The sequence below is a fragment of the Cyprinodon tularosa genome, unplaced genomic scaffold (genome assembly GCF_016077235.1).
Source record: "Cyprinodon tularosa strain WSP-4 unplaced genomic scaffold, ASM1607723v1 ctg658, whole genome shotgun sequence".
In the NCBI taxonomy this organism is placed as follows: Eukaryota; Metazoa; Chordata; class Actinopteri; order Cyprinodontiformes; family Cyprinodontidae; genus Cyprinodon; species Cyprinodon tularosa.
The window spans coordinates 1-270,000 of NW_024039405.1; the positions used below are offsets into that span (position 1 = coordinate 1).

Genomic DNA, 270,000 nt, shown 5'->3' on the forward strand with positions numbered 1-270,000 from the left:
CTTAAGTAATTGTGAATTGAGCATATTGACAGACAATATTTTATTTTTTATCTTAAATGCAATTTTTTTTTTTAAATAATTACTGCTCTAAATGTATTGCTCTGTCAGCTAAAGATCTGTTTTGGTCTCTATACTTTAATTAAATAAATCAATTCAAGCTAAAAGTTGAGAGGCTATACTAAGCCTGATCTCTTTGTATCAGAGATTTTCTTCCTCAGAAAGATGTCACTTGGGGTAAAACTCCCCCTGCAACCCTGGTTTGCATTTGTATAGCTCACAGCATGTTCATTTACATGTTAAAGCCTCCCCTAGAATTCCATGGGGGGGAGGCATGGGGGGAACACTGCCTAAGAAATTCCACGTCAATTTCTGACAATTTACGGGAGTTTTCGACGAAGCCTGCAAATTGCCGTAAACTGCCGCTAACCTGAAGTTCCACGACAATCTACAGTGCCGTATATTGACGAAAATCCCACTTTTCATGCAGTGTAAATATCTTATCTTAAGGACAAAAATTACTAATTCCACTGTCAAATCATCCTTTTTACCTGCTCAGATTAAGGGCAAGCACTCTTATTTTAAGATTTTTTCCACCTCAAAGGCAACTGTTTTTTACACCAAAAACTCTCTATCGGACTGAAGCCAGAAGATAACCTATTTTATTTGTAATACTTAGTTTTTAGGTGTTTAGGATCATTGTGTAGATGGAAAACCTAAATGTCTCACATTCTCTTCTATCTTGCTGTTAATTTGAGGTCAAGAATAGATATTCTATTATCTTTGAGTGATGAACCACTACATCTGGTGGGACTTTAAATACTGGCAAAGAGAAACTTATAATGCAGTCTGTAACGGTAACCGTTGAGAGTTACTAACTAGAGACTAGGAACCTCCTTCCTAGTCTCATTCAGAAACTGTTTAGAACAGGCATGTCTGGTTTAAGGCAACATATCACCTGCATACAACTGTGACCAATCTGTAAGATAGTTTCAAATATTTAATATTGGCCACCAATCGCACTACATATCCGTTAGTGGACCACGACATTTCCCAGAACCCCTTGTGGAGATAGTTTATTTAACATAAAAAGTGTTTATAGATCAGTGCTTCTATGTTGATTTTATATGTCTGCTTCTGGCTCCTCAAACCCCAGTTGTCCTCGGCAGATGGCCTCTCACACTGAGCCTGGTTCTGCTGGAAGTTTCTTCCTGTTAAAAGGGAGTTTTCTTCTCCACCGTTGATACATTAATGCTTGGTTTGAGTGATTGCTGTAGAGCCACCGAGTCAATACAATCAGCTGGTTTCATTGAACAAATCTAACTGTTTGGTATGATTCATTTGTTAATTAATTTCCTTGTGTTGTAATTTGGTGCTATATAAATATATTTAATTGAAATTATTTTAACACAAAAACATAGATTTTTCTCAAGACATTACATGAATTTACAAGGCACTGTGATGACTTTGAAGCTCTAAAAATCAAATTTAAAGTTTTTTTTTTCATTTATATATTTTCAACACCTAAACCAGTGATGGCTGGCCAATAGAGGACGCAAGGGCCCTGCCCCACCCACCCAATGACCGTGATTAAGACATAAAAAGAAAAATTGAAATTTTTATTTCTTTTTATAATTTAATTTTAAACAAAAAATTTTAATTTTGTATAAAAATAATTATATTTTTTAGATGTGCAAAATAATTATTTAATCTTTAATAACTAGTGAAATGTCGGATTGGTGACCTATTTCCACCGTAGGGAGCAAAAATCTTTCCCCATTGACTGAGAAATGGCACAAATGACGTCCTTTTCCGGGACCTGATTTAGCAAGAAGACTTGGCTAGTGGCATGTAGCTTTATTCTGCTTTCCCTGCATCCTTTTTCAAATGTTAGGATCTGACCCAGCACTTTTTAGAAAAGGCAAAGAACTCTAGGATTAACTTGGAAAATAATAGTGCACTTTTTCTACTGTAGATGTTTGTTAATTTGCATAGTTGCTCTTAAATAATCACATTTTCAGAAAATAAACAGTTTTTATATATTAAAAAATTGTAAAGCTGACTAATAGCTCCTCAATTACTAATGTTACTCTATTACTCGTACATATTTTTTTTTTTGGTTTGTGACACCATATTGGAGACCGCATAACACAGATTTGCCTTCAAAAAGCCTCAGGGGGCAAGATTTATGTACCAAAAGTAAACCTGTACATGAAATTATGTTTAGTTTTTAAAAGTGTATTTATAACATGTTTTGTTGTTAGCATTCATATAAATATAATGGTGTGATAAGTTAGTATATGTTTGTTTTTTGGTATACATCTATTTTCAATTTATAGCCCCCCCGGACAAAGCTCCACCAGCTGCAACTGATCTAAACCGTTAGAAGAAATTGACAGCAAAGACTCAGAAACACTAGGATCTTCTAGAATGGAGAAGAGCGCTTAAAGTAGATTGAAGTTTATATCTAAAGATGACATGCCTACCTACAACTGTCAGGTCGTGTGGAGGTTTTTAGAGAACCCAAATGCAGAGACTGAAGCTGAGGTGTTTTCTTGCATATTTTACTGTATAAAAAGTGGTAGCAACAGAAGCATACATCCATAAAATAAATGTATTAAGAAACACAGGAACCAGAACAAAGGGAACACATGGATTAAGGAGAGAAGGAAGAAAATCCAGCAAACAGTAACTGCAGAGGAAGAGTATATATGTCAAACAGAACAAAGATTGGGGAAATCAACTGATTGGGAGCAGGTTTGGACAGAAGGGTCTAGAAGGGAGCTTGGCAAAAGGAGACCGGCACAAAGGGGCAACAGAGAATAAATGAGAAACACAAAAGAACTCAAATACAACCCGTAAACAACTAGAATGACATAAAATTGAAATGAAAAAATTACCTCAAAAACACAGAATGACATACACTATATTGCCAAAAGTATTTGCTCACCTGCCTTGACTCACATATGAGCTTAAGTGACATCCCGTTCCTAATCCATAGGGTTCAATATGACGTCGGTCCACCCTTTGCAGCTAGAACAGCTTCAACTCTTCTGGGAAGGCTGTCCACAAGGTTTAGGAGTGTGTTTATGGGAATTTTTGACCATTCTTCCAGAAGCGCATTTGTGAGGTCGCACACTGATGTTGGACGAGAAGGCCTGGCTCTCAGTCTCCGCTCTAATTCATCCCAAAGGTGTTCTATCGGGTTGAGGTCAGGACTCTGTGCAGGCCAGTCAAGTTCATCCACACCAGACTCTGTCATCCATGTCTTTATGGACCTTGCTTTGTGCACTGGTGCACAGTCATGTTGGAAGAGGAAGGGGCCAGCTCCAAACTGTTCCCACAAAGTTGGGAGCATGGAATTGTCCAAAATGTCTTGGTATGCTGAAGCATTCAGAGTTCCTTTCACTGGAACTAAGGGGCCAAGCCCAGCTCCTGAAAAACAACCCCACACCATAATCCCCCCTCCACCAAACTTTACACTTGGCACAATGCAGTCAGACAAGTACCGTTCTCCTGGCAACCGCCAAACCCAGACCCGTCCATCAGATTGCCAGATGGAGAAGCGCGATTCGTCACTCCAGAGAACGCGTCTCCACTACTCTAGAGTCCAGTGGCGGCGTGCTTTACACCACCGCATCCGACGCTTTGCATTGCACTTGGTGATGTATGGCTTGGATGCAGCTGCTCGACCATGGAAACCCATTCCATGAAGCTCTCTGCGCACTGTTCTTGAGCTAATCTGAAGGCCACATGAAGTTTGGAGGTCTGTAGTGATTGACTCTGCAGAAAGTTGGCGACCTCTTCGCACTATGCGCGTCAGCATCCGCTGACCCCGCTCCGTCAGTTTACGTGGCCTACCACTTCGTGGCTGAGTTGCTGTCGTTCCCAAACACTTCCATTTTCTTATAATACAGCTGACAGTTGACTGTGGAATATTTAGGAGCGAGGAAATTTAACGACTGGATTTGTTGCACAGGTGGCATCCTATCACAGTTCCACGCTGGAATTCACTGAGCTCCTGAGAGCGACCCATTCTTTCACAAATGTTTGTAAAAACAGTCTGCATGCCTAGGTGCTTGAATTTATACACCTGTGGCCATGGAAGTGATTGGAACACCTGATTCCAATAATTTGGATGGGTGAGCAAATACTTTTGGCAATATAGTGTAGATCAAAGTGTAACTGAAAAATTAGACTTGAAAATCCCAGAAAGTACAGAACCATGATAACAACACTCATGGCATGGCAAGTGCCTTTTTTTTTTTTTTTTTTTTTTTTTTTTTTTTTACAAGCTTAGCTGGAGAACACAGTGACCTGCAAGAATATTGATGGCGCAAATAAGAGCTTGGTGAAAAGGTTCGCTGTTCTGTTTCTAATACAAACAGGGACAAGGTGTAATTGGTTTAGCTTAGGTTTTGTTAATAAGTAAACTTTATTGTCAGGATAAACCTCTCTAAGAAGGTTAGGATGCAGTTACAACATCCCATGTATTGATGGGTATTGAGTAACAGAGTGGAAAAAGCATCATTATTTAACGCTTGGGTTAGCTATCCATGTAAAAACAGCTGCTAGATGTTTAATACTGACCGTGTAATCGATGGGAACATAAAGCATAGCTGGAAAAACTGTCATTCTTCTTGTGATATTTATGAGCTTTTCAGCACTGTCTTAAGATAATACCATGAACAGAGCATTCACAGTGACAGAGCACTCAATAATGATGTCCTACGACACTTATTACAGTCACAATTTATAAAGTGCACCCTCTATATATCTGCAATGATGGCTAATCACAATAGTCTCATCAGCTGTTTTTTCATCACACATCATTACACCTACTTAAAGGGAGCAGCCATTTCCCTTCATCAACAAAGCTATGTCAATTCTCCTTGCCTGCATTAAAATATATATGTGAGCCAATTATTCATGAGAGCATTCATTACAGATTACAAGAGGTGCAGTGCTGCTGCGTAGGTTCATTGTGTAAAATCTGTTAGAGGTGGCATGCTGTGACAACACCCACTCATCCTTTTGTGTTGAAGAGAGGAAAAACAGAGAAGGGCAGAAAGATTTTAGAACAATTTTAAATTACTTAGTCTGAATAAAAGGGGATTTAAATGACATAAACACTGAACTACACGAACTGCCGAACTGTATTGTTCTATCAACATAATGCTCTATTGTAGTATAATGTAATTTGTTGTGTAACAGTGAAGACAGATTTATATGCAGGGCTTAAAGGTTTTAATGCAGTAAAAAAGTTCCATATTTTTTGTCCCTTATTCCAAAACCTCACATATCATGCACAGCCATATTCAGTAACAAGATGTGTTCTAATTAGACTTGTTTGTCAGATTAAAGTGCCTTTCGAAAATAACAACCTTTAAACAGGTATTTAACATATTTTTAATTAAGCCAGATTTCTGTATCAGGAATGTTTTTGATTGGTCTGAGCAATATTCGGATCTTAAATGTCATGTTTCAATTAGCTTTAAGAGGAACATAATCATAATGAGCAGAAATGAAGCCTTGAAATAATCGGTCTGTGTATAATTAGGCAATATGAAGTGTTTCATGTTGTGAACTGAGTTACTGAAATAAACCAACGGTATTGTTCTAATTTATTTAATAGGTCTTTAGATTCCTTAGTGTTTGCTGGCCTATCCGGCGCAGTAACATTACAGCTATTGAACCAACGTTTGGTACCTATGGCAATGTTGGAAGGGCTAGAAAAAGAAATCCTCGCCTTCATAAATCACTTGATGCTTCTTTAATTCCGTAACATGAGGAAGCATGAATAATATTATAATTCTCTGGTAGATAGCTTCATAAAATGTGCATTTAGTGAGTTGAGTTTGTGTTTCTTTATGGTACCATACTATAAAAAAAATTACTGTCTATGGTTGAGCCAAAAATATTTTTGTGTAACAATACTGCTGGGGCTTGGTCAAAACTTAGTATTTTCTCTGCCATAAGGCTAATTAAAATATATTATGTACATCTTCATATCTTGCAGCACATTCTGTTTTTATTCTTTGGTCAAACTTACTTTACGGTTCAGAGTTGTGTCTCATGTTGACCTTGAAGCTAAATTCAAATTAAAAGCCATATGCTGAAGGAAACCAGACCAGTGGAAATATATAGTCTCGGATGGACACGGATATGAATCTGTGTGTTAACAACTGGTGTCCTATAAAACAGATTACGTAGTTAGTTCTTTGGGAATTCTTTAACATTCGGCTCTAGATCCCTCCAAATGCGCATCTGGAATTCTTGAGATGGGTCAAATAAAACCCACCTTTGTTTAACCAAATTTGTGTCAACAGATTCTTCCTTCTTAAATACCAAAGCATCCAAACCAACTACTGTTTACTCATGAATTAACTGTGAATAAACATTAAGATCAGTTCTGAAAAAGGGTAGATTCATTTCCAAAATACTTTGGTATCAAGAAATCATTGAAATGGAACCAATCTGACGACATGAATTAGGCTTAATCATGTCAAAAGGCAACACATAGTACTGAGATCTGCAGGCATTCCTGAATAGATAACAAAACAAAATAATTAACATCTATCAGGTTTTGAAAGGTTATGAAATTATCACAGTGTTGCATAAAAGTAATACTGAATATTGTTATAATACTGAAGTGTTTTTTATGAATGATTTTTATTGAATTGATTTTATTTGCAAGGCATATGCCCTGGGCAGATCAAATCCAATGCTTAGGTTTGGTGTCTAACGGCAGAGCCACTACCTAGACTGAAGAGTATGTTAGGATAATTATCATTGATGACATGGGAGTTTATTGTACCCTAAAATTACCTGCCAGTGGTGTTTCACAATTGGTGTTTTCCTCAGTAGTTTATCTAATTAGGGCAGTTCTTTTTTCCGGATATACAGTTAATATCTCTGTTTTTATGCGGCAAAGATTTGGGAATGGAAAGAGAGCGTAGTCCTTCAGCTAAGAACAAAGTGTAATATTGTGATGTGGCTGGAGCCATGGATGTCTACTCATCTGCAAACATGTATGATGTAATGATGTTGCAGACTGGAGTTGTATAAATGCTAGTTTGACTGTTTGTCGAGGCCACTTCAGGAGGTTGGTAAGCAGCTGCCTTCTGTAATCCTACTGTAAGCAATTTATTTTATCTAAGAAAGATTACAATTTCTATAAAATCGGTTGTCATGTTTCATGGTATTTAATACATATATATTATAAAAAAGTTTCAGGAAATAATAACCAGAGAGAGAACGCTTCAAGGTATAAACACAGAGCTTCCTTTAACAAGTAAACATGACCTGCTTAGCAAACAGCCCAGCTGTGTGATGAGGATCTCACTTTGTTCTACTTTGAATAACGAATATAGGCCAAATTAATGTTTCATACAGATGTAGCCTACCTGGTAGCCCTTCAGAAGACATGCTTAAAAATACTCCCTGGCTTTATTGTTTTTCAAAATTTGAATGACTATTATTTATATAACTATCTTTGACAACACTTTATTCAACCAGTCATGCTAACTACAGTTTCATATTATGAGATGGCCCTACCTGTAAGCCATTGTATCTATAGTAAACACAAAACTTATTTATCCATAAAAGCCTAGTAGCTCTCCTATTGCTTGAAGAGATGGATTATGTTGTGCTTTTCTGTTCGATCTGTATGTGTTATATAATGTAAAGCGGTTGGACCTCTGCTCAGGTTTCACCCCTAATGGTGCTGCAGACCATTTCCATTCACCTTACCACATCAGTAATCCGACTGCAGCCTTTCTAATATCGTAATGCCCGGCCCCTTGAACCCTATATATAGGATGTATGTCATGCTTTGCAACAATCCTAACAAAACTTTTTAAGGAAATGGGGGTTTTGACCAGAAAATATAAAAAAGAAAAAAACTGGAGTAATTACTTGTTTTATCCACACCTGTGGCAAATTCTTATTATTGCCTTATCTTATATTTTTACACTGTATGTTATTAGTTCTTAATTATTGTTTTATTATTTTTAGCTGTTTTAAAGGGCTATACAAATAAAGAAAAAGAGGATGATGATGATGATGATGATGATGATGATGATGATGATGATGATGATGATGATGATGATGATGATGATGATGATGACTCTAAATCTCTAAACACAAGCAGACCAGATGTTGATATTTCCTACGTTTTTTATCTGATAGTGGGACAGCAAATGTAAGAGCCTAAATTCCAAGGTGCAAGATGCTACTTCATGAAGTTTGATGACCAGATTTTACTCTCTATTTTTAATATAACTTACAATAAAATGCAATTTCCCTTTGGGATGAATTAAGTACTTCTGAGTTTGTGGTGTATTGAAACGGAATCCAAATTTAATTTATAAGTCCTGAAGCTTTAAAATAGTAATAAAACAATCATAGATAACTTTAACTGCTAGTTGAAGTTAATGTAAACACAATAAAACTTTGAATATAAATACTGGATTTGATTCAGTGAAGTCATCTCATGCTTAAAAAGGCAGGAGAATAAAGGAAAGTCAAGATAGCATTACTTCTGCATTTGTATTATTTCTAAAGTGACATTTTCCAATGTTTGTTGAGCTTAAAAATAGATCCATTTGATACCCATCAAAATAATTTCATAGACAATAATCATTCAGTCAATCATATTCATGTCTAAACTCATGTAAACTAGTTGCAGGGGGATTCCCAATCTGACTGACTACTCCAACCATGCATTGGAGCCAGCTATAAAGAGACCTTTAAAAATCCAGACTAGAAAAATTCATGTTGAGACCATGGAATGGAGTGATGGCCAAGTTTTCAGACTTCAGCTTTGTCAGATGTTCTTTTTCTCTCTTTCACGTAAAACTTCAGTTCTCCAAAGGGAAAATCATCAGTTTGACCAAGTTCAGTTTTTTAGTTTGAGTTCTCTATTGCAAACAGTACAGTTTTGCACTGATCCAGATATAAGAGATGTTTCTTGTTTAGAGCTACCTTAAAAGATTCAAATGTAAACTTAGTTAGCACCAGGGTGGTTCTTTGAAAGGTGAAACAACAGAATTCAGACTCAAAGTAAATGGGTATTATAGGATTTCTGCTGTGGCTGTGTGGCGCCTACCTTGCAAGCAAGATGAGTTGTCACAGGTTTGCGAATTCACAAACTCCTAAAAATAAATCTCGCCAGAAGCCAATTAATCAGATTAAACGTGATAATCGATTATTGAAATACTTGTCAACTAATTTAGTAATTGATTAATCGTTAACTGGAGAACAGAGAATAAAAAAATTAGCAGAAAGATGCAATTTGTGCCTTTTGCGGATTGGAAAGAGGTTTGCGCCCTCCTCCTGACCGGATTTGGCAAGAGTTTGATTGAAGAGTTAACTCTGGATGTGAACTCCGCTTGGCTCCACTCGGACCTCTCGCTCATGCTCTTTTCATACTTTAAATAACTTGGAGCTTGACGCTGTCATCACCGATACAGTTGGCGTTGCTTTTCACTGACACACAGAGGCAGTCTGCAACTGACCTGCCACAAAGGTGGCTACTTTGAAGAACCTAAGATATAAGACATATTTTAAGTTGTTTCACACTTTTTTGTTAAGTGTATAATTCCACATGGGTTAATCCATAGTTTTGATGCTTTCAGTGTGAATTTACAATCTTCAAAGTCATGAAAACAAAGAAAACTCTTTGAATGAAAAGGTGTGTCCAAACTTTTGGTCTGTACTGTATGTATATACATTCTGGCGTGAAGGGGTGAAGTTGTTGATGGTAGCAGCCCAACTGATATTTCAATCCAAGATGGTCTCACAGCCATAGCGAGATGAAGCTCCTATGAAAAGAAAAAACACAGAAAATGTGAGGTTGGAGGTTGAGTTAACAAAAAAACTGCAGAATGGGAGAATAAATAAAATGAAGCAGAATGATAAGAAGTGGCCCCCATGTCCTCCAGCAGTCTAAGCCTAAGTAGCATAACTATAGAAAAACCTATTTGAATAAAATAGAAATTACTATAATTCAATGCAGCTTAACTACATTTTAAGGTGAGAACATTTCCTCACTGCATGTACTGTATCTTTTTGACATGAATGAATAAATCCATTAGACAAAAATCTAAGAATTAATTATATTAAATTGTTTTTTTTTTCCAAGTGAACTGTGGTTTTTCTCAGAGTCTGTTCGGTGTTTTTGTTGTTCCTCCTTTCCAAACATTGTTCATTAAATAAGCATAAAGCCAGCATGGTCAGGCTTCATTTTCCATTTCTCAATGGATAACAAATAAATGTCAGCCCCCTGTTTGGCGTATTATGTAACTCACACCTAAACAAAGCTCACCGCAGCGTTTCAGCTCCCAGGCTGTTCCACAGAGAGGTTAGAGATGCAGCATTTTTCTTCCTTTTACAAAAACATTACCTCAGTTGTTCAAACAAAACAAAACCTCAGTAGCCGTTGGTCAGTTTCACACGTCATGTTGAGAGTCTGAATGTTTGGATATGTCAAGCATACAGTATTTGCAATCCTGTGTCCTGAAGCTATCAGTGGGTGAACCATGATCATAAATTGTAACATAGCCTGTAGCGGCCTCAACTGATGATGTGAGACTGAGAAATTATACATCAAATATGTCATCTGGACTGATTTCATCTTACTGTGCTGTCTTCTGTAAGAACTAAGCCCCCCTTAGAAAATCTTACTCAAATGCTTCCTCTTGTTTGTTCTGACATCTAGAAACATTTGTCAGTAGCGGGATTGTCTTTGTTGTCTTTGCTGGTAAACAGAAGCCATTTATCTTTAGTTTCATGAGAAATTGAACTGAATTTTTGTTTGAAATTTTCAACCCCTTAAACGTGCCCTTACATGCAAACATCTGTCTGTGTTTTCTTATGATTTTCTGTAACAGAGCAACACAACACCTATAACTGTGAACCGATGTGGCTGGACTGTTGGCCAGCCAGATCAGATGGCGGTAATGTTTCTTATGGTTTGCCAGCAACGGCCAATGATTCCAAGTAGAAGAAGTTTGATTTCTGATCTGTGTTAACGCTGACTGAGCAGGTGTGACACCATTAGACTGGTCAGGAGCAGGCTAGCTGTACAGAAAAGACAGACTAAAACAACATTTATTGTCATTTTGTATACAAAGAGTGTAATTTCGTTTTGTGCAGCTCTCATGACATTTCCATTTCTTAAAGTGCAACAGTGATCAAATGTAAACACTGTGGGAGAAAAAACCTGGTGCAAAAAAACGTATTAATATGGTCAGTTTGGAGCAGAGTTTGTGACATGATTTAGTTTTTTTTAACATTCAGCTGTCTGATGGCAGTGTGGAAGAAGCTGTTTCGGAATCTGTTGGACCTGCATTGAATGCTGCAAAGCCTCTTCCCAGAGGGCAGCAGGGAGACCAGACCATGGTGAGGGTGTGAGGGGTTATTGATGATGTTTCGGACTCACAGCGCTGGGAAGAAATGTCTTTTATGAAGGGAAGAGGAAAAGATTACCATGGCAACTTTTTTCCAGAAAATCCTGACTTTTTTGGATATAGGGCCCTTGAGGGTGTTGCATTGCCTGGTTATCTAGATCACCTGCTGAGACATTTTAGGAACTGGCCGCTGATCATTCTTCACTTGATTGTCAAACAAAGTGTTACCTCTAGCGGCCAAACCTCTGACAATCATTTTTCCTAGTGTTCCCTTCTCACTGATCATCTCTGTGCTTCTCCCCAGTATTCCACTGGAGCTTCCTATGAAGATGTGTGTATATTATTTTAATGTTAACTAAACACTTGATCTTGAGACAAATACAAATCACTTACAAATTAGGTGTTGTATAGACTAAAACTGGGCAGCATTTAATGATTTTGATTCTTCGATTCCAGTTAATATCGATTCTTAATGTCGAATCTTTTACGTGGAAGGATGCAATAAAATAGCTTTAAATTAGTAGTATAGACAAACTATCAATTCTGTTGAGATGAAAGTGTCTGAACTTCTCAATGAAATGTGATTCCTTGAACAACTTACTCTGTGTCGTTGCTACAAATTTTTACTTAGTTATTTTCAACCATTGCATAAATATCAAACCTATGAACTCTAATGAATATAATTTCCCTTTTGCATTCAGACTTATTGTTTATAACCTCATTTAAACAAATTTGCAAATATCCATATAATATATGTCTGATGTTTTTGGTTATGTGCTGTAAAAAAAAAAATAAATAAATAATTTACCTGATTCTGACTAAGCAATACATTGCGCACTCTACAAATCTGGTATATATATGGGAAAATTACAAGGCAGCTCTATTTTTGGCCACAAAGCACACTTGAGGGATGGTGGTCTGTTCACATGAGACTAAAATAGAACAAGGGGTAGGAGTGATGATAATCTAATAGTGCACATTACCCAGAATACACCATAGCAACTGTTAAACATAGCTGGTCAGGGTTAATGGGAAAATAAGTTTATGGAGCTAGAAATCCTGCTAGAGACTATAAAAGTTGAGGTTAAACTACCAGCAGGAAAGCTAACTTAACAACACAACCAGATGTACAAAGTACAGTACATTGTTTGATCAGAATGGTCTACTCAGATTAAGCCCTGAAATTAAAAGAGAATCTGTGATGTTCTGGTGAAAAATGTTGTCATGTATAAAGAAGATGGTTGCATTAAGTCCCTGTGTGATAAGTCTGGATATTAAAAGGAGGATCTGATATCAAATCCCAGTTGTGGAAGGAAGTGCACCAGGCATACAAAAATCTGTAAAGACTAGGCAGCTTGGATTAAGATTACCTGGACAGTTGTCTTTCATATTCACCATTTGCCATATTGACTTGGGTCCGACCCACAAGTTTCACCTTACTTCTCTATATCCATTTACTATATCGTTTTATTACTATATATTATTTTTTTGAGATGCCTTTCACGATTCCGCTGTAGGCCAAACTTAGATGCAGTCCTTATGTAAGCAAACTTTGTTCTTCATTAAATCCTGGACTCAGCATAGTTTGTGGTTTGCCTCAAATCAATGAATGGCAGAATTTTGAAACCAGCAGTGTCAAGACTTGGAAGCACATCTTTGCAGATGATCCCCATCCATCCATATTAATTGACTTGAGATATGTTTTTCACATTCTTTTTTTTTCTTCTTTTTTGCAGTGAAGAATGTGCCAAAGCAAAAAAATCTCTGGCTGTTCAAAGAATAAACTTTTCTCCACTACTCCCAGTACTCTGCACTTCTCAGGCACAGAACGTTATGAGGGAGTGAGAAGGCACCAACATTAAAAAAGGTACTGCACCATCTATGATGTATGAGGTGGAATTTCAGTGAACCAGATAATAATAAAGCTTGTATCCCCATCTGCCCCTCATACCACATTGACCGTTTGGAATATTGGACTGGTTTATGAGACCATAACGTAAGTATTGCCAATTATGCTACATTATTATCCAGTGTGCACATTTGAACCTGAATGCAAACACAAAAAATCAAGAGAACTTCAGCCATCTGAACAGCTGTGGTTCAGTGAGAATGAAAGCTGTGTAGAGAAGTAGAAAAACAGATTAAGGCATTTCCTTCTCAGATGCCTCTTGGGCAAAGACTGCGAAAGCCTCTTCATGTGTTTTTGTTAGACATTAGTAGTTGTAATTGAGTTGGGCTGAACAAGGCCAATGACCAGAACAAAAAGGTCAGTGGCTCGAGTTTATTGGGTTGGAGTTTGGAAATGCTACTGAACCCTGCAGGCTTTGACCATTTGCAACAAATCTCCTTCGACAGATAAACAAATCAACTTCTATTTGTGGATGCATAACATTTACTTAGAAAGCACAAGGCTTTAAGTAGCTGTGTTTTGAATTGGTAAAAACGCTTAACACCCAGTGACACGATTCTCGCCAATTGAGTAATCTAAGAAAAATGCAATTAGATCATCAACATTTCAAGTCAAGTAAAGTTATCTTTGAAATTACTGATTTCAAACTGCTTAGATGGAGACCACTTGAAGAATAAGAGTGTGGTAATCTAATCTACTGTGCAACTCTGATGAGTTCATGTGTTTAGATGGAAATTCAACATTGTAGTCTGGCTATGGAAAGATCACATTCAGCTTTCTCAGTATCATATTTTTTTTTTTTTTTTGAGTGGTTAATGTTGCCTGTAATGGATTAGTTTATACTTGCTACATTCAACTACATTACAGATCAAAGGCAATTCAGTAGCTGATGCAACAGGAACTTCTATCCATTTCATGAAAAAAGAAAAACATTTTCAAAAACGATACACAATAAGTTTATGGGAGAAAAGTAACAGATTTTGCTATTTTTATGGGTGTTAATGATTACTTGACCAGTCGATGTGTTGCAATTATATTTTTTGAGCAGGTAGAATACTAGTGAACTGTTGTAGTTCCTTTTTTTTTCTTTTTACAGCACTAGTGGCTCATTTTTTTGACAGTAGGCTGACAGGAAAGGGGGTATGAGAGAAGGGGAGAAACATGCAGGAAAGGACCACAGGCCAGATTCAAACCTGGGTCGCCCGCATTGAGGACTAAGGCCTCTGTACATGGGTCGTGCTCGATAACCACTGCACCACCTGCACACCCTGAACTGTTTTTTGCTATCCAAAAGGATAGAGAGAAAAAAAAACAGGATGTTTTCACAACTGCAGCTTAATTTGGTCCTGTTTGGGTCAGTGGGAAAGCACAATGGGACTTAATTTGGTGCACAATGTGCACCAAATTAATGTGGGCTGAATAGGAGGTCTCACTTTAACTCAAACCTAACTCTCGAGTATGCTAGTTGATGTCTGAAAACAACCATACTCTGTTGTGACCCATTTGCCAGGCAAACTCAACAATTATGAGCCTAAAGGGCTCCTGTAATTATTTCAGCAGTGCATTGCAGGTCAGCCGGGAAATTTTCACAACAACAAAAAAAAAATCAATGAAGAAAAATGAACAATTTGATTTTGACCTAAAATACAGTGTCTGATAGAAATCTGGTCAGATTTTATCATGAAGCAATTTGCCAGCACACAGAAATAGCAACAAGGATGCTATTTTCAGCCAAAACTCAAAGAAAGGGGATTTGTTCTTCCCACTGAGCAGTGCAGCATAAAAGTGAAAAGTGAACGCTCCCCCTAACTTCTCAGATCTAAAACTAATTGTTTCACATTATAATATATTACATAATTAACTATGTTGGTTGTTGGTTTCGGTGCCAGAGATACAGAAAAACAAAAGGTAAAATCTACTAATAACCTCAGTCCACCTCAGTCTCCATCATGAAAGTTTTATCCATTTATCCAGGCAGTTCTTGGCATTTCAACTCGTTTTCATGGAGACATGATGCTTTCCAAGTAAAATTTTAAGTTTTGGAGACGCATTACTGTGTGAACTTGACATATTAAAACCCTTAGAAAATACATTTTTGCTGTCCATCAAAATGAAAAGGTTTATAAAACTAATAGAGAATAATTTTATTAAACCTGGAGGAAAAACAATTGATTATTCTGCAGTGGAAACATTTAACTGAGGTGACATCCTTTCCTCAGATGGATGTCCCAAAAAGTGCACTCCATGTTAACATTTGGTGCGCTTCAGCTTTTTCTAATGTGCCTTTTGAAGTTTCATATCTTGATGTAAATGAATCAGTTCTTAGGTAGCACACCTTTACCTCACATGACTGATCAACTTTTTCTGCTTTCATCGTCTTGCCTGATGTTTCTATTATGCATAAAGACATGGCTGGAAGCATCATCACCATTACTGACATGTTAACATAAGAACATCTTGCCCGATAATAATATAATAATAATATATTAACGGAACCCAAATCAGTACTATTATATTTAAATATATTAAATATAATAATATATTATTAACAAGTTCCTCATTGCTGATCTGTGCACATCACAGACAACCTCGACTGGACTGTAAACACCACCTCACTGGTCAAAAGGGTACAAAAGCCATAAAATACATTTCATCCCGGCGCTGTGTGTCCTTAGCCTGTAACATTATCAAAGACCCCTCAACTTACCACCATGGACAGTTCTCCTTGCTGCCCTCTGAGAAGAGACTTTGCAGGTCCAGCAGATTCCGAAACAGTTTCTTGTCACCTCCATTTAATGCTCTGAACTTCCATATCAATGCATTTTTTTACATCGTTTTTCACAGCTGCACTCTAAGAAATGGAAATGTCATGAAAGCTGTACAGTTCAATGAAATCTCGTTTTGTATACACTCTCTTTATGCAAAATGAGAATAAAAGTTGTCTAAGTCTGCTTTCATGGCAGCTCCCACCTCATGCTGTGAAGAAATCATCCTGCTGGATTCCACTCCTTCCTCTGGGTTCAGAAAAAAACAGGTTAGTGACTCACAGGTTCGCTACCGTTCTCTGTCAGAGTTTCCTGGTCACTAACATGAGATTCTACCTCTACAGAGATTCCAGTAATTCAGTCCCAGCTGACAAGCCACAGATCACTGAGCAGTTAATAAAACCCTTTTTTTAGAAATCACTTCTGTTCTGCCTGCATGAATTCTGGGTCCTACAATACAAGCTGTTGCAAGCCACACTTAAAACTTCAACTGTATTGAAATGTTATACCAGGGAATCAGATGAGAAGGGCAGAGGGAGCTTTAAGTTACTCAGCTGAAATGCAGATTCACATGTCTGGCAATTACAACGATGTTCCATTTTTTTATGGTTAAAAAATATACCTTCTATTGAAATTGAATAAAGCAAGTGGTATTTAAATTGTGCTTAAATGTCTTGCTTAATGTCACATTGACGCACTTTTTTACTTTACTTGATCGAAAAAAAATAACTCCCTTTTAAAGCGGTGAGGTCTAGGTAAAAAATTTTATTTTATAAATGCTGATTGCCGGACTCTCGCCCGAGTTCCTTTTTTTTTAGCAGTCAGTAATGTGTTTAATTTTCTTAAAGCATTATTAATGCACTTCAGAGTGGAACTCTCCTGACTGGCCTGAGTGCTTTTTGGTGTCCTGGATCCAACTCTCTCTCATGGTTCCTTCATAATTAATGGTATTTTAGTCTTTACTTCCCCAGTGAAGGCTGAAGCAACCCTGGTGATGACGTGTGAAAAAGCCTGTGAGGGAGGATGACCTTGCATGAATAATTAAGCTGATTGAGATTTTGAATTTATTTTCTGACAAGTGTGTGTAAGACTGACAAAGCAAAGCAGACAGTTTGATTAGCTAATACCAGTTACTTATTCAGCAGATGTAATTTTGTTGAAAGCAGAAAAGGAGGTTCCACATGACTGAATCTCTACAAAGAAAAGAACTGTATGTCTCCGGGTTGTAACTGTGGCTTTTCGTGTTTGATTCCAGGAGGGAATCTAAAAGGGAGCTAAAAATATTGGGCTTTTTTGTATTCCTGTTAATTAAATACTGAAATGTTATACAATAGTGGGTCTAAAGGTGTAGACTAAATCTAAACCAGAAATCTAGTCAAGGTAAATCTAAGAATTCTAAAAAGTATTTCCTCTGAACAATAAATTGTGAAAATTATAATTCAGTTAGCCTAATTGAAACACATCAAAAAAGTCCAATGCTATTAATTTAACTTAATTTATTAAGTTCTGGACCGGTGCTAACCCCTTTCTGTACAACAACATTTAGACTCAATCCTACTTTGTGTTAAAACAAGATATTAACATATTGTTTGAAAAAGAGACAACCTTTTTCTATGAGGTGCCCCCAGGGACATAAATCAGAATTAACTTGCATATACACATATTAAATTACACTCTTCCATATAATATACTGAAAACCTCACACAAACACTAGTAAAAAGCTCTCACATAAACTAGTGAAAACATTTACCTCTTATATAATCTACTCAAAAGCTCTCATACAAAGTAGTGAGAACTGTTCATATAAACTGGTGAAAAGCTTTACCTTTCATACACACTACTAGAAAGCTTTCATATACACTATTAAAAAGCTCTCATATACACTACTAGAACGCTCTCATATACACTATTAGAACGCTCTCATATACACTACTAGAAAGCTCTCATATACACTATTAGAAAGCTCTCATATACACTACTAGAAAGCTCTCATATACACTATTAGAACGCTCTCATATACACTACTACAACGCTCTCATATACACTATTAGAACGCTCTCATATACACTACTAGAACGCACTCATATACACTATTAGAAAGCTCTCCTATACACTGCTAGAACGCTCTCATATACACTACTAGAACGCTCTCATACACGCTACTAGAAAGCTCTCATACATGCTACTAGAAAGCTCTCATATACACTACTAGAACGCTCTCATATACACTACTAGAAAGCTTTCATATACACTACTAGAAAGCTCTCATACACACTACTAGAAAGCTCTCATACACACTACTAGCACGCTCTCATATACACTACTAGAAAGCTCTCAAACACACTACTGGAAAGCTTTCATACACACTATTAGAAAGCTAAAATATATGGTCCCCCTCCTTTAATTTAGGCAAACATTGCTCCAATATCACCGAATCCAGATGGTTTGTTGTTGATGAAGAGAGGAATAAACACAGTTTAAGATTTGCAGCTAAATTAATTTGTTTCCATATTATGGAACTGCTATCAGGCACTTCCCATCATCTTATATCAGTAATAAAAAATTAAGAATACAAATTTGGTATTTGGTGACTTGACTTTTATTTCTGTCAGGCTGAAGTGAAAAAACTTGGAAAGAGACTGATTCTCTTGGCGTTTAAAATAACAACACAAAACAGCATAAGAAAACCGCATTTATTTTTTTTATTTTACAATTTTGTAAACAACAGCGGCTGATTAAACTAAATGTCTCAACCTTGTATAATTTTACGACTTTTTTTTTAACCAAGAAATGATCCGAAAGGCCTGGGAAATGATCAGATCCACTTATGTGGCTGCAATGCGCGGCGCGCTCCCGACACAGGTGGAACAGATTTTCACACAACACCAGAAAAGGATCTCTGTTGAAGCAAAAACATAAAAAATAAAGTCGAGTAATGCCCATGCTTCTGTGAGTTGTTTAGCGGATAGCTGAGCATGAATCAATAATTTTATTTGATACAATTTCGGCCGGAGATAGCACAAAATGTACGGAGCTAGCCAGAATGACCTCCGTTTAAAACAACTTCCGGTGTAATGACGGTCCTTCCTGTTTCACTGAAACACCTTCCGTTTCAACTGAAATCCGCTAATAGCTTTTCAGTAGTATGTATGAAAGCTTTCTAGTAGTGTATATGAGAGCGTTCTAGTAGTGTGTATGAGAGCGTTCTAGTTGTGTACATGAGAGCGTTCTAGTAGTGTGTATGAGAGCTTTCTAGTAGCGTGTATGAGAGCGTTCTAGTAGTGTGTATGAGAGCGTTCTAGTTGTGTACATGAGAGCGTTCTAGTAGTGTATATGAGAGCTTTCTAATAGTGTATATGAGAGCGTTCTAATAGTGTATATGAGAGCGTTCTAATAGTGTATATGAGAGCGTTCTAATAGTGTATATGAGAGCGTTCTAGTAGTGTATATGAGAGCGTTCTAATACTGTATATGAGAGCTTTCTAATAGTGTATATGAGAGCGTTCTAATAGTGTATATGAGAGCTTTCTAATAGTGTATATGAGAGCGTTCTAATAGTGTATATGAGAGCGTTCTAATAGTGTATATGAGAGCTTTCTAATAGTGTATATGAGAGCGTTCTAATAGTGTATATGAGAGTGTTCTAGCAGTGTATATGAGAGCTTTCTAGTAGTGTATATGAGAGCTTTCTAATAGTGTATATGAGAGCGTTCTAGTAGTGTATATGAGAGCGTTCTAGTAGTGTATATGAGAGCTTTTTAATAGTGTATATGAAAGCTTTCTAGTAGTGTGTATGAAAGGTAAAGCTTTTCACCAGTTTATATGAACAGTTCTCACTACTTTGTATGAGAGCTTTTGAGTAGATTATATAAGAGGTAAATGTTTTCACTAGTTTATGTGAGAGCTTTTTACTAGTGTTTGTGTGAGGTTTTCAGTATATTATATGGAAGAGTGTAATTTAATATGTGTATATGCAAGTTAATTCTGATTTATGTCCCTGGGGGCACCTCATATTAATATGTGTATATGCAAGTTAATTCTGATTTATGTCCCTGGGGGCACCTCATATTTTTCCCTCACTATTGGACATTAAATTAAAGTAAACATTCCCTGATTTTGTTCAGTTAGAATTATCAAATATTTTTTCTGGCTACAAAATTACAGAATATTAAAAGATAATTTTTTTTGCTTGCTTAAAAATTCATACTTTACGTATGCTTACATTGTATTTTGTAGAATTGTCTCCATGATTTGGTTTAAATTTTTTTCGGTATAGCTCTAAAAGCTGATTGATTTTGATGCAATCCCCCTGCATAGTGGTGTATCTACAGGCCACTGTGGCTGGACTCAGCATTCTTGTCTCACCCTCACATTTCAGCAAGATGGAGAAAAACGCTTCTCATATAAGAGTCAAAGGATTGTTCTTATGCAGATTTGGTGGTGTGTGTGATGAAAATGCACAATCGGTCTTTGTCAGTCACGTGACTGACACGCCCCCTAGCGCCATTTTTGTGGTGAGAGGAAGAAAAACAAAACAGCAGAAAACAAGAGGAGAGCGCTGCAAGCCAGCAGCGAGGATTATCAGTTAAATGGAAAAGAACAAGAAAACTGAACGGATACCCTACCCAGACAAACTTTCTAAAGCTGCTAGGGAACGATATTATATATTATTATTACAGTGAAAAGGCAGATGTTGTGGGCAGTTGCACAGATCGCTGCAGTGAGAGTAGTTTGTGCTTCTCATCAGACTGAACGAAAAAACTTGTCATAATTTTTGCACATTGATAAGTTGCACACTGTATTTGCTGTTCACTTTACCCAGGCCTGTTTTCACTGGGATCTGCAGTCTTCTTCACAGATATCACCTGTTAGGTCATATCTCTACGGAAGACCACAGACCACAGTGAAAACAAGTCCAGGGAAAATGAAAATCTTCTAATTTAATCTAAAGAGCAATCTGCTATATATGAGGGAGGAAGACAAAGTAAAACATTTAAAGCTTTGCACTGTTCTGCATTATTTATGTATTTGAGATTTTGTATTACATTTTCATAAATTCTCTGCTTGATTGAAAAGATAATAACAACGCTTGTTTCAAATTTCAAACTCCACTCTTTATTGCACACACATTTTTACAACTTCAGAAACATTGTTAATATTTGAAGTGATGGTGAAACTTATATTTGTTTTGCTGTTATTTTTCAAAAGTAACTTTAAGAAAAGCAAAATTCTATTTGTGTGAAAAGAAGAATAAAAAAAGAAGAATAAAGTTGAAACAGTACTTGATCTGGCATTCATTTATTAGCTGGTTTCTCTGTGAAAATTTCAAAACAGTCACTAATCACTGTGACTCTATGTTCAAAGGCCTCCACAAACTGATGAGGCATAATTTTGTACAAGGTGTCTCTATCTGGCCACACAATTGCACGCTTTAGATTTGCATATAAAAATGACACCATTTCATGGAATGTTCTGTACACAGACTTTGGTGAAACAAGGAAGAGATAAGCAAGGTGTTGTGAGGGCAGATCCAATCTCAGACGCATGAAGGTTAACAGAAGCATTTGAAATGGACTGAGAATTTTATTTTGAGCAGACATGAGAGGCAGCAGAAAATTAAACAAAGCCATAAAGGTTGCCAAGTTTGGTAGACCCGTATAGTACTGGACTTTTTCATTACTGTCTCCAAAGAAGCAATCAGAGATCCGGAGCTCATCAAGTTCACGCCGCAGCTCTCTGTTTTCTTCCAAAAGACGGTTCATCTCTGCACACCTGAGCACACACAGGTTACATTCTGTCTGTCCTTCCTGGCGACCACCTTCTGTGTCATCCTTGGTGTTTGGCCGGCCAACGTATTCAGCAGCCTTCTGCGTGTCAGTCTGTTGCTGGTTAGGGTTCTCTGTTGCTTCATGTGTAACTTCATCCTGTCGCTGAAGGATTTCATCAGCCTGATGGAGCCCCGTTTCAGTTGCTTGCAGGGCATTCTTTTTCAGCTGTTCCCGATAACCACGTCTTAAAGAGCGGTCTGTGTCTGTTGGTCTGATGTCAGTGTGGCCCAGATGCAGGGATGGAGCCCAGTCTGGGTCAGTCTCCATCATCTCATATGCGGGTTGACCTGCAAAGTAGATGAAAGGTTGAGTGTTTTACACATCTATTCAAAACACTATATAAAGCACCTAAATAACAGAGCCCATTAGATTAGATGTGTAATAAATTAAGATAACCTTATGTGTCCCACAGTGGGGAAATTTGCTATACCGAAACAGCACAAGTACATCGGACTAGTAAGGCCAGAGGTAAATAAATAAACTGAAAAGCTTACAGACGAACAAAGGATTATAATAAATAAACTTAAGTAGATTGCACAGGATGAATAAATACAGTGAGTTGGCTGACGAGCGGGTATGTACAGTGTTTTCATATGTAAAGTGTTTCTATATATATTTATTCATTAAAAAAAATTATTTGTATTGCAGATTGTGTAAATGATTATATACAGAGAATGCATTATTTATTAAATTTTAGCGGTCTAAAAAAGAAATAAACAAAACAAACATCACTTTCCGCTTCTCTTCCACAGCATGTTTCAGTAGGTTTACATGAACTCCTGCAACTTTATAAGCAAACCATTTCAGCGTGTTGATTTCTATTAGTGTATATTTATAAGGACTTACCTTTTTGAAAATGCCGAGAGCAAACACGAGCATGAGGAGATATTTTATGAAACGTGATGTCTTTCCTTCTTACAGCAGCGACCCATGCAGCCCGACGCCTCTTTATTAAGTCCTCTGTCTGCGGTCCGTATTTTTTTTTTCCAAGTGGGGAATACGAAAAACCGTAAGGCACCATCTGCTGTTTTCTGTTTAGAATTACTATTGCATCCTTTGACGCAGCACCAGTGTCCCATTATTTCCAAAGGAAGCAACTAGAACACTTCTACTCTCTGTTAGTTTTCTTTCGTTTGTTGCTGCTGTCTCTTCACCATAGAAATGGCGCTAACTACCCTAAATGCATTGCGCTTTTGCGGAAGTGACCTACACTGTCAAAGACCGATTTGATTACTTATTTGAAACAACTGCATTTATTTCCACCATTTTTAGTCGGCTAATAGCTTCTTTTTCTCTTAGTGACTTTTTCTCGCATTTCTGTGAAATTCTAGTTTCACAAAGGATAATTAAACTTTGACAAGCTTTAGTTAGCATCTCTATGAACTCTCTCAATCTCGTATCAAAACAAGTCTAAGAATGAGAGACAATCCATCCCCTTGCAATGATGATAGGACATTTCCATTCTGTTTATGCTTCTATCTGATTTTCTAAAGAAAAAAAAAAAGTGTTTAAATTAACTAACTAACAATTGTGTTCCTGATGTATCTGCTCATTTTCTTTTGATATCACCATGATGTATATGAACCTGAGTGTTTTAGGCCTTAAATCTTTCCAAATTTGTTTAAAGACATTATAAGATCAGTACATCTAAACTCTTTAATTTAAAGTAATGACAATGGTATTGCTCATAAGTCCGACATTGAAGACGCAGAACATAGTTTTCTAATAATACTGCTCAATGAGAGTGGCGGCCCATCTGGGTTCAGAGAGGCCAATGTACAGTAAATGCAAAAGATGACCCCCAAGTATTTCCAAAATTTACTTTATAAATTACAGAAATATGTTTTAGATAGTTGTTGTTTTAGATATTTCAAGATGTAACTTGTATAGAATCCTCATCTCACAGTTATCTTTTTCAGTGACAATATTAAATATGCCCCATTTTTTCCACAACTTTTTATCAATAACAGAACTAAACACTTAAACTACTGTACAGAATAAAACTCATTTTAGTATTAACTTTGGCAATCCACAGCTCACCTCGTAATGTAAGGTAGTATATTGTTACTGTATAAAACTCAATCGCCAAGGCAAATACGGAATGGTTGCTGTGCTCTTCACTAATCAATTGGGAACATCTTTCCTGCTCAAATGTCTTTGTACTGGTTACTTAAAGGACAAAAAATGTTCTCACACTTAATTTTCTTAGTTGATTGCCAATGTTATCTGTAGCTCCTTGCAGGTGATATGAAAATCAATGTGATAATCAGTCATCTTTCTAAAGTCGTCACCATAAAGGCCACCAACCACCAATGGTGCATTGTTTTATTAGGTCCAACTAGAAAATTTAGTCAAATATTAGTTCTGTATCAGGTTAAATATCCTAAAAAATCCATGTTTACTAATGTTCTAAGCAGGGCATCCACAGGGGAGTCCAAGCTTACTGTCAGGGTGTGACTGGCCCACCCTGGACCCCCACTAGAGCCACACCTTATACTGTTACCTTTGGCCAAAACATAGAACTGCAGCACTATACAGCTTGTTCCTGTAGCGTGCATTCATTTGAGCACACTTCTGAACTGTATAATTTGTTATGTAGAGGAAATTGTACTCATAGCAATACCACTGGTTTGCAAAATAAGAACAGCACAGGGCCATTGTACATGGTTATTGTTATTGTGTCTTACCTTTTCAGTAGAAGAAAGTCCTTTGAGGGTCCATTTTATTCCCACCGTGGCTCTGAGCTCCCTCCAAGACTTAAATGCATATCACATTTTGACATCTTTACCCAGGACAGGTTGCTCACAAACAATAATCTTTCAATGGCACTTGACAATTGTTCTTTTTTTACCTTTTTCACCTTACATGGAGCTGCCATTTGTGCTTGATTTGAGCTTGATCCAGGTCCTTCTAAGTATCCACAAAATCCATTTTGAATACAAATTTCAGTCTTTTGCTAGATTGGACATAAACGCATTTGACGTAACGTCAGCAGAAACAGCTCAGGAACTTCTGACCCAAAACACTTTTAGGAAAATGGGCTACAGGCTTAAAGATGCATCAGCACTGAACCACTGAGGTGTTAGTCTTTAAATCAAACCATGTTTTAGTCGTAAAGGGTCAAATAAAAAGGCTGTTGTAAAAATAATTTTCTGTAAAAGCCTACAACAATTCTCTTTAACCAAATAGAAATAATTTTGGTCAACATAAGTGGCATAAAACTAATAAAATAAGGTCTACTTCAGTTCAGCATCTTGAAAGTCAAATCATATTATCTCACAGATTGAACTTTGGCAGCAATAAAACTGGTTTACTAAAATGTTTTTGCCTTAAAAAAAAAAAACAAATCTCTACTTTAGATGTGGGGAGCATGGTAAAGCAAAAAAAGTCATGAGTTTGAATACCAGCCTGAGTTCGCGGAGTTTGAGCTCGAGCTCTTCATGAATTTCTATACTCTTTGTTAAACTGGCAATATGTCCAGGTTGTACGCTCTTGCCCAATCACTGCCGAGATAGGCAGCAGCCTGAAACCGTGCAAGGTTGATTGGGTATAAACAAAAGACAGATGGATGGCATATTTATCTTCGTAATCACTGTGCTTCTGTCTCCTCTGTGTGGTGAAGCTCCTGCACTCAAAAACAGAAAAACAGTAGAATCATTTAGCTCATTTCACCTCAGCTCTACAAGTGAATAAATAATAAAAACACTCAGCTGCATAGTGAAATGGGAGAAAACAACCAAGGTCTAAAGGTGAAAACTCATTAGAGCTTTTGCGAGGTGAATGTATAAATGCATTGTAAATTGTTACCCTTGTAATGATTGTTCTGTTTTATTTGAAAGCCTCAGGATTCAAACGTTCAGTTCCCATGTCAACAAGCTCACTTGGTTTCAGTATAATGAAGAATGGTGCATATATGACGCTTAAAGGCAGTGGAGAATTACCAGGGAAAAGCATTAAGCATAGACTGCACATGTTTTATTTAAGTGTTACATTAGGAAATTGTGCTTTTTCAAGATGATTCCCATGTCTACATTCAAATAACATCTAAAATTTAGAGCAAGAACTTCAAATTGGTGAGGAGGTTTTGATCCTTTATCAAAGGCTGTCCTCAGGGGTGCAGTATTTGGTCTGATTGTTTTCCCGAACCTTCAATAACTAAAGCTCTAGAAGAAGCTCTTACCAAAAATATAGTTAAAAGATTTGAAGGGGTCATAGAATGCAAAACCCAGTTTACATTGTCATAGATTAATAAGGATAGTTCAGTGGGTAAAATGGATGTACAGAGTTCAAACCCCGTCAACACCTCCTTTCTCTGCAATTCTCACAATTCTAAACTTCCACCATAAAACGGGCAAATTCAAACAAACCACCGAATTGACGTCAGTTGGGGGCTGTTGCCTTATTTGGTTCTGACCTGTTCTTTTGTCATGCTGCGAAATTGACATACAGACCAGCCCACTGGTTCACTGGCCCAAGAACTTGAATAGAGGTCGATGGAAGACACCAGTTTAGCTGTTTATCCTAAAGTTTGGTTTACTTCTACAAAAATTACAAAGCAGGCAGTTTGTCTATTGAAAATGAGCCAGAAGCACAGGCGTAACTGCAGTGTTCCAGGCTGCACTGAGAAAGGGAAACATTTTCATTCTTCCCAAGGATCTGAAGACTCGACAGGCATGGATTATTTTTGTGTATCAGAAGATCCCTACGAAGTTTCGTGCTCAGCTGTTCATTTGCTCTAAGTATTTTACTGAGGACAGCTTTCAAAATTTTGGACAGTTCAAAGCAGGGTTTGCTAAACTTCTTTTACTGAAACAAGGGGCTGTTCTGACCGTAAGGCTATCCCAACCGCAAGCTGTAAGTACTATTTTTTCTTTAGCTGTTGATAGCAATGCTAGCATTTCTATGGTGACCAGATGTGGGTTTCTGAAAAGGTAACCTAAGTCCTTTTTTTTTTTTTTGGACTAGACTGGGCATTTAAACTGAGCCACCAGCTGTGGGGCTTGTCCGGGTTCAGAGCCAGCTGGGGACAGAACGATCGAACTCGACCTGCACTGCAAAAACGATCTAGAAATAAGTACAAATGTCTTAAATTAAGTGTATTCACTCTTAATTTGAGTAGGTAAATGAGATAGTTTGCCAATGGAATTAGTAGTTTTAGTTTTAAAATAAGATAATTAGATAATATGCACTTGAAATAAGACAATGGAATTGTGTTTTCACCTGGTGATGGTATGCTTCTCCCCGCCTGCCTTACCGTGCTGTCCGGTAAGGCAGGCAGGGGAAGCACGGTGGCTCAGTTCTGCTGCACTGTAATCGACCAAAATCCCGGACAATTTTGAAATTCTCCCTGGACATTTTTTTAGGTATGAAAAGTAGGACATGTCTGGGAAAAAGAGGATGTCAGGTCACCCTACCATATCAACAATTTGATGTTTCAATGAGTGAGTGCTTGTTGCTATGATGCGTCTTTGCTCAGCAGCTTCCCTTAGCCATATGCTGATTGTTAGAAAGTCAACCTGGGTTTGAAAAACCTGGTTTAACCCACTAATTTCGGTGGGAAAGAGGCTACAGAGAACATGGATGCTCTGAATCATGATGTGGAAAGCATGCAAACTCCATACAGAAACAGACCTGGGTGAGATTTTCTGTAATTGCCGAATATCTCACTGCTTTTAGTATTTGTTCACCAGTATCTTTGGCTATGCTGAAAAGTTTGTGCTTACCATTATGCTGTGCAGTGATTTTTGTTGTTGTTGGTATAAACCATGGGGGACTATGAAACCATGCTACACTGAAAGAAGTGAAATGTCCATTTAATTCGGTCAACTTAAAAGTTGATGTTTTTTCAACTTAAAAAATGCATGTGTGGTTTGAAACCAATAATTTCACTTTACCTGGAATTAAAAATCACTTATCACAGAAACAATCAACTAAAGCAATTATTTTCCAAGTAAATATCTACTTCAAGTCAAAGGTAATAGTGTCACTAGGCATTTATCCTTCCACATACTGTAACTCATGTGAATGTGACCTCATTACCTGACTAATTGAAAATAGGTGTGAGCAGCACAGCACCACCATGAGCAAGGCAGCTGTTCCAACTAATGCAGTCTGCTCAGTTTTGGAATAACAAGGATTATGATGGACAGGCATTGTAGTCATCAAGAGAAATTGCTCCGTTATCATATGGAGACGATTGTACGAACTCAGAGGAACTTAGCTTAAAAAGAAAATAGGATCAAACTAATGATCTTATAACAACTAAAGGTCAAGCTCTAAGTTATCATGACTTATAAATCCTGTCTGTGGTCAATATAGTTGGATCAGAATTATGTTTTTATTCTTTGAAATAAATACAGTTTTACATTTTTGTCACTACTTTATTCCAAATTACATTTATACTTGTATGTAATTGTACAGATTTCATTTTTCCAAATAGAAAAAATAGATTATAAAAAAGCATAAAACTGGTTAATGATCTGTTATAAGTTATAGTTTTACTTTGTATGAATGTAGTTTCTTTCTTTGGCTTAAGGTAAAAAATATATTTCTAGTAAATCAAAATGTACAGTTTCAACCACATCAGAAACTTAATTTGAGACAAAGTAATAAATTTAGGTGTAACAAATTACAGTAACTTTTTCAAGTTGATACAAAGTATCTTTTTTTTCAGTGTACCTTTCCTACAAAAAGGCATTGTGTGTAGTGTCTTTGGATTTGCAATCATTTCTGCTTTATATATTCTCACTATGTTAACATATTCATACTTTCTCTGCTCCCTTAGTCCATGTAAAGCAAATGAGAATCAAATAAACACTAACATTGCACTGTGCGGTTTGGTTTCGGGGAGTCGATTTAATGGTTAACAATTTATGTTCTCATGTGGTGGCCAAATGTTAATTAGGATGCTGTACAAGCTGACAGTCCACACTAAATTCAAAGAACAGTTATTCTTTACCTGTCCAGAATTGGTGACACAGCTCTCTATGATAAATGGACAGTATGAACAGTTTATGTTTACAGCAGACATACACTGCACTTTGAATTTCAGTATTTTCTTTATTCTGGTGTAATAAAATGACTGCATATTTTTTTGCAAATATATCAATTTTGCTATAAAACAATTTTGATGTACAATGTAACTGCCAAAATTATAAATATAGGTTTAAAGATTTACTGTCATGATGGGTTCACAGAAGGAGACCCAGTTATGCAGAACACCACTGACGGACACAAGGATGAAAAGTTGAACAGTTTATTAAAGCACAAAACACACAGAATGTACTGATTCTGGTTCGGGCCTGGGAACTGGTTCACCGGAGTCTTGAGGGTTCTTCAGGTTAAACTTGGGAGAGTCACTGTTGGTTCTGGAGAAGGGGTTTGTCAGCAGAGTCCGTTTGCTGCTTCAGCGTCTCACGTCTTAGCTTGAACAGACCTTGGCTTAGATTTCCCAGCTCTAGTCCTGAGCTGCTTGGGGGTTCTCTGTGAATCTTCAGGGTTTGGCTCAGATGGTCGGCTCGGCAGGTTAGGTCTTCCAGAGATCTCACAGAGGAGGCACGGGTTTCCTGGAAAACAGAGACAGTAGTTAGAATCCAGACTGGATTCAAAGTCATGGAGATACACTGAGGATCTAGGCTTTAGCGCTGACCAACTGGAACAACACTGCGGCGTTGAGGCAAGGTCTGAAGACAGCTTATATAGTGGATCCTCTGATGATCTTTGACGAGCTGCAGCTGTGCAGGAGGCTCCCTCAGAGGATCCACGGCGGACTCTGCTGGAGAAAGATGGGAATTTCTCCAGCTCCCAACATTTACTACAAAAACACACCTGAAAATGATTGGATTACCTGTTCATCCATCAATCGGTCCATCCACTCATCCAATAAATTCCATCTTCAAAAGCTTGCCTGCCAGAGTCACAGGGGGGCTATTTCCTATCTCATGCAATCTTTAGGCAAAATATGGGGTACACCACAAAAAAATAGTACATTCTAATTAGAATGGCTAAAAACAGGCCAACTGTGTTTAGTGTGTACTGAATCTGTCTTGATGGTGTTAAAGGGAAACACCATTTTTTTTTTTACATTTGGCCCTTGATTTTACATTATTACATTATGCTCTACTCACCCATATGAGTTTTGTGTCATTTGTTCTAAAGATATTCCGTTAGGTTGTATCCAAGTAATGTCTTCCTATGGGCAACGAGTTGAAGACACAAACTGAACTGTTCATAATTTATTCTTTATGGTACGCCAGCATTCATAACATGTAGACGAATAACTGTCCACCAGACATCCGCGGTTATATTTTTTTATATTTATATCTTTTGAAAACCAAGCGGCAAGTGTATGACATAATCCGCGCGCGCCGGCTACCATTCTTTCATCCTGTCCGCTAAACTGCTGCTAGTTTTACTCACATGCCTGGAAGATGTCTAGTGCTACTACCACAGATGATCTCGCTCTCGAAATGGAATTGAACGATTCAGATTAGCTAGCAGAATGAATAGATGGGGTAGAGCGTAGCCGCCTGTGGCCCGGGCTGCCTGTTACAACTCCAGTCCGGCACATGGATGATGTCATACATGCGTCGCTTTGTTTTTAAAAGATATATTAGACTTGAACTTGTTTTTCCTCAATCTCCACGTGCCTACGTGGGTTTTCATCAGGTAATCTGGTTAACCCCACCTAAACCAAAGACCTAATTTTCCATTAATTAGCTCTTTAAAACATCTCCTGTGTGTTTTTTTTTATGTTTAAAGCAATCAAACAAACAAAAACAAAAAAATACAAATCCCTGGAAACATAACTGCTGCCCGCAGAGGCTTGTTAACATGGACCTCTGAACAAAGAATATTTTGTATTAAAAGTTATACAAGGCACTCAGAGGGCCGGATCTATCAAAGGTTTGCGTGTATAAAAACGTGAGCTATTTCACTGCGCACGCTAAAAAATGTACAAACTGATCTATCAACAGCGTGCTAAAAGGATTTGGTCTTTGAAACGTGCTAAATAGCGCCTCTTATCCATTTAGTACTTTTTCTGCAATAAATATGCAATATGGGGCGTTTACACGCAAAAGTGCGTCTTGTGGGAGGAGAACATGTAAATATATTAATTTAGCACTCGCAAAGTGATTTATCAAACCTGAAAGCAATTCTGCTAACGGTATCTGACTCTATATTTAACACGTTTCAAAAGAAGGTGCAAATGGTCTGTATGCGTAATTGCGCACACATGGCAGCGGTTATTGTCGCAAGAAGGAGACATCGAAATGAAGCAAGGAGACGCAGAGAACGCATTTTTTCACTCCGTGTGAATATTTTGGGAATGAACGAGGAAACGATCATCAAAACATATCGTTTATCCAGCATTGCCATTTTGGAGCTGTTGGGGGAACTCCGAATGGATTTGGAGCCAGCCACAAGGAGGACCCACGCAATACCAGATATCACTAAACTCCTTGCAACATTGCACTTTTTTGCACCTGGGTCATTCCAGCGTACGGTTGCAGCGAGAGCTGGGATCTCCCAATCTCGTTTTTCAGAAGTGCTGTCCGACGTTCTAAATGCCATGTCGCCCTGACGCCCTACCGGAGAACCCCGACCCCCCCCCCCCCCCCCCCCCCCCCCCCAACGCCTGTGGAGCAACATGCCAATGCTGCGGGGATGCGTACGCGCAGTAATCTTATCCACAGTCACTTCTTGTGAGCCATTTGGTATGTGCATTTTTCTACAGGCCAATACAAAACACCTGTTTTTTTTTTTTACTGCAGTGAAGTAGAAATTCAGCCACATACCACCTTAGGGAATAAAGGTTGCCAAAGTTTATATATATATATATATTTCTTTTTTTGGAGGGGGTGGGGGGGTCACTGTGAGATTTAAATTTCTTAATGCACTAGTTTGCACAAACTACAAACTACTTTGCAGCAAACCACAAAACGCGCAAAACCATCATTTAAATTGGGCGTCTCCAACAGTTTTGCACCTGCCACCAGTTACGCAATCACTCTTGTTAAATCTCCCGCAAACCATGGTTCAGCCCCTCGCGCAAAATTCCAGTTTGCGAGCGCAAATTACTGCACGCAAAATTGGATCTTGATAATTCCGGCCCAGAGGGTGCTGTTTTATCACCAAAATGACTTGACAGATTAAGACCTCCATGCCAGTACTGATCCTGGCTCTTGAGATATGAACATTTAAGGTTTTGCCCCTATAGGATTTCTACCTCAGTTTATTGTAAATGAATTCTTCATTCAAGCAGGTCTTCATTTTCTTCACACCTTGTAAGAAGTCCATAACAATTAAGAGACTATTGTTTAAGAAAGATTTAAATTACTTTCTTTAAATTCAGAATCTGATATCAACCATACCCAAATCCAGATTAGGATGCCATGGAAAGGACCCTTGAGAAAGCAGTTTTAGACAAAACCTGGTATATACTGCTTCCTTGTATTACACCACAGAAAAGCCTAAATAATCAGATTGTATTTCACAGATTCTATTTTCATTAATAAATTCTTTGAAAGCATGTTATAGATGTATATTTGAAGTGTAACAAAGTTTGTTATAAACGACTGCTGAGATGTAGGCTACTTTGAAAGTAACTGACAAACAGGTCAGATATTCCTCTCGTGGAGATTTTAACATTTCAGTTCAAGTTGTACCCCACTTTTTCTGACATTTTCAGGTATATACCCTTGCTGCTTATGAGAGATTTTTCAACTCCTTAAAAAAAAAATCCAACTGATCAAAATTAAATTGACACAGTTTTTAGAATGTTTTAATTGTATTTTATTTACAATTTAAATATTTTATTGAAAATAAGAGTAATCCAGTGGTGTTTATACGTGGAGAAAATTATTGTCATAATAAAAATATAAATACCAGAAAAATATAGAAACCATAAACAGGGCAGCACTAACCTCTTACAGCATTCAACCTCCTAATATGATACAACAGATTAATGAATCTCAGTCTCAGGTTATCATTTGAACGCCAAGCAACCCAACATCCAATGACCAATCACAAAATGTTCCTTCAAGAAAATAAAATAACATCTGGTGCTTTTTCTAAGTAAAAGATTTACTGTGCCATCATGCATTATTTTGCAGATTTGAGCCTGGACACATCCTATAAAAGCAGATATTTTCTAGATATCTTTTTCTTTCATTGTTTTTTGTTGGAGGGCCTTACAGAAAAACTGTTGGGAAACTTCTGTTTAACATCGTTTTGGGCATGAGAATTCATTAACAAGGTTCAATGGTTACTTAGAATTCCTTTTCCACTATTTTAATAAAAAGTATATATATATAAATAAAACTACACACACAGACAGTTCCCACTTTATAATTATTTTTCACCCCTATACAGAAGATTATGAAAACAAATAACACCATCAGATGGAGGAAAATTATACCATTTAGATACATGCTATAAGGCTGCATGCAATGAGGTGGAAAAGGTTGGAACACCCATATCACTCTCCCCTGATAGAGTGTCAACTTTGAGAACACATTTAAACATAAAGCCTGACTAAAATTTGCAGCCACGTAAAGAATCGAGGCAAATTACTGCATATCTGGAGAAAACGTTAATGCCCAGAGGAATCATAATTGGCGCTATCTGTCCTAAATATCATCAAATATGTTTGAAGGATAGAAGATGAGGCTTTCAATCCTTACTGATGCTGTACTAACTATAAAGCAGGGTGGGGGCAAAAGAATGTGTTGTGGCTCTTTTGCCAGTAGTTATACTTGTGCATCTAATATGGTGGATGGACTAATGAAGAAGTAGGACCACCTTTAAATTCTCAATCTTACCTCAACTCAGCAGCCAGATGATTGAGACTGAGACAGAAGTTCAAACATGACAATTTCTCAAAAAACATAAGAATTGGTTTTGGAATGAACAAACAAGGTCAAACTTCATGGACTTGACCTCTACCCTGTTAACAATATCTGTGCAATGTGTCTGCTCCTGCTAGGAATCCATCTAGCAAAAATAAAATATCGCTATAGAAGATCCATGATGACAAAAGCAGGGATGAGACACAACTCGCTAAAGGACATTTAACTATCACAGTGGATGTATGTTTGTATTTGAACATATATGCATTGGATAAAAGAATTTAAACGTTCACACCTAGTCAATTCTTTTAAAAGTTTTTTTCTTAATATTGATATTAAATCTTGGATTACTAACTGTTAAAAAAATAATCTAATGCCCAATTTAATATAAGAATGTATGCCCCATAATGGTGGATCTAGAAGGAATATACTGATTCACAACAACCTATCTCTAGTTATAAAGTACTGATATTAAAAGACAATTACACTACCTTATTAACTAGAAATGATAAAATCTTTATCTCTTCATCTTTTTGAAATAAATCTCTAAGTTATTAAGTTAAAACAGAACATAATATTGAACCACACTCCCAGAGTCTAGTGGGATTTATATGTCAACATACACACCAAAGGTTAGGAGAAATCAAAAGGACAAAAAATAAACATTATCATAAAAAAAAAAAAAACATTAAACAAAACCTTGAATCATGATTATTTTTTTAACTCTGTAGAGTTAACTTTCCCACTGTAAATCCACTTTAGTGATACTAGAAGAAAAAAGGAGAGAAAGCACTTCAATTCTGTTCATACAATGAACAGCCTATGTTAACACAGGCTAACACCGGTCGCCAGCTGAAGTAGGAAATCTAAATAGTTTCTTAATTTTCTTCTCTTGCACAGCTCTCTGAACAGGCCCGGATGGTTTTTTACACCAAATCTAAATATGTTCAGACAGTGTTATAAATCTGTAAATGAAAGGGCTCCATTTATGACATTACTCTTCTCTGGCCAGGTGCCATCTCCTTGAGACAATGCAACTTCTTCTTGGAGAACAGCAAGATATGAACCACGCAACCTCTTCACTGCTTCCTGGTTACAGGAGAAGATGTCTGCCTTAAAACCTTGATACAGGTTCTGGAATTCCAGCATATGTAAACCTGTACTCAGAAAATGTTGAAAGAACAAAAAAATATAAATATAACAAATATCAAGTCCTTAATAGCTGTAGTGAAGCCAATGTCATGGTAAAACCATCCCATTGGGATCCGCCTTTCAGTAAAGTCAATGTGGCATCCCCTTTCTTCTCAGCTCCAGAGTGTGCAGCCCCTCCTGTCGGCCCAGCGCGTGCTGTGTGCCTACTTTATGAGCCATCTCGGTTGCAGTGATGTCGATCTGAGCATACTTGGTGGAGCTCTTTCCTGTTGGAAAATGTGCAGCACATGAAAAGAACAAGAAACATTAGGAAAAGTACATTGCATTGGCCTAAAGTTAATTAAATAATAGTTTTGTATAATGAACTTGAATAATTAGAAATAATAAAAATGAATAATTAAATAAGATGACAAAAACTGTGATGGGTAAGAACATAAAAGGAAAGTTGGACTGAAAATGTAGCTGTTTAGATAGCTTAATCAAAGGCCAGGAAGATGATCTTTCTCTGTCTCCAGCACCCTCCCCTGTCTGCCCGGCTTCAGATCTGTGTTTTGTCTTCTTTAGGAGCCTCTTTTTAAATGTCTTCAGAAACTGAATAATGGATCAAAAATGAATGACTGTATGCCTGACGATGATGTCAGTCGAGGACGTAGAGGATGCTTCTATATTTGAATTTCTGATAACAGGATATCTGCTGTTTGGAGTGTGTGTATATCTAGTATACTTTAAAATCAGGGGCTGTTTTGGCCATTTTTAGGCATTGTTAGGCTGACCTTTCATGGCAGCAAAGCCTCGGACACAGTGTTCCAACAATGTGTAATGTCTGGGTTTTTGTTTTTGTCTTCTTGGACAGGTACCGCCACTAAATTTCCCTTTGGGGATTAATTAAGTACATTTAATTTATTTTTGAATTAAACCAGTTTATAGAGATGGACCTGTTGCATCAAAACTCTCAATATGAATTGAAAGCGCTGCTTTTCCACACTTTTGTTCTGTCTTTTTGCTTCTCAGATTGGTCGAAATCGAGCCCATCTTCTCCCGGCCACCAATAGTCCCGGTAGGATGATCCTATTAGAGAGGGTGAAGTCACAGCTGTGATCTGTCTGCCCCATGAACCCCCTTCCAGTGGTGAAGCAGTACACCCTTCCTCCCAAGTGACAGATTAATAAGGTTGCATGCCGGGAGATAAACTGTAACGCTGCCATCAGGCATTAACCTCAGAGCTCCCACCCTTCTCGTGTTCTTGAAGGCAGGGATGATAAAAACTGAACCCATCAGTAAATTACAGCTCACTGCTACATCTCTAGTGACAAGGACTCAGATGTCTTTCAGTAGAAGTCTCAATCGTCTGGCAGTGATTTCTGCAACGCTGATGAGACTGAACTGAATTACTGATGATTTATGTAGCCACAATGACTTTTTTATACTCCCTTGATATAGCCTTGATATTGCCCTGCTGACTTTTTGTAAGTAGGCTCTTTGAAAACAGTCGGCTGAGTTTGAACAGAAAATGCTTGATTTGAAAAAGCAGCTGGATTCAGATGATGGTCAGAAATAGAACTGCTTTGTGCATGTAGTGAGTAATAAACATAAGTACCGTGCCTATAGCATTTAATTTTTTTTTAATTGCAGTTTTTTGTTCGTTAACACATAATACCTAACGTTTTTATCTACATTTTACTGCATTTTCAGCAACCTTCAACCTTTTTGATGATAACCCAAATCCTTAAAGTGTGGTGGCCTTTCTGAATTTGAAACGTTATGCTCAAAATAAGTTTAGGTTTAAAATAATTCAAAATGCATCAAACTATCTCCTTTATAATCATTCCGTTTGTGAATCTAGAAATTCATTCTGTCAATACTGTAGCTACAGCAAATTTAAATAATGGCCAATATGTTCCTATATTACTGCAAGGTTTCATAATGTTAACTAGAATATACCTTCAGCCAAATAAGCATTTTTTATCTAAAATGACTGACTGTTTGCATTCCTCTAGCTATGTTTCCATTCAACTAAACTTTTCAAAGCTTGGAAAAAACGGAATGTTATTTGCGGTGTTTCCATTTGGTTTGAGGTGAATTAACCAAGGACAGCAAATTCCTCCTACATCGTCGTCCATATTTTGTCGTCACGTATGGCTGTAATAGGCAGGAAGTTGAGGCTTCAATCTAGCCCTGGCCACAGATCAGTAATGGAGGAAAAATTTAAGGAATGTCTTACTATCAGTGAAGTTGTTCTTACGTTAACATCTGTTAGTAATGCCGATGTTGGTTGCGGTCAATGTCTACGAGGATAATAGGAAAATCCAGGAAGATGCTGACAGCAGGACCAACTGATCAGTTATGTGAGTAAAAGTTCTGACCTGATTCGAAAAAAGCATTTCATCTTCTGTTTTGCGCATCAACCCTTTTAAGCAAAAGCCAAAAACCACCTAAAGAGAGCGTAAAAACTTTTTTTTTTTGAGAAATGAAGGGAGTTTATTTAAATTTTGCAGCTTATCTGATGCGGTACGAAATGTGCATTAGAAAAACCTGATGGAAAGACACCTTCTGTGTCAGGTTTAAAGATTTTAATAAAAGTAACTCAAATCCAGCTTCAAATGAGCAGATATATATATTAGGAGAGATACTGAGAGAAGCATACCCACAGAACCAGCAGGAAGAATCCCAGCCCTATCAGAACAGAAGCCTGATCATAGTCTTGAAATTTGGTTGCCTTTAATGTTTTAGTCTCCTCTATACTCTTTTAAACCCCAAATTCAATCTTATGTCATTTTGTTTTTTGTTTTTCCCAGCAAATGTTAAGTGCTGTGCCCGAAAGATATGGAGTTCAGAAGGTTGATACCAATATGGGGGGTTTAAAAAAACGTAACATTTTCTAGATTTTGCCTCAAATTTGTGGTGTTTTTCACTTTACTGGTGCTGGTGCCCTGACTAGCTTTAACACTGCAGATGCTGTATCCAGCACGTGTTATATCCTTGGTGAGGTGGCTCCAAACCTGATTTTTCCAATCTGCCTGTGAAATCAACATATACTGTATACATTTTCTGTATTCTGCAAATTAGATTTCAATTCTACAGATAATAATTTTAAAATGAAAACAAGTGGCTGCATACAGGTTAAAGTAAAAACTAGTGTTGCACCAATACTGATACCAATATCGGGCGGGGCCCCATACTGCACTAAAATGGTGGTATCTGTATCTGTGAGTACCAACTAATAGGGCACCGATACCATTTTGAGAGCCATAAGTTTATTCATCTATTTAAAAATTTCTACTGGATTCACTTTGTATTAGTCTTTTTCCTGCTTCACAAAGGTAGGCAGCTGTTTGACAAAGCCATGATGGCAATTATTTTATATCCAAGTAGTATGCAGTTTTTCATACACACACACACACACACATCAATTTAAAATAGATGGTATCGATTAGGGCTGCAACTGACGATTATTTTAAAAATCGATGAATCGGACCATTATTTTTTCGATTAATCGATGAATCGGACAAAAACAATTTTTTATATTAACCTCTTTATTCCAAAATAAACATTTTAGACAGAACAAACAAGAACACAAGTACAGGTTGCTCATTAACTGTACTGGTGGAATATGAAAAATAAATGTTTGTGTTAAAACTACGCAAACTTACATGAGAAATGTAGCTGTACATCCACAAAATATAGGGTACTTTGTTTCATAAAGCGCAAAAAAAGACATTTTTGTTTTTAAAAGCCCCTAAGGGGTTCAAACAATAGGTCCCCCCATTCCAACAAATGAGTTTTTTTAGACTAGAAGAGTTCTGCCTTTTAAGACAGGAAAGTACAGCAGTTAAAGTTGCTACTTGAGAAAATACTGAACCATAGAGATAAAAATAGCCCTGTGATTCAAATTATAAATTGTATTTGGAATAAAAATGAGAGAACTAGGGGTGGTAAAAAAACACATCCTCCAAAGACTCCAATTTACATGGGAATGTGGCATATAATTAATTGACATATTACTGATCTTGCTGGATTTTATTCTGCTTTACTTCCATAAATTGCAGGATCTTCTTTACTTTATCTTTGCCAGAAGATTTAAACTTTAAAAGCCTTGCCCTCATAATTTGCAAGTTAATTTATTTATAAAGTAAATGTAAACGCTGCTTAAGCTAATTCAAATGAAATTAAAAGTAAAATAAGTAGCCAACCTTATCACTGTCTGTAACCTACTAACACGGTAAGGAAAGCATCAGATGAGCTACCTGAGAAACTAACGTAACGTTTCCCCCACTTTAAAACCAAACAAACATGGTGGTTCCGTGCCATGTTAATTTCTTTTGACAAACGTTGCATGTTACTTTTTTCGCTTTACAAAGCGCAGGCTATTTTAATTATTGTGATCAATTTGCGCCGTCAATCCCGGTGCATGCGCGCTTCATTTGCAGTCTGGACGCTGAGGCTCTGACTGCAGCGCTGAGAGGGACTCCTGCGGGAAAACTCGGTTGGGGTGGGGGAGGCGCCCCACGGCAGAGTAGGAACGATACATGCTTTCACGTAAGAGTCTCCAAAAGTCGCCAGTGACACCGTAAAAAGTCGCCAGATTTGTCGCTAGTCGCTTTTTTGAAAAATAGTCGCTGGAGGGGTCTGAAAAGTCGCTGAGTTGGCAACACTGCACCTGCAGCGCTGGCTCGCTCTGCCGTATTTTTTTTTTCTTCCTCTTTCAGTCAAGAGGCAGTGATGACGGCGCGGCGGATGACGCATTATTCGTGCGACACAACTAATCGATGATGAAATTCGTTGCCAACGCTTTTAAAAGTCGATTTTTATCGATTTTATCGATTCGTTCTTGCAGCCCTAGTATCGATATGTTATCGGTATTGGCCAATACTGCACAGCCAGGTATCAAGTATCGGGGCCAAAAAATGACACTAGTAACTAGTAACACTAGTAACAAAACAGCCTAATGGGAGGCATTTTGTGTATGATATGTTTTCTGATAGGCATCGACAAAAAACCCTTAGAAATAAAGCAATTAACAAATGTAACCAATTAATGTACCAATTAACAAAAGGGACTCAACTAAATTTAAGTAATGCTGCAGATTTTAAATCGTTCAGGATTAGAACTAAATAGTTTCATGAAAACTTTAACTTCCTAATGTATGAGCCCCACTACAGCCAGCATTTCAGCATGAAGGGTAGTACACAATACAATAATCAAATTCCTTCTAATGTATACAGTATCTTCATTTTGGAATTAAATACTTTTTTAACATGCTAACTTATTATTAGGATGACGAAGATGCAGCAAACCAGCAGAATTTACATTGGTGGACCGTGGGAGTGGAGTTAGCATGTTCTCCCTGACCATGCGTGGGTTCTCTCTGGGTACTCCAGCTTCCTCCCACAGTCCAAAAACATGACTGTTAGGTTAATTGGCTTCTCTAAATTCTCCTTAGGTGTAAGTGTGTGCATGAATGGTTGTTTGTCCTGTTTGTCTCTGTGTTGTCCTGCGATAGACTGGCAACCTGTCCAGGGTGTACCCCGCCTCTCGCCCGTAGACAGCTGGAGATAGGTACCAGCACCCCTCGCGATCCCACTTGGGATAAGCGTGACAGAAAATGGATGGATGGATGGAACGTGGGAGTGTTTGCCTAGTGGTTAGAGCCGTGAGCTTGTGCTCTGAGAAGGTTGCAGGTACCCGGTTCAATCCCCACAACCTCCGCTCTGGATTCCTTAGCAAAACCCTTAACCCCACTGCTGCCCAAGGGGATGCGCCGAAAGCAGAGGTGAATTTCCCCATTGTCGGACAATAAAGGGATTTACATTTACTCCGCGACCAGGCCGCTGTTACACCTGCTGCCGAATTCCAGCGAGCCTGCAACTAACGCAGACTTGTTTTTTAAGGGATATACGGTCCACTAGCCCCACCTGAGGATCCGCTACATCCTCAGTGGTAACGTGGAAATGAAAGGTTAGTGCTCAGGGTTGGTGCGTAGGGATCGTTTTGACTTGGCCCTATAGTTTTATTAAGTCCCTCAATTACCACTTTTTTGGCATGCCCTTTTCCAAAAAGGAGAATGAAAAAAGGCACCATTTGCTCTACTCAAAACCTTTTTTGTATGAAAAACTGGAGAACATTACATTAATTTTTTTTTTAACCACTTGTTAGGAATGATCACCAATAATCAAGTTATACATTTCTTATCAATTTACTCTTATAATTCCACAGAGTCTGTTCCAGCAATCTGTGTTGATGTCTATTTTAATCTGTAAATGAAGAGTTAGAATAGTTACTATTCCATTGCTGATGCTTAGAAATCAGAAACCATAGCAGTGATGCTTCAAAGACTGTCTGAAGATGAGGCTTCCTTTCTAACACAGGTCATTCCAAATATATTCTTACTATCAGCCGGCAGATGTGCGGCAGTCCCTCTGGTACTGTGGCCCGGCTCCTGCAACTCCAGCTCCATGTAATTGAGTTGTTTCTTAGATGTTGGGCTGATGGGAATATTTACGTATGTCACGCTTTCGCTCCAAGGTCTCTCAGGAAGTGGAGCCTCAGGAGGGAAAACAAACGTCGCTCCTGTAAATGCAAAAAAAATAAAAAAACATTAACCAAGTGGAATACTTCATAATTTTCTATGTTCATTGATCTTGTTTTCAAATAAAAGGAATTCAGGATATGATTTTTGTTCATAAGATATATCTGTGAAGATATAACCTTATATAACAGAAAAGCACAAAATAAAAATAATTACACAGAGAATAAAGCATCTTGCATCCATACTGCAGTTTGTTACACTCAGTACTGCAAAGGTTTTTGCACTGGCTCCTGTATTCAAAAATGTCATGTAAATGCAATGTTGTGTGTCTAGTCATTTTTTCATCACAAACTTAATCAAAAGCTAGACTTCCCTGGAGGCTGAGGGGCTCTTGAGACTTCAGCACTTAACGTCCACCTAATGTTATTTAGAGTTATTTAAATACAGACGCTTGATCCACCCTGACAACGATGTTTTCAGCCATGAAGCACAGAAGCCCCTGAAGGATCTGCAATGATATAGGAACACTGTATTCCCCAGCAGGTTATTAATTTGCTCTGGGGGCAAAATTATGAATAATTAGCAAACCCGACCAAATTATTTCCCTTTTAATTACACCGATTAGTTGGTTGTGGCTCTGTCATCTGAGCTGTTAGAAAAAATCCAATGGTTGTCTCTCTACTAACACTGAACATCATTTCTATTCAGATGAGAAAAGATTAAGGAAGATTAAAAAAAAGGAAAATGAAGGCCTAAATGAATGTGTTAAATCTCATGCAGTCAGCAGAACAAAAACCAAAATGTCCCCTCAATCCATTTTAACTGAGCAGATTTTTTCTGTCAAACTTAAAAATTATAGCGCTACATTGCCTAAAGTAAGTTGTCATTGGCATAATTTATGGTGCATGACGGATGGGTTCAAGTGGCAAGGCAGCTTTAAAAGCCTAAAGGCCAACCTGGATGAAGCAGTGCAGAGTAGAAATCATTACTTTCATCAGAAAGGCATCTTAGGACAGAGTAGTTTAACACACCAATCATGCATATTATAATTACCATATAGGGTGCTCTGACTGGTTTATGTAGCTCCATGTGTACTAAATACAATGCACTTTATGATTAAGAGACTTTTAAACCTGAATCCGCTTTCACTTCTTCAGTAGTTTAGGCTACATAAACTTGTCTGTTGGATCTGACCATATGAGCAAGCTCTCCTTCGCCACATGCAATGACCTGGTCACAGGTTTTATCACCGTTTCTTCCTGGGACCAATCTAGACTAACCACTGCAGACCTGCATGCCTCTGAAGAGCTGCAGTTTTGGTGATGCTGTAAATGACTTGTCTAACCATCACAACTTGGAACATGTGAAACTCTCTCAAACACTTGGACTTCCCAATTTGTCCTTCTTCTAAATAACATTTAAAAAAATATGTATATTAGTCATAAGTCTATTATTCCCCACCAACTAAATGGGACTGTATGAAATAGATCCTTTGTACTATTACCTTCATCTCTTTGTGGTAGAATTGCTATGCCTCGTTGGTGTAAATTAAAATTTTTGCACAGTAAATATGTTTTTTATAAGTCTGCATTGTCAACACTGTAAAAACAAAAAAACTTTAAGGAGATGGAGGGACAGTATTTGATAACTTTATGAAATAACTGAAGTAAAGTACAGCTCCTCTTGGTTTGTCCATTCATCCACCTCTTCTGCTTTATCCGGGGCCGGGGCGCGGAGACATCAGTCTGAGTAGAGATGCCCAGACTTCCCGATTCACACATTCCTTCTCCAGCTGCTCTGGAGGGACCTAAAGGCGACACCAGGCCAGCTCCAGGGAGTCCTGGTCCTTCCACAAGCCTCCTCCCAAAAGGACATGCCTGAAACACCTCCCAAGGGAAGCCAACAGGAGGCATCCAAAACAGATGCCCAAGCCACCTCAGCTGGCTCCTTGGAGGAGTAAGGGGTATCCCGGGTGAGATTAAAAAGCTATTGAACAATGCTCTGGCCGGTGTGTGTCTTATAATATTCTTCCCATGATCCTTAGGTGTTATGTTATGGATTACAGTTGTGTTCATGTTGACAATACCTTTTGTTTTATCATCTCTCATTATCAGTTGGGTATTGCCTTATAGGTTAAATTACCTTGCACATAGTCTTTTAGTTTATGTATCATTGGCTTTGACCTCTGCTATTTTTTTCTTTTCTCTTTTTAATAGCTTTTTCATCTCACAGCTCTACTCCTTTTATGTATTCTCTCGTTGCTCTTGCTCATTTCTCCCTAAGCTCCATCCCACTTAATTGCGCTCAGGTGTTCCTCCTTTCTCAACTTGATTATCTTCTCCTGTGTTGCCATACCTTTTTTGCTCCCCTTCCTGTAAATAAGGTGTTTGGCTGCCTTTCTCTTCACTGGTTTCTGCCTTTATATCTCTTACCTCCATAGTGTCTCTTTTGCCTTCAATTTCTCAATATCTAATCCTGGCTCTCTGCCACCATTTAGGCTACATTGTTTGAATCTTTTTCTTAAAGTCCCGCTATGTATCATTAAATACATTTGATCTCTTTATCACTGATGGCTGTTGGTCGGTTGGTTTATTTGTTGGTTTTTTAGCAGAATTACTTGAAAAGTTTAACATCAGCATATCACATTGTTTTGCCAGAGTTAAGCTGCATTCACACAGCAGCTTGAGAGACCCAAATCCAATTTTTTTGCCCATATGCCACCTGTATCAGATCTTATCATGACAGACTGAATAACTTTAATCCGTGTTATTTCCAATGCGACCCAGACCATTTCCCTTTGTGGTTCTGAATTAGATCAAAATCTGATCTTTCCAAATGTGACCTGTGTCTGAACGGCCAGGTTGCCTTCGTCTGACATGAGTATCATTATTACTCAACAAAGGTCCCTATTCACACCCTATAGATGGCAAGATGGCGCTCCACATGCAGCAGCCTGTTACGTCGGCTCCTTGCTTTCCTTTCCTACTTTCTCTATTTTGTATGTTTTTTTGGACTGTTTTTCTATTAGTGAATACCTTATCTGATATTCTGAAAGTATTCGCAGAGAGGAAGCCAACTTAAAACAGCGGAAAGCCTAAGGACTGGACGACATCCCCTCAAGGCTGGACCTCGCAGAGTTCCTCAGCTAAATCAACAACCAAAGCCTCAGCCTGAGGGTGGTCCTCACTCTCTGGAGTACCTCCTGTGTTGTATCGGTTCCCAAAACGCAGCACGCCAAGGAACCAACCCACTTTAGACCAGTCACCTATACCTCCCACCTGATGAAGACCATGGAGCGCCTCATTCTAGATCCCCTAAGCACCATGGTGAGACCCTGGATCCACTACAGTTTGCTTACCAACCTGACATCGGAGTGGAGGATGCCATAATCTACCTGCTGCAGCATGTGCTCACCCACCTGGAGGCCACCGGGAGCACAGTGAGAGTCCTTTTCTTTGACTTTTCCAGCACTTTCAACACCATCAGACCAGAGCTGCTCAAGGGGAAGCTGGGGGATGCTAGAGTAATCTTTGATGGTGACGAGTTTGCCTATAGGTGGGAGGTGACCATTTGGTGACCTGGTGCAGGGAGAACAACCTTTTTTTTTACAGCATTGAGCCTAGAGCTCAACGCCGTAAAAACAGTGGAGATGATTTTGGAATTCAGGAAGAACTCAAGAACACCCCTGCTATCCCCATCACCCTGTGTGACTCCCAAATTGACACTGAGGAGTCTTTACCCTCCTGGGGAACTATAATTTCGCAAGACCTAAAGTGGGAGCTGAACATCAACACACTCACCAAGAAAGCCCAGCAGAGAATGTAGTTGTTGCAATAGCTGAAAAAAATTGACCTGCCAATGACAAGGACTGCTACCCGTCCATCATTGAGTCCATCCTCACCTCCTCTATCACCATCTGGTACGCTCGTGCCCCTGCCAAGGACAAGGGTAGACTGCAGCATGTCATCTGGTCTGCAGAGAAGGTGATTGGCTGCAATCTTCCATCTCTCCAGGATATGTACGCCTCCAGGACTCTGAGGTGTGCAGGGCAGAGTGTGGCTGATCCCTCGCTCCCCAGCCACAAACTATTTCAGACACTTTCCCTCTAGCAGGAGGCTGCGGTCTATCAGGACCAACACCTCACGCCACAAGAACAGTTTCTTCCTATCTCTACCAGCCTTATCAACAAGGCCCAGAGCCCCCCGTGACACTGACACTGCCTCTCTCACTCCCCTGTTCAGAACCTAGAGGCTACACCAACATAGAATCTCCAGACCTCCTGTGTTACATTAACGCACAGTCTACTGTGTATATAGTATATAGCTATATAATTTATAATGTGTATAGTATATTGTATGTTTTTATATTGTATATAGCTATAGATTATGTATGCTCTATATATATACAGTTTGTCTGAACCATTAACACCAAGTCTAATTCCTTGTAAGTGTAAACCTACTTGGCAATGAAGTTGATTCTGATTACTTTAGGGTTTTACAATCAACCACTTTGGGATTGAGCTATGGCCATTTCTAAATAGCTTCCTCTTGGTTGTAACAGCACTAACAGGTGACTGAGAATAATTTTGTTCCACTGTCCCCCTGCCCAGTAAGTCCACAGCTGGACTTACTCAGGGGACAGCTTATCATGACAATGTGCTCTACCCTAAATCCCAGCTGTTTGAAGCAGCAGCCGAATGGCCTTTTTTTAGACCTCTGGACATAAAAGTGATTGAGAAAGCTGAATTTGATAATATACATTTAATAATGTAATGCATCATCTCTGAAAATAATGCATGTTGTGTTTTGTGGTTGTCAAGAGAAATCATGGCAATGCTGGTAGCTGTAACTCAAATGTGCTGATTCATCCTGTCTGGCCTTTAAGCTCAGAAAGCATAAAAGAGTATGTGCTGAGAAAAAAGAAGAGAGAAGCAAGTGAAGCCTTCTATTTCTGTGACTCCTAAATGGCAGCAAGCAGTGGCCATTACCAACAGCTGAGAAGCTTCAACCCCAGGGGACACTTAAGATCAGTGAGAGGCCATTAGATGCCAGGAGAATCTCAGTGGGTACAGCCTTTGGCAACGTCTAACCTAATTGATCAGACATCAAGCAGCCCTTGCAGAAGTGTGGTGTTTTATAATGGCTACCATTAGAACATTGGGTTTGCCCACAGCACTATGGCTGGGGGAGGTTTTTTCATTATAAGCTTTGCAGAGTCTCCAGGGGAGATGTTAGAGGCAGAACCTGGTGGAGTTCAGTGGTCCAACTTACAGTCAAAGCCCTTAGACAAAGAATGCAGACTGGTTGACAGCTTTGTCTTTAGGGTCAACAGACAGGTCTCCTCATGTGCTGTGTAATTTTTAGAAATGATAAAAAAGCTGGATTTCACCTTTAACTGTTTGACCAGCTGATTCAAAAATATTTTATGTTTAGTCTGTTAATACACCATACCTGCTACTTAAGAAATATACAGCTTTTTATTATTTAGATTTTGACTAAGTAGTTAAGAAATTTGAGAATTTAGGAAAAGTTTACTGATGATTGTTGGAAAGGAAGCTTTGACTGTTGGCTTGACCTTGGATTTAGGGAGAGTATGGTGGCTTTCATCTGGGTCTTGGACAGTAGCTTTACCATTTCATCATGTGTTTTGCCAATTTACAGGACTTGTTTCCCTTGAGATAAAATGTGGTTCTACAGGTGTCTGCCTTCCAGTCCTTCTATACTCCCCAAAAAAGGTAAATCAATACCTCAGGTCTGAGGTAAGTCTCTACCTCAATCTGAGGTGTCACGGGAGATGGACAGACAGCTTGGGGTCTCTATTCATCTTCTGCCACTTATCCATTAAGATTACACAGGTTGGGACCTATTTCAAATCATCTATGAGAAAAAGGTGGAGTAAACTATGGACAGATTGACAGGATAACACATAGACATACAGCCATGCATACACCTAAGGCAATGTAGAGACCCCAATCCTAGCATTTTTTTGGACTGTGGGAGGAAGCTAGAGCACCCAAAGTTTTTTACGCATGCGCAGGGAAAACATGCAAACTTGCAGTAGAAAGACGCTAGGCCAGGAATACAACCATGGGGACTTCTTGATAAAAGGATTCGGTGCTACAAACTGTACGATCGCAAAGCTCGGTTTGGGGACTTGGCTTTACTCATTTGGGTTCAGGTTAATTCTTTCACAGATCTAGTGAGGAGCAAAGACCAGTGTAGCCATTGGATTAACTGCCACTGTAGGCTATAAACAATACATTCACATTTTAAGAAGGAGCAAACAATAAGTAACTCCTGATTTGATGGAATACTATTTAATAAAATCCCAATCTTTAATACTGTTTCCTGCTTCCTAATGCAAACTTGTGCCACCAGGCCTGAGCACCTCTTGCTCATCCTCACCCATTAACTGCCTGCTGAGGTAGAATCATGAGAAAAACTACATGGAGGCTACTACAGTGTGTGCGTGAGAAGGTACCCAAATATGACTGATAGGTTTGGTGACAGACAGTGGCAGCAGCTGGGGCTTCTCAGAGCAGGTATGCATTAGACAGAGGGCATGTGCGTGCAGGATGCTTAAAGTCACCAAATGTCCACTAACAACTGTCCTCTCACCTCATGTCAGTGCAGCAGCCCACTCGCGCATCCCTCCACTCATTGAGTTAAGCATCTAGTTGCTTTACATACAAGTGGCTGTTATGTAACCAGAATTTCTGGTGTTGCATAAATCGCAGATGGTGCTCAGATTTGCACTGAAAACAGTAGGGAGAGACTATGAATTACCCTAAAGGGTGCATCAATTTACAAAATTTTCTGTTTTTGTATTATTAAATGACTGTTATCATGGATATTAACAGAGATTTTCTAGTGCCTATTGCTGGTGATAAACTATATATTTAAATACGTTGACTACAACAACAAATTTTGTTATATCCTTAAAATCAGAATTAGAAAATGTTTCTGTCACATTTGTTTTGGTGGTCAGGTGCCAACATAGACAAGCATAGATACTGTTAACATAAATAAATAAGGGAGTATAACACTTATAATTTAGAATTTAAAAAATATAAGTTATGTATAATGAGCACTATGACAAGTTATTAAACAACAACAACATGTGCTGAGAGTTTTGGTTTGCTGTTTTTGATTTTCCCCATGGGAAAAGTATCAGTGGAGGACATGAGCTTTGTTAATGAGGCTAATAGTAGATTGGAAGAAGCTAATTTTTGTGGCAGCATGTTCTGGTCCTGATGGACCTCAGTCTCCTCCTAGAGAGTAGAGCCTAAAACAGATTGTGTCCAAGGTTGGGAGGGAATCTTACCTGCTCGCATCTGGGTTTTGGAGGTTACAGTTCCTAAAGTAACCTGGCATAAGCAAGATCAATACCATGTAGAATTCTATGGAAGTAAATATGTGCCATCAGAATTTGAATAAAAAATACCTCTGAAATTTGAATGTTGTATATTAGTGCTTACTTTTTCAGTATTAAAATAAATTCAGAATATATTTTTAACCTAAAAAAGATTCAATGTCATTATTTGTACATTAAAAAAAAATTCAGTGTAATTTTTTTTACATGGTTGCAATTTTCAGTTATTAAAAAAATTCACATTCCTATTTCAAAGTGATAAAATTTTCAATATACATATTTTTCACAGTTTAAATTTTTAGTGTTAAAAAATTCAGCATATAAAAAATTCAACTTTTCAAAATTCAAATGCAATATTTTCATTGTCCTCCAATTCAACTTGCTCAAATTCACTGTCTCAAATTCAGCGTCTAAAAATTCGCTGTAAAAATGGCCAAGGTTACTTCAGGTCACAGACATTAGCAATGGATGTCCGATTCCAACATCCACCTAATCACGTGACACAACCGTCATATTGAAGAAGTACCAGTATCACCCAGGCTGGCGACCATGGAGGCGAACTCAAACCCAACGGTGAGTTTAATGCTTTCATATTTCTGTAGTATATTTTATTTTGCGCATGAAGTTTGATACATTATCTTAAAGCCTGATTTAAAACACTGGTTTGGGCCGTTGTTAATCTTACACCGTGTAGTGCCGGCATATTACTTCTCGCTACCTCCGAGCACCCCCCCCCAATTTCCCCCGGTGTCATTACAACATCATTCAAAATACCAGTTACCTACTAAATTGTAGATTTATTTGTGCTTGATATAGTTTCTACAATTTTAATGGGAGAAGGGCATCGACTGCCTGTCTCAGTCTCACCTAAGACAACATACAAACAACCCAGGAAGTCACCACCCATCAGTTCTCTTTAAAGATTCTAGACTTGGCGCAAGTGGTATTTCTTTTTTAAATAAAACGGGGGAAATTGGGTGGGGTGGGGGTGGGGTGCTCGGAGGTAGCGAGAAGTAATATGCCGGCACTACACGGTGTAAGATTAACAACGGCCCAAACCAGTGTTTTAAATCAGGCTTTAAGATAATGTATCAAACTTCATGCGCTAAATAAAATATAGACTACTACAGAAATATGAAAGCATTAAACTCACCGTTGGGTTTGAGTTCGCCTCCATGGTCGCCAGCCTGGGTGATACTGGTACTTCTTCAATATGACGGTTGTGTCACGTGATTAGGTGGATGTTGGAATCGGACATCCATTGCTAATGTCTGTGACCTGAAGTAACCTTGGCCATTTTTACAGCGAATTTTTAGACGCTGAATTTGAGACAGTGAATTTGAGCAAGTTGAATTGGAGGACAACGAAAATATTGCATTTGAATTTTGAAAAGTTGAATTTTTTATATGCTGAATTTTTTAACACTGAAAATTTAAACTGTGAAAAATATGTATATTGAAGATTTTATCACTTTGAAATAGGAATGTGAATTTTTTTAATAACTGAAAATTGCAACCATGTAAAAAAAATTACACTGAATTTTTTTTTAATGTTCAAATAATGACATTGAATTTTTTTAGGTTAAAAATATATTCTGAATTTATTTTAATACTGAAAAAGTACGCACTAATATACAACATTCAAATTTCAGAGGTATTTTTTATTCAAATTCTGATGGCACATATTTACTTCCATACAATTCCTACTGAACTACATGTATCGATCTGGTAAGCCACATTTAGAAATTTGTGCAAAAGGGAGAGACATTCAGTACAAATCTTTGAGCCGATAGGGTACCTGCCTCTCATGTTGAGTTTTTAGCCAATCACAGCATTAGTAGCAGCTTCATTTGTTTCACATCTAGGGATGTTAAGTGATCAATCAAATTCTCAGCAAATCTGGTTGGAGGGAACACCCAACCACCTTTCCGCAAAGACAAACTAAAATTTTACTCGATTTTCAAAAAGAAATTCAGGGTATTTAAGCTAAAACCGGCGCAGCCAGCTTTGTTTTGCTTCAGCCCTCCTTCTCTGGTTGATACAATGATGTCATACACATCCCTGCATTTCATTGGTCCAAAACATTTCTGTATTGAGGCCAAACGTTTCTGCCGGCTCCTGGCAATATGTTTTTACCAGAGTTTGTGAATTCACAAATCTCACAGCAATTCATATTGCTTGCAAGGTAAGTCCTCAAGGATGGACTCTATGAGGGCAGAGTAGAGTGGAGCTGTTCAGATAACACTTGAGTTCCTAAGCTATGATGGTGTCCAAGTAGCGGAAGGAGTCTACATGGGCAACTGTGTTTTAGAGTATTAAACTACAGACTATTCTGGCCACACCAGGTCATCAATCTTTCACCTGTAGACAGACTCATACATCTCAAAATAAGCCCAACTTCAGTAGCTTGACAGATACATGACTGGGAGTGCAGCTGTTGATGTAGAGAGAGAGGAGCAGAGGAGAAAGAACAGAGCTCTGAGGGGAAAAGGTATTGATGGTCTTGGAGTCAGAGACCCGTTTTCTCAGCTTCACATGCTGCTTCTCACCTGTCAGGAAGGTTTTGATCCATCTGCAGGTGGAGTCAGACATGTTCAGCAGGGAGAGCTTGTCCTGCAGAAAGGCTAGGAGGATTGTGTGGAAGTAGAGCTGGAATTTCACTTCAGGATTCTGGCATAGGTGCCTGGGCTGCCCAGGTGCTAAAGGGTGTAGTGAGGGTTTCATGTGGCCTCCATTCACTCCAATACAGTGCATGGTGAGCTTTATTGAATGGGTTTCCATGGCAGCTGTAATGCAGAGCATTAGATGCTTTCCTGTTTAGCACACAGCTACTAGACTAGAGCAGTTTAGGCCTATTCTCTGGAGTGACAAGTCATGCTTTTGTTTAATGTGGGTGTAATGTGTTATGGGGTTGTTTATCAGGAGCTGTGCATGGTCACTTAGTTCTAGCAGAAAGAACTCTTAATGTTTAATAAAATTTGGGACTATTCTATGCTCCCAACTTTATGGGAACATTTGGAGAGGCCCTAATCCTCACGCATCATATGCATGACTGTGCACGAGTGCACAAAATAAGGTCCATTGAGACATGGATGAGAGAGTTTGGTGAGGATGAGCATCACTGTCGCGTATAGCTCTGACCTCAACCAATAGAACACATCTAGGATGAATTAGCCAGGCCTTTAACGATTTTAATAACCACACAACTAACACTTGTGGAGAGCCTTGTCAGAAGAGATAAAGCAAGAATAGCTGCAAAGGGTGGACTTATATCATATTAAAGAATGGGATGTCAACTAAGTGTATTTGTAAGTCAAAGGGAATGCTTTAGTAATATTAGAGTATTTTATCCACAGTAACAACAAAACTTTGGAAAAACTTCAAAAGGCAAGGTGAGATCAATTTGAAAGGGAAGGGAAGTTTATATAACATGTCAGTATCAAGATAATTCAATGAGTTGTAAATGAAAAAACTGGTAAATATGCATTATAGGGTTAAAAAGGTAGTTTATAAAGGTAATAAGAAAAAGTTACTAATAAAGGGGAATAAAATTAATAATTAAAGTACCGGTAATATTTGAATTTCTTCCCCAATTGGAAAAATATCCACTATTCTTCTGTCTAATTTGAACCACACATTTGGTGTTAACTTCTTTTGCAATATTTACAACGTATTTTGTTTTGTTTGGATATTAACTTAAAGAGCTCTTTAATTTCACTCAAAAATCTACAAGGATATTTTGAAATAGACAAGAGCTGTTTTCTTGTTAAAAGAGAAAAGGTTTTAAAACATGACCAGATCAAAATGTCCGAAATGAGATGAGAAAATTGGGTCGTAAAACTTTCATGAAATTTGCTTTATAAATACATTTAACAATCCTTAATTTAACTTTACCTGTAAATATTTTCTGGAGTGTGTTTCCATCCACGCTTGATGAGGTGAGCATGAAATCAAATACCTTGCTGTTGTTGCAATGATATGTATTAATATATGATATAGTCTTAACCAAAGTATAAAAATAGTTGAAAGAGAAAAATAGTTGAAAGACAAAATAGTTGAAAGACAAAATAGTTGAAAATGAAAGACATTAAAAAAGGTGTTATTCCAAAACTATATTTAAAAAAAAAGCTGGAACACAATCCAACTACAGTTATGTACAAATACCTTTGTTTAAAGAAACATGCCCTGTGGTCCAATAAAATCAAACCGTACAGTGTTGACTTAAAATAGCCATTATTGCAAAAATTATATCAGGTGAAGAGGAAGAGGGAAATGTTTAATCTTCAAAACTGCATCACAGCAGTGACATACTGGGGGTGTTTTGCATGAAAAGAGACTGTTGCACTTCCCAAAATAGATGGTATCATGAGGAAATAACTCTAAATAGGTAGCATAAGGTTGGATGAAATCAGTATAGCAGTTGGACAACAGCTATATCACCACAAAAATTACATGTTTTTGAGTGTCCATAACAAAAAATTATCTCTTCCAAAAAAAAAAACCTAAAGGAAGAACTACTGTGCCTTGGGAGAGTATTCACCCCCTTTAACTCTTCTACCTTTTACCACATTTCAGGCTTTAAAGATAAATATATAAAATTATAAATTGTTTTGTGAAGAATAATCAATGACAAGAGGGACACGATCATGAAGTGAGCGAAATTTATTGGATATTTTCAAATTCTAGCAAACAAAAAACTGAAGAGTGGGACGTGCAAGATGAATCATCCCCTTTACCTTCAGTGCAGCAAACTCTGCAGAAATTCAGGGACGAGCTCTGAATGATACATTGTTGACCTAAATGACTGGATGATAAATAGGATCCACCTGTTTTCCATCAAGTCTGTATAAAAGCACCTGCTCTGTGATAGTCTCAGAGGTTTGTTTAAAGCTCAGAGAACATCATGAAGAACAAGGAACGCACCAGGCAGATACTGCTGTGGAGTATTTGGATACAAAAAGATCACTCTGGATAAACTGTAGAAATTTACAGCTGAGGTAGGAGATTCTTTACCTAGGACTGGCCTTTATGAGAGAAAGCCATTTCCTAAATATGTCCATAAAAAGTCTTGTTTAATATTTGAAACAAGCCTCCTGAGGGAGACAGCAAACATGTGGACAAAGGATCTCTGGTCAGATGAAACCAAAATCAAACTTTTTGGCAACAATGCAAAACGTTATGTTTGCTTTTAAAGTAACAGTGCTCATCACCTTGAACATACCATCCCCACTGTCCAACATGGTGCTGGCAGCATCTGCTTTTCTTCAGCAGGAACAGGGAAGATGGTTAAAATTAATGAGGATGGATGGAGCCAAATACAGGACCATTCTGGAAGAAAACGTGATGGGGTTTGCAAAAGACCCGACACTGGTAGGAAAATTTATCTTCCAACGAGACAGTGATCCAAAACATAAAGCAAATCTACAATGGAATGGTTTAGAAATAAACATATCCAGGTGTTGAATAGCCAAGTCAAAGTCCAGACCTGAATCTAATCGAGAATCCGTGGAAAGAACTGAAAACTGTAGTTCACAAACGCTTTCCATCCAACCCCTCTGAGCTCCAGGTGTTCTTCAATAAAGAATGAATAAAATTATAGTTTCTCGATGTGCAAAACTGATAGACATACCCCAAGCGACTTGCATCTGTAACCGCAGCAAAAGGTGGAGCTACAAAGAATTAACTCACGAGGGGTGAATAAATTTGTACACCCAATTCTTCGTTTTTTCTATTTGTTCTATTTCTATTCTATTTGTTAAAAAAGTTAAAAATATAAAATAAATTCACCCCACATAATTGTGTCCCACTTGTTCAGTTCAGAAAAAATTAACTATTTTATATCTTTATGTGTGAAGCCTGAAATTCAGCATAGATGCTTGGCGGCCCATTCAAATACAGGCAGATTTGTTACAGACCCGAACACTTTTGGTTATTTTTCACAACCTTTAAAAAAGCTTACTGTTTGAGAGGTTGTACTATATATTATATTTCCGTTGTTAACCGTGTGAAATGTGTTTTATTTTTTTGATTTAGAGCCTGTTTCAATCATTGTTGATAACTTTTATATGTGTTAATGTTTTGCTTAAATAATCAAAGATGAGTGGAGCAAACTAAGTTTAGATTTTTTACTAACATAACGGGTGTTAAGTATCAGTGGATGTAGTCTTACAAATACTTACCTCTTTACATTAGTATTTATTTTATGCATTATGCTATGTATAACTGCATCTAACAAATTCATTATTTTATTTGTCTCAAACATATTCCTCATTATTGTTACTTAATTCTAGGTAGAAGCAGAAATGATGAAATTGTGATATCAAATCTATTGTCTATTTTCCTGCATTTTAACATGGTTTTGAAATGTCTATGGCAAGGATCAGCATTCCACGGCTCCAGAGACACATGCTGCTCTTAAATGCCCCCCTTGCGGCTCCTTTGAGCTTTTTCAAAAATATATGATGGAAAGAGATGGATTTTTTCATTTATTTGTTTTCATATGGTGTGAGGGAGGTCAAACAAATATTCCTTATGTTTCCAATGCTGTAAAAAATTTTATAATAAATAAACTTAAATAATAAATTTTAACATCTCTGTCAAGGAAGAATTGCGTAATAGCCTGTGAAACAGGTTTCAGTGCGGCTCGATGCAGTACCAGGCAGGTGGCTGTTGTAAAAAAAGCGGCAGGTGTGTCTCTGGACATGGATCCCACAGGGGAAAAAAGCAAGATAGCTGATGAGAACAGAGGGTTCAGAGAAGAATTGACAACATTTGCTTTTATTACCAAAGCGGAAGGATTGCCTGCATGTTTTCTTTGTGATTAGAAGTTGTCAAATAATAAAAAAAAACGTCATTTGCAAAAGCCTTTCCAGGGAAGGCATGCCAATTGTGCAGCCAACCACAAAGTTGGGAGTGAGACAAAAAGTGTGATTGCAGAACGTCTGGATAGAAAAAATAGGAGAACAAAGATAGATTTAAAAAGTGGAGTGCATTGCCAAACTCCACTAAAGCTGCTAGTTATGTTGGAAGCATTGAAAACCATTTACAGATCAAACAGGTAGCTCTCTTATGCAAGCATGTGAACTTCTTTTTTTCCCCTCCAAATTCTCAAAACAAAAATAACATCAAAAATCTGATTTCTTTATTGTGTTTCTATAATTTCATCAATGCAATAATATATCAGTTTTGTAAAGGAATTTAAACTTAAAGCACCAAATATATTACAGCAGACTGGTTACATGATGTGACATTTGCTTCAGGATAAACATTTAAACATGAGTGCTTATTATACAGGTGCTGGTCATAAAATTAGAATATCATGAAAAAGTAGATTGATTTCAGTAATTCCATTTAAAAAGTGAAACTTGTATATTATATTCATACATTACATACAAACTCATATATTTCAGATGTTTATTTTGTTTAATTTTGATGATTACAAATGACAACAAATGAAAATCTCAAATTCATCATATCAGAAAATTAGAATATTACTGAAGACCAATAAAAACAAAGGATTTATAGAAATGTTGGCCAACTGAAAAGTATGAACATGAAAAGTATGAGCATGTACAGCACTCAGTATTTAGTTGGGCCTCCTTTGGCCTGTATTACTGCAGCAATGCGGCGTGGCATGGAGTCGATCAGTCTGTGGCACTGCTCAGGTGTTATGATAGCCCAGGTTGCTCTAATAGTGGCTTTTAGCTCTTCTGAATTGTTGGGTCTGGTGTATTGCATCTTCTTCTTCACAATACCCCATAGATTTTCTATGGGGTTAAGGTCAGGAGAGTTTGCTGGCCAATTAAGAACAGGGATACCATGGTCCTTCAACCAGGTACTGGTAGCTTTGGCACTGTGTGCAGGTGCCAAGTCCTGTTGGAAAATGAAATCTGCATCTCCAAAAAGTTGGTCAGCTGCAGGAAGCATGAAGTGCTCTAAAACTTCCTGGTATGTGGCTGCGTTGACCCTGGACCTCAGAAAACACAATGGACCAACACCAGCAGATGACATGGCACCCCAAACCATCACTGACTGTGGAAACTTTACACTGGACTTCAAGCAACGTGGATGAAGTGCCTCTCTTCTTTTCCTCCAGACTCTGGGACCTTGATTTCCAAAGGAAATGCAAAATTTACTTTCATCAGAGAACATGACTTTGGACCACTCACCAGCAGTCCAGTCCTGTTTCTCTTTAGCCCAGGCAAGACGCTTCTGACGCTGTCTGTGGTTCAAGAGTGGCTTGACACAAGGAATGCGACAGCAGAAACCCATGTCTTTCATACGTCTGTGTGTGGTGGTTCTTGAAGCACTCACTCCAGCTGCAGTCCACTCTTTGTGAATCTCCCCCACATTTTTGAATGGGTTTTGTTTCACAATCCTCTCCAGGGTGCGGTTATCTCTCTTGCTTGTACACTTTTTTCGACCACATCTTTTCCTTCCCTTCGCCTCTCTATTAATGTGCTTGGACACTGAGCTCTGTGAACAGCCAGCCTCTTTAGCGATGACCTTTTGTGTCTTGCCCTCCTTGTGCAAGGTGTCGATGGTCGTCTTTTGGACAACTGTCAAGTCAGCAGTCTTCCCCATGATTGTGTAGCCTATAGAACTAGACTGAAAGACCATTTAAAGGCTTTTGCAGGTGGTTTGAGTTAATTAGCTGATTAGAGTGAAGCACCAGGGGCCATCAATTTTGAACCTTTTCACAATATTCTAATTTTCTGATATGATGAATTTGAGATTTTCATTTGTTGTCATTTGTAATCATCAAAATTAAACAAAATAAACATCTGAAATATATGAGTTTGTATGTAATGTATGAATATAATATACAAGTTTCACTTTTTAAATGGAATTACTGAAATCAATCTACTTTTTCATGATATTCTAATTTTATGACCAGCACCTGTATATTTAAGCCCACATAGACCTTTTTTTTAGTGGGCCAACACACTTTGAGCCATGCGAGGCTTATATAAGACTTTTACATTTTTGCGGCTCCAGACAGTTTTGGTTTTTTGGTCCAATATGGCTCTTTGAATGGCTTGGATTGCCAACCCCTGGTCTATGGAAATGCAAGCATGAGCAGCTAACGTCCCTCGATCCATTTAAGCTACTTGCGTCACCATTGCTCTTTGAAATGTTGCCCATTGTCACCAATGGAGTTGTCAGAACTCTCTTATGCAATGATAAATAAGCAATGGTGTTTTGTAGGGGTGGGCTAACAGTGGGAAAATATTCTAGTTGCATGTAATTCCATGTAAACTGAGTATTATTATTGCGGTAACACATTTTTGCACTGTTATAGATTAAAAAAAAATTCTATGTGCTAAAAGTTTTGAAAATTCTTTCAACCACTAAGTCCTAGTATGAAAGGTGCACAGACTTTTATGGATGAGGCCAATTTTTTCCTTTTTTTTGTGCTAAATCTATCTGAGGTGCTTCCATCCATCCATTGTCAATACCAACCATTCCTTGCACAGAAACGGTGGAGTTTGTGCATATCACCAACAAAACTACATAAGAAAAGGGCAAGGCAAATTCATTTGTATTGTGCAGTTCAGTGCAGGACAATTCAAAGTACATATCCAAACTTACTGTTTATGTAGTTCATTTTCCTCTGTGCTTTATTAAATTAGTCATACCAACTCGATTGATACTCATGTTTCTGTAATTCCTCTTTTTATTTAACCTGTTTCCACTGACAGCTGGTATGTGACGTGCTCAGCTGCTCCATACATGAAAACAACTTGTAAAAACAATTTTCATCAACGGCGCAATCCATTTGCCTAAATAAAGTGAATTACAATGTGGATGTTCCTCCCTCCTTAGGGATTTTATGCCATCTGTTAGTCTGCTATTACAGATGGAATTATTTTAATAGACTCATTACAATTCATAAACAGACAAAAAGAAAAGCTTTAAAGCAATCCTGATTCAAGTGAGTGACTCATCTTTTTTTCTATTATCAATAAGTAAGTTAAGGTTATTTTCAGAAGCCTGAATTATGCCTCACCAAAACTTAATAAGGTAAAATAGGAGTGATTTGCATCATTTTGACAGGATGGGTGGATGTAAATAAAAACAATCAATCAAAGCCTGTGATGTTGACCACTTGAGTCGCTTTCACTCACCTTCAGCCTCTTGGAAGAGCCTTTGTTGGCTGTAGCTGCCCATAAGCTCATATTTGCTTTTCTCTTCACTCTGTAACACAGACAAGAGAGCACATGTAAACATAATGGAATATCGTGACCATACCACGAACATGGATTTATTACATAAGGCTGGTTTTCTTCTTTTTTTCCAAATCAGTGGAGATGTCATAAGGATTTGTGGGCAGAGTGGATGAGCAAGATTTACTGAGAACATAGAGCCATGTCTCACTTGTAGACAGTCTGTCTGAGGTATTATTATCTAAGCCTAACAGTGTCTTTCAGTCTGCAGCTCTGTAATTCTGGATAACTGACAGCAACTGTGCTGGGAAAATTGCTCAAGAACCACAGCTATTTTGATTTCAGCCTCGATGGAAAGCAGTGGCCTGCATTGTGCTCGCCTTGATCCAGAACAAAATGTGAGTTATTTCTAACAAAGACATTCATCTGAGCAAAATCATCCCTGTTGGATAATAAACCAACCATTTTGATTTATCATATTTTCTATTAAAATAATCTGTTATATATTTGTTGCCATCAGAGCAATGAAATCCTTTTTATTAATGCTGACCAGGCCTTTTTTATTTTTCCACTGGTACTTTGACAATTAATCTTTGGTGATGAGTTACAAGTCTTTGAAATTAGAATACATCTCTTCCATCACGCTAATAATTACCTCCCTCCATATATTTCCTGTCATATATTTTAAACTTTGGTTCGGCCACATGTTGGAAAAGTCTTACATAGACTGAACCAACAAAAACTCAAGTGAATTGTGTGACTGCAAAATAAATAGACAATTTTAACTAATTACATTGTTGACATAATATAAAAATGTTTAACTAGATACCGATGATAAGAACTATACTTACAACTTATAATTTTCTGATACACACGCAACCTTTTTTAAAAGCATATGGAATCCCCTTATAAAGAGCAGAGAACACAACTAATTACTGTATGACAATATTTATCAAAATTATTAAGTTTTAGCAATTTCAATCCATTTCGAGTAAAAACTTAAAAATGTAGATTTGTTTTAGAAAAAAAACAGTAGATCTGATAACATTGGGTATGTTTTAATATAATTCGTTGACATGTACTTTGATTCGGCAAATCAATTAACCAGACTTGTATTATTATGGTGTAAGCATGGATTTTTTTTTTATTTAATGTTTTTTTTTTATGTAAAAAAATGGTTTGTAACAGCTACATATAAATCAGTACATGCCAGCATATACAGCGTGTAAAGCACGAATATATGATATTATTGGATACCATAAAGTCAATCTAATTCGATGAAATGTGGCTTTAATTCCCCACCTCACCTCTTCTGTGTCACTATCTGTGTCACCATGATGATGAAGGTGATTAAATTAGAAACCCAGCGGAACAATGCCAGAGGGACAGGTAACGATGAGGATCCAGAATAAAAGAGACCAGAAGGCAGAATATTAAAAGAACCAACTAGAAAAAGGTGAAGAATTATTAATTGAAAACACAAAAAGGTGCAACTCATGGCATGAAAAACCTTTAAAAGATTTATCTAAATCAGCTTAATAAAATATAAGGAGGTTGTGAAATAAACTGCTCAACACCTCCAGTCAAGAAGGTGGCGGTGATATAAAACCAAAGGCCAGAAAAGGAAACACTAGCCGAGAAGTCCATATTCTGCCATTTGTCCATAAAACAAGATAAAGAACACTGTTGCTATGTATCCACTTTCTTTAGATCATTCTGGATCACAAAACATACTGTATCCCACAATTAATCAGAGTTTTATCTTTTCAGCCCACTTCCTTTGTTTCCCAAATTATTTGGCTTCTTTAAAGCCCCGCCTCAAGCATGCAGTTAAGGATCCTCACCTGTTTCCACTGCCATTGTGGCTTGCTGCTGGTGTCTTCTCAACATATTCATCTGAAATATTTAACCCTATTGATCTGATTGCTGGGTGAGTTTATTTGATACATTATTATTTTTCCTTGTGGTATTTCTGCTCGATTGCCCATTAGAAGCATTGGCATTGTTTACCTGGACCGTCGTTGGGATTCTGCCAGAGCTGATTGTGGCTAAGTACACCCCGCTCTCTTTGAAAAGGTAACTTGATTGCTAATTTTTTGTGCGTGTTTGACACGTTTACCTTGATTCCGAAGCAGTTTAAAACAAGATTGATCTGAACAGTGTAGCTATACTTAAGTTGATATCATGCAGTATGTATATTTATTTTATTTTTTTCCTTTCTCTCACTCTGCTTGAGTATTTGACAATTTGTTTTATTTTTCTTAATTGGTATTTTGAAAGTGCACTTTAACTTTAAATTGATTAAGCTTTATATTAGATACTTTTTTTGTTTTACTTTATTTGAATTATGGCTAATTTAAACTGAATGTTTGTCTAATTATTAGGAATATAATTATTGCATTTGTATTTAGTATGCATAAATTAAATTATTAGATTTAGTAATTGTTTCCTTTGTATTATATTTGCATTTAATTGTTTTTGAAAGAAATTAATGGGTTTTTCTGACCTTTTAGGTCAGGGGGTTTTTTTTATCCTGACGGATCAGATCCTCATCTGGATCTGAAGATGGCGAGTTAGACATGGACTACGGATTTTATGATTTTGAAATTAATTTTTGAGTCAATTCTCTTGTGTCTCATCGTATGGCTGTAATTGTCTTTTTTTTATTCACCTAATCTACATCCATTAAACCTAAAAGCACTTCCTGCTGTTTTTTTTCCACACCTCAGGCTCCTTAAAAGGACACTCTTCTGATGCTGCATTTGTAGCCACAGTTAGCTGCCTAGCCTAATAGTGTTACAATATCTTTAAAGGTCATAGCAACAATTTTTTCATCAAAACGATACATTTTTCAATCATATTGCATAATCATATCACTTTGCAACAGGTCACGAGAGATGCAGCTCAGGTGATATCCAGATGCTAGTGGCTTGGTCTTAATTTTCTCAGATTCAAGCCAAAAAAGAACCAAAACTAGTGTTACCATACTTTTCAGTGTTGATGCCAAGCAAAGAGGCTCGGAAGCTACTTGGAGGAACAAAAGCAAGCGTGCACAGTTGCTCCGCTTTAAACTTGTAGCTTTCACCTTCAAATCAGAATTTCCTTCCTGTATGAGTGACTTGTGATCTGCTTTGAGGTCAGGGCCAGATTGTTTTAGAGCTGACAAAGTAGCAATTTAATAATCAAGCAAGTTTTAAGATGCCTCTAGTAACACTAAAAAAAACGAAAAAAAAAAACCTATTAACTTCTTCCTGTGTGACCAGGCCCCTCCCCAACGCAAAGAAGTCTTTCCTGATAAAGCTGGTGCCTTCTGATTCGTTTACTTTAAGAACAGGAGCTAAACTGTACATTCTTTTAACAATCACCTCACTTATATTTTCCCTTGATGAACTATTTAGGTAATAAAGTCAGATTGTTTAAAATGTTAAAAAATGTATGGCTACAATTACAGCTCAGTTGTGGCCTCTTTTTAGGATCCTTATTGGAAACTGAAGCCAAGTCTCTGAAAATTCTTAAACTAAACCTGATTTAAAAACTTAAAAGTAGTTTACAGATTATTTACTCAATTCAACACTGGAAAAGATCAACCAAAAAATTTGTCTACAACCACAAAGAGCAACAAAAATATAATCATTATCTTGAATTTGGGATTAATAATACCTGTAACAATAAAACAGCTGAAGATCCAGATATATGATCCATTACACAGTTACAGTCGAAATGTGTGAACAGCTGATAGCATAAAGCCGCTCATAGAATTGTATCAACCTACCTCTGGGTGTTTCTCTGGCACCCGATTCTCCATGATCTCATAAGCTGGATCAGCTTTGCGCCTCTCTTCTTTACTAGTAAACTTTTTTTCTGGCAGAAAGAAGGAAATTCATTTTTTTAGTAAAGCCATGCTATAAAATAGAAAAATACCTAGAACAGAGATTGTATTGTTGTTGGGGTAGCTTTATGAGAAGATTTGTTTTGCAAATCAACAAAATGTCTTAATTTTGTAATTAAATATCTCTCACATTTAGTTGCAAAGCCCAATGACATTCAAAATAGAAATAGCTTATAATTTTAAAATATCTTTAGCAACCATCTGATTTTTCTCAATGTGAGGAAAGTTTGCCCCATTCCTGACCTTCAGCTCTGAGATGTCTGCAGGGTTTCCTGCATGTTGATGTGTGGTATGTTTTGAGTCCATTTCTTCTTTTAGACCCTTAAGGAACCCTAAACAGCTCACATAAAGCTGCCCGTCTTCTGTGACTGTAAGCTGGTCAGGCTCTGTTACAAAAGGCCATCACCAAGCCCTGACACTTAAACCTTCATGTTTTGTAGCCGAGGATTTATTATTCTTAAATGCTGTTTTTGGTTAATCAATTAACTTAACTCTGTTTACGAGGTTATCACATTTAAGTGTGTTTAATATTAATTGAGTTTAAGAAAGGAATGATTGAGATGGCGGATAAATTTGTTCCTCACCTAATTATGTATTTCTTACTACAAATAAGAAAGATTTCAAAATTATTTTTAGGTTATTTATATTGTTTTATAATTTATTAAACACAAAAACATTCAATATGTTAAAAGCAAACAAGGTATCAAGGGGTATGCTATTTTTTTACATGACTGTGTATGCTCAAATACACAACAATATGTTTTGTTAACTGTGTTTTACCAACCCAAGCCAGCGTGATGAAAACAGAGCGTTAGATCAAAAACACTTGGAGGGAGAAATCATTCTGTTAGTAACAGAAAGAGGTTCACACATGCTGTTAAAGATGGTCAATATGCACAGTAGCTAAATGTCTGTTTAGTCTTCTTCTCCACATGTACAAGAAAAATAGCTAATTACATCTTTATAATGCAAAGACTCTAAAAGCTAAAAACAGGGTTTTATAATGTCCAACACAGATGATGATAACCCTAAAAGAAGTTCTGAAAGTAAATGTGTTTTTTTTTTTTTGCTCCCAAGACATAGTTATTCACTGACCATCTTGGGCTGATATTATTATAGTAGCAATATGTGGTCAGATGACTATTTGCTCAGTTACCCTGAAAAGGGCTCCACCTCCCATGCAGTGAAAACCTCTTGAAGAGTGTAGCGTACTGAAGTAAGAGAATCTTCATCATTGCAGACAGAGCGTCTGCATAGCATTGCATGATTTTAGCTGATCATTACTGGCTAGCTGCTGCTAAACCTGAATGGGAGCTGAGTTAACTTTGTAGAGAGGGTGCAACTGTACTACAATTTAAATGTCTTGTTTGTCATGCATTATAAAAGACATTGTTGTTCAAGAACATTCAAAGAGGTCTGGGGAAGTTGGAAATCAACATACCTGTCCAACGTTAATAGTCAATGAACATAATTATCTTAAACAGCATATCTACTTATAGCATTTTGAACAAAGAGGATACAGAATAGTGGAAGGGGGAGTTACCATTACCTACTTTTTTTACTAGCTGTCACACTTTAACACTCTGTTCTAATTTCTTTAGCACAAATCTAAAATATAAAATGATGACAAAGTCAGAAAATACTTCTAACAAGGTGATTTCTAAAGACCAATAGATCAAAACTTTTAGATTTTACTCTTCTTTTGTCCTTTCTTTAATGACTTTTATTTTCACACAAGTACGCAAAGTCAAATACACATTCACTGTCAGCTTGTTTATCATGAGTTCAAATTTGAAATGATGGCTCCTCGAAAGCTGAATCTTAATTTGTGGTCTTCCAGAATGTTGACATGTCTAGAGTATTTTTAGCCATACATTTTAAGAGGATCATTGGAAGGTACAATATACACCTAACGCCTTAAATTATCATGATCGTGTATAACATCTAGGAATTTAATGGTTTTCAAAACAAGCATGGTACCCAGTATCTCATCCTTTAGATTTCATCAAGTTGTTGATTAACCATAAAAAGCATTAATTAGAAATGTGTTTGACTAGTATAAAAATCATAATTCTATACTTGAGCATATTTAGGTTTAGACGAGTTTGAATGTAAATGACAAAAAAAAAAAATAGCCACACAATCAGTGATTCAATAAGCAGAAAATAGTAAAAGGAAAAGGCAGTGAAAAGAATGAAGTCAAGATCCTCTTCAGAGGCACAAAGGATACCAGGGGTCTGTCTCTCTTACCTCCATTTCCTGTTGAATCATTTACATCTTCAGGCTGACACATCTCATCAGCATCTCTGAGGAGTTCACGAAGCAGCTCCTCATCAGCAGTACTGTCACTAACTTGGCTTTTCTTCACGTATAGCTCAGTTGGGACGCTTTGACATCCGGAAATACCCCTGCTGGGGGGCATTTTAGCAGGCGTGACCTGTAGCAGAGGTTGGCAGAGCTCTCCTTGACACTTCAAACAGTTTTCATAAATGACGGCTCTTTTGTTCTGCTGGGAGTCCCAAAGTGGGTTAGCTGGTGCCATGGTGAGCCTATTTGCTGGAGCTGGGCTCATTGACTCGTACAGGCTGGGTGTGTGTGGTTGGCTGCCTGCACTTAGAAAGCTGAACAGATCAGATAAGAAGTCTGCTATGTTTTTCTCTCCTCTCTTTGGGAGCATCGCATCCTCCCCTGGCTGCCCTCTCGATGACTCTGCGATGCGTCCATTAGTGGTACAGGTCTTTTCCAGAATACTCTTCACTGTAATGGTTTGCATGACAGTGCATGGCTGCTAGATCAGTGAGTTTTCCCAGCATGCATCAACACTTCTGTTCGTGCATGGGCAAAAGAATACATGCGCCACAGTTAGAAAGCTTTAGAGAGATTTCTTACCTGGTAGGGTTGGCATCACAGAAGAACCCATTTGAATGTAGTGATTACCCTATGAAGTAAAGAAGGTAAAAAATGTTTTTTCTCTCATATGAAGCTACTTTAGAGTCCTTTGGCACGTTATGATTTACTTTATGATATTATGCTAATATTATTTTAGAAATAAATGATTGGCTGCGAGATTAAATCCAAAAATATTAACAAATTAGCTGGGAGAATCATGTTTTTGATTGATTTACGATCCCCTGAGACAAATTCCAGCGGTTGATGAAAGAAATAAGTTGATGTAATGTTGGAAAATACTCATTTGATAGTTATAGTAGTTAAACACATTTGTTAGTTCATCAGTTTCATTGCAATTACACATAAATAGCAATTTGGTCATTTATATAGCATCAGATCAACACATCCAGATGTACTGAAAACCAAGTTTAAACCAATCATTAAATTAGGAATTAAGACAGTTTATGTGACTTTGAATTTTTAAGCTTGTTTGAGAAACTCAGAAACTCCTGAGTACATATATTTACATTCATCAGAAAGGGAATGTGTGCCTGAATGTATGAATGACTGAATGTGGTGTAAAACGCTTTGGAGTACCCTTACCCCAAGGCACTATATCAGCTGTTCACTATTTACAACACTACGTGTGTTTACATCATATGATATGAAATAGAGAAAAACTCAAGTAAATTCTAGTTGTGTGGATTAAAAACACAGTGGTGATGTTAAACGAGAGTCCAAAGACTGACACAAAACGAAAGGCTGCAGTAGCCTTAATAGTCTCCCTTTAAAAGCAGCAAAGGTCTGCAGAAAATCATCCCCGAACACCAAACACATTTAACATTAAAGCAGATGGGCTACAGCCCAATCAAGGATTCACTCTTATTTTCAGTGAAGAACAGAAAAATTAGACCAGGATTCACAGAGAGTCATCAAAATTAAACAATTGGAAAGTTCTTGTTTGGAATGGATTTTATTAAAATCATTCAGATAACAGAATTCAAATTTGGCCTTATATCTGCTGCTGAAGATTCTCATTTCATCCAGGTCATAGTCATTCCAAAAAAGTTAGAAAATAATCCACTGGTTTCGTTTCCAAGATTGAAGACGTTTTGCTTCCCATCGGGGAAGCTTTTTTTAATTCAAAATGTCAGAGTTAGCGTTGAGTTCGAGGCTTTAGAGCAGTGTTTTTCAACCCTGGTCCTCAAGACACACTGCTCTGCATGTTTTGGATGTTTCTGAGCTTCAGCACACCGGATTCAGATGATTGCAATTCATCAAAGCCTGATAATCTGCTATCAATTGATAACAGGTGTGTGGAAGCTAGGAAACATCTGATGCTACGTTCACACCGGACGCAGTAAGAGCAGCAAAATCGCGTCTGCTGCTTCATTTTTGCTGCTTGTACCAGTTATGCCGCGTTCACACCGGACGCAGCAGGCGCGACAGAAGCAGCGAGTTTACTTGCAAAGTCAAGGTGCAGCAAAAGGTCCCGCAGCGCATTTTGACCAGAAGGCGCAGCGCGTCTTAGCAGCTGAAGCAGCTCGTCGGCCGCGTTTAAGCATCTGACGCGCGTGGCGCGCCGCAAACGCGCTGCTGCCCGAGATGGAAAAATTTAACTTTTGCTGCTCGACGCGCCGCATCAACCAATCAGAGAAGCTGATCTGGGAGCTGGCAGGGAGAGACACAGCACTGATGATACAGAGCGCTATGATCACTCCTCTGAAACAGTTTATTGATGCATAAATTAACTTAAAATGCAGAAATCTGCCGGCAGAATATGTTCGCTTTTATTATTCTGGTGCCTGCAGATCGGATTATTTAGATGAAAAACACCTACCAGCTGCCACAGTGAACCTCGAGGAGGCGACCCGGCAAGAGGCTGCTGTTGAATGGATTCCCACTGTCGGCGCACCGCCGGTATGTGGGGGTCTGAGCGGCTCCGACAGAAATAACATTGGAAGGCAGGATTGTAATCTGGATGAACTGACTGCACTGATAAGGTTTTCAGCTGTATTTTCTCAATTAAAAAGATATTAAAACTACTTTATTCCCACTGATCACAGCAAATATAGCTGCAAGGCAGAGAAAGAATAGTGAAGCTTAGCCCAACGCGCGTCAGACCCACTTTTGCACCGCGCAGCCAGAGCAGCAAAGCTGCTTCAGCCGCGCGTCAGAACTAACTGGTACAAGCAGCAAAAATGAAGCAGCAGATGCGATTTTGCTGCTTTTGCTGCGTCCGGTGTGAACGTAGCATAACGCAAAATCCTTCACCATGGACAGGCTGCAGCCATGTCCCGAGTTCTTGGTTTCCCCGCCACTTTGGTTGCATTTTTCCCATTCGCTAGCCTTTTCTCTGCCTCAAGCTTATTTTCCGAAGCATTTTAATGCCTTGATTATCAAATTTAAGGAATTTTAATGCCAATTAAGGCCTTAATTTAAAAAAATAATAATTGAATGACCCGCAGAAACCCTGTAATACTTTAAAGAAATTCTAATGATGGTCTGCACTGGAACAGACATAGTAACTGATAGGTCCTTTGGGTCTATTTAATTCTTTTTCTTTATAAATTCTGTTTTAATAATTATTCAAAAACAATCGGGTGATAGCTTCAGTGGTATTGAGAAAGTAACCCAGTTTTTATCTGCTAAATGTTTTTTTTCCCACAACAAATAGAAAAAAGGCTCTAATTTTTACAGATGAATGTAACAGTTTTTCTTGAATTCTAATCTAAATTTGATAGAAAACGGTACTTTTGACTGAAATTAAGTCAAAAATATTTAAAATTCCTAAATTATAAATGTATATGGACCTCATACGAAATAGGATTTTTATTGAACCTAATTGAAAGGAAATTTCACTTCAGCTCTCTTAATATAATATATTTGAATCTCTTGCCCTGTTTTTTTGTTTTTTTTTTCATGCTTTTCTGGGCCCCCATGAAAACACTCTGGCCCCCTCCTGGTCCCCTGGTACATTTAGTCTAGATCCGCCACTGTTCCTTAGCTTCACTAGATGCTGATATACTTTAGTATATTCTGCTGTAAAATTAGTCTGATATTTTTTCCTCGAGGAATGAACCTCTGCCGCTTCACAGGATGCACAGCTTTGAGTGGTAACTAGGTGAGAGTAACCAGAGAAACGTATCGGACTGATCCAATCAGCTCTCTGATCAACCAGTCGCCTGGATCGCTGGTTGATCAGAGCATCGCTTTGGACAGATATGCTGCACAGGTTTCACCAGCAACCTCCTCCCCACACCCCGCGCTCTCTTGTTGTCTGAGCAATCTCAGTAGTTTCTAATCCGCACATGATGCATGCCGGGGGTCACGCTTAAACGCGCCCGACGCGCTGCTTCAGCTGCAACAAACGCGCTGCGCCTGCTGCCCTAAACGCGCCGCGGGAAATTTTGCTGCACCTTGACGCGCGTCAACCATTGACTTTGCATGTAAACTCGCTGCTTCTGAACTCGCTGCTTCTGTCGCGCCTGCTGCGTCCGGTGTGAACGCAGCATAAAACATGCAGGGCAGTGTGCCTGCTTTATAGAGTGGACTAGGGTTGTCACGATACTAAACTTTTCAACTCGATACCGATACTAAGTAAAATATTCGATACTCAATGTTATTTTCGATACCAAAAGAATAAAAACAAAGACTCCAAAATTCAACAGAATTTTTTAAATTATTAAACAAAATACAATAAATAGATAAATAAATACAATAAACAATATTTTGAGGTTGTATGTTGTGCACAATATTAAGCAAGCTTGATAAAAAAAACTTACAAAATTAAAATTAAGTGTTCCTTCCTTGGCTATGCTTTGCACACAGAACAATGACACTAGCCAAACCGGTTAAGAAACAAAAATAATTCTCAGCAGCTGCACCTGTTACAGAAAAAAGTCTGAAACCGAAAAGTGCAAAGAATTATTCAATCAGGCAGTGTTCTGAAAGTGCGTTTTCCTCTCATCTGCGCATAAAATGAATGACTGTTTAGGTGCCACTGATGGTAGCACTGTATCGATACTTTTTAAAATGAGTATTGTATCCGGATACAACTTTTCAGTATCGATACTTTTTTGAGTATCAATACTTTTGACAACCCTAAAGTGGAACAAATGAAAATCTTATTTTGGGTTAGAAAACAAGTATATATCATTCAGGCCATATTGACTTTTCTTTTAGTAACAGAGTCAAATTTCTTTGGTTGGTGATTAATGACTCTCTTGATAGCCGTAGTCTACTAAATTGGTGAACGCAACTGGATTTGAAACAGCCGGCCCAGGAGTCCAAACTTTTTTTGCAAGAGAAATATAAGAACTCTGGTGAGTAAACAAATTACTGTTATAGTCATTAAACTAATATTCATTAAGTGATTTTGAACAACCTATTAATTAGCTATAGCTTCCAGTTCTAGTTTTTTTTTTTTATACATTCATAATCTTCTAGTAAACTTCCACAACACTTGCATTGACAAAGGAAAAAGACAATTCGAAAGAATTCAATAACTGGAATTCACAATAGTGTTTACAGCCAAATTATAATAATTCTGAGAAAAGACTCCTTGCAGTCTCTTGTAGGAACATAATCATAAAACTCTGAAGTTTGATAACTAGATTATTAGAACATTAACAAATCTCACTGAAAAATCCACTTACAGCGCTCAAAATGAAAGATGAATCAACAAAAGAAGAAAGAACTCAGACTCACTGTAAGCTCAGTGTAAAGTGCAGACCTGCTTGAAACAATGACGTTGTGAAACTAAACTGGTTGCTATGCTGACTTGCTAGACAGATGGACCGTGGGTTTGTTAGCCGTTCTGCAACCGAATGCAGAGAGGCATTGCTGGCAGCCTTCGTACAACCTCAAAGGCCAGTGTTACAGTAATCCAAAGAGCAGATGAAATGCTGCTGATAACGCAAACACACAAGTTGTGGCTGACTGACATTCACCGGAAAACCCAAAACAAGAGAGTTTGGAAGAAAAAGTACAAAGAAAAAGAACAAAAACAGTTTCTCTTACCTTGAATCCACCACACGCTGAGCAGATTGCCACAATAGATTTGGAGGCAGTGAGCGAGCTGTGGGTATGAGAGGAGCCACTAGAGGGCATCATACTTGTCTTTCTGCCATCCTTCAAAAGGCTCTGATTGTGTATCCCAACAGATTGTCTATCTGTAGTTTCTGATTGAACCTCAGCTGCTTTTTCTTCACTTGTATCCCCTTTCAACTCTGTTGGATGCTCTGAAGGAACTGGGTAGTCTTTGGTGGCTTTTACTGGCTCAGAATCTTTGTCACCTCCACTCGCTTCATGTGCCACACCTTTAGGAGAGTCATAAAGATACCGAAGAAGCGTGGTTGGCACTTGGTACTCGTGATCAGGAGCAGTGGGACAAATGCAAGGGCTCAGTTCTCGAGCCAGGTGGGGTGGCAAACTAAACACAGAGCCGAAATCCTCTGCTGGAGTGATGTCAAGGCTGCCTGTGTACGAGGAGAAGCTCCCAGAGTAGGAGGAATGGCTTCCGGTTGCAATGCCGCTGTCTGAAGAGCTCTGACGGCCTATCTCATGAAGCTGCCTGGGTGGCTTGGCTGACAGTCTACCCCCGCCTGCCTGGACTACTGAATGTTTTTCTACAGCCTGCAGCGCCACCTTAGTGCCCATGTGGCACACGCTTACGGAAGAGCTTGAGGGAGGTTCAGTCCAAATGGCCAGCCGGCTGCCAATGCTGCAGTCTGACTGGCTGGTGTCGGAAGTGTCAGAAGAGCCAGATATGCTGCGATCATCTCCCCCAACAGATGGGAAGTTCGTGGACGAGACTGCCAAGGAAATAATTGTGATTCATTTAGCATTTCCTTGGACAAATTAAAGCATAAAAACACAATTAAGTCTTTATTTCTCTTTTTTTGATTACTCAGGAATCACATTAACGGTGGAGTAATATTCATGAAAGAATGTTACATCTGCTAAGTTAGGTTTTTGCATAGATTACCACACATTCAGTTTGTAGAGAAGTTAAAGCAACCCAGTATATATATTTTTAAGATTCCATCTTTGACATATTAGAGCACAGATGCCAAACTCCAGTCCTACAGGGCCAGTGTCCTAAAAAATGAAACTTTTCTCTGCTTTAACACACAAGAATGAAAGAAATAGGTTGAAAATGTTTAGGAGGTAATCCAGACATCAGATTCTTCTCGGTTTGGTCAAAAAGTTGCAGGACATCAGCCCTTGAGGACTGAAGTCTGACACCTCTGATTCTGAGAAACCTATGATCCTTTAGTACCTGTGCTGCTCATATGAGAGAGCATGCTTAGCCGCTTCTCCAGCTCCTGGGTTTCCAGGTTCAGCCTCTCCTCTGAAATTGTCTGGCTTGAATTGAGTTCTGTCAAAAAAAAAAAAAAAAAAAGAAACAATTCTTACATTTGACAACATTTCATATTTATCAAATTCACAAAAAAAAGAAGAAATCATTGTGATATGCAGGCAAAGGGTTTGATATAAGTTTTAACAGTAAGAACATCAAAGCTTTTGCTGGGCTAGGGAAAAGCACCTTGCATTGCAATGTTTGTGCACCACTACAGGCCTTATTAATAGCGCTGCCACATGACTCTTCTGGCATGCTTTCTATTGCTGCTGCTGGTAAGATTCTTGGAGCTGGCCAAGGATCTAACATACCCTGAATCCCCAAGGTCAGTGCTTGATCAATAAGGTTGTTTTCTGCTTTATCATTTTAAATCCTGCAAACAGCCGGTTTAACAAAGTTAAATGTCAATTATAAAATTGTCAATTAAAAAGACAATATGTGACTCTACAGAAAGTCATCTAAACCTACAAAGACCCATTGAGACAACTGGTATTAAATTAAACATAACATATCTTAACAGGAAAGTTAGAACAGAAGCCATAATAGTTATTAAGGTAATGGTTTTATTTTTAAACCTAGTTATTATACTTTTAGACAGGAGCAGCAGTTGTGTTAAGCAGCAAAATGCAGGCTGGCAAACTAATAGATCGCAGTTATCAGTGTTTTAAACTTCAACTTATTTCACATCAAGAAATTTAGAAATTATTCATAGGATATTTTTCTTAAACTATTTTATCAATAACAAAAATAAAAACAATCCAAAAATTTAATGTATCACCCTACTGTGACTGAAGTTAAGTTAAAATTATTTAGCTGAATTAAAGTGATTTATCCACTCCCACAGTGCCTGCTCTCCAATTTTTTCCATGTATGTAAATCAAAACATCAAAAAATTAAAATCCCAGACAATACTATGTACACTGTATGTACTCTGCCTACATAAGTAAATCCAGCTTTTGTCTTACCATAATTTTTTCAAAAGGATCACCCCTTTTTGGGATAGATAATATAAAGGTTACAAATGTTAAGGTGATTGTTTTTTCTGCATTTTATTTAATGGGTAAAAAGAGCTACAATCATGGACTTTTAGATCATCACATAATTTCCAAACACAACACACTTGTACATGCACTGCAAACAGTAGCAGACAATACACAGATATGTCATGGGGTGTACTTATAAGATCCAAGACAAGTACTAACTATAAGACTTCTTTTAATATGTGCGCAACTTTTTACAGTCTTTTTTACAGTCTTAAAGGTATAGTGGAGGATATTCTTTTTCCAGGTGGATCATCAAAATAGGTGGTCCTCCTAATTGTCAATCATTCTGGTGACATGTTTATATAAGGCCGCCCTATGTGCTCATCCACATTTTCACTTACAGGTGGAGAGCCTGACATAATGGAGAAATCGCAAATCTTCTTTTGGAAATTAAGCTTGTATAAGCAATGCAAACAGCAACTTTGAAACAGAGCGTGCACAAAGAGTGTTCATTTTTTTTAGGAATTGGACAGGGCGGGTCTTATAATAAACTTGTGAAAATCCTCCACTATAACTTTACGTTTTTGCTATATCTTTAAGTTAACCCATTTATCCATTTTCAACTGCCGATTCAAATCTAATGAAACTATTACAAAACTAAAACTAATTAAACTATTTAACTATTATAATTAAGAAAGGCAGAGCACTAAAGTATAAGACTGTTCTAGAAAAAAAATGATACTACAGTGCTGAATTGATTTCATATAACAATTTATGACAAAAAACATAACTAAATATGATTGTTTTAAATGCATTTTCTATTATTGTTATCTACACCAATAACTACAATTACTTTATTAATTTGCTGCTGAATATTGATATAATAACAGCATCAGTATGTTATATAACTATAGTTATGTAATTCGGGTAACAGATAACATAATTATTTTAATACCAGCAATCCTATTTGAGATTAAACCAGATCAAAAAAATTTGATTCTAAATTCTTAAAATCGTAATTAAATTGATTGTTGAGATTGGAATTGATATCCAAACCTACCAGAGTATATATAACATAGAGCTTCATAAAAGTCAACAGCTCATAGAGAAAAATAAACGTTGCATCATAATAGCAGTTAAACAACAGAGGAGGGTGAGATCGAGAGGTGTGTAGGACGTTATGGAGAACCAAAAGGGAAACAAGATGCCTAACTGTTCACTGCAGAGAAGATCTATGACAACAAAACCTAAAAAGCGGAGCTCTGGATGAATGATCAGAGACGGCAGCAGAGGAATCTAGAGGATGGGGTTACACACATGCTCAGAGCGATTAGAAGGCTTTTACTTCTCTGCTTATGTGAACTGTGACTTTGACCCCCCCCCCCCGGCCCCTTTCCAACATACCCCCTTCTATTTATTCCCCTTCACACTCTAAAAATAGGAAAATGAGCTCAATCTGTGATTGGGAGGTGAGATGAGTGAAACCTAGAATACGATTAAGACTCTTCTCTTTCACACTCTACACGGGTAGTATTGTGGTAAATAAAAGCAGGAACGCTGGTAATAGTTTTCATAACAACTTCAGTGTATATCTATTGCTCAAGTGTCCTGAGACTTAACTTTTTCAGTACAGTTTGAACATTTTAATAAAATCAGGTGGTTTCCTGGCACAGAGGCCAATTTAAGTTATGGTCTCAAAACATTTAGTAAAGCTGAGTTCCAGCTGTGCACCATTTTCTTAGTTTTAGTGAGGATGCGGACAGCAGCATTCTGGATCAACTGCAGCAGTCTTTCAATCAGGTGGCTGTTTGAAGACACTGTTGCAGTAATTCATTCTGCAAATGATAAAATAGAGGCACCTTTAAAACCACCAGAAACCACCCTTTCTCTTTAACTTAATTGATGGCCACAGGTCCAACTGGAAATCATGTAACATATGATGCAATCTCTGCAGATCTGGTCTGTTTTGTTGGAGAAAAAAAGAAAAGAAAAGGATGGCATCCTTTTTGGAGAATCCCTGAGCTGGAAACCCAGCAGTTACTCTGCTGGAATTATGAACAAAGTTATTGATATTCACTGATGAGGAGACATTTTGGATTTTGACAGCTGGTCCAAAATGTCCAGGCACAAAGGTAAGCCAATAATAACAGCTGCTAATTGAACAAACTGTCAGTTGTAATCATTTAACTAATAATCATTACTTGGAGTTACCCTTGATTTGAATGACATATAAATTAACTATAACTTCCAGTTCTAATTATTAATAGTCTCATAATCTGGCAGTAATATTGCATGACAAAAGGCTGACTTTGTCACTGTCCTTATGAGCCTCTGAAGGTTCTGGGCTTGGATCCTCACTACACCCTGATTTCAAACCTAATTTGCTGTTCCTATCTGTATTAAAGGTACACTATGCAACCGGTGTTGATTTTCCAGCGAGGCTCCCCCCAGAGGGCGAAAGTAAAAGTGCACTGTCGTAAATATGCTCAGCTGTTCTCCTGGTTTCTCCGTCAAGCCAGGCGCGGTTGTTTTGAGCTTAGCAGCGAATGACTAATGCTGCGTTCACACTGGACGTAGCTGGCGCGACAGAAGCAGCGAGTTTACATGCAAAGTCAATGGTTGACGCACGTCAAGGCGCAGCAAAAGGTCCAGCGGCGCGTTTTGAGCAGCAGGCGCAGCACGTCTGAGCAGCTGAAGCAGCGCATTGGACGCGTTTAACGCAGGGAGAGAGACACAGCGCTGATGATCACTCCTCTTAAACAGTTTATTGACGCCTAAATTAACTTAAAATGCAGAAATCTGCCGGCAGAATATGCAGTTTGGATTATTTAGATGAAAAACACCTACCAGCTGCCGCGGTGAACCGCTGCTGATGAAGGGATCCCTACTGTCGGCACATCCCTGGTATGTGGGGGTCTGAGCGGCTCCGACAGAAAAAATATTGAAGGCAGGATAATAATCTGAATGAACTGACTGCACTGATTACGTTTTCAGGTGTATTTTCTCACTTAAACACATATTAAAACTACTTTATTCCCACTGATCACAGCAAATATAGCTGCAAGGCAGAGAAAGGTTAGTGAAGCTCCGCCCAACGCGCGTCAGACACACTTTTGCACCGCAGCCAGAGCAGCAAAGCTGCTTCAGCCGCGCGTCAGAACAAACTGGTACAAGCAGCAAAAATTAAGCAGCAGACGTGCTTTTGCTGCGTGAACGTAGCATTACTGCACAAAGATCGCCACTGTGCTAGCAACGAGCATGCTTTTAACTGGGGGGTGTAGCAGTTCTCGCCGTAAAGCAACACTGACTCTCACGAGACTTCTGAGCCTGTGGGTGCGGGTCGGTGCTCCTGCAGTTGCAAGTGCAGTATTTCCCCCACAGACCACCAGGGCGGCCGAGAATACCTTTGTTCAACCTGAAATGACTCATTTAATCATCCATAACGTTATGGAACACATTAATTAACTGAAAAATGTTGCATAGTGTGCCTTTAATTGAAGTTTAAACTTTTAAACACTATTCTCTTGGTCCAAAAACTCTTACTTTTGTTTTTTTTCTTCTGTTGCATTAACCTTTAGCATATCCATGCGTTAATTTCTTCTATGCATTTACCCAGCAGGTAAATGGTTCATAGCCACATGGTGACACTGTAATGTAAAGCTTTGTTATGGTAACTTATGTTTTATTTTTTTATTAAGATCCGGGTAATGGGGAGAAGGCAGATTTTGAATAAAATGGGCCCTAAGATGGAACCTTGGGTAACTCCAAATGTGATTCCTGTAGTCTCTGATGTAAACTTGCCTACTTACACAAGAGGTCCCTCTGCTTAGGGTTTAAACCAGTCCAATACTGTACCAGAAATGCCAGGTGCTCTTATAAGATGGAAGGATCCACACTGTTGTATGCTGCACTAAGGTACAATAAGACCAGCAATGTGATGCTTCTATAGTCTGCATTTATACAGAAGTCATCAAACACCTTGACCAGGACAGTTGACAGTGAGCATGGAAGCTTGACTGGAAGACATTGAAGTGCCACTGTAAGGAAGGTGTTTAATTGTTGAACCACAGGTTTTTCCTGATAAGAGGGAGGTTTAAGATGTTTCTGTAATTATGCGGTGTCAGTTCGTCTAAGTTGCTCTTTTTTAACATCCACCATCCATTTTCTCGCGCATAGTCATTGTCAGGATGGAGGTGCTGCCAGTGCGTATCTCCTGCAGTCTTTGGGCAAGAGGCAGGGTACAATCTGGACAGGTCCTCAGTCTGTCACAGGGCACTCCTTTTCAAAAGTAGTTTTTTAGACCGTGGGGGAAAACACCTGACTGAAGGTATACATTTATAAGTTAAGTCAGAAGTTGGGACAAGCAGGAATTCTTAATGAAGACTTTGGTTAAAACATCAAGACAACAGGTGAAAAAACTTAGTTGGTGTATGGTTTCTGCTTTATTTTTGTAGTTTATTCTGTGAAATTTGGACATTTTGTCAAGATCAGTTATAGTTTGAGACATCTTTTTTTTTTTGGACTTGATATGAATGTATATGCCCTTCTACTCTTTTTTTTGGGGGGGGGGGTTCAGTAAAGAAGTAAGCAAAGCCATCCCATGCCCTGGTTGAGTGGAATTCACATGCCACAGTCACAGGATATTTGTTGGCCCGTCGACCGTGAGAAAGCAGACAGAAGTATTATTAAATGTTTTGCCAATAATCTTAGAGAAGAAAAATCCTCCTGCATTTTTCCAGTTTTAAATTATATCTGTGAAGTATCTCTGTTTAGATGTTATAAAAGATAAGGATTGAGCTGATTGGCCTGAAAGATAAAAAAATAAACCTTTACCTCCAGGAGCCCAGGTGTATACAATCTGTGTGTTGCATTCAGGAGCTGTTACTCTAAAGGTAGTGCAATAACGTCCCTACTTCTTAATATCCCTTATTCAGCAGTTAGTGGTATTATAAACAAGGAAAAAACATCCAAGAGCAGCAGAAACTTAGCCACAAAGCAGTAAAAAGACTGCGCTGGGTCAGCAGGGCACAGAAGCTTGTTAATGAGCTAAATAGAACAGAGATAGCTTCATGTTCAAAGCGGCTTTTTGTTTTATTTTCAGCTTTTTTCTATGGTCATTACACTGTCCCAAGTACAGAGGAATGAAATAAACTCTCTGCATTTAACTCATCACCTTGGGGAGCAGTGGGCTTCCATTGTGCGGTGCCCTGGGAGCAGTGTGGGGTTAAAGGTCTTTGCTCAGCGAGCCAGAGTGGCAGTCGGTGGGAGTGGGGCTTAAACTCAAAACCTCTGGAACCCAAGCACAATGCCCGAAACCACTAGGCCACCACTCCCAAAGGTGTATGCCTGCTTGTAGAATATCGTATTTGAAAGCTACAGTCTAATGATTAATGCAAAACAAAAATCTCATTTCATGTTTGACCTTTTAGCTCCGGATTATCTGTTCCAAACTCCAAATAAAAAGAAAAATAATGAGTTTTTAATATGGTTGTGAACAAACTTTCCTTATTTTAGTATTGGTTCCTCTCGCATGGTGGAGAAACCATTGGCTGTTTGGAAATAGTCATTTCCTCCTACCAGACCTCCAATAGCACAAACCCACTGATTATATAAACAGTGGGTTGCCAGGTTTGATGAAATAATAAAAATTTACAGTGCATGACTAATTATAAAATAAAATCATTTATTTAAACTGAGGTTTTAAAATCTGTCAAGTCTTCCAGACTTTGCACCCTCCCTATATTATTTATAGATCTTTTTTTCCCATATAACTTCTTAATCTCTGAAGGAAGAGCATTTCTTTTGGTACTGACCTGGCAAAACGGGCCGCAGCCCATAAGGGCCCCTGCTGGGGCAGATGCCTCTAACGATACAGTCAAGCAGAAAGCTGATCTGCTCGCCCTCTGCAGATGCAAGAAGAAAAACACCGGCCCCTGCAGAAAGTAGAACTCATCAGTGTTGCACAACATCAACAAAAAAGCTTAGTTCCTTTGAAGAATGGTTCAAAATAGGGTGGGTGTTATCAGTAATTTAAAAAAATGCACTAAACTGCCTTTTTTGTTTAATTTCTGGTCACCAATTTTGTTTGAAATCCATAACAATAAAGACATACATACACAATCCTAAAAGTAGTCCTCACTCTCATGCACAAAATAGAGCACACCGACACACCCAAACACGTTTTTTCAATCACTGCTTTAATTTTACTTTGTATTTGTAATTAAAGATGAAGTACAACAGCTCCACAAATTTAAACTAAATGTCATGTAGAACCATTAATTAATTAATTATGTACCAATGTACATGTGTCATGACCTTGGTGCTGATGACTGACTGAATTACTCAATTCATTCACTCAGTCACCAATCAACTGTCTCTACCTGCTTATTTGTACATGGGAACAGACTGGACAGGCTACCAGTCCATCACAGAGCAACATACAAAACACTAGCCTAGTGGCAATTAACAGAGATCGAATAAAAAGTCATTTTCCTCCCATACTGCTCAGAGAAAAAAAATGTAGAGACACCATGCCATTTAAACCTAAAATCTTTTTGCTTTAAGTCAACAATGTGCAATGTCCTTCTTTCATCTGTGCAATATTGCAAAAATTAGAAATATCCTGTCCAGGGGTGATGCTGAGAAACTCGTCCATGCATTTGTTACTTCAAGGCTGGACTATTGTAATTCTTTACAGTCAGGAAGTCCACAAACTGTAGTTAAAAGCCTTCAGCTGATCCAAAATGCTGCAGCCAGAGTTCTGATGAAAATTAAAGAGATTTTATCTCTCCTATCCTGGCTTCTCTTCATTGGCTTCTTGTTAAATCAAGAACATAATTTAAAATCATCCTTCTCACATATAAAGCTTTAAATGAATCTGTTCAATAACATTATGCACTCTCTGCTTTTTCTCATAGTAGCTTTGCCTCGTCTGTTCCTGTTTGGCTGTGACACCATCCTGGAGAGAAATATAAGCTGTGCTGCTTCCATCAACACCTTTGTTTATGGATGTTGGAGATCTGTTTTTCCAGTGTAATCCTGTTTCTCTGAATGTGACTGGCTTGATGTGCTCTCTTCATCCTTTGACATGGGAGCTGGCATGGAGCTTGTCTGCCTGGCTGTGTGTTTCCTGGACGGGGCCGCCTTTTACAGTTGCTTTTTGTGTCTCTGCTTCCGTCTCCTTGAACCCCAGTGGGCCTCAGCAGATGGCCGCTCACACCGAGCCTGGTTCTGCTGGAGGTTTCTTCCTGTTAAAAGGGAGTTGTTCCTCGCCACTGTCGCTACAAGCATGCTTAGTGTGAGGGACTGTATTTGAGTCAATGAGTTGATGCAATCAATTGGTTTTACTTACCGTAGATTGAAAACTTTGAATCAATTTGACTGTATGATCTGTTTGAACTGTGAAGTGCCTTGAAATGACTTGTGTTGTGAATTGGCGCTATATAAATAAACTGAATTGAATTGAACAGTGTTCCACTGTGCAGCCTACAGCTGACAGGTTCTAATTGAAGAGATTAGTGTATATTTTCCAAATACGCCAATGCTTATGCTATGACAATCTAAAGACAAGATTAAGTCTGTATTAAACCGCAAAGCTCACATCAGTTTCACTGCTGAGATGCCACTAAAACCTCTAAGGTGACATTCCTTCTTCTCGGCATGTCACTATTAAATTTAACATCAAACCAGTGGAGCAGATTGAGACAAAAACACCTGTCTTTCAGCTCAGAGCCTCAAAGAAAACAACAACTATCCAAAGGTCAGAGGTCTCTCGCTCCTCAGACATCTATGACAATACAGCTGCTTTTCTGCTACAATGTGTGAACAACAAAGGGTCCACTGCGCCGTCTTCAAGACCACCCATGTAAATCGCATTTCTAATCTCACCCCTGCAGCAAGAGGGGTCAACGGTCAGCAGTATCGTCTGCTCGAACGTCTTCACCAGCTGAAAACGAGAATCTGCTGGCTGCCGGCTGTTATATTGCTTTAATCAACACATCTCTCATCCAGAGAAGCGAGCTAAGTATTTATGAAACTTTTAAAGTTGTGACTATACGCCCACAAGTCACACTTTTATTAGCAGATAAAGAACATCAGGTGCACTGCCAAAAGCCAGGGTGCAAAACAAACACAAAGCAAAGCAAAGCACAGGTGGCAGAGTTTATTTGGCTCATATTATTCAGAGTAGAACAAAAAAAAAGTCAAGTGGACCCTTCTGCTCTTTGCTTCAACAAGTGACAAAACACTGTCTCTATAAAAAGCCCCAGAACTTATTAAATGGGTTTAGGAGGTAGGAGGTGTGGGTTTGCTTCTATCTTCACAGGGACTTATGAGCCAAGGGTTTCTAACACCAACAGCAGCCATCCAAGCAGCAACATGACGTTTATGGTTTTCAGGCTAACTGCATCAGTGGTAAAACTTAAGGGGCTTCAAGTCTTACCAGAAACTAGAAGATAAGAGAAGTGCTCAATTTTCTTACAAACATCCGTACAGAAATGTAAAGGTTTGCTGTGTCTGCATTTAGGAGTCAATGCACTATAGAGGTAATGTTGATATTCTTACAAAGTCAAATCTTTGTTCTAAGTCACAATCAGTAAATCTGGATACTATTTTTTGACCACTCGTCTTTGTAATTAAGCTTTACCTCTGGGTAATTTTAAATGGAGAGAATCAGTGGACAAAAAAATTTAAATCTGGCAACAGAATCTTAGTTTAAATTAGGTGTGAACTTTAGTTTGGCCACTTTAATACAAAAGAAATGCTTAATATTAACACTTTTTGTAGTTCTGTCTGGATGTTTAATGCTGTTTTCCTGTTTTATTCCCCTGCCTTCTACTCCTTTATTTCATGAATCCATCCTATAATCAACTCTGATGAGCTCTGATCTGCAGTTTGAATTTTGCATTTCAAAAATAATAAACAGAAAAAAAATGTATGTATTTCTGAATGTCTTGTAAATAATATCTATAGAAAAAAGCATCAGAATGCAAATATTTGCATTCTTTCAAAAAAATGGTGAGGCAGTGAAGGTTGTTATCCTGTAAAACCTCGTCAAGGTTATTAGCCTATTACTTATTAAAATGATTAACCTTTTAGAAACCTTTCACCGTATTCAATGGCAAAACTATAATGGCTCAAAAATCCTGTGCTGAAATCTGGTTAGAAAGCAATTAAAAAGCAACAAGTAAAGCACGAAAAAAAAACAACGTATGTTTACAGAACAGCACTTTACTGTGCTGCTATCGCTTCATGAAATATTTCATTACGGTACTTAGATTTAAATCCATATTTATTATTATTATGCTTTGAAAAATCACACATTACAAAAGTTGGGGTGTTAAAAACTGTTAATAATCAATTTAACTTTCTCCTCGTCTTTCATTAATAGCCTTTCATTCTCCATCTGTTATTCTGGCACTAAGTTAAACACAATTTTTGGAGTAAATACTCAACAGAACCTTGAGAGATTCTGGCAGCAAGGCTCTTATTTTCCATTGAAAGGTGCAGTCGTCAGAAGCAGATAAGTGATCTGCCAAAAAAAGAAGCCTTAACTACATTCACCCCTGAGCTCCTGTGGATAAACTGTACTGAGAGATTAAATTACAAGATTCAACTTGTTGTTTTGTAAGTGAAAGTAAAGCATTATATGGGGTTTCACGATATCATTTATATGCGCTTTCGAAAGTTTCAAAGCAGTCATTTTAATAAAATTTCAAATTAAGGAACTCAATAAAGATAAAGTTTACTCAGCAATAGAAATCCCTTGAGAGCGGTAAACAAGTCTGAATAATTGCTGGGTTCCTTTGCGTAGAGGTGGCCATGGTGCCTTAAAGTTGCTTCCTCCATCTTAATCTAAGGTATTTTACGTTTGTTCTATCCATGCATTAAAATATTTTTTTGTTAGCTTGATTTATACATCTATGTTTTTCAATTGAGCCCAGACTTTCTTATTCTCAGTCACCTTTTTCACCCTTTGAGCTTGTAAAGCCAGAGGCTCTGAAAGCCAAGAACACATTAGGAACGCAGTAATGCTGCCCAAAATATAACAGTTGTCAACCTTAACCCCTAACCCCCACAGAAAGCATCAAGCTTTAATTGTCAATGTATAAAATGCAAGAATAATATTGCTTGCTAGGATATCTTTTAAGCTAGCTGTAGTAAGGCATGTTGTGCAATAAACAGTCTGTGATAATGAGGAGTAGCAATATCATGGGATATAACGTGTTTAAGTTTGCCCCTGATTGGTCTTTGGGAGGTTTAACATTTAGCATTACTGTAACAATCCATTTTGAGGTATTTACATTTTTTTTTTTCATATTTTACTGAAAACAAACTTCAGAGAAAAATACAGCTCATTAATTTACAGAGAAAAGAGATTGATTTCCCCTCCAAAAAAATAATCCTAATCTGAAAACTGCCAGAGATCTCAAGGTTTCATATGGACAACTGAGAAAAGGATGACCTGAACATGCTTTCTACTCACACTAGAAGGGGGAAAAAATTCAATATCAATATATATCGCTATGTAATTCAATTCAGTTACTGTGATATGAAATTTCAGATATCTCAACGATATACACTACTGTCAGTGATTACAGCATTTTCACTGACTGACCCTCTGGGTTTCATGTGGCTTTATCTATTTTGTTGATGGATGGATGGATGGATGGATGGATGGATGGATGGATGGATGGATGGATGGATGGATGGATGGATGGATGGATGGATGGATGGACTCTCTCCTCCTCAGGGAAACCCTTATATCTGTCCACTACCTCTTTCAAATGGAGGCTACCACACTGAAAAAATAATGCAGCCGTTTTTGGTTTTTACTTAATCATATTTATTTACTTTAACACATTTTTTATTTTTATTTTTGCAGTCTAGAACATAAAACAATTGTGTTAAAGTAACTACATATACTTAAGTAAAAGCTGTTTCATAATTTTTTTCAGTGCAGCTCTGAAATGAGCAGACATGATATATGTTTTTACCATGTCATCCAGCCATAACTCTGGTTAAAGGGATTTTTATGCTCCCATTATGCAGGTCAACAGTTCTACCCAACATTTGTCAATGTCCTCATGTTTTCAAAGTGTTGATTATGACACCGGATTGATATATGCTACTGCCACTAGAGGGCCGATCAAATTTAACATCCATATTTAGAGATATTTCAGGCGATGGCAAATGTACAAGAAAGTTATGATAATAAACACTCAGCAGGATAAAGGAAGGCGGAGCAGTTCTCCCCTATTCTTCATCAGATAAAAATTCTTGCATGAACAAGATAATTAATCATGGACTGAAATACAGATTAAATTAAACCAGAAGATGGAGAGAAAGCTGGGTCCATATATGCCTCTGTGTAGTTTATGTTGAGCATGAATGGCCCTTAAACCTGCTCCTTTGCCCACCTAAAAAGTAATTTCTCTTGAATCCACTTCTTGCAACACGATTATGAAATAATGTTTTTTGCTGAATCCTAACATAAAGGATCAACCAAAGGAAGAGTGCTGGGACACAATAAAAATAAAGTATTTTTTTTTTCCATGGATAAAATATATTTATATCAGTAACCACAGGGTTTAAACAACTGAATCATAAAACCAAAAGTTTAACCCATATTTTGTTTTGTTTTATGGATAACTTCTTAACACTTAAGAAATATCTATCTAATTCAAAGACAGCATGGTCTGATCCCTACCTTGAAGTTTTTACTTCAGCATTTGATGAGTTTTCATCTAAACCTTCATAAGTTTAAAAACAGACTCTGAAGAGCATCATCAATTTCCTTTGGGCTGCTGGGTAAACACATTATTTCCGCAGACCTTTGATTAAATCTGTATAAATCGAGAAATCTCCTGCTCTGAGCTGAATGTGAGGCACTTTTGAAATGGGCTTAAAAAAAATTAAAGTTTGAGAAGGAAAAAATGTTTCAGATATCTTAATCAGTAAACTTTGCAGGGAAGTTATGCATAATTAAAACTAAAAGTGCTCCCCTGGCTATGGCCTCAAAGGCTTCATTAAATACTGAGTTGTCCTGCAGCTTCTTGCTGCTGGGGCACACAAATGGAGCATCAAGAGTTATCTACTTACAGTATCCACATCTTGTTCCTCCTTCAAACACAAATCCATTTGGCACTGGTCCATATCTGCGCAAGTCTGGCAGGTTCCAATGGCCGATAATGACGGGAGGAAAGTCCCGGATGAGGGCCAGAAGGTTGTTGCACAGATGTAGAGTTGCAGGTCCAGTCTCCAGCCTGGTCCCTGGTAAAACTCCAACACTGAATCTGTGAACTGAGCAGACAGAGAAGTCTAAACAGAGCTGCAACAAAAACACAATAAAATATTTTATCTTTAAAACACCATTGAATCACTACAGTTTTAAGTACATTGCTGGCATTTCATTAAATGTCTTATTTGGACCTTGTTTTAGCAAAAGACTAATAAGATCGAATATCTTCTTCAAAAATACCTTGACCAAGACAGACAGCAGTACAGAAACTCAACCAAGTTGGAAAACACCAAGCATATAACATAAATAAACATGCTGACAATAAAAAAAAGGTACCACAAAGGACTAAAAGCTTCACCATGTGCTAAAGTGAGCCGATGGCAGTTTCTAAAGTACCTCTATTGGCCACTAATGAATTCTTAAATAACCAGGTTCTAAAGACTTATTTGTAACTAATGTTTAAGTTAGCAAAAACCAAATCATTCTGACAAAAAATAAGCTTCCAGTGTTTGGGGTTTCATTACCAAAAAAAAACACTTAAACAGCCAGAAGGCCCAGCAAAAATATCCACATATTTTAAAAAAAATTTAAGTAGATTTTGTTTGGATTAAATTTTGCCAACAGAAGGAATGGCGTAGTGGTGGGAGCATCAGACTACTCAAAGTAAAAATCCAGTGCAACCAGTTGCCCTCAGAAGTCATCCAATCAGCAAGCAGAATTAACCTATGTGATCAAATCACAGTGTATTGTTTTTTTAAAGCCTTTGACATTTGTAGGAGAAGGTGGGCAAATCATCTTAAATCATCATCTTAAGGACCAAAGAACCCATCATACAGGTGAAGAAGAATGCTGTGAAGGTCAAAACCTGCTAAGATGTGGCCGTTCACGATTTGATAAGCAGCCAAGAAGCCTCTGGTAACTCTTAAGACGCTATAAATCCACAACTCAGATGGTGCACTTTATAAACATAAACTTAATAAATCAACGATAAGATAAATGCTATTGTTGAAAGAAGCCAAGTTTAGTTGCAAAGTGTATGACATGTTGTGCAAATTAAAAAAACTAACGCTAACCCAATCCTTTTACTCTAACCTTAAAGAAAAGGTAGAATACACGCTACCAGAGGTAGGCAACACCCGGGGAGTGCCCTGTCCTGCAGGTTTTGCATGCATCCCTGCTACTACACACCTGAAAAAAAAAGGCCAAAACAATTTTCATTGTTGATAAGTTTTGCAGATTTCCAGCAATTACCATCTTTTTGTTTTAGGTGTGAGAAGGGATGCATGCAAAAGTTGCAGGACAGTGGCACTGGAGGAACCAACATTGCCTACCCCTGCATGCTACCATATACACTCCTAAAGCTACTAGCAATGAACATGTGTTCATGTGTTGAAAATGTCGAGGTTAATGTGAAAACAATATCTGCTACCTGTCATTTACGTACCTTGGGCCTCAGTATATGATGAACGGGATACTCAGTATATGATGTGCAGGGAGCTTTGATCAAAGGGGTCAGTATTTGACAAGTTAGGGGACAAAATGTGTTGTTTTTCACAATCTACTACCTGGAAAGTTAAAGCTGTGGGAAAACTGATGGTGTGATGGAAAACTGATAATGTACCTCATCTTGATTACTTCCTTACTAAAATGTGGCATCAATGTTGCATGGAAGAACTGAAATAGGTGATGAATATATAGCAATCTTGTCAGAGTTACTGTTAGAGGCTATAAAATACTTAAATCCAGAGCTGCAATGGAAAGCTTTATACTGGGCATAAACTTGTATTAGAATGGCTGTATCAAAGTCCAGACAAAAATCGAACCGGAGATTGGTACATTTATACTCAAAGAGGCTCTCCATCCAGTTTGGATAGTTTTGCAAAAGGAAGAAAATTCAAACTTCTGTTTAGAACTAGTAACGTCAGAAAATAGTTCTAAACTTGTAAAAAATGGGATTCTGTAAAACATGGACTCTGAAAGGGTGAATACAAATGCACAAATGAAGGTTTTTAGGTTTCATATTTTATTTCAACAAATCAATATAGTGTGTTTGAATTATTCTTTCTTTAAAAATTCAAAATAACACATTAAAGTTTGCCATAGGTAAAGACACAAATTCTGCAAAACTATACGAAGCATTAAAACTCAGTAGAAAAGGTTTATTATAGCGATGATTGCAATACAAACATATTTGGAGAAGGAAGCACACCATACACCCCCATTATAGGATTTAAAGTCAATGCAGTTAGATTAGGCTACAAAAGGATTATTTTAATAAAAATAAGAAAAATATTAGGTTTTAGGATGACCACATCAGCCTAAAACATCCAAAGTAATGAGTTTTAGAGGTCTGGAAGAGGTGTTATGACAAATAGATTAACAGGTGTGTGCTTCCACAGCTTCCTGAGAAGCAGGCCAGCATTAAGGAGCCACAGACAAACAGATAAGGCTAATGCTGGCGACATTGCCGAAGCGTTGGCCCGCCGCATCACATCATCACTCAGGTTAAGAGGTTCATACAGGCTATGAAAGCACCAGGCACGGTGGCCATCAGCCAGCATTTGGGGCGGGAGGGAGGGTGATTGGGGCTGGAATGTGACATCTGTGCAGGTTTGGATGATTTCCACTTTGTGACATTAAGCAAAAGGCCACAAATGCACACTAAGTTGATAACATACTGCCACGACTGAATATTTTACTAAGCTTGTTTGTTTAAATAATGACAATTCTAAGGTCCTGTTTGAATCCAATCAAGCTTTGCGTATAAAACACTTAGAAAATGTATTGCACAGACTCGGCTAAAAGTCACTGGCTCCTAAAGCATCTAGAGCATCCCAGTAGGCAATGAGAATATTAGAAACTACACAAACATAGTATTGATGTAAAATAAAAAAAATAAAAAAGCCAATAATCACCATTAAACCAACAACCAACTAAACAACAAAAGCCTGAGTGAAAATATGTTTGTCTTTATATAGGTTTAAAAATGGCTAGAAGCGAGGACTACCTTATAAAGAAATAATCTCTTGTTTACTTTGGGATTCCCACAGCTCCTCTTCCTGCTAAAGCTGACAGTAATAACTTTCTCAATTCTGTTATGTCCATCAATGGCCCATCATTTCTTGGTTCTTGGTTTTCTCAGGCTCTGGATGTGTTTCATCTATTCACACTTTCCCCTGATTTTATCTTCAGGCTATATAATAAAAGTATTTTCCCACCAAAGTTAAAATTCATGAAAAATTATTACATAACAAATTCCTTTTACCTAAAAAGATTTAACACAAACGTACTAAATAAACCTTACATGATAGAAATTTATTAGTTTAATTTATCGTATTTACTTGAAATACATAATTGTCAGGTTTATGCATTTAGTATAAGTAAAGATGTTTAAATTTAATACTAATGAGTATAATAATCTTTTTCTGAGTGTGCCCATCTACATTGTATTTTTCTATATTTTCTCCCTTCAAAGGTAAATATGTGCAAAAACAGAATTCAACGCTTGTGGTTCCGAGCTCCTTCTACCATATTGCTGTTGATCCATTATTAAAAATCTAAAATAAATGTAGATCCTAATCAGATAAATCAGATAAAGAAATAAAATCCATATGTTAAGATTATGTTTACCATAAAGGGTCTTTAAAAAAAAAAGTAGCTGAAAAACAGATTGTTTCTTTTGAGAGATTTCAGTCTCGCTTTCATAAGCAGTTTAATATCAGCTGACTCTAAACCAACCATTGTAATGTTTCTGCTGGATATTACATCTGTCTCTCTGACACTGTTGATCGCAGTGTTTTGATCAAGAGTCTCCAAGGGGTAGAAGCTTTATTAGGTGGAGCTCTAGAGTGCATTAACTCCTATATTTCTACCAGAACATTTTCATTCTGCTATGGCACTGCAGTGTCGTTTAGGTTAATTCTCCTTATTCCACTAGAATGATAAAATATAACAACAAAATCAACAGCAGTGTTAGAGATAATTTTTGTGATTTTATTTCACCTTGTCCTGATATACTTTGAACTTTGAAAAGGATTTTTTTTCCAGATGATTTTGAAAAACAACAATAAATAAATGCACTTAAAAAATATTTCAAACAAACAAACAACCGAATACCCACAAAAAGAGACAGGTTAACATCAAACCAAACTCCAATTTCCTAACAAACTAGATTCACCTTAACATGAATAGAAACAAATAAATCTGTCGGTATAGACATCCGGAGAACTGACATTAATGAATGGAAATTGTCTAAAAAGGGGTATGAAGAAGTAAAAGTTATTTTTCATACCCCCTCTCCCTCTAACTGTAAAAAAAGAAGTGCAAAGTTTTTTGTTTTTTTTACATGTTTTATTTTTTGACCTAAAAGGCAAGTTGATTGAAATGTATAAGTCTTTTTTTTTTTCTCAAATGCTGCAAGAGAGAAAAACATTTTTTTTTCACCAACTCATTCTACTACGTGTTTATTTTTTTAAAGTCGCTTATACAATCTTACTTTCCAGAATCAGATTTGCAATTTTTCCACTATGTCAGACTCACCACCGGTAACTGAAAATGGGGATGAGGACATAGGATAATGATTGACAATTAGGAGGACCACTTATTTTGATATTGCACCCAGAAAAAGAACATCCTCCACTATACCTTTATGTATTTCAATTTACAAACCGCCATAATGAAATCACAGTTCTTTATTCTATTACTTTTACTACCATTCTTTGTAATTACGTTTACGGAAAAGCTTATAGGATATCTTAAATGTGTTTTCAAGAAGATGCTTTTTCAACTGGACTATGATTTATTATAAAGCAGCTGCACATCTGTTATTTACTGAAACACTTTAATGCAGCATGTTTATACAAAGGCAAATCAGTTTGTGTCAGATGCTTTTCAGTATCTGACTCTTATTTCAAGCTTTGAAATCTCTCATTAGTCTTTAGATTCCTCCCTCGAATCTGTGAATGTAAATATGCTTGTTGCATCCCATCAAGAAAACAAGGTGAGTTGCTTAGTTTGAGTAAATATTTTCAACTTTCCTTTTAGGAGGTTTTGGATTCAGGGTTGGACACATGTGTAGCCAAGAGCTACCGGGGTGTCTGAACACATACAGAGTATTTATTTGCACAACTCAGTTTGCAATGCAACGTTCTGCAGCACAACGTTTTAAAAGCGACACATCAAAAAACAGAAAAGACCCCCTAGCTATCACTAAGCAATCTAGCTATCACTTGCAGCTACAGGGGAGAAAGAAGGTGGAACAAACCTGAACTTAATGACAGCTGTTAGTTAGAAAATTAGATTGGCTATCGTGTAGTTAGTTAAAATTGAGAATGGTTAGTATTATTAAAAATGATAACTGAAACATTCGTCTGCAACAACACGCGGGAGGCTCCAGTCATTGGCAAGACACCTTTGATGGAAAAAAAGATCTAATTGCTGCGAGCAGCAGCCACCACATCTCTTTGTCATACACTAGATACATTCATATATTTGTGGTTTGCCTAAATTAAGAAGCACAAAAAAAGTGTCCCCTCTATAACTGACTACCAACTAACCAACTTTTTTTCTTCCTAAATGATGTTTATGAATTCTAATGTAACGTATTCTATTAACAAATGTTGAAACACATAACACATCACTATAACAGCTGGAAAAAAAAGCCTCTGAAATATATTCTCCAGAAATCACGGCAAGATTTCATCAAAAGACGACTGTTCTGACTGTTATCCAATCAGGGCTCTACTTTCTCCCCGTTAACCTCAATAATCAGAGGCTAAAACTACAACAGGGATTTCTATAGAGACTGACCGGTGTCGTGCCAAACGAGTTATCCCCGACAGAATTTGTATCCCCTGCGTCGGGAGCGCGCATTCAGCTCCGCCTCATTACCAACACATTAGAGATTGTGCCTGAAAGCAGAATAAATAGCTGGTTCATGCACAACTTAAAATCAGATGCATTTTAGAGCATATTAATGCTTTTTAAAGACTAAATTTATGAGGTTTAACAACATTTCTTAAGAATAATTTTATGAAATTTGGTGGGGAGTTTTTGCCTCCCTAGTATTCAATGAGAAATCGCCACTGTTAAAGAGTTTTCTGATGACACCGCCACCTGTGGCCAAAACACAGAACTGCACTCTTCTGCTCGTTCTCGTAGAGTGTGTCTGTTCTTGAAAAAGTTTTTTTTCAAAACCCTATATGGAGTTGCCATCGGTGCCTGACTTGAGCTAGATGCTTCTTCTTTTGTTTTTTTTGTTTTTACAGCCTTTGTTACTCATTTTTTCGACAGTAGGCTGACAGGAAAGGGGGGGGGGGTGAGAGAGGGGGAGAGACATGCGGCAAAGGACCACAGGTCGGATTCGAAACCGTGTGAGCCACATCGAGGACTAAGGCCTCCTTACATGGGTCATGCGTGCTAACCGCTGCACCACCTGCACGCCCGCAAGTTGCCTCTGTGTTGGACTCATTAAAGATGGACGTGCTTGACTTCACATCTACCGAACAGCACGGGAAATTCCAACCCAAAGTACATGCAGGAAAATAGCCTACAGGCTTATAGATGCATTGGTGCTGAACTACTGTCTGCTCATCAAACTATGTTTTTTGTCGTAGATGGTCAAATAAACAGGCCGTTTTATAGATATTTTACAGTAAAAACGTACAAAATGTCTCTTAAAGGTAAAAGAGTAAAGAATGTAAAGAACTGAGCAACAGAGATGTCAACTGGCTAATTAATTTAGCAGCAGCAAATACTGAAACATTTGAACGTTTCATTCCTATTCTTTAACCAATCAAAACTAAGAATTGATGGAATTTTCAGTCTATAAACACATGAACCAACAACAAATAAACTTTGATTAACCTCTTTTAAATCAAGCCAACTTAATGGAAACACAGCACACTTCCTAATACATTGCAATGTTCTTGTATTTGCTTTTATTGTGTCTTTAGCAAATAAAAAACAGATCAGCAAAATTTGGAAAAAGACAAGAAAAGCATAATCAGAGGATCCTGAGTCAAAGGTTTAGCAGCTGATCATGTTCAAAGTGTGAATGTTGGTTATCAGCTCAGAGGAAATTTGGAGGTAGTTCTCACCCTCTCCGAGGCTGTATCGCAGACGGAGCTCCCAGGCCTGCAGGGTCTCCCTGCTGTCAAAGCCAAGCAGAGCAGCCTGGTTCAGGCAGAGGATGGCCAGAGTAAAAGAAACCCCTTCATACCACTGTCCAAGTTCTAGGCCGCAGATCTGCTCCAACGTGACAATCCCCTTCTCTTTGTTGCCCTGGGCTTTGTCTGATTTGTCTTTAAAAACTAATAACACAAGGCAGTCTGGAAGAGAAGGAAAAGAAGAGTTTCAAACAAGATAGGGGACAAAACTTGCTTCCTTGTTTTATTGTAAATATAAAAATTAGGGGTACATACAACTTAGTTACCTTGCTTACATATTAAAGATGAATAAAAATTAATTATTTTAGTTTAATGCAGAGAAAACCAGCACAGTTAATACACTGCATGAAATAAAAACAGAAAAAACCTTTCCAGTTGAGTTAAAATTTTAAATATTATATATTGTTAAATAAATGTCTGTTAAATACCAGAAGAGGGAGAGAGGGAGAGAGAGAGACTAAGGTGCCACGATGATGCCATGGCTTGGAAAGCTTCTGTCCCAAATCCCAAAGATTTGAGTTAAACAAATAGGACACCCCACATATATTTAAGGCAACACCTCAAAGAGGGATCTCTTGTATGACAAGATATTAGGAAGCAAACTTTAGATCTCAACAAGTCAGATTCCTCCTTTCATACAATTACCACCTAAAACTGGATTGTCCATCAGTTCAAATGATATCAAGGCATAATCTGCAAATGGACGTCCTATGGAGGATGACGAGTTCCACAATTTAAAAAGATTTAATATATAAATTATGAAAGAATTATCTAAATGTATAATAAATGTATTATTATAAATACAGAAGATATTTAATCACTATATAATCAATTATATAGGTCTCAATGAAATGTAGGGATTATATATTAAGAAGTGAAAGTGAGGTGGCGCCAAAGCCTTTCTCAAGCACCTATCAAGGTGCTCATTCATGAGCCTATCAATATTTTTTTTTGATTATGTTAATGGTTGAGAATTCTGCTTCACAGCAGTAGGTTGAGCCAAACATAATCAAAATGTGCAGAGTCATCTTTGAGCACGCCATTACACTTTTCTTTCACCAGTTCACTGCAGTTCTTCCATTAGTCCACACTTTCTCTTCTCACTTTTTCTCATCATATTCTCCTTTTTTCCCATCGCCCGGCTTGCCACAGGTTTGCCTTCTGTGTCTAAAAGTGGCTGGCCACCCAGACTGACAAAGCTCTTTGGCTCATTCGTATCACATGTAGCCTGGTTCCTGGGGGCTCTGGAAGTCTTTACCATATTAACAGGAGAAGCGGCGCAAGTGAAGTTAGACACTGTCGTCTGACTTATAATTGTTTTCAATCAGGTTGGGTCCGGGTAGCAACCAGGTGAGTACGGATCCTGACCGCGTCTTTACCAAGTACAATCATTATTGACTAAAACACTAATTGATAGGAGACCGATTACATCATATTGAACTTTAGACATCAGGGCACACAGGTTGGACTCAAACCAGCAACCTTCTGCCACCATATTTTATATCCTACACAAACTGGGAGATGCATTACTTTGTAGAAAAGGTACATTGCAATACAAGCTAAATAAAGACTCCAGACTTTCAAAGAAATATGCCTGTTTAGCCAAAAAAGAGCTTTTCTTCATATGCAGTCCTTCACAGGTTCATGGTATAAAACAGAACTGAATCATTGCATGATAGAAAATGACAAAATATTAAATAAAATTTGTCAACTAACCCAAAATAATCAATGTCTGCATAAAATAAAGACCACAGACTTGACTAACTACGGACCAGCATTTTAGAAATTGAAAGAATTGTGTGAGATGGAACCATAGTAATCGGTTTTTCTCATTAAGGATTCTCCTAAAACTTTTTAACACATTTATGTGAGCTTTTGCTTTCTAAATGCCCTGTGGTAAACTGTAGCAAACTGATGAAGACCTTACTGAGTTCAAAAGCTGGTCTAGCTTGAGCGTTTGCCCTCTATAAATATTTCTAACCTTTAAAGGACAACTTCTACATTTCCTATATATGTTTCCTCTATGTCTGATAGTACTGTTAAACATATTTGGCTTTAACAGAAATGCTTCTTTACTTGAACAGCAAGAAGAGCCAAATTGTTTTCACATACAAGACATGTAGTTTGAACCCATTTTGTTAAATACTGGCATGTTTCTATGATTAAAAAGGTTTCATGTGCTGACTTTATTTATCGTTGACTCTACATTATGACCTACAGTAGCTGTCGGCGTGTCCTCCAACCTGTTGACACCTCTCAACCAATCAGTGTCAGCTGACTAAACAACAGGGTGTCCACTTATTGATGTCCTTTAAATACGCACTCACACAGGCACACACTGAGGAACACTGAGCATTAGTGAAGACAGCTGTATCAACACTGACATCAAAGATCTGAGGAGGAGCAGCACCCAGCCCTGATCCAACCTGTGGAGCATGTTAAGACCCCCCACCCAGCCCCCGTTTCTCTACCAGACCAATTAAACTTCCATATATTCATTTTGATAAGTTTAAATTTGAAACCTTTAAGAGTCAGGGGTCATTTGTATTTTTACTAATTTGTTCAAATATCAGACAAACATTCATATTATTTCATCAAACTGTTAGTAAGATTTCCCATTACTCCATACATTGTTCATCTACAGACATCCATAAAGAGAAACTAGAAAGACTGAATAACCTGACTATGGGAAAAAGCCAGAGCACTTGAACCCTGGGATCAATGGGAAGATCATTTGAACTCAAAATAAGTGAGGATTTTAACCAGGAACCTTCATGTTTATATTTGCAAGAAGGTCAAAACACTAAAACTAAAATGAGCACTGTTTTGAAAATAAGTTGCAATTCGGTTAAATTATGAAAAAACACAAAGTCAAAGCATCTACTGAAATAAACAATTTATTCTAATTCAGTTTTAATTTGATCTTAGAATACAAAAAAATGTTTAGTTCATAAAATGTAGACTTGTTAAATGATTTAAACCCAAACACAGATGGATATTCTCAGCTTTTATGCGACCAAACCATCATCCTCCCTCCACCTTCCAGCTGAGGATTTCTTGGCCGTGCATAAACAAATAGTAGATATTTGTGACGTTATGAGAGCACCATTTATTTAAAAAGCTTATATTTGACAACAACAAGAAAAGGTTCACCTTAAAGCTGAAAATATATACTTAACCCCAGATTAATGCTCTTCCATCATGGTGCAAAGCAAGCTGCGCACTGATGTGGAAAATACTCTAAATCAATATTTTCTTACCTGCTACAGGCGACGGCTTGCGAAATACGAGCCACCTAGTCTTCCACTGTGAGAGGGAAACAAAACAAAGTTTTATGCTTGCGCAGAAGTTATTGAGTTTATTCCCCACAGAGCGAATAAAGACAATAAGGGAAGCACCTTTTTCCCATCTCTCAGTCTGGCGTATCCCTCCACGACAACAGAATCCGTCATCTTCAGTCATGGTTCCTGACAGCTGCACAGTCGCTGCCTGAATGAGGGGTCACTTTCAAAATAGCTGCTCTGCTCGCTCTGCCCCCACCCCTGCAGCCACAGCAAGGAGGGCACATGGGGGAAGAAATGCCATGACCGGGGCCCTGTGTCTGTCTATCCGTCCTTCAGGGCACTAACAGCCAGGGTGCCACCTGGACTGGGCGGAACCACCTGCTACTGCCGCGAAAATTGGGTGACTACAGCCAACCACATGATTAAAAAACATAGGCTGTCAACAGAGCTGATTTTGATACAGTAAATATTTATGTTAAAGATCAAAAAGATATATTAGCAGAATTTAGAAATGGATAAAATCAGCTGCTTTGGTCGTTGATGTGGTTTGCAATACCATGTAGAAACGTTGGTATAATCAACCAATGGTTTGGGTCATGGTTTGACTCTGGTACCCATTTGTGGGTCAGAAGCTGAAAAGTTTGGGAGTCTCTGATCTAAACGATTCTTTATCCTGATGGAAGGAGAATCTCAGTGCAAGTCTCAGGTTGTTTTCTTTACTAAAACATGTTTAGCTTCATCCGTCTTCATGCATCTTCATCCGTCTGTCATGAAGGTTGTTTGGAATGTTGTTTAGATGTGGTAGAGATTGACACATAATGGAGCCTGGATTAATTGTGGCTTGACTATATGACTTTGGGAGCTTTAAGGTGCATTCACTCTGAATGTGAACATGGAGCGAATGATTTACATGTTATCCACATTTAAAGCCAAAACCATGAGCTTAAATGGCAGAGTGAGTAGAGCGAAGCGATAACTGCAGAGGCACAGTCAAATAGAACATAAATTCACCAGAGGTAACTTTTCTGTCTATCCACTCTCCATTAATCATTCAGTGACTGGATGTGGACACAGAACCCACTGACCTGTAGGGCAGTGGTTCCATAGGAGCAGAGTTTATGAACCCTGGTGTAGACTGATGATTGGTCTTTAGTATTAGCCCTACCACCTTTTTTTTCCAGCTAAAGAGGGTTGCGAGGGTTGGATTTGCATAAACCAGCCAGAAATCCACTGAATAATAACAAAATAGGTCTGAATTTATCTCCAAAAAAGTGTTCAAAGATGATAAACTGGGGCCAAAAACAGAGGTCATTTCAATCTGAAAAACTCACACAAAAGAAATCCAATTAGAAGAGTTTTATTGATACATTTACTTTAGTCTTTGGGGCTCATACCCCGGCAGGAAACATTGGAGTTAAATTTATTTTGCTTTGATATGCATAAACAGGAGTAAGAGTAGGGATGTTTCCCCGAGGCCTGAAACTGGTGTGAAGATGGATGAAGTTGGTCAGTCCATGACTGCTGTATGAAGAGATCCAGTGGACTGCATGAGTTGGTACTAGTGCTTCACTCTGGGAACTGGAAGAATCCAGCTTGGTTACTCAACACAGGTTGCATGAACCTCTCCATGATGAGCAAGCATGGAGCGACAGTGGAGAGGAAAAACTCCCCGTTGGGAAGAAACCTCTGGCAGAACCAGGCTCAACATGGCGTTCTTCTACCGGACCGGTTGAGATGAGACAGGGAACGCAGCAAGAGTCCGGGAGGAATGACCCTCTGATGAAGCCTTAGCTATGATGGTGGAGAAGGGGCTGAAGGTGGGTGAATCGGGTCGTCTGAGTCAAAGTCCGACATGGTGCAACCACTGCCAAGGCTTTGGATAGCAGACTGAGATGAGGGTTTCGCGACCTTTTAAGATGAGCAAAAGATGCTGATTGGGTTTCATGGAGGTGTGGTTCAGAACTGATTGGTTTGTGACGGAGGCGAGCATCATTTATTCAGTTGAACTTCCGCCTAGGCTCCATGAAACAGACTCAAGTTCAGGTACTAACAAAAAACTGAAACACAAACTGACCTGTTATACACGACATGAGGGAAACTTAAATATTGGCTGATCAGACCACTGTTGACAAGGGGGATAACTGACTATTAAACTAACAAACAAGAAAACTGAATTAAACAGACAAATACTTGCCAGACAAGCACTTTTTAAATATTATTTTTTTTTTTTTTTACAAAACTATCCAAAACAAAAAATATCTAAACACATGATAAACAAATGTCCCCTCGCATTACAACAAGTGGTATGACCCGCTGATTAGGCTGAAACGACCATATAAGGAGACGAAAGCTGGAGCTCATTGTAGCCTTCTAGCAACAGCTCCAAAGGAAACTGGCATCTCAAAGAAAAAGAGATGAATCAATCGCAATTTAAACAAAATATAATAAACAAATAAAGTTAAATAATAATAGCCAGTTAAATGTCAAGCTAATGAAAATATTTGAAATCTAATTGTAACTCATTTTTAAAATGAAAAATATACAGTAACCACTCATCTTTAGTATGCGACAGCAGGCTGTCAAAGGGGTTTTTAGTACTATTTCAAGCATTTTGATTGGTTGGATGACTTCAAAAGGAGACGTCTACCCAGGGCATCATTCATAAGAAGATCTCAAACAAGTCAGGAATCAGGTACTTGGCTTAATGTGTATCTCCATCACATGTATATCTACATCAAATGAGAACCCCAGACTATGTGAACACATACATCTCAAAAGCTCAATTATAGAAATTGCAAATTTCTAATTTCCTTAATATATAACTTCACCTCCCATCGGCTGGACATTTTAAGTTTCCAATATATGTCATCATAATAAAATTTGTAGGGATTTAACAAAAAACTTTAGCAAATTCCAATCAATGGCTTTAAAAAGAATGAGAAATCCTTAAGAAAATGGATCCAAAGCATCTTAAATCCATCTCATTGTGCTGATTAAAAAAAGCATTCTGGTTGTTTTGTTTAAAGCACCTTTTATTGGTCCTAAAAAACACATTTTGTCAAGTCATTAAAAGTTTAATCAGTAACAAAATATTTCACAGTTAAAAAATATATATTTCTCATACACTTCCCAAAACAGTAGGAAAATATATGACACGTAAAATATGTATAAACTACACAGTATCACAGATAATTTCCAGGTAATTAACGGTCATAAAGTCCTTTTTTTACGTTTCATTGCTGAATGGATCCAGTCAAGGTAATTGACCACTTTTGTGTAAACTCCAGGTTTTCCCGGCTTGTCGCAGCCCTCGCCCCAGCTGATGATTCCGTACAGGAAGCTGACGTCACCCTTCGCACAGGCCAGTGGGCCCCCAGAGTCTCCCTGAGAAAACACGTCAGTAGACACATCTCACAGGCGTAAACATACATGTAGGGATCAAAGCGAACACATGCAAACAGCTGAGTCACACACTTGAAACCTGATGCACATCTTAAAATTGCTCTCTGCCAATGAGGTAAACAATCCGCTGCGAGAGTCACTGGGAAAAGATGGCGTTTAGATGTTCAGAGTGTCCGTCAACATCGCCAAACTTCCGCTTCTCATAGGGAAGTCCCTGCAGGCATCTCATGTACTGCTCTGCTACTTTTAAACAGAAAATATGTTTTCTTGTAAATAATGACGTTAAACCAAAGCAGTATGTCAAACCTGGAGTGAATCAGAGTTGATCATGTTTTAACTTCACTTCCAGCATTTAATTCATTTGAACAAAATAGTAGCGGCAGGCAGGAAGAAATTTATCCATTTTCCAGATAAATCTCATGAATAATTTAATATTTCAACAAAGAAACGCACACCTAGAGAATTGTTAAGTTTCTCTAAAACAAAATTTCAATGGAAATTAGCCTTTTCTTCACATTGTTTAGATTAACTCTGGGTTTTAAGCTTCACGGTGATATGCAAACTAAACTTCCACTTCAATAAACTTCAAAAAGTGGTGTAAACTCTAAAAAGTTCTACTCAATGCTGCGCAGAACAGTTATAAGCAATGTGATACTGACTGAAAATCAAAAAATTATCTGATTTGACCATTTATACGTACATAATTACACTGAAAAGGCAGATCAGACTAAAAATGTGTCATGTAAACATGCAAGTCAGAGCTTCTCAAAGGGGAAATACGTCACGTTGAGGAGGGGTGCACAAGCACACTTAGGTCAGCTTGGCTCCCTCAGAGAAACTTTAGCCTGACAAGAGTTTACTGTACATGCATGGCGTTCATATCGTCAACAGGCAGAAACCAGGCATTTCAGTAGGACTACAATTTCATTCCAATCCTGCAGAATGGGATCAGAATATTCCTACTGGCATGTTTAAACAAACCAATTTTAATATGATCAGCCATTTATTCTGGTAGGATTGTCAAAAATAGGCAAAATTCTAATTTGGCATGGTATCACTACTAAAAACAAATGATGCTTGGTTATTATTGATATTGTTCATTTTACATTTGGCTTATTGATTTTGCATTTATTTGCACTTTATTTAACAAGTATTAGTCATTCTTTTGTTAAAAAAAGCCTTTTCTATATTGCGATTGAAAAAGGTGAGCCTTTCAGGTTAATAAAAATATATTTTATGCCAGCAATTATATATATTATTTTACTCACATGGAAACAAAATTGGCCTTGAGTATTGAATATTTTCCTGGGGATTGATATCGATTTTGAAATAGTATCGGGACAATATCATCCCTGCATTCTGGTTAATTAAGTCCATGTTACTGTAGCTAATGACAACATTCCTAAGCTGAAGGCCCTCGCTGAAATTAAAGGCATTGTAAAGCAGTGAATTGTTGTTTATTTCTAGGAAGGAAGGCTTAATCCACATTGATCACAAGCAGCTCTGATCAAATGAAGCTCCTTGGACTCACAACACTGATTTATCACTGGGTGCTTTTCCAACACATCATACTTTCCTTCTTCAGTGTTATGCTACTTGGGCCATATACTTTTTACCAAGAAATTGTCTCGCTAATCGGATTGTTTCGATTTTTTCTTAAATAGAATAGTGTGACCCGTGTTCAATTTTACTACATTGTACATTTTTGTTTTTGTTGAATAGCATACCTATTTTATAACCAACTGAAGCTTGTTAATGTGCATAAATATCGCATTCTAAAATATATAGTTTGCTTTAGAAATGTCGTTTTGAATGCGTTCCCTACCTGGCATGCATCCACGCATCCACTGAGCCCTGCACAGATCATGTCGTCGGTGACGTGGTTTCCGTAAACCTGCGGCTTCTTGCAGACGTCATGAGAAACCAGTCTGACTCCTGCTTCCTGCAGAGTGGAGTAGCCATTTGCCTCTAAAATCAAAAGCAACAAATAAATCATTAAAGGTGTAACAGATAAAAAAAAAAGAAATGTTTCTGTAAGTTCATGAAGTAAAAAAAACTCCTTTGAGAAGCAATTTGACTCACTTTCTCTTGTATGTCCCCATCCGCTGATGGAGCAGCAGTAGCCTGGAGGGAACTTCATGCTTTTCTCTGGGAGGCAGATGGGCCTAATGAACGGGGTTCTCCTCACGCACCGACCGTCCTTCTTTTTCAGCTTGATTAGAACTGGAAGGAAGAAAAAAAGAAACTAAGTGGTATTCTTGAAGACTCCGCTGTCTCATAAGTTGTCCATGCTTGGCTGTAAAGAGCACAGGGACACAGCTGCTCCGTGACGCATAAAGGATCTTAACTCATTCCAGTTTTTTAACCAAATTCTTCCTGGTGAGGCTGTTTAGCCGATATGGGCAGGTATCCAGGGCCTCATTAGAGAGAAAGGTTAAGGGGAGGGTAGTCTGTCAGCTGCAACTTAACAAGTTTCATATTTCTCTGACACATCTGCAGTTGACTTGGAGAAACTTTTTACATCACAATACATTATTTACTGTATTTCTTCCATTCTATTTGATTAGTGGACAGCAGATGGAAGCGCTCTTCCAGGAAACTATTAACTCCTGCTTACCGATGTCATGTAGCGTCGGATTGAAGACAGAGAACTCTTTAGGGTAGTGATAGTCCTCTACCTCAAATTCCTTCGTGTTGGGACCGGTGACGTTAAAGTGATGCTGGCCGAGAACAACTTTAAGCTGAGACGCAAGCGGGCTGTGGGAGGAAACCCAGTATAAATCAGCTGTAAATAACAAAGGATGGTCACAATAAAATAGGAGATGTTATTGTCAAAATGAAAAACGCCAAATCTGCCAGAAATGTTCTGTCATTTTCTCCAATTAGAAAAAAAAACCTTCAAGCAAACCATTATTTTTCCTCCTTTGTTCACAAATAAAACTAGGATTTATACTTGCAGAAAAACAGAGAAACAATTGAAAACAAAAGCTGTAAGAAATAATTCAGTCCTGCAAAAAAAGAGAAATGCATGTATCCATGGTATCCAGGGATAGAAAAAGTCTAGAAATAAATATATTATAAATGGGTGGGTTTAGCAGGATGATGACACAAAGTTAACTGACTTTCATGAGTCTCTAAAAAACAAAACCCATGAGTGAACTGCAAGCAAAATGTATCCTATGAAACTTAAAAAGTGGTGAATCATAATTTTGGCTTCCCTAAAGTAATTTCCCTCTTGCTTGTCTTTCAAGCATCAGAAGCCAACTGAGGGTGACATTGCTGTAAAATCTGCTTTTATGAAACTCTTTAATGAAGCCAAGTCGATTAGATAACTTTTGGACAGAATCAATTGTGTTTAACCGTCACAGAAATTTAATTAATTTGCCTAAATATACCATTTGTCTGTTTAAAAAGTAGATGGAAGAATCTCAAGGCTTTAGGTCTTTACTCGTTATGTACTAATAATTCTCTTACGCTAACTGCAATGCTAAAAAAAAACTTTGGAGAACATGATGCTCCCCTTTGTTAGTTACAGGTTTTCACATTTATTTAAGAATTTATTTACAATATTTTGCAGATTATGCTCAGTATACCATGACACCTAACCGTATTGCATACTTGCTGAAGAAGCAATGAGCGGCGGAAAGGACCCAGCAGGAAGAGATTAGACTGCCACCGCAGAAGTCTGACTGTCCGATATAAATTGCTGCCATCCATGGATGAGTGCCTGGCAGGGCTGCGTTTCCTCCGAAAATCCGACCCCTTGCTACCGCTAACCTCTTCATGTGTTTTACCCCGCACACAGGTTTTTTGGCGGGCTTCGAAGAGGCAGGTTTCTTGATGTGGGGCAGAGCGTTCAATGGGATTATCCTTCGAGAAGAGGCTGGGGAAAAAAAAGATAAAGGTGAAAATAAAAGGTATAGAAGAGGATTTTGCGAATTTTTGAAAAGACTAGCCCTCTGCGCTTCAAAATAGCACAAACCTGTACCCACTCTGAGAGGGAATCCTTATGATACGCGTGCGAGAGCGTGCATGAGCCCATTTGTCATCGTGCACGCTCTGTTTAAAAGTTGCTGGTTGCGTCGCTCACACAAGCTCATACAAAAAAAATCCTTTCCCTAATTTTTGGCTCCAATACTGTGTAACAATGTTGAAATGATGTTTCCATATAAACCAAAACCTTCCATATTAATTTAGGTTGTATTTAATAGTTTGATAATCCAACATTTAAAAAGAAGAAATCCGTTAGTGGCAATCCCTTTAACAGCACTGAAAGTGTTTAATAATTTTAGTAATGCTGCTATCCTTCTTCTTGTTACAAGAATCCCATAAGTGTCTCTTTAATTCAATGGTGTTTGGATAGCGCAGCCTCCTCTCAATGCAAATCGTATGCTGAAGAGCGCTCAGCAGATGGGAGATTCTTGTGAATTCTGTGCATACCCTTGGCATCGTGACAGAGAGCACACTGTGCCAGATCCTGCTCGGCGCATAAACATGCAGCTGCACCTGGCATGAGTGCTGATTCAGGGTGAGTCATGCCTTATTCTGCCCAACGGTATCTCACTGAGCCCAGGTTGAGAAAAGCTCCTTAGATAAACTCTGATTCTGAGAGCAGCTTGACTCAGCAGTGATAAGCAGCATTCCCCCGAGCTTTCCTTCTTATTTTTTTTATTCACAAACGCCAAGGTCTTTAAATCAAAATGTCTGGACGTAGAATGAAGCGCTGAATTATTTTCAAATGACAAAGTGCAACTGTGAGGATAAATCAATGCCGAGAGAGTTACGACACATGGGGAACTGAAGAATCCTTGCATCAATTACTCTGGGATGACAATATTAATAGTTGGTTCAATTTAAGACATTTTTGAAAAGAAGTTATGAAATATTAGGGATGATTGTCAAAGTTGATTTAACTCACAGGATGTTTGCCTCATTCTGAACATAAAACTTCATGATATAAAAGCAAACATTTTGTAATGATGCCAAAGCTGGACGAATAAAACAACAATCTTAGCCTTCCAAGGGTTGTTTTACATCATTATTAGTCTCTGTAAATCAACTGAGTTTTTTTTTTTTTTTGATTGGTCAGTGTTCTAGTTTTTTGTGCCTGCAGCATCTAAGGTTAACTGATACTAAACTTTGGTCAAATTTAACAATCCTGCCCAATGTCTGCTGAACATGAATGCAGAAAATGGATCGGTGGGAATAAATCATTTTCCTTGTGCTAAATATGGTTCATCCTTAGTTTTTAGGAGTTTGGTAATTCAAGTTACCAACAGACTAAATACCCAGATATAGCCTACTTATTTTCATATTTTGGGGGGTATGGAAATGTTTTAGTGCATTATAGAACCACCTTGACATTTTTGATCTGAACGATATTGAACATTTAGCAATGGTCTCTTGACAAAACATCATCATATTCCAAACATATTTTTAATTATACCAGTCATTCAGAGAGCTTACGTTTTAGTCTCAGGAAGGGTAATATGTATTAATTTTGTATTATTTAGCTTTACTATAATTTTTCTGTTTTTGCCTTTTTCTATCCATGGAAAGTGTCTTTTTTATACCTCTGTTTCACAGCATGTTAGTGTACAGGCTTAGCATTGATGCTCCATTCTGTAGTTCATCAAACTCCCTCTTAACCTCTCAGTTACTCACAGAATGACATCACACAGGAGGGGACGTTGCAGTACTCCCAGGAGATGGCGCTGTCAGTTACCGTGTAGCACCATGGCTTACTGTCCCCATCTGGGTTTCTGTGCACACACAGATGCAGTGCTTTATACAACACAGCAGCCAATCCTCTCATATCAGTTTTTAGCATAAAAACATATTTTTTTAAAACGGTATTTTACATCTTAGAGAAGATTATCCTTTCCTGTAATCAAAATAGAGCTAAAATGTGTATTCTACTCATTCTACAAACCTGAGATCTGCTTGTGATTGTCTGTCTTAGATAGACAGATAGATAGATCGAGATTATTTTCTAACACACAGCATTTCATGGGGTGCATCATATGGCTGCTAGGTCGTTATGGCAACAAGAAAAGCTCAATAAAAACTGTGGAAACCAGACACAAAGCTACTGTGTCATTTAAAAGAGCATTTTCTCCATGTGCTTGCTGGGCACTCTTGGTGGTTTAATGGTTGCCGACTGGATAGGTGCCGAGCGAACGACAACGGTTGCTATGTGGTGATAAGAGGGAAACAGCTTTTTCTACTTTAGGATTTTAAATAACACTGGTTATTTCTGGTTTAAGACATAATTTATGAGAACTATGACAGCATTTTGGATGCAACAACGGTATAGGTGGATTGTGGATGCACACACCTGCAGAAGGCATGATCTCCAAGACCTTTGGGGGCTGACGCATTTACCACGCCCACATGGAGCTCATCAAAGAGCAGGTCAGAGTTCCAGGGCAGACATCTGGCTCCGGACTCTGTGGTGCCCACCACTCCTCTGTAGCCCGTGCCCCTGCTTTTGTAGCATTCAGTCTCTGGCACTTTGCAATCATAAAGCACAGGAAGAGACACACAAAGTAAATTCAATGTGGAGGTACAATCTGCTTGGAGAAAATATCACTTGTCTCAACAACATTCAATCATGCATAAATAAAATCAGATGTAAATGCATCCATGAAAAAGAAAATATTCTGGTCTTTCAATCTAGATGCAAACAGGTGGTATGTTTTCATTGGATAATGTAAAAGCATGTATTTCTTCTTCAGTGTTTTATTTTAAAGCCATTTCCTCAATAGACTTGTAGAGATCACCTACCAAGGCTGCAGTCAGGCCCACTGTACCCCATTTTGCAGAAACACACTTCCTTCCCGGTGGATGTAATCAGCCGACATGTTCCTTGATTTTTGCAAGGGTTTCTGCGGCACACTGAAAAACACAACATAAGAAATGCAATCAGATTTTTTTTTTTTAAAGAAATGAAAAAGGAAATGATTCCCAAATAAAATGCAGAGGACTTTAAACCACTAAGCAACAGTTTAGTCCTTTTCTGCTTAAGATCTAAACAGACCCTGTAAGATCTCTCACTCCCACAGCTGGAGAAAAGAGGGTGACCTCATTTTGTTCTCGGGTCCCTGCTTTGGGAGTTTCACAGCTTGACTACAATTTTTACTAGTGAGGAATCTGCGGAAGAGGTGTTTCATAGAGACCAGAACAAAATGTTATTTCCTCTGCTACCCAAGAATTAATCAATTTAACAATATGCAATGGCCCAAAGGAACTTGGGTTCTCTTCTTGTCACCATGAGTCAACAAAAAAAAAAAGTGATTCTTGCACTGTATGTGCAGGCCTTCAGTTCAAGTAAAACATATCTGGATATGTCTCTAATTTAGGAGTGCCTCCTAATAATTCTAATTAAAATATTTGAGGGTTTTTATTAGTTATAGTAGCCTCACTCATCAAACCTAACAGAAATTAAGGCTTTAAACATGTGTAATTAATATATAAAATGTTAGTTTAACTTTTCTATTGATATTCTTAGCATTTAATTCAATTATTGCAAGATTTTTTTCAACATCACTTTAATTAAGGTTATAATGTCTAACCACACTGATAGTTGACCTAATTGCTCATTTCATTCACCTGTCTAACTCTGCCCGATTACCAATTATCACTCATACTATCCACCTGCTCCTGCTGCTTTATATAGGGCTCAGCCCAGCTATCGGGGCCAGATCATTGACGTTGTTGCTGAGATTACCTGAAGTTCATTGATCACGGGTTTTGACTTTAATTTTCTTGTTCTTGGAGGCCAGTGGGGAGAGAGGTTTTTAGTTTTGTCATAGTATTCCTGATCATGTCCTGTCTCTTATCCACTGATTGTACCCTGTTCCTGCTTTTGCTCAATAGAGGGAGCTAGTCTTAAAGTACCATGGTTTTCCTGTTATCATGCCTTGTTCTGCCTCTCAACTACTGAGCTTACCTGTTCCCATCTGAACGTTTTGCCTGAACTCTCTATTGGAGTCTTGGAATCTTGAACCTGCCTGAACTCTTTGGATTCCTGGTCCCCTTGATCTGTCTGCTCCTGTTCTGATCAGAACCCCTGACTGGGCAACGGACTCCTGGATATCAGAACCTTCCTGAACCGTTTACCTGACCTGGCTCGGACTCCTGCCTGTTCACTGGGGCTGCTACATGTGGTTTCACTCTTGGCGGAGTCCGCAGCATCTCGTTGGCAGTCTGTCGCAGTATATTCTCATTATCAGTTCGTATGAAATTGTACGAAAAGTTATGCACAGTAATTTCGTACGTTTTTGACGTTTTTTTCGTCGTATTTCATCGTATTTGTACGTCTTGCCTCGAGACAAGATATCCTTGCGCATGCGCACCTTACACACCATTCAATAACATAGAATCTAACATACAATTAACCCTAACCCTGACCCTAACCCTAAGATACAAAACAGCAAGCAACCTAGTGAGAGACATGAAGAAGTAATTATTGCACTGTTTTTCCCAGTTTTACGTCCGTCCGCGGATCTGCTTTTTTCGTCTGTCTGGCTGCGCATGCGCACTGATCTGTTTTTTCAAGGAAAAACGTCAAAAACGCACGAAATACTGCGCATAACTTTTCGTACGATTTCATACGAACTGATAATGAGAATATGTTGTCTGTCGGCTAGATCCTACCATGCTGTAAGGTGTTGGACTGAACTGTTAAACCAGAGTTGCCAGTGATGGGCGGTGTCCCACCTCCCCCCGCAGCCGCTGCAGATCCACAGTACCGCGTCTATTATGTTTTTAAATAAACGCCTTTGAATTTTCCCACTGTCTGCCTCGCCTTGAATATTGGGTCCTACATTCTGAGCTCATTACATATAGTGGAGGATGTGGTTTTTCCAGTTAAAAAAAATAATTGCAAATCTTTTGGAAAGTAAGCTTGTATGAGCAATGCAAAAAGCAACTTTTAAACAGAGCGCGCATGAGGAAAAATGGGCTTGTGCATGCTCTCACACGCGTTTAATAGGTGTTCCCCCTCAGAAGTGGGTACAAGGTTGTGCATATGCTTTTTTTTTAAGTGATCTCTTAAATTCACGAAAATCCTCCACTATACCTTTAAGGTGGTTTACAACCAAAATCTGTTAAGCTCCTATATTTCATTTGAAGTTTAGAATTTTTAAAATGTCTTCAACCTGCTTGCTTCTCCATTGAATTTGGTAACTCTTATCTCTGCAAATCAATTTGTTACTGTCATTCAGCTGTTAACTTGATACAGTTTTGTAGATTTCTCTTGTTTTTTTTTGGCATTACTGGTGTAATTTAAACCCATACCATAGTGAGGAAAAATCTGTTTCACATGGGCGAAGTATGTTCCACTGCTGATCTCTCCCTCATGATAAAAATCTATCCAATTCCCATGAACCTCTCACCGCTGAGATAAAAAGCTCGGTGAGGACCCGCGGGGTGTGTCCTACATAACACCCACCCTGACTCACTGTGAGTCATATAATATGCCTTTTATTCAAAGGCAAGGCTACTCCTGTAGCTATGGAGCTGTGATCAAAGAAAGGGAAGGGCCAGTACTCAATAACCGCTTCTGATCAGAGGTTGTTTGAAAAAGAATAAAACAAAACAAAGTTTAGATGGGGAATGCAATCCTTTTAACACCTGTCAGTCAGAGCGGTAGCTTCTAGCAGTTGTCCTTTTGACAGGTTAATTTATCGTAGTTTTTATTTAAAAAACTTTGTACATTGGTGGTTTAAAGGTGTCTGCACAGAAAATCACTGCTTAGGCCACTGTAACCTCCCGTAGCAGGGCACAAATGGGACACTGTTAAGGCACAAGCAACAAAAGCAGAAAGCATATCTTACTCCTGTAGTGGACTCTTTGACAGCTGATTTCTCCCGCTTCACATGTGCACTGTTCCACATTACGAAAGTGAATTCTTCCCCAAGACTCTCCGATGTCATAATGCCGCAGGTGCGCGGCTTCATAGCACTTCTCTGAAAGGAAGCGGGTGGAAACGTGAGAGGAGATTAAAGGGCTCAATGGAGCGCAGCGAGCAGTTCTCTGAGGGATGGGCTTTGCAAAATGCCTGTAAATCTTTTCCTTTAGTTATTAATGCAAGTGTGACTTGGAACTAATCCAATTTCTCTTGAACAAAAGCAACATTATAGGAACATTTCATTGTACATAATGAAGTATTTTTATTCCTCTTGAACCTTTTCCATATAATAACCACAAATTCCAATTATTTTATTTTATTAATTTATTTGCTAATTAGCTGCTTTACCCTACACTCTAAAAATAAAATCAGTTCCCAGCCAGCAAATCATTGAATAGACTCCAATTGTTTTGTACCAGTTTTCAACATAAACTTATTTGCAAGACTAGGAGATCATTAAAAGCAGCTTCTTGGAGCCCGATGGTAACTCTGGAGGAGTTGCAAAGACTAGCAGCTCAGGCAAAACAAATCTGGTCTCGAATCAAGAATAATAATAACGAAAGCTATAGCTTAAAAAAATGCCAGTTCTGTTTGGTTCTCTGGTGAAAAGAGACCAAAATTATTACTTCCTCTCTATTCAGAAAATATGTGTTGTAAACATTGCACCATGACCCAAACAAACCCACTGTAAAATATGCTATTGGCAGTATAATGCTGTGGGAAGACTTTTCTTCAGAAGGATAGGAGTATAGCTGCTAAACACAGAAACACCTGGAAGAAAATCTGCCCGAGGCCTCCAGTACGAAAGAAATAACTTCCATCAAATCCTATTTTCATTTAAAAAAAATGGTAGAATCAAAGCCCAAAAAACAATGCAAATGAGAATTTGATTAATTCGATTGAGAAAGTCGATGTTAACACAGTTTCCATCCAATCAGACTAACCTTGAGCTTTCTTTGCAAAGAACAATGGGCAAAAATGTGTGTGATAGAGATTTACCCTGAAAGACCTGGAGCAGCAATTTCAGCAAAGATTTGTTCATATTTTCCGTGGGCTGTCTACAACTAAAACCACTGATCTGGTTCCTATTTATGGAGGATATCTGAAAGTCTAAATCATTTCCCCCTCATTGTACAGTTTCTCACAAATGTGTGTCACTATAACACATAAAATCCCAACATAAAATTTGTGGTTGTAAGAAGACAAAATTTTCATAGGGTTGAGGAGGAATACTTATTTTTGCAATGCACCTTAAGGATCATCTTGTTTTCTTTGGATACAACATTAATCAAACAGGTCATGTGTGACCAGCAAGTAAAACTCACCCACTATGTTATGACATTTTAAGGGGTCTTTGCTAAACATTAAAGAAACTGCAGTAGAAATAATGACTGACTTTGCTCACAGCGTGTCCCAGTGAACTTCTCTGGACATGAGCACTGAAAAGAGCCTGTTTGTGGGATGGCTGTGCAGACCCCTCCGTTCTCACATGGATTCTTCCGACAGGGATCCAGTCCTCTTCGGGATGTGCCTTAAAAAGAAGGACATGCAGAAGTCGTAAGGGGAAGCGAGCATAACCGTGTTCTTATCAAAACATACTTGCTTTGTCAGTGGGGTTCACTCACCACCAGATTGAGCACAAAGGCCCCACTGTCTGTCCCGATCAAAGTTGTGTGTGAGGGAGCACCTACAGCAAGAGAAACAGGACGAATTTTTGCTACACTTTCTTTTAAGTTGAGCTGAGCAATGCAGAGGGGTAAAATATGCAGATCCATATCTGATTTGCACACACTGCAAAGAAACACTAGCACAGTTTATTTTTTTAATAAAGGAATTTACCTCGAGGCTTTGACATAAAATAAAGTGTTTGCTTGCTCTTCAAACGACACCTTCTGTTCATTTTAAGGGGTTATCTGTGTGCATCAGCTATTTTGTCATTAATCAAACCAAGGCTTGTTTCTATCATTCCTTCTAATTATATTCATAAAGCTACATTTCCAAAAATAATGATTCAGTTTAATTCAGTTTGGTGCCAGATCACAACACATCATCTCAAGAAACTTTGACAAACCTCTCCAGTTCAAATCCATTGAATAGGTTCAAATGTAATTCAAAGGATTCCAACTGATTCCATATTACTGTATACAGCCACTTTGAGATACAGTTATAGGCAATTAAATCCTTATTAAAATGCAATCCAGTTAAGGTGAAGTTAGCATGCAGAATAACTTGGTATAGCCTGAATCTGCTCTGAATCTGCTCTACTATGAATCTTGCCTTTCAGTAAATAAAGCTCTCACTTCGTCATTATATTCAACTTCTACTGTGACATACTGATAAGAGTTTCCATTCCAAGGGTAGAAGGCATGCCACTGATGCTAATATATAGGAACTTTAAGCTCACTAGAATGTAAAATAAATCTCATGTTAAACTATGCAGACACTCTGTCTACACTGATGAAAATTCTCTCACTTAATCTGTGGTCAGCATTGAACATTTAAATCGCTCTGTTTTTAATACAAAACTATAGCTGACCAAAAAAATAGAACAAAGGTCTACCCTTTATTTGACCAATGAAAACCCCACTGAATACCTTTGATAGTTCGGGGGAAATATTATTCAAACTGGTGAGACTAAGGCTGTGCTTATCGACATCCCATTACATCTGCCATTAAAAGCAAAGGAGCGTTTTAGAAAAGAGAAAATCAAATCAACGTTTAAGAAGATGGTGGTGGCATGTAAATGCAGGGTTGCTTTATTGTCTCAATTTAAATGTATTGCTGAAATTGAAGGAACTGTGTATTTGGCTCTCCATCTGAATGTATAAAAAGGCTAATTATAGTGTTTGAAGGGCAAAGTCGAGAGCAAAAAATGTTCCAATATGGCTGAAATGAAACAGATTAAAAGTTAAGTGAAACAACCAATAACTGGTTGAAGAGGTAACTCTTCTTCTTCAACTTTGTGACACTTATAGGCGTTACAGGATCTGGGAAGTCTCTGACTGAAGACACTCAGTCATGGCCTAGTAAACAAGCCCCACCCACCAGCGGCCAAAATAATTTTTGCCTGCGAATGCTCTAGCCTCGATCAATGCCCCAGGCCCTAGAACTGGCCGGCCAATCACAACGCAGAGATGTGTTTTGAATTTCTGGATGCAAAGCGGGAGGGATTTTGAGGCCGTGATGAGAAAGCTGTACAACACTGGACAAAGCACAACAAGGAAGATGGCAACAACTATTGAACAGTAGCATGCACTGCGGCAGCAGCAGCTTTCAATGGAGCGTTCCATTGAAAGTTAAAAGTTCTCTTTTCTGTTGCTGTTGTTCAATAAAAGTATGTTTTAAGACAAATTGAGCAGAGAATATTATATTTTAAAGCATCACTATATGGTCCATTTACCGATTTAATGCGTCATTTAAAAAAAAATCTGAAGTTGAGAGGGCCGCGGCAACCAGCGGACGTCCGAGGCTAATGGCAGCCAGGGCTAACCGCAGCCCGTCTGCAGCCCGTCTCTCTCGGCTTAGTCGTGTGTGAAGGACCGCTGGCTCTGGTAGTGATTTTTGACTCAGCTTTGGAATCAGTTTTAGAAGGATTAGACTTGGGGTTTTCATTGAAACCTCAGGCTCTACGCTCATTAATTTTTAAGAAGGACGTATTCGCCATTTTACCGACAGGCTTAATGTCGAGCTTACTATGTCACAGTCAGTTGCGCTCATTGGTCAGAGCGTTGGCCAATAGGCACAGATATGGTTTGAAAAACAACGGGTTGTTCTCATCAACAATCTTCCGATGTCTCATTCATCAAAACCAGACTAAATTACACATTTAATCTCACATTTAGTCTGGTTTATCAGGCTAACTCAGTCGTTATTTGCAGTCTGGTAAAGGAGATGCTCAGGTTTGTCCATAATGCTCTTCAATTTGTGGGGAATTATCCTTTGTAAAATTATCTCCAGCATTTTCCACATAGTGAAGGATTGATTCCAACATTTTCTTTCCGTTGATAAAAACTAGTCTACTTTTCTATGCTTGTCTGAAATTAAAATCTATTTATCAATCTGCTGCAAAAACACACCACATTCTTTGCTATTTGCCAAACACTCAAGCATTTCGACACACCTGCTAGACTCAGTGAACGCATATCACAGAATTACCAACCTGCTGCAACACTGAGCCCATGAGCTCATCGCTGAGATATGTGGGGTCTTATTGCAGAATCTTTACATGTAGGTGGACACGAGTTGTTGGGCCATATATAATTGAGTATAAGTTGCTCTAACTTGTTGGCATCCACCCTTCCTGTCTCAACTCCAAGTGACGACAGCTGGAAAGATCTCCAGCAAGTCTTGGGTTGTTTCTTACAAAATAATAAAAAAGGACGATGTTACGACTTGAAGTCATTAAAATGAAACTTCATTACGATTTTATTGTGGCAGCTGTTTATACACCCCCAGGATGAAATGTCAGAAGTACTAAATGTGACATAAACCTCAGCTATGATCAAAGTTTTAGAGGAAGCGTCTGTATTTATCCTATGCTACCTTTTAACAAAGCCCATTGAGAAAACACAGAGTAATGAATACATGATGACATGATGAAGCACCGCCAACAATTCAGCAACAGGTAATTTATCCAAGTCTCTCTTCTTTTGGCTTATTAACTGTTCCAGCTCTGTGGTGTGATGAAACGGTTGCATAAATCCCCAAACACAGCTAGCTGTAATTAGCTCTGACTCCATAATTCTAGTTAAAAAATGGCACCATATACAGAATAGAAAGTAGAGGAATATTTCGGAAAAAAATTTTCATTTAAATGGTTCCAGTTGCAAATGAATGGCTGTGTGTGTGTATTCAGTAAAGCAGATCCAGCTGACTGATTGGAGCTCACCATGGTTTGGAGCTGGAGATGGTGATGCAGTGGTAATGAATCCTTCCACCCTGACGAAATGGGAACTTACATTCTTTGCCAGATGTGGTGAGAACTGGGAAAGGAACCAAAAACAAAAAAATATAAAGTGACTTTACCACAATTCCCGTGGGGTGGAAAAAACATGCGGTATCCATTAAAAAACAAAGTGTTCAAACTGCCAGACCTTGGAGGAGCAGCAGAAATCAGTAGCTCAGTTGGAAATAATTTGTTGAAACAACTAATCCATCAATAAAAGATTGTCATAAACTATGTAGGTGATGGTTCCCCCTTTTTGTGTAATTATATTAATTACACAATGAATGAGTGTGTGATAGCAAAAGGGGAGGGGCTAAATACACTGTTCTTCCACCCCTTCTTTTTGAATATGTTGTGGTAATATATGTATTAATATTTGTTCATAGGTGTTTAACTTTGGAGAAAACAAAAAGCAATCGATCTTATACGCTTTTATGTTGATTTTTAATTGTAATATTCAACAAAAGAAATTTAAGCGAATAATAATAATATTCTTATTTCTTATTTTTTATCTTTATTATATTGTATAGTTGGATGTGTGTATATATCATGTAAAACTGTAACTAGAGCGTGTAACAAAAGTAATTTCCCTCTGGGATTATTACAGTATCTCTGATTCTGATTCTGATTCTGATTCTAAGAAAAATACAAAACCATTTCCTTTCCAGGTTTAAAATTTAGGCTGCACGTACAAAAAATATACAAATGAAATAGACAGAGCTAAATAAAGGGCAACACTAGAAGGAAACCTACCAAACAATTAAGTTTGGGGCAGGTTTTTAACCTTCCTCCAGGAAAATTATCCTTAACATACAGTCTGATCGACAATGGTTTAGATCAGAGAATCTCAACCCTGATCATGGGAACTCCTCATGTTTTAAACCTGTCTCTCCTCCAGAACACCAAATGACTGCAATCAGTGCATGACAGAGAGAAATCAACTAAAACATGCAGAACAGAACTTGTCCTATTTTGTAAAGAATGGGTTAAAATTTCAGCTTCTGATCATGAAAGGATGTAAAAGAAACCCCAAAAGAGAGAAAGTCTGTTAATACTCTCTATATGTGATTTTAGAGGTTTTGTGGTTCTTCAAAAAGTACAAGAGATTTTTGTTTTTTCTTAGGGAAAAACACAGTAGACTTCATGAGATGTCAATGAAGCTCTCGTAGGTCCCGTCTACTGCAGCATTTGTTATATTAAGTGTTCAAATATTTTTATTTCTGACTAATGCGACATCACCTAAGTAGAAACTTCTGCGAGATGACTTCTCAAGAATCAAGCAGCAAGAACGAGGAAGGGATGTGAGGATTGTGTTCTATATAAACAGTTATATTAGAGGTCTAAGAGCAAAAACAGCTGAATATAGATGTACAAAAAAAATTCTACAATTTATATATCTTTAAAGAAAATTGGAAAACAATGTGTTACTTTTTTTTCTAATTCCTAATTTGTGTTAATCCAATTAAACAACAATTAGGGGTCTGAAAGTAATTTCACAAAATATAAAAAAGTTTAAAAGGGAAAGATCTAACCAGGGGTTGTCAAAAAAGTAAAATTGAAAAAGTAATCTTTATGCATTAAGACTTATACCTATTATTATTTTTTCCCAAAGTGACACTTAACCTAACCTCAATTCCATTCCTCCATTCCATTCATTATTCACCTCTGGTCCATTCACTGAATGAAGACTGAGCAGCTTTTAACCAAACTAGAGGTGTTGGTTTTTAATACTCTGTGTTGGGCAAAGGAGAAAATTATGTCTCTTTTGTTAGAATCCCTCTGGAAAAGTTGTAATGATTTTAAATATTGTTTGTTATTTCTCAAGCACATCCCCATTTTTTCTCTATCGGATTACATCTTACATAGAAATTATGATCAACAGTTTAGAAGTATTTAAGAAATCTTTTTGCATCATATTTATTTTTTACTATTTATTTTTTCTATATCTACGGAAGAGGATTAGGGCCACTGAAAAAAATAAAAAAGTTAACTGATTTTTTTTTTTTTTTCAGTATAATATGAGAAATTCTGACTTTAATCTCAGGATTCTGACTTTTTTCTCAGAATTCTGGCTGAATTCTGACAGCCAACACACATGTTAGCATTAAGCCGTAGCCATGTCTGTTTTTGAGACTAACCTCTCTCTTTTTTTTAATCACCTTCTGCTCTTCCATTATTGAAATAGCATCACCAGGAACCCCTCGGGCACATAAAAAGTTGCCTAATTGCGTCATTTTCCACCAAAGTGTTACTGTCCCTCCCAAACAACTCACATCTTTGTCAGTGAAGCTGAGTGCTCCCACATCTCTTCCTTTATGGTGCCAATCTACATTAAGATCCACAATTCTGAGATTAAAGTCAGAATTCTGAGAATAAAGTCAGAATTCTTAGATTAAAGTCAGAATTCTGAGAAAAAAGTCAGAATTCTGAGATTAAAGTCAGAATTCCTAGATTAAAGTCAGCATTCTAAGATTAAAGTCAGCATTCTAAGATTGAAGTCAGAATTATGAGAAAAAAGTCAGAATTCTGAGATTAAAGTCAGAATTCCTAGATTAAAGTCAGCACTCTAAGATTAAAGTCAGAATTCTGAGAAAAAAGTCAGAATTCTGAGATTAAAGTCAGAATTCCTAGATTAAAGTCAGCATTCTAAGATTAAAGTCAGAATCCTAAGATTAAAGTCAGAATTCTTAGATTAAAGTCAGAATTCTAAGATTAAAGTCAGAATTCTGAGAAAAAAGTCAGAATTCTAAGAATAAATTCAGAATTCTAAGATTAAAGTCAGAATTCTGAGAAAAAAGTCAGAATTCAGAGATTAAAGTCAGAATCCTAAGATTAAAGTCAGCATTCTAAGATTAAAGTCAGAATTCTGAGAAAAAAGTCAGAATTCTAAGAATAAAGTCAGAATTCTAAGATTAAAGTCAGAATTCTGGGAAAAAAAGTCAGAATTCAGAGATTAAAGTCAGAATTCTAAGATTAAAGTCAGCATTCTAAGATTAAAGTCAGAATTCTGAGAAAAAAGTCAGAATTCTGAGATTAAAGTCAGAATTCCTAGATTAAAGTCAGCATTCTAAGATTAAAGTCAGCATTCTAAGATTGAAGTCAGAATTCTGAGAAAAAACTCAGAATTCTGAGATTAAAGTCAGAATTCCTAGATTAAAGTCAGCACTCTAAGATTAAAGTCAGAATTCTGAGAAAAAAGTCAGAATTCTGAGATTAAAGTCAGAATCCTAAGATTAAAGTCAGAATTCTTAGATTAAAGTCAGAATTCTAAGATTAAAGTCAGAATTCTGAGAAAAAAGTCAGAATTCTAAGAATAAAGTCAGAATTCTAAGATTAAAGTCAGAATTCTGAGAAAAAAGTCAGAATTCAGAGATTAAAGTCAGAATCCTAAGATTAAAGTCAGCATTCTAAGATTAAAGTCAGAATTCTGAGAAAAAAGTCAGAATTCTAAGAATAAAGTCAGAATTCTAAGATTAAAGTCAGAATTCTGAGAAAAAAGTCAGAATTCAGAGATTAAAGTCAGAATTCTAAGATTAAAGTCAGAATTCTAAGATTAAAGTCAGCATTCTAAGATTAAAGTCAGAATTCTGAGAAAAAAGTCAGAATTCTAAGATTACAGTCAGAATTCTGAGAAAAAAGTCAGAATTCTGAGATTAAAGTCAGAATCCTAAGATTAAAGTCAGAATTCTGACATTGTTCCCATATTAAACTGAAATGATTTTAAAAATCAGTAAAAAATAAAAATAAAAATAAAAAAATCAGTTGCCCTAATCCTCTTCTGTAGATATCAGATTATCTAATATACTACTTTTTGCCTCTAGAACAATATTTGACTTAATTTCAGTTTTTTTTTACCTCCTCTCTGCAGATATCTACAGATCCCTGTTACTAAGCTTTCCACAGGACACCTCAGGACTCAAACAGCAGCCTACCTTTCTTGGATGAGTTGAAGAACCCCGTTTCAGATCCAAACACCAACATACGCTGAAACCCAGTGGAAAGAAAAAAAACTGCTTATCTGAGAGTTTCCTTCTCGTTTTCTGCTTCAAATTAACGTAAAAATGGAAATGCTTACCGCTCCTGCAGTGAAACCGAGCAGCAGAAAAGCCAACGTGATGTATGCCATGTTGAAAGTTCACATCTGGCGTCCGGAGAGGCAAATTTCCTGCAGCGCGTGAAGCTGTCACGTTATGTCTGTCAGCTTCAGCCAGCTCACAGTCGGGAGACACCCGGGAATCCCTGCAATTATCGTGTTGTCCCTCACAGTTTTAAGCTGCGATGAGTAAACGTGTTGCGTCATTAGACTGGTTTAAGTCAAAAGCATCCCGTATCCAGGCTGGTGTCTCCTCTCTGCAGCCGCCCACGGCTTCGCCGCGCTGGGAGCGCAAAACTTTCCATCCAGAGGCGGAGAGCAGAGGCTGAGGGGGGGTTATAAGAAAAATACAATTACTGATAACTTGTCCAGGACAAAAGTTAGTTCACTTGTTTATTTTTAAATTTATAGACTAGATGTATCAGTCAGTAAGATGTAAAAAAAAAAAAAAAAAAAAAAAAAGTTATTTTTGAAGATTGTTTCCTACAATGACCACAATCGAATTCCTTAAAAAGATACAAAGCTCAAATAGTTGCTGGGATTAATCCATTAAAAAAGGGAAAATGCAGGGTGAGTAACTGATATTTGCTAATATCAGTTTTGCTTGCACATTTGCAAGTCTCAAAGTTAAAATAATGTAAAATTAAACAGGAAATTATCATTTCTACCAGACTGTAACAGGTTTATGTGCAGAGGTGTAGCCATGACATTCTTTGTAAGGGTGGCCGAAGTAGATAGGCACCAAAACCTCATGGTCAATCTATACTGCTCCAACAGGAAAATTAATGGGCAAAAACATCCATATTTTCTAAATAAAGGAAAACTATACTTTCCCACAGCCTTTGCTAAGAAATAAACAAATATTTTTATTTTTTATTTATCCTTTATTTAACCAGGTAATACCCATTAAGATTAAAAATCTGTTTTGCAAGGGAGACCTGGCCAAGATAGGCATCAAAATTACATCACATTATTACATACGTACAAAGACACACACCTAAAAGCCAAGTATGCACTTACAATAAAATTTCAATATATTCAAACATCCATGCTTTCTAAATGAAAGGTATAGTTGATAAAATTCTTTCAGGTTTGAGTTTTGGGCGAACATCTTTTCCATCGTCATTACCCACCTACTTTTATCAATAATCATTCTGCATAAATTTGATATATTTTTAAGTACTAATATCTACATAAATTGATTATTTGGTAAGTTTTTATTAAAATAGCTATTTATCTATGATTTCATTGAAGACTCCTAGTTGACTCAGATTAGATTAGATTAGATTAGATTAGATTAGATCAGATTAGAAGAGCTTTATTGATCTCACAGCGGAGAAATTCACTCGTCACATATTGGCATAGAAGTTAAAGAAGGTGCAAACAAGGAGGAAAAAGGTGCATTAAGAATAAAAAATATATATACAGTATATCCAGGTATATACACTATATTAAGATAAATAAGGATTAAGTTGCAAGTGTACATGTATCACACACAATGAAAAACAAAATAAAATAAGAAATAAAAATATGTACAATCCGGATGGCTTATATTCAGGTGGATTTACTTTTACTTTAAACTTGCAGAGAAACATCATTTTCGCTTTACCTCATATAACACAAAATCTATTTCTGCTTGAATTCTGTACTTATCATCTTTAATGTTAGTATATTGATGTGCATAATTAACCACAGGGTTTTTGTTGTCAACTAATTGTTAGTATATGAAAAATTCAAATGTTTTCAATATTCCACTTGAGATTATTACTGTTGCCACCATCTGTATTGGAGGGAAATAAATGTTAGGGGTGGCCAATGATTGGCTAAGGGTGGCCATGGGCCCCCCTGGCCCCCCATCTAGCTCCACCCCTGTTTATGTGCATCTAGATGTAATCATTTTTGCTCTGATCTCCACTGTTTCTATGGATTTTTTTTTAACTTCCAAAGTTACATTCACTTTTACTTTTACATCATAACCAAGACAGTGATCAGCGGAAATATGCGTCGTATTAGATGGCTTTGATAATACTGTAAAAAAAAATCGTCATAGTGGTTTTTAGATATTGTGTTTTTGTACTGTACATTCTTCTTTTGAATCGTAAATATTTGTGTGGATTGATGGCTGAAAGAAGGTGACATGTAACTGAACTGCTGCCTTTCTTGGCAAGGATGCTCTTGTAAGGGAATTTTAATCTCAGTGAGATTAGATTTTTAGATTAGATTTTTGCTGCTTAACTTAAAAAAAAAAATTTTATTTTTTATTTTTTAATATCATCCAACCGAGTAAGCAAAGTTTGCAGGCACATTAATTTCTTCTAATTTTCAGAATGAGGTGAAAGCTTTTCTTTACTGTTTTGTCACATTTTTATTTAAACAGATGAATCCAGCAACACGCAATCATCACAGTTCTTTTAAGTGCGATCAATGAAGCAGAAAGCTGTTTCTGGGTTTATTGTACCATCACAAAGGCAGCAAAGGGTTGGAACTATTACTGCAACAAGTGCAACAAATATCTAATCTAGTAACAGCCTTTTCTTTAATTATTTATTATTACAACGTGAGGCAGTATAATAATAAAAAAAAAAGTTTATTAATGAAGTAATATCAAATATCCAAGATTAATTTGATTTGAAAATATCAAAGAACAGAGCCGTCAAACAAACCTGTGAAGTGATGATGCAGAAAAACTATTCAGCTGTGTTAAATAAACATGCGTGAGTAAATGGAAAGAGTATTATGTAGGTGAAGTCTTTGCATTGAGAAATATTCCATTGCTGACATCTGAAAGCTGTTGCAATATGTTGAAAGGAGCCGACTGAAGACACCTGAATATTTCTGCATGTGATCACACCCTGGCATTGTTGCCATGCCAACTGTGTGTTTTTAAAACACAAAGTTTTCTGTTTGTCTACGTCATTTTTGAAAATACGTTAGCATTCACACTGAATGGAGGGGGCGACTCTTGGCTATTTTTAGGGGTGATTCACTCTGGGGTCATCTTAGAGGAATCGGTGAAGAATGCTCTTTCTGTCAGACCGAGGGGCTTTTTATCTTGATCTCTTCCTTTCATAAATCAACTAGTGTGTCTAATGTGAATCCATCCAAGGGACACATCTGCAAATAACTCTGCTGTAATAATACTGAGGGTTATCTTTACTCCCATAAGTGAGTAATTTCCTCTAGAAGGATTCCATGTTATCCATGGGTACACTATGCAGGATTCACAAAAGACATTTGCTAAATCAGGGTAAGCACAGATTGGCAGCTAATTATAATAGATAGGTGGGTCTAGTTGTAAAATGAAAACATCAAACAAAGATCATGCCATGACAGCGAAAGGAGTGTTTGCAGCTAAACCTCCTCAGCTGGGTCAATATGTTCTGTCATGTTTAAACAGAGAAGAGAAAGTCATATTTAGAAGTAAGGAGTAACAAATCTAATCAAGACCTCATTAACCCTTTATAGGGCAAGTTACTGTTTTTGATCACCTTACAAATGGACTCCCCCTGTCCCTCAGTGAGGTCTAGAAGCACAAGATCTATACCCAGCCATTAAGCAACGATGCTGCTACATGGTTGTTCATCCTATTTTGGCATTTGACCAATTGGATGAGCCTTTGAATGATATATTACCTACCTGAAATTAAGTTGAAAAAAAGTTAAGCCAAGAAAAAAGGTGAAAAGCTAATTGAAAAGTTAAACAGTAAAGTTAAAAAGTACATAATCCTAGTTCACAATTATATATAGATGTGTAAACTAAAAAATGTAAGTGCCAGTATCAGCATTAATGCCTCTAAGGTTATGTTGCACCAAATAAAATGTGTTTCTTTCACTCTTGGAGTGTTTTTCGTGAATTTCTTATAGAAATGCTTTTGTTATTTTTCTTTATATATTCGGTCAAGTTGGTGTTTCTTGTTATTACATTTTTTTCCAATAAAATATTCATAGTTTTTTAATGTTACTGCAAAAAATATATAATTTAATGAATAAGTTATTTTTTCTCTTGAATTGAAGAGGAAAGTGAGACACTTTGGCAATGGAACAAGATAATTTACATTTAAAATAATAATAAAAACAATCGCTTTGTCTTATTTTAAGTAATTATCTTATTTTAAGAGTAAAAATCTCATTGATTTGGCAAATCATCTTGTAAAACTTCCCAAATTAAGGATGAATACAATTAATTTAGGACATTTTTATTTACTTCTAGATAATTTTTGCAGTGTAATGTCACTAATGGCTTGAAATTTTGATTTCACTGAGTCTCCCTATAAAGGGTTAATAACTAAACTTTCGAGATGTGGATGGTATGAATGTAAAAAGCCACTCTGATCTTTTAAGGTTCATTTGCTGTCAGCATTCCAACTCTGACATGTTGCATCAAGACAAAGTGCCCAGTCCTGCAATCTAACCTGCAATTTCCACCAGCTGTAAAAATGCCTCTCCAGATGCTGGGCTGGAAATACAAAGAGGAGGCTGGGAAGTTTATCCCTAGATCCCTCTGCATTAGAATGCTGCCTTGGCTAAATAAACAGCTAGAATACCTGAAGATTAATCATTTACAGAGCTGACTGATCCAGCAAAGACATTAACCGTGGTGAAAATGTCAAATATGAGGCTCTGAATATGTGAAGGTTAACACTTTGGGTCCTAGCTGAACAGAGAAGACATGAATAACACTTTGCTTAAGGTGTCACCATGAAGGCTTTTTAATCGTTCAAAAATCTGGACAATGTCAAAAAACCACAGAAGCAGAAAATACAGACAATAGAGGTACAGTTCAAGGTGTTACTGTAACGGAGGAAGACTAAGATCAAAAAAGAAATTCCTCGCCATCTGTTTGACCATGAAAACAGTCCTGCCTATGTCGTCGTTTTCTTTTCTAACAGATACTTTTTTTTAAAGTCAAACTGAAAGTTTAGTTTCCATTCAACAGTCTTGCCACAGTAAAGGTTAGCAGTAGAGACTCAACATTTGTACCCTAACAGAAGCCTTGTGGTGTTTTTTTCAGTCTAGCATGGCTAAAAATATAGTTACATTTCACCTAATTATTCATCCATACCAAAAAATACACTCCCATAAAATTACAATACAATTCAACAACAATAGTCTGTCATGTTCAACAGATACAAAGTTCTAGTGAGAAGCTTACACCCATAAGGCTCATGGATGTTAAAATGTTTTTGCTGCTTTTAGGGATGAATTTGAACTGTTCTGTTTTTCATGGTACAATAATAGCACAACTATAACTTTAATAGGATTTGATTTTTCTGGAATCCACACAGGTTCTATATTTACATATACTCCTTCAATATTTGAATAAATGTCACTAATAAGGGTACACCTTCACCACATGCTTTTTGAAGCCATCCACAGGATTCAGGTAATTCTGACTCAATATTTCACCTCTTGTTGTAACAAAATGTAGAGTTCATTTAAATTTGAAGATTTCTGGATACTACTTAAAAAACTTGCCACACATTTTGTTTGCATGTTCTCCCTGAGCATGTGTGGGTTCTCTCCGGGTACTCCAGCTTTCTCCCACAGTCCAAAAACATGACTGTTAGGTTAATAGGCTTCTCTAAATTCTCCTTAGGTGTGTGTGTGTGTGTGTGTGTGTGAATGGTTGTTTGTCCTGTTTGTCTCTGTGTTGCCCTGCGATGGACTGGTGACCTGTCCAGGGTGTACCCTGCCTCTCGCCCGTAGACAGCTGGAGATAGGCACCACCACCCCTCGCGACCCCACTCAGGACAAGTGTGTCAGATGATGGATGGTTCGAAACAAGCATTTATGTATGTTTTAAATCTGTTTTGCAAGAAGACCTGGCTGGGTCCAAGTTTCAGCTATCAGACCCAAATGTTCCCCTTTCAAATAGAAGGAAACTGGTTAGAATAACCAAAAACCACTGAGGCTCAAACCAAAAATCTGTGAATGCGCAACTTTCTACATGAGCCCACTTATATTATAATACAGAACCATTGCAACTTCTCGCCTGGACAGCTTGATGGCATTAAAAAACTGTAATTGCTTAAAGAAAACAACTGTTGAACTATTCGGGTCAAGCATGTTTGGACGATTTAAGGTGAAGGAGGAAACCTTTGGAAATGTTACTGACACAAACCGATGAGGGTGGTTCTGCCGATATAAGAGGTGGAACCTTATGACAATCTAGAAATCAGTACCAACAGATTTTTTGAAAGAGCCTGGAAATAAAAACTTGTCTGAACAAAGTTTGGTTTTCTTTCTTTAATAAAACCATGAAAAAGGAGGATTTTTTTGTTGTTGTTTTTTTTATTTAACTAAAAACATGAGTTGTTTGAGTCCCATGGAGAGAATTTCAAAACAAAGTAAACATGGTGAGAGTAGCATCATGCTGAGCATCAGCTTGGCAACCAGTGCTACTGTTGCTTCACACACAATACATGAAATGATAGAGCTGTTCAACCAAACCTCACCTCAACAACTAGATAGTTGAAACTGGGACACAAGCAGACATTCCAGCCGGTTGGGAATCCAAAACACACATAAAGTGGCTTTGGAATGAATAAACCAGGCTAACATTGGTCCAATCTACAGATTTCTGGAAAACAAACCAGGTGTGTGGCGGAAAATCAACAACTTTAGATGAACTATACAAATTCCGCCAAGTAGAGAGGTCAAATTTACAAACTGAATCATATTAAATGCTTGTTGATGGCTATAAAATGAATATGGTTTGAGGAGCATCTTGTGAAGATTGAGCCTGCATGTATAATTCTGGTATTGTACGTTTGAACTGGGGCTACATTGTTTGAAATATTAATGAAACTGAATAATCATTCAAATAAATGATTACAATCCACCAATGAATTATTGTAAATACATCTATTGCCATTGCTTTTGTTTCAAAGAGAGAGAAAATGACATCTCTAAATGCAGGCCATTGTTTAACATATCCCCCTCCAGACATTAGTGCCTCAGGCTGAAAAAGTGCAGTAGTGTGTGTGAGGGTGAGGTTGTCCCCTTCAGACGATCGTGGCCTTGTACATGTCCGACTGGCAGTCCTGTCCTTCTGACGGGCTACGGCCGTTCTGCGGTATCTGGGCGTTCCTCATTTTGCTCTGGCACTGCCGGAGCTCGGCGACGTAGCCCTGAAAACTCAAGCTGAGCTCCGAGTCCTCTCCCTGGGACGTTTCGAGCCGTGCTTCTTCTAGGTGGACCCCCTCCACATCCATCACCTCCTGGAGTGTTAGTGCAGCATCTGCTCTGTCAGCAGGTGATTTGGTGCTGTGGGTTGTTTCTATGATTCGCCCTGTGCACAGAAGAAAAAGGTATCATGAGGATGAGTCGATGCTTTATGAAAGGGCAAAACATCAAAGTCTTTGAGGATCACAAGAGGGAAAAACAACTTGCAGAGATTCTGTAATGATTATGTATTTAAACATTACCTAGAGCCAAATATTATAAGGGTGCTAGTCTAAAACATTGATTCCTCGTAGAATAGATACTAGCTTAGGCTTTTCAAAGTTTTGCCCATAAGAGTGAACACTTTCAAATAGCTTGTTGAGGTGTGTTATATAAAACAGGAACAAAACAAAAGTTCAAAGTAACTGCATGTTTGATGCACAAAGTTTGGTTTTACTTTTGATTTTCTTTCTCAATCAAAAGTTGAAATTTCCACAATTCAGGATAAGAAATTCATAAAAAGATGGCATAATTGTAGAAAGTATATAAGTAAAAGTTTTTGGCCAACAATGATCTCAAATCCAATATGGCTGCATTGCAATTCCCGTTCGTGATAGCTACACATCTGCTAATGTTGAACTCATATTATTATACACAAGGGGTCAACACTGCTGGGCCTACTGTACGGGCAATAATGCATGCTGAACGACTTCATGAAAAAACACAACACATTAGTGGGCTGCATCTAAAAATGTGCATTTTATGCTGCTGCTCTACTATTTTAATAACAAATTTATGGGTAGGCTTAAAACTTTCCTTTTTCTTAAAGCTTATAATTAGAGTGGCTGAAGTTATCCTGAGGTATCTTCATAGTTATGCTGCTATAGGCTTAGACTGCTGGAGAACATAGGGAATACTTTTCATCATTCTGCTTCATTCTATTTCTATTCTCCCATTCTGCAATATTTTATCTGGTCTGTTCCAGTTTGGCATGGACACCATCTTGGAGAGAAATATCAGCTGTGCTGCTGCAATCAACACCTTTGTTTACAGATGTTGGAGCCGGACGGTGCAGCCTGTGGAGCTGGTTGACAGTTGTCTTTTGTATCTCTGCTTCTTTCTGTATGTCTGCTTCTGTCTCCTTGAACCCAAATTGGCCCCAGCAGATGGTCGCTCACACTCAGCCTGGTTCTGCTCAAGGTTTCTCCCTGTAAAAATTGAGTTTTCCTCTCCACTGTTGCTACAAGCATGCTTTGGCGATCCAATCAACTGGTTTTCCTTAGATAGAAAACTTTGAATGAATTTGACTGTAGGATCTGGTTGAATTGTCTCTGTAAAGTGACTTGAGATATCATCTTTAATCTTTTTGCTTCTGTAAACACCAGAATTTCCCCATTGTAAGATAAAAAAAAGGATTTTTTTTTTTATTCTATGTGTTGTGAAATGGTACTATATAAATAAACTGAATTGAATTGAAATGAACTTAGATATATATAGAGATTTGAAAATGACAACGTCTAAAAGAAACATTAAATAAATATTCTATTAAAGTTTTAAAAAAATCCAACTGGACTTGGTTTCCAAGATTTGAAGATGTTTCGCCACCTCTCCAGGAAGCTTTCTCAATTCAAATGTCTGGATCCGCAGTGAGTTAGACTTTTACCTTGGAGGTTAACAAAAAGCAGGAACCATCGAGACAGTTTCTTTACCCAAGTTTTTTTCCCTATCATGCTTATTTACACATACTCAACCTTGCATCCCTTTTTTGTAAAAAGGATGTAAAAACATAATTTACAAATACAACATTTGTTGTTTTCCCTTTTTATGGATTTAGATCTAAAATATCTTCACTGAAAGCAAAGTTGAGCCAAAGTTGAATTCCTTGTGTGTTTGCACAAACCTGGCAAGTGAAAACGACTGACCAATTTAGGAATTCAAATGGTTTTCAGACTCAGAGCTTAAGAGTCAAGCTGGAAACAATACAACTCCCTAACCCGACAATCTAATTTCAGGAGCGTAAATAAAATAAAATAAACACAGGGTAAGCAGATACGCCAGATTTTCACCATCATCAGTCAACACACAGCTTCATGGATTACTAAGGAACACAGCAGACAAGTCAGTAAGAAAGTAGTGAAGCAGATTAATGCAGAGTTAGGCTATAAACTACATATATTGTTGGAATATGGCACAACTGCAAAGATGTCAAGACATGGCTGCTGACTTTCCTGACAGGTTATAAGATAAGTCACAGGTAGAGAAGCGATTCAGAGGCCCATGGAGCAAATGTAGAATATATCCAAAGTTCATGTGGAAGAATAAGAGTAGAGAAGACTACTGATCTGGTTTAAATCAAATAGAGGCAAAAAGAGGACTATTAAATTACAAGAAGTCCCATTTGCAGTCTGATTTCGTTGTCTCATAAAATCGGAATAACATTCACCAATTGTGGTTGTAATGTCACAGAAAAGAGAGCTATGCTTTCTTGTTTTTCCTCCGTGCCTTGAACTTGAAGTAGCTTGAACTTGCCTTGAAGTAAAGCAGTGTAAAAAAAATGTGTATTTTTCTAAAAGGCTTAAACGAGAACATATTTTGAGCTCATTCTTCTTGAGTCAGGTTTGTTTGATCCTATTTCAGATCTGTTAAGGTTAACTTCTTCATGTTTGCCTTTTTTAATGCTCTTGGCTTAAACTAATATCCTTCACTTTACTTTGATGCTTTTGTGTCTTTCTGTTATCTTGTGCAATCTGTTTTCAGGATGTTGATGGCACAGCTACTTCTGCTCCAACTTGTTTAAGTTGGGAGTGCTCTACAAAAAACTGACAGTTTGAGACCCGATCAGTCACTGCTTTAATGTGAAATGTGATATTTTGTAATCAGATTTTATGTTTTATTTAAAGTGGAACTTATTAAGAAAAAACATCCACCTACAGTTTTAGTTTTTGCCATCAGATTCACGATGAGTGATAAAAGCTTCCACGGTGAGGCCCCCACAGACTCTAAACACAGGGAAGGACGGCTCAAACCGAGCACTTTAACACATAAATGCAACGCAAGCCGAAGGCTGTGATTCACTGCTCTCCGGCGTGACTGTAAACACATTCTGTGAGCAGCAACAGCTGACCTATGTCTCACCTCTTTGAAAAGCAGCCACTATGAATGAAGTGGGTGAATGACCTTCCTTAACTTCCAGAAGGATTCTAGAAGTTGTGAAAGGGGCTGAAGTAGATCATTTTGAGGACAAATAAAGTTCTCTGCATCCTTTTAACAGCTTTTATAGCCCTAACAGAGCTGAGCAGAGCTGCTGGGTGACATATATGGTTAAGTGGAGAGCCACGATAGCATGTATTAATTATGCAAATGAATCTAAAAAAAAAGGCAAGCAAAAGCAGATTGAGGTTCTCACAGCTAGAGTAGGTTTTAAAAAGTAGATAAAAGAATCTGATGTAAGTTCTGATAGTTTTCTTATAATTTCTTGTTGTAAAAATCCCTTCTAACAGAAAATCAGTAAGGTAGGCAAACAAGTTTGACAATGTTTACTGCAGCCTCATTAATGACAGATTATGGCTTTTTAGGCTTAGTTATCTAGACTTTTTGGTTATCTAGCATCTGTTAGACTCATCCTCATCTTTAGGGATTTTAAAAACAAGGACTTCAAGCATAGCTTGGAATATTTTCCACAAACAGGTTGTTGAATCGCTTCATTTACTTAAATATTAGCAAGCATGCATATATAGCTATGGAACTTGCATGCATACCTCTGTTTAAAAATATTTATAAATTTCATTTTTAGTTGTCTGGGGCTGCATTGCAAGGGTTGTATTAAAGCATTTTATTTCTTCGGTAATAAAATAAAATTGGGCTGGGATCTATTTTGCTTTGTGATGACCCAGCTAAAAAAATTAAACAAGCTTTTATCAACCAAAAAGTATGTTTTTTCTTATATGTTTGAGTTCCCCTTCAGCTTTGACACACATCCAAACCAAGCAGAAGAACAGACTGGAACATACAGTAAATTATACACTGTATTTTTATTTTGGAAAAGCCATATTTAAAGCCACCTTTAAAACACCAGAGGAGGTAAAGAAAAAATGTCTGACACATTTTGGTCTGTCTGATTACATCATTTAATAGAAAAAGCTAATGCTATGATTAGGTACACAGTTCTTCAGTAGCATTCTCGCTAATTGAAATTTTACTTTAACTGGAGTAATTTCTTGTAAAATATAGACTACCTTCTACCTGAGTCAAAATTTTTGATACTCCTTGCATAAAAGTTTATTATGATGTAATCAGTTATTTCTGGGTGTGGCTAACACAAATTTAAGAAAATATGGAGGAATATTGTCATTGAGATATAAAAACAGTAGTCAAGTTTTCTTGACTTTAATTCCCTGGTTATTTTTTTCTTTTCTCCAGCTTTTATTGTCATTACACTGTCACAGGTACAGAGCAACGCAATGAACTCTCTACATTTTACCCATCCCCTTGGGGAGGCAGTGGGCTGCCATTGTGCGGCGCCCGGGGAGCAGTGTGGAGTTAAAGGTCTTTGCTCAGAGACCCAGAGTGGCAGTCAGTGGAAGAATTCAGAACCTCAGGATTCCAAGCACAATGCCCTAACCACTAGGCCGCAACTCCCCCTAATAGCCTGTATTATATAGCACCTTTTCAAGTCAGGGGACTCCAAAGGTCTTTACACTGCATTTAGTCATTTATCCATTCATGCAGACATTTACACACAGATGGTGGCAAGCTACGCTGTAGCCAAAGCTCCCCTGGAACACACTGATAAAAGTGAGATTGCCAGTCACCAGGTTCCACTGTGCCTTTAGAAGGCAATGTGGGGGGATCTGAGACAGTCATGGGTGGTGCTTAAACCAGAGGTCCTATAGTTGCAAATGGAGTCTCTGCAAGGGGCCACATTCACACACACAGACACACATCTTTATATATATATATATATATATATATATATATATATATATATATATATATATACATATATATACACAGCAGTGTGCATATATACACACTGCTCAACAAAATAAAGGGAAAACGTACAGAACACAAAATACCTTAAATCAAACTTCCATAAAATCAAACTATCCTAGCAAGACACACTCAATAAACGAGTAGTTCTGCTGGTGGGAACCACAGACCACTTCTCATTACCTATGCTTTCTAACTCATGTTTTTGAAAGTTGGAGGTGCTTTCAAACTCATTGTAGCATGAGACAGACTCTACCCCACAAGGTGGCTCAGGTTTTGCAGCTCATACATGATGGCACATCAATGCGAGCTGTGGCAAGAAAACTTGCTGTGTCTGTCGGTAGTGTATTGAGGCGCCACCAGGAGACAGGCCAGTAGACCAGGAGACTTGCAGGAGGCCGTAGGAGGGCAACAACCCTGCATAAAAAAACCTCTGCCTTTGTGCTAGGAGGAACAGTAGGAGCACTGCCAGAGACCTCTAAATGAACTTCAGTAGGCCACAAACGTGCATGTGTGAGCACAGACTCCATGAGGATGGTATGAGGGCCTCAAATGGGGTGCCAAACACCATGCAGGACGCTTGGCAATTTGCCAGAGAACATCAAGAATTGCAAATTCACCACTGGTGCCCTGTGATCTTCACAGATCAAAGCAGGTTCACACTGAGTACATGTGACAGATGTGACAGAGTTGGAGACACAGTGGAGAACGATCTGGTGCCTGCAGCATCTTTCAGAATGACCGGTTTGGCAGTGAATCGGTAATAGTGTGGGGTGGCATTTCTTCTTAGTGTCGCACAGCCCTCTATGTGCTCACCAGAGGTAGGATGACTGCCATTATGTATAGAAATGAGATCCTCAGACCCTATGTGAGATCATATGTTGGTGTGGTTGGCCCTGGGTTCCTAATGTAAGACAAAGCTAGACCTCATGTGGCTGGAGTGTGTCATTAGTTGCTGCAAGATGAAGGCATTGAAGTCATGGACTGGCCCGCCCTTTCCCCAGACCTGAATCCGATTGAGCACATCTTTAACATTATGTCTCGATCCATCCACCAACATCACGTTGAACCTCAGACTGTCCAGGAGTTGGCAGGTGCATTTGTCAGGGTCTGGAAGGAGATCCCTCTGGAGACCATCCACCACCTCATCAGGAGCTTGCCCATGTGTTGTAGGGAGGTCAAACAGGCACATGGAGGCCACACAGAATACTAAGCCTGATTTTGACCTGTTTTAAGGACATTACATCAATGTTTGATCAGCTTGTAGTGTATGTTTTCACTTTAATTCTGTGTTTGACTCCAAATCCAGGCCTCTATTAGTTAAAAAATTGATTTCCATTGAAGATTTGTGTGTGATTTTGTGGTCAGCACATTAAACAAATTATTCAATATGAATATTTAATTAATTCAGATCTAGGATATGTTATTTGAGTGTCCTTTTATTTTATTTTAAATCAGTTTATGTATATGCATACAGGTGCTGGTCATAAAATTAGAATATCATGAAAAAGTAGATTGATTTCAGTAATTCCATTTAAAAAGTGAAACTTGTATATTATATTCATACATTACATACAAACTCATATATTTCAGATGTTTATTTTGTTTAATTTTGATGATTACAAATGACAACAAATGAAAATCTCAAATTCATCATATCAGAAAATTAGAATATTACTGAAGACCAATAAAAACAAAGGATTTATAGAAATGTTGGCCAACTGAAAAGCATGAACATGAAAAGTATGAGCATGTACAGCACTCAGTATTTAGTTGGGCCTCCTTTGGCCTGTATTACTGCAGCAATGCGGCGTGGCATGGAGTCGATCAGTCTGTGGCACTGCTCAGGTGTTATGATAGCCCAGGTTGCTCTAATAGTGGCTTTTAGCTCTTCTGAATTGTTGGGTCTGGTGTATTGCATCTTCTTCTTCACAATATCCCATAGATTTTCTATGGGGTTAAGGTCAGGAGAGTTTGCTGGCCAATTAAGAACAGGGATACCATGGTCCTTCAACCAGGTACTGGTAGCTTTGGCACTGTGTGCAGGTGCCAAGTCCTGTTGGAAAATGAAATCTGCATCTCCAAAAAGTTGGTCAGCTGCAGGAAGCATGAAGTGCTCTAAAACTTCCTGGTATGTGGCTGCGTTGACCCTGGACCTCAGAAAACACAATGGACCAACACCAGCAGATGACATGGCACCCCAAACCATCACTGACTGTGGAAACTTTACACTGGACTTCAAGCAACGTGGATGAAGTGCCTCTCTTCTTTTCCTCCAGACTCTGGGACCTTGATTTCCAAAGGAAATGCTAAATTTACTTTCATCAGAGAACATGACTTTGGACCACTCACCAGCAGTCCAGTCCTGTTTCTCTTTAGCCCAGGCAAGACGCTTCTGACGCTGTCTGTGGTTCAAGAGTGGCTTGACACAAGGAATGCGACAGCAGAAACCCATGTCTTTCATACGTCTGTGTGTGGTGGTTCTTGAAGCACTCACTCCAGCTGCAGTCCACTCTTTGTGAATCTCCCCCACATTTTTGAAGGGGTTTTGTTTCACAATCCTCTCCAGGGTGCGGTTATCTCTCTTGCTTGTACACTTTTTTCAACCACATCTTTTCCTTCCCTTCGCCTCTCTATTAATGTGCTTGGACACTGAGCTCTGTGAACAGCCAGCCTCTTTAGCGATGACCTTTTATGTCTTGCCCTCCTTGTGCAAGGTGTCGATGGTCGTCTTTTGGACAACTGTCAAGTCAGCAGTCTTCCCCATGATTGTGTAGCCTATAGAACTAGACTGAAAGACCATTTAAAGGCTTTTGCAGGTGGTTTGAGTTAATTAGCTGATTAGAGTGTGGCACCAGGGGCCATCAATTTTGAACCTTTTCACAATATTCTAATTTTCTGATATGATGAATTTGAGATTTTCATTTGTTGTCATTTGTAATCATCAAAATTAAAAAAAATAAACATCTGAAATATATGAGTTTGTATGTAATGTATGAATATAATATACAAGTTTCACTTTTTAAATGGAATTACTGAAATCAATCTACTTTTTCATGATATTCTAATTTTATGACCAGCACCTGTACATGTATATACAGCAGCAGAGATTAGATTTTAAAGATGTTTAAATTTAGTCCATCCATCCATCCATCCATTATCTTACAAGCTTGTCCCAATTGGGGTCGCGAGGGGTGCTGGTGCCTATCTCCAGCAGTCAATGGGCAAGAGGCAGGGTACACCCTGGACAGGTTGCCAGTCCATCGCAGGGCAACACAGGACAAACAACCATTCACACACACACTCACACCTAAGGACAATTTAGAGAAGCCAATTAACCTAACAGTCATGTTTTTGGACTGTGGGAGGAAGCCGGAGTACCCAGAGAGAACCCACGCATGCCCAGGGAGAACATGCAAACTCCATGCAGAAAGACCCTGGGCCAGGATTTGAACCCAGAACCTTCTTGCTGCAAGGCAGCAGTGCTACCCACTGCGCCACTGAGCAGCCTTTAAATTTAGTCATAGCTACAAATTTTTTATCAAAATTATTAATTTTTCAAAAATAATACATCCAGATAATTTTTAAGAGTTGTGCAAAAAAACAGTATTCAGTTAGACCGAAATTTTGATGGGCCCAAAACATATAAACATTTACTGCTCGTTATGATGCCAACATTGACACAAAAAGATTCTGTACCAACAAAAGGTAGGTAGTTCAGGTGAGATGGAACTTAGGCTTTCCCATATCCTATTATCTATGTGATAGAGCTGAGAAATGGCTTCCTCTTGTCATTCGATTTGTCAGATTCGAGCCACAAAGAAAACTAATCAAAATTGAAGCACAACAGGGTTAATTATCAGTCAAGGTTTTAATTGTTGTTGGCAACTTGTGGAAGCAAAGGCACTCTGAGGCCATAAACAAGTTGCATCTTTTATTCTGAATAGGTAAGTTTCAATTTTGCTATTAGCATAAGCAAACTGAAGACCGCTAGCAAACAATATGGAAAGAGAGTAGATGTGCACAGGTGCACCACTTAGTGGAGTCAAACTTGTAGCTATTACTTTTAAAATCCATATTGATGTTGCAAGTAGGATTTGAAAGCTGTAATGGCAAAACTAATATTTTGATTTTATGCAGCCCTCATCAAATGTCAAATAGATTTCAAAGAAACATGGTAATCACAATTAATTAATGATATTACATGGAGATAAATACTTCTCCACTCAGACCACGATTAATTTGAATCATCACTTGAAAGCTGCTTTTAAACTTAAAGGAATAGTACACCCAAAACATGCCTTCATTTTCTACTCACCCCCATGCTGAACAACACTCTGGAGTACTTTTCTGATATCTCAAATGCATCTGGAGATCTGGGAGGCTTCTTGCTGTCTGCTGACATTCAAATAATGGAGGTCTACGGAGCCCGAGACAGAAAGGTCCATAAAAGTCCACAAAAAACGTGTCAATATTCCTCCATACTGCTCGTCCAATGTATTCCAAGTGTCCTGAGTGGGTAGCATCATGAATTTACTCGAAACAAAGTCATTTAGAATGTTTTTAGAGCATAAACAGTAGTGTATAGGATTTCCTGAAAGCGCGCGCCCCGCACGTTTACGACGCTGCGGAAACCGCGGCAGACCAAACCGGATGAAAGTGCGCATTCAGCTCGGCAAAGAACTCATGCTCTTCCTCAACACTGAAGTCCTCAGACATTTTTCTTTCCTTGTTTCTTTCTTTGCACAGGTAAACAGCACATTTCTTCTTCTACGCTTGCATTATCGGCAAGGCAGACGCTGAATGCGCACTTTCATCTGGTTGGTCTGCCGGCTTCCGTAGCGTCGTGAACGTGCGGGCGCGCGCTTTCAGGAAATACTATACACTACTGTTTATGCTCTAAAAACATTCTAAATGACTTCGTTTCGAGTAAATTCTGGATGCTACCCACTCAGGACACTTGGAATACATTGGACGAGCAGTATGGAGGAATATTGACACGTTTTTTGTGGACTTTTATGGACCTTTCTGCCTCGGGCGCCATAGACTTCCATTATTTGAATGTCAGCAGACAGCAAGAAGCCTCCCAGATCTCCAGATGCATTTGAGATATCAAAAAAGTACTCCAGAGTGTTGTTCAGCATGGGGGTGAGTAGAAAATGAAGGCTAATCATGTTTTGGGTGTACTATTCCTTTAACTCTGGTAGTTACATCCTGATGTTAATACTCTGTTTGATAATCTATAGCATTAATAAACCAAACTAATTACCAGAGAAATCTGTAAATGGGAAAACATTTTTTAAATCGATAAAAAATATTTATGGAAATATTTAGAAATCCAGTTGATTGATTAATGTGGAAGATGCATGTTTAAATATGTAGACTTTTTTTCAACCTACCAAATAACGAATTCCAATCTGTTCTGCTCATATTTATTTTAAAAAATATGTTCAAACCTGACAGAACATTTGAATCAGACGAACTCATAAGTATTACACAAAACTAAAACATCAAAATGTTAGGTAATAGACTCTGATGGTTGTAACGGCAAAAATAGTTTGTTTTTTTGCACTGAGTTTACAGAATAAATATTTCCCTGTAAAAAAAAAAAAGCACAAAACGGAAAAAAGAATCATTAAAAAATGACAGGAAATTAAAACTTACCTGTCACAACCTACTTTGGACAGGTTATTATCAGGTCAAACACTGGAAAATATCATCTTATCAATTTTCCTCTTTTTTAAGTCATTAACAAGCATAAATGGCTCTCGATGTATAGAAAACCATTAGATAAATTTGGCAGTTCACTCTTTAATGCATAAACTGGTTTAATCCTACAGGCTCTGGTGATCTCAACCTTTTAGACATTGGTTTGCAGGCCTTAGAGCCCTCAGACATCACACTAAATATCCCATCTGACATTAAAAATATATATATATCAACCAATATCATCAATAAAATGCCTTATTTGTTGATCTCTGTTAAAGTAAAGGCCAATAATAATTAACTTCTGTATATTTAAATATATATTATAAAGGTTGGAGGTGATCGGCTACTCCTTACAAACATTAGACTGTGTAATGTCGCCCCCTAGTGGTAAACCAAGCTACCAACCAAGCGTTGGAGCTCCAGTCTTTTGGATAGCGACCAGAACCCCCTCTGGGTTTTATTTGAACTATTTAATCGGGATAATTTGCACCTTACAGGCCAAATTAGGGCAATCAAACAGCACAAGAGGCTGAAAACACTCTGCATGTTTTAGCACTTCAGACTCCATTTTCTTTTTTTCACTGCAGCAGAAGCTGTGCTGCCCAGTCAGATGCTTTTTAACAATTACACAGTTGCTGCATGGCTCTAAACAAGGCTTTCATCCACATCAGCTGTATTTTCAACAATGTTGCATCATTTGTTAGGAAATGACAAGCATTACCCAGGGAACAGCAGAGGGCATCAGTCTAACGGTGATGCACAGATTAAGCAGGGGCTGATGCATAGGAAAATGTTTTTTTCTTTCTCTGAAAGAAATGTTTATTTTTAAACCAATCATGAAATCCAACCAGCACGACTTGCCACCTGAATACAAATGTAACAACTCCATAAAGTCTGCATAAAGTGGGAAAAAGCAGAGGCGTGTAAAACTTGTTGCACTTCCATATTTTCCAGCAGCGAGGTGGCTTTACTGAATCATAGCCCTGTTTCTATTTCGGCTGGTGGGAGACAAAAAAAGAGGACGAGAGCGGGAGAGATGGATGAGAAGAAGTAGTGACAGCCTCTATCTGTAGCACCGTCTATCCGAGGAGAGGGTTACCATGGCTCCCGGTGGTGGGAAGAATCAGTCTGATCCGCTCTACAGCCAGAGAAGAGACCGTGCCGTCCTTCCTCGCCATCATTTCTTAATTTTGGGGTTCGGTTTTTATGAATCTTGATCCAGACTGGATGTCTGTACACGTTTACTGCGGAAGCAGCCTTCAATGCAGTTAACTGTTACACTTTAACAGCCTTAAACAAAAGAAAACACTGATGCACCACAAGAAACGGATGATGAAAAACCATTTCATCTCGCTTGCTCTTGAGATGAAAAACAACAAGCGATGAAGCAGAAAAATTCCCCCAATCAGAACGTCAGTTTACAACATTTCTCACAAGTATTCATAATCCTGTAACTTTTTTTTCACATTTGAACACCTTATATCCAGAAGAGTCAGGCTTTGGGGTTTTATGTGATAGATCAAGATTAAGCAGAGCACAGTGGTTAGCTGAAAGAAAGATGCACGTTTTCAAAACGTTTTACAATATTTGCTCTATTTCCTAGCAAAAGCTTGTTAGCACACTCCAACAGGCTGGAAAGCATGTGGGATTTTTTTCCCTCTTAATTACCATAGATTCTCAATAGAACTTAGGTCTGTACTTTGACTCAGCCATTTAAACTGGCTCTATGTTTTAGGTCATCAAGCTGGAAGCTGAACCTTCTTTTAAGCATCAGAAGCTTTTAATCTTAGGTTTGCCCTGCAATTTATCGTCAACAGTTTTCCCATCAACTCTAAGCAGCTTCCGTGTCCTTGATGAAGAAAAACATGATGCTTTCACCTCCATGTCTCAGGATGGTGGGCCAAGTTCTAAATGTTTTAACAAGTCCCCTATAATGGTTGCCCGTACCCTGCAGCATTACACTGTGGTTATGGTTGCTCTAGTGTCCTCGTTACTTATAACGTTTTGTGTTTTGATCCCACCTGGCCAGAGCACCTTGCCCCACGTTTTTTCTGTGACCTCTATATAGGATGGTGCAAAACGACACATCTCTTTCCAGTTTTAATATAAAGTCCAGATATTTTGGGAGGCAAAACTAATACTTGCACCATCAACAGATTCTCCCACCTGAGTTGTTGATCTCCCAACTACCCCAGATAGTCTTGTTAATACTTTCCCAGTCAGCTTAATATATATATATTTATTTATTTATTTATTTATTTTTTTTTTTTTTTTTTACTATAAGACATTGGACTGAACAGAGCCCAGTGGGATGTTGAAATCAGGGGACTGTGAAACTATTCCTTGTTCAGATTTCTCCACTTCTACCCTGACCTGTTTGCTGTTGTCCTGAGGCGCTATGATTTTTTTTTGTTACCACATTTAAGCTACGTATACATTACTTGGACAAGTGGACAATATTTTCTAATAAGTTGGCTTGGATTTTTATACAAGTCTGAAGTCAGAATAAAGAGGTCTGGATACAAAAACATCTCTCAATTTCAAAGTGAAAAAAAATATTCATTTTGCAATTATCCCATTCTTTTTACTCTTGATCTATCTCATAAGGTCCCATCGCAATATGTGACATAATGTGATAAAGTCCAAGGATTATGAATGCTTTTGCAAGTCACCATAAAACCACACACAAAACAGCAGTAATCCCAAGAAAAACAAATATTACCACACAACAAGGAAGCAGACCAAGCAAGCAAAAGACTAAACAAACAGGCCACAGAGAACAATCGGAGCAAAAAATCACACCGCTTGAGTGAAGGTATACAAAGGAGTGGGAGTTAATGAGTGGAGGACGCCACAGGATGAAAATGAGACAGAGCTAAAGGGGAGAAATGGGAAGAAAAAAAAAAAGGCATGCTGAGGCGGCAGCTCAGGGAGGAAAAAAATTATTTCACGAACGTGTAAAAAGACAGGACGAGAGTGATTTCCAATTCTGACATTTATTAGATCTATTCAGTCACAGGTACAGAGTTTATTGGCAGTGATTTTCTACAACAGGCACCTAGAGAAGGAAGCGAGCGAGCCAGATAAGGAATGATGGGCACTTCACCAATGTCACTGACCTATGACTAATTATAATCATAACGGCTCCGATTGCTGCAACATGAGCCGACTGAATTTGGTGACTCACTGCTTTTAAGGAGTTCTGAAAAATGATAGACAAAAAAGGTTCTGAGAGTGACATTGTTGAGTTGCTCTTAACTAGAAGTGGTGGGATGGAGAGGGGTGCAGCCTTTGTGTCGGCTGTTCAGGGTTTATAGCCTCACGGCTCTGGTTTTACTCACACAGCTAATGTCACCACTTTCAGTTGATCAGCTGGTCTCAACTCGACTCTTCAGAACAATATTGATTGTGCAACAAATACTGATCAGAAGAAAAACCTGTGTTGTACTTAGTTTTAATTCATCAAGACTTGCAGACAATCACATTTGCATGCACCCGAAAACTGTAGAAAAAAAATAAACAAATATATTCAACTGGGGGACGTCCCAATCACATGGTCGACCCCGACAGTTTGCAGCGCTGGAATTTTCAGGTAAACGTCACTCATGGAAGGAAAAATATGCACATCACTATTTACAGTAGTGTTATTGTTATCCATTGCGTCCGCGCGCACACTTACACACACACTGAGTTAAACAGAGCAGGCAAATTGAAGGAGTCAACATCAATTTGTCATTAAAGTGCGTCAGTCAGTATAGAAGGACTTTTACTTTGATAGTGGTACAATCATGACCACGGTTAAACACACATGCCAATACAGTTGCTTTCAAAGTAACAGTAGCCCGCACCTCAGGATCCAAATCAATCACTGTTTAGAGGATTTAAAAAAATGTTATTTTCTACATGATTTAAAACCAATACGTCACAACAAGCATGCCGCTGATTCTGGGAAACTGGATCATTAATCTAAAGGGGTTTGGTCATAATTATAGCAGAGAGGGTCAAAACAGGAGCCCAACAGGGGGCCCATATAAAAACAAGTACGGTAGAATCCTAATCCTATATATGGCGTTCAAACTACACTCCCCTGATAATCTTAGTAAAGTAGGTCCTTTTAGACATCAGTTGGAAGAACACTGATGTCTGGACATAAAAGCTGACCACAGAGGTGATATGGACCTGATAGTTTAACACATAAACATGGGCAGCAGGATATGGAAAGAAAAGCTTTTAAATAGATTATAGTACTACCATGTTGATTACACTCTGAGTGGATCAGAATTTAGCTACAGTTGGGTTTGAGTACTGAAACGATCAGACAACATGAAGTAAAGCTAATGAAAATGGTCCCTGAAAAGTCGGCATGTTGGAAATGCTGCATGTCATAGGCGGGACCTATGGCTGATCATGCCTAGATTGTCCTTTTTGGGTGATTGAGGATGCAGACCAATGAAAGGGAACGGTACACTGTGAGGCACAGCGGCTCAGGCGCAATGATAGGGCCCAACATTGCTAATATTATAGTGTTGGGCCTATTTATAACAAACTAAAGGTCATGGATTAGTATAAACACTTCACACTACTACGTGTTCACACTGACTTATGGGAGTGTTGGCCTAGTGGTTAGAGCAGTGTGCTTGTGCTCCAAGGAGGTTGTAAGTAGAGCTGGGCGATATAGAAAAAAAGCTTATAGATAAAAAAAATGCATATTGATCGATATCGATAATTATTGAAAAGATTTAAAACCATATTTTATGTGCAGCTCTGCCTGGACTTTTTCTAATATTGCCAAATGATTTAATTTTAATAAAGAACACAAACACAGACTTTGAATTAAATCTTTACTTAACCAACTTTTTTAACCATAACAGAATTGTTTTAAAGAAAAATAACTTAAGAGACCTGGGTTATGTTATTGAATACTGACAAAGAATAAACTAAAGTGACGAGAAAAGTGACCAAAATGAATATAACAAATAAATGCGAACTACAAAAACCCTTCTTTGGAACAATTTCCTCCGCCTCTCCTTGCTGCGACATCTTCATGTGCTCTGTGTTGTGGTTTGAGAGGGCGGCGCATGGTGACGGTATGCCTGGGTCCGCGATTGTGATTGGTTGGGAGGAAGTAGTGACTAGCATATACCTACATGCTAGGCTACAATGAGAAGGAAGGAAAACTGTGTTTCTTTTTTATCGACCCTCTTTTTTTTCTATTGCGCCACACGTCTATCGATTGATATATATCGTTATTGAATTATCGCCCAGCCCTAGTTGTAAGTACCCAGTTTGATCCCCACAGCCTGCACTCTGGATCCCTTAGCAAGACCCTTAACCCCACACAGCTCCCAGAGCTCATCCGTTTTCCCAAAGTGTTTGTTAACCTTGAAGTTATTATCAGGATGTTAAGATTTAATAGCTTTTTTAAACACACTACTATTACTTTGAGCACAACTGTACACTCAAACATACAGACACACACACTATGGTTTGTTACTGGTTTGTAGAAATACCTGAACTTGACTTTCCCTCTCCAACTGTGTCTTGAGACTGGGAGCAGGGTGGTGGCGGGGTGAAGTTGGCCTCAGGGAGACTGGTCTCAAGGGATGGGAAGGATGAAGGTGAAGGGGGTATCAGAGTACTGTTGGGGCTGCTGATGTCGCCCTCCCCCACCAGGGTCAGGTCAGTTTGGGCGTCCTCCTCCACTGTGCGGAGGCTCGGCCGAGAGTCGGAGGGCCGGGGGATGGGGGAGAGGTGGGTGCCAAACGTGGAATGGCGGGGAGGAGCCAGCAGGCACCTCCTGGCTGCTGAGTGTCCGTTGGCACTGGAGCTGAGGGAAGAGTCCAGGCTCTCCGAGCGCAGGCCGGAGGTGAGGGATCCCCGAGGAGAGACGCCGTTCTCTCGGCTCTGCTTCAGGGAGGCTGGGGTGGAACAGGCCAGGTCGGAGGAGGCGGGTGGAGTCAGGCGCAGGAAGTCTGGGAGCACCAGGTCTTCTTTGCTCAGGAGTCCACGCTGGTCGTTGGCTCGGGTGCTCTGAGCTCGGGTTAGCAGCTCAAAGAATTCTAAAAAAAAAAAAACACAAAAAACTTTTGCTTTATTTTCAATTTCCCGAAAAAAAGAGGAATATTTACAAGAGAAATATCTGAGGACACTTCTCGTCAGACACAGTTAGTCCAGAGGCGAAGCAAAGCAAGGAAAATCCACCAAAAAGTTGAACAAAAAAGAAAAGAAAGGAAAAGAGAAATCAAGAAAAGGGGGGTGGGCATTTACCTTCAGCTTCATCTATATTTATCTTTTTCTGTTTTCTCTTTTCCCCTGGGAGTGCTGAGGCTGGTCCACTCGCTCTCACAGAAATGTCCTTTGGTGCTGACCTTTCATCTCCCTGCAGATGCAACAATAACAATGCACTCTGTTAGGGGATGGAGGGGTGGGTGTGGTGGGGTGGGGAAGGTGTGGTCGCAAGAGGGAAGCTAAGCATGAGCTGCTAACCACTTTACTGAGAAGACTCCAGATTACAGAGCCCCTGGTTCTAAGACAAACCCCTCCCATCGCTCGCCCGTGTGTCTTTTCCTGATCTGGACATCCCCCCCCTATATTAATTTAGCTTTTTAAAGCAGGAAAAATAATCTGAATGGGTGAATTAGCAACAGATCCAGCAGATGGAGTAAAGAATAAAAAAATAAACCCTGACAGATTAACATGAAGTCAGTGCTAATAACTATAAAAGCAATATGAATGTAGAAGAAGCAGCGCAGCAGTAGAGGAGAAAAAAAAATGTCACCACCGCAGGGCCCTTTTTGTTAGACATGTAGAAGGGTAAGTGTGTTTTTAGTACTTACTGCAGCAGAAAAACTCCTGGTTGGAGGGAAGCCCTTTAGGGAGGAAGACTTGGATTTTTCTATTTCACAAACAGAGAGAAGACACGTCAAAATTCATCAGTGTGTGGACACAGGTAGGCAGGAGTAATGGGAGCTAGAGACTAACTCATGTTGTAAAAACATGAATTTCTACATCTTGCCGCTTCACACTGAAAGAAAAAAGAATGTATAGATAAAAAATCTGAAAGTCTGAAAAGTTTCCTTTAATCTGCCATCCTAAAACATAATCCAGTGCAGCTAACCGCCTTCAGTAGTCACCCTTTGGTACAGTGAGGCCCAACTAATAACCAGCTACGACTCGCCGTCCTGTTAAATGCACCCACCAGGCAGACAGAATTAATCAAAGAGGCATCAAAGAGATCCTCAGTAACTCTGAGGGAGCTGCAGAGATCTGAGAAGATCGTGACAAAGCATGATACTGGCAGCGTCATGTGTTTTACAAAATTATATCTAACAAGTATTTTCTCTTTCCTTTTTATAAATGAAAAATGTTTTTGTATTCCTTTATAACCTATAATCCTCCCCCCCAAAAATATGACTAAATATAAAACCAAGTGTGAATCGCTCTGTAAAACTCTTCTTTCAAAGGATCTGACTATTTGGAGATATTCTAAGGAGAAAATAGTGTTGGATGCTTTACCTTTCCCTGAGCAGGGGTCTGCCTGCTCCAGTACAACTCTCAGGCCATCCAGGCTTGATATGGGGGCACCCAAATCCAGCGGCTCCGTCTCCCCGCTCTAATTTCAAACACAGTGGGTTAGTGTCTTCACCTGTTGTTCTGTAAAATACCTCACAGAGGGACAGGGGCTGATATCTGTAAGCCCTCTTTCAGCTTTGGTCTACTGTATAATGCAGTTATAATGCCTGGAAACCCACAGGACTAAAATAAACCTGACAGGGGTTAAGGGGAGGACCAAAGAGTCGGCATGTTTGAGGGGTGTCGTCATTCTTAATTATAGCTCTGCTGCTCCATCTTCGCATGAGTCAGAGCTCTAACCACCGAGAAGGAAAAAGGATGTGGTTGTCTCTCTCCCCTCCCCTGACCATGATACTCCACCCTCGCTGCACAGGCTGCTGTCTCAATTTACAGGAGCTCGAAAGACATTAAAGCTTTTGTAGCCATCAGGGATGACTTACTATTTTTGCCACGAGATCACTGAGATTTAGGCCGTATTTTGCCACCACTGGACGGAGGACCTCTGTGACTGGTTTTGTAGGTTTGGCTTTAAGACCCACGGAGCGATTAATCGGCACCAGGTCCAGTCTAGGAGCAAACAAATGGCAGGGGTTATGGAGAGAACATTTAAAGCAGAAATAAAAAAAGAAAGAAAACAAGGAATGAAAGGTTTATACCGAAACAAAGTGCGCTTCTCCAATCTTAGGTCTCGTGAACAGAGAGTCATACAGTCTTGGTCCAACACTAAAGGCTACCGGGAGCAAAAGCAGGACATTTCATTGGTTTTTTGTTCCATTTATATCTGCTTTATCTCATTATAAAAGGCTTATCTGGTTTAATAAAGCAAAGAAAATCTTTCCTAACCTTCTCTCCTCCCACAAGGAAAAGATCTACGGCTGCAATGTTGACACAGATGTTGCGACACAGATCTTGGAGGACCTCCCTAATGGAGGCACCATGCCGTAAAGTGATGGAGGAACAGGAGCCGTCGGGCAGCAGCACACTACATTGCCTGGGTGTGCGTTCCCACGCTCCCACCGAGTGGCGATTATCAGACTGAGGATGCAGGAGTCAGAAAACCAGTCAGTTTCACCCTCACTTTGGTTTATATTGTATAAAAAAATAAGAAATGTGCAGGCTAAGTAGTCTATTATGATGAATTTACTACACTTTGGGCTCTGTGTTTCCATGGTGATCTGACCAGGCAAACCTACCTCCATTTTGGCAGCAGAAACAGAATTGGGGATCTCTAGACTGGCACTGGATGACAGGGAACCCTGGGACTCTCTCCGTCCATTACTACCCCAGAAATCTGCTAGAAAACAGGAAAAAAAACCTCCTTCAGATTCAGAATGGTAGATAGCCAAGAATACCATAACAAAAATCACAGTAGTATCCACATTTTGTCATATAATGTATATAAGGACACATTCTTTTCTGACTGACTTTCTAAATCAGACAGAAGGGTTAAAGCAAGGTTTGTTTGTTTTTTTTGGTATATGAAGCTTTATTGAAAACAATTTAGGGACTTAAATCGTATACAGCGGACATGGATATGGAAACGGAGGTGAGAAAGAACGAGGAAATAAGAGCTAAGGGGAGAGAGAAAGATAGACACAGAACACAGTGCATGAAAAACAGAAATTATACAAAACTGCAAAAATAGACACAGAAGTTATCCAGCAATTTGGAAAGCTCAGATCATGAGACAGAGTTGACGTCGACTTGAGAAAGGGATGAATTTAACAGCAACACCTCAAACATGCTGCCTCCTTAGATGATCTCATGGAAGAAATCAAAATATATTAGCCTTGATATACAGAAAGAAAAATATGGACGTCAAATCTGGTTCCTCCATCAGTGTAATTTCCAGATGGCTGAAGGGATCACTTTTATGTGTATATGTTAATGTATAGACTGCATGGAAATACCCAGTTATCGCACAATTCAGGAAGGAGAGGGGCTCTGAGTTTAAGAGAAGATGGGAAATCCACCACAGATCAAAAGCAAAACACCATCTGAAAGTTCTGGCAAAGACAGCCAAGAGTGTCCTTATCCAGAGTGGGTATTAAATGGACTGAAAGACCACTCAGCGATCAAGAAGCCATCATGTCTAATGCAAAACAAAATTACAGATGGTTAAATCCTTAATGGAGATATCTAAAAAAAAAATATTTAAGCGTTGGCCATTGTAAACGTTCTTAATGGGTTTTTATTTTTTTGGAAATAAAGAAAGTTTATTATTTATATGGTCTAGAGTTAAGAAAACTGAAAATTTTCGATTAATCATTCATATATTTACCGGCTTATGGGACAACTATGAAATTGTAAGACAAATGAATTAATTGAAAGTAGAAACAATGTAAAATTCATTAAATTACAATTATATGTTTACCTTTAGTTATTTAAGAAATTTGCAACCTTTAACATGAAATTAAACACATAATAAAGTACAAAAGGAAACTGAATAATATGTATTTCTCACAAGATTCCGGTCATGCCAACCTTTGGCATTTGAATCATATGTGTTGTTTTAAAATCCCTTTTTCTACTTGTGTTTGTAACCACAGTGCAAAAGTATCGAAACTTTTCCAACCATTCCTCTTAAAATACTTTTACTGGGATATTACTTGAAAGACCATCAGATATTAGAATTTATTTGTTAAACTTAATAAATGAAAACATAAATAGGACTTAAAATTTATGGTCAAAGATTCTCTAGTCTGACAGAAAGATAATAAAATGCTTTCAACCTTTAAATGTGAGAAGATTATGGTGAAGTGATTAAGAAGTATGGAGGGAAATGCATGTGGCACTACATTGGTCAGTCTACATTGGATGTAATAATGTGATAAAACTTGAAAGCTATGGTTATTTAAATGTTATTCTAACAGTAGAGAACGATAAACATTTAGCCAATCATGGCTTAACATCAATTCTAACCTAGATTAATGTCTCCAATGTCTTTCTTCTTTGGACCCTTCCCAAAGCTTCTGTTGCGAGACCAGGAGAAGAAGATGCCACGCTTCTTATCTGCGCTTTCGTCCTTGGTGTCTTCATTTAGGGACTTCCCTGATCTCTGTTTTCTCATGTCCTGCGTGTGACAAAGACAAAAATCACACATCACCCTTCAGTCTGGACAAGCATGAGTGATGCGAAAGACAGCAAACTTGCAGGTAAATCTTTGTTTTTTAGTGCTACCTTTTTGGGTGTAGAGAGGGTGGAACGGTCAGAGCTGGCGCTGTGTTTGGAGGGGGCAGGGCTGCAGGGGATATGGTAGGGGTCCGGCAGGGGCTGACCATCCTCCTCAGCACGCAGACACTCCAGATAGAGAGATGACTTTAGGAAACGCGAGTAGCTGTCGAACTTCATTAGGTTGAAGATCTATGGACATAGCAAAAAAATAAAAATAAAATCTAAGTAAGCATTTGGAGTAAATCATTTCCTGAGTCTGGAAACCTCAAGAATATTAAAAGAAAAAAAGCTCCACTAGTGTCACAGCCCCACTAGTCATGTTATGACAAGAGCCTTAACTCTTCACATCTAATCATGCTAATCGACTTGCTGAAAATACACAGATCTTTGACTGCATGTCTATTGCTTCTTGTGTGTTGAATTCTCTGTGGGTGTATGCCAGTTTGTGTTTATCTCTCTGGTAAAGCCTCTGAGCTTTTCTGTAAACAAACCCAGATGGCCACAAAAAAAATCTCAATATGCTTGCACAAAGCAAATGGAGGATAGATGAGACCAAACCCCCACCGCCACCACTGCACACAGAATCCTCGTGTATTGGAGCTGTCCAGAGGACGCCTTCATTACCAGCGTGACATAAAAACACTACCTGTAGCTGCTGGGTCTTGAACATGTCAGGCTGAGGTGATGTGAGGACGTCGTCTGCCAGCTGGGCCTGGCTGTCGATGTTCACTGGCATGGTGGCCTTGCTGGACAGAAAGTTGTTGTAGATCTCCCCGGCTTTCTGGGATAGCTGTAGGTAAAAGCAGTGAGGAGGTTAGCTGCTTTCATTTAGAGGACTTTCCACCGTCATTGGCACACCTGGTACAAAAGTAACAAACACACAGGTAATAAATGCTGAGGAGATGTGGAGATATCAAAGTGTCTTTGTAGATTTTTACAAGGTTCCAAATATATTTTCCATGCCCAGAATCAAATTACTTGACTTGACTGAGCAGAAGGAAGGAAGGAAGGAAGGAAGGAAGGAAGGAAGGAAGGAAGGAAGGAAGGAAGGAAGGAAGGAAGGAAGGAAGGAAGGAAGGAAGGAAGGAAGGAAGGAAGGAAGGAAGGAAGGAAGGAAGGAAGGAAGGAAGGAAGGAAGGAAGGAAGGAAGGAAGGAAGGAAGTCTAAATACAATGAGGACGGCATCTAAGAAAAGACAGAAAGGAATGAGATAGAAAAGATGGATGGATAGATACTTATATAAGGTTAATTCCAGTGTTTTCCTCACTGCAGAAATGCTGTTTCCTTATTTTGAACACCAGATGAGGGAAAAACGCCTTGGTGTTGCCTCATATATTTAGCCCAAGGAAACAGGAAGTCATTAATTACTTAATAAAGGTTGCTCTGATGACTAAGGCATACATCACTAAATGCTTTATTAACATTTCCTTTAAAGTAATTCTTAAGGGAGTTAGTAATGCCCTTTTTGCACAGGCTCCACTTGGCCTGGCTCCGTCCCACTCCACCATTTTTCAAGTGTGTCCAATAATGCTTTATCAGTACCAGTACTGGCTTTGTTTCAAGCCTAGTCATCCCTGACCGTAAACAGCGTTTCCGGTAAAATCAGATATCTCCTACCCTATAGCTTTTGTAAATGATCTTTACCAAAGGTGTCTATCAGAGAGGATGCCCATAATGTTCTGAACTTCGAAGAGTTCCCATTCACATCACTGATATCCCAGAAGATAAACAACATCTGTTTTCATCTGAAACTGTTCTTACCTGCTTTTTGTCTGTTGCAGGAACATGACAGAAGCCTTCGCAGGCTTGCCAGAACAAGATATTCTCTTCACTGAATTCTTTCTTGAGAAATTCCTGTGGAGGCAGACCAGAGGTTTTATGTAATCTAAAGCAGCCGATTGTTTGCATGTCTTACCCATAGCTGTTGCTGTTGAGACCATTAGTGAGGCCAGAAATTACTGGGTGCAATGCAAGAAGACTGGTGTATTCTAAGTGTGGGTGCAGGATGGTGTGGGCGAGTAGAGAAGCTGATCAGAGCGGAGGGAGGGAGGGTGAGAAGGGGAGGTAGATCTCTGAAGGCAGCACTTAATGCGAGCTTTCTGAAGGTGTTATGGGCTACATTCATTGAGGCATCTTTAGTGTAGGAGGACAGAATACAGTATAACAAAGGTGTTTCTGCCTAAAAGGATGACTTTGGACAAACTGTTCTGAAATGGAACCATTTGTAAATACCAGCATGTAGTTACTGCCAATGCCTGACTATGTACATATAAACATAGCTGATCCCATCTCATTTTGCATTTAAACCCCCAGTTATAACTCATGACTATAAACAACTAACTCTATTCTCTATAAACAAGCAGCTACATCATTAAATAATAGTGCTTCTCTGCACTTGTTCTTATCCTAATCTCTCCCAGAAATATGTAGCTCAGGAAAACTTCTCTAAGCTTTACACCAACTTACCGAGAAGTAACGCACACCCACGGGGTCCTGGAGAAGCCCTTCAAAGCAGCTGGACCAGCCGGCCACCCGCTGCTCTGTGGCCCTCCGATGCCTACCGGCCCCTGGAAGACTACCATTGCTGTTCAGGCTGCTCTGGCTGCAGCATCCCTGCAGCTGGATTCCACTGTAGTCTGCAACAAGTCAAGAAGCATAAATTACTTCAACCTTTTGACTCTTGGTAGTTGAAGGTTGTCAAGAAAAGGTTGACACACTTAGTCCACCACAGATATTAACTCTTTCCCTTTGACTTTTGATTATTTTTCTTATAAGATCATGGGCCTTGCATGTAGCAATCTGTGAAAACCTTCACATCCAGTGATATTGTGTATAAATCAGTCATTCAGGAGGTTCAGGGAACAGCTGTTTTTAATTACTCTGGTCTAGTCCTGTCTGCAAAATAAAAAAATAAGGCTATATGTTACATATTATACCTGTAACTTTCACTATGTTTTGTTTTCTAAGCATGGCAGCCATATTGAAAAGTGATGGATAGTAACTACTTATATTTACCTGAGTAATTTTTAAATAACAAATTAGTTTTTGGAGTAGTATCAATGCACCATACTTTTTAATTTTACTTGAGTAAAATTATCATTAAGTTTCACAACTCTTACTTGAGTTAAATCTTTGACTGCCTGACTCACTATGAGTAGAAAAAAAAAGAAAACAATTGTATTTAAACCTAAAATGCAGGAGACCGATGCAAATAGTTTTAGCCTCACTCAAGTTAGTATTCTCTTTAGTATAAAATCTTTGTTGCTTAACTTTTACTATTAACTGCTGTTATGTCTATAGCCCCATTTACATTACCCTCTGAAAACCGATCCATGCCAAGCTTGGATCACTTAACAGTGCAAAGCTCTGTTCCTTACGACCATTTACACACCACGCTAGCATGGTTCCTCGCCTCCTAGTGATGATTGAAGGTACTACTGCTCTCTAGAGGTAAACAAGAAAATCAACATGACGGCGCCTGTAACTTTCAAGAATTTTGAGGAGAGTCAAGCGAAGAAGGCAGCCTTTGGTGAATTTACTTGACAGAGTCAGCTTTGGGAAGTGGATATGACAAACGATAGTCGGACGTTGAGACTTATCACACTGCTAAGAAGAATCATCACTGGAAATCGTGTGGCATAGTAGAGAAGCTAGTATTTCAATGAATGTCTGAAATTTCATGAAAACGGAGGCTGACTGTGAGGAGATGACATAGTCTGCTCATGCGCTCTTTGTTATCTGAATACTGAGCCTGAACCGAACCTTGCCGAGACCTAGTGATGAACTAGTACCAGTTTAGCGTAGTTCGGTTGTGTGTGGCGTGGTCCGGTTCAGTCGTGCGGGCCATTTACACTCAACAGTTACGTCAATTACTGTACTCGGACTGATCTTGGCACAGTTTCAAAATGGCAGTGTAAATGGGGCTTATGACATGAAGGTTAAGGTAATATACAGTAAAAAGCATACACATATTATATATGATTTTACCCCTTGCTCACACTGGCTCCGGTGCGGTTACCGAGCCGACGGAAACCACAACTCCCGCACACCCCCTCTCCCACCGTCCTTTTGACTACGGTGCGGTGCAGCTCTGCGGCTCCGGGAACAGGTCCGGAGATGTAACTCGCGAGGACAGAATTTCACGTAACTTCACGCGATAACACGGCCCAAATAAGGATATTTGCGAGAGCTTGTTGCGGAGGGCTCCGGCACGCCGCAAGGATAGCTTTCTTGCGGAATTTTCTGCAGCACCGGAGTGTCTCGGTAACCGCAGCCGGACAGCTCAGCAGCCGGTGAGAGAGGTTTACGTCTTTTTAATGACTTGGAATCACTGCGGCGCCGCACCCGACGCACCGCAACGGTAAGACCGGAGTCGGTGTGAGCCTGGGGTCATATGTTTCATGTGAAAAAAAATGATTTTTAAAAGGTTGTTATTTTTCAATATATTTTTCTTTCCTTTAGTCTTTAACACAAAAGGAATTTGAACATAATTTTAAACATTAAACATTTTTAACAGCAATACAGTTACTCAGCACTTGATTGGCGTTTTTACCAAGTATTTATTTACTTTTACTTGAGTGATTTACTGGATGGCTATTTTTACTTTTACTTCTTGAGTACTTTTACTTCTTGGCTATTTTTACTTTTACTTCTTCTTAAGCCCAAAAGTAGTTTTCTTGAGTAGTACGACTTCTTTTTAATCGTTATTGATTCTCAGGAAAGTATCATTTACATAGACATTGGCCTCTACTTCACAGGATTAACTCTAAAATTTGAAAAAAGTTGAACAAGTAAGGCATTGCATTATAGTAGTCCAAACAAAGCATTGATTTCACTTCCCAGAGAAGAATTATAAATAAGAAATAAATAGAGAACAAGAAAAAACAAACTAAAAAGGAAACACAACAATGAAAAAACTTAATTCAATTTAACATATTATGAAAGTGGTTTGTTGAGGAGATCTAATCAAGTTTGGTCTCTTAAATTGAAATCAGATCTTTAAAGTTTTACATAGTCTACCCAAATCTGGCACCACTGACAAAATTGTTCAGCCTTGTGATGAGAGAACCTGTTATTTTTTCCATTTTATATATGTGAAATATTATGTTGATCCAGTGGTCTAAAGTTGGTTTGTCCTGTGATAACCATTTTCTTGTAATATTTTTCTTACTTGCTGTTATTAAGATAATCATAAAATATTTATTTTTTAGGCTTCTTAAGGAATTATACCAAAATACTTATTGATCTCCAAAGGAATGTTCTGTTTGAAAACATCTTTTAAGGCATTATTTATCTTTTTCCAGTAATCTTTTATAATTGGGCAGTCCCAGAAAACATGATAATTGTTTGCGTTTTGATTTCTACATTTCCTCCAACATGTGGGGGGATTTCTATGGTAGTGGCATTTTTGAGCAGGTGCTATAAAAAAATCTTACCAGATTTTTCCATCCAAATTCTTGCTATTGTAGAGATTTATTATATGTCCAATGGTATCTCCACGATTGCCCTCTCTTTCCCATCTTGCTTTGATATGTAGGGTTGAATTGTTTTTGAGATCCATTAGGTTTATACAGAAAAGTGAAACCATTTTCTCTTAATTTTTGATTTATAGGCATTAATAAAAATTTCCATTATGTTTATATTTTTGGCAGTAATTGGCCTAATTTTTAAATGAAGTAATTTTTCGTGGTATTCCACCTGTTTCAGGTATTGAATAATAAAAGTAGCTGCTTAGCTAACTAGCTAAGATTTCAATGTTCAGGGCTGTTTTTGTTCTTTTTTAGACTGGAAGACAGAGAAATCTGACCCATGAGTGCAAACAAAGACACACCATAAACATATCCTGACAATGAGGCCAAATTCTCTAGGCCACTTTTCAAAACAGGAAAGACACGAGAACATGCCACTAAAGTAAGCCAGGTATATACGTATTTTTATCACTTACGAAATGGGAGCACTTTCATTAATCAATTAATTTAATACACTAATTTTAAGGCCTTTGTACATTTCTATGAATTGTGATGGATGCTGTTTCTTCAACACTTCCCGGACTTTTTTACTGCCATTATAATTTGTTCTAGGAGGTCGGATTAAGACAAAAAATAAAAATAATTCAGACCAAGCAAATAATTAAGCATGCTAGACAATGAGGTTTTCTATCAATGTTGTAGTACTAAACAGAAAACTGGATTAATAGGAAACGGCAGATGTTGCTCTAAGGGAAGGAGAAACTAAAAGAAAGCATCATAAAAGGAAAGTAAATGAAAAGAAAACGGGGTGGAGGTTGTGGCTAATTACAGGGAAACAAGGAGCAATAGTGGGCGACTATTTAGCAGTTTGTGGGCGACTAAAGTAGCACCGTAGCCTGAGCAGTACCTGCTATCATGACGGCAGATGGCCACTTTAGAGCTGTGGGCAGACCAAATGAGAGGTGGTGGGTGAAAACAAAAAGGTCACAACAGAGCTGGTTACAGATGAACGGTCATTCTCATTCTGAGCATTCAGAATGGTTGTCATGGACAACAGGCATTATCAAGTTTATAAATGTTCTCAAGAAGACTTTTGTAAAGTGACTAATTTTATCCGGTAAAGTTATCAATATCTGTATAGTGACTTGCGCATGTGTAGGAAGGATTAAAAGCAGGTGCAATTCTTTTGTGACCTTGTGAAATTAAATAAAAGCACTGAAAATGGAAGATGAGATCAGAGACTATGACTAAGGCCTCAGTATGACCTTTTAAACCCTCTTTATGAATGAGTTCCTCTGAATCAGTAGGTGTATTTTTAAAACTATATACAGTAACCTGGTGTGGGTTTATTTTGGTGAATACCTGACATTTGTTTTCTGCCTAGTTTAAAGGGACTTTTGAATCCTTTCTAACTGGTTGTGTAGTAGAAATATACCACAGTACTGAGTTTATATGGTGGTGAACAGAGCAGTTGATGACTCTGTCTTGGCTGATTTCACAGGTTTAAACCAAACTGAAAGTTATATCACCATAAAAGTGGATATAATTAAAAGCTCGAGCTCTGATCGGTGAGCGACTTGTCAGAAGTCAACATTTCTTATACTTATAATATTTGCTACTCCTGAATATTGCCAACAACAAAAGTTGTTTGGAAAGGATTGGATACAGAGTTACGTCTTTTAAGAAAAAAATACTTTCAGCACATTAAAGAAAGGCTGGAGGGAGCACAGGGGAGTTGTACAGTATGGGGTTTTTCCAGGACACTGGAGTTAAATCAAGGATTGATAGTTTCTAGAATACACACTCTCAGACTGCTCTATTATAAAGCTAGCTTCAGTAATTGCTAATGTAAGGACCAAAATGCCAGGTCAGACATTGCGTGTGTTCATTATATAAATTATTAAAGCCTGATAATGGTACAAAGGCTATAAAAAAAAAACATTAATAGAACCTGAAACTGTCCAAATTGATCTCAGCAGGTCAATCTTTGCATGATTTTGTGAAGCAACAGCTAAATAGTTCGGCTGAGAAAGCAGCGGTGAGCTTTTAAAAAAAAAAAGTCCTTTGTCAAAGTAATAATGTTTAATTTACACTAATAATGTGTTACATTGGCACTAGGTGGATACCAGCATCATGGAGATAAACTGGACGGTGGCTCTGTGGAGCAGAGAATAATTCAGAGATTGTTCATCCCTAAATAGAGGCTGAGACCTGAAGAAAAATTAGGCTATTTCAAAATACTTTAATATCGAAAACTGAAGAAATCTGACTCATTACTCATTAATCTATCAGGATCAGAAAACTCTAAACTATAACTAGCAGGCTACATTATAGCCATTATAGGATAGCTGTTTTTGAATTGTGTCACATACTTTCTTTGTGTCACACTGATACTCTAGTATTTTTACACAAAGCTACAATACTGTGAGCATCTTATGCTGAAACTGTCTCCATTTCTTTACATTTATTCAATCTTGCTGCAACATCATATCTGACTGCTTTAAGCAAACAAACTTACCCCAACAACAACTTTACAGGATCTCCCTCTAGAGAATCCAAACTATCACATTAGTGTAAAATGGTTGAAGCTGTAAGATCTGAGCTTACCACATTGCTCAACTAATGAGGCATCTTTAAACAGAGGCTGATCCACATCAGCAGCATCAGACTGGGTGAACTCTTTCCTGCAGAGTCGTGAATGTTGCCAAAAGTGCTATAAAAGGGACGACCAGACAACATGGCCGCTAACCCTACAGAAACCCCAAACACCCTCAACAAACATCCTTTGTAAATGAATGCTGTCTATAGTGAACACGCTATCCTCACAGAGAGACTTTTATTAGGCCATCAATTTATCCATTAGATGAGTTTTTGTCATTTAGTGCCCATTCTGGTCAAAATGTAAGGGCTGCAAGAGTTTCACTTTGGATTAAAGCAGTGCTCAGGATTTGCGTAGGATTGATGTTCAGATAAAAAAAAAATGTTTGTACTCACCACCATCTGATGAAGCTGCAGACTGAAAGAGAACAAAGAGAGACATGAATGAGAGGCTGCCCTTATGACCCGCGGAGCTCAGAGCAGAGACTGAAGACTGATCTGGTGAAGCAGTTTCTTCAGGCATCACAACCAGCTGCTTCGAGGTGTGTGTCATCTGGTTTGTTTTCCAAGAGTGTGAGTCTACACCTTCCACCAGCCCGATCATTTGTTCGTGGGTGGACCTTTGGCCTCCATGACACACACAGCTGTTCACACCTCCCCATGAGTACCCTCTCCTTCTCTCTCCCTCTAAAACACACACATCATCACTGATTGTGTGCATTCCTGCTCATCGGAGTCACGATAATGGCTCATCAAGGCAGACTGCTTGAAAGGCCATCAGTGGCTTCAATGGTCCTCTTCTCACTTGCTAATGCAGGAAACGAGTGGCCTATGTCCACCAACAATGGCACAACAAGGTAGCCAAGGCAGAGACATGATGAATCAGCCCTAATTATTTGGAAAAGCAACATCCAGACGTTCATTTTCCATCTTTCTCTTTATTGTGGAGGTTTGTCTCTCTCCAGTTAAATTTTCTGAGTTCTTCGGCACTGTATAACTGCAAGATGAAATCATTTTCACACACCAGTTGAGGTGTTTTTACTAAATCAGAAAGTATTCCAGAAAAAAAAGAGTAAAAAAAAAAAGAAAAAAGGCTTGTGGCAAAAATCACACCTTCACACAATGGCTGCCCATCAAGAGTTGGGGATTAGTCTTGCAAGCTGCTGGTTATAAGCATTTGTGTTTGTTATTAATATCACACGTTTATGGATACTTGTAATGTGTACAAGGACAAAGGCAAGATGCAGCAATTCTAAAAAAATAACCCTCTGAGGAAAAAAAAGGTTTCCTCTTCCAAACTGTTTAGTGATAATAAACAAGATTCAAGAGGAAATCAGCTTTGATCTGTTAAGGCAAAGACGACATTCCCTTAATATTAAAGTCATTTAAGTAATTCTAAGCCCAAATATAGTCAAGCTGTTTTCAACATTAAATTTAAATGCTGGGAAGAATATCCTGGGACTCTGTCCAAGAACGCTCACAAAAGATTGGTGCGTTGGAGGATTCAATCTGAAAAAGAGAGACTATTTCCAGTCGAGTATTTTTTGATCTGCCACTTAAAAGTGAGAATATGCAAAGCTGTGAAAATGCATAAGCTAGGCTTTTCTTTTGCAGGCTTTACATAGCGCACTGATATTGTGGGCTTCTGAATATTATTTAAAGAGCTGGAGTGTAAAAAGAAAAATCAAAGCAAGAGCTGACAGATCTAATATGACAGCTAAATGCTCAAATGATTTCGCAAGAGCTTCTCTACAGACCTGAGGGGTCATTTCAAAGCACAAAGGGGGAATGACGTTCAGTTCTATTCCAGAAATGGCCACATGTAAAATCTCAATCAGACACAGACCACCGAACCACTAATTGCGTGTCATGGCCTCTTTTACAACTGTGCTTCAGAATCCATCCCTGCATCTGTCCACACCCAAAAACCGCTTCTTCTGTGGTGGCTAAGCATGTGTTCAGTAATCACAGGAGGAGAGGACCAACAGGAATAAGAAGCAGAAACAGAGGAGAGAAACAGAAAGTAGAGGGAGAACGCCCACAGTGTGTGTTTGCCCCACTGGGACTAAAAACGGCAAAAACCTCAAAGTCTAAATCCACACGAGCAGAGTTCATAAGTAGAACAGGGCAGACATCTTGTCACACAACGTGACGTCTTGGTAAATTTTAGTTTTGGTAAAGTCCCCAGATTAAACAGGGAAATTACGAGGTGATGTTCTAGCTGTCTCAAGGGTCCTGGGACACACCTAAAACAGAAAAAGTGTGAATGACAAATATGATAAATATCTACTTCGTGCAAGAGCAGAGATTGTTTAGAAAGGAGTGGAGAGTGTTCTGGGTAATCATGCTCTCCTGTTACATGGAGTTGATGCAATGCCTCATTATTTAGGCTACAGTCATGAATATCAAGCACCTTTCATAAAATTACATTTTTTTTTCAATGGTAACTATACCTAAATAATGTTTAAATATTGTTTATGAGTAATAATGCCTGTACACTCATGGGGAAATTTGATGAAATCCTTTTACCTTAAAATAAAGCTTCGCTTCCCTTGAAAACAGATTAAAATACTTAAAATAGGTCATTATAAATAGTATGAGTTTATGAAAGGGTTTAGAATAATAATTGTTCAGTCACAAAAACATACTAAAGAGATCAACCGATAAGTTGGCTGGTATTTAATTTCAACTGAACTGCTACTTTATCAGCAACAGTTGATAACTGGCAGCCAGAAGCTCCAAAGCAAAATATTTTATTGATCAGGAAACATCTAAATACCTTAACACTGTTTGGTGTGGATGTCTATATGGAGGGAAGATTCAAGGTTCATTATTTTCAAAATCAGTAAGGTGGCTCAAGGAATTGTAGTTATAAGCTATTTAAATGGACCCCGATTGTTATAAGACATATTTACAAGTTTTTCAAGCTATGCAAGAGAGCAACAATTTCAGCAAGTAACAGGAAGGTGAAATGAGGTGAGTTTGTTTCACTATTTAGAGCTTTCGATATCTGTATTTAATGAAAAACTAACAATTTGAAAATGTCGGCAAATCTCAGAGTTAAATCGTTTTGACAAGAAGAAAAAAAGAAAGAAACTTCCATAATGCTAGTAGTGGTGATTGCTAATACAAGATGCTAAAGTCTGTTTTAAATGTCAACTCCCCAATCAATCAACCTTTCATATAATATAGAGAACATGATTCCAATACAGAACTGATTAGTTGTTACTTCTACAGCAGTGGTGTAACCGTGGCAGTTTAAAGAGCAGTTTTGCCAGCTAAATTAAACTTGATTAGGGCCTCAAATTTGACATGACCTTTTGAGAAGACTACTTATAATTTCTGAGAAATACATACTAAAGGCAACTTATAGTCATGTTTTAAGACCTGCAGTATCATTTTCATCTAAATTTTCAGATAAAAAAAAACACAAAAAACCTTTACAGAAAGAGGACAGATTAATTTCCTTCTACTGGATGTGATATCTGTGGGAAATTATGTAAAATTATGTGCAAAGTTTCAAACCCAATGAAATAAAAAAATCAATGGAAAAAAATATCACTGGTACTTTTTAATATCTTGCAAGGTAATTTTTTGTTTTGTTTACATGAAATAAAGTTATAGAACATTTTTTTTTTTTTTTTATTCATATATACATCATTTTAGCCAGCCAATCAGAGCAATAGTGGAAGGACAAAAGAGCCACTTGAAGCTACGGGGCCTCAGGCTGCAAATTTATTTTTGTATTAGAGTCATTATTCAAGCTGCTTGACCTCAATTAATATCTAATCAATCGCCAAGCTTTAGCAGCTATTTAACATATTTATTGGAAAGATTTCCCTTTGTATCATTCTGAGCAACACACTGAATAAAGATAAGACAAAGCAAAGATGACAGATAATGCAGCTCTCAGTATTTTACACTACATTTCATGTTGTAAAATCAATTAACTCAATGTTTATCAGGAACTTAGTACAAATGAGAATTAGAAATTAAACCACGTGGCAAAAACCAATCAGAGCCAATATGTGGCTACAACGCAGGGTGAAAGAGCGCAGAGGAGATAGCAGATTTCAGTCTAAATGGAAGATAGAGAAATCATGATGACAAAGGATTAGTAGGGAATGCTCTTAACCCTATAATGACAAATGTATCGTATTTGATACATACGGTTTCTGAAATGTTTTGTATCTGACACCTTTTGCATAATTTAATGGTAAAAACTTTGCTCAAAATCCTATTGTACACAATCAGATTTACCTGATAACAGCCAGTAGAAGACTACACAAAAAATAATCTTGACTTATCGCATAGTAATAAATTATTATTATCAAAAATGTATTTCTGTTTTTTCTTTTTACATATTTTGTTAAAAGGGCAAATAAGGAATTCAAACCAAAAAAAAGTAATCTGTTTTGTTTTATTCTTGGATCGGGCTTTAAAGGGTTAAGAGATTTGTACGTTGCTGCGTCCTCCATGCGAATTGTTTTCGCTCGCTAGGCGAATTACAGGTGAAATATCAGGTAGGCAGAAGCACACTAAACTCGCACATTTTTTACAGGTTTCGCATTTCGGTGTGAATTGATTGATTGATTTACTTTATTGATCTCACGTTGGACAATTGTGCTTGTTACATTGGGTCAGTAGTCAAAAAGAATGCACCAAAATTTATTATTTGTTTTTTATTGTGAAATATAATTTAGAAGCATGTTTTACAGCTTGATATTTGTTGCCCCTAATATAAGGCCTCCTCCCAGAGGGGATAAATGATGCTGGTTTTGACAGTAACTTATGTCATTTGTCATTTTTATTATAAAATAAGTGAGAAAAAGAATATGAATGAATCAGAGTTGTTAGGAAAAAAATATTTTTTAAGCCATACCACGAGGCCCTTATGTGTTTTTGGAAAACATAAATAGCAGTGGTAAGCAAAATGGTCAGCCATATCACCTTTCCTTTTTCACAAAAATACCATAACATTTTAAAGGAAGAAAGAACAGAAAGTTGTAAAACATGGAATGGCCAAACTTTTGTTCTGGGGCTACTTTGCTGAAACTGGCAAAGAAAAGGTTCAAACTGTATATATGGCAGATCTCAAAGGCTGAGCTGAAAATATTCAACTTCTTACAAGTTCTTTCAGAAGCCCAGATCTTAATCTAACTAAACATCGTGAATAAAAGTAGTTCAAAGATGCCACACTTTAAATTTCAGACAGTTTGGGCTGTTTTTACTGTAAGCATGGACAAAAAATCATAAGGCTCCAGTCAATTTGCCCAATTCCCAATCTTTACCACCAATTAGTTTACATGCATTACAATATTTATTTATTCATGCTTTGATGTGCTATGTAGAAAACAGTTCAAAAACTGATTTATTTATTTTAATCAATTGTATATAATCTCAAGAATTTGTACTACACTTCCTTCACTGACCATGGGGTAGATCCCTACATTGTTAATTAATAATGACTAATTTGAACCTCTGTTTGTAGATATTATATACTGGAAACAAATAGATTTCTTACAAAAGACTATGAATAGATATAAAAATTACTTTAAACGGCCAATTGTCAAAACAGGTACAAAGAGTCTAACTACTGGGTAGGAATTGATGCATTTTCCGTGGCAAAAAAACCAAGACTGCATATTGCAGTCAGGAGACCGGTAAATAGCAGTCAGGCAGCATAACAACTTGCTTTTATGTGTTGAATATGCAATAACAAAAATGGCTTTTAGGCTAGACCACAAGTATAAGTCTGTATTTTAGGATTCACAGTTTCTTTGCCCGCCAGTCTCGTACAGGTGATGAGCCATTTAAACAGACACCAGTTGTCCGTATGTTCTTTTCCACAGTTTGCTCCTCTAATAACAAACTCCTCCGCGTGGGTGGCTCTGTAGCATTTACATTAGACCATTGTTTAAATGTTCAACACCCCAGCTAGAATCTGTAGAGTTCACTTAAATGGATAACACAGGTGCTCCATCTGAAAAGCTAGTGATTAGGCTTTCCAGTTGGGAAAGGTTTCACTGTGGGATGACCTGCAGACCATATAGCCAGACTAACACAAGGTGTAGTTATGTAGTGTATCGCCCAGAGAGAAGCCTGGCTAAAGTATGCAGTGAGTGGAAAGGGAAAAGTAAACAAATTGTTGAGAAAATCTTGGAGAAATGCACCAGCACCACTCCCTAATAGGGTATTTCAGATGTTACAAAAGAAATCTTTATTATCTTTAAGACTTTAGTTATTACTTTCAGGCACTTTGATGAACTAAGACATTTCAAAACTAAACTTTGACTCAATCGAGGCTGATTCTAACACGTTTCTAACAACCGCGGTTCCCTACCGTTACAGACAGATGTTTTCAGCTGGCTAGCGAAAGAGACGAGCGACAGAGACCGAGATTAATGAGAAAAACAGCTGACTGAACAAAACGAGTCTCCTCGCTTGAAGCTCTAGAGAAGGAGGAGGCCCAGCCGGGGAGACTACTGTTTACTTACAGTGTTAAAGTTCCAGCTCCTTTTGAAGGAAAGTCTCTTTTTGAGACTCATTGTTCCCCGGTCTGTTACACGAGAGGCATACAGGCAGGACCTCTGTGTGTGTGTGTGTGTGTGTGTATGTGTGTGTGTATTCATCTGTGCATGTGCTAATGCATACCTGAACATTCCCCACCCAAACCTCTGCAAACCATGTCTGAACAAGTTGGAGAGAGGGAAAAAGAAAGGGAGGGTAAAAGAGGAAGAGATTTGACAAGGTACAGGACAAAAACAAAAAAAATAGAAAGATAGAAAGAAAGAAAGATCAGAACGATGCATGTGTGTGTTGGGGGGGTGCTTTCAAAGAGGGAACGAAAGCTTTTCTTACTCTCCAGCTGTTGCCATGGTGACCTGCTTCACAATACACACATATGCTCTGTCAAAAGTGTCATGGATGAATCAGGAAAATTAACCCCTATTTATTCCCTGGCGCAAAATCCAAACTTGCTATTTAGAGAAACCACAGTGGCCTGCCCCTGCCTGCTCTTTTGTTTCCAATCGAGGCGCTCTCAAAGGGAGAAGAAAACACAGAGTCAGTTTAAATTGAGACCACATGAATGTGTTTCATGTAAATGAAAGTTAGGTAGGACCACAAGCTGAAACACAGCCTAGTTATCCGCTGATGCAGAGCTTCCTTCTCCGAATGACAGTTATGTCTAGGGTTGAAACAAATAATCAGATTAATCGATTAAATAATCGCCAACTAATTTAGTAATATATTAATTGTCAACTGGAGTATAGAGACTCTAAAATGTGCCTTTAGCTGACGGAGAAACCCATTTAGAGCCGTGATTATACCAAGATTGTAAAAAAATATATATACATATGTCAATATGCTCTATCCAGACCTCCTCTACTGGAAAAGTTTGAATTTCATGTGGTAAAAAAGTCTTCTTTACTGAAGTGAATAAGATTCACTTCCATATAGAAAGCCCATATTCTTATCTTCAGGTAACACAGAATAGATGTCAGATTAAATAATACTACTTATACTTCAGTGATAGTATCTGTTACTTTGTTGAATGTCTTGTACCATGTTGTGTTGTGCTGTTCTTCTTACATCTCTTTGCAGATGATGAAGCAGACTGAAGATGTTTTATCGTTATCTCCCTTTTATCTCCTCTCTCTTTCATCTTTTCTATTTTTTTTCTGTTTTTCCTTTCCTGTTCTACTTACATTGCAGTGTCCATATAATCTGTAAAACTCCCTGCAAAATTATAATAAAGCTATTTATATGCAAAAATCAAGCGGAACACCATGACCATAGCCCTACTGCTCCACTTGTGAAAGTAAAATCTGTTGGGCTCTATTTGGCATCAAGACAGTTATTCTTATTGCCACAACGCCAGACAGCACACTGTTAGAAAAAAAGTCTTCTTTAAAGAATCTTTGGCTATCAATTATTAATCAATAATCAAAATAATAATCGACAGATTAATCGATTTGCAAAATAATCATTCATTTTAGCCCTATTTGTTTAATTAGTACCCTATTCCAGCATTTTAACCCATTTAGCAGTGAAATCTAAATATATACACATATCTTTTCTGAACAAGTGATTCACTCCTCAGTGGGACTCTGTCTCTGCAAACTTCTTCAACATGTAAAAACTGGATAAGGTAGTGTTCTTTAACGGTTTGCTCATACATCGTTAGATCTGACCACAGTATGACAGCATGCGAATTAGTGGGAAAGGCGGCATTTCTTCCCAGAATTAGGCAGTATCTTATTAATCTTAGTTGTGGTGTAAGGTAATAGAGGTAAACTAATAAGAAAAAAGACACAGGGGGAGGAAGAACATAATTTATTACTATTAATAACAATAATATATTTTAAACAATCCAGACTACATTCTTTTTTATCTTTAACTATACGTTCATATCTCACTCACAAAGATACAGGCTTTAACCTTTATTGCCCCTAAAATCTAATTTATACATTAAATATGACAACCGTGGGAAAATCGTGGAGAAATCTTTGGATCTGTCTTTAAATCTGTGGTTTTATGTTGCAATGTGAGATGTGTTGTTGTTAGTGCCTTGCTATCAAAGAAAACCTGTGATAATTATCTTTCTAGAGATATCCTGATCTGATACTGACACCAAAAATCAGTCCGATACAAGCCAAAGAAATTACTGTTGGATTATATTGGCCTCCATCCAAACTCTCAGAGGTGACAGGCACAGAAAGAACAGCATTTGGCTCTAGCATTTCTATCCAGTAGTACTTGTATCCTGCATACAGAGCCAATGTGATCACAATAACAGGGTCTGCAAACAAAATAGGAGACTGTATGATCCTAGATTAGGAGTGATTTTAGTCCAAAAACGATCTTACTGCTTAAAAGAAATTTCTCATAAAGAAGTTTCTGGTCTACTGGTTTATTATTTTTATTTGCTTCAATAGTAGAATATTTTTATGTTTATATTATATGTTATATATTAGAATATTTCTAAGTTTAAAGGTTATAACTACAAGTTTGACCCCTCCAGATCAGTAAGTGGTGCACTCACGTTCGCGTGCACTATAGCAATCTCCACATGGCTAATGAGCCCCTTTGCTTCCTTTACTTCACCTTAATGCTCCAAAGCAGGACCGATGTTCACCTTTGCTTTGCTGCTGTTTTTAGATATTTTTGGGCTTAAATTAAAAAAATGCAACCCCAAGAAAAAAAACCTTTTTAGCTCTATCATGGAGCTACTAGGATCTGGCAATGCCTAAGCTCCATCTCATGTGACTTCAACCTACTATTCCACTTGGTGCTAAATCTTTTAATGTCAACATAAGTAAATATTTATATATTTTGGACCCGTAAAACTATTGTTTATTTAATATATTTTGTTTTCAGTAAAATCTGCACCGTTCTAGACAGTCTGACATTTGACCATTCTGGGTCTTTTTTATCACTTGCTTTCATAAAAAATGACGCAATGACCTTTAAAGATTATGTAACTAATTGGTTAATAATAACTGGGCCGGTTGCTGACTGTTGTTTTTTAAAATCAAAAAAAAAAAAAAAGTTGTATTGGTACACTAATATATCCGACAGTGCAAGATATTTAGAAGGAAATTTAATAGTGGAAAACTCACAGTGTGAAGGTCGGAACATACCAGACATGATTACGCTTCTGATCTGACGGGAAATTAGGTCATATGAAGTTGTAGCCATTAAGAATGGACGATATACATGGGGTTCATCAGAATGCACACCATTCTCTCTAAATGTGTCTGTGTAGCAACAACCGAGGTAGACCCACAGTCTACTTTGTTTGCACCTGCAGAGCAAACCAGTCAGGTTCCCCATGTAGTCTCATACATAATCAATACAGTATTTTAATAATCAACGTACTTTAGCTATGCTAGGGCCTCAGGAGAGCAGAAAACAGATAAAAGTGAAACAGTGATCCTCTATGAGTTTCCCAAAAATAAATGTGGGACAAAAAGGATACTTCATGTACCCATGCAGAAACGCGTGGCTTTTCCAGCCGTGTGTCTCTTGTGCAATTCACTTGTACAGTGTTGCTTTCCATCACGCTTCTCTGGGTGTCAATTTGAAAAGTAACTTTGGAATTTTTAGTTATATGTTTTTAAATATTTAGATTTTGTATATATTGATTTATTATTCAGATTCTATGGTTACTATTGTGATTTCTTAATCACAATAGTGTTTGCATTAGTCACAATTGCCAAAATCTAAATCTGAGCAGAGGTAAACATTATTTTTTCAAAGTCTTTGGTGAAATCACATATTAGGAGGGACATCTGTTGTCACAAATGGTGAGGTGATCCCTTACTGTAGCTATTGTCCTCAGAACAATTTGGGATTATAGAGGAGACCGTGTAGCCTTGTGAGACAATCCTTATCTCGCAAGCTTTCAAGGTTTCACTCGCAGATCAGTCTGGAGACTCTCTGTTAAAGAAAATTTGGAGCCGTTCACCAAACGAACATCCAATCAGTATTGGCTTTGAGGCGGGTTGAGGTGTGACGCAACGAGAAGCGCGACAGTTCAGTCTAAAGAACTTGGCGGCTTCAGCCGATGAAACTAGCGTTAGCGTGGCTATCGAGTATTTCTTCACTGAAAGAAGAGCAAAACACTGCTCTGGAGGCTTTTCTCAGAGGAAGAGATGTTTTTGCTCTTCTCCCGACTGGTTTCGGCAAGAGTAGCCTGGCTTGTGGTTGTGTTTTCGTCGTCGCTCTGTTAGTACGTCATATGCTTCATTGATCTGATTGGTTTACTTGGCCCGTCTATCACCAACATAGGCCAATCAGCTAACCAGTATTTTCGCCCCTTCCCAAAATTACTTCAACGGAAGGTTTCCAGATGGATATGCGGAGCAAATCCATCTGACGGAGTCAGGTTAGAGACCGTGTGGTTAAACAGATAATTTTGTTTGTTTATACTAAATTCAACAGTCTTACATGTGTAATCCAGCAGGCTAATATTTGTATTACCAATAAAGGTGAGATGCCTTACAGCATCTGAGGCTGTGCAGTATGGCTAAAAAATGTATCACATAATAAGCCTTTCATAAAAGAACATAGATCGTTATAGTAAAAAATTAATTCAATAGAATGTTTTTATAATTTTGCTGAACAGATTCAGAACTGCATGGCATTCTAGGTGAAGTCAGCTTTGGAAAGTATTCTCTAGGCCAAGCTAGGCAATGTTGGTTGTAGTGCTGACCTCTCTTTAAAGGATAACAGTCCGTCACCATAAATGTGAGACCTGCACCTATACAATTATAAAAACAATTTCGTAGGCAATGTAAACATAAAGATTGAGAATTTCAATTTGTTGATGATAAATAAAATACTTATGTATAAAATATTATATTTCTGTTAGTAAATCCCTGTAGTTATGACATACTGCAGAATTCAAATGTTGACGTAATGTGAAAAAACACAATTTAACTATGTATCATAACTTTGCACTTTACGTTTGTTGAATTCATTCACACCAAGTCTCAGCTTATGCTTATTTGAAGCTCTGATTTGAACCCCTGATACCACACATCATACTGGTTGTGAGGAGATAGAACATGTTGAGTTCAAGAGAACAACACAGGATTTGAGCCGAATGTTTGGTCATTAACTCCTAAAAAGTATTAACCCCCCTTTAATAATCACAGATTTGAAAAATCTTAAAAACCTGTACCGGTAATCCGTGAAGAACAGTGGTTACAGAATAAAAGCTTTACAAAGTTTGGATGTTCTCAGCTTGCAATATTATGTTCTAAAAATAAAAGGAAAAATATAATCTCTCTTGGAGTGTGTGAAAGATGCAGTTTGAATATGTAAAAAGAGGTGTCATGCTTGAGGTTGGAAAAACTGTTAGAGGGGAACGTGGAGTTGCAACTCCCAGTGGAGAAGCCTAACCAACCTTGGACAATAAATCCAACCCGGTCACCTTGTATGTTAAAAATAACAAAAGCTTAAGAAAAAAAATGCTTTTGAAAAAAAAATTTTCTGAGTCTTAATATCTAATTTAATAATTCATACATTGTGTTGGGATCTGGAGATGTACCACCTTTCTCCAGCAGAGTGCGCTGTGGGTCTCCTGGGCTTGGAGCCCTCCAGCACACCTGACGTTCATCAACCCATCAGGAGACCTGCCTTCATAAGCAGCAACCAGACCTTCCTTCGACACCGCAGTGTTGACCTAGTTTGGTTAGCGAACCTGAGCCTCTGTTACCTGAAAGAATCTTTGTTATCTCATGAGAGAAACCTGATTCTAATCTGCCTCTGTCTTTGCTCACAGGAAACCTGTCTCAAGTCTGAAGCTCTGGATGAGCTTAACCTGCCTGCCAGCCCTGGTGAGCCAAACCTGAAGATTCCAATCTGGATTCCTCCTGCTGCTCTCAGAGAAGAGCTGGAAACTCTGATCAAGGTCTGCCATTCATAGTCAGAAGCTAGACGCTGCTGCTGCTTTGTGCACTCTGCTGAACCAACAGTCTCTGGACCCAACCGGTTCCCTCTCTCACAAGCAAAGCCTGGACTTCTTCAAGGTAGACTCTGAATTATCTAAAGACTCAATTAATCATCTGACTGCCTGGCTAATCAAACTGTCCGTCTCTGCAGACATCAGTGAACCCAACCCGGACCAGTACCTGAACCAGTTCATGTCTTTGTGTGAAAACCTTTTCAATAAACTCTGTTACACTTTTACTCAGCCTCCGTTTGTGTTCTGCATGTGGGTTTAGCTTTAAACCAATCATGACACATTGTGCTATACAACTATCTTTATTACACAAGAAAATAATGTCTTCAAATATAAACATTTGATAAAAATCTTTTGAGCTACCAAGAAAAATTCTGAATTTCAACGTATATTTCAAAGAGAGCACAGGTACCATCTGAGGTTTTGGTACCACAATATGGGGACCATGAGAATGAAATCTAAATAAACTTAACTTTTAATCATAGATTTAATTGTTCCCAAAGTATGTATCAAATTGTTTTTGTTTAGTGTAAAATAACTGAGGTGAGTTTGAAAATAGAAATATTTCAGATGTCAAAAAGCCAGGGAACACCAATGCGGTGCCTGTGGGAACTACGGCACCCTCAAGAACCCCAGGAGATGCCCAGAGCCTCTTCTAAAAATAGCAAAACTCAAGGAGAGCAAAAATCAGTGACCTGCGTCTAAATATCACTTTATTCTGTTGCTCTTTTTCAGTCATACTCGCATAAAAGAGACTTGAAAATATCAAAAGAAACAGCGTAAATTTTAAATAAATGTATTTTATATGAACTTTAGGTATACTCTGGCTCTTCCTCTTTAAAGATCATTGGTAGCTCATCATATCACTCAGTCTCCATGAAGTTGCTCTCAGCTTCAAAAACTTTGGTGACCCCTGGTCTAGACTGACAGGAAGCTGCAAAGCAGATCCTAATCTGAGCGTTGCCAGCAGCTGTTGTAGAATTTTAATACTGAAAGACCTTGTGCTACGAGCTCTCATTACGTCCCCTGGTAAAAGGTCAATACATCTACTTTACATTAATGATATTTTCACTTTCTCTAGAATAGTAGCTGAAGAAACTGCCATCTGTGTCATCCATTCAACAAAAGAGAATATAAGAAATCCTTCAACACTTTGGTAACTTGAAGCTGAGCTCTAGTTTTTATTTGTTTAGAGGATATGTAGGGATATCAATAATCTAATTGTGGATCTAGTGACTGTACTTTAATGTACTTAAATTGAAGGTCAGGTTTTTTGTACTACATATAATGGGATCCATTTTAAGCATCAATAAAATGCCTAACCTTCTGAGTATAAATTATTTTTAGTAAATCTTTCCTACAGTTATCCATGTTCGCGCTCTAACAATGTTTCACTGAGAGATCAGTACTGCAGACAGTTTAATGTGCACATGTAAAACCACCCTATGAATAGAGCTGCATGCGTCCCTCTTCAGAGTCACGATCAGTTCGAAATGTATTAAAGTGCAAATGCTATGGAGCCACAGTGTCATCCTGTGTACCTTAAAACAACACAGGAGTTTTAAAAGGAGAACCACCCACAGATTGTTGGCCTCCTCTTTGAGAAAAAAATAAAGAAAATATAACCCAAGCAGAAATCTTTTATTTTTTTGTTATTAAAAAACAAATTCCTACTAAACAGAAACACATTAAACCCTGTTTGAGGTTATTTAAGCCTTTCTGCCAACATAATTTTGCATTTGGATTTCTGCACTTACACCCACACTGAAATAATGCTGCATTCTTGTTTTGACCAAACAGAATACTTCCTAGTTTTTTCAACAGACTCAGGATGGCCCTCTAGCTTATGTTTTGAGGAAAAAGAAGTTGACCTTAATTTTTATTTTATTACTATTATCACCCCTCCCCCAAAAGAGGCAAAGTTTAATTTACAAAGTAAATTACAGTGCATTTGATTAGCTCTAGTTGCAGCTGTAAGACTTTATTATTTTGAATTGCACTGGAACAGCTTCTGGTGCTCCAGGAAGCTCTGAGTCTAATGATCCCACTGTGTTTGAGGCGAGAGGAAAGAATTTTGACACAGAAAAGGGAATGAAATGCTTTCATGTGAAGATAGAAATCTGTCATGCAGTAATTAGAAGCTGTGCTCAGTAGCGAGCTGAGTCATCAATAACTGCAGCAACATGAATCTCCAGACGCAGAGCGGCCCATTTCAGCACTGCAGGTCTGATTTTACCCTCTGACCTCTATCATACGGAGAGCTAACTGCCCCACGGTGATACATTAAACATTTGCAAGCGCTGTCGTGACAAAACCCCTTTAGGTTCTCAAGTTTACTCTATGTTTGTGTCAGGGCGTACGGAGAGCGAGCGCAGCGCCAGCGCTTGATTGAATCGATTTGTGAAACGGGTTTTTAGACAGGATTCAGAGCATCAATAGTTACAGCTTGTCACAAGACTTAATTGCGTGGTTAAGTGCTGTGCCAGGCAGTCATGACTGCACAAAGACTGATGATAATCTAAATGTGCTATCTGTGGAAGAAGACAATCTAGCCCCCTGGAAAAAAAAAATCAACAAGAAAGAGCCAACTTCCTTTGGAGCAAGGGAGGGTGAGGGTGCGGCAACTGATAAAATGGAAGACACATTTCTTTCCAGCTCATGCATGAAGCGCGAGGAAGCGAGGGAAATGGAATGAGGACAGGGACTTTTACAGCTCTTATGACAGTATGTAAATAATTATAGACACCTCAAAATCATAGAGCTATAGAGTGAGCTACAGTAAGATTTACTTTGTTTGTTATTATTTATCCTGGGACAAAGATTGTTAAACATAAAAAAAAACTGAAGGCATTTAATGACCATAGAATGCCTAAAATGTCAGAAAAGGTGTCTGATACCACTTGAAGTGTTTCTTACACTACAACCACAAACGTCAATGTCAGTTATATTTGGATTTTATGTGATAGTCCAACACAAGGTATAAAATAGCAGATTTGCTCAGACTCAATCAGACTGGAACTGCAGTGAACATCAATACCAAGTCTGGCTACAAATTCTGAATTGGATTTAAGTCCGGTCTTTGATTAAGCCCTTCTACCACATGAATATGCAATACAACAAACCTGCTGGCTGTATGTTTAAAAAACTCTGGCTCCACTGTGTTCTGATATCTCTAAAAGTCATCCATGTTTTATCATGTGGACGATGTGTTCAGTGTAACAAACAGTGTTGGTTATCAATCCCACTTGAGAGTTTTGCAAGTAGGCTTAAATCTTTTAATCTCCTTCTTCCATGTGTTTGCTGAGTCCTGTATATTCCTCAGTGCTGATTTTGAATGGGAAATTTTAAGGCTGTATATCAACCTCCTAAATCTTATATTAAAGCCGTAATTGTGGCTTATAACTGTCCGATTGACAGTTTCTGCGCAGCCTCTCCAGAGCCACCATAGGCCTGCTGTCTGCTGTCATGTGGATGGCAAAGTCTTAGTAGGTTTTGATTTTTGTGCCATATAGTCTTTAACTTATTTATCGGATGAGGGATTAAAATTTCTCCATGTATTTTTATAAGGTCCACATCTCTGTGACCACTTTTGCAATAATCTTTTGCTGCTGTGACACCACAATTCCCTCATTGTGGGACAATAAAGGGATTTTCTATTCTATCCCATTATATTCTATTACCTTTAGGGTTTGAGATACTTTTTTCATAACCTAAGCCTGCTTTTGAATTTCTCAACAACCTACTCCATGTCAAATATCTATGATAATATTTATATTATCATATATTATATTATATTTATATATTATTTCTATGTTGGAGAACTTGCAAAATAGCAGGGTGTTCAAATACTTATTTTCCTCACTGTATCCCTCCTTCCATCCCTCCAACCAACCATCCATCCATCCATCCATCCATCCATCCATCCATCCATCCATCCATCCATCCCTCCAACCATCCATCCATCCATCCATGCTTTTCCTTAGATAAAAAAAATCCTTTTACCTTTATTTATTTTTTTATTAGATTGTGTATCTCTTGACTTTATCTTGTATCATGTGCTTTTATTACTTTAATCTGTTTTCCCAGTGTGCCTACTGTTGTATGTTTCACTGTAATCATTGTGACTTATAAATCCATGGATGTTGTTAATGAATATGGGTTTCTCTTAAATGGGCTAATGTCTATCTAAAGAAAATGCATCTTTATTTGTCCTTTTTGGAGGTTCCTTTTGTTATTTTTTCCATCAATAGCCCCTGGATAACTGTTAACGGAGCTGGAATAGATAGCCTGTATACCTGATGTAAGTGAAAGGTCTAAAATGATCTATAAAAATCAGATATTAAGATGTGAATTGTGAGATGTGACAAGGGTGGACATATGTATGTGTTGATATAAAATTTGTTATTGAAAAAAAAAAGTAAAAAAAAAAAATCCTTTTACCAATCTGATTGAATTGCCTCCGTCTTGAGATGCCACGTGAACCGAAGCTATATGAATACACTGAATTGAATTTATAAAGGGCCAATCGATCAAGTTATTTTATGATCAATATTCTTAGTCATTGTATAAATAAAACCAACTGGTAAAAAGATTTTTTTATGCCGTTAGTTCAGTAAATGCACTTTTATTTTGGAAGATAAAATTTGAGTCCACAATTTTGGCAATATAAATGTGACTGAAAACTAAGTAGAAAACACTTTCTCTTTAAGTTCACAAGTTCTTTTAGTACTTATTCAAGATTACTAATAGTTATAATAGGAAGTGACAGAGTGAACAGAATGAGCGGCAATGTGTTACTGTCGTGGACGTCTTTTAACCAATTTACCAACTAATTGCCCCCCTAAACAGATAAAGATCTTCTATAAGGCACTTTAAAGGAGCTGAGAGCTCAGGAGTCTGGCGCTTGGCCATGACCCAAGTAAAACACTCCAGACATGCATAAAGAGACAGAGATTTTTACTGTAATCCCTTCAGCAAAACAAATGAGTTGCACTGAGAGGTGCACAGGCGATTTGAATGCACACACAGGCCGACATCAAACTACGTTTCAGCTTTTAATCCTTCCGATCGTCAGTAATCTACTGCCTATTTTCCAACCCTCCCAGGTTCACCACAACAGATGGTCAAAGCTCTTCCTCTTGTCTGGATTAAACCAGGATTCTCGTTAGTCACTTATTGCTTAAAAGGATAAAGTAAAATAAAACAATCCTTTATAGTCTCTTGGTGGGGAAGTTCAGAATGAAAAAGGAAAAATGAAGCTGACAACATGAGCTGGGTCTGCTATAGAAGGAGAGGTTTATTCCTTCCTTTTTGCTCTCCAACTTGCTGCAGGGTTGGTAACACAATGCTTTAGCCTGTACCAAACCTCTTCTGTATTACTTCAATGTAGAGTTTGATCCCAAAAAAACAAAAAAAAAACTGCATACCTCTGCATGTACCTGCATAGCCTATAGCATAAAACGCAAAATAACACAAAACAAATCCAGCTCTTTAGTCTCTCCATACCACTGGCAGGCTTGGTGAAGGTAATTTGACACAAAAAACAAGTTTGAAACAAAAGAGTTGAGCTCAACTACACAAACAGAAGGAGTTCAGAGGGAAAGAAAGCACTCATCACGACCCCTCCCACCACAATTTATTACAGCAGAGAAAGGACTGCTGGCATGAGCCCGGAGGGCCTGAGGTGGATAAACCACATGAGATGCCGCCACACCCTTGTTGTCCCCTTTCCGAAACCCCCCCCCAGAAACGGACTTTCCAACCTGAACCCGACACTTATAATTAGCTCTTTTAGCCCCAATCCCCCCAGTTTTCCACCGAACTAAATAAAACTTGGAGTAGAGTGTTTTGATAATCACTGCAGCATGGGTGCATTTGTTGTGCTTCGATGAGAGCGCGATATGAAACAGTATCTGCATCCTGAAATATTTGCTGTATGTTGCAAATACCAGGAACTGCCGTTACTGTTTACTTTCTGTGCAAGTCTGACTGAGTCTCCTGCCAAATTGTTTTGGTCACGGAGGAAATTTGAGCTGGTCCAATAAAATGTTTCTGTTTAACTTTGTTTTTCAGTCCTGGAGGTAAAGAGGGTCCAAGTTCAGACAAAAAGCAAGAAACAAAAGACTTTTAGAATCCTGCTTTTTTATTTGCACATTTTGAAACATTGAGTGAAAAGGCTTAAAGCACATTTATCTTTTAAAGCAGTTGCATACTCTAATACAGACAAAATCTGAATAAAAAAAAAACATAACTTTTGTTTTAAGTCCATTCATTTGGTTGAAAAGAAACACATAATGGGATAATTGCTTTTAACAAAACTACAAGGGCCACACCTATTGCCACTAAATTCCTATTTAAAATCACAAATGGGCCATTTTTTATATACGCTGTACTTTTTAAAATGGATCAGAAAGCAGAGAAGAACTTTCATCTGAGACTATAGCTATTTACTTGGGGGTTTGAATTAAAAGTGACACTGAGGAACATTCCTCTTTGCAAGCTTTAAATGTTCAAAAAATAGTTTATTAAAAGGTTAAAACACCTGGAGCTTTTTTTTCAGCCTGCAGGCATTGCTGCATACTTCTGGTGAGATGTTTGAAAGATGGTTCCTTCTCCTACTAAGACTTACAGACAGAAAGTTGAACATATTAAGGTTAAAAAAAAACAGTTAGGGTAGTTTATTTTCTTTTAACATGCTTTAGAATGGAAAGTTTGTATGTAAGTAGTTTACCTTACAATAGCCACAAAGTCTAAGCTACAATAAAAACCTGGAAGCGGAAAGCTAAACAGCTTTTGTAAACTTTTAGGGAGATTATCCAAAAGGAGTATGTTTTATAAACTTGTTAAAATGTTGAAAAATTGTAAAGGACCAATAACTGTTATTATCCCATGAAGTTATTTTCTTAACATGCCAGAGAAATTGCCCCAAGTGACCTGATTGTTTCTTTCCAGCTGTAAGGAGCGGAGTCACACAATTCTGCCCCTTGCTTGCCTGTTGCTGCATACTGTGTGTTATTGCTACTACACTCTTCTAATACAGATAAGGCAAGTAGGGGTTAGAAATATTTTTCATCGCAGAACATAGACAGTCTGGTAAGGAAGCTAAAGCATGCTCAGTGTGAGGGATGGCTGTTGGGTCAATGAGTCGATGCAATCAGCTGGCTTTCCTTTGATAGAAAACTTGCAACAATTTGACCTAATCTGGTGAACTATAAAGTGCCTTGAGATGACATGTTGTGAATTGGTGCTATATAAATAAACTGAATTGAATTATAGCAAAGCTATCAGTCGACTTTATTTCAAGGAAAAGTCCGGTCAGCAAGGAATGTTCAATGGATCATTATTTGTACCTAAAACTAATATGTTCGCGGTAATTCAATGAGTTTGACGTTAATCAGTAAAAAAACTAAAAAATAATAATTTTCATTGCGATCACTGAGTCTGGGACCAGCAATTTTTGCCTAAATAGTAACAACTCAGTCCTGACATCTTCCGGCAGTGACATCCCGGTGCGATAAGCCTAGTGCCATTCTCCCCGCTTTAAAAGCAATATCAAGGAGAGCTACTAGGCACATCTGCAATCAACAATTACCCAAGATTTCGAGACGACTTCACCATTGAAATTCGTTAAAGCTATAGTTAAACTGACAACACCGACGTGCATGGCAGTTTGATGTTGTAATACATTGGGTAAAAGTGAAACAAAAAAAACGTTATTTCGCCTTTCCAGTTCATGATCTACCAGAGAAAAAAACCTGATATGTAGGCATAATTTCGAAGAAGAATGTTTTCAAGAGGACTTGTATAACAGTGCATTGTGACAAACAGCACTGGGACTTGCTCAACAGCCGATACCACACCTTGACGTAACAAACCAGTAGGTGGCAGCAAAACATGCCGTGCTGAAATTTTAAGGTAGGACGCATCTGCAAAGAGTCCCTCCATGTCACGGTTTAATCCCTGAAATTCAAACGTTCCCATCACTGTTCTGAATATGAGAAGAATGCTACACAGAAAAGGAAATGAACACCGAACACATTCAATTCATCTGTGGCGGACAAAGCAAACTGCTTTTGCCAAGGCAATATCAGGGGGGAATTAACCTTTAAATAATTTTGTAATCGATTAATTGCAGTACCTTGATTTTAATCAGATTAGTAACCATCTTAGCTAAAAATGCTGTGGTTCTAACTGACATAGTTTCTTTCTGTGTTTCGGTTTTTGGTCTTAGTTTCTCAATTTTTTTCTTTTCCGTTTCGGCCAAGAATTTTAATTTCGTGGCCTCCCTTGCAGCCTTACTTCCTGCTATCATACCATGAGGATATCGTATACATATGCTTATGCCTTGACCAAAGTTTATTTTGCCACCATATATATGGAGGAGCATTGTAAAGTAGGCATAAAAAAATCTTCAGATCTTATGTCCTCGATCATATTTCCACCATCATTTAAGTCATCACAAATCTGCAAGAAAAACAACACAAAACAAGCGGCTGCTAAAACAGAGATCTCTGTAGCTGCTCCAAAATCATGCAACAATTTAAGTAAAGGGGCTAGTCATGGTCTACAGGCTTTAGGGTAGTTTGGATTTTAAAGTGAATCGATCTCAACATTTTATTTTGATGAAAGGTATGCATTTTTTATTACATAGCATTTCTATTTTACTTGTTTATTTTATCCTGGTTTATTTTATCTGATTGAGTGTACGTCTTTTGGGGGGTTTATTTATCTTATGCTGTAGGTATGCAGTACTTTGGTGCAACATTTAGCAGCCAATACCTCCATTTCAGTTCACATGCATTATATTTCTCTGAGATTACATATGGTTTAGGTTATGAGAACAAGAAGTCAGTGTATGACTTAAAAGTAAAAAAAAAATAGAGAACAAAACACTTTATCCATTTCTATTGTATGTCAAAAGAAGATGTTGCAGAGGAAAGTCTGTGTGAGTGCTTCTAAGCCAAGCTGCTGTCTGAATAGTCCAAGTTTATGACTCCCACAGTATGAAATAGACATGACATTGGACCTGGTTTTGTAGCATCTTGTCCTGAAGCCAAGCCTCCATTCTCTCCACTCTCCTCAGGAGCTTTTGAGCCAAACATGTTTTGGCATTAACTTAACTACAGGTGTTGGGGGGAGAAAATGTCAAATTGTCATCATTTTGTAGAATGACATGTCTGAACTGCTGTAACAGAGATCTGATTAAATACCTTATAAAACCCTTTCCTTGTTGAGCAATGCTCCACACCCTCAGCAGTACAATATAATGACAGTACTAGTGAGGAGAGTAAACAGATAGTGGGGAGGGAATCACTAACAGAAGCTGAACTTCTGGGTCCGGAAGAGAGAATAAGCAGGGTAAGTAAGGGTATGGGGGCAGTGGGGTAAATGAAATAATAAAAACATAATCCTGTCTGTTGATAGATGATGTCATGGTACTAGTGAGAGAGAAGTCAAGAGTGGAGCTGCAGTTTGTCTCCATCCAGAGATAGTAAGTATTTTCCGTGATTACGGTTTGGTGGAGCTGCAAGATCAGCAAAACCACATCCACATCTGGTCAGCTGGTTACTGGATGAAGCATACTCATAGGCTGAGCAGCTGGACAGTTAAATACCTCCTAACCAACTTGTGTTGCATTATTCAATTTTCTCCCCAGTCGGTGGGTTTGGCTAATAACTGTGCAGGTTTGTGCAATAAAGAATTTTCAAAAGAGGGGGAAGTGGAAAAGGAACTACAGCGGAGACATTTAGAAAATGTCATCCCATAATGATAGCCTTGGGGACACAAAACTGCCACCCCACCAGAGCTGGCCTTGTGATGTCAGAGAGATAAAAGCATCCTGTTGGTCTGAATCTGCCTCTAATCCCCAAAAGCAAACAGTTGCTCAAATAAAAGGGATAATATAAAGTATCGATTGATAGTGAAAAAACTCAAACAACATTTTAGAGCCTTCTCTCTGTGAATGCAGCCTAGATTCCTTCACATAAAAACCTAAGGAGTGATCAGTCATTATCAATTCAATTCAGTGAATTTCTATAGCGCCAATTCACAACACGTCACCTCAAGGCACTTTACAGTTCACCAGATCATACAGTCAAATTTATTCAAGGTTTTCTATCTAAGGAAAACCAGTTGATTGCTTTGACTCATTGACTCGAATGCAATCCCTCACACTAAGCATGCTTGTAGCGACAGTGGAGAGGAAAAACTCCCTTTTAACAGGAAGAAACCTCCAGAAAAAGACTATGTGACTTAGTATGGTACAGTCTAGACAATTGTAAATATTAGGAAAACAATCTAAATCAGGAATATATGCTTGTAAAAGTCACATTCATCATTTTCATTGTCATTTAAATTTACACAATCCTTACCCTTAGTATATATGTAACACCCTATATGTATATATGCAATAACTATGTGAATACGGTTGACATTTCAGCTTGTATGTTTGCATGCAACCTCGTTGGAACAGATTTTAAAACATCTTTGTGTCTAGCCTTAACTACATTAGCAACAGCCCTAATGACAAGGTAAAAATTGCTAGCAAAACAACACTACTGCAGTTATCAGGGAATTTTTTTGTTAATATACATATAACAACTTATTTCTCTTTAAGTAATTTTTATGTGTCAATCCCAAACTATTTTCTACTTCTGAATATGTGACAGCTGCAGTGACAGAGGTTGTTAGTCATGACTCTACCACCAAGGAGGACCCAGCTGATAGAGGCGGATCTTCTGCAGCCATAAAATTAGCTTGAGTGGGCTGATGACTATAGCTGGGTACCCGTGTCTAAACTGGGCTGATTTGGTAATGATAAACCATAGATTGTAGGATTTGAAAGTATGTATATTAAAAAAAGGCCATTGTGGATTGATACATTCTAAAATCATGCTTTTATCATGTTGCTTATAAACTGTTGATGTTTGAAAGATTTACTTCATAAGGTATAAATGGTATAAGAGACAAATAATGCCTGGAGATTTGGAAAGTCATCCATTTATCAGACTTGGCCTTTATGTTGTCCTTGACAAAAGATCTAACCAATCACAAAGTCTCATCTGATCTGTTAACATCACCAGATCATTCTGATAAACACACCTTCCAGTTAGGATCCTGTTACTGAGTAAAGATAACTCATTGTCAGGTGTTAATGGGATGCCTTTTAATAAATCAGGGGAAGTACAGCTGTTTAAAAAGGAATTTGATGTCTAAAAAGGAATTTGTTCCTTTGTCTTATTCAGATATTTTATTCCTGCTGCAAGGGAGCGAGCAAGAGCAAGACTTCTGCAGACGATATTCTTTAAAGAAACAGCTGTTATTGTGGAAAACTAACTGTATTAGCCATATTAAAAGTAGTAAATTTTAAATATAGATACTGGTGCAGTATTTTCTGGTTCATCAAGGCTTGTTTATCAGGTTAATAGTACCAAGAACCAAAAAAAGGGTGAAAACAAAACTTTTTTCAATTTTAGTATAAAAAATATTTATTGGTCTAATGTAACAGGCTGATCCTAGGTGTAATTTTTTATTAGCTGTAAACAGAAAATCATCATACTTCACAGAAATGTAGGATTTAAAAAAACATCAGTTTGTGAAATCAATCAACACGGTGTGTTGAGCTTGAGCTTGATATTGTGATATTCTAACTCAATGTATATGGATTTTCTTTTCAAATTAATTTATTTGTTGCTTAGCTGTTAAATTTGCACGATTTCAACCCTAATCTACAGTAAAAATAACTTAAATCTTCACCCCTCAAAAGGAAGAACATTTCTAAAATGCATTTGCTATGGGTAAGGTAGAGCCACAGGCAAAAACTTCAAGTTTGAACCCAAATTCGGCTGCAATGTGATCAGATCACAATAGAAGGCGACTGAACGCCTGTGCTAATTTAATCCCATCACACAGCAACAACCTCTGCTCCTCTGTGTCCTTCACACTGAATGGAACTTCTCTTGGTGCTGCCAGCTGACTGTGAACGAGGTCATTTCTCAGGGCAAGTGCAACAGAGCACACAAAAGGCCATGCAACTAATAACAATAAGCCTGGGTCATAAAAGCTCAGTCTTTTTTTTTTAGTTTAAGCATCTAAATGAAAGTTAGCTTAGATCCTCATATATAAAGTAGGAATGCATTATGCTGCACACAGCAGTGTGCCATATAACACATGTGAGTTCAGCTGGCAATGGTCAAAACATTCCTCTGACAGATCACACAACTAACCACTGTATAGCTGCTACAACAAGAGCACTCAGTCCCAAAGAAGGAAGAGTGTGGCAGATGAAAATGGAATCAGCAGACAGCCTGAATGAGAAACAGCTCTTGATGTGAGGACTTACAGAGTTGAGAGTTAAAGTTTGCTCCATGTATAGCCCTGTGCGCGTGCGTCTGGCTCGTTTTCAGCGCTGGTCCCCACGGCTGGTGCGTGTAAAAGGGTCCATCCGCTGGATATCGGCTGAGCGTAGGTGTGAGAGTCTGTGCGGCTTTTGCAGTGAAAGAGAGAGAAACGGATCTGAACTGAGGAGGAGGAGAGCGCACACACAGGAGCCTGAAAATACTGACAGCAACGGGGAGTTCAAAAGCTCCCTCTCTCTTCCCTCTGATGCCCGATCCTCTCTCTCTCTCTCTCTCTGTTTTTCTCTCTGCTGTGGATTCCTCCTCCTTTCCCCTCTGTTTTCACCTCTCTCACCGTCTCTGCGTCCTCATGCCTTTCCCTCACGCCCACAAGACAGATATGTTACCTTCAGGCAAGCAAACAAGTGCTGCTGATGTCTCCACACCAAAAAGGAAAGGAGAAACTCACAGAGCAATAAAGCTGTCACAGATCTCCCAGCAGGGTGAAAACAGTGTGCTTCCTCTAGCTGCTCACATTAACAGATGTTATCATATGCAGCAATAAAACACCTCTGAAGACAGAGCAGAGTCAGCGTGAACACAGATAGGGCAGTCGACTAATGGTGTCATCTGTGCGGAGCTGAACACACAGTCATCTGCTGAGCGCAAAACATCTGCTTGAGACTGTGAGGAAAAAAATACGCACATAAAAGTGGAGCTATACAGCGGGATGCAGAGGCATCTGCCTGACGAGCTCTGAAAGGTAATAAGACAAGAAGGGACAAAGCAGAACATTCTTCGGCATGCCCAAACATAGAAGAGGATCTGACAAACGCTGAGCTGCAAGCTACAAGGGGGGGAGAAAATAAATGAATCAGACCAAAACAGACATGAGATAAAAGCTGTTTCTCCCACTAAATACACAACAAATAGAGTTGTATACTGCGGCATGTTTTCAGTAGCTGCATTTGGTGGAAAACAGAGAATTAGTCCATTCTTGCACAAACCTTTGCCAAACCGATTTAAAAAAAGGGACAACTCCATTAGTTTTTTTTCTTTTCTCATATGCAGGCATCAAGGCTAAAAAAGGGCTTAACCACAAGGGTCTGCTGCCCCAGGAGGGTTAAGGAGGAATTAAACAGTCTCAGGATGTCCTTGTGAGTCCAGATGCACGCGCTAAATTCAGAGGTTATCATGTATTTATGCTGACCTTGTCATTCAGAGCATCCTGCTGACTTCAGTTTGAGGCTAAGATACAAGGTTAGCATAGGATCCAAGCATGAAGTCTGAATCAGCAGCTCTAGGAAATACTATAGAGAAAAAAATCTCCAGATAAAGATGCTTAAAGATGTTTTTACTAGTTTTGTATTGACTGTACTTTTATTGATTGCAGACTGATTCTCTGGATAAACTTTTCTCAAGTTTAGGTAGAGAGTGGATGACCCAAAAAAAAATTGCAAGCAATAAATTCTCAGTGGGTATTATCTTGAATAGAACAAAAGTTTAAATGAACTGGGTAATAATTGACAGGAAAGTATAGTGTGTACATGCTAACTATGAGTCCTTCAAAAAAGGGGTGATCATTTGCTGTTTACAGTTTGATTGTCATAGTTCACATTACTTTTTCTCTCAGTTTTGGTAAAAACTCGACTGGTTGCATAGCGTTTTATCAAGTCTGAAGACCCCAAAATGTTTATTCTGTATTAATTCATTCACCCATTGATGCACAAATTAACACAGAGTTTTAACGTAGAAATACAAAAGTTCACAGGAGACTTTTTTATAGGCTTTATTTATCAGACTGGTAAGAAACTGATTGTAAAGCAAATGGATGGATGGAAAGATGGACAGATGGATAGATTTATGTAACCTTCTGACAATGGGATGGGGAATAAAACCCTAAAAAGAGAGGTGTACCGATCTGATACCTGGATCAGGTATCGGCTCCGAAATTGACTAAATATCTGGATCGGATATCAGATTTCAAATCCAGAGCACCTTACATGGAGCTCTTATTTCTTTATTTTTATAGGTTATTTATTAATAAATAATATGAAGTACATTTATATCTGTGTTAATTTGTCACCTTTTTTAACAACGTTTATGTCAGGGCTAAAGTATTCCCTCATACGGCAACATATATGGTTCATTTAGCAGTTGAACTGGATCGTATCGGATATCGTCCGATGCGCTCAGCCCAGGAATTGAATCGGAATTAAAACTAGGTCGGTGCATCCCTACCTAAAAACCAAATATTTTTACATCCTCTCTGCTCCCGTACGTATTCAGACCAGTAAAAGGCTTCAGATTAAAAATCTACGTACATCTTAACCAATTTTTCCAAGCTATACAGAAACACTGTGTGGGATACAACCATCTGACACTTTCTATTCCTTGACGGTGTCTAGCGCTGCTTCTGGGAACGAAAAAAAATGTTTGGAGAAAGACATCCATCCTTCTTTTTTTATTTTCTCAACTATTTATTCTTATGGTGGATTAGTCAAATAAATAAAATAGTACAATTCTGTTCTTAGAAAGGAGTTAAGAACACAAACAACACATATATGAACAAAGACATGCAAAGGAAACATCGGCCAAGGTTATGTTGCACTCATACCTTCTAAGTTCATATTCACTTGGGTATAATCTCATGGTTGGTAATAGAACGATTCCAGGAAATGCACTACATCAGTTGCCAAAGGATACTCAGAAGCAATTCTACTATTGATTGATGCACAGCGAATTGCAACTTGCTGGAAGCCAAGGGAAATAAATATACCCAAATCAAGAAGACAGAAACACTTAGTCTGGTGATAACCACTCATCAGGCAACTTTCATAACTTCCTTGAAGTGGCTTTAAGGAGTGTAGCTGCTCCCGTCGCAGCTCTTCAAATTGGTTTCTTACAATATGAGAACAGAGGACAGCAGGAAATAAAAGCTGGTTATTAGGACAGTAAATTGCTTTATTGTTACATCTAGGTCAGACCTGCTCTGATGATGGAGCTTTCAAACAATAGCCCTGCTCGGTGTTTTTGTAGTGGCAAATCTGAACAGCAGGTTTGTGCTCTGCCTCTCACAGTGCATGACTCACACATATTTATACAGCAAGCAATCATTTGGTCTGTTAAGTTGTTTTTCTTTCTTCTACAAACACATTTAACACAGTTAGGGTAAGTAACTACAAGCGAATACGTCTCACTTTGCGCCAGTAATGCAGGTTTTCTTAGTGAGCAGGAAAAAGCGCGTTGTTAGGCGTCATTAATGTGAGGCAACGACTTGGGCTTCGAATGCAGAATGTGCAGCAGGGCTCATTAGCAAGACCAAACAAACAGGTCCATGCCTCTGGCTCGTACAAAGACCACTTTGTGAGGCACCCCTCGCCACAAGTGGAACAGCAAACGGAGTTCAAGGCAACGGAAATGAAAGGTTAGAGAGGTGCAGCTAAAAGGGGGACGTGTCAGTGGCATGTCCAGTTAAAAGACTTTAAAAAATTTGATAAAGATGAGATTTAGGCGAATATCCAAATAACTGATAAACTAATGTTTCCAAATGGATGCTAGCATGTTTCCCCTTGGTGTTTGATTTAACATAGGTTACCATCTATCCCCATTTCATGTTCTGAAGTTTTTCTACTTTTTAAAAACAAAGTGTTTTTTGGAACATTCGAAACATTAACTGCTTGTGTTCAGCTCTCTGCAGTCCTGAGAGTTTAATGTCCACAACAGCAGTTTAGGTCAGAGCCAGACAGGAAGCCACAGCAGCCATATCTCTCAATAGAAATGGATGCATGACATCACAATGTTATGGGATTTTTTTTATGCAGTCGTGATGAAATAGTGCAGAGAAGGTATGTCAGAGGGGTTGGGATCTTTTCATGTGTAAAAATATGAATCAGAATTACTTTATTAATCCCTTGCGGGAAATTCTTAACAATATAAGTAAATATTAATAACAGCACTGCAAAAAATATCTAGAAATTAGTTTAAAAAATCTTAAATTAAGGTATATACCCTTAATTTAGGTAGGTAAATAAGATGATCTGCCATTGGAATGAGTGTTTTTACTCATAAAATCAGATAATTAGATAATATGCACTTGAAATAATGTAAATTGTCTTGTTCCATTGGCAAAGTGTCTCACTTACCTCCTCCATTCAAGAACAAATGCATTTATTTTAAGAAAAAAATTACTTATTTAGATTTCTTTTTTTTTTTTTTGCAGTGAGGAAACATTGGTTAGTGGCCATAACGGCAATATGAATATCAAATATTAACATCAGCCAAAAGGTTGATATCAGGGCATTTCTAATAAATTTCACTGTAAAATTTTGGGGAAAATAACTTTAAACCAAAGATTATTAAGATGCAGAAATCTTGGCAGATCCTTACAGAAAGCCAGCAACAGGGATTAACTTCAGAATATTAACTGCTTAGAAATGCCATCATCAGGTACGGAGATGATACTTGGCTGTATAAGTTATACACAGAATCATAACACCCATTTTATATATATAAGAAATTAACTCAACTCCTACCTCCAGATCATCCAGAGATCGTGCCATGCTGAGACGTTTGGAAGACCGACGTTTAGAGGCTCGGGCAGCACCTATGCCCCAAAACCTGGACCCCTATTAGAGAAGAAGGTTGAGAAAACACACATGACTGTTTTGTTTTAAGGGACATCACACTTTCCCCCCTTTATACAGGTTTTTGTTCTGCTTTTAGAGGAAGCAAACATATATTAAAGTTTAAAAAGACGCTTTAAAATACCTGAATGCCATCCTTTCAAATAGGTTCCTTTCTAAATGCTTTAGTGGACTTAAAGAAGTTAAGTTGTCAATCAAAGATCACATATTTTATGTAATTTTAACGTTGATCAGAGCGTCTGAGACAGAGCCATCTTAGATACTCTGCGTTCTAACTTTTTCCGACCACCAACCAATTATTACAATAGCTGACAATGTGGCTGATGTTTAAACTAGAGTTAAAGAATTGCAGATAATTACCAATGTATGAAATGGGCTCTACCCTGTAATTTGCTCAGCTTCCTGTCTAAAGTTGTCTCCGTTCAGATCTAAGAACGCAGCAGGGAAACAAAAAGTAGCTCTGAGTTTAAAAAATCACCACAATAAATGGAGAAATAGGAGCTGATAGCTTGAATCCGGACTTATCCAAAACATACTTGGGAGTATTTTGAACCTTTTTTTTTTTTTAGGCAGCACACATATACCAAGAGGGGGCCTAATTGGAGCCCTTTGTGTGCCTGGAGAGAAAGAGAAACCACTCCAGTGAGTCTGCTTCAATGCCTGGCTGAGGAGGTAAGGCATGTTTACAAAGCTATGCGGATACATGGGGACATCTTGTGGAGAAACACAAAAGCAGCAGCGAGGAAGAAAATCTGATTGGTTCCACCTACGCATCAACAGCATTCATTTTTTTTTTTGCGGGGATCTTTTCTGAAATTAGCATTTATATTGGTAGGCTTTATAAATCTCACAGGCTTTATAATCTGCACAGAAAGGTGCAAAAGGAGGAAAATGTGCATGGGGTATATATAGTATATACAGTGTGTCCAAATATATATATATATATATATATATATATATATATATATATATATATATATAGTAGCTGAAGTCTCTTATTTAACAGGATTATTACTAAGGGTTATTGCACAGGGTATTAAATGGGCATTTATATATATAGTTATTGAACTGGGTCTTAAATATAAACTGGTTATTACACAGGGTATTAAATAGTGATTGCACATTAGTTATTGTACGTTATTGCAGTTATAGTGCCACATTGTAAAGTGTGATGGCAGCAGGGATGAATTACCTGCAGTAGTGCTCCTTTATACAAACAGGGTGTAAAAGTCTTTCACTAAAGGAGCTACTCTACAGTCTGGTGCAGAGGGTGAGAGGTGTTGTCCATGATGGGTGTAAGCTTGGACAGCACCCCTTATTTATAATAAAAATAATCTCTGTGCTGCTTTAGGCTTTAACACATATTTATTCTACAGTAAAAAAAAAACCAACAATTGTCTATTTAGGGCTGCTATACCTCAGATCAACAGATTTTCATTTAAGAAGTGTCTCCAGTCGATACCAATCGATCGAGACAAAATGAAAAACGAGCCACTTTAAATCTGTTTATATTAACTAATCCTTTTGAGTTAAAGCTAAAGATTTAATCTCATTTAATTGGAAAGTTTAAGGAGGAACGGGGAGATTTCTTACATTTCTGAAGCTGCCATCTGTCCTCTGTTTCTGCCTTTGTTCAAGAAATCTTCGGGTCCATTCCTCTCTAGGAGGAATCATGGCCTCTGTGGACTGGTACCTGTCTGAGGGTACCTGGCCCAGTGGAGGAGGGGGGTTATTTGTGGTGGCGCTGGATGTGTCTTGATGTAAGGAGTCACTGCTTAAAGCTTTAGGCCTTTTTTGCTTTGAAAACCACCTTTGACTGTTTCTCATAGGATGAGCCAGGAAGTTTGGTTTTTTACCCAGAGGAAGAGGTGGAGGCGGGGGCTTGAAGTGGAACTCCAGCCTGGGCGGGGGACCTCCGTAAAAGCTTATAAGAGAATCCGGGCCAGGTAGGGATTCTGAAAGAGAATGTGTGCTGGCGCTGTTCTGATTCTGGCCATCCTTGCCAAGGTTTATCGGGGTAACGACTTCAGCCGAGGAGCAATCCCATGGACAGCTGGGGAGGTTGGACCCAGAGAGATTTGGGATATCAGAAGGGAAACCCCCTTCCTCTCTCTCCTCAGGGGGGGAAGGATTTTCAATCCCGCTGTCCCCGCTGCTGCTGGCGCTGCCTAGTTTGCTTGTGCTGTCCATTTCCTTGATCTGCTGCTGAGTCTCCATGTCCAGTTTGGCTCGGAGTCTTTCCACCCCCTCTCCCAGGTCACCATACAGGACTGTAACGAAGTGCAGCACATCTAGGGGAGTCTGTGGGAACTCCAGGCAGCCCAAAGCATCTGGATCTGGGGTGCAGTCAAAGCCAAAGCGGCCAGCAATGCCTATATGATCCTTATGATTTCCCAGCTCCGGGTCGATGAAGAAGACGTGACAGGATGCCCGAAGAGGCTCATCCTCTGGTACACGGCCGCCGATGATGTGTGCCGTGGTGACCAGGCAGAAGAAACGTGGATCCTCGGCACAAACAGCTCCTAAAACGAGGTTCTCAGCAGGGAAGGCGGCCAAAACGGCTCCTGCGTCGTCACACAGTCGAACGCAATCATACATGACCTTCATCATCACCAGAGTGTGGGTATCCTGCTCAGTGCCCAACTGTCGGATTCTTTCCCGAATGGCCTTTAAACTGTTGCTCTCTGCATCACTGGTGTTCAGGATCAGTTCAGTGGAGCTGAGGTAGCCGACCACCAAAGTCATGTTTAAAACAGTCCAGTCTGGATGAACTTCAGCATCTGTTAAGACAGTATCTGTGTCTCTCACTGCAGGTTGTTCCACCTTCACCTTCTCTGATAAAGCATTTAGCTGCTTCGACCACATGAACATGTCAGGCTCTGAAACGGGCCTCTGTTTAGCTGTGACGCCATTGGAAGGATAACAGGACGGTCGGCTAGAGTCATGCGATATCGTGCGGAGAACACTCGGCTTTTGAAAAACGTTGCCTTTTTGCTCAAACCCAAACTTGGCATCATTAAGGATGGGGTTTGCCATTATTCGGCGTTCTGAGAGCACCAACATATGCAGGGGCCCTTTGCAGCCGCCAATCAGCTGCACCACCGTTTCATGAGAATCTGCGAACACGTCTGCTCCATTGATAGCCATGATCCGATCTCCTTGTCTTAACCCCACCACATAAGCAGGACTCCCCTCCATGATGCCACTCAGGACACACGGTTTCTGTCCTGTAATTGTAAAACCGTAGCCAGCACGACCACGGATGATCTCCACATCCCGCAGCTCACCAGCTAGGTTCATATCCAGGCGTCTTCGTGCTCCCTCTGGCTGCCCTTGTATCCTCATTTTAATTCTTAGGGTGTTGAGATCAATTCGAAAAACCCTTTGATTGCCAACACTACTGTGTTGTTGTCATCCTGCAATTAGAAAAAGAGAAAACTGATTACCTCTTTTAGCAATGCATCACTTTGACAGGAACGTTAAATAATGTTAGGTGGCTCAATTTATTCAATTCATTTATCTTTTAAAGCAAAAAAACAAACAAAAAAATAACAAAAAAACACAAAGAATGTTTAGTCTACTTAAGAAAAAAAATGTGTGACTGTAGATCAAAGAGTTAAACAGTACAACAGGGTGGTGGTAAAGTGACATAACACTGAAAAATGTTAAAATATGAATAAGGTTCGTATCCATGTTGCATGTTACGTTTATATATATATGTATATATGTCATACATATGTATATATAGTATGATACACACGCCGCTTTATGCATTCATCACATTTTATTCCTGCTCAAGATATGTGGAAAAAAATGCTTTATTTACAAATAGATTTTTGGTTTCTCAATTATTTGTAATTTGTAATTTTTCAGAAAACGTAGTCTAAATAAACAATTTTCAGAAAACGTAGTCTAAATAAACAATACTTCACAAATATTTATCAGGCGTAAAAAAAATGTGGAGGTGGATTAATATACAAAAAAAAAAAAACTAGAATAACTAAAATTAAGGTAAATTCTTCCCGCCAAGTTGCTTCCCTAGCAACTTGGCGGAGGTCTGTGCTCAAAAAAAGTGTTTCATACTGTTCTTACAATTAAAAATCCTTTAAAAAATATTGGCGGATTGCATCACTCTCCCCTGACCGACCTCTTCTGCTCAACTGGATAGAAATGGGTCAGTATACGTTTCCCTTCCTTAAATGAAATACAGATCTAGTTTCTTGGCATTATCTCTTACCAAGAAAACCATGGCAAGCCGTGATGTGAAAATGAAAGGAGTGCCACTCCTCGCTGTTATCAAGGTAACAGTTTTGACACTATACTTGGCAAGCTTCAAGCAGCAAGCTGGTTTAGCAGCTACCTGCAGGCAAGCCAACTGAGAAGAAAGCCTGACTAATTAATCAGCTATTAATAACTTGTTATACTTGTGTGACTCAAGCATAACAGCAACTAAAAATAATCTGCATAATCTGCACTCTTTAAAAAAACTACCACTAAATTCAGTTTGGGTTCATAATCCTCCTGAAACATGTTCATTCAAACGTACAAATTATCATTAGACAATGTGCTACATCATCTTAGCCATAGTGGGAACAGTAGGTGCTTTTCTGTTTTAAATCAAATAAAAAAGATAGTTATAAATAGTTGTATAAAAGTTATAAATGGTTGTATTAGTTTATACCAGAATAACTGCAATAAGGAAGTTTTATGCATGAGGTTCTTGTTTCTGTCCATGCCTGTTAAAGATTCTTCTAAATTGAATCTTATAAAGAACAGGCTTATAGTTTATGACCAACACATGACAAAGAAAATAACAATACAGTCATATGTTTATATTAGTATTTTTTTATGTATTTATTACTGTTTTTCAAGGCTGCACTTTAAAAAATGAAATTGTCAAGAGCTCTTTTAAACTAAATTTCTTTCTGTATACACTCGTGTATATAAAATGACAAAAATAAATCTGTCTATGTCTAAAGAAAAAAAATAAGGAACCTTTTAGGTGAAAATGAGTTAAAAATGCATTTAAAACATTTACTTATTTTTACAAAACATCTTTGCCAATGCCATGTCCTCTTAACAAGCAGTTTGTGTGTTTACAAACACAATCAGTCACTAATTTTAATAAGAGAGATAACATTTGGACATTGCATTCATAAATATAAAGAAAAATGCAAAGCAAGAGTTTGCAGTGTTGTCTTAATTCAATAAAGTGCTCCCATTTGCTTAATAATTCAAATCTAACATATGTGACATCAATCTTGTTTTAGCAATTATCTGTCAGAGATGTAACAGGTGGATCTTTTACCTCCAAACACAGATTTTATTTTCCACCCTTGCTCCCCCCCACCCCTTCCTAAACAACCATCTGGCTTTTTACTCACCAGCACTTTAATGACACCATTTTTTTTTTTTATCTTTCAGCTAACCACAAAATTTAACACGTTCAAAACATTTTTCAGAGGAAATATGGCGGTCATATATCTTCTCTTCAACAAAATAATCATTAAAGCCCGATAATTTCATTACTTTCGCACTTTAATTAAGAGTTCTTTACGAAAACATATATTTACATACCTGTGTATGCCTTATAAAGTTCCGATAAACCTCGGCGTTCTTACGTCCTTCTTAAAATAAGTCCACCGGTTGACGTTTCTTACGCCATATATCCCAGTTTTCGTTGATTTTTCAGCGAGAGATAACTCTAAACATTAGCTGGCATTGATTCGGGGGTCCATATGGCTCCCAGCCTCGACACCTCCTCCCCTCGTGAAAATCACAATGCGTCTTTCATTGTAACCATGACAGCGTAACGTTTCAAGACCACGTGACCCATCCTACTGACCAATCACCAGGCCCGCCTAGTTCAATATTCAAACGAGTAGGGCGATGCTATTGGCTGACGCCAGAAGCGGTTGAAATGTTAATTCTAACCCAATTTAATCATATTTAAAAGCACTTTGAATATTTTAGACTCATTTCCTCACAAGAAAATTGCAGCCTACTTCCACTCACTCATCAGTTGTTGTCCTTCGAAAAAGTCCAGAAGTACGAGCGCCCACAACTTTCACTTTGCAAAACAAAATTAATTCACTTATTTCAAAAATAGGAGGAAAAACAATGCACGTGTCTTACCGGTATGTTTTAGAAGCCTGTCCGCTTTATCTTTTTAATGGCATTAGTACCAGCTTGGTTCCACTCTAACGCAACAGGTGCTGTGGAAACAATACCTGAGTGGTCAAAGGGCTCCAACGGTTGTACACATTGTTTTTTTTTTTTACACATGTGCAGATCAGTTTAACACTCCTGGAAACGTCAAAAAAAAGGAGGGACAGCGCTTATTTGAACACGTGTCATGTGATAACAGGGTTATCAGGCAAGCAGGGCAGTTGTTCTACTTTGCTGCATTTACCATAAATAGCATAAGTATGTGCATGCCATAGTTTACTGTCTCTGGGAGTAAAAAAAGAAAAAAAGATTTGTTTGTTATAAACACATTGTAAAACTACAAGGATATTCTTGATATTTTCCAAGAAGCTATTATAGTCTCAGAAGTGATTTGTTTTTTGTTTTTCAGATAAAGATAGACCAGAACCAACCATTATCTCAACATTTATTTCTGTCTTTGCACTAAAAAGTTTGTCTAAATGCTAATAGAAGTGGAGCAGTGTTTGATCTGATTACAAGAAAGAGGTTCTCAGCAGAATTAGTGGAAAAGCAACTTAATTCTACTGTAATGCATGGTGGAGGTTCTGTGATTACTGACCCCAGATTCTTTTTAAAAGGCCAAACCTCGTGAATGTGCAAGATGGTGTTTATTTATTTATTTTTATTTATTGGGAGACAGTAGACCCTTGCAACCCTTTGAAACCTTCCAGGAAACAACTAAGTGCTTCCAAAAGTAAATTATGAAAAATATTAACACCCTCCTTTCTAAGAGGAGTCCGCCAGTCAGAATCAGAATTACTTTATTAATCCCTTGCGGGAAATTCTCTTCTTGCAATGCAACCGTTTATGGAAGAGAGAAAAATAAGATTGTAATTACAAATAAGATATAAGTATAAAATAAGATAAGGTTTACAGTATACAATCGACAGTATTTACAATTTACAATGCTGCTTAGTAACTAAATTATTATTATTGCACATGACCATGTTGTTGCGCATAGTGAAGCCCTGCATATTTTGTCAGGCTGTAGCTGTATTAACCCCGAACATATTGATCAAATGGAGAAGAACAGACAAGAAAATGATATGTTTTACGTAGTTAATAATTCCTATATAAGAGATGATCGTGTTATGACAAAACAAAAATAATAAGTCCCCCAAATTTGTTGGTACCAAGAGACCCTGATGGCCATGGCTAAGGGTGGATATGGCGGTTAGGTGGAAAAGGATGAAAAAGTGGAAGCTAGCAAAGCCTACCCTTGCTTAGTTTTGCCTTATTACAGCATAATGGGTAAGCAGAGAGATGCTGGTAGTTATGCCACAGACTGAACTTTTGAAGTGGAGGATTTCTCAACCTCCACAACACCAGAGGTTAAAGCAACTCTAATACCCACTTCCTACTTGCCAAAAAACCCATTTAAACCCAGCAAAAATCAGCTTTTGGTGGCAATAGGAAAAGCTCACTGATCCTTGTCAACCAGTGTCAAACCACACAGTGTCATCCTTCAAACTGCTCAGCTCTGATCGTCATACAGTTGTCATAATGAAGGTGACTCTGGATGAGAGCAACTACAGAGACTGAAGATGGTTAAGAGGTTTTATTTAGAAACTAGGCAGTGGACATGAACAGGAAGGCAGTTTGGTCAGGTCAGGTTCTTCTGGGCTTCTGCAGAGAAGAAGAGGCTGGTGAATGAGAGGAAACTGAGCTGGAGGATCTTGGTGGGGGTGACACTCACAGTAGAGAGGCTGTGGTCCGGTCTTGGGGGGGAAGTGTCCCCGGTGGTCCGTGTGCTGACCAGTACTCTCTTCCTGGTTGGAGGTTCGAGGGTGGACAGGCAGGCGATCGCAGGTAGGAGGGCTGAACGGTGGTTAACCCGAGATCCTTCTCAGGTTCTTGGTTGTATCTCAGGCGGAGGGTCCAAAGTCTTAGATTCACGGCTGGGTCCAGGGGTCAGAAACAAGGGTTCTGCAGGAAAAGGATCGAAAATAGATTCAGACTAGACTAGACTAGACTTTTACTTCGACTAGGACTAGGCTTGGGTTTGGTCTGTTACCAACGCTGTGACGTTAACAAACTGACGCCCTCCTCCTGGTTCCAGCTCCTTAAGAAGGGTGGTGATCATCTCAGATGTAGTGCACCTGCCCGTCCATCCCTGCAGAGGAGAGAGAGAGAAAAACTGGCCTGCACCCGGATGGAACCCGGAGTGTGACAGCACCCCCCCCTCAACGGCCGCCCCCTGGCGGCCGCCCGGAGGAGGAAGCCTCAAAGGCAGAGATCAAATCAGGATCCAGAACAAAAGAACGAGGGACCCAGGACCTGTCCTCGGGGCCATAACCCTCCCAATCCACAAGGTACTGGTACCCGCGACCACGACGCCTGGAGGCCACGATCCTGTGGACGGTGAAAGCCGGGTGGCCATCAACGACCCGGGCGGGAGGAGGGGGTCTGGTCGGAGGGACCAACCGACTGGAGGTGACAGGCTTGATCTGGGAGACATGAAATGTAGGATGGACACGGAGGTGCGGAGGAAGCTTAAGGCGGACAGCTGTGGGGCTAATAATCTGGTCGATCTCAAAAGGACCGAGAAACCTGGGAGCTAACTTCCTGGACATGGCCTTTAAGGGAAAGTCCTTGGAAGAGAGCCAAACCTCCTGCCCAGAGGTGTAAGTGGGGGCAGGAATGCGTTTGCGGTCAGCAAAGCTCTTATCTCGACAAGAGGCACGTTCAAGGGCTGCCCTCGTCTGGTCCCAGATCCTACGACAACGACGAAGGTGGGTTCTTACGGACGGCAAGACTGAGTCAGGGAAGGATGAGGGTAAGAGAGAGGGCTGGTAGCCTAGAGATGCCTCGAACGGGGATAAACCGGTAGCTGCAGAAACATGGGAGTTATGAGAGTATTCTACCCAGGCCAGATGTTGGCTCCAGGTGCTGGGGTTGCGAGAGCAGAGACAGCGGAGGGTGTTTTCTAGTTCCTGATTCAATCGTTCACACTGCCCGTTAGACTGGGGGTGAAACCCGGATGTGAGAGAAACCTTAGCCCCAAGACATCCACAGAAGTCACGCCAAACCCGAGAGATAAACTGAGGGCCGCGGTCGGAGACTATTTCTGATGGCAACCCGTGGAGTTTAAAGACATGGTTAAATAACAACCGGGCTGTCTGATGAGCAGAAGGGAGTTTGGACAAGGCCACCAGGTGGCATGCCTTAGAGAAACGATCGATAACTGACAGGATAACAGTCTTGCGGTTAGATGGGGGAAGGCCAGTAACAAAATCTAAAGCAATGTGCGACCAAGGTCGGCTGGGTCTGGGTAGGGGCTGGAGCAAACCAGCAGGAGGTTTACAGGAGCCCTTGTTTTTGGCACACACTGAGCATGCTGACACAAACTCGGCCACCAAAAATATCGCCGGATTAAGGCGATGGTGCGACTGGAACCCGGATGGCCAGAGAATCTAGAGGAGTGCCCCCAGTGAATAACCTGAGAGCGCACAGCAGAAGGAACATAGAGTCTCTGGGGAGGACCACCACCTGGATCAGGTTCACTCTCTTGGGCTCTTTTAATCTTGTTCTCAAGATCCCAGGTGATGGCTCCCACCACACAAAATTCAGGGACGATGGGAACTGGCACCTTAACCTCTTCAGAAGTGGAAAACAGACGTGACAGAGCATCGGGCTTCGTGTTCTTGGATCCAGGGCGGTAGGTAATGATGAAGTTGAACCGAGAGAAGAACAGGGACCAACGGCTCTGACGAGAATTTAAACGTCTGGCTGACTGGATACAGGAAAGATTCTTGTGATCAGTCCAGATGACTATGGGCAACTCGGTTCCCTCCAGCCAATGACGCCACTCCTCCAAGGCCATCTTGATGGCGAGGAGTTCTCGATCCCCTATGTCGTAGTTTCTCTCAGCGGGAGAGAATCGTCTGGAAAAGAAGGCGCAGGGGTGAAGTTTGCCATCCGAAGGCGACATCTGTGATAGAACAGCTCCAGCTCCAGAGTCAGAGGCATCCACCTCCAAAGTGAACTGAGCTGACGGATCAGGGTAGGTGAGAATGGGAGCCTGTGAAAACATCTCCTTTAAAAGGCGGAACGCCTGATCAGCTTCTGGGGACCACTGGAAGACGCTCTTGGTGGAGGTCAGAGCAGTGAGGGGTGAGGCAAGAATACTATAATTCTTGATGAATACCCGGTAAAAGTTGGCGAAACCCAAGAAGCGCTGGAGTTGCTTACGGGTATTGGGCACGGGCCAGTTGACGACTGCCTCCACCTTTCCGGGGTCCGTCTTCACCTGTCCACCCTCGAAAATGAAGCCAAGGAAGCTGATGGTTCTTTGGTGAAACTCGCACTTCTCAGCCTTAACGAAGAGGCGGTTCTCCAGAAGACGTTGAAGCACCTGGCGGACATGTTGCTGATGTTGTTGGGGGTTCTGGGAATAAATAAGGATGTCATCAATGTACACAAACACGAACTGATTTATAAAGTCTCTCAGGACGTCATTTACGAGGGCCTGGAAAACGGCTGGGGCATTAGTGAGACCAAAGGGCATGACCAAGTACTCGTAGTGACCGATGGGGGTCTTGAACGCCGTCTTCCATTCGTCTCCCTCTCGAATCCGGACCAAGTGATAGGCGTTTCTAAGGTCCAGTTTAGTAAAGATGGTGGCGCCCCGAACCGTATCAAATGCTGATGCCAGAAGGGGAAGAGAATATTTATTCTTTACAGAAATCTGATTAAGACCACGGTAATCGATGCAAGGACGCAGTGTTTTATCCTTTTTAGCCACAAAGAAGAAACCTGCCCCTAGGGGTGAGGACGAAGGTCGAATGATGCCGGTCTTTAAAGAGTCGCTAATATATTTCTCCATGGCACCTAGCTCTGACTGAGATAACTTATAGAGGCGAGCAGAAGGCAGAGGGGCCCCAGGAAGAAGATCAATAGCACAATCATAAGGGCGATGCGGCGGGAGACTAAGAGCCAGATCTTTGCTAAAAACTAGGTGGAGGTCATGGTACTCGGGCGGCACATTTGACAGATCAGAAGGATCGTCAGGAAGTTCAGGACTAGCCGAGGTGTGAGGGAGAGCTGAATGGAGACAAGTAGCCAGACAACCGGAGCTCCAGGTCTCAATACGCGAGTCTCTCCAGTTAATGTGAGGGTTGTGAGCAGCTAACCAAGGGTAACCTAAAACAATAGGTGAGTGTCTTGTAGGAAAAACGAAAAAAGAAATGGATTCATGATGATTACCAGAGGAGATAAACAGAAAAGGGAGAGTCTGCTGAGTTATAGTAGCTAGTGGGCTACCATCAAGGGCTGTAACAGAGATGGGGGATGGTAAAGTACGGACCGGAATATTATAATGGTTAACTAAGGCTGGATCGATGAGATTTTGCTCAGAACCGGAGTCAACCAAGGCGGAAACAGGGTGCTGCTTGTCCTGAAGGCAAATTACAGCCTGAAGCAGGAACCTAGAACTGGGAGTCTCGGAGCATGTGCCCACCAGTATTCCCTGAACTACTGGTGGGCCAGGTCTTTTGGGCGAAGGGGACAAGATAAACGAAAATGACCGGCTGCACCACAGTAAAGACACCTTCTATTTCTGAACCGCTGTTCTTTTTCTTCGGTAGATAACCTGGCTCTGCCAATTTGCATGGGCTCATTAATAGGCTGACTACCAGAAACAGGGGGTTGTGATTGATGTGACACCACAGGAACCGGAAGACTGAAACGTTGAGCAGGGGAGCGGTCCCGGTCCCGGCCCCGCCTCTCACGAGTCCTCTCACGAAGGCGTTCGTCTACCCGAACAGCTAGGTCAATTAGCCCCTCCAGGCTATCGGGCTTGTCGCGGGTGGCCAGCTCGTCTCTAAGCCTATCTGAGAGAGAGTTTAGGAAAGCCGTCTTTAATGCGCGGTTGTCCCACGCAGCCTGAGCGGCCAGAGTGCGGAAGTCGACGCTGAAGTCAGCAACCGACCGGTTTCCCTGCTTCAGCTCCCACAATCTTTTGCCTGCCTCCTCCTCGCTAAGGGAAGAGGAAAAGGTTTGTTTAAAAATACCTAAGAAGTCAGCATAGGAGTAATCATGGATCGTGGTCTCATCAATAAAAGATTCTGCCCATCTAAGAGCACGATCTCTGAGAAGACCAACAATATGAGCTATCTTATGAGCGTCATCCGGAAAAGATTGTGGGGAGCGACTGAAAACCAAAGAACATTGGAGGAGAAACCCTCTGGACTTACTCAGATCACCTGAAAACGGTTCGGGGACTGGGATTGAGACACCGACTCCGGGAACGGGCGGCAGAGCGGCTACAGCGGGAGGCCTTGGAGCTGGAGGAGGAACGGAGGTAGGTTGATTTAAGTTCAGCAAGGCTTTCATGTCCTGAAGCTCGTGGGTGAGAGTGCTCATTGTCTGCATCACTTGAGTTTGCTGCTGGACCATGGTTTGTATCAGGGTTTCATGCTGGCCTAGTAACAGGCCCTGATGGGAAATCGCACTCCGTAGCTGCTCACCAGAGTCAGGTTGGTCAGTTCGTTCTGTCATAATGAAGGTGACTCTGGATGAGAGCAACTACAGAGACTGAAGATGGTTAAGAGGTTTTATTTAGAAACTAGGCAGTGGACATGAACAGGAAGGCAGTTTGGTCAGGTCAGGTTCTTCTGGGCTTCTGCAGAGAAGAAGAGGCTGGTGAATGAGAGGAAACTGAGCTGGAGGATCTTGGTGGGGGTGACACTCACAGTAGAGAGGCTGTGGTCCGGTCTTGGGGGGGAAGTGTCCCCGGTGGTCCGTGTGCTGACCAGTACTCTCTTCCTGGTTGGAGGTTCGAGGGTGGACAGGCAGGCGATCGCAGGTAGGAGGGCTGAACGGTGGTTAACCCGAGATCCTTCTCAGGTTCTTGGTTGTATCTCAGGCGGAGGGTCCAAAGTCTTAGATTCACGGCTGGGTCCAGGGGTCAGAAACAAGGGTTCTGCAGGAAAAGGATCGAAAATAGATTCAGACTAGACTAGACTAGACTTTTACTTCGACTAGGACTAGGCTTGGGTTTGGTCTGTTACCAACGCTGTGACGTTAACGAACTGACGCCCTCCTCCTGGTTCCAGCTCCTTAAGAAGGGTGGTGATCATCTCAGATGTAGTGCACCTGCCCGTCCATCCCTGCAGAGGAGAGAGAGAGAAAAACTGGCCTGCACCCGGATGGAACCCGGAGTGTGACAACAGTGGGAACATGAGACCCGGGTTAACCTGCTAACTTACATGATACCGCTTCAAACAAAAAACAGAATCCCAAACTGATGCAGACCTTTTACTGAGTTTGTAAGTAGCATATTTATTAACCTCTGTTTGTATTACTATTGTGATCCAGAGTGATTAATTAATTAAATCAATTTGTGGAGCCCAGTGGGCAACCTCAAAGACGGAATTATCAAGTCCTGTGTGGCCAAATTACGTAAGTCTAGCACCTGTGCCCCTCTGTGGCGTATCTGTGCAGCCTAGATGTTTGCAATGTGCACCTAGAACAATATGAAACAACACAGGCAGCTCCATGTCAAAAAAATATGGTGGTTATGGTTAGCCCATAAATATAACTATGATCAACAGATTATGGAAAAACTCTTGGGAAGGAATTACTGTCAGTCTTGGATGACATGAGGAGGCATTGAAAATGTTGTAAACACCCGTGCTTTCTAATTCTACATGTTGATTGGTGTTGTAAAACTTCCCTTCTGTGCCATACATACTAATGTAGAGTTGACCAGCATATTAGGGACAAAGGAAAAAAACAGCAAATAGTATAAATACTCAAGATGTTGTGTCTATGTGTCTCATTGAACGTAAGTGGGTCAAACATAAGTGAGTCTTTACTGCTTCTTTTGTAGGAATGAACAGTGGCTATTGCAGCTGCATTTTCCGGTTCAAAAGGGACATGCTGGTGCACACTTTCCTCACTGGTACATAGCCCCAAATTGATATATATATATATATATATATATATATATATATATATATATATATATATATATATATATATATATATATATATATATATATATGTATATATATATATATATATGTATATATATAACTCTCAAGTTTGGACTGAGCTTGGATCAGTTAATCGTGCCGAGCTTGGTTCCTTACAACCATTTGCACATCACGTTAGCAAGGTTCCTCGTCCCCTAGTGACAAACTACGGTACTACTGCTGTCTAGGTTTGAAGGAGGGAATCAAGCAAATCAAAACAATGAAACCTGTAACATTAAGAAAGTTATGTTTGGTTATAATTGTGATATTTCGTTCTTTGCGGTCAGACAGGCGAAGAAGGCAGCCTTTGGTGAATTTGCTTGCCAGAGTCGGCTTTTGGGAAGTGGATACTACAAACGATAGTCTAATTAGTGCCTACAGGCGCAGGAAACAGCGACTTACTGATGTGCATTACTGCCAACCACTGGAAGCTGACTGTAAGGAGATGAAGCTGTCTGCTCATGCGCTCTTTGTTATCTGAAAACCGAGTCACAACTAAACCGTGCCGAGCCCTACTGTTGAACTACTACTAGTTTAACGTGGTTAGGTTGTTTTTGGCACGGTCCGGCTCAGTTTGCGGGCCATTACACTCAAAAGTTATCACAACGAGCATGGTTTTCAGCACTATTTAACAAAGGGTAGTGTAAATGGGGCATAAGTCAGCACCTTAAAGTAAGCGACAAAACTACCACAGTCACTCTGCTCACTCTCCATTCTTCAATATGTCTGAGGTAAAAGCGTGGTGGCACAGGGATAAAGCGCAAGACCTAAAGCTAGGTTTGTACTCAATGCATTGAAATGGGTGTGAGGGTGTGCATGCCAACAATGACTCAACCACACTGTGCCTGCCACTGTGCACGTACAATGCATGCCTTGCTGTGCGAAGTCATGCATCCCAAAATTTTTGCAACTCAACACAGGCTGCAAATGCATTGCCCCTTCAGAAAGAATAAGACGCAAACTTCTTTAAAAAATAAATAATTACTTAAGAACAGAAGAAAAAGAATAACTAAAAAGAAAAACAACCAACAGAAAAAGGTAAAAGTAACATAATCTGATTTATGTTAGATTGTACACATTGATTAGAATCCAAAGTTGTATACAGCTTTATTTCCTTTACAAAGGGTTCAAAACTGTTTACTTTTGTTTACTCCTATGAGTCCAAAAACTACCAAGAAACAGAATGAAGTTATCAATGCAAAAGGGTTGCATCATAAAGTATTTTTTCTTTCTTTCACCTTTCCATTGTTTTTGAAGTTTACTGCTCACTATGTTTTACTGTTCTAATATCTGCATTTATTACGTATTAAGGCCTTGTTCTGGCTTGCACATTGAATGTGGAGACCTGTGTGACACCCTGAAAAGTAGGTGCATTTCCTTTAACCATTAAACTGTGGAAACTGCAATAACGCTAGGTGGAAACACTGCAATAACAAAAAAAAAAAAAAAACATAATGTCTTTTGTTAAAATTTTTTTACAATTCCATGGGGGCAGCTCTTATATTTAGCAAAACTGCCATTGAAACACTTTATTTCCATCACGTGGGTCATTGGATCTTTAACTGGACCTTACTGTCTTATAAAAGCACAAAGAAGTAGACTAGAAGTAGTAGGATGACGGCGCCCACTAGAGCCGTGGCTGAACTATAGATATGTCATGTGTTTACATCTGAGTAATGGTGTGAACATAAATTTTCACATGCAATAGTATTTGTATTTGCCATTTAATTGAAATACAGCAATTTGGAAACATTATAACTTAGTTTTGCACTTTGTGATGGAAATGCAGCTAGTGACTATAACTCAGCTTTTAGTCCTCTACTTATGTGCTTGTATGTCTTGCTCCATTTTATGTCAGCTTACTTTCAAATAAAGGCCAGTCTCCTGAATAAAGCTAGTTTGGTTAATCGCCTCATTTCCACTTTAAGCTAATATAATTAAGCTTTATAAAGAGTAACAAAGGACTGATACATTTTGTACTATGTGGTATCTTAGATAACATGTGAATATTGCTAATCCACATACACTATATTGCCAAAAGTATTTGCTCACCCATCCAAATTATTGGAATCAGGTGTTCCAATCACTTCCATGGCCACAGGTGTATAAATTCAAGCACCTAGGCATGCAGACTGTTTTTACAAACATTTGTGAAAGAATGGGTCGCTCTCAGGAGCTCAGTGAATTCCAGCGTGGAACTGTGATAGGATGCCACCTGTGCAACAAATCCAGTCGTGAAATTTCCTCGCTCCTAAATATTCCACAGTCAACTGTCAGCTGTATTATAAGAAAATGGAAGTGTTTGGGAACGACAGCAACTCAGCCACGAAGTGGTAGGCCACGTAAACTGACGGAGCGGGGTCAGCGGATGCTGAAGCGCATAGTGCGAAGAGGTCGCCAACTTTCTGCAGAGTCAATCACTACAGACCTCCAAACTTCATGTGGCCTTCAGATTAGCTCAAGAACAGTGCGCAGAGAGCTTCATGGAATGGGTTTCATGGTCGAGCAGCTGCATCCAAGCCATACATCACCAAGTGCAATGCAAAGCGTCGGATGCGGTGGTGTAAAGCACGCCGCCACTGGACTCTAGAGCAGTGGAGACGCGTTCTCTGGAGTGACGAATCGCGCTTCTCCATCTGGCAATCTGATGGACGGGTCTGGGTTTGGCGGTTACCAGGAGAACGGTACTTGTCTGACTGCATTGTGCCAAGTGTAAAGTTTGGTGGAGGGGGGATTATGGTGTGGGGTTGTTTTTCAGGAGCTGGGCTTGGCCCCTTAGTTCCAGTGAAAGGAACTCTGAATGCTTCAGCATACCAAGACATTTTGGACAATTCCATGCTCCCAACTTTGTGGGAACAGTTTGGAGCTGGCCCCTTCCTCTTCCAACATGACTGTGCACCAGTGCACAAAGCAAGGTCCATAAAGACATGGATGACAGAGTCTGGTGTGGATGAACTTGACTGGCCTGCACAGAGTCCTGACCTCAACCCGATAGAACACCTTTGGGATGAATTAGAGCGGAGACTGAGAGCCAGGCCTTCTCGTCCAACATCAGTGTGCGACCTCACAAATGCGCTTCTGGAAGAATGGTCAAAAATTCCCATAAACACACTCCTAAACCTTGTGGACAGCCTTCCCAGAAGAGTTGAAGCTGTTCTAGCTGCAAAGGGTGGACCGACGTCATATTGAACCCTATGGATTAGGAACGGGATGTCACTTAAGCTCATATGTGAGTCAAGGCAGGTGAGCAAATACTTTTGGCAATATAGTGTAGCTTTTTAAATGATTCCTCTGCGATCAAACGGGAAAAAAAAATAAAAAAAATAAAAAAATATCAGATTTTGCATTTTTTTTTTTATTCCACCTGAATAAGCAGCACTTTGAATGCTTTAATAACAAAATTCAGATGTGTATTGCTGAGGTAAACTGCAATTACTGCAGTTATTATCTGAAATGATCTCAATTATCTGAAAGAATTTCCAAAAAAGGCTTTCTCTGAAGATTTATAAAGAGATCCTTGAATCCTGAATGAATTTGTGCTGTGAATAGTTAGATTCTGGCTGTGTCTCATTTGATGTAAGAAGATATTCCTGACAGGAATCACAGAGGCAGAAGGAACAAACAGACTGGATTCTCAAATGCTGTTTTTAGTTCTTTTAATTGAATACTTGGCAAGTTACCGAGACTCGGTTTCTAGTCTAAAAAAAGGCTACATTCAAATCGAACTAACAGTGGTTGCTAAGATTTAAACAACAGTCTTTACAGTTCTTTTAGAATTACATTTCAGACACCCCCACAAAACATTTAAAAGCATATCTTTGTGGTAGTCTTATCTGCAGTGTTCTAACAGTTATTATGTGATTTTAATGTAATAATAACCTAATTTGATGCCTAAAGTAAAGCAGCCTGCTTTTCCTATAATTTGGGGAGTTCCGTGATGCTTTCCCAGCCCTTCAAGGTTTCCCTGGATCTTTTGCGCCACTCTGACTCCAAACTGCTGACGTAGAGCTGGGAAGCTGGATCATTTTCTCCAGGAGGTTCATCATCCTCTCTTGCAGCTGCAGACACTGGACCTGCAGAAGGTTCTGTTGGTGCATGGACCGACGGAGCTCCCTGCACGTCTCCTCTATGGCCTGGCTGGACTTCTTGTGCTGCTGAAGCATGGCCTGCATGACCTGCAGCTTCTTCCTCTTCAGGGACAGATATTTTTTGGCACGCCTCTTTCTAAATGAGACAGGATGGGAGCTGAGGACCAGAGAGGAGTAAATTTATGAAGATTTTAAGCAGAATGAGCTTTAAAAGAACAATAACTATCAAGATTGAATTCATATAGATGAAGCCAAAAATGGACAAGTAAAAGCTGAGAGATTTACCATCCTTCATTTTATCTGCACTCTATTTTTAAATTCTGCACCACCGGGCCATTATTGTGAACATCCTTGCATTGTTTTGGTGTAGAGTCCTTTAGATTGTCTGGCCTAAGATTCCATTTAATTTCCTGTTTAGTTATGTGTAGACACATGTTCACCCTGCAGTTTTTAAAGAAAAGATTTATTCACTTTGGCTTCTGGTTAAATGTATTATGCATCTTTATCTTTCATAATTTCTTTTATAGCAATTAACAAATTTTTACAGAATAAAACCATATTTTTGCATTTTATTATTTCTTCCCCTTTTCCGGTTTTTGCCATTTCAGATAAAATTTTGTTACCTTCCTCATTGAATTTGATTATTTTTTATAAATGTTGTGATCTTTGATTTAATTGCTATATTTTTCTAAATGTTGTATGAATTTAAATACGTGCACGTTTTTTTCTCCATTAGCAAAATAAGAAAAAAAAACTAATGTTCCTCCGGAAATGGTCAAGTGCAGGGCCAAATTATTTTATGAAAGCAAACAAAGTCCAAAGAGATGAAGCCATCATAAAAAAAAATAAAAAATCATAAAAATGTCACTGGAAATACAAAACCAAGAATGCAGAAGTGGATATAACGGGTATATAGGAAGGGTATAAACATTTTTAAAGCTAAATCTAAGATAAAAATATTAAATGTCTTTTTATCATCATTTTATAGATCTGTCTTATTTTCTACCAGCAACAAACTACTTTGTGTTTTTCAGGAATATGGAAATATTTAGGTTTAACAGAGGACTTTTATATTATCTATATTTAGTAAAGCATAGATACATGAAGACTTACGTTTTCTAAAAGTAAGTCTTGATATATAGATTTTTAGGAATGGCGCTCATATTTAACAATTGTCGTTGTCCTTGTAGTAAAAGTAATAATAAGCTGAATAGTTTAAAAGAAGCTAAAAATGTGTTGCTTTGCCTTATGATAAAAACACACTCATATGAGGTGTTTAGTCTTGATGTTACCTGGAGCCCAGCATGTGCTCGCTGTCTGAGCTCAAAGAGTCCAACTCTTGTTTTATGTCCATGTCATCTGATGAGCCAGTGTACTCTGGCAGGAAGCCAATCACACCCTCCTCCGACTGGGGCAAGGGGTTGTCTGTGGACTGGGACGAAGTGGATGGACCTCCGGCCGGGGCCGGAAACTCCAGCGAGTTCACCCTGCCGTTCTCCAGCGGCTTGGAGAGAATCTTCTCGATGGCCTTGTAGTAAGGCCAGTCCGGCGTCTCGCCTGATTCGCTGGCTGTGGCCTTCAGTCGCCTGTAGGAGCAAAGAAAGATTTTTTTTCCGATTTGGTTTATAGTATCCATGCATCATCTGGACCTGTGAGTAGGTACATCTGTAGGACGTGGAGCACTTGCCTGAACTGGAAGGACATGTTAGTGATTTTCATCTTAATCTCTTCTTTGAAGCGTTGCTCTCCAGTGAGCTGGAAAAACCTCTGGGACATCTTCTCGTAAACCTTGGCGTTCCTCTTGCTCGTTTTCAGCTCGTTGTGAAATTCTTCCCACACGTATAGGAGGGCCTTCATTTCGCCGTCGGTCCAGTTCGGGGCCCGTCTGTGTTTCTCGTTGTGACCTGGCATCAGGTAGCTGAAACTATCGTCTGCTGCCATTTTGGAGTCTTTATGTCTCTGTCTTGGCCTGAGCTGGCTGTGGGTTTCTTTCGTTTTCTTTTTTTGTTTTTGCAAAGGTGGGAGCTTTAGAGCATGAATTTAAAAGTCTTTTTACTGTTATAAGAGCTGGGTTGAGTCTGCAGGGAAGGAGGGATACATGCAAAAGAGCATGCACAGCCACAGCCGTCCTGCCTGCCTCTGCCCTTCCCCCTAGCCTAGCTGAAAGAGGACTCAAAATGGGGCCTAAGGCAGGAGAGAAATCCGGTTAAAAGCTTTTAATACTGCGTGATGTCACCGTGACATCAAGTTGCCTTGGCAACGGTGAGAGAGGGCCCTTTTTATCCCCCTGGCTCCCTCCCCTCTTTGCTAACCACTCCCATCCTCTCTCTTTTGCCCTCCATTCTGCTCCACTGGCAGCACAAAAAGCTTTTAGCTGAAAGGCAGCAGTGTGAGCACACCGGATTGCTGACACTCTTGAAATATGATCCTCCAGGGGAGGAAAAAGGGAGGGGTGGTAAAAGAAAAAAAAAAAAGAGCTACCATGAATGCGTGTTTCCCTGGCAACAAGGCGGTGGAGTTGGTAGTCAGCCAACACGCTGCTCCATTTAAAAGCTTTTAATAATAGACAAGATGTTTTCAGAAGCTGCTGGGAGGGTGGATTTTTCTGCATCTGGATTTATGCAGAGAGTTGAAGCAATTTGCAGTTCAGATCCTGAGATTAAAAGGAAGTCATTTTACTGGCAAGTTTGAATCTCCGAAGGCGGAAATTTACAGAGAGAGACATGAGGCAAAGATGGCAACATGGTGCGATTGGCTGCAGCGTAACACAGCCCTCTGTCCTCTCTAATCAGCTTTCTTTGCACAGCCGTGGGTGGTAGACAATAAAGCCCTGCAGGAGGGGATTCTCTGACCAGTTGAGACCCCCCTGCCCCCCCTCTGCCTCGAGTTCTCTGCAAAACTACACAGCCTTAATTTACTCTTTTATTATCTTCCTCTCGTTAATGTTCCTCTCATCTTCGTTTCCTTCTCTGCCTAAAATTGAGATAAAACACTAGTGTTGCATTTGCTGCACCTCTCTCTAAAAAGATAGCTGCTGTAATGCAAGTCATTCATTATCACTTCATTTGTATTAGTGCCACTAGTTACTGTCGGTCTGGCTTAACCAAGGAGTGGCCCGATTAGATCCTTAACCCATCTGCTTCTTTTTTTTAAGACATCATGCAGCCTGATGGATTCGCTTACCCCTTCCTCATATTAATGCTTCACAGCAGCTGCTTAAAGCAAAGCTCTGTCACTGCAGAAGCAAAAGAAAGTTTATTTGAAAGCTTTTTGGTGCAAAGTAATTTTGGTCGTTTTGCAGTAGAGGCTAATGTAAAGCTGCCATCTCCCTCATTTTTTCACAATTTATACCTTGTCTGTCTCATTACCAAAGCCGAATCATCTTGAAGGCTGGGGTTCTTTATAATTGTGTTTAGTTGCTTCTGGAGATTCCTCATTTATTAAGGTGGAAGTAATCCTGCCAGCTAATCCAGAAGCCAGACTAATCGGCAGATAAACTGCTCATCATGAGAGGCAGAAATCGGGATTGGTGATGATCTACATAATCTTGCTATAGTGCTTACACTCAACTGCACACGTTATACAGATTGTCATGTTTGTTTGGTTTTAAACTGAAAAAAATTGAAACGTTTTGTCTGATGAAATCTGCAGGTTGTTAAGAAACAAAGCAATGGTCTTTCAAAGTTAATTGAAAGTAAACTTTGATTGCCTATGCTACGTTCAGACTGCAAGCAATGGCAGCAGAAAAAGAAGCTTTTGCTGCTTCATTTTTGATGCTTCTACTCATTAAGGTCCGACGCGCCTCAAGTGCATCTTTGATGCTCCTTAATCGCATCCAGTAAAGTGTGTACAGATGCGTCTGATGCTTCTGCTGCTCCTGTGGTCAATGGCAGAGAGCGGCATTGCTATATTTGCTGTTATAAGGGGGTAAAAAGATGTTCGAGATCGGCCTGTTTTTCAGAGTAGGCCTGTTTCTTTGACTGTGACTGGCTGAATGTGTTCTCTTTATCTTCTGACATGGGAGCTGGTTCAGGGCTCATCTTGGTGTGTGTTTCCTGGATGGGGCCGCCTGTGGACCTGGTTTATAGTTGTCTTTTGTATCTCTGCTTCTTTTTCTATCTCTGCTTCTGTCTCCTTGAACCCCAATTGGCCTCGGCAGATGGCCGCTCACACTGAATCTAGTTCTGCTGGGGGTTTCTTCCTGTTAAAAGGGAGTTTTTCCTCTCCACTGTCACTACAAGCATGCTCAGTGTGAGGGATTGTCTTTGAGTCAATGAGTCGATGCAATCAACTGTTTGTTCTTAGATAGAAAACTTTGAATCAATTTGACTGTATGAGCTGGTTTAATTGTCTCTGTAAAGTGCCTTGATATGACATGTGTTGTGAATTGGCGCTATATAAATGAACTGAATTGAAAAGCAGTTTTGATATGTTTTTAAGTGAGAAAGTCCACCTGAAAACTTCATCTGTGCAGTCAGTTCACCAAGATCATATCCAGCACAAAACTCACGTACACCAGCAGTGCGCTGTCACTGGAAATCCCCTTCAACAGCATCCTCTGGCCCGGTGACCTCTTGGAGGTTTTTGCTACTGTTTGTGGCGGCTGGAAGGAGATGTTAGCATTTTTTCAAACTGCATGCACCAGAATAATAAAAGCGAACATATTTTGCTGGCAGGTTTTAACATTTTAAGTTAATTTAGGCAATAATTCAGAGGAGTGATCATAGTTATCTGCAGTAGTAACGCTGTGTTTGTCTCGCTGCCATCTCCCAGATCAGCTTCTCTGATTGGTTGATGTGGCGCGTCGAGCAGCAAAAGTAAAATTTTTCCAACTCCAGCAGCTGCTGCTTGTGAAGCGTGTCAAGCGTGTCAGATGCTCATAAGCTCATAGGCGCTCATGTGGTGCTCCTGCTGCACGAAACACGCTTCAGGACCTTTAGATGCCCCTTGATGCACGTCAACCATTGACTTTGCATGTGAACCAGCTGCTCGGCTGCTTCAGCAGCGTGCGGTCTGAACGCAACAGTAGAATCAGGTAAGCTCTTTGGTTAAAAGGTCTTCTCCTAAATAAAAGGTTTTAAAAGTAGCAGTTGTTGCCGTGTCCTCCTTGTTCTCCCAATTTAAAATGAAAACTTCTACTTAAGTCTAAATACTAACTGGGAATGCGCCCCTAATTTGTATCCAACAAGATAGCTAAGCATATGATGTTTGATACAAAGCATGTAGGGACGATGGCCCACATGAACTCCTAGCTCTACATCAATGTGTGATAGTACTGCCAAAAAACGTTTTTGTAAAAATATTTTTTGTTCTGTTTATAAACCTCGAAACTAAATACTTTATTATGCCCTAGTATTACTAAGTTTGAGCACCATAAAGCTGCTGTTTTTAGTATTAAGTTATCTTACCCTGCTTCATCTTTGGATACAAATCGAACATGGGTTTCTCTGCTGTTTAATCTTACATAACCATACCTTATTTTATCCTAAATCCTTTTCTACTTAATTGTTTCTATAAAAGTTTCCAGATAAAATTAATGTTGAAGGCATTTCAATTGATTCTCTGTAGAGCTCTTTGCAGTTTAAATCTTGTAAACAAGATCCTAGCTGTTTTCTATAGATTCGTATGCTGCACATATAGTTAAAAGGTAAGTTAAGGGATCAAAATCATTAAGTCTTTCTTTTAATTCCTCTAGGACTGATTTTGGAATAAGAGCTAAATGGTTAGATTTTCTACTTGACTGAGGGACCTGAAATTACCATTAAAAATGAGCAATGACATCCAGTGAAGAGTGTTTTTGAAACAAAACTGAAGTAGTCATCATAGGTGCTGGAATGTTTGTTTAAATTCATGAGGAGAATGTCAACTACATCGTTGAGTCCAACACCTCAACTCCATACTGTTTATTGGCGCTGTCCAGGGCCAAGAGGCTGCTTCTTAAAGTACTCCACTTCACCAGGTTGCAAGGTAAGTCGGGGGGGTTGCAGTGTTTCCCTTTGCTGAAATGCATGCAGAAAAAAAGGGTTGTAATGGTACAACAAAAAGATTATTATCTGTGGTGTTCGGCGGTGACTTCAGAGCAAAAAAGCTGAGAATTACTCCACTCTAGCCTCTTTTTTAATCTTGCCACTTTATTCTATCCACAAAGTTCAACCATTCTCAGTTCCTGGTTTTCAATGTCTAATTAACCTTGTTTTATAGTAGGAACTAGAATTATTTGATAAACTTAAAGCCTACTAGAACAGTTCAACCATGTCATAATTTACTCTATAAAAATTAAGCCTTTATGTATTTTGATGTCTGAGAACTTTAGCACACTCTAAACATCCATGGATAATCATCTGAAGAAATTAACTTTGAAGGTTTTTATTTTGCCTTAAAGCGGGGGTGAAAGTCCTTGAGGTATAAGATTGAAATTTATTCCTTTGAAGTAACAATGCTGATAGCAGCTTATTGAATATATGCTGAAACTTCCTTGGGTATATTCTGTTTTGCTTCTGGCCTTCATCCTGATCTGCTCATGCAGTCATCCAGACATCTGAGCCAACTCAGATGTCTGGATGACTCATTTAAAACTCATTTAAAGGTTTTCCTGGAAAAACATTCTCTGTAGAAAAGCGGAAATCACTGCCACTGGTGTGAATCCATTAAGACATGTCTAACAAGCCCCATCTTTACACCCGATGTTCCTGTATGTATGCTAATATTTCCGTGACAGTACTTGTATGAAAAAGAAAAGCGAAGAGTAAAATTCAATGCAAAAACTAAAAAGCTGTTTGTGTTGATTTCCTTTTACAGCTATGGAAGAATAAAGTTAACATACTAACTTAGTGTTTATTACATAAGTGGAGTCAAAAGAAAATCAAAGGTTAAAAAAGCAGCACTTTGTCATTCTTTACAAAAATCATCCAATCCTTGAGACACCTGTCAATCCCAGGTAAGATGTGTTATTCTTCCATTAAGTATAGCAGTGTATATTTGTTACTTCGGCCTTGTCGGGATCTGGAGATACCAATCATGACAGGCCTGCGTTTCATGTGAGATCTTCACGGGTCTCACGTGAAACATGAGGTGTAAAAGCATCTCATACCTGGTGTTAAGTATGGCAGGGTTCCTATAATGCTATGGGCCTGTGCCTATTTCTTTAGAGCCTAGTGGCCTTTATGTTTCTTATTTTATTTTTAGATTATATTTAGATTACTTATATCTTTTATATCTTTTTTCATCTGTTATTTTAATAACCCCAGACAGAGAGTGGGGGGAAAACATCAGCCTTGACTCAAACCTGTGATAGCCGCATCGACTGTGACCTCCGTACAAGATATACTTTTAGATTATACTTACAATATTCACGTTTCTTAGGGGGGGGGACCTCCAGTTCTGTCCAATGTAAAAGAAAAGAGGAAAAACTGAGCATGTTTGACCTAGAAAAGCTGAAAAAGATCTGCTCTGTTCTAGGAACCTCTGGAGATGATTTCAAAAATCATAATAAAATGCAGAGCTTTATGGTCAACAGGGACTCCTTCCTCTTTATGATTGACATGTACTGCAACTTGAAGAACAACAACATTCAACAACATTGAACATTTCATTTCCCTTTGGTGTTAATAAGGTATTTATGAATTGAATTGTTTCATTACTATGATCAGTGTAGGAGGCATGTATTTGAGTTGGAACCTGCATGATTTAATTATAGTTTTATTTTCCTCGAGACGTCATGTGTTTGGGAATTTGGCACTATATAAATAAACCAAATTTAATAGAATTAGTGTAAAAGCATCTCCAGCCCCTCATTTAAATATAAAGAGACATCTGTGGTGTGGGCTTGTCAGGTTTAAATCTCAGACAATGTTTGGGGGGGTTTGGGGACACTTTTGGTGTGTCCTAAATGGAAAATCCCTTAACAAAAATTTGTTTATTCAATTATACTAAAAGTGCACTAAGTTCATACTTCAGGCAGTGCACTTAAGAGTTTACTTATTCTAAACTATACTTCATATATTTAACAATAGTATAGACAAGTGTAGTTGACTATACTATTGTTTACTTTATTGTTTACTAAAGTATACTTTAAGTATACTTTAGTAAACTTAAAAATGTCCCATTTTAGTTTGAAGACGTATTACTTTAGTAATACTTCAAGTACACTTAACCTCTTCTGCAAATACTTAAGAATTCTTAATAGAATTTACTTCAAGTATACTACTTTTTGCAAAATGGTGTATTTCAACTGTTAAGTGGATCAATATTGATGTGGCTCTATCATTGAATTGATACTGAAAGTGGGTTTGGGCTTATTGAATACCATGTATGAAAAAAAAAATCTAAAATAAAATCAGCCTTATGCCCACTGTAAGTTCAGAAGGAGGATCTACCTGTTGGATTGTTTGTTTCTAGATGGAACCGTGTTATAGTGACTGAAATTGTGAGCTGTGCCAGGACATTTTCAATTGAACCCTGCCATAATTTTTTTTAAACAAGTCATTACTTGGTTTTCTAGCAGGATAAGAGACCAAAAACAAACAGCAAATGAAAGAAAAAGTTTGCCAAACACAAAAATCGATAATCTTCCACGGATACTTAGCATGATCTTGCAAGCCAGTTTGGGAGCGTTTACAAGAAGTCTCCCTAAAAATGTAATCCTAAGCCCCGATACATGAGCAGACACTTATTTGTACAAAACAAGGGTAGTTTGCTCTCTGAATCTTAGAAAACAGTTCAATTTATTATTCTCCACATAAAACACACATAAAGTATAAATGTTGACCCTCGTTAGTATATCCCAACATTCCTCACAGTAAAACAGTCCACTGAATGCAAACTCACTTTGGCCAAAATCAAATCCACCTCATGATAGTCTCTTTGCATGTTTTATATGATGAAAAGTGAACATAAGAAAACAGAAATCTGCACTGTGACTAAAGGCTGGTGTCTTTTGGGGTCTTAGACACTAAAACTATTATCTTAATTTCCTCTGATGCTCAGTAGAAAGCTCTGTGCAAATACAAGCTCAGGAAGGGAGGGGGTCTTAATCCTTGTTTTTTGGGGAATTTGTTCCCCCCCTGAAGGGACTATAATCCACGATTCAAGGCTTTCCTCTTTCAGTCCTGAACAAGACGACGAATGCTTTTAAAAATCACACATACTCTGAGCCATAAATGGTTAGGGAATGTCCATTTGTGAGCTTGTCAAAATACAAAATCCTGAAAATGGCTGTTTATAAAGAACATAGACTTTTGTACATCAGCAAATCATCGGCATAAACCGATGAAAGAACACAGTGATACAACATATATCATATTAGTAGTTAAAATATAAAAACAAGAATGAATGTAGCCAACATCATATATCAAGTATTTGCAATATATAAGAATACATTTATAAATTAGACCCAAAAAAAAAAAACAGGAAAAAGAAAAGGGGGGTAGTTTTAAAAACGTACCACCAGAGGTCAGCAAACATCCATGCTCAGAAATCCTTTTAAACACTTGGTTTAATACAACTGGCTTTGCTGACTAGGACTTGGAAACAAAAAACAAAAGCATTTACCTTCTTTAAAATTCCTCTCCGAGTCCAACAAAGCAGCAACAGCAGTAAACACGTCAGAAATGACTGAAATTCTCAGTTACATTCTTATGAAGCCTTTCTCTAATGATGTCCTCTCAGTAGTAAAAAGACTGGTGTTTGTTTTTTATGGACTTAAATAAGCCCTGTGACCTTAATTCTTTTTCTGCATCAGAAACAGGGGGAGAAAAAGTGTGCCTCTGATGCTGAAACTATTCCTGCAGAGTCTCTGAACAGTTAATTCACAATCAATCGGTTCCCTTTATCAGAAAAATAGTTCAAAGGTCTTCTTTTATCATGTTGTTTGTGCTCCAAGCATCTTCCAGCTTAGTCTCTGTGTAGGCACTCCTCCTCAGTGATGCCCTGAGCCCTCAGCTCCTCCAGCACGTTGTCCAGGTGACCCGGATCAGGGTAGCCGTGGCCGGTGAGGTTGGAGCCGAACTCTGTCTTGTGGTGCACCTCGTTCCAGATCACTGTGTCAGACTCACCGGTTGTGCTGGACGTTCCCACGGAGAAGATGAGCCTGCGATCCCACGCTACCAGGAGCAGCCTCAGAACCTGAGGGGAAAAAAGAAATAAGTCTAGGAAATAAAATCAGGTCACTAGGTTATCTTCTAAGTGATAAAGTCTTAGTTTACCTTGCGACCCTTGTCGCTGTCAGGGAGATAACAGTGTCTGGGGAATCCACGCGCTGTGAACGGTTTTCCTGGATTTGGGTGCTCAGGGCCCTGAAAGTACACAACATACGAAGAAGCATGAGCAAAAGAAATATGATGATTTTTCTGCTTTGCAGTTATGATGTGATACTTACCTGGATACCAGGAGGGATGTTGTAGATTATCCGGATGGTTTTACAGTCTGGATGGCCAGGCAGCGAGTGCGGGATGACGTGGTACTCCATCTTGCCTGGGGGCTGGTTGCCTGTCTTGACTCCATAGATGGTCTTGCAGGTGGGGCACTGCAAGCTGCCATCCTTATTGCCATTGTTGTACATGGCGACGAGGCACTGGAGGTGGTACTGGTGGCCACACTGCGCCAAGCGGCCCACCGACTCAGCTCGGGAGATGCCACCCACGCCAGGACCCTTGTAGCCTGAAGGTCCCGATAGGGCTTCCATGCAGATGGTGCAGTCCTGATAATGAGAGATGAGTCAAGTTTGTCTCATAAATCCAAGCAGAACAGGTGAAATACAGTCCAACTTCAAATTTTAAAACGCTTCCTATTTCTAAAACCTTTTTTTTTATTATTAAATATTATGGATTAAAAACCACAAATTTCATCTTTAAATAATTTCAGAACAATCATCCTTTGGTGCCATGGTGCTTGTTTGATGAAATCTTTTCAGTCTCTATTAGGGCGTAAATATTTTGCCAAAAATCAAGATTTATTTATTATTTTCCAACAATATTGTGATTTCATTTTTTGATTTTCCTTTGCAGTAACACCAAGAATAAGGATCTTTTATTTTAGGATTTCACCTTTTTCATTATCTTGAAAACTTGCTTATCCAGAGTCACCCACACCCTCACCCCCACACCCCACCAGAGTGAGAAATTCAGTGTTGTACTCTTGTTGAGGATGTTCTTTTTGAAAAACAAATGGACATGTACCATCAATCATTTATCAACTCTCAAAGCTCTCATTATAGAAACAGTACAAAAGGTGTTTGTTTTGATTAATTTTGTTCAGAAATTCTACAAAAAAAAAATCAATAGAAACGTGTCCTTAATCAACAGTTTACATATCAGGTGATGCTTCATAAATGCTTTGTGATGTATTTAAAAGTATAGGGGACGATATTTTATTTCCTGGTGGATCATCAAAATAAGTGGTCCTCCTAACTGTCAATCATTCTGGTGATATGTTTACGTAAGTCCGTCCTACGTGCTCGTCCACATTTTCACTTACAGGTGGTGAGTCTGACATAGTGAAAAAAATGCACATCTTCTTTGGGAAAGTAAGTCTGTATGAGCGATGAAAAAAGCAACTTTTAAACAGAGCGTGAAGAGGAGAAAATATGCTTGTGCATGCTCTCACACGCGAGCGAGGGTTGTGCGTGTGCATTTTGTTTCACAAACATTTGTGAAAATTCTTCACTGCACCTGTAAGTGTAATATGATCAAAATTGAGTGACTTTGCAATTTGAATATTGTGTTTCATTAAATTGCGATTATGTTGCAAATGCAATTATTTGTCTCTATTTAAACAGCTGTATTTGCGCTGGGATCACTTTAAACCAAAGCGGCGACAGAGATATGAATGAGAAGAGTTCAGCTTACATTAGCTTTATATCACTTTTACTATTATGTCAACTCAGAACATCCTTAGATCACAACAATTAAAGAAAAACTCTTTTTTTTTTCAGACATACACAGACGACTCACCTCCTCAGGAGGATTACGGACTTTTTGAAGGTATCGCTTCACCACTTCCTCTGGAGTCTTGCCTAAAATATAAAAAAACAAAAAATATCAGCCGTGGTTGTTATCAGCTGATATGCCACATCAGTCAACCAAGAGGCCTACCTTTCCGGGCCTGCTTCTTTGTGGTCTTGCGGCAGCAGTGGCCCAAGCCGGGCACAGGTTTGATGTCACTCTTGCTGACAGGTGGGGGGTGGAGTACCAGCTTAGGAGGGCGGGTGAGGCAGACAGGAAGTCCTGCTGCACTCATCAGGATGCCTGTAATACCTGTGAACAGCCAGTGGAGGGAGGTAATGTTTATGTTCATCCTGACAACTAACTCCTCAATAAAATACCAGGACAGAAGTACTTATTCACCTTACACTTTTTTTAGATATATGCCATGTTCTTAGCAGAAACATTAATATTTTTAATTCAGCGTTTTATGTGAAACGAAGTGGTGAATTTTTATTAAGCGGATGCAAAAATAATTCTATTCACTAACAGAAATACAAAAAAAATGTGACATGCTTGTGTATTAATGGCCTCTTGAGTTATTTTTAAATTTTTTTCTCCAAGTAGATCAGTTTAACATCTCTGATGAGGTGGTATGTATATTTTTTTACCTGCCAGGGCAGGATGCACAGGGCTGGATCCATTTAGGTTCTTTACTGGAACTGTTGGCACTCTGAAAGAAAGGGGAAAAAAATAAAACACAGACATTAATCCACAGCTGTTACAGGACTGATTGGCTGGGTCAGCTCTGCACATGGACAGGCCTTTTCCGATTAGTCACATGTAAAAAGGATTGAGCTGCAGCTGAGAGCAGCATATGCCTGCCTCCGGTTCAATACGTGTCACCAGGTTAAGGACTTCTGAGGACATGCGGAAGACAAGAGCAGATGCTGCAACCAGACATACTGTATATAATTGATCCAGATCACACCATTGATGTTCTAATTTTAGGGTTAAACTGAATCACCAAACATTCGGAATGATCGTCAGATGTTTCTGACAAGGATCTATTGAAAGATTACTTAATAAAAACACAAACTAACCATGTATCAGAACGGGTGGAGGTTTGTAGAGGACCCAAATGCAGAGACGGAGGCTGAGTTGGTTTCTTGCAGGTTTAATAATTAAATTGGTGGCAACAGATGTATAAATCCAGAAATAACTAATCAAGGAACACAGAGCTTATGGCGGGAATGAAGAGAATCCAGCAAAGAGTAACTGCAGAGGAGGAGTATATATGGCAGACAGTACAATAAATGGAGTTATCAATTGATTGGGATCAGGGGTGAACAGAAGTAGCTAGAAGGAAGGTAGGGGGCAAGGAGCGTTATGGTGCGTTCACACAGGAGCGCCACAGGTAATTCACTGCTCTGCATTTCAGATGCACTCTGTTTACACCCTGGACCGCATCATTAAATAGGACAGGCTTCAGCTACATGAAGCTGCATGACACGCCACTGACAAGGAAAAAAAAACCTCAGCAAATAGACTGAATGGTTATTGCTTCTTAAGTGCAGGATTGTGCTTTTAACATGCTAATTTGTAAAAATAAAAAAAAGTAAAAAAGAGTTCTGTGCTGATGTTTCAGAAATATTAAAGATATTTTTTAGATCACTCAGAGTCTATCCCCCAATACACTCTAAATTGAATAAAAATGCATTCCCCACCCTTCACATTCCCCGTTCGTCTAGGAATTCTATGTGAATCCACTGCGGCAATCAAAGCCACCGCGGGCCGTCTGAACATACCTTAAGGGGAAACAGAGAGCAACAAGGGAAGAAAACAGGGATATCTAGAAAATAACTAAAATGACACTAAAGGGAAATGAAACTTATGAGTAGAAAATACAGAATGATATAAATCAAAGTGTAACTGAAAAAACAGTAAAAAAAAGTTAAACCAGACACCCTACAAGTCCAGGGGCTAAAGAAACAACAAACCAGAGTCCAAAATAAAACAACCCAACATGAGTGGGCGACGACAAAGCAGAGTCTCTAGGAGGCGGCGACGAAACAGGAGTCTTGGAGGCCGGTGACTGTGGCACAGGAACCCATCAAGAGGCAACGCAGCTTGAGACCCACCAAGAGGCACCAGAGATCGAGACGGATGCCCAAGGAGGGGTCTTGCAGACGAGAAGAGCCCAATGAGGGGTCGTTGAGATTAGAAGCGCCCAAGTTGGGCCCATGGAGATGGGGGACGCCCACTTTGGGGATGTAGAGATGTGGAAAGACCACGGAGGGCCTTGGAGTAGAGGAGCGCCACAGAGGCGCCTTGGAGATGAGAAACGACCACGGAGGAGCATTGGACACGAGGAGCGTCCACAGCTGGGAGAATGTCCACAATGATCTGACTCAAGGAAAGGTCCAACATGGATGGAAAACAACAGGCTCCGGAGAGGGTTCACTGAGGGGCCATAACTCTGTAGCAGATGGCTGACAGGGAGCTACAGGCTGTGGAATAGCGGAATGACAGCAAGCTGATAGAGGTAGCATGACATGGAAAAAATCCTCAAGCTGTGGGGGACCCGATGTGAGGAGTTGAGTAGAGGAGAAGCAGTGGTGATGTCAGATTGAGCAAAATACATTTCTCTCAACTGAGATGGTGACTGATCCGGATCCATGTTAGGTGGTGAGAAGAGCATTGAAACTTCTCAATGTGCTCGACAAGGAGGCTTAGCTGGTTGGAGAATGAGGTCATGAAATGGCCTCGTTGTGCATTCTGTTGTTGTGGTTCTTGCTGTAGGAGAGCCAGCTGCTCCTCCCAGATGGGCTCTGCTGGGTTCTTTCTGGCTGGATTCTACTGTCAGGATGGGTGGAGTTATGTAGAGGACCCAAATGCAGAGACAGAAGCTGCTGTGATTTCTTGCAGATTTAATAATGGTGGTAGCAACACAAGCATGAATCCAGAAATAACTAATCAAGGAACACAGGAACCAGAACAAAGGGGAACACATAGCTTAAAGCGGGAGTGAAAAGAATCCTGAAAAGAGTAAGTGCAGAGGAGGAGTATATATGCCAAACAGAACAATGAATGGAGTAATCGACTGATTGGGAGCAGGTATGGACAGAAGTAACTAGATAAACAGATAAAACAAATCTTCAATATAGCTAGAAAATAATTTTATGACACTTAAGGCAAATTAAACTAATAACTTGTAAACAAAAGATGATTTAAATCAGAGTGTATCTGAAAACCCAAAGTAAAAACTTGAAAACAACCAAAAATCTATATCACCAGATCATGACAACATGTATATCAACCATTGAGCATTCATCATGGAATCAAAAGTGCAAATCAGGATTATCCATTTTATGTGAGACAAGCTGATAAAGCCCAGGTTTCAAATCAATCAGACACACCAGCTTTGATTTCTGTTTAATCAACTTAATAGATGTTTTAAAGTATATGAACTTCCACATCTCTGTCACTGTCTCTGCTATCTGAAATGGTTAAAAATCCACACAAGCCTGAAATGTGTCACACAACCTACAAAGACTACCAGCTGTCCTAAGTTGTTTACTTACGGTCTGCCATGTTTGATAACAGTCATTGTTCTTGCTCGATCGCTCCGAAGAGTCAAGATGTTTAAGCTTCGAAATAGACTCTTAGGGCTGTTTTTCTTTGTCTAAGGCAGCGTGTAAACCACCTCTATCTGTGCTGCTGTGTACGCTTCTATGCCGGTGTCTCGCCTCTCCTTCCTGCCTTTAAAGGGCTAAGCCACCAGGTCCCATCTGTTGATTGAACTCTGGTTAGAAGCCAACGATTGGCAGCGGGAGGGATTACCTGTGAATTATCACGTCAGCCATGCCAGGCGGACAAACGGCTGGCAGATACAAGCTTAAAGAACCTGACTCAACAGCAGAATAAACACAGATGTAGACATATTACAACTATAAACAAGGGATGAATATTATTTGTTTATTCACTGGACTTAAGTCTGTAATGAGAAAACCAGTCCTGTTTAGCCAAAGTCTTTTCTTTGTTTGTAACATTTGCATAAGCTATTCGAGCTCTTCGGTTTTAATCTCTAGTTTAATGTAGTCACAATCGATTCCAGAGATTCACTTCAATACAGAAAGCCCATATTCTTATCTTCAGGTAACACAGTATACATGTCAGATTAAATAATACTACTTATACTTCAGCAATAGTACCTAGGTGTTACTTTATTGTATGTCTCGTACCATGTCCCTTCTTTGTGCTGTTCTTTTTACATCTCTTTGCAGGTGATGAAGCAGACTGAAGATGTTTTATCGTGATCTCCTCTTTCTTTCATCTTTTCTCCTTTTTTTCTGTTTTTCCTCTTCTGTTCTACTTACATTGCAGTGTCTGTATAATGTGTAAAACTCCCTGCATAATTATAATAAAGCTATTTATATGCATAAATCAAGCGGAACACCATGGCGATAGCCCTACTGCTCCACTTGAGAAAGCAAAATCTGTTGGGCTCTTTTTGGCATCAAGACAGGACACTTAAAAGATAAATAAATACATAAAATAATGTAGTCACAATCCACAACTATTGAAGATACAGAAGAGTTTAAATAAAAAAAGAAGATAGTAAATAGCATGTTTCTTTCCATTGCTATATGAGAATACATAATTATCAGCAAGAAAGTGAAATTATCAGTATTAGTGATATTATTAGTGTTTTGTTGGTCAAAGTTTAGTTTTTCCTAAGTAAAATTATCATGGGGCACTGAAAATAGATTTTGAAAGTTTCCTATGCAAGGAGAAGATAACAAATCTACCCCTGAGGTTAGGGATCACCCTATGCATAAAAAATAGGGTTGAATCCCAGGCACAGACCAGGCTTTTAAGCATAGTTTGTGATATTTCAGAAAGGTTAAGTTTTTGAGAAGGATTAATTCCCAATTTAGTTCAAAAATACTTCAATTATCCCGAAGGGAAATTAAATGTTGCAGAAACTCATTGGCAGTTTTTCAGTGAGTTGTTCTAGATGTTAATAGCTGTATGTTTCAAAGGCCTTATCCATCCATCCATCCATCCATCCATCCATCCATCCATCCATCCATCCATCCATCCATCCATCCATCCATCCATCCATCCATCCATCCATCCATCCATCCATCCATCCATCCATCCATCCAAGCCATAAAAGAAGCAGCAGTTGAATAAATCCTGGGAACTTCAACAAATAAATTTTGCTTTTATTAGCCATTTCCTGTTTTTACAATCCTTAGACTTTTTTTTCTTTGTGCTTCACCTGTGCTCCATGCTCACAGTGACCGTATACATATTTCTGACTGTAGCAGAACATGTTTTTCATCCAAATAAATGATGTAACACAGCATTGGAAAAACACTCCCTTTGCTGTCCAGTTCCAGTACTGGTCAATCAGATTACACACCTAAATGCTGTTTACCAACAAAGCGGCCTAGCTGTGGCATTAACCCATTGCGCGTGTGCTTACGTGACTCAGAAAACATGCTCCCTCACTGTCGTTTTAGTGTCAGGCTGAAGATGTAGGTAATATGATCAGAAGATTTAAAGAGGGTGGGAGAAAATCAGTGAAAGGCGGATAAAAGAGGTGGAAAGCAATGTCACGCAGTCACGTTTGCTTTGATCCAAAGCTAATCTTGAAGCATTAGGGCAGCCGCCATCTGCAGCGCTGGATGATGACGATACACAAGCTGCCATATGTGGTAGCAGACGCTTCACAAATTCAAAGCTCATACCTCAGATTAACTTGAATGAACGGGATAAACACTGGCATAAGAGGCAAAATAACCAATGAGATGCAAATGATGGATAGTGTGGCGAGAGAGCAAAAGTGTGTGCAACAGGTACGGGCAGCAGAAGTAACTTTCGTCATTGTGATAATCTGTGACACTGTAGATCTCCCCCCAGATTTTGGTAACTCACTTAAAGACCATCTGGCTCCATTCGCTGCAGTTACTGCAGCCACAAACCTACCTTTGAAAGGAAGTTCCTCTTTAATTGCTGTTTGCTACAATACTTTTAACCCAGGTGTTGACAAAGGAAAAGTAGAAATTATTTCATTTTCAGGCTCATTCCTGTTTTTTTCATTACAACAAAAGAGATGAAAAAAAAACATTTAATCTAATCTTTATAATCAGTAGAGGAAAGAACAAGGTCAACATAGTCTAGGTACGAGCCAAAGATACATTCTGAGAGCACATTTTCTAAAAGGTCACCGCCATGTTTACCACAATTGTGGTTTCAAAGATGATTATTTCTCATCCACGTTTAGGTCAGCTCTTCTATGGTTTGTTTTCTCCGATTCACAGATGTTATTTGAAGTATCAAAACTTTCAAACTGCTGATGATCATCAACAACGCTTTCTATGCCTCCTGACGCAAAGAACATAAGTTTGAAAAAAGTTCTCAGACAGCTGTTAGTTAGATCATATTGTCGGGTAAAATTAGGTCAACAAAAACTCCTATCATGGTCAACACCAAAGAAAGCAAGCTAGGGCAACCACAGATTTGATAGATTAGGAAAACTGAGCTCCACTGCAGTGTAAAACCCAAGACCTTAACCAAGTTTGTACGGCAGCTTCGATTGTGTCACTGTGCCCCAGGGCGGCTGTGGCTACAGTGAAACTTGCCGCCTCACTGTGTGAATGTCTGTGAATGGGTGAATGACTGAATGTAGTGTAGAGCTCTTTGGGGTCCTTTGATTTGTTAAAGCAATCTATAAATACCAGAGATTAATCATAAAAAAAAAAAAAAATCTTGCCATTACCATACGCAAGTCAATATTGTCTATAAAAGACTGGTTTCATAGAAAATGACTTGCAACGTTTTCTCTCTGAAATATCTCAAAATGTAAATTCTCTAAGAATCTGTTTACATCAAATCAACAATAAGCAACAATTTAACAAGAATTTTCACTCGTGCATAGATCTTTGGTTTGAAGACATGCAGCTTTAAATAAACAACTTTTTGGTTACTAACATATACCAAAACACACATAGGAGCTTTAGCAAAGCCAGGCTACCACATAGTCTCCCGACTCCCGACCATGATCGCGAAAACTCAAAGATGAGATTGAAATTAATGATTTATTAGACATGGAACAACGAATTCTCAATCACTCTAAAACAATGCTATTTAATGTAATTCGTGAATTCTGCCGTTCAGTCTGCAGAGATAAAGATTTACTCATCTCGATATGCCAAATGCTTAAGAGTCACTGACACATGGTGCAGATGTTCCCAATTTGCACATAAACCAGCTACGTTTCATAAGACCAGTGAACCTTCAGTCGAAGAAGGTCAGGGTATTATCGATCGTGAATATGGGAAACAAACATATGGTCACGTCAAGTAAGTTACTCCTTCCTGAGCAGCAGTTGCACATTGAACATTTTGCCATCTAAACACATTTCAAGTGAAACAGCGGTGAAATCTATGGCAGACACAACCTTAAAATATGTCACAGAATATTTATATTGACGTCAATGCTGAAATGTTTCACAAAAAGGCTCAAATTCTTTACATTTGGAACCTCGTAACGTGTTTAAATGCAAAACATGATGACCAAATAAAGATTACATATAGGTACACTTTATTGACAGAATTTTTATTTTGTATATTGCCTCATTGGTTATATACACTATATTGCCAAAAGTATTTGCTCACCTGCCTTGACTCACATATGAGCTTAAGTGACATCCCGTTCCTAATCCATAGGGTTCAATATGACGTCGGTCCACCCTTTGCAGCTAGAACAGCTTCAACTCTTCTGGGAAGGCTGTCCACAAGGTTTAGGAGTGTGTTTATGGGAATTTTGGACCATTCTTCCAGAAGCGCATTTGTGAGGTCGCACACTGATGTTGGACGAGAAGGCCTGGCTCTCAGTCTCCGCTCTAATTCATCCCAAAGGTGTTCTATCGGGTTGAGGTCAGGACTCTGTGCAGGCCAGTCAAGTTCATCCACACCAGACTCTGTCATCCATGTCTTTATGGACCTTGCTTTGTGCACTGGTGCACAGTCATGTTGGAAGAGGAAGGGGCCAGCTCCAAACTGTTCCCACAAAGTTGGGAGCATGGAATTGTCCAAAATGTCTTGGTATGCTGAAGCATTCAGAGTTCCTTTCACTGGAACTAAGGGGCCAAGCCCAGCTCCTGAAAAACAACCCCACACCATAATCCCCCCTCCACCAAACTTTACACTTGGCACAATGCAGTCAGACAAGTACCGTTCTCCTGGCAACCGCCAAACCCAGACCCGTCCATCAGATTGCCAGATGGAGAAGCGCGATTCGTCACTCCAGAGAACGCGTCTCCACTGCTCTAGAGTCCAGTGGCGGCGTGCTTTACACCACCGCATCCGACGCTTTGCATTGCACTTGGTGATGTATGGCTTGGATGCAGCTGCTCGACCATGGAAACCCATTCCATGAAGCTCTCTGCGCACTGTTCTTGAGCTAATCTGAAGGCCACATGAAGTTTGGAGGTCTGTAGTGATTGACTCTGCAGAAAGTTGGCGACCTCTTCGCACTATGCGCTTCAGCATCCGCTGACCCCGCTCCGTCAGTTTACGTGGCCTACCACTTCGTGGCTGAGTTGCTGTCGTTCCCAAACACTTCCATTTTCTTATAATACAGCTGACAGTTGACTGTGGAATATTTAGGAGCGAGGAAATTTCACGACTGGATTTGTTGCACAGGTGGCATCCTATCACAGTTCCACGCTGGAATTCACTGAGCTCCTGAGAGCGACCCATTCTTTCACAAATGTTTGTAAAAACAGTCTGCATGCCTAGGTGCTTGAATTTATACACCTGTGGCCATGGAAGTGATTGGAACACCTGATTCCAATAATTTGGATGGGTGAGCAAATACTTTTGGCAATATAGTGTACCTCTTGACTTTCCACCAATTACACCTTAAAGAGACCCAATAACATGCAATGACTTTTTGAATTTCAACGACACAGCTCATTCTTGTTGAAAACAAAGGCTTTCCCAATACATTATGGGCCCCAGCTGAGCTGGCTAATAGTTTGTTTCTATGTTATATGCTTTTTGTTTTTGGTCAATTTGTGCATGCGCTGATAGATTTTTTGTATTCACCATAAAAAGACCATGTGATCAGAGATCTGATATCGTACAGAAATATAGCTGTCAAGTCTCCTATTTTGGCTGGAAAACTACTGTATTTTACCCCTTTCCCACCTTCCATCATAAATTGCAGTCCCCTGTAAATTTCACGTATCTGTCATGATCTTTGCGCTGATGACTGGCTTGATTGTTCATTCCAATCTACTGTGTAGCTCCGCCCAGTTTCTCATCACTGTTCATCTGTGTAACCTGCTCTAGTCTCTATTTAACCTGCCTGCTCCCAGTCATCAGTGCCAGATTATTCGAGCCCTTGGTGAGAGTTGTCTAGTGTAGACTGGATGCTTTAACAGCCCATAAGCAAATCAAAATCTTGCACCAGGCGCTGCAAAGCACACTTTACATCAATGGGTTTCTGAGCAAATTACCTACCCACAACTTTTACTGTGTGGGTAGGCAATTTAATTAGTGATATAAGGATAAGTTAAAAGGTGACCAGATCTAAAAAAAACAAAACAAATGTGGGACAACTATGATGCTTTTGAGGGACAATGCAGGAATGCCACAGGTTTTTCAGCTTTCTTTTGTGAGTCCCTTTTACAGTGTTCTTTACATCGCATTCCCTCCTATCGTATTTATAAATTACTTTGGAAAACTTTGTCAAAAGCTTGCTGAGAATCCCCTTTCACTGCCTTACTCGATCCATCCATTGTGGTTTTACTTTATTTTCTTAAAGCATAGTGTACATCATATATTCTACTTTTATAATTTGACCCGGTCTAATGCAGGTCATTGTTTAAGTGTGTGGGATGGTGGGACAGAAGTAAAAAAAAACCACAAAACTATTCTGCACAAATCGGGAAATCAAGTCATTCTAGTAAGTTTAGGTTTGTTGTATCCTTTTATAGAAAGAAGATTTTTATTTAGTCTACCTTCCGCTCAGATGTTTTTTTCCTGTTATTACCTTTAAATTTCCTCTGAAAATAAAAACTCAACCTAAATTATAACCAGCATCAGATATATACACCAGTAATACGGTCACTGAACGCATTTATTACACATCCAGTGTAAAAAAATAAAACTGTTTAAAAATAGAGAGCTATGACACATGTAACATATTTACTACTTTAGAACTGTCCAAATAAAGGTAGCAAATTGCAAATTCATGCGCACTTTTCAGATTTTACTTTGTAAAATCATTTAAAAACAGTTATTAGTTTTTTCCCCTTAACTTTAAACTAAATGCTATTTTGTGTTGGTACACAGGAAATCTCAGTAAAGCACACTAAAGTTTATGGTTGTACTGTGGTAAAATTGAGCATTCTTTATAGAGGAATACATGCATTTGATAGGAAATATAAATTAAAGTGATTTTCTTAAATGATTAATCTATCTTTAAAATGACCAAAACAGTCAAAAATTTGTTTTGTTATTACTCATTTCAGGTTTAATTTCAACTTGTAAATTTAAACGACCAATGCTAGCCTGGTTGTGCTTGAGGTTTCTTCTTGTTAAAAGTGAGTTTTTCTCTCCACTGTCGTTACAAACATGCTTGGTGTGCTGAAGAGTCAATGAGTCGATGCAATCAGCATCAATCTGACTGTATAAACCAATCTGACTCTATGTTCTGGTTAAATTGTCTCTAAAAAGCGTTGTGAATTGACGCAATATAAATAAACTGAACTGAATTAAATAAGAATGTACTTTTAATAAAGACTAATCAGGCTCCTTATTCATGTGCCGACATCCAACAATCCCTATTAACATCCGATTAGACAAGTGAGGCTAATAAAGTACACAAAATGTATGTGATATTCAAAGACAACAAAATTCCCCATGTTTATATGCATTATAAGCTGTCAAGCCGTCGTAAAGAGGTGTAAGAATAAAGGCGGTGAGTGCCGAACCTCGGAATGATGGGCTCACTATTTATCCGTGACATTCCACAGGATTTTACAGCAGCAGCAGGTTCTACCATCTGCTGCAAAGACAAATACTCTCACCTGCAACGTTCAGAGACACCTGTCACACAGCCAACCTAACACAGAATCCACACATCACCCCCCACCACTACAAATATTAAGCCCCCTGGTTTTCAGTATTTAACTGTGGCTTAGTGGACGTGAAGCTGGTGTTTTACAAGGCTGTTTTGGGTAATGCCAGGATTTATAAAAGTTGGGTCACTGTGCCGGGCGACTGTTGGATTTGGTCACATGGCAATGATCCTCAGCATAAGGTAATGTCTTAAGTATATTCGCAGCGGAGGCAGCTATAAGCAGAAGGCAAGGATCTGAATAACAACTAATAAAAAGAGAGTTATTTCGTACCGTGTCTAACTGTATAACGAATGAAAATATAATTTTCCCATGGGAGGAATGCATTTGGTCACATTGGAAATCTGATCTGGAGATTTAAAAAAAAAACTATTTACGCTTTTAAAAGGAGACATTTGAAAAACATTTTTTTTTTTACTTTTGAGCGCCCCCTGGCTTTGATGTTTGGACACACTAAGAGCATTCACTCACAACTGTAAAAACGAAATTGTTAGACATTATGTCAATTTTTTTATTTTTTTTTTACTAACTGAAAAAAGGTTTAGTGTAACAAACATTCCAACTGTATTCAAGGTTCCTTCAAATATCATAAAATTATTGCTTTTAGGAATCCAATTTCCATAATTTTAAGTCCTTTCTAACCCAATTAGGTTAGAAGGGATGGATGGATGGATGGATGGATGGATGGATGGATGGATGGATGGATGGATGGATGGATGGATGGATGGATGGATGGATGGATGGATGGATGGATGGATGGATGGATGGATGGATGGATGACACTCAATGGAATAAGGTAAAAAAAAAAACTGGGAAAAAAATTATTTTTTAACTATTGTCAGAACATTGCTTATCATTGTTAGGTTTCTGTTTCTGTTATGTTTTTTTTGCTCCTTGATTTCTAGTGTTTAGTTTTCTTTTCACCATGTTTCTTTATCCTAGTTATTTGATTATTATTTTGTTGTTTTCTTATTAGTTCCTGTCTTCCTGGTTCTCCATTTGTTGTCCTCTGCTGCCCTCTTGTGTCCTCTTTCTCTTGCTCTGTTTTCTGTTCAGCCCTCACCTGTTTTCAATTCCCTCATTAGCCCTCTCCCTTCCGCTCAGATGTTGTTTTCCTGTTATTACCTTTAAATTTCCTCTGAAAATAAAAACTCAACCTAAATTATAACCAGCATCAGATATATACACCAGTAATACGGTCACTGAACGCATTTATTACACATCCAGTGTAAAAAAATAAAACTGTTTAAAAATAGAGAGCTATGACACATTTAACATATTTACTACTTTAGAACTGTCCAAATAAAGGGAACAAATTGCAAATTCATGTGCACTTTTCAGATTTTACTTTGTAAAATCATTTAAAAACAGTTATTAGTTTTTTCCCCTTAACTTTAAACTAAATGCTATTTTGTGTTGATACACAGGAAATCTCAGTAAAGCACACTAAAGTTTATGGTTGTACTGTGGTAAAATTGAGCATTCTTTATAGAGGAATACATGCGTTTGATAGGAAATATAAATTAAAGTGATTTTCTTAAATGATTAATCTATCTTTAAAATGACCAAAACAGTCAAAAATTTATTTTGTTATTACTCATTTCAGGTTTAATTTCAATTTGTAAATTTAAACGACCAATGCTAGCCTGGTTGTGCTTGAGGTTTCTTCCTGTTAAAAGTGAGTTTTTCTCTCCACTGTCGTTACAAACATGCTTGGTGTGCTGAAGAGTCAATGAGTCGATGCAATCAGCATCAATCTGACTGTATAAACCAATCTGACTCTATGTTCTGGTTAAATTGTCTCTAAAAAGCGCCCTAAGATGAAGTGTTGTGAATTGACGCAATATAAATAAACTGAACTGAATTAAATAAGAATGTACTTTTAATAAAGACTAATCAGGCTCCTTATTCATGTGCCGACATCCAACAATCCCTATTAACATCCGATTAGACAAGTGAGGCTAATAAAGTACACAAAATGTATGTAATATTCAAAGACAACAAAATTCCCCATGTTTATATGCATTATAAGCTGTCAAGCCGTCGTAAAGAGGTGTAAGAATAAAGGCGGTGAGTGCCGAACCTCGGAATGATGGGCTCACTATTTATCCGTGACATTCCACAGGATTTTACAGCAGCAGCAGGTTCTACCATCTGCTGCAAAGACAAATACTCTCACCTGCAACGTTCAGAGACACCTGTCACACAGCCAACCTAACACAGAATCCACACATCACCCCCCACCACTACAAATATTAAGCCCCCTGGTTTTCGGTATTTAACTGTGGCTTAGTGGATGTGAAGCTGGTGTTTTACAAGGCTGTTTTGGGTAATGCCAGGATTTATAAAAGTTGGGTCACTGTGCCGGGCGACTGTTGGATTTGGTCACATGGCAATGATCCTCAGCATAAGGTAATGTCTTAAGTATATTCGCAGCGGAGGCAGCTATAAGCAGAAGGCAAGGATCTGAATAACAACTAATAAAAAGCCGTGTCTAACTGTATAACGAATTAAAATATAATTTTCCCATGGGAGGAATGCATTTGGTCACATTGGAAATCTGATCAATCTGGAGATTTAAAAAAAAAACTATTTACGCTTTTAAAAGGAGACATTTGAAAAACATTTTTTTTTTACTTTTGAGCGCCCCCTGGCTTTGATGTTTGGACACACTAAGAGCATTCACTCACAACTGTAAAAACGAAATTGTTAGACATTATGTCAATTTTTTTATTTTTTTTTTACTAACTGGAAAAAGGTTTAGTGTAACAAACATTCCAACTGTATTCAAGTTTCCTTCAAATATCATAAAATTATTGCTTTTAGGAATCAAATTTCCATAATTTTAAGTCCTTTCTAACCCAATTAGGTTAGAAGGGATGGATGGATGGATGGATGGATGGATGGATGGATGGATGGATGGATGGATGGATGGATGGATGGATGGATGGATGGATGGATGGATGGATTGATGGATGGATGACATTCAATTGAATAAGGTAAAAAAAACTGGGAAAAAAATTATTTTTTAACTATTGTCAGAACATTGCTTATCATTGTTAGGTTTCTGTTTCTGTTATGTTTTTTTTGCTCCTTGATTTCTAGTGTTTAGTTTTCTTTTCACCATGTTTCTTTATCCTAGTTATTTGATTATTATTTTGTTGTTTTCTTATTAGTTCCTGTCTTCCTGGTTCTCCATTTGTTGTCCTCTGCTGCCCTCTTGTGTCCTCTTTCTCTTGCTCTGTTTTCTGTTCAGCCCTCACCTGTTTTCAATTCCCTCATTAGCCCTCTCCCTGTCTCTGTCCCCTTTAAAAGCCCTCCCTCTTCAGTTCCTGTTTGCTGGATCCTCGTCAAACCTCTCGTCTAACCCCTGGTCAATCGTCTGTCCGCCTTCCTCGTCTCTTCCTGGTTCCTAGATTTTGGTTTTCCCCTGATTGGATTTTTTGATTCCTGCCTCTGTGCCTGTGAACCTCCTGCCTCAGTGCCTTTAAACCTTATTAAACCACTAAAATTCACCTCTGCCAACTCGTCTCTGCATTTGGGTCCTCCTCTACAAACACCGTTCCCTGACAATCATTACATTGTTTTTACAACAGCAGAGCATCAGCCACTCTGTGTAAAATACAGAGTTTTTGAACACGCTGTGTTTCTTATGATTTGTTTCCATTGCTTAGTGCGGCTCTCTTTGGTAGCTCTCCTTTACTCTTGTACAACCATCTGTTGTTGCCAAGGGACATAGCAGACAAGTAATAATCAATAAAAATGGACTGTAGGAGTAACCTTTGCACCCAGCCTTTGAGTAAATTCAGTCTTTTTTTTGGTAAATCAACATTCATTCATCTAAAACATTTTGTTTGCTGGTATGAAATGATAGTAAGAGGCGACTAAATGGTGAAAACACCCCCATCAAGACAGACTTCACTCACTGTTTGATATATTACCCTGAAAACTTGTGCTGTGCAAATATATTCCTCACTAAATGTTTTGATCCTGAGAAACAACATAAGACACATTCTGAAAATAAATATATTTTAAGAAGTTGTCTCAAAACAATTTTGAGACAACCAAAACAGGTTTTTAGACTTTGCTTCCTTTCAGACTGTGAACTGTGAGAACTTAGAAGGCCGACTATGAATATTAGACATTTGTATTACAAATTAGAGGGAAAGACTAGACAGAGCTCCGCTTCTTCAAAATGAACAGCCAACATTGTTTTCCCATGGATATGAAAAAGCCTGCTGATTTCTGTCGTGAAGATTAAATGCTCGCAAATGAGCATTGATGCTCTAATTCCTTTCATTAGATTTCCCCACATGAATCACATTATAATGCTTACAGTACTACAGTATATTAACTAAATGATTGTTAACTCAACAATTAATATAGCCAAAGTAATTTTGATATCCCATACCATATCAGTCTCAGGAAAAGGACATAAATTCAAAGACATGCAAGATTTAAATCACTTTTTTCTCTACTGCTGCCTGCCAGTCGACGCAACTTAAGAAACGCCTGTCAACTTTTGTGACTGCTCAAAAACACATCAGAGCTGTCAGTAGAACACAGAGGAGTTCCAGCTTGCATAAAGTTTTTTTCTCTGAATGATCATAGCCTTCCTGTGTTGCATTCATTAAAACTGGAAAATTACGAAACTTCCTTCTTCTTTAATATTTGGAATGCACCAGTACGACAATCTAGGATGATATTGACATATAGATATTCATATTACCGTAATGGCTAATAGCCGCTACTTACTAATATCACATAGACCGACCACAGTGCTGCTGATATTACCTTTCTGTTAATTACCCACAATCCTTTGCTGCTTCACAATCACTGTCAGACACCAAAACAAATACCACATGACCGATCCCTTCCTAAAACAAAAACAGCAATCAGACCAATACCAATATGCTTCAAAATTACCAACATTGTTTCATACCAATATTAATGATTATATCTCATGCTTCCCTATTTAATATCGTAGGATGGCTCTCTTAATGGAAATGTCTGGGGCTTAATGAAAATCTTCCTGAGCTAGAGCTAAGATTATCCAGACCAACTGATGCCACTGCTCACCACGGCACATTGTCTTATATGCGGTACTTTTCATTTAGTTACCAAGACACTTTAACAATCTATACAAATCCTGGATTAAACAGGAAAACATGGCTGCCAAAGGAAAGCTAAATTACCTGTTAGGAACAGGGCTAAAATATTTGGTTCATGAGAAACCAATGGTCCCATCTTCGGCAAAATGTCCCTGAAAAATTAACTTTCTGAAACACATCAACAACACACCAAACAAACAGTTAGAAAGAATGTTGTTCTACTCACCCGGAGGCAATTAGTGCGCGTGATTGAGCCATGGCAATACGCTGCAGGGCAGGACGACTCAGGCCGGCGAGGCTAGACCTTGGTGGCAAGGGGGCTGAGCAGGCAGCAGCACCAGAAGAAGACACTGGTCCGAGAACACGGGCAGAAGGCGACGGTGTGCAGGTGGAGGTGGCCGTGGAGATGAGAGATTGGGCGGGGGTTGGCTGTGATGGGGCCTGACACGAAACGGAGAGGGAGGAGGAGCCTACGGTTTGAGTTGGAGGGATGGGGACCGAAAAGGAAGCTGTAGAGGGTGGAGGAGGCGGCGGAGGAGGAGGTGGCAAAGGAGGAGGTGGAGGACGAGTTGAGGAGATGGAGAGAGCAGCAGTAGCTGGCCCGAGGAGGGAAAACGAGTGTGTAAAGCTACTTCCATACCCAAAGGTGTTACTGCCAACGCCACCAGCACCGATAACACCCAACCCTCCTGTACTGTTGACATTGTAACCACCAGTAGCCCCAAGTCCAGAAGTCCTGTGAGGAGAGAGAGATCTCGATGACAACGATGGGGGTCGGGGGAGGGTCAGAGAATAGGAACTTCCTGGGATGGGGTAACTACTTAATTTTGGACTCGGTGGCTTAGTCTGTGGTGGTCTTCTCCCCAGAGTGTGGGCAGTCGACATTGTTCCTGCTTTGAGACTTAGCACCAACATACATTGCTGACAGGCGCAGGGTTGTCCTAAAGAGGTGATGGCTGAAGCAGGAAGTGCTCCACTTGGGTAGGCACTCCCGTTTCCAGTCCCACTGTTGCTCATCCTCATCCCCATGCCTACACCTGAAACATCAATGCCGAGCAGTCCTCCATAGCCAGGTATGGATGCAGGTCCCCATGCAAGATGGGACTTGGGTAAAGGTCCGGACACCAGCGGGTATGCCAGATCGGCACGTCTCTGGACTCGTCGGCAGCGCTGCGTCTGCCCATTGATTTGGGTCATGCTTTCAAAGTCAATCAGATAGCAAAATCCCAGCGGCGCCAGGTCCAACCAGGGCTGCTGGCGGTCACAAGCTGCTTGGATGGCAATGCCCACCTCTGTGTCGTATGCGACCCAACTGCCAGCGTCGTTCTCCCACTCCCACAACCAACCTTGGCCCGGTGCTGAAGACGGATCGTAGAAGCTACGTCGTACAGGTCGAAGGGTACCTGAAGAGCAAACAAACCACAGGCAAAGGTTCCATAGCTATTAGGAGGATGGTTCAGAATATCTTAGAGTTCTAATCAAGTTTTAATGTTCCCTACAGTTCAAAGAAAACAATGAAATATACCCACACTTCTTTTTCTTTTCTATCTTTAGATTATAAACACAACTCTCTAAGCTTTAGTGTTTCATTCACTAGGATTTAGAATAGGCAGAATGGACACTACATACCATCTTTTCTTTTTTCACCTGGTTCTAAATACCTGAAAGCTGATAGAATTAGCATTTTCATAGATTAAACTAAGAACAAGAAATGCAATGCCAGCATTCCCTTTGGAAATGTCCAAGACTCTCCAATCTTGAAACTAGATGTTAGTTTCACTTCTCTAAAAGAATTCCTACTGATTAATGTTCACTAAAGGTTAAATGCAGACAGCTCATAACTAGACTACTTGACACATCCTCACCTCCAAAAAGCCAAACTATGCCTTGCAGAGATGTCATCTTTCCTGACTACTAAGCAACGAACATGATGTTGTATGACAGGAGGTACACATTATTTACTGCATTGCTATTTGGACTGAACAAGCAGTGTGTAACAAAAATCAACATGAGTTTATTTACTTGCTCTGAATCTGGGCAAACACATTTTGCCCCTGGTAACAACACGGCCTGTTCTGGATTGTGACTGGCTGAGAGCTTTGATTTATTTTAGACCAGTGAGCTTCCGAGGTAGAAATGTTTAGGAATACAAAATAGTTTTTTTTTAAATCACAAATGCATTTGAGCCTTTTTTGTTTCTCTTTTGTTTTGACAAATATTAAGCCCCTTTTGTATAACAATTTTATAATATTATAAGTAGGCTTGGTTAAAACACGTAATCTAAGAAGCAAAACATGAACGCATCATTTGCAATATTTGAATCGGACTGTATTGTATGCATCAGTTCATTTTTAAAATCTGTTCATATGTTATCATCCTGTTGTCAGTACTGAAACTCCATTTTCATTCTACCCTTTAAGTTTAGGGCACAATGAGAATCTCTATTGTGGGCTGGAAAAGTACAAAAAGGTCTTTGTCAGCCAGTGTCAAAGGAGAGGTTTTAATATTTTAATCTCTGCAAAAGATTAGAAAAAAAATGTAAATACATCTTTAGGAGAAGTTCAGTTATATTTTATCACTGTCTCTCTTAAACACAGTTTAATACCCCCCCAATTAAAAAATAAACAACAACAACAAACCATGTATATGTATGAGCATGAGGATTTAGTTTATACAGTCTGGGATCACATATTTCGACATAGTTTCAACATAGTTCCTTAGAATAGTAAAGTACAGATAACTGATCAGCAATCATAAGAATAAAAATATAAGTAGGGGGTAGTGTGGTCTAGTGGGATGGGTTGAAGAAAGATCATTTCGTTGCACTGTGCTTGTGAATTCACAATAAAAAAGCTGAAAAGAAAAACAATTCCACATCCACCTATTTTTCCATCACACTTATCCCTGCTTATCTCCACCTGTCTACAGGCAAGAGGCAGGGTACACCCTGGACAGGTCACCAATCCATCGCAGGGCCAGGGGCGGAGCTAGATGGGGGGCCAGGAGTGGCCATGGCCACCCTTAGCTAATTATTGGCCAGCCCTACTTTTTTCCCAATACCGATGGTGGCAGCAGTAATACTCCCAAGTGGAATATTCAAACTATTTTAATTTTTCATATATTAAAAACTAGTTTACAACAAAAACAAATTGGTTAATTGTGCACATCAATATACTAACATTAAAGATTAAACTTCATGCTCTTTTCAGAACTAGATTTTGTGTTATATGGGGTAAAGAGAAAACAATATTTCTTTGAAAGCCACCTAGGAGTCTTCAGTGAAATCATAGATAAATATTTTAATAAAACCTTAATCATTAATTTATGTATATATTAGTACTTGTAAATATCAATTTTATGCAAAATTGTTGATAAAAGTAGGTAAGCAATGACAAAGGAAGAGATGTTTGCACCAGAACTCAAAACCTGAAAGAATTGTATCCACTATACCATTTATCTAGAAAGCACAGATTTTTTTTTTATATTTGCGTCTATTTGTTAGCAAAGGCTGTAGGAAATATGGATGTTGTGCTTGTTAATTTTCCTGTTGCAATAATGTAAATTGGGGGCTGCTCAGTGGAGCAGTGGGTAGCACTACTGTTATGCAGCAAGAAGGTTCTGGGTTTAATTCCCGGCCTGGGGTCTTTCTGCATGGAGTTAGCATGTTCTCCCTGAGCATGCGTGGGTTTTCTGAGGGTACTCCGGTTTCCTCCCACAGTCCAAAAACATGACTGTTAGGTTAATTGCCTGCTCTAAATTCTCCTTAGGTGTGAGTGTGTGCATGCGTGCGTGGGTGGTTGTTTGTCTCTGTGTTACACTGCGATGGACTGGAGACCTGTCCAGGGTGGACCCCGCCTCTCGCCCGTAGACAGCTGGAGATAGGCACCAGCACCCCTCGCGACCCCACTTGGGATTAAGTGAGTTAGATAGAGCCCTGCACTCGCAAAGCACTGCGGTGCGGGCGGGAGCGGTGATAAGCGGCAGTCCTAAAACTAAAAACGTGTTGTAAAGTAAAAGTCATGTAAAATAAAGTTATATTTCATACGTGAACGTGATGATGAGTGGCATATAAGATTATGCACAATATATTATTCTTAATATCCTTAGTAGATTTTGGTAGGTTAGTTGGGTATTGCTGTGAAGCACCACCTTACGCTTGTCATGCACTATGCGGTGAAGAATCGGCCAGTAATGTGCTCAGCTAAGCACAGTGTCTTTAATTGCTCAAACTAATGAAACGAATTGCCTTGAGCAGTAGACGAAAGTCAGAATCATGCAGGAATTTTGGGCGGGAACGGGACAAACTATTACAGGTTCGGGCGGGACTGAAAATCATAATTCTTTGCGGGAGCGGGACTGAACTCTGCGGGACTGGAAAATGTGTCCTGCGCAGGCCTCTAGTGTTAGAAAATGGATGGATGGATGGATGGATGGATGGATGGATGGATGGATGGATGGATGGATGGATGGATGGATGGATGTAATAGTGTAAATTGACCCTGAGGTTCTGGGGCCTATCCGCTTTTGGCCACCCCTTATAAAAAATATCTGGCTACGCCTCTGTGCAGGACATAATTCCAGATAGGATTTTTAAATAACATGCAGATCAAAACACTAAGCTAGTTTTCACATATGGGCCCCAGATGTAAATAGTAGGTTATTTCGAAGAAGGTTGTATTAGAGCAAAGAAAAAAAATGCAATTTATGTATTCAATGAAAACAACAGCAACAAGTCATCAATCCTTGCAAGAAAATCCACCCAGAGAAAACTGGATAGAAAAAAAAACAAGGCCTTTCTCCTCCATCCATGCCACTGATCCACCCACAGTCCCTCTCCAGCCTCACCTGTGTCCTGTCGGAACTGGTGCATGGAATGTAAATGGATAATGTAGGGCGACAGGCGAGTGTCCACCTGGCCGAGGACCACGCTACCACAGCGCGGGTCGCTCCGGATGACTGCCTCGATGTGGTGACAGACAGCCGGGCTGTACGGCCGCCAGCGTCCGTGCTCGTTCAGCCATTCCCATACCACCACGGCGGAGGCTAGTAACATCCTATTCCTGCAGACACACAATAAACAATAACATAGCAGCCTTTATATATATATATGTATACTTTATACTTATATAAAAACAGTAAACATTTCGGGTGTTTATAGGCGACCTGCAGCCGCCTCTACGTGCATCCCTGTGCACGGCTGGTTTGCATCCATCTTGCAGCCTAAAATATGCGGATCTGAGCGCAAATGAATGACAGTGCATGCAAACAGTACCTTCCATGATCGTTTTCTGATGTATGCAGCAATCAGCAGGTTCAATGTTTTGTTTTTTTTGTTTTCTGTCAGAGACGCGCTGAGGATTTCAGGCTCTGCTCGCATCTCACTCCCTATGCAGATGAGTGACGTCTGTTGAAATCATTTCTTAGGAGCAGTCAAGTTCGGGTGAGAGAGGGGAGATGCAGACTGAACGCTCACAGTGATGCAGCAAACATTATATATGTGTTACATTATACTCTGATTGGGACTTTGAAAGCTTTTATGTTCATGTAGTTTATGCTGATTTTTTTTCCGATGCTGCGTTCACTGTTTAGAGGAACTGCCGACATATCACACGTGTTAAGGAATTTGATAGCATCTGTTAAATTTATATTTTAATAAACATCTTACTTCTGATTAGCCTCACCGGAAATTAATAACGCTTTCTTCCCAATATTTGCACCGCATCCAATCAGATTCGAGCTAGAGATCCTTTGACCAATAGGAATTATGAACATTGCTAGCATTTATGCCCATTTTCACCCAGGAACGGGAGAAGTTTGTGGATTTTATCTGCTGCCAGACAATTGTTTCAAATAATCGTAATGATTGGTATAAAATTGAGCAAAACGACAATTTGTGGAGATGCCGGGGATTGAACCCGGGACCTCATACATGCGAAGCATGCGCTCTACCACTGAGCTACATCCCCAGTGCTGCACGCAGCTGAATCTTTGGTATTCATCATCTATCATGTTGATGTTGTATTAATTTGTTGTTTTTATCACAAAAGGGGAACCTTGTTCGGATATATAAATATGTTTTGATAACTGGTAAAAAAAAAAAAAAAAAAAAAAGATAAAAATAAATAGAAATGTTTTAAATCTTTTCAACATTTTATTCAACAATTATGGAATGGGAACACAAAGTTACATTTGTGGTTTGGTTTATGTTGTAGCAAAAAATAACGTTGAACGCTGCATGTTATGCAGCCAGTTGTTGGACATGTTGTTTTGTTTTAAAATGTTACTCCCTGATGATACAGAAACAAAAAAAAAATCTTTAACATATATTGTTAAATTGGTTACCTTTTTTTAGCAGTTGTTCACTGTTCTACAATCCCTTATAAGAGAAGTGATATAATCTTTAAGTACATTTTCTTAATTAGTTTACATAGAAAAGCTTAATGTATTTATTTTTATTTCCGCTTTAAAAACTGAACTGAAGACATTACGTTTACACTTTACAGCAAACAACAGTGAGAAAATAGAAATACAATATTCTCTGACTTTAGATTTCTATTAAGTTTGCAGAAAACATTTAAGGCATTAAAAAACATTTCAAAGTCACAGATGACAAACTTTACACAATCTTTACAAGGAACATCCAATTGGATATATATAACAGCTTTATTCAGCCATCACGGCATTAAGATAAAATATGTAACATGAGAAGAATTGAACTAAGTTTATGCTGTTTTTCTAGTTTTATTTCTATGCTTCACTATGTCTTAATTTGATCTGTGATCTCGCCTTCTTTATGAAAAAGTTTTCTATCCCTCCCAGCTTTACTTGTCGTTTTACAGTGCTGTCACATCACTAGCCCGGCCCTCACCTCCGTCCTCTTCTGACCAAATAGCACTACCAGAAAACTGCTTCAGGTCGATCAACAATCCAGTCCCACCGCTTGCTTCTGCTTTACCTTCTTCTTTTACCTCTTTTTCCTGCTTTTCCTCAATTTTATCCTCCTCATATAACTCTGGTTTACTATCCATCAGCTCATCTTCCTCACCTGCCTCTGAACTGTTCACACTGGAGTTATCGCCTTCTTTTGGGAATGAGCCAGCACTGTGATCCCCACTGTCCCCCTCTTGTTCATCCTCTCCATCTGTATCACTCCCATCACTCCTCTCTTCTCCATTCTCCACGTCTCTCTCCTCATCCTGCTCGTCCTGCATGTCTTCCTCTTCATCGTTGCCTTCAGGCCACAGCTGGATGCCAAGATGACTTTCCACAGCTAATACTGCCCCTCTAACCCGATCCCTGACCCCACCCTCCTTGTATATGATTTCTCTGATTGTATATTCATTGTTTGCCTCCCTGTTTAATTTTTTGTACAAGAAAATAAGCAGTACAATTAGGATCACCAGGGTGACGAAAAGAACCACCACAGTTCTAGTGGCTGGATTTTCTGTCATTTTCCTGCAGTGAAGAGAGAAAAGAGCTTTAGAAAAAGTTATACATTTGAAATTCAGATAAAAAACTTTAGAAAAAGTCTTGGACAACACATTTACTGGTTGTTTAGTTCCATGAGAAATTAACAATCAAATGTATATGTTTATATGTTATCTCGCATTTTCTCTAATGATTTGCCTTAAGTATATATATATAAAAAAACTTTAAAAATAGAAAGTAATAGAAGCCTCCCTCTATTGTATTCAGGGGAGACCTCAACATCAAGCCAATTGCAAAAAAAGTATATTTCGTGAAATGACATGAAGATAAAAATAACAGTTTAGTTAAAGAAAAATATTCTTGGTCTTAGTTTTCACAATGGAAGGGAAAGGGACATTGTAAAGGGCTTAAATGAATAAAAATGTCTAATGTTGCTTAATGTAAAAACAAGGATCTTTAAGGTTGGGTCCTATATTTAAGCAGCAGACATCTTAAAAGTTGTAGAAAGCTCTCTGGGTTAGTTAGTTTTATAGGCTAAATCTAGGTTAAGAATGGCCAAGAACAAAGCAGATTTATTACACCTTTAAACAACTTTAAGAGAAGACCGTTATCATAAACAAAAGTGAGCTTGAAGGCAGCGCATCATCAATTATATTCCTGGCTGATTAAAGTGATTAAAAAGTGATTAAAAAAATCTATAGCTGCATATTTACTATTGCATGATGTCTACATGGTTCTGGTTTACAATTCATAGCTTGACAGGAAACATTTTATGCATTTAATTCCAGTTTGTGTGTGGATCAGGAAGATAATTGATGGTGCACTGCCTCCAACTTCAGTTTTCTGCCTAGATTTTCAAGCAAACATGAGGGTTTAAAGGTGCATAAAATAAAATTTCTTTTTTTACATTTCAGAATGATAGGTAATTTAAAATTACCTATCATTCTGGAATAAATTAATCTGGAATTACCAAACAGAAGATGCTATAGAAATAATCACCACCAGTAAGATGTGAAAGACTTGGACCATTTAAAATTAAACTAAAAAAAAACAATGTATACGATATAGTATTTTAATTATTAAGCTATGATCATAGCTTAAGTTCAGTTTATGCTTTAAGTTTATAATTTAAGCTAAAGCCATAGCTTTAGCTTAAACTATTAATGTACCTTTTCACATTAGGTGATAATTAAATTTGGAACCTTTAATCTTGAATAAATAACACATAAACTGGATTTCATGCAATATTTTTTTCATTGTATGGACTGATGTTATCCAGGTATAAATAAATATTTGTTTTAGAAACTGCTGCCAAACAAATACTTCAAGAACTCAATTATCTGCTAACATAGAGGTCAGCTATTCCAGTTCATAATGGCTGGTATCATGCAACCTTTAAATGTATCCTTGGTCCAACACACCTGAATCAAGTAATTAGATGAATCTAAAAACTCTGGTGAAATTGACCACATACTCAGGAGGTAATTCAGCCATTTTCTTTTTTTCTGATGTGTCAGACCAAGGATGATCTAAAGGTTGCAGGATGCTGGTCCTCATAAACTGGAGTAAAAAACTTCCATATTATTCAAAGGTTTATGAGAGATTCTGCTAATTGTAACTTTGGTGTCTGGAAATGAAACAAAGCGATTCTCAGTACAGGTAACATCAGCTATAACAAACTTCTAGTTTGGTTAGACTAGTATTTACCTTACCATAAAAGAAAGCCTGCTTTCTGCCTTGCTCAAGAGCAAGAGCTTCTCAGTCAGTTTATAACAGTGCAAATATGTTTTTGAATGAATTTTTTTTTTTTTTAATCAGGCACTCCTCTTAGGTACAATCTGTTAACTTTGGGGGAATCCTGTTGTCAAAACGTACTCATGTTTAACTGCGGCAATGAAGCGAAGACAAATCTGTAGTTTTTTCACATTATGCACACTTTTAGGTTGGAAACCGATTCAAATTTGAACATTATAAGCCACAAATGACGATTAATAATGTTGTGCATGTAAAATCTACAATTATAAATTACCTTTGCGTCAAACCTTTTGTTAATTGAGAAGAAAACTTAAATGTGTTTGTTTCAGCTGAGCCGTGCAGTCAAAAACTCCTGGAACTTTCAAGGGAACACTGAACTTGTCATCAGACGATCCATCCGTGTGTTTTATTTTATAGCCTAGAAAACATCGACATAAGAAAAGCAAATAACCATTTAACTCTTATTTTGATCGATGTGATTACTTTGCTAAAACATTTTTATTTTATTTATCAAATTCATTGAATTGAATGTATAATTAGCTTATTTGTGGGAAAATATCACACACTGTAAAATATAATTGGATAATCGCTTATTATTATTTTAAAACAACTACAAGCAAACTGTAATATACTTACTTACAATGTCGGTACTGTATTCACCCTTTGTGCTGTCTGCAATAACTTGAAAGACAGGAAGTTCGACAGACCGCTCTCAGGGCTGCTGGTTTCCTGTCAAAGTGATAATTGTGCACCCCCAGTCAGCCTGCTATGATACAAAACATTCATATATAGCTCAGGAAACCAAAGCAGTAAGTAAGGCTATATAAATGAATACTAGAATAAATAGTAGGAGTAGTAGTAGTTTGTATTTCAGTTTTTTCATAGTAAGAAATGACCTACATGAACAAGGAACAGATACAAAACTGTGAATTCATCAGATAAAACACCAATATGGTAAACTGTTAAAAAAAAAAAAAAAACTCACCAAAGTTGTCTGGAAAAGATATGTCTACGGTTTGCGGCGCGAAAAGACTGAACACTTGCAATGCAACTGGGTCTAGCTTACATATCAGCAAGGGTGCGTTTGAAAAAAGTCACAGCATGTATGCAGATGAGAAGAGAGCAGTAGGGAGGAAGGGGGGAGTGATGCATTGTATGAGGTGAATAAAAAAAAGCTGAGAAGTGTTGGAGGTAGGTGGAGACTTGGGGAAGGATTGCATGCACAGATTAAAGACAAACTTGCAGCAGGGTGTGGTGAAGAGCAAATATATGTAAATGCACAATTATTTATAGAAAGAGGAACATGTTTTTTAGATTTTGTTTTTTTCTTTCAAGGCAGAGTTGTTGTACAAACTAGTGAAACAGGTGCAGGTAGTCTTGTGGAACAGCAGAAATACTTTTTTTGAATTAAATGGTGTATTTCCTGTTATGATTTCAATTTTTTTTTTTTTTTTTGGGCAAACAACTCATCTCTAAAGTGAACAAAGTTCAGGGAACAGGTCTTTATACAATTTTAATGGTATCAAAATACACCTTGTCGATTGATGCCATATGAACCAATGATCAAATTGGTGCAAGATTAAATAAATAAAGAGATCTTCATTGTTGCATCTGCAAACCTGAAACCTTCTAAAAGCAAAGAGTTTAAACTTCAGAGCTTCTGAAACGACTTAGCCACATCCTGTTTCTGCAAGGCTGCCCAGGCTCACATATTCTCTGCACTGTGTGATGGCGGCTCCATTTAAATCTTTACAGTAACGCTCACTGTACACTTGTAAAATATGTTAAAATAAAAATAGATTGTGCAACAATGTTCTCTCATCCTTTACAGATTTTAAGGCTAAGTTAATACAAAAATATCTTAGCTTTGAATTATAATTCAAATGAAAAAGTTTTCTCTTTAATGCATTGCTCACTTTAATACACCTTTTCTTTTAGTTTGACAATATATATTAAATTAGGACTATGGCTTCTTTAAATCAAGATCTACCTGAATACCTTTCAGATGGACTAGTTTCTAGAAATGTTTCTAAATACGGCAAGCAATAATTTATAATCTGTGGTCATGTCAAATCTTTTCTTTTTTAAAACTTTCTCTGATGAAGAAGGAACTTGTTTCAGTGGTTTGTACAGTTGACTGACTGAGCTTTGTTTTGTAAGACCACAGATTTTTCTTTGTGTATCTGTTTAAAGAAACAACAAAGACGCTTGCTTTCGAACACCAGTCAGTGTTTAATGTATTTTGATTTGATTTGCATTCATTTAGGTTCACTTCCTTTTTTTTGTAATCCAAACATCCATGCATCTGTCAATCTTCTCCCGCTTAGTCCTTGTCAGGGTTGCAGTGGAGCCGGTGTCTATCTCTGGCAGTCTATGGGCGAGAGGCGGGGTTCACAATTGACAGGCTGCCAGTCTGTCGCAGGGCATCAGAGAGACACACAAAGACACAACCATGCACACACACTCAACCTGTGGCCAATTTAGAGAAGCCAGTTAAACTAACAGTCATGTTTTTGGGCTGAGGGAGGAAACCGGAGTGCCAAGAGAGAACCCATGCATGCACAGGGAGAACATTCAAACTCCATACAGAAAGACCTTCTTGCTACAAGGCAGCTACCTACTGTACCACTATCCAGCCCATATTCAAACAAATTCCTAGATTTTTGCAAGCTAGAGCTGCACCGTGTTGTCAAATCTTTCCCTTCACTCCTTGGGTTAGTTTAAACGAACACTTTATCGAGAAGGCATTGTTGCATTATAGACTAACTCCAGTTATCTAATAATAAACAATGAACATAGGCAAATGCATTATTATTGTGTATTCAACCTTAAAACTGATCACTAACTGTTGGACATGAGGGAAAATGAGCATCCACTCATGTTTTAAAGCGCAAAATATAAAGATGAGCTTAAACACATCACAAGCTACATGAATGATCCCCTAATGGACAGTGATTTCATGATATAAGCACTTTTCAGCGAATAAGACAGAAAATGAACACTTCAAATAAGCTTAAAGTGGTACATCAGTTATATAAATCTAAATTGTTCATATCCTTACCATTATATCCTTTAGCTATAAATTTCCCTCTATGCAGATGACGCCATGTTTTACGCATATTTGATTATAACTTCATGGTATAGAAGCAAAAATTGAAAAACGGTGCTGAAATTGATCTGTTTTTAAGAATTGGGATTTTCAGTACTTCACAACATAAATATTCTAACTGAGTTTATACTTACCTTTGAGCATTTGAAAACATTAAGTTGCATCATCAGATAACTACTGCAAAACCATTTAGTTTAGCTATAGATTTTACTCTACGCAGATAATACCATGTTTCACCAAAACCATATAGAAATTTCAGTCTTGATCAGAACAGCAACAAGTCATGTGGTGTGAAGTCTTTTATGCTTTCATGCTCTAAAGATGTCATTAATTTTAACTATCTTAAAGAAAGCTGTTCTTTAAAATACACACTCTCACTAAATTCCCTAAAAAATAATCAATTCGAATTTCCTGAAGCATGTTAAGGAATTTTTATTGCAAAAAACATTTAGTTGCTTTATACAATTGACACACTTAAAACTGTATATATAAGCATGATCAGATCTCAAACACATTACTAAAAACTGAACATAAAAGACAGATAATTGTAAACCAAAGATCATTTCGAACACAAAGTGACTAATCATAATGTAGTGTAGTTGAATTTTTCTCACTGTTAAAAAATTTTTGTTTATACAATTCAAGTATTTAAGGGATAAAAAGACCCTTCTACAAAAGAAATTTGAATATCCTCCAAAAAGTGAAGCACAGAATTTGAAAAACTCAAACTGGCTTGATCAAACAAGATTACTCAGTTTTGCTGTTACACTCTGAGGCAATAATCACCTTTTATCAAAAACATCTTTTTAAAGGTGTGATCTGTTTTGTATTGCAAGCTACTGAAATTTGGACGGCAAAAAAAAAAAAACATTTTAACTTGTTTTATCTGTAGTAAGGCTAGAATCCATTTTAGATTAGTTACCTTCATTTTCACCGGTGTACTGTAACACATTGGGGTAGCATGTGCGTGCAACAGAACAATTTGCTTTGCAGTGAGTAATTTTATACATACACATTTACAAAGTGAACAACAGCTCATAAAAAAACAAAAGAGATTATAACAAAGAAATTTTAAAACTCCCTTATTTAGAGACTTTATTGCAGTGGGTGCAAAGCAGTTTACCATCTGTCGCATTTTGTCCTAGGAAGTAAATCACTGCCCAGCAGAGGTGTCAAAAATATTAATATTTATTACTAAAGTAGAAGAAAAATTACTAATTTTTAAAAACACTTTTGTAGAAGTTAGAATTTCAACTTAACTTTTTACTTATTTAAAAGTACCATTTTTAAAACTACTTATAAAAGTAAAAGTAATGCAACAGAAAAATGTTAAGGATAGAGGCTTTAAACCCTCCACTCTATTAAAGGATATTTTTTCAGCAATTCTGGATGATAACTTCCTTATACTTAATTTTTTGAGGTTTTATAACTAATGGTAACAGTTTGAAATTTAATTTTACTTCATCTTGAAAAACTATATATTTTGGTATGTAGCAAACAAGTTGGTGCAGCACCGAGTCCAATCACAAAGAAATTGTCTGGATTAAACTAATCATTTTGATGTTTATTTGTTTTAATACCAACAGGCCATAACGAAAATGAGCTTAAATGAAACTAAACTAACAAGTCTATTTTTAAAATGCAAGGAGTAGAAATGATAGAAAATTGCCCAAAAAAAAAATGTGAGTAGAAGTTAAAAGTTCTCTAAAATATTATTACTCCAGTAAAGTGTATAGATCGAAAACATTTCTATTTAAGGTAATGAAGTATTTTTACTTTGTTATTTGACACCTGCTGCCCAGATGGACCAATTTGGAACTGCAGATTGCAAGGGTGGTCTAGTAAATTTGGTATGAGCCTTGCTATCAGTGCTATAACAGATAAACTATCATTTAGAAGACGTTTTCCCCACTTTTGTTTTCAACACCTAAGCTACCAAACCAAGCGACTAGAAAAAGATCAGAATAAAAATGCCTTATGAAACTCTTATAAACACTAAAAATATTTTAACTTCCCTGAAAACACTCGTTTTCTGCAGATAGTATTTGTTCTGATACCAAGGTTTCTCCAAATATGTGGTTCCAATGTACTCATTTCAACTTTTAGAGTCAGAGGAACTGGACAAGTCATGTATGCAAGATTTTAATAAGAATGAAAGTTGGATTAAAAACAAATTCCATTCATCATCTATTTAACAATTAACACAGTATTCAAGAATAATCAGAACTAGAACATGAAAGAAACATTAGTGTAAATCAAAGGCTTTCTTGTACAAAATATGAACGTTTTAGTCAGTTATTACATCGAAGTCTCGTTAAACCTGTTGTTCATATCAGTGTTAGGCGGTCAGTGCATACAGAATGAAAGCATTAAAGGGCTAAACTGGAATGCAAAAGTTATCCTATCCCTGACTGCTACATAAATGACATTTTAATGCCTCTAAAATAATATTCAGAGATTAAAAACAAAAATAAAACGACATAACTCAAAGTGCCTTACGTATTTTAACACAAATACATATTCTGTTGCAAATGTATGGAAATGTTTTGCTTTATGTTGATTTCCTGTTAGTAAAACGGTTATGAATAGATATGCATGATGGCAATCAAGCTCTGAACCTCACAATGGCCTACAAACACATCCAATGTCCTTATTAAACACACCAATTCAATAGTGCTTTACCTTTTTTTTCTTTTTTGCTTACTGCACCAACAACACATTATGACAACACATAAATATTCAACAACATTCTCACCACTGATCACTCACACAGTATACTGAGACTCCGGGTTCATAAATCTGAATGCAACTATAAAGAAGACAGAGATGAGGGACAAGCCATAGATAAAGTCAGAACCATGACTTGAGAATTTTGCAACATAAAACTACCTGATTAATAAACCCTAGGGGTGGTGTTTATGAGTCAGCGACAGGAGAAAAGACATTGGGAGGTAATTAATCGGTTGCTTTAAAAGGCAACCTTCATCAACTTTTCACAAAATGATTACTATTACCTTTCGCATTAAAATAAGTGAGCAGTCTTACTGAATGAAAACATTAATTTAATAAGCTCATAGATGTACCATCCAATAACTGCTAAGGGATCATTCAGTTTTGCTATAAATATCACTCTATGCAGATGAAACCCTACTTTAAAAAAAAAGTTACATGGACAATTCAGCCCTAATCATAGCAGCTGGAAGCCACAGTGATTCACAGTTTTTAACGCTAACAAAGCATTAAGATATTTTTAAGACTGGTAAGGCTACAGTCTATAGTGTAGTCAATAGTAAGCCTCCTCAAACGTCGCCGTCTTCGATGCGAGCCAGCTGCCTCTCCAGCAGTTCAATCCTCTGGTTCTGAGCGAGCACAACAGCTCGTAACGCCTTCATCTCTGCTAACAATTCACTCAACATTTCATCCTGAAACACAGAAGAGCAACAAATCAGAAAGCCGTTCCAAGCGGAAAGATTACCTGACCGGGGCTGACAACGTTACCTCTTTCCTCGGCCTCTCGCCGTTTCCATCCGTCTCCCTGGCGGACACTCTTGGCGCAGTGGTCTCTTCTTCCGCTTCTTTGGTGGCAGAGGTAGCTGTGGATGTGGGAATTGCTGCTACGGTTGTAGTTGTGGCAGCTCCAGAATCCTGAGAACCTAGCTTGGGCTTGGTTCTGATGGTGTCTCTTTGTTTGGATGGAGGCGCTGCGTACCCGCCACTAAGAGACACAAGCAGAGGTGGTGCGTCCTGCCCGGCGATCCATTCATCTGCCAACAGAGCCGGCTCCAAGCCTGCAGTGTCTGGGTAAAGGTCTCCCTGGAAAAGATCTGACTATTGGGGCAAAATAAAAAAAGACATCAGACAGACATATTTAGAAAATAATACATCTTTACATTTACCACATTTTCTGGACTATAAGCAGCTACGTTTTCCCCAGCCTTTGAACCAACGGCTTATAAGAAGGTGGAGCTTTTCTGTGGATTTTTTTCCCAACTGCCAGAGAGAGAAATCAAAGCTGGAAATGAAAGAATAAGGAGCTAATTTTTATTTAGCACAAAAACTTGCCAGTAGCAAGGACGACGGAGAACAAATATCCCAAATTCACACATTTTGACATTTATTTGAGGCATTAAAGCTGCTGAACCAGTGAAGAGACTGGGCTCAACTCCTGCAGCACTGAAATAAAGAGCTGACAAAGCCCCATCTTTCAGTAGAAGCTCATACTGCTCCGAGCCAACAAGCTAACAGGAGCTAGCTTTCTTCAACCCTACTCTAGGGGCTATATGTAGAGCTCCCCCTACAGATTTGGTGGGAGACAGTTCAGTAGATATCAGTGGTTTATAGCCTGGTGCAGAGTGGTGCCTCCAGGAATGTTTCATAGGGGTGGCCAGATGGGGCCACTAAAAATCTTGGGCACATTGAAACTAAAAGCCATAATTTCAGGGTTTGAATCTACTATTATGGTAAACCTGCCTTAAGTAAACACCTACTCATATCTTGGTTTATTGTGTGATATTTTTTTTAATGTTACGTCACTGGCTGTATAGAATGGGATAAAATGCTAAAATGATGCAACTACAATTCACACTGGCGAGTGGGGAGGCCAGGGCATAGCACAGGGTGGCCGTGGTCACCCCCTGGTGGCGCCGCTGCCATCAGTGCGGTTTATATATGTACGTTTCCTTTTTTTTTCTTCAAAAAATTTAATTGGCACGGCTTACAGTCCAGAAAATACGGTATTCTAATATAATTCTTTTAAAAACAGGGGGTGTTACTTACTTTGCGTGGTACAGTCATTGAAATGGGTTCCACTTTCCTTTCATGCAGCTTATAGAATCTGCAAGTAAACATGAAATTACTGATTGCAAGTTAATAACAAATCAGTCTTGGCTTCAACTAGTGGTACAAGTGAGTTGTGGAAGTGGAATAATGCACATAAAGTCAAAACCATTGTAGCTGTTAAAGTGGTGACAACAGATGTGATCTGACAAGACAGTAGTGGCATAGAGAGCAATGTTAAAATCATACAAGGACATTTTGCAATCATTGTTTTTTTTCTAAACTTAGCCATGTCTAGAGGAAGAGGAGTAACTCAGAAGTTACAACTATATCTATAAAAAAACAACAACAAAAAAAACCGCTTGAAACCATGCATATGCGAGGAAGTTCCTCATGTCGTCTGTTTATTAATTATGGTGGAGATTCTGTGTGAGATATTACTTAGCCCGTTTTAGCAAAGGATTGTAGACATATTAGTGACAAGAGCAAAATGAGAGCAGATTAAAAGTACTAACCTGGCAATTTCACACTTGTTGACATCAACACCTCTTTTACAAAGAAATCCTGCGCCTCTCTGAGGCTCCTTGCTGCTGTATAAACTGAGGAAATGAACATACGGGGACTCATCTGTCACTTCAAAATAACGGATAGTGCAATCCCCCTGAAATGAAGATAAATCACATTTATTTGCTTATAAAAGAAAGGAAGAGTATATTCAACATTCAAAGCTGCTTTGTATTTACCTTTCCACAGAGGTAGACCATGTTGGTGTCAGGGTCATAAAAGGGAAGAAGAACTCCATTACTTGTATCCATTTCTTGAACAGCCATTGGTTCAGAGAGATCTTTCTGGAAAACGGAAATAGTTTCTTTTATAACTGAAAATACTGATAATCAAACAGAGCAAGGATACTGGATGATTTTTTTGACCAGGGGATGCTTCTTTCAAAAGGCATTTACAAAACATTAAAATGTACTTTAATGTGGTTTATTACCAAAACACAGTGGTGTTTAATTAAGAATGCGGAAGGGAAAGGACGCATGGGTTTCAAGTGTTTTAGACATTCATTAACAACCTCCTAAATTGACAGACTGTTAGCAGGTTGCTATAATCCAAGGAGGTCATGGGATCTCTTGATGAGCTGCAGAGATAGACAGCTCAGGTGGGAGAATCCATTTACAGAACCTGGTGTTTACAGTGCCCCTTTCACCCTGCTGCTAAGCTCAGAGGACCATGCACAGAACCATCAATGAACAGTGCACTGATTGTGCAATAAGTCAGTGATAAAAAGAGTTTCGGACAAAATTATTATGTTGAATTTTCCTACCCAGATATTTTATTTCATGATCAAGATTCTAAAATGAGTGAGGACACAGAGTGCAAAGAAACTATGTTTGATGCTTATTTTTCAGTGTATAATATTTAATAATGTTTTAATCACCCACATTGTTGTATACACCCCAGTATTTGATCGACTGTGTGCAATTTCCTGATGGAGCAATGTGTAAACTGACTGCTGTCTGGCTTCTGTGTTCAAAAAAATGGCCGTCCACCCGCCACCCTTTGCAGGCGGTGTAAATAGGGCTGGGAATTTAACACATTTGTTTTGAATAAATAAGTAGAAACATTTTAAAACATAGAAAATGAACGGAATTAATAAAATTTTCTTATATACGCACTCAACACAAAATCCCAGGCAGGAACATTTGTACTCCCGTAAATCTGACAGACAAGCAGCATCATAGGTGTTTGTCCACTGGGGGTATACAAGTTCATAAACTATGGCTCAAAATTAATACCTCAAATCGGTATGAACATTTAAGCTTAGTGCGTCAGCGGTCGGTATGATAAGTGCAATGCGAATAGTACAGGAAGCTAGGAAGCAACTAAGTTTAGAAACATGGATTATTTGTTAGTAACAGGGTAGCAAAACACAGCAGCCTCATCGGCAAATGTGTTACTTGCACTTAATGCTGTACCATGAATAGCAACTGTTAAGCAATGCTTTATGCAGCTCGATTGTTATAGTTCTGTCAGTATTAGAAATTGAACTTTATCTTATGTTTACAGCAGATGTCTAACTCTTACTGACAATATTAGGGCTGGGTAACAAAATCGATTTATTCGATTTTGAATCGATTTCTTTACATTTTTACAAAATCGATGTCTAGGGAATGAGATTGATTAGTTTTATAGTGACGCGAGTGACGTTCACATTCAAATGAACAGGAAAGATGCACTCAAGTATATCAAATATAGCAAATAAGTTGACTGAAGACATTAACAAATGGGGGCTGACCAGCAAACACCCTGCTGTGTCACGTCTGCTTGCTCGAGTGAGGCTTCACTTTTTCACTTTTCACAAACAAGTTTGCACTTTTGAGACAGTTTTAGTTCACATCTCAAGTTTAAACTGACTTACAAGTTTGCACTTTGTGTTTCATATGAAAGGAAAAAATAAAATACATGAGTATTTTAAAACACAGTTGAACCACTTTCCTTATTGTAAAAACAGATTGAATCGAAATCAATTGATTTAGAACTGCAGTTTCTAAATCATGTTAACATATTAGAACTTGCAACCAATCTGAGGGTTGAATAACCTAAATAGAAGGATTAAAAGTAATTATGTGTTGTTGTGCTCATATAATTATTTATTTAATAATTGAGGAGAAAAACGTTTTTTAACTTGGTATTCTGTCCCTGCTTTTGTATGTTGCCAAGCTAGACAGATAGTAAACAGCTTCTACAATAAAAGCCAAACTTCTTGAGTTTTTTCCAAGCTTTACTTAGAAATCATTGTAAAAAAGGCCAATGTGTTCCTGGCCATAAGATGCTGATTAAGAAAACAGTTTAATTTCTTCACAGAGCCTGAACTTACTATGGAAACACTAAAGGTATAAAATAATACTACTGCAACAATTGATTATTACGACTGTCTTTTACTCAGTAGTAGTGAAGGAACATACCAGCTGGTTAATTTTGTCAATATGATTTTCGAGTAAAAAAGCGATTAATTGCAAACCCCGTAACTAATAATTTTAGTTGTGTCGCAACACTAAGTATAAATACTCTTTGATTTTAATTGATAAACCTTTTTAGCATAGGCCGATGAACTGATCAAAATTAAGAAATAGAGGCTGAAAAACAATTGATAGACATGTGAAGAGGCTTGACTTCCAACAGGATAACGATATACTATGTATATAGTCTGTAGGGACTTAGATCAAAGCATATTTTAAAGGTTCAAATGGCCTAGTTAAAGTCCGGACCTAAATCCAATGAAGTTAACACTTAAAAATGAATGCTTTTTGCACATAATCAGAAAAGAATTTTTTTTTTAGTTTCGAGACATGAAAGACATTAGCCTGAGTGCCATTCCGAACTTAGTCCCGCCCACAAAGTTTGAGGTCGGGAAGTTCGGTCTGGCTCTGCTCCATAGTAGCGCGAGTATTATCGCCCACTGTCAGGCGATCCAATCAAATTGTCAGGGCGGGCTTTATACGATGATGGACAGATGACCAACAGTAACGTAATCAACCACGTGACCAATGCGCGCTTGGGTGACAACAATAATGGCTGCCGCTGGAGAGTTTGGGTGAGTAGATTCTGCTATTAGGTCTGTTCTAGAAGATATCGACAGCAAATTAATTTTAAAAGAAGAACAGAGAAATGCGATCAAGGCTCATCTTCTTATTATAGGCGTGCAACTGCACGCTTTGATTTTTGTGGACAACAACTATGCCTCGCTTAACATACATCACGCACTCCGTTGCTCTTATTGGTTGTAGGTCTATCCAATTGAGTGCAGAGGCATTTTTTTTCCTGGTTCGTTCAAAACACGCCCCATAATCACAGCTCTATGGAGCAGTATCAGACTCATATTCTGACTAGAATTGAGTCGGACTACGTCAGGCTAGAAAGACATAACACAGCAGCTGAAATTGCAGCACCAAATTGGTCAACAAAGCATTTGTTCAGAAGGATTCAATGGAATAGAAAGGATATGAAAACCAACTGAAAAACATATCATATTAAATCAAATTCTAAATAACTAATCCGAGTTATTTTACCATGGAAAACTGCAGTAAGATAAACTGGAGTTTTAGGTTGTAACATGGTCATTTGAAGAGAATGTATACATTCAAGCAAAAGCTGTATTGGTATCAAACTGTGACCCGTAACACAACAAATATTTCTGCTGCAAACCTCTGTGCTGGAGCTGCCACTTACTGTGTCCCACAATGCCAGCTGCCTTTCACTCATACGGCTGAATCCCGTGGTCAGGATTTTTCCATCAGCGAGGAACACGGCTCTCATGGGCCTTGTGCCATCGTGGACCTTCTCTCTGACCTTCAGGACAGCGCCCCTGCGGGGGTCGATGATGCGCAGGGCCTTGTCCTTGCATACAGTACACACCGCGCTGCCATCCTTGTTCCAGCCGACGCTGTAGATCAGGTCCGGGTGGGTGTCACTGAGCTGGTATACAAGCTCGCCCGTGCCAACGTTCCAAACACAAATCACATTATCGCAGCCTGGAAACATGACAGGTTAAGAAGTCTGCATCAAAAACCTAAAGATGTGGAGACAACGAGATTGACAAACTATAAATTCAAACACTATTTTTGAATGTAAGAGGTGCTGAGGTTGCAGCAACATTGTAAAACAGACTTTGTTTTTAAATATATACCTACTTTTAAAATTTCTTCACTGGTTTCAATGGGAGAAAACTTGAGTAGACACTCAATAGCAAATTCAATGATACTGGATCAGCTGAAGTGGAAGCTCACTGTGTCTAAAGCTAGTGTTACTTGGACGCATTTCAAAAGACAACTAAATAGGGAGATTTCAGCATGTGTTCAAAACTGTAATTATTTGTTAGGTCATTTAAATTATCCTGGCCTATGTACGTAAATCCCTGAGGAAAATCCCTGGTAAAAGATATGGAAAAGGCCTTTACATAAATAAATAAAAAAACAATATCAACTGTACAAAAAAAAGAGCCTTGCAAAATAATAAAATCTGCATACTATTACATAAAAGTTTTCAGTTAATAAGCTTCCAGTTATAGTGGATCAGTTTATCATGAGCTTTCTCTATAGTTATGCTGCTATAGGCTTAGACTGCTGGAGGACATAGGGACCACTTTTCATCATTCTGCTTCATTCTGTCTCTTTTATTCTATTCTGTACTATTTGTTAGTTCAACCTCTAACTTTATGCTCTCTCTGCTTTTTGTCAACATTGTAGATTCATCTCAAATGTTCCTGTTTGGCTGTGACACCATTCTGGAGAAAAATATCAGCAGTGTTGTTGCCATCGACACCTTTGTTTAGAGATTATAGAGTGAACCCTGTTTTTTCTGGTGCCTTGAGATGACACGTGTTGACATGTGAATTGACCTTATATAATTAAACGGAATTGAAATTTAACTGAATTTTAATTTGATCATGGTACATTTTATGTAAAAATACACTACTTTCTGTTTCATGGAATATTAACAAGATCTGACCCGTTTTCACCACTCTTCAAATGAGAAAGACAACAGAACATGTCATCTTTAGAAAGACTGCTGTGTTTTGTTTAAGTGACTCTCCAAAATAGGAAACACAGCAACACACAAATGAAGCAGAAGTGGGTTGAGGTAAACTAAAAGTTTTAACAGGATTTTAACTTATTAGTAAAACTCAGAGTTAAAAAATGAAATAATTGAACATATGCGCCTCTTATTGATTTAATTATATCTGTAAAAGCCATTTCCAGTTAATGCATAACATGCGCATAAGCTGTTAAATAAGTTATCAAAGTCTAACATCAGCTTTCAGGAATCCCACCTGCAGTTAATAGGATGTTGAAGGCACATGGGTGCCAAGCCAGGATTCCCACCCTTTTACTGTGGCCCTCCAGGGTCACAATGGGGTCGGTCATGGGGCTGGTCAGCCCACCATCGGGGATCTGCCACACCTTTAAACAACATTCGGCAGAATTTAGAACTAGGTTCTAAACTTGAAATGATCATAAATTTGCAAGAATAACCATGAGCACACATAGTTCCAATGAATATCTTACATGCTTTGATCCTGAGCGAGCATGAATTAAATGTTAATTTGAAGCTGTTAATGATTTAAGTTGAAGAGTTTAATGATTTAGCCTTTGTGTAGAAATAGCACCACCATGCTGCCACCATCATGCTTAACACTATTATGCTTAGATCTGAAAGCCTATCTCCTCTAAATACTCTTTTAGTCATTTGGGTTTAACAGCTCAACCTTGGTCTCGTCTGATCGCCCAAACTTTCTCCAGAAGATCAGTGGCTGTGGATTTTGTTGAAGCTTGTGATGCAGGAACGAATCACTTAATTATTAACACTTGCGGGAAGTCAATAGGTGGCCTTGTCAAATTAAAACACCACTTAGTAAAAAGACTTGGCATTGTGGTGACTGTGTGTATATTTGATCCTGTATGTGCGATTGTGACTGTGTGAAGATGAGATAAATAGGCTACAAAATCAAACTGCTGCAGCCAAAGCTTATTTCTAACAAAAAAAACTTTTTCCAGAATAAGAATCAGCTTTTTTATTTTTTATTCTTTTTTTTTTTTTTTGCTTTCTTGCGAAACCAAAGTTAAAGACAGAATCTCTAGAAGCCCTAATAATAACCATAACTGTACATATTAAAACCTGGACTTGTGGTAATTAACTAATGGCAACGCTTGACCTAAAGCTGATCATCTAACACAGCACCACAAACCACCTCCACACAACCTAGACCTGCCTTCACTGTGCAGTCCTCTGAGGCACTTGCGATGATGTTGTCATCATGAGGACACCACTGGACGTCCAAAACGGGCGCCGCATGTCCGCAGACTGTGGGACAGGACTGGTCGATTCTGCCGCTCTGTTTGGAGAAAACAAAAAGCTCTGATCCGCTGGCCTAAAAGGCTGTATCTCAGTACCCTGTCTGGAATTTGGCCTGTAAAAGTGCTGCGCATGCATAGATGGGATATAACTGCCGATGTTATTGTGAATCTGCCGGGAAAAGCTTTTAGCTATAAACCTTTGTATTGATAAACAGTTTATCTAATCTAAAGCAAATGGTCAAACCTTGCTGATGGGGACAACCAGGAAGGCCCCTCCCCCACCGGCTTCGATGATGACCGCGATGAACTTGGTGTTGACCGCGCAGAGGGGGCCGTCCCACGTCACCCGGGACACTCTGACGTCGTCCAGGCAGTGCTCAGCTCTCCAGGCCTGAGCGAAAACATGGCGGAATTTACTCTGCCGGACCACACCTCTGCGGAAAGACATCCCTGTGAACGGATCAGAGACATACATTTCATTGTTTCATTTGACATAACGGAGATGACTCCGCAGTTTTTGTTCGAATGTTAGAGGCAGTTTGACCTCACTTTTAACTAAGCATTATGAATCTGTAGAAAAAAAAAAGGTGATAATTGGATTCTTACCATTTGTACAACAGGTTTTATTGTTTGTATAAAACACATTTTTTTATATCACTAATTTTCTTCACAGAAAAATGTGTACATGATTTCTTTAAATATTTGTAACGATGTATTTTTCCTTTTTAGATAAATTTAAGTCTAAACATAAGACAATAAATTTAACTTGCCTTTAATGTGAATTACATTATTTTTTTGCATTTAATTATAAACTATTCATTATTTTTGTATTTTTTTTAAAACAAAAGAAAAAAAATAGAAAAAGTTATTTGTTAACCCTTAAATAGAATGTGAAAATGCAGCTTGTGCCGTCTCTACCCTCTGATCCATCATTTTCAGAAATGTTTCTATCACATGTTTAAAAGCACATTGTGTAACTTTTGGACGATTGGACACCCCACTAGGGGTGCTAGACCTGGAAATGCCCTTATTCTGCTTCTACTAAACATCAGAACAATAAAGTGCAACACCAAACCTGCACCAAAAAAACAAACTCCTTTCCAAAATCGACTAATGCTTTTCCTCATGCACGATCCCTCTTTCAAAATGTCAAACTTTCCTTGCCTTAGCCATGACCAGTAGTCGAGCAGACAGAAAAATAGAGCAAAAGCCTTATCTCCATGACGATGCAAGAACCTGCGGCCATATGATGACGATGCGTCTTCTCCCAACTAATATAGGCGGTATTTCAAGATGGGAGCGCCACTCGTAGCATTGATAGTGTCTAGTGCTGCATATCGGCCTGAGGAATCATTTAAAAGTACTCATACGCATCAACTCTTTAGATCACAAAGTACACGGTGTGCCTTTAAATGTCTAAATTATTGATATTGCAAAACATTGCCAATAGATAGTGCAGCTGTTTTAGATGCCCATATTGTCCTCATAAGAAATCAGCATGCATCTACATACTTTTATTAGGTGTTTGGAGGTTTGAAACGCTAGAAAAAACTTAACTAACACTTTACTCAGAGAACAACAGTCAATAACAACAGGTATGAGAACAACTGCTCCATTTATTGATAACTGATGGTTTGGATAAAGATTTAACAGAAGCAAAGTGTTTCTATCTGCTTACTTACATCAGAGATTTTAGATGCAGGTCGATATTCATTTTTTTGGCCGATATGGAAATCTTCAATATCAGACAAGTACATCCCAGGTCTAACTGTATATTTTCAACAATAATATCATGAAGATTCCAGGGTATTTCCATCTACTATGTAGTATGCAAAGGTATTAGTCTGGAGGTATTAAACTCAAGAGAAATCGCCAAATTAAACTATTGTTTTTAATTAACTTTCTACTAAAAGTTGTCTATTTATCTTAGTTAAGGCTTTAAGTCAAAAGCAATGGCTATCTTTATAGAAAATATATATATAAAAAAATGTCCTGCTTTTTATGGTCTCGCGTCCTTTAACTTTTCATTATAGGGAAGTTTACAGAGTCCTGCTAATGTCCTAATTATCTGTTTCCGTTGTGCTGAAGCAGAGGCACCAGCCCTATAGGATTGGAGTTTTGTGTGATTTAAAGGAACCCTTATCATCTTTCTGTCTGTCTGAGTGAACAAACTGGGCTGTATAAACAGCAGGCAAATTCTTTGGTTTAGACTTTGTCCTGGGAAAGTACAGCTGAAGGCAGAGTGAGGGAAAGCGGGGCTGCATGGGACCAAAACATGCTGTGCCAGTGGAAGGAAGGGGGGGTTGGGCAGTGGAAGCTGCTGACATCCAGCTAATGCTTCACAGCTCACACAGCTACATATTCATTAGACATGAGGGACGCAGTCTGCAGCAGGTCACACAATTATTCATATAGCTACAATAATTTATGTTTTTCTTTTTTTTTTACTTTTTGCCACCAAAAAACCCCGCAAACCTTTAAATTTCTTACAAGGTTTTTGTGTGATGGTGGAAAAAAGTGCTGTATCCTGTACAATGACAATAAAGCTTCTAGTGCAGAAGTTTGAAAGCGAATGCACATATTTCTATTAGCCCCTTTCTGTACCCCTTAAAAAAAAATCCAACGCAGCCAGTTTCTCCCAAAAGTTCCTTGAACAGTTAATAGAATCCAGCTGTGTGCGCTTTTATTTGATCATAAATCCAGCTGTTCTGTTCCGACCTCAGAAGTTGGTTAGAAAGACATTAGTGGAAAAAAACAACGTCTTGGGGAGCAGAATCTAAAAAAATTAACTAAAAGTGACATTGGTGTATCTTCAATCGAGATTTGTAAAGTGATCTTCCAATAAAATATGATTTTTGGATGTAAAATATGAAAAATATGAAACAAAATCATATTTCCAGAGCAGTAGCTACATCATTGGCAAATTATTTTACTTACCTGCTCAAATGAGAGACAACTAATCGTTAATAAATTGTTTACATATCTTTACATCAATATTTACAGTTTTTACAGTACAAAAGAAGTTGTGCAGATTTTTAAAGCAGGGTCGTTTCACATGAAAATATGAAAAATGTATAACCTTTATCAGAGGAATTGAAAATAGAATAATTAATGCACGGCTGTATACCTAAAATGTGGCCTTCACCTAAACTGCTACACTGCGCAAGAAGAGCATCAATAAAGATGATTTTGGTAACAGATCGACTGTGAAATCATAAAATTCCCAAACCAGGGGTTCATACAAGAGAGCCACAAGAAGAAAGCCACTATAACCATAATTTGTCACAAGTGATACAGGGAACACAGCTAAGAAGAAAAAATATGCCTTGGTCAGATGAGAACCACACATTTTAGCCTAAATGCTTCAAACGAACATTCCACACACATTCCACATGCTTACGCACGGTACTGGCATGATCATGCTGTGGGAAAGATGTTTTTTAGCAAGATAAGGGAAGCGTGTGTGAGAAAATGACAGGAATTTCTTTTAGAGGCTGCAAAATCATCAAAGACCACAACTCCAAACATACAACCAGAGCATCATCTTGCTATGGTGATGTATATGGTGAAAAATTGTGGCGACAAAACCACTACGTCAGGCAGAAAAAGTCCTCTGGGACAACAGTACAGTACACACTGAAAATGCATCCTGCACAACCAGCTAGAAAGGATGAGTTGAAACCCAGGCCTAAACTGGAGTGAAATAAAGCTGACCTTTACAGACGCTCTTTGTTTTAGCCAGAAAGAGCAGAGGCGGAGCTAGATGGGGGGCCAGGGGTGGCCATAGCCACCCTTAGCCAATCATTGGCCACCCCTACCATTTTATTTTCTCTCAAGTAGAATATTCAAAACAATTTAATTTATATATATTAACAATTAGTTGACAACAAAAACACTGTGGTTAATAATGCACATCAATATACCTACATTAGAGATAATTAGTACAGAATTCCTGCTCTTTCAGAACTAGATTTTGTTTTAATGACATAAAGACAAAATGATATGACTCTGCAAGTCATCTAAGGGTCTTCAGTGAAATCATAGATACTGTAAATAACTATTTTAATAAAATCTTATTAAATTATCAATTTATGTAGATGTTAGTGCTTGTAAATATCAATGTAATGCAGCATGATATTGATAAAACTAGTAAAGAATTTTATCCACTATACCTTTTATCTACACAGATGTTTAAATATATGCATCTATTTGCATAGTTTGTCTTTATTTAGGAACATGGGCGTTATGCTTCAGATTGACCCTGAGGTTCTGGGGGGCCTATCCACTTTTGGCCCCCCCTTAGTATACATTGGTTATTACCTGGCAACTCTTATTAAAATTTCTGACTATACATTTGTAATGTTTCACTATTGCAAATAAATATTAAATAAAAAATAAAAAAAAGAATTTTGCGTCTGTTATTTGAAAAAAATAAGGCGGTGCTTTGGCAAATTAAAAAGAAAAATAATAACTTTACTTCAAACGCCTCTAATATTAATTATTATTTTATTATAGTTGTATTACCATTACACTGAATACATCAATTCTTATTGTTTTTCTTAATTTAGCTCTATCCTAATAAATAAATGCTGATATAAACATGCATCTAGATTCAGCCTGTCTGCCTGCAGAGTGAATGAGCAACAAAGGATGGGCGTCACAGCGCAGTTAAACCCACAATGAGGCAGGCGTTTCTTTTTAAAGAGGAACGCTCCGTTTATTTTCCAGGACAAACATACCTTCTTCTTTGTTTTTTTTCCCTCCGTTCTTAATTGGAAACAGGATCACCAAAGCCTGGCTGCAGGCGTGACAGGAGGCCAATAAAATAATCCTCCGCCAGCAGCAGTAACTTAATCCCCTCCAACGTCCAGGCAGCAGGCGACTATTGCAAAGACCTGGAATAAAGAATGAAGGCGGATAAAAATGCAGATACTTCTGATATTTCCATAGATTGCATGCATTTAAAGCATCCTGCTTGGCTTTGTTTCACCTCTATTGCGTTAAAGGAGACGTTCAAACCTCAAAGAGCATGTCCCGCGCTGATAAAGCCTGAATAAATGGTGCAAAGCGAGGCTTAAAGGAAAGGGAGCCCCTCTGTTGAGAAGAAACACAAACGCTCCGTCACCCTGCAAGCGTCTGGTTGGTTTGGAGCGATGGATTGAGCGGAATCCCGGATGCTTCCGCTCCTGGGAGGACACATCAAAGATCCGTTTGGATGACAAGATAGATATCTCCCATTTGTTTTCCTGTCTGGTGAGATGTTTTTCTTCTTCTTTTCTGTTATGGCTCATCGCAAGCAACTTTAAGGTGCATACCGCCACCTACTGTACATGAGTGTGTAGCAACATTACTTTACATCAAATTCTATATTTATTAAATTTTGTATTCTGTAGATAAATAAACAATGCTTTCCTTAAGCTGTGAATATCCTTGATATTTCCTTAATTTCATTATATTCTTTTAAGAATCCAATCTTGGTCTGTCCTTCCAACCATCCCTCTCAATTTCTCCCTTCATGTTCATATGTTTTACAGTTCATCAGTACATGTTCTATATTTTCCTTTTCCTCCACATCCTTTATTTTCTTTATTTTTCCTTCCTATTAAATATAAATTGTCATTTAAATAGGTATGACCCACTCTTAATCTAATCATTATTACTTCTTCCCTTCTGTATCTCTCATTAATGATTCTATTTAATACTGATTTTCTGATGAGATGTTCTTCTTCTTTTTTTTTTTATGGCTTAAGGCAAGCAACTTATTGATGTGTATTACCGCCACCTACTGGAATGGAGTTCCAGTAGATAGAAGCACAGTCAAACGTGTGCGTCTAAAATGTGAAACGCAATCCAAATACACATTGTGGATTAAGTGATCTATCTTCAACTTGAGGAGATTGGGAAACACCCCAACCTGGCAACAATGCACATAAGACAGGAAACATTAGCCATTAGATGCAAAACCCCATCATGTACCGCAACATATTTTTGCAAAATATTCTAACATAAATTCGGCAAATATAAGAGGAACATCGTAGTTTGGTTTAAAGAAAGCATTTTAGTTTTATTATAATATAGTTTGTTGCACGGCCCAATGATCTTCTCTGCTGTTCTTACCACTCTTCTCACTTTCTTCCAGTCTGAGGCGCTGCAGCCTCCACACCACACAGTGAGACAGCTGGTCAGAATGCTCTCTATGGTGCTTCTGTAGATCGTGAGGATGGGTGTGGGCAGGTGGGCTTTCTTCATCCTCTGCAGGAAGTACATGTGTTTCTGTGCCCTTTTGATCAGTGAGGTGGTATTTACACTCCAGGTGAGGTTGTCTGTAATGCGCACCCCCAGTAATTTGGTGTTGCTGACCACCTCAACAGCTGAGCTGTTGATGAGCAGTGGAGCGTGGTTAGGCGGGTTCTTACTAAACTCCAACATGACCTCCTTCGTCTTCTCCACGTTTAGGATCAGGCTGTTATCTCTGCACCAGTCCACCAGCTGCTCCACCTCCTCTCTGTAGTCCAGGTCGTTGTCGTCTCTGATGAGGCCCACCACCGTGGTGTCGTCTGCAAACCTCACGATGTGATTGGTGGTGAACCTGGGGATGCAGTCATGTGTCATCAGGGTGAACAGCAGGGGGCTCAGGATGCAGCCTTGAGGGGAGCCTGTGCTTAAGGTGATGACATCAGAGGTGTTCTGTCCAACCCAGATTGACTGAGGTCTGTTGTTGAGGAATTCTAGCAGCCAATTGTGGAGGGATATATTGAATCCTAGCTTTTTTAGTTTGCCCATCAGATGCTGTGGGATGATGGTGTTGAAAGATGAACTGAGGTTCAGGAACAGCATCCACACATGGGTGTTCTTCTCCTCAAGGTGTGCCAGGCTCAGGTGGAGAGCAGAGGAGACGGCTTCCTCAGTGGAGCAGTTCCGTTGGTAGGCGAACTGAAACGGGTCGAATGTTGGGGGGAGACCGGAGACGATGTGTTCTTTAAACAGCCTTTATGAAGCACTTAATAATGATTGGAGTCAGTACAGGCCAGTAATCATTCAGTTAGATGACCTGATGCTTCTTTGGGAACAGAATGATGTTGGCAGACTTGAAGAATGCTGGCACTATGGATTGAACTATGGATTGGCACTATGGATTTAAAACCTCCAGCGAGGTTTTTAATATGTGAGAACACCAGCCAGCCGATCTGCACACCCCTTATAAACCTGCCCAGGTATGTTATCGGGCCCTGGGGCCTTCCTTGGGTTGACTCTTCTCAGAGTTTTCCTCACCAGGGTTAGTGTCTCCTCCCCCTGGTGTGGAACAGCTTTCACTGCTGGAGTGCTGTTTAGTGCCTCAAACCTTCCAAAGAAGTTGTTCAGTTCATTTAGGAAGTCAGTGTTTGCTGAATCTACTGGAGGGGGAGGGTGTGTTGTAGTCTGTGATCATCCAAATGCCTTTCCACATCCCCCTGGTGTTTCTGTTATCGTGGAAAAGATCCTGGATCTTCTGGCTGTGGTTCAGCTTCACTGATCTGATGGCACGGTTTAAGTTGAAACATGCTGTTCTTAGTGCCTCTTTATCATCACACTTCAAAGCTGAGTTCTGTGCTTTTAGCAATACCTGAACCTCTCCATTCATCCAGGGTGCTTGGTTTGCCCAGATGGTGATGTCCTCAAAGCATTTGTTGATGTAGGCTGACACAGTCATGGCATAGTCATCTATATTCTGTTATCATATCTTGCTGCAGTCTTGAGGATATTCCAGTCAGAGCATTCAAAGCAGTCTTGTAGTTTCTCCATGGCCCCTTTGCACCATACTTTGATTAATTTGTCTGTCGGTTTAGCCTTGATTAGCTGGGGATGTATGCAGGAATTTGCATGACAGAGAGGTTATCTGATGACCCGAGGTGGGAGCTGCTCTGAATGCATCTTTGATTTTAGAGTAAAGCAGGTCTAAATTGCACTCTCCCCGAGTTGCAGAGTTTATTTGTTTAGCATGCTCACACATCCTCAATAACAATAATCCTAACAGAAAGTAAGAAAGACAAATAAGTAAGTAAGAAAGAAAGAAATAAAGTTGCTCTAGCTTTTGTATAATTTATTGAGCATTTCATCATATTAAAAAAACTAATAGAAATATGTTTATTATTAATGATGTTTAGGTGAGCGTTGACCCCGCCAGTTCATAGGTCAGTACCTCCTATGGCCCCCAGCCTTAAAAAGGTTGGTGACTCCTGCTCTGGGCTATTTCAGAGCTTATTACAGTTTTCTCTGTGTATTTATTGCACCTTTTTAGATCAGTAACTGCATTTGATTGACTTTTTGATGATAGTATATAAAACCATTGACTGCATCTATGTCAGGTTTGATAATCTAACAACATTAATGTATACCAGTGAGTAGTAATAGGGCTTCTGGAAAAGGTTGAAAAACACCTTGTGAAATTTGATTATTTGAAATTACGGTCATGTCAAAATAAGCTAGACATGACTTGAATACACCAAAAATTTAAAACACACCATAAAACCTCATGTAGAGATAATAATAATAATAATAAGTACACTTGCACCTTAATCCTATTTATCTTGATGTACTGTATATACCTTGATATACTGTATTTTGTTTACTCTTAATGCACATTTTTCCTCCTTGTTTGCACCTTCTTTAATTATTATGCCAATAATATGTGACAGGTAAATCCAGTAATTGGAAGTGAAAACATTAATATAAACAGATGGTTAAAAATATATATATCGGTTTCTTACTGTAATGGACTAGCGCCATCTTGTGTTTCATAATGGGTGGACAAGTAGTACTCCGTTAGCAACTAATAGAGCTGAATTCTGAAAGGAATACTCTCACTAACATTTTTACAAAGGGTTATAACCGCGTAAATAAATGATTAAAGTATCAGTTTTTCAAACAATAAGTATTATTTTTGATTTATATGCAATTCTGTCGTGCTGTATCAACAGGTGGCTCCGTGGCGCAATGGATAGCGCATTGGACTTCTAGGCATATACTAAGTGATTCAAAGGTTGTGGGTTCGAGTCCCACCGGAGTCGCTTTTTAATGAGGAATTGAAACAACTTTTTTCAAACCTTAGTATCATCTGTGTATGTTTAAGTTCTAAAGTAACTTCCAATTTTTATTTTACAATGGCTGTTGGTCTATAATCTTTTCGTAGCTTTTTTAATTCGTAAAATAGTATGAATCGACCTTGCGATCAAATAGCAGTTTTTTCCCCCACTTTCTTTATAATAATGATCTACTGCAGTAACCGTCTATAAAAACTGTTCAGTGGAAGCCATTTTATCATATTCTATGACTAGGCTGGCCAAATAAGAGTTTATAACTCTGGTCTTTTTACAGACGTCCACAGTAAAATAACGTTAACCAATGTTTATACCGATACTGCATTAAGTTTAAGGTATATTTATATATACTAACATAAGCCAAACACCAATTTTGTACATAGATTAACTTTTTTGATAGCGATAATTGAGGGAAAGTAACCAGGTTTCCACACGGGCATTAATCAAGTTGCACCGGTTGACTCCTACAAGCTAATGTTAGGCTAGTTAGATGTAGCAAGCTAGCTTTAGATCTTTCTAATTGTGCGCAGCAGTGCGGCGGACATTACAAACAGCACGCCTGTAGGACTGTAATAACACTTCATCGCTGTTGTCGTCAACGTCCTGGACTTTTCCCCCCCAGCTTTAATCTTGCAGTGTTAGCCTGAGCTAGCTCGGCTAGCCTGCTAGCGTATGGGGTGTCAGAGTTAGCAGTGACTTCACTGCCTGTCTGGTTTCCTCATCTGGCATTTTGGACACGTCAAGGTAAACATACAGCCGCCAGCGAATATTTGAGCTAGCTAGTTCTCAGCAAATGAATATTCCTCTGGGTATTTCGCCCGCATTACTGTAATGTCAGCTTGTGAACTTCGATCAAATGTGTCGGCTTATGTTTCTCGACATTTGCACATATTAGCTGTGAGTTGATATCAGCGGAGATTTTTTTAAAAGTTTTTAATCTGTTGTCAGGCTAGCTCCTACATGTCAGGCTCGTTGCTTTTGAACAAATCATTTGAAAACCTTTCATTGCTGGTTTATTTGTTTTTTGTTGGTGCTGCGGGACCTGCTTTCTCTTACGTTTGTCCCATTTTCATTAAAATAATTTCAATATTCTGCTTTAAAAACGCTTTCAGTGATGTAAAAAGATAACCTTTTTTAATTCAAGACTAACTAGTGTAAGACTTGATGAAATGATTAAGCTAGCTTCCTGCTTATTAGTAGCTACTTAGAGTTTTAAGGCTAATGTGAGCATGAATTGACAAATGTGAATGTGTGCATTGATTCCTCATTTAACCTTTGACCCCTGATTCTACCTTTAAAGATCAGTTAAAATAACCATGAGCTATTTCCTTAAAGGATAAAAAAAAAATCAGTTCACACACACAAAAAAAGAGAGACTCGAGTAGGAAATTAAATAGAACATTTCTTAAAAAGCAGATTTATGACATGTTTAGAACAACAAGGTGAATGCATCCATAAGCCTGGAATGAACTTAGTCCCATTACTGTTTCAAAGCTACATGAAATAGCTATAAATGAGTACATTTTATACCCTTAAAAATGTGTGTATGTGCTGGTTGCAAATCCACCTAAACCTGCTACAATTACTCAATCTTAAAGAAACTGATCTTGCTCCTGAAGTACTAAATAATCTTTTTGATGGTGATTTGACATATTTTTCCTTGTTAAATTTTCTTAGCTTTTGTTTTAAAGACAATATGTTGCAATAAGTTTTTTCAAGTGTGATTTCCCATCTGTAATTTTGTAAAGCCGTCCCCTGCAATCATCAAGTACTGTAAAATGTGATAGCAGTGCCTTATAATAAAATCTACCTCACATTAATTTCATTGTATACTTTAGAGACACAAATCAATTTTTTCGACATTTGATGTTATGTGCTCCATCAGCTGATATCTGTTAGCAGCCAACAGTGAGAGGTTATGACCTCTGATCTAGACTTAGGCTACGTTCACACTGCAGCCTGAAGTGACCCAAATCCAATTTATTTGCCCAAATCCGACCTGGATCTGATCTTTTCATGTCAGTCTGAACAACACAGATCCGATTTTTTCCAATGCAAACTAGGGGTGGGTATTGCCAAAGAAGTCACGATTCGATTCGAATCACGATTCATAGGCCACGATGCGATTCTATCACGATGCATCACGATACTTGAATTATTGCGATGCATTGCAATATTTTCTCCTCCATGTTTTGTTTTTGAATGACTCGGCGCAGTATCCCGCGGCCGGAAATGCTTGTGACACAAGGCAGCGTGCGTCAACACATCCGCAGCGACATCTATTGGACTGGAAGTTGTATTACACTTGTTTTTGGCTGATGTTCGCCAACCATTCATGCAATTTTATTTATTAATTTTTTTAAATTAATAATCGATACTTGGCGTCAAGAATCGATGCAGTATATCACGAAAATTAGAATCACTATGCATCATCATGACGATTATTTTGCACACCCCTAATGCAAACCAGGCCACTTGGATATGTGGTCCTGAATCTGATACGAATCTGATCTTTTCAAATGCGACCTGTGTCTGAATGGCCAGGTCACATTTATCCGACCTGAACGCCATTAATACCCGACAAAGGTCAATATTCTGGGTTATGCTATGAAGAAGCGGCAAGAAAAAAAAAACCCATAGCAGACGGTGATGCGGGGAGCAGTATTTATGTTTAACCATCTTGAAAACATTGTGTTTTTATGGTTGGAAAAGATCGCTAGATGTTCTCCAGCACTACCATCCATGTTTACTTCTGTAAACACAGAGCACGCTGGCCTGTGACGTCATTGCGTTCTCTACTGCAAATGCAGGACAATTGCGTTGTATGATTACAGTTCACACAGGAGATCACATACAAGTCGCATATATTTGGAAATGTGAATGGCAACGGAAAAAAAAAAAATCGGGTTTTTGGAAAAAATGGTAATTGAGTGTGAACGGAGCCAAAATGACTTAAAGAAACATCCTATCACTAGATGTTTTCACAACCCCATCAGTTTTTTAAAGAAATTATGAAACATCTCTAGTGTAGGTAAAGATTGACACATATTTGAGAAGAAATGTATATTTACAAATAGCTGTAAAAATAAGAAGCTAAATTATAAAATAGCAGAGAAAGAAGTGATTAGTATTTCTTTAATATCTCGTTTTAAAATGTGATTCTTCAGTCCTCTTGTTTGGATTGAGGGGTTATTGACCTGCCTGTTCTGGTCCCCAAACAGAGAAGTGAAACATGCACACATCCACACTTAGCCCATCTAGAGAAAAAAATTTGACTACCACTGCTAAAAAAAAACTCATTCAGCACATTTTTTCTTTTTTACTCCCAATGAAACCTTGAAGTCTTCTTGATGTGTCGGAAGTGTGTCTATCTTCTGGATCATTGTCGTTCTTTGAAAGCAAATCTCTGCTGCTGTTATTTATCCTTTAAAGTTTTTTATTAATCTTTCAATCTAAATGTTTAACTTTTTGGACTTCTTTCCTTTAAGGTTTCTCAAATCAGAACTCTGATTTTGGGGGGGGTGTGATGTCAGAACCCAAGAGCCCTACTCCCACCCCTGCTGGCGACACGTACAAAGGATGGGTCTTCAAGTGGACAAATTACATCAAAGGTTATCAGAGGAGGTGGTTTGTCTTGAGCAATGGCTTGCTGTCATACTACAGGTAAGGATTCCCACATGAAAGCATAGCTCTGTCAGATACACCTAAGTTATTCTCTCTAATATCTTATTCATCCCATCCAATCATTTCTCCCTTGTTTATGTTAGTCAGATTAAACTGCAACAGTTGTAAATCCTACATCTAAAGCAAAATTTAAAGGCACACCAAGGACTTTGTGACCTAAAGAGTTGATGCATACGAGATATTTTAAATGATTCCTCAGGCCAATGTATAATGCTTGAGACTATCAAAGCTACGAATGGGGCTCGCCTCTTGAAATACCGACTATGTAAGTTGGGAGAAGATGCACTGCTGTTGACCTGGAAGAACTCCCTGTCTGACCCAGTGGCTCTTCGCTGGAGCTCCGCTGCTGGTCCCCCGGCACCAATCAGTGTGGTCCAGTTTGTCCCGGCAGTACTCTCCAGAGAGCAGCAATGTTTTCATGCCCTCTGAGCTGAACCTAGACGCCTAGTGCATCCGCAATCAAAAGACTTAATAGGCTGGCTGGCTGACCGTTGATTTTTGCAACAATACTGAAGTCCTTGTGGCCACTAGGGGCGAAAGTTACAGGTCTAGCGCTAGTGACCAAAAGTTACACTGTGTGCCTTTATTTTTTATCAAATTTAGGTATTGAAGTGAAAGTTCTTGCATTCATTGTCCAGAAGTCAACATTAGATCTTCTGTCTATTAGGACCCAGGCCGAGATGGGTCACACATGTCGGGGCACGATCAACTTGGCCACAGCAGCCATCTCAGTAGATGATGCCTGCAACTTTGTCATCACTAACGGCGGCGCTCAGACCTATCACCTGAAGGCCAGCTCAGAGGTGGAGCGTCAGCGGTGGATCACTGCCCTGGAGCTGGCGAAAGCCAAGGCAGCTCGGATGCAAGCAGAGTCAGGTACAGTAAAACGCAACTATTAAGCTCCTTATTTTTTATTTTTTCCCCATGTGGTGGAAACTCACTCTTTTATTTTTAAGAAATTTAAATCCTGGCAGGTTTTTTTAAGGGGAAAACAGGCTTTTCCAGTGTAATACAAAGAATTGTGGATGATGTAACCTTGTTGAAGGTTTAGTTTAATAATTTATTCTACAGCCTATCATCCTTGCCAAACAAGAACTTCTGGTCAGAGGAGATAAAAATGCATCTGGTCTGAAACAATTAATCGGAATCAATTAATCCATTAAATTAAACATTACTGGCCTCATATCTGACTCACTAACTGTAAGGTTTGCAGACAGAGGAAGAACCCTGGTGGACTTAAAAATGGCCAGTGAGGCAAAGACAACATACCAAAAGAAAAAAAATCTGACTGGCTCCAAAAATTGTAGAACTCTGTTTTTATGTATATAATATAAAACTTGTTACATTTTAAAAGAGAGGAGCAGGGGTTCCACTTTCTTCAATCACAGCAGAAGCTTAAAAAAAGACACACCCACATTTAAACAACCCAGCTCTCTAAAGCAGTGTTTTTCAACCCTGGTCCTCAAGGCATCCTGCTCTACATGTTTTGGATGTTTCTGAGCTTCAGCGCACCTGATTCAGATGATTACAGTTCAGCAAAGCCTGATAATCTGCTATGAATTGATAACAGGTGTGTGAAAGCTGGGAAACATCTAAAACATGCAGGGCAGGGTGCCTTGAGAACCAGGGTTGAAAAACACTGCTCTAACGCATCAGCCTGTACTATCTCTAATAAAAGGGGTGGAAACTTTGACAACATTTACATTTTCTATTTGGCGAACAGCCAGCTAAATTAAACCTCTAGAGGAAAATAAAAAAATAAACAACAAAGAAAAAAACCCTTTACAATGAACCTTAAACAAATTGAAGCTAAACAATACCCCAAATCCAAACAAAACATCTCCCCAACCTCAGTCAATGTAGATTTCCCTTATGAGGCTGATTGGAAACACCAGGTCAGCACTGCTCATGGGCACACTTCCATGGCAACACCTGACCAGGTGAAGAAGAGAGTGGTGAGAACATAAAAGATACATTCTTAAAATTACATCAATAAAGACAAGACTTAAACCTTCCCTGTTTTCAACACCCATTAATGAGGAGGTAAATCCCTTTTACTAACAATTTCAATGAACTATTTTTATTCATTAAGATGAAACTAGTCACATACTTGTATTATATTAAACTGTACTTACCATTATTTGCCAATGTTCGACGCCATTTCCCTTTTTTCCTCTGAGCATGGAGCAGCCGGCTTGGCTTACGAAGGAGTCTTCAAATCCAAACAGGTCACAGTGCTGCGCTATGACGTAATCGGCCAACCAATCTGGCCTTTGGAGGACGCAGCTGCTCAATATAAACACAGCGAGGGTTTAGATCATTGGTTGCACACATCTATGGTTGCTGCCACACACCTGGCATAAATTAAACAGCTATCAGCAGCATTTGACGGCCGCTGAGGAGTCTATGTAATCATTTGAATCAGAGATGTCTAAAACATGCAGGGCAGTGGCACCTGAGGAACAGCGTTGAGATCTACTAATTTGGATCAAGCCATATTCTTTTCTTAGAATGGCCCAGTAAAAGTCCAGAGCTGATTCTCTTTCAGGGTAAAGGGATCAAAGATTGAAACCATCCAATCAAAGAGC

General features: G+C 38.6%; 8 protein-coding genes and 2 non-coding genes across 23 annotated transcripts in view; 2 read left to right on the top strand and 8 right to left on the bottom strand.

Annotated features, from left to right (window-relative positions):
* Positions 1-34,497: 34,497 nt before the first annotated feature.
* Positions 34,498-96,072, bottom strand: LOC119799310 (protein Dok-7-like). 2 transcript variants are annotated; one of them, XM_038309143.1, is made up of 13 exons: positions 95,901-96,072; positions 95,763-95,808; positions 92,434-92,664; positions 85,198-85,398; positions 78,912-79,031; positions 72,035-72,133; positions 70,774-71,567; positions 65,752-65,800; positions 65,113-65,619; positions 62,746-62,834; positions 58,935-59,004; positions 41,299-41,478; positions 34,498-35,177 (listed from the first exon to the last, which is right to left on the bottom strand). In XM_038309143.1, the coding sequence occupies exons 1-13, from the start codon at positions 95,952-95,954 to the stop codon at positions 35,041-35,043; spliced, it is 2,577 nt and encodes an 858-aa protein (XP_038165071.1). In that variant the 5' UTR covers positions 95,955-96,072; the 3' UTR covers positions 34,498-35,040. The 2 variants fall into 2 exon arrangements, with proteins under 2 accessions (XP_038165071.1, XP_038165072.1); XM_038309144.1 differs by lacking the exon at positions 65,113-65,619 and having other exon boundaries at positions 95,901-96,069.
* Positions 96,073-98,817: 2,745 nt separating this feature from the next.
* Positions 98,818-118,443, bottom strand: LOC119799297 (hepatocyte growth factor activator). 2 transcript variants are annotated; one of them, XM_038309121.1, is made up of 14 exons: positions 118,122-118,443; positions 117,979-118,030; positions 113,990-114,083; positions 110,727-110,788; positions 110,498-110,632; positions 109,028-109,159; positions 105,975-106,085; positions 105,526-105,700; positions 104,853-104,950; positions 102,795-103,071; positions 101,806-101,945; positions 101,271-101,411; positions 101,014-101,156; positions 98,818-99,170 (listed from the first exon to the last, which is right to left on the bottom strand). In XM_038309121.1, exons 1-14 carry the CDS (start codon positions 118,170-118,172, stop codon positions 98,997-98,999), a joined length of 1,785 nt encoding a protein of 594 aa, XP_038165049.1. In that variant the 5' UTR covers positions 118,173-118,443; the 3' UTR covers positions 98,818-98,996. The 2 variants fall into 2 exon arrangements, with proteins under 2 accessions (XP_038165049.1, XP_038165050.1); XM_038309122.1 differs by having other exon boundaries at positions 102,807-103,071; positions 118,122-118,441.
* A 6,063-nt stretch (positions 118,444-124,506) lies between these two features.
* rgs12a (regulator of G protein signaling 12a) lies at positions 124,507-190,509 on the bottom strand. 5 transcript variants are annotated; one of them, XM_038309124.1, is made up of 19 exons: positions 190,401-190,509; positions 185,859-187,681; positions 184,155-184,247; positions 155,209-155,230; positions 153,122-153,154; positions 149,213-149,382; positions 148,508-148,600; positions 147,393-147,536; positions 146,753-146,935; positions 146,495-146,645; positions 144,766-144,866; positions 144,416-144,607; positions 144,229-144,302; positions 144,013-144,139; positions 143,516-143,612; positions 142,837-142,895; positions 142,268-142,379; positions 141,511-142,059; positions 124,507-125,429 (listed from the first exon to the last, which is right to left on the bottom strand). In XM_038309124.1, the coding sequence occupies exons 2-19, from the start codon at positions 187,608-187,610 to the stop codon at positions 125,143-125,145; spliced, it is 4,239 nt and encodes a 1,412-aa protein (XP_038165052.1). In that variant the 5' UTR covers positions 187,611-187,681; positions 190,401-190,509; the 3' UTR covers positions 124,507-125,142. The 5 variants fall into 5 exon arrangements, with proteins under 5 accessions (XP_038165052.1, XP_038165053.1, XP_038165055.1 ...); XM_038309125.1 differs by lacking the exon at positions 190,401-190,509 and adding an exon at positions 189,843-190,042 and having other exon boundaries at positions 144,766-144,863; XM_038309123.1 differs by lacking the exon at positions 190,401-190,509 and adding an exon at positions 189,843-190,042 and having other exon boundaries at positions 124,508-125,429.
* An 11,578-nt stretch (positions 190,510-202,087) lies between these two features.
* msantd1 (Myb/SANT-like DNA-binding domain containing 1) lies at positions 202,088-204,831 on the bottom strand. The gene is made up of 3 exons (XM_038309120.1): positions 204,224-204,831; positions 203,829-204,122; positions 202,088-202,693 (listed from the first exon to the last, which is right to left on the bottom strand). The coding sequence occupies exons 1-3, from the start codon at positions 204,475-204,477 to the stop codon at positions 202,402-202,404; spliced, it is 840 nt and encodes a 279-aa protein (XP_038165048.1). The 5' UTR covers positions 204,478-204,831; the 3' UTR covers positions 202,088-202,401.
* A 6,405-nt stretch (positions 204,832-211,236) lies between these two features.
* Positions 211,237-236,155, bottom strand: dtx4a (deltex 4, E3 ubiquitin ligase a). Of its 2 annotated transcripts, none has more exons than XM_038309145.1 (9): positions 235,999-236,155; positions 235,572-235,786; positions 230,953-232,129; positions 215,126-215,187; positions 214,626-214,787; positions 214,485-214,546; positions 212,912-213,232; positions 212,739-212,828; positions 211,237-212,658 (listed from the first exon to the last, which is right to left on the bottom strand). In XM_038309145.1, exons 2-9 carry the CDS (start codon positions 235,777-235,779, stop codon positions 212,428-212,430), a joined length of 2,313 nt encoding a protein of 770 aa, XP_038165073.1. In that variant the 5' UTR covers positions 235,780-235,786; positions 235,999-236,155; the 3' UTR covers positions 211,237-212,427. The 2 variants fall into 2 exon arrangements, with proteins under 2 accessions (XP_038165073.1, XP_038165074.1); XM_038309146.1 differs by lacking the exon at positions 235,999-236,155 and adding an exon at positions 235,890-235,936.
* Positions 236,156-236,620: 465 nt separating this feature from the next.
* trnaa-cgc lies at positions 236,621-236,692 on the bottom strand. The gene has a single exon. It is a non-coding gene; the product is annotated as a tRNA-Ala (tRNA).
* Positions 236,693-236,866: 174 nt separating this feature from the next.
* si:ch211-119e14.1 (retrotransposon-like protein 1) lies at positions 236,867-241,051 on the bottom strand. 4 transcript variants are annotated; one of them, XM_038309130.1, is made up of 4 exons: positions 240,895-241,051; positions 240,550-240,638; positions 240,184-240,327; positions 236,867-238,181 (listed from the first exon to the last, which is right to left on the bottom strand). In XM_038309130.1, the coding sequence occupies exon 4, from the start codon at positions 238,175-238,177 to the stop codon at positions 237,560-237,562; it is 618 nt and encodes a 205-aa protein (XP_038165058.1). In that variant the 5' UTR covers positions 238,178-238,181; positions 240,184-240,327; positions 240,550-240,638; positions 240,895-241,051; the 3' UTR covers positions 236,867-237,559. The 4 variants fall into 4 exon arrangements, with proteins under 4 accessions (XP_038165058.1, XP_038165056.1, XP_038165059.1 ...); XM_038309128.1 differs by having other exon boundaries at positions 240,546-240,638; XM_038309131.1 differs by having other exon boundaries at positions 240,550-240,675.
* Positions 241,052-245,144: 4,093 nt separating this feature from the next.
* On the bottom strand, positions 245,145-259,873 carry coro1b (coronin, actin binding protein, 1B). 2 transcript variants are annotated; one of them, XM_038309139.1, is made up of 11 exons: positions 259,671-259,873; positions 259,391-259,546; positions 254,896-255,101; positions 254,567-254,689; positions 253,628-253,757; positions 252,028-252,329; positions 248,538-248,642; positions 248,310-248,455; positions 247,795-247,852; positions 246,517-246,846; positions 245,145-246,440 (listed from the first exon to the last, which is right to left on the bottom strand). In XM_038309139.1, exons 3-11 carry the CDS (start codon positions 255,097-255,099, stop codon positions 246,318-246,320), a joined length of 1,521 nt encoding a protein of 506 aa, XP_038165067.1. In that variant the 5' UTR covers positions 255,100-255,101; positions 259,391-259,546; positions 259,671-259,873; the 3' UTR covers positions 245,145-246,317. The 2 variants fall into 2 exon arrangements, with proteins under 2 accessions (XP_038165067.1, XP_038165068.1); XM_038309140.1 differs by having other exon boundaries at positions 259,642-259,873.
* A 3,737-nt stretch (positions 259,874-263,610) lies between these two features.
* Positions 263,611-263,698, top strand: trnar-ucu. The gene is given in 2 exon segments: positions 263,611-263,647; positions 263,663-263,698. It is a non-coding gene; the product is annotated as a tRNA-Arg (tRNA).
* Positions 263,699-264,165: 467 nt separating this feature from the next.
* Positions 264,166-270,000, top strand: part of LOC119799304 (oxysterol-binding protein 1-like) — a 32,471-nt gene continuing 26,636 nt past the window's right edge. For 2 of the 3 annotated variants that reach the window (XM_038309136.1, XM_038309138.1), the window contains exons 1-3: positions 264,166-264,472; positions 267,217-267,391; positions 268,080-268,288. In XM_038309136.1, the coding sequence (XP_038165064.1) occupies positions 267,255-267,391; positions 268,080-268,288 (346 nt within the window). In that variant the 5' untranslated portion in view covers positions 264,166-264,472; positions 267,217-267,254. The other variant, XM_038309137.1, reaches the window with a different exon arrangement.

Coding starts and splice junctions, on each gene's coding strand:
- LOC119799310 (XM_038309143.1), bottom strand. CDS start 95,954: ATGACGGATTCTGTTGTCGTGGAGGGATACGCCAGACTGAGAGATGGG. Junction 92,665..95,762: donor CAAGCCGTCGCCTGTAGCAG/GTAAGAAAATAT, acceptor CTTCTCTTCCAG/ACTGCCTTGTGTTATTAGTT. Junction 71,568..72,034: donor CTCTCATATGAGCAGCACAG/GTACTAAAGGAT, acceptor TTTCCTTGGCAG/TCTCGTCCACGAACTTCCCA.
- LOC119799297 (XM_038309121.1), bottom strand. CDS start 118,172: ATGGCATACATCACGTTGGCTTTTCTGCTGCTCGGTTTCACTGCAGGA. Junction 105,701..105,974: donor TGGGCCTGACTGCAGCCTTG/GTAGGTGATCTC, acceptor ATGATTGCAAAG/TGCCAGAGACTGAATGCTAC. Junction 101,412..101,805: donor TCCGACGCTACATGACATCG/GTAAGCAGGAGT, acceptor TCTTCCTTCCAG/TTCTAATCAAGCTGAAAAAG.
- rgs12a (XM_038309124.1), bottom strand. CDS start 187,610: ATGAGGATACAAGGGCAGCCAGAGGGAGCACGAAGACGCCTGGATATG. Junction 146,936..147,392: donor TCAAGACCCAGCAGCTACAG/GTAGTGTTTTTA, acceptor CTATGTCCATAG/ATCTTCAACCTAATGAAGTT. Junction 146,646..146,752: donor CCCTCTCTACACCCAAAAAG/GTAGCACTAAAA, acceptor TGTCACACGCAG/GACATGAGAAAACAGAGATC.
- msantd1 (XM_038309120.1), bottom strand. CDS start 204,477: ATGGCAGCAGACGATAGTTTCAGCTACCTGATGCCAGGTCACAACGAG. Junction 204,123..204,223: donor AACATGTCCTTCCAGTTCAG/GCAAGTGCTCCA, acceptor TTGCTCCTACAG/GCGACTGAAGGCCACAGCCA. Junction 202,694..203,828: donor GAGCACATGCTGGGCTCCAG/GTAACATCAAGA, acceptor TCTGGTCCTCAG/CTCCCATCCTGTCTCATTTA.
- dtx4a (XM_038309145.1), bottom strand. CDS start 235,779: ATGTTACTAGCCTCCGCCGTGGTGGTATGGGAATGGCTGAACGAGCAC. Junction 232,130..235,571: donor CCAGTTCCGACAGGACACAG/GTGAGGCTGGAG, acceptor TTTGCTCTTCAG/GTACCCTTCGACCTGTACGA. Junction 212,829..212,911: donor ACATCCCTCCTGGTATCCAG/GTAAGTATCACA, acceptor GTGTACTTTCAG/GGCCCTGAGCACCCAAATCC.
- si:ch211-119e14.1 (XM_038309130.1), bottom strand. CDS start 238,177: ATGACAGAAAATCCAGCCACTAGAACTGTGGTGGTTCTTTTCGTCACC.
- coro1b (XM_038309139.1), bottom strand. CDS start 255,099: ATGTCTTTCCGCAGAGGTGTGGTCCGGCAGAGTAAATTCCGCCATGTT. Junction 253,758..254,566: donor CAGAGGACTGCACAGTGAAG/GCAGGTCTAGGT, acceptor TGTTGTTTAAAG/GTGTGGCAGATCCCCGATGG. Junction 246,847..247,794: donor CAATGACTGTACCACGCAAA/GTAAGTAACACC, acceptor TTGCCCCAATAG/TCAGATCTTTTCCAGGGAGA.